The sequence below is a fragment of the Corvus hawaiiensis genome, chromosome 3 (assembly GCF_020740725.1).
Source record: "Corvus hawaiiensis isolate bCorHaw1 chromosome 3, bCorHaw1.pri.cur, whole genome shotgun sequence".
NCBI lineage: Eukaryota > Metazoa > Chordata > Aves > Passeriformes > Corvidae > Corvus > Corvus hawaiiensis.
Window position 1 is genome coordinate 96,821,424 of NC_063215.1, and position 288,358 is coordinate 97,109,781.

Consider the following 288,358-nt stretch of genomic DNA (forward strand, 5'->3'; position numbering starts at 1 on the left):
AGAGGGAGGTTAAACCTCCAGCTTCAGAGAATTGTTCAGTGTTTTCAGTCACTTCAAAAAACAAGCTCACGTGGCAAGTGGAAGACAGAATTTCTACCTAAAATTTCCAGATTAATTAAATCAGGCAACTAAACATTTTTGTCTTCTAACTTCTTGTCTCCTAGCAGATCACTACAAGTGACAAATGTTCTGAAGAGCAAGCTATGTTTTAAATTTCACCTAGGCAGTTAATTTGCATAGAAATAACTGAATAGTCCTTTAATTATCCCATAGCTCTGTTTTAGACAGACAAGAGCTATAGCTCATACTCTCTCAGTTATGTTGGTGTAGCAAGAATAACAAGTAGCTAGGAAAAAAGCATTTTTGTTATTGAAGTCAGGACACGCATGTCTGATTTCACACAGGGAACAGATGTCATAAGTAAGAAGATACCATTTATCCACAGTTGCTGTTTGGGGTTGAACCAAAAGAAAGTTGAGTAGATCACACGCCTGCAGTCAAGAGAAGCTTCTCTTAATATGCTGTTCATTTTACAACCAAGACAAGGCTTTTACATCCTTTAAACACCTACTTTTCTCCCATCAGTCATTTTTTTGATTAAAGAGGAGGAAAACCAAAACGAACATCTTATGTAGAAGATATAAAGATATTTTGAAGAGCTTCCTTTACAAACGCTCCTCTTGGGACTCCATCTCTCTCACAGAGTGGATCTCTAGTCTGAACTATCCTTCTCTGTGAACAGGTAAGTTTGTGTGCTTTTATTGCCTTTTCATCTAAGACAGGTTTGTAGCTTGTATTTAATTAGCATATCTTATGCTGGCACTCTTGAAAATGAAAAAAAAAGGTTTGTTGAAAGCAAACTATTAAAGAAATTCAGAATGCTGAGGAATAAGCAAGAGAGGAAGGAGATCAAACAGAAAATTGCTGGTTATCCTCACAAAGAAAAAATAAGTTGTTTGCTGTTCTTTGTTCCTTTTCTCTAATTAGACTTAGCAGCTTCTCTTCATGGTGACCATGATAGAGTTTTGCTTACAGCCTTACCTTTGTCAAACTCAGCAACAAGATTTTTTTGAAGACCCTGTTTTGTAAGAATAAGGCAGTCTCAATCTTACTGTATGTAACTTCTGATTTGATACATTTGTGGGCAATGTTTGTCTCATACCTGAAGAAAGAAATACAACTCTTTCAAAGTGATTTGGTCAAAGTTATACTCAGTGTTTGGGTTTGCAAACGTTGTTCAAGATTAAGCAACTTTTTCATTTCAATTCACAAGTGGGAATAAGAAGCTTTGAACTTTAAACTCGATTATTGTGACATTCCAGTTATGTAGTTGTTTTCACTTTTTCTGATACAATTTGATCAGGAGACAACATACAAAGAAGTAATAAATACTGGTCTGGTTCTGTAACCTTTTATTTGAGTGAATAATAGCACTGGGACTGGAGGGACTGCTACTTCTGCAGGTAGAACAGTGATGCGAACATTTTGTTTCTTAAAGATTTAATTCATTAGTAACATACAAGGAAGATGTATAAAAATTCAGTGTTGCTGGACTTTTCAAGAGGCACAGCAACTAAACAAACAATTGAATGATCTAGCAGCAGCAGGAGACCTGCTAATGCAAATACTTAGTGGTGTGACTCATAAAAAGCAAGCTGAAAGAAAAACATTAACCAGCTTGCCCTTTCTCCGTCCCTCCGTCCTTCCCTCCTTCCCTCCTGTCTGCTTCCCTCCTCCCATGCTCTATCTTAAAAGCACAAGCAGATCAACACCATGGATATTTCCCTACTTGCACGTGGTATATCCAAAAGAATTGGTAAGCAAGGCAAAAGTGTGATGTCATTCCATTTTAAATTGTAAACCAATCTATGTCAGTCTCCTTCTTGCTGAATCCCTAAAAAGGCCTAAAGAGCTTTTCTATCTGTTTTACTACATTTATTAGTCACCATCTTGGTGTATAGGGCTTATCCAGATGTGGAGAACAATCCTGGAGTAAAAAAGCCATCAAGTCTAAGACTTCAAATGTAGTGGTGCTGCAAAAACTCCTTAGAGGCTTTAGAACCTAGTTTTCAAAACCATAACTGTCAGACATAACTGTATAATCCCAACCTTCAGCAATCTTAATCCATCTGTGGGATTTTCCTATGAATTAATACTACCCTTTGGTTCTCTCTTTCTCTCTGTGTTTATTTCAGTGGATATTGTTAAAAGCTGGGTGTAGCACGATGTGTTTGGAGTTTTCTCTGCAGCTGTCTGTGGCTTTATTATTCTAAATTTTCTTTCCAGGAAGCTGCAGTCACATGACTTTAACCAACATACCTCTCACACTGTGAAGTGGTCACATTAGCAAAGGGTCACGTTTGAGTCAATGTGAGATTCAAATTGTTAGAATTGAAAAGTATTTTTTGATTGTGGTTGCCATATACAACTATCACTCAGGGAGGGGACCATTCTCTTTAGGGGGTCCCTGAAGCACAGGTTTTACTTCTTTAGTGAAGTTGCTGACTGTCAATGCTTACACTGCCCTGTGAACATCAGTGGAGATTGTGCATATTCCAACTCCAAGCACACCATAAAGACTGCAGAATTAAGGTGCTGCTGAGATTATTCCAGCATCTTCTTTTTTACACAGAATGTAAAAATCAGCATTCTCACTCATCACCAAGCTAAACTGATGGGTGCTTAGAAATGTACTCACATCTGCTCATTTTTCTTCAGACTATATCTTAATGGCACAATTATAAGTTACTCTTGTTTTTTTGCTGAAATTTAAAAAGTAAAATCTCTCCTTGCTATTTCTCATCTAATACATAAATAGCCTGATTTGTTTCTTAGAAACCTTAATTCTTGCTGAAATAAAGTGGTAGAGGAACAAGTTTCTAAAATACATGTTTCCAACCTCTGAGAGGAAGTCTGTCTTACTAATATACTTATCATTAATCTGCAATAATGATCCAGAAACTCAAACCAGCAGGAAGGATAAAAATATAGAGGCAAGCCTTAAATAACTTGTTGACAGAGGAGATTTATGAGTAATTTAACCTCAATCTCAGCTACAGTGACCACTTGCCACTCTGGTTTTGCATGGCATTTTATTCTGTCCTTTAAACCGGTTCATCACACATCTGTAGAGCAGACGCTGTGCCTTGAGCCTTCACAGGAAACTACACAGCTGAATGCAACACCGTAAGAGAAGGCAGGATTTGGGAGCTGGTGCAAGAAGTCTGTTCTCTAAGCCTGTTTGAGGGTACGCCATCAGCACCTTCAGCTTATGATATGGACTTTGTAGGCAGGGCTGGAAGATTCTACAGGTCCTGAAGTCATGGAGCTAATTAGGCATTACAGTGATGAAGTACCTCAGCCTGGATGAACCCATCCAGGATGAACTCCATATGGAGCACTGCAGGAATTTTGTGTCTGGAGTGACACTCAAGATAGACAGGTTCAGTCTGATAAAGGAGAGTATCTTGAGGCTGTGTGTCAAATTAGGCTTGGAGGGGAAGATTTAACATCTTCACCTGAGACTCTGCTGAGTATTGCTTTTCTGTGTTCACTGCAGAAGATGCATCTGCACAGTGAAAGGAAGGATGAACACAGATTCAGTCTATTTTAGAAAAAGCAAGATCAAATATAGGTTTGCAGACTGAGCTTCATTTTTCCGAAATAAAACTCATGATCCAGTGATTCCAAGCCCTTCACAATCAAAGGAAAAACAAGCAATATAAATGCTGATGGACATGTATGAGATTTAATTCATGGTATTAGTAAGAATTCAAATTATTTCTAACATTGTTAGTAATGCAATTATTTCATTACCAAATTTAAAAATAATTAGATGAATCTGTTTTAAAATATTTTCAACAGATCTCAATCTGGATGTAGATGAATGATCCTTGTTGAAGTGCAGGGATATCTGCTGAAATATTTAATTTTTGTTACAAGGGCACATTCCATGGCATTGCCATGTCATGTGTTACCTTGGCTGTAACATTATATTGCCTGAATCACTATGAAAGCACAGTTCAATGCATTGTGCAAGAGACCTGGTGACTGCTTCCCAGCAGTGATGAGAATGAGTTATGAGCCTCTCTGCTTCTTCCTAAAATAACAGGGGATGAATTTCATGTGGGCAAACACTTGACTCATTCTTCTTGGAACTGATAGCTTACCACACAGGACTTGGAGGCTGCTCAGTGAACCAGTCCACGGTTCACAGGAAGAAGAAGCCTCCAGAGGAGCTCAGACACTCAAAGAATAGCATTCTTGGCCAAAAATAACTCAGAGCACTGAAAACAAATTGAAAAAAAGTGTTGGTCTACTTGTAAATCTGTTGCAGCAACATGTACCTCCAGTCATATCTGAGAGATGAATGGTACATCCATCTCTGTCTCTTCGCTCTTCTGTTTCCAACCAAAGCTTCTTCCCAACCAAACCAACACTACATAGGATATACATAGGCTTGTGACCATGAGTCACAGGATCTATGTCAGCTGCTGCTGGTGAGGACCCTGGTGCAAGATGTGAAGGTAAGAACGGCTGCTTTGGGGCAATTGCAATGATACAGTGATATCTGCACAGGGGCTGAGAAAAGCAGGAGGGCTGAGGACAGGCTGGAACTGTAGCAATGGCAGTGTGAGAGAGGGACAGTCCCACGTAGGATGCTGTACAAGGAGGATGGGTAGGCAGCATCCTTGGAGTGTCCTGAATGAACGTGCAAAGGATGCGATGCACCACGTTGTGTTGGGGGTTTCAGCAGTGTTTCATATGGATGTGTGTGAACATGGGGGTGGGGGTGAGACGGATCCAGAACAGCAGAATCAATACATCTCTCCTATCTGTTCACACCCGCTGGTGAACTGGAGGTCAGCTTTCCTCCTGTATCCTCCACAGATGCTGTCTGGCTTGCTCTCGGGTCTGTAGCAGACTGTGAGCAATGGCATGGCCAAGTTTCTGAGTCTGTGTGTTTTGTCTTGACTGACAGACTTCTGCAGACACTTTGGCACAAAGTAAAAAATGGCTCAGTGACAGCAGAAAGAATATGTCCTTCTTGGAGATGTGAATTCTTCCCTGGATGAAGGAGCTGCTGTGTAATGCCAGCCAGCATTCTTGCTGAATGTTAAGTTTCCAAATTAAAAAAATTATTTAACTGTACACAAGGCAATATGTGCTATGAAATGCTGCAGTGCCATTACTCTTTATGGATTGTTAGGCAGATAGGGAACCAAACCCAAACCTACCTACATACCTTCTTTCCTTCGTTTGTGTTCCCTTCCCTAATCCCTGTGCAACCACTTTTTCATGATAACGATAAAACATTCTTTCCTCTCTCAGAAGTTTAAATAGGGGGATAAAGAGAGTGACCAGCCTCATGAGAACAAGGGAAAGGGTCTGGAAATGTTTGGTGACGGAAGGAGAAGAATTGATCATTCCTCAAAGTGTGATCACTCCTCATTCCCTTGCTTCTGAAAATACGTAATTCCAGTACTGGTACCAGAGAAAGTATAATCTTTGCTAGCCCTGGGAAAATTTCAGGTATGCCTGCTCCAAGAAGTATACTTAACATCCTCGTTTGTATGCTGACAGATCTGCCTTCATTCCAGAAATGGCACGAGTCTCCAAGGAAAGAAGAACATTTCTCTTTCAGAGTACTTGTGGCCTGAGGCTGATCTCCGTAAACTGTCTACAACTGAGGTTTCTCTGCACTGGGAAATTATATTCAAGTTGGAACAGGAATGCAGGAAATTAATGTGGTAACAAACACTGTGCTAAACACAACCATCTATATTTGGAGTTGGACTCTCCTTTGTGCTAAATCCTGCTTACCTACACAGGAAGCTATAAAAGGATCTTGAAGTGGATAAATGGTTAGAATCAGAGGCTTTAAACAATACATGGAATACACCAATTTGAAAGACTTGCTTTAATACAACTTACTGGTGTAAAGAGAGCATAAAACAAGTAATTTAAAGGAGACATATCATTGTAAATTGGTCATAGCAGCTTCATGCTGAAGTTGAATTTGTGCTTGATAACAGAGATAAGTAAAATAAAAAACCCTGTGAGCATCTTTATAGACTCAATGAGGATCATGTTTTTATATTAGTATGCTAGAAGAAATATGATTAACATGGGTTTGTTCTCATGAAGACACTTGCATCGAAAAAAAGCTAGGAAGCATCCAACACTATTGGCCCATCCTTGCAGAGGGTTAGGAGGTGTCATTTAAAAATGGGAGGCCCAGATTGGCATGAAAATCCCATTTGTTACACGTCTTTTAGGACCAAACTGGCTCTGTTCTATCCAGCTGCTGGTTTTGTTAGGACCTGTGCATCACTAGGAATGCTTCCTGTTGCAATATGTTATTTTTGAACAAAGATAGGTTTCATTTGCCTTCTCTGAGAACTGGCATATGTAATGGGTTTGAACAAATAATAATAAGACTGGAAGCATTAGACAGTAACTACTTAATCCTGCAGTAATTTTATTAATTTTTTCTTTGTTACTAAGGTGGTAAAAGTAATTGAAATGTTAATCTAGAATATTTACTAGGGCATTATGTCTACTCTATATTCAATTCATATTGCAGTGCTGTGGGTTAGAGATGGATTCGCTACTAGAAAATTACGAAATCCTTGGATCTCTGCAGTTTTGACTTAAGGGATTGAGCTGTGTAAATTGTACTTGTTTTCTGCCCACAGGGTGTAAAGAGATGATCAAACAGTTGGCAAGCTTTATATGACTTTGGTATTGTTGTATCCTAACAATAATAGATCTGCAAAAGCAGGAATTTCTCCAGAAGTTAGCCTATAGGGTAACTATTTTTGCAGGCAGTATAGTGCAGGTGTAAAAAAGCTAGTGAGGGTGTGACCTTGGGGAGTTCTATACTTGGTACTTTCTGATTCAGATCATGGGTTCTTTTTGTTGAGCTTGGATAGAGTTACATGTAATATTTTTAAAATTAAGGGATATACATAGTACAAGGTGGAAGATGCTGGTGTTATTTTAAGTCTGTTTTCATGCAGCATAGAAAGTGACACAGTGTTTTGGATATTGTCCTGAGAAGAAAAGCCAAGAAATTCTGTTTTTAAATCCTGATACTGACATTTACTCAGAGCCAGAAAGAATGAGGCAGCTCCTGAGGCACAGTTACCCCACTTCTGCTAGAGAATTGTTATTTTACCCCTAGTAACTGTATTTTCAAAATGTAGAAACAATTCTTATATTATGAAGGTTAACCAGATAGTGTATGACAAAGTGCTTTGAAGATTGAGTATTGAAGAAATTACATACTTTTAAATAGGGCTCAGTATTTAATAACCTATCAGATAGCTGGCTCCTGCTCCCTCTCTCTTGCAACAATTTTGCAATATGTTTTAATGACAGTAGGATGACCTCCAGAGTCTCTGCAATTTTCATCCACATTTTATTTGAAGACTGCAATGCCTGGTCTAAATGACTCTTTGTGTTGTCTCTAATCCCAGTTCCATGTAGCACTTTTAGTCATGTGATGATTCAGGACACAGAACAGCTACTTAAGCCATAAGATCCTTCAGCATTTTAGATATTTTATCATGTATCTGAATTGCAGCATTATGTCAGATGCACATTTTCTGTACTTTCATCGCTCGTTATCCACTATTCAAAAAGAAAGCCAGTGGTTCCATCAGCTGAATGTTTCAGTATATAGATGTGATCAAAGTGAAATCATGACAAATAAACAGCATAGGAAAAGCATAATTGTACAATTGCAGGCAGAAGAATCAAACATGTGCCCACTTACTGTATTTGGACTGGAGACAACTATTGTTTTGTAAGAATAATTTCCCAGCTAAGGGAAAATAAACTTAAAATTTCTGGCATATCTCTTAATCTGAAAATTCAGGGGAATTTAGAGCTGCACGTGAAATTTGTGGTTTAGACCCAGCTCTGGGGAAAGTAGAAGTGTCAATGAAGTTACTCGTGGTAAAATTATAACAGATAAATCTGCGAGATAAATGGTGTGATAAATCTGTGAGGGTCTGCCAAGAAAGTTGATTTTTGTTTATGCTGTTCTTGTATTCTGCTCCGTGTGCATACTTGTGTCAATTCTCAAAGACAGGTACTCAGGTGCTGAGCTGACTGTCTCATTAGTCTGGGTGGATACGGAAATTTTTGGGAGTTGCACCGGTTCCCCTCTGCATATGGGAATATGCAATGCTGTGTGGCACTCTTCCACATCCTTGACCTGATAGCTTCACTTCAGGAGTGGTGGACAGCAGTGGCGACCTCAGGTGCCTGTATCCTGAGCTGGGGCTGAGCCTCTGGCCTTGTGCCATTGGCATTTTGGGTGAGTTGTAGCTCTTTCTTGCTGTTGTCTGCTCCCCAGCTCATTCCAAAGAGCACGGTTGGATTCTGGCTTTACACTCTTGCACAAGAGCTTCTCTCACACCTCAGGTGTTGGGAGAATGAAGGGAGAACATGGTCCAGGTTTCTTCATGTGCCAGAGCCCCAGACAACAGGTAGGCAGGACATTATGTGACCATACTCTTGCTGATGGACACAGGGCTGTGCAGGATATGTCTCTTGCCAATGCAGACATCCAGATACATTTTAGAGGGAATTCTTCACCATTGCTCCAGAAACTTATAAGGCTACAGTAGTACTTGAAGTTCAGGGTTGCTCAAACCTCTGTAACAGAATTTGGTCTGTACTAAGTAAATTGTATTGAATTTAGAATCTGTTGTTGACTTCCAGTTAAATCAACAAACATGTATGAGAAACAATTAAATATGTTGATTGCTAATTGCACAGAAGATGTATGTGTTCTATTACATCTCATTCTGTTATTTTTGCCCTTTGGTTAATAAATATAATAAACATGCCCAACCTAAATACATTACTGCAGGATGCTAATATTCTGAGGATATTGAATATAATAGTTGTCCTGGAGAAATTGTCCAACAGAACAAATAAAAAAATACACAAATAATTTTATATGATTTGATGTGATTATTCTGTCTTAAATTTCTAAGGACAACAATTATCACTCTAATTGCTTTCTCAGAAGTCCTAAATAGCAAGCTAAAGGAACAAAGGATAACCACCAGTCACAGACCAGTAACAGACTTAGATCATCTATAGTGAATTTCACTCTAGTGTATTTTAAACAGTTGATTGTGCAGCATATGCATAGCTAAGGGACTCTTTCCTAAGAGGAGTAAAAATAGTAATAAGTAATATATTTGTGCTTTATAGAGGTATATACTCATGAACATAATTTATCTGACCTTGGTCAAACTTTGGTTATTTGTTAGAAGACTTCTCATATTTTATGAAAATGTTTTTTAGGAGAAGTAAATTATTTAATTCAAAGCAAGACAGCTGCATTTTTCAGCAAAACAAACAAAATTCCCAAATTCAGAGGTTTCAAGAACACAAGAATGTTGAACTAATCATTCAGTATTATTTTGTGTTCTTTTATAAAGGTTTCAACATTGCAATTTAAATCAGCAGGCTACCTGTTCAACATGATTTTCAGAGAGATTCCGACTGAGCCCTGATCTGTAAAAGTATGTACTTTAAAAAGGTTCTCATTTTTGTAGTGCAAGTGCTCAAGGATTGAATGAAAGAGTGAAATCAAGGTGCATGTGAAGGCCTATTTTTAGTTTTGCATTTTCCATAGACAAGTTGGTTACAAATAGGATGTGAACTCTGGAGTAATAATTGAAATGCAGACCACAACCATGTATTTCTTGAAATAGCACATGGTTAAAAAGGTACTGATACTTTTACGTCTGGATGAACTCTGCTCTGTGGATTTCTTCAGCAAATAAAAAACCCCAGGAAATTGATGCTTTGAGCCTTCAGAGTCTTCAAATATTCTTGCAAGACCAGTGCAAGAAATCAGCTTACTCTTTCTGTCATTTTTCTGTTATCAATCATGTAATTCATATCAAAAGAGTTGAATCAGAGCCTCTTATACATATACATTGAGCAGATAGCTCTGAAACCAGCTGACTTGAAATACAAAGTGTTTCTTTGCAGACAAGGGCTCTAGTCTTGTCTGTGTTGAAGATATTCCCATATAAATAGTATTTCTTGAGTTTTCCAGTGGTTTTCCTTAAACTTGACAGGCTGGGTTGGTTTTGGGGTTTTAGGCTGTCATTGTGTTCCATTTCAAAAATATGACTGAAAGAGGCCTGTGCTTTAATCTCCATGTGACTGCTGGATTTTTATATTCCAAACACCCACCATCCCAACTGCAATATATCTAAAATATGATCTATAACTTCCTGCAAATTTACATAGAAGTTCACAAATATTAGTCATTTTGAGGAACGACACTCACTTTAATACCAACAACCATTATGTGCCAAATAACTTTGTGTCTCCTTATCTGTGCACTTGTATTGGTAAGAATAATTTGTATCACGCATTTGTATCACTGCAGAGCAGTGTAGATGAGTCCTTGCATGGCCTCATATCACTTTAAATTTACTGCTTGAAGGCTGTGCATCAAAACATTTTGTGCATCATTAGCTTGTTCCTTGCCAGATGACGTGGTACCCACACAAATATTACCATCTGGTAACTTCTGCTTAAAGCAGCTGTTGTCAGAATATTCCAGAATTTTAATCAGCCTCTAGATTTCTACATGCCCAAGTCAAGATACCTTTTATCTCATTGCAGACAGAAGAGCTTCTTGGATGACAGGGCTGCACTACAGTGTGCTGGTCTCCCCCTCAAGCTGTGTCCATAAACAAAAGGGCCATGTTCCAGATATAAGTCCTTAGATGACAATTGACTTGCTCTAGGATAACTTCCTGTGGGAACATCTTCCAGGTCATACCGACAGAACTAAGGAGTACAGAATGCAAGAGAAGAAGAATTGTCCACTAAATTGTGATGGTCTAACAGTTGCTTTGGCTCTTGGGTTTTAAGGAAGGATGCAACTGAAAACATGCTGTTTATTTTGGTGTGATGCTTCTTAATGACTGTGCATTGATAAAAACAGCTACTTTTAGGTTTTGGGATATTTGGGTCAGATAAAAATAAAACACTGAAACCACCTGTGCTCAAGAGGAAAGGAATCTTCTCTACAGGTTTGAAAATAGGAAAATCCAAAAGAATAAATATTCTATGTGGGGTTTTTTTCACAGGGATTTACCTATAATTTCAGAAGGACACAGTAGTGGGAAGATACTAATCAAAAGACTGGCAAGAATAGGTCTTCCATTGCTGACATATAACAGCTGTGAAAAGTTATCCTCCATTTCCTTGAATCACCATAAAGTTTACATTTTAAGACACAGGAATTACTTGCAGACATTTCTGTGTAACATAGTAACAAGGAATAGCATTGATTTAGCTACAGACACTGTATGTAATAATTTCTTTACCAACACCAATGTGTATTTGTCCAGTGAATTTAGTACCTTGTTTTCCAGCCAGTGGACTTTTGTCATTGATACAGCATGTAGTTAGTATGACCCATAGTTTTAACTATACAAAACAACTGTATTTTGCTGAAAATTATGATTCCTTCTAGGAATTTTTGGAGGAGAGAAAACTGAGACACTTATTGCTATAACAGTAGCACTCTACAGAAGAATTCCATTGGCATGGGGTTTCTATTAAACAGCAGAATGTAGGTAAAAAGTCAGTGGGTACTTTCTTTAAAAGTTTAACACAAATGAGTTCAAATATAAATTCTCCATCATCTGATTTTACTAATTACCAAGACAAACAAATAAACAGAAAACCCCCTGCTCCCCTCCATAATTCTGTCATATTTTATTTCCCAGAACCTTAAAAATTTGTATGCTGTTGTTTTTCACATCCCCTTCTTATACTGGCCAAAATTTGTTTTCATATTTGCCATGCAACCCTTCAAAAACACCAACTGCAAAGACTGGGCTGCTGTCCTAGAAAGTGCAGATATTAATGTTGTTCCCAGGGAATGCTCTTTGGGAGTGTTTTCCAGTGCAGACACTGGTGTACAGATACTACAAAGAGGGAAGTGTTTTACTGTGGTTCTTGTGTTCTGCAGATTCTCAAAGCTCTCCTTTCCGGCTGAATTCTTATGGTTAAGTTTTTTCCACATTTGTGGCAGCTGAAGCTGTGTGGAATTGATATCTGTCTGTCCCACGGAGTCTGGGAAAAGGTGGAGTGCTTGCCTCAGCAAGGCCACAGAGGTGCAGAAAGGTCATTGTTGGTGTCTTCTGCCACTGGAATTGCAGTGAATATTTGTAGTGAATTCCCTGATCAATTCTGGCAGAGTGGCTGCATACCCTTTCACCTGGCACTGCCACTTCTCCCCAGGTGATTAAGGGATTGGATCTCCTAGTTTTTCACAGTTATTGTAGCTGGTTTGGTTCATGTCAGAACACAAGTCAAGAGCGAGCCACATTTGTCCTGTGTTAAATGGCTACCCAGAAATAGCACAGGAGATTAATTTGGATGAATATGCTGAAACAGAGTATATATGAGGACATATACTTTCTGCATTCCACTCACTCATGTTTAATGCATATTCTTTATTTTGTATGCATATCAGTCCAGGCAAGAGAGTGGGTTTCTGCAAAGCACTTTGTTTTTCCTTTTCTCTGGCTTCTCTGAAGGCAGAGACACATTCGAGGCACCCACACTCTTTTATGCATATCTACTGCTGTTCATCAATCAGAGAGCCACAGTCAGATCATCAAAGCACTTTGCAACCTTTGTCACGTACAGTTGCTGGTGTATTTTATCCCCTTCCAGCATATAATTATTCAGTCCCTACTTTATCATTGATTTAATAAGATATTTTTCTCAACCATTCAAGCGCTCCTGCTAAAGTACAATTATAGCAATTATATTAAGGAAAGTTGTGAGCTGAAAAAATGTACAAAGCCTTATTTTGAAATGAGGTAATATTAGCAACAAAAATGACATGCAGCTTGGAATTTGACCAAGATAGAACAGATTAAAGAAGACTAGTTTTTGTACCACGATATTTTTTGAAAATCATAGAAGTGTTGAAAGAACTGGGAGTATCACAACAATGCTGATTTGGAAAAGACAAAGGAATTAGATTGTTTTGTTCTCATACTTGAGTAGATCAAGAGTGATTCCATTCAAGCAAATATAATTCTGCCAATAGAAAACCAAATGAAATAGGAGGAGAACTGACTTAGAGAATCTTTTGAAAGTGTTATGCACAAGTCAAGTCTGACATTTTCTAGTTTCTCTGTTGAAAAAAAGCAAAATAAAGATGACTTCTCTTTGTTTGCTTTTGTGCCCTAAAGAACACAAGAAAGTGTGTGGATGCCAAATGTCATTTCAGTATAGATTACATATATGCATGCACTGTACTGGTACAGAAATCATGGCACTTTGTAGGGCATTCTGCTGCATCTTACTCCTCCAGTTTGACATATTAAACTTCAGAATATATAGTCATCAAGAAAAAGGGAGCCTGAAAAGCCATGGCATTTCATCAGCACTTGGCTTCCCTTAAGAAAACTGTCCATATGCAGAACACAAACAACAAGCTGTGTCTCCCAAGAACCATCTTGCATGATTGAATCTATGCTTGGTACACCAGCAGAGGTCTGCCATGTGCGTTAGGAAGAGACCATGAGAGTAGTCTGATTTTATCAAGCCTACTTGTGCAACACTTATATTTCTATAAATTTTAGAGGACATAAGGCACATGACTTTCTAAATCATTTTAGACTCTTGACTGCTCAGGTCAGGTATCCTGCTTCTTACAGAGGCCATGACTTCCCACTCACAAGTAGCAACTACTCAGATGTTGCCAACTTAAAGACAGAAAGTAACTTCTGTCTGCTCCTGTCACAGCTTCAAGAATTTAAACAAACTATCCATATTCTTTTATCAATAGGTAACATTGTTTTAAAGTCATCTCCACATACTGCCTGAACTTACATACTTCTGTTATTACAACAAAATAATGTTATAGAATAGTCTCTTTTTGTAAAGCAAAGAGGCATCTATTGTCTTTGAGCTGCAAGTTAGAAAAATCTAAGTCCTCTTCTCCCCCTCTCTTATATAAGCATGATAATAAGATCTTAACTGAGTGTATCTCAAAAATGAGAGAAGGAGAATCTGCAGCTTGTTCTGCAACACTACTGATGGAACTATTTCTGGTACTAAATTTTGTTCAGTTGTAAATCTGTGTTGGCTTGAGCCCTCAGCTACCAGCTATAGATTTAATCAATGTTTGGAGCTGGATGAATAATTCAGTATGATCTATTCTCTTTCACCTTGTGAAATCCATCTTCAGGTTTCATCTCTCTCATGTATTTTTCCAGATACTACCTGAATCATTTCAAAGCTATTCATGTCTCGCTTTAGGATAATGGTTCAGATAACATGAGCAGTCTCTCAAGTACTTCAAGGAGTTCTGCTTAAACAGTAACAAATAAAAAATACTGTGCAACAGCAAGCCTGCAAAATTCAGTCCTGATGTTTTAGCCCCTGAGTTAAATGGGTACATAGGTGATATTCTAACAGGAGTGAAGTGAATGGCACAGTTCCCATGGACTTGTAAAAGAGACTGATTTCAGATTAGGTCCCAGTTCCTGCATGTGAGAATGTGAAATTTAGACTTGTGAATGCAGTTTTGAAGTGTGTTTTGCATGTTCATCTCTGTGAAATATCCCTTGTTGGTTTAAAAAAAGAGAATACAAAGATAACTGCAATTGCTGAATTGTAAATATTTGTATGAATGCTTATTAGAACTCTATTATACCAGTTTTATGCAGAAAAGTTCAGGTTGGCATGACCAAAATATAGCGTTCTTACATTAAAGAGGTCAGATTAAGTTTTCTGCTTTGAATGACCTGGTGTAAAATAATAATAGATGATTCATTTCCCCTTCCAAAAGCATGGCTTGACTGCTTAGACACAATATAAGCTTGGCAGAAAACGCTGAGATTTAGGGGTGGGGATGGTCATTTGCAAGTTTAGAATGTCTTCGCTGGAGAAGCTGTTCTACAGCAGTCCTATGCCTGGACTAAATGATCATCCTGCCTCTAGTTTTCTTTGTATGTTGGGCCTTTTTTTTCTGGTTCTGCTAGACCTCCACTGCATTTTGTGTTCGAGTTAATGTACCTCATGTCTTTCATTTCCCATTAGACAGGATAAGCCAAGGTACTATATTCAATACTACTTATTTCTAACAGCTAAATAACATTTCTTCCTATATTTTTCCTGTTTCTATATACCTTCCACCCAGAACCCAATCTTCTCAGTGAACAGATTTAGCTACTGACATCAAGAAAACAAAATTATACATTTTTAAAACAATCAAGGTGTGACAGTTAATGGTGTTATGTTGAAATAGGCATAATGTGGTGATATCATGGGCGGCAGATTGATGTTCTTAATTATTTATTTTCATGCTTTTAGGTGCTTGGATTTTTAATGTAATGTAATTGGTATCATTTCATCACATTGTTACATTTAGTGCCTTCAGCTGGATTTAGGGATATGTGTGATGATTTTTTTTTTCTTCTGGTAACTGGCAACATTTGGATGAAATGCAGAAACAACACGTAAAATGACAGGTTGATGAGAAAAAAGGTCAGAGAGATATAATTTCCACATCACGGGGAAGATAAAGGCTAAACAAGGTTGTCAAACAGTTTTTCTCTTGCTACTTGTGTTGTGACAGAGCTGCTGCAGAGATTTCCAGCAATGTGGGAAGGAACATTTATTTCTGTTGCAAAAGTTAATGGTTGAGGCTAAGGCTGGAATTGGGTTAACTGCTCCTGTTATGATTATTAGTGGTGGCAAGAAAATTGAGTTGGGTTTGGTTACTTACATTGCCCTGTTGACATATTCCTTAGCTTTCCCTGGGTCAGTTGAAACCACCTTAGCTTATAAAGGTTTTGAGATAGACAAAAGGTGTGAAAACTTCTTCAGTTTTCCTGTCCCTGTCTTCAGCTTGCTTGTCCAAGTTGCTGTAGTCCATGTAGTAGAGATGGAGTCCTCTCCTGTATTTCTTTTATCTTTTTCTTTTTTCCTTGCCTATATCTCTTTTTTCCCATCTAGTCTGGTTGTTGCTGGCCTTGAAATGTAAATTTATTGGTCACAGGAGTAGGACGACACCTCTGTATCCCCATAAGACTTCTTCCTGACTGTGGAACTAACGCCACAGGAGGCAGCAGGAACAGGGTCCATTTCTGGTATGACTCTTCCCTCACCTGGTGAATTGGTGAAAAGTAAATTCCCTTCCTCAAGTGCACCAGTTAGCAGCATCTCCCTGTACTGCTGTAGGATGAAAGGCATGCTTTCAACAATCTATTTATAGAACCCAAATATCCCTAAGTCCATGGAAGAGCAATACAGTTCACAGCAACATTGAAGTCCCTTGTCCTTTGGAATAGTTTGGCTACAGATTTAATCAGATTCACAACGATCCTCTATCCTTTGTATAGAAATGACTGGAAATATTTCTGTTTATTTCTTTTGCTTTTTGGGCAAAACACTATATCATGTTTCAGATCATGACCTGAAAATATCTAATGCCCTCTGTTTAAGTGCAGTGGAGAACATTTTGATTTTCGTGGATGCTAGCTTGGATGTAGCAGCTCAGTTCTTATTCATCTTTCAGACCGTTAAATCTGACATATGTACTCCATGGGAAATAGAAATAATTTTGTTCCTCATGATTATGAAACCATTAGAAAGGATGAGGTACATCTGTAATGGATGTCCATTAATATAATTATTGTATTTAATAATAGGCAACCTGCCGGCTTGGATTTTCTTAATGCTTATACCGAGAGAGTCACTAATATTGACCTTTTCAAAGGACTATGGAGCTTTTGCCTTCCTTCAGATGAAGGCAACTGGAGATGTTCACAGCACCCCCACCATCTGGAATAGACTGCCCAGCAGCACTGAAAGACAGATGTAGCTATTAGACAGGCTCTTGGTTCAATCCATTTATGTGTTGATGTTTCTCGGGTAAGATTTTTCACCTCTCTACTATAGCAATGTAGATTTGAGATTTACAGCAGAAATTCTGAGTGGGTGGTAGGGAAGTGAACAACTTAGGAAGCCAGTCTTGCTCCAGAGATGCTACTTGGATGGAAGTCAGACTCATCAGAAAGGCTCATTACAATTTCCTAATGTCTCATTGCCATCATCCAAAAAAATAGCTTAATTGAATGCAAACGACGTGTGAAATGTTTGAGTGTCTGGCATCACCTATTTTGTGTGTAAATATTTAAATATTATCTTATAGGTTATTGTTTTTCTAACATGCAACACTTTTTCTAAGACACAGCAGCGATCCATCTGCCTCAAATATATAAAAGCACCCATCTTTTCTATAACTGAAATGTTCTCTTGTATAATTGAAACAAAGTTTTAGTCAGTTTCTGAAAAGTGACAGTAAATAACTCCATTTTCCTGCTAGGGATATGGATTTATGCTGTCTCTTTCTAGCGATACAGTCTCACAGTCTTCAAATCAATCCTAGCTCTACAGACCTGTTGGGCATAGCAAGTTACTGCAGATCTAGCTGCAGACAGCATCCATCTGATTCTGTTCATCCAGGAGGAACAGAATCCAGCTTTCAAAATCCATCCTTGGCTGGGCTGAAATTGGCAGTTCATGAGCATGTATGAAGAGATCATCTGCTTAAGGAAAGGCTGTTTCTCTCTTCTTTGGAGGAGGATGATCTTATAAGAAAAAATGAATGCAGTAAATAGCTGAAAGCTGTGCCAGATAAAACAGAATGGAATTGGCTTCTTGGTTACCCAAATTTCTCCCTTTTCATACTCCATTCTCCCCTCCAAATTGGCAGCCTTTTTGTGAGCACTCATTCCTTCCCCTAACTGTTGGCTAAGAGGCCATTTCTAAGGCTGATGCAATATCATTCAAGATGAGAATGCTTTTCTTAGAAACACAAGTTGTCATACTCCTAAAATTTCCCCTAAAAGCCAAATACATTCTCATGCCACACTGTTCCATGTAAAATGGCCATAACAGTTCATTTTTCCTTCCCAGACATTCATGGCCACAGCATAAATATTAATTTAAAACCAACCTGGTGACTGCCAATAACTTACCTCATGGTTACATAGATTCTTCCATGGAGACATGGGGTGTCTTTTTCTTGGGGGGAACTCCAGCTTAGCAAGGTGAGTAGGACTATGTTAATTGCACAGTCTTCCTTATTTCGTTAGGCTTCAACCTTTGTGAGTCATCTGTTGTTTCCTTTTTCCCTTCTGAAGTAAGGAATCTGTACTTTCCTTTGTTTTTCACTAAATTTTGAAGTATTAATAGAATCTCTTCTTGGTTGCTTTTTTTTTTTTTCTATCAATCATTTCTTTTAAAACTCATTTTGCTTCTTAGTCGTTCTGTTATTGCATTCTAGTGCTATTTCCTCATATTCATTCTTGCACTATTTTTCCATATCCATCCTTAGTCCTGTGGCTCTCTTTCACTTTTAATATCATTAATAGCTTAAATACAAGTAAATATTTAAATTAGTAAAAATTTTATTAAGAATTGATACAAACAATTTATTTTGCACCTTTCATAACAAGTACATAATTCTGGATATACTTCTACATAAAAATAATCACATAAATGCTTATACTCATTTGGATCTTTTAAATTCTTGTCACACTGAGGGAAAATAATTTTCTTTTCAGTTTTTGGTTCATCACCTTTTATTTTCTCTGCAGCTGTGGTTTTGTGTCAGTGTAATATGTAATATGAAAACACAAAAAATGTTCCTATTGTTTAATAATACTTCTTGTGCCAACAGGTGCACATAGATGTTTATGCCTTTAAAAATATAATTTTGCATCTAAAATTCACACTTTAATTCCTCTGGATCTCTCTCCTATTTCTTAGATGAAAACAAAATCATCATCACAAGTACTTTAATTATACCTGAAATCAATGGTGCCGATACTACGGTTTTACCCGTGGTGCTGTTGAAGGTGCATAGGTTCAAACCTTTACCCTCCAATAGTACCAGTAGATCAGAATTTTGTAGGTATTGTATGACTTTTCTGTAATTGATGTGCAATTCAGGGGCTGAAGTACTATGCAGGAGCAGTTTTATCCCTAATTCTTCCAGTTCTGGCACAGTTAAGGTATCTTATTTTGCCCAAGGATTTGTATTTCTACAGTAGAATACAGTCAATATTGCCTTAGTAAAATAATACAAGATTGAATGGAGAAGCATTGTGGCACCTGTGTATAGAAGATTGGTTATTTAGGATGCATATGTCTTTGAGAGGGGACAAATTTTTATTTAGAGAAATAGTTTAAATTTCTAACTCTTAAGAGTTGCATGTGGGAATTTTACAAAGTGCTCTTTGTCACTGATTACTAAAGGAATTAAATTAATCTGATAGGATTTGATAAGAAAAATATTTGCTTTGAATATCTTACTCATAATAATGTCAGTCTTTCAGTGGTGCAGTTTATCCCCATAAATGGCATATCTGGTATGAATATATAAAACAATACACTTATAGGAAAGTTGTATCTTCACAGGGCAGTATAATTGATGCCTTTACTTAAATAAGGAAAACATTTGTCATTTCAACAAAGTCACAGATTCAGTCAAAGAGTGCACTCCTGGTTTATTTCCCCAAGCTCATTTAGGGCTTGCTTGCTGAAATGCTAAACTTGCCCATTTCAAGGGTCAGCAGGTTTACAGCCTACCTGTAGGACAATTTTCAGCTATTGTGGCTGATGTGAGTAGTAATAGCTAGAAGCTAAGATGTGGCAAACAAGAGCTCATTAAAAGCTGATTCACTGTCAGACAGCATGTGAGCACTCTCTTTCAGCTCAGAGAGTTCGGTTAAAATCAACACCTGCAATTCCTGAAACTCAGCTGGTTTTGGTCAGGAGGAAAATGACATAACTTCAGATGCAAGACAGAGGGGAAGATGTTGGTGTTTAGGAAGATGTTGAGGTCTGATTATTTGTTTTTTAACCCCCTGACAAGGACTAAGAGTGCTCACGGGATAAAGCTTTGAAGGAACAACATTCCCATGTGTTCAGGTGTCTCTGCGCACTGGTTTTGAACTTGGGCTATGTTTGGAATTGGCCCATTTTCTCAGATACTGGGAATTGAGGCCAGTTACCCCAGATGATGAAGTAAGTGGTATCTTTAGCCTAGTATTTTTAGTAACTGGCTGGTGTTAATTGTCTTGTGGGACATTCAAGTGTTTCCTCTATGTATTTTTGGTAGCTTTCCATGCCTTAGGTGTGAGGCAAGCATCTGAACTTTGCTGAACTTTGTCAGCAGTAAAGTCTTTTATTACCTTCTTCAGAGAAGGGCAATTTGAGTAATCAGTTTTATTTATTCCAATACAGTATGTCAACAGGTTTATACCTTATGCTAGAAGGCAGAAACTTTGAATGCTTTCTGTCTTCTATTAGCTGATGTAGCACAGTAAAAATTTTTCTGGTACAATAGGGAAAATGATTCTGGGGTCAATTCCAAGATTTGGTGTACTTTGCTTCTCTGCTCCAAAGCCCAGATTGCTGTGTGTATGCATTGTGTGTGGCTGTGGGACACCAGTCAAAACTGACTGTATTTTCATGTGCTAAAATTACACCAGAAGAAACTTGGAATTGATTCATGGAGTTTTTGATGGAAGAAGAGAGACAGGTAAAGCACTTTTGAGGGGTTAAGAATATTCTTGAACTCTATTGAAATGCATAATTTGGACTTTTGGGGGAATATATTCACAACTGCAAATTGCAGTCAGCACAGGAAATAAAATATAGATAAACGGACAAGAGGACAGGATAAAGGAAAAAAAAGCCCAGATCTTTTCTTAAAGCAGATAAATGTATGGAACTAATTATTGGGGCTTTTCTAAACCTAAAATTTCTCTATCTGACATGAAAATCTTCTGGGCTATCTAAGTGTGTTCTACAGCAGAGACTAAAGAGATTCCTGAAAAAATGTTTTTGGTGATGGGGTTGGAGAGAAAAGAATAGGGAAAAGAAAGGAAGGAAATAGACGGTAAGGACAAGATTGAAATTAATATAAGATATACTAGCTGTAATGCTTTTTTCAGTTTCTAGGAAATGCAAATTACTCAAATTGAAGATCATGAAGAGATTTGATATCAGAGTTAAGGCTGCATAATCTTAGGCTACAAATGAGATTTGGATTATTTTATCAAAGAAAAGATAATTTGATCTGCCTTAATTCTCAGTGGAAAACCCAGCAGAGATCTCATTCCCTTAGGAATTCCAAGAAAACTTGTCAATTACTCTCTTATTCATAGAGTCTAACTCCTGCTCTGGATTTACACATGAAGATTTTCATTAACTGTCTCATATGAAGTGAACTCAATTCATACTTTTCTAATTATTGTCAGTACCCAAGTGCAGGCACACGAGATTTATAGGGAGTTGTGGCAATTGCTCACAGAAATGAGTTACACAATTTAACAGAAATGAGAAGTGAGACCAGGCAATTTGTGTGCTTCTGTAACAACCAAATGATCAAAAATGGCCCCAGTGAAGAGAATCAATCATCTGAAAGCATTTTCATAAACATGCACACCAGAAAAATGGTCTTGCCTGTAGAAAAAAAAGCCAAGCAATCAAAACAGAATTAGAGCAGAAACACAGGCTGTGTGGAAAATCTCTCATGATCATTTATACTTTCAGGCTTGCTTTGACCACCTTTGGTCATTCTTGTAGTTCTAAGAACTCCATATTTGTTTTTTACCTAAAATTCCTGGGGCTTGGTTTTCTGTGGTATTGATTTTGGTTGGTTCTTAAGGTGGTAGCATGTACAAGTCTGTTTTCACAGAGAGACAGAAGGATGGATGAAAATTTCTGTATCACTTCAAATTAAATGGGAGCAGAGCAGCAGTGTCTATCAGAACAGTTGAGTTACTTACAGAGTAGCTGGGATCCTGTACTATAATGCACAAAAATAGAAACATTCTCTAATTTAAAGAACTTCTTACACTAGTTACTAGTAACAAATAACACACTGGTAAGTCTTGCTGCAAGGCAGATTTTCCTTTAATTTGCATGTCCAACTCCACCATAGTTATCCGGCTCTTGGTAAGAATAAAGTTTCAAAGTCAAAAAAATACTATTGTGTTCCTATTTTGTTTGGCCTTTGTCAACTACAACTCATAGTTCCAACTTTTAACTGCAAGCAAAAGACTAACAATCAAAGAAGAAAAAACTCTGGTAGTCTACAATGTTTGCCTGACGTCAAGGCTTTAAGCAAAATATTAGAGCTCCTGGTGGAAAGCTGTGAAATTTAGGTGTGAGAAACTATTGAAGTATCTACCACAGGGACTCACATATGGCGCTTCTCCCTATCAAGAACTTCAGTGAAAATCTTCAGAAATGACATCATATGACTGTACATGAGCACTATGTTTTAATTCTATCACACATGGTTCTGTTTCTGGTTCTGTCCATATTAGCAACCTGTGAAATTCATGAGAAAAAGTTCATTTTTCATTGAATAGGAGTGGGAAATAGGAGTTCTCTGTAACACAGCCTTCAGAAACAGGTGCTGGTTTTTTCTGATTGTATTATTTTGGAGTTCATCTCTTGCCTGAAAAAGACTTTGGATATTAAATAGTGGCTTGAAAATGAAGCATTCATAATTGTTTGGCTACATTTTAAAATCCCAGAGGTCAAGCTAGACTTTCTTTTGCTGATGAAGATATTCCCTTTTTGTGGATGCATATATTTACGAGTGGATTATACAGAATATTTAAGAGAGAGAGAGAGATGGTTACATTCACTCTCTTAATCCCTCACCATATCTTCAAATATTTAAAATGATATGTCAGAAATTTAAGAATAAGATTATATGACTGCCATATCACCACATTACTTAAAATGCTATTCTTTCTCTGCTTTGTTAGGTGACTGTTGTGACAATTATATTTTCACAAATATTATGACTAGCAGACCAGATCTTCTGTGTAAGATTTCTCTGTGATATGATTTTCTAGAATATGGAATAATTGCAACAAATTGTTTTCTTTTAAGGAATTCAATGAAAATATAAGCCGTATGCCTCAAATTAATGACATCTGAACTTGGCAAGTCTGTGTACAACGGAAGGTAAGGACCTAAATGAATCAGGATCCTTTTTCAAAATGTGTATCTGACATAATCATGATATTGCAGCACATGGGGTGGAAGGAGGGATGGGGGAGACAATTAAATTTCAAAAATACTTACAAAAAAGAAAACCAAATTCTAAGGATTATGTTATTCCCTCCTTAAGACCACTAACTCTTCATCAGTGTCCTGATCAATAACAGTTGAGAAAAGAGCCTATTTTGTCACTGCTCCTTAGGAAACTCATAAATAAGAAAAGGAATTGTAGCAATGTACATCTTCCTTCTTTAAACAATGGAACAAATTTTCTACTTGGAGGCACACCTGCCGTCCTGGGGGCCTTTCAGCAGCAATTAGACTGTATGCTGCATATGGCTCACGTGAATGATGCTTAAGAAAAGAAGAATTAATGGGAGCACTAGCTTTCATTTATTATTTTAAAGAAGGTATGTTCTTTTTAAACCTTCTGGAATATTTCAGATAAAATTATTCAATCTTTTAAGAGACTCAAGTAATTTTGGTTCAGGTTTGTAAGCACTTCCTAACGTGTTTATCAGCTGCCCTTTGTAAAGTACTAGGAACATTTAAAACATTCTATAAATGCCGCATGTCATAATTAGTAACTTACCAGTTTACCTTTACTTGTGTATTTAGTATTTGGACAGGAAATACGGAGAGAGAAAACAAGAGTGTTTCGGACGAGAATATGTTATGACGAGATGACGTGTTCAGAAGACTTCTTCAAGACAGCAATAAAGAAAGTGCTGTATCTTAGAACAAAAGCATGGTGACTTCTGAATATTACATCACCAAATGAGGAACCCACAAGCAAGACATAATTTTTACTGTAAGTACCGCTACTAAAGACAAATACTTTATTTAGTTAAGCATTGCAGGTTTTAATCAGTCTCCATTATTGAGATGGTGAACTAGAATGAAGAATTAGATTAATTGATTAAGAATTGAATTGTAGAAAATGCCTGAATGACGTATAGATCCATTCTACATAAGGGTGTCTTATTTTAGTTAATGACCTTTTTTTGAAATGTCAATTTTGAAGGAAGGTCTGTTTAGACACAGCACTTGTATATATATTGAAGATTTGCTATATCTGCATGGTATTTAGGAAAATTAGACCACTTATCCAGTACGTTATTACTGAGAATGCTTATTTGGGAAGCTGAAGATACCCTTTGTCCTGATCACAAACATCACTTATATACTGTGCATATTTATTTACATGTAACAATGTGACGACTAATTTGGAGCTTGGAAATTAGGAAACTGTTGAATAGAGTGACCTTTATCCAAAAAACAACACTTAAAGCATTGTTTTAACTTAAAAACCTTAATGTAAATAGTCCCTACCGCAGTCAGATATTAAAAGTCCTTGAATTTCTGTTTGGGAATTACCAGCAGGTATGTAAGTTAGGACTGGAAAGTTTTCTCAGGCCCTGAGGAAATATCAGTCAAAATCTTACAAAGAAAAAATTAATGCTTCAGTGCTTAGATCAAATGAAAGAGGAAAACCTGTTTGCAGGTCTTTATCAGACAAGGGTCAGGGACTTGTACTGTAGGTTTCTGAATTAGAGATGAGTCTTTTGAGCTACTAGAAAAAGAAACTGGGTTCAGAATATTTCCCTTGCTTTTTTGAGGTGTTTTTTGCCTTCCCCTCCCCCCCCCCAAAAAAAAAAATTTAGAAAATATCTGCTTACTTCCAATATGATGTATTTGTTTTTTGTTTGTAAGCAGGAATTTTCTCCTCCTGCTTGGTTGCCTGTAGTCCTCACAGAGCATAAGGGTCAACACAATCTTGAGTAATAGATAATCTTGGATTGGGCATCAACAACTTACTGCCTTCGTAGTGGAACCTTTAATGCCATGCAACAGAACTTTATTCTCTGATGCAGTTCTGCTGATTGCAGTTTTGTATCCCTTTTGAATTACTGTATACTGTTCAATGTGTCTGAAAGCGAACTAGAATTTGTCTTTCTTTTAGATGTTTAATCATGCTGAAGTGATGCCTTCCGAAATACTTAGCCCTGTTAACTGAAGGATCACTTTCCCTTGAAATAATAGAACTGTAATCTTATACTGCTTTTACTGCTTTAAGGTGTGTACCACAGAGGTGGATGTTCAGTCTGGAGTTGCTGATTGAAAAGTCTCAGCCTGCTGGTGATTTCTCCTTGTTTTACTTCATTCCTGCTCTGCTGTCTTGGGGTTATTAGTGATTACATACTTTTCTCTAGATTTAGTTTAACATTGCTTTCTCATGTCAGAGTCTTTAGACAACCTGTCAACCATGAGCATTACAGCTGAGGAATGACCAGTTTTGCATCTTTAGGAAGCTGATGTACTCAACCATTTATTTTTAAATACTGAAACCAAACACCATCACCAATTTATTTTCTAACAGGTTTTTATCACATGATCACTTTTTTTCCCATGAATCTTAAAGGCATGGAAAAGAGCTGAAGTAAGTTATACCGAAGTACCAAGGTTGCTGTAGCATCCAAGTGTAGCTGTTCTGTTGCTTGAGGCACCACTGTAAAATCATGACAAATGAAGAATACATTTGCAAGGTCTAAAGGAGACCTTAGGCAGGTTGAATGTAATTACATGGCTAGAATTCAAGTAAGGCCCCAGGACCACCTGGGAAGGGAGATGTTGCTGTTAGTACGGTGCCAGGCAGGAATTGTATTTAGATTATTTACTACAAAATAACATGAAGAGTAACCTAAAGTGCACCCATAATTTAGAATGATAGAATACTAAAGAGAAAAACCTACTGTGTGAGTAATTTCCAACCTAGTAATGAAGCATAATGGAATAGAACCATCATGCTATATTATGCAATCTGCTTTTTATAGAATGTGTGAATATAGATTCAGTTATTTGCTGCCTATTGGGGGAAATTACACCAACTTAATATTCAAAACCCAAAAGTACTTTTCAAAAGTAAAGGGAAGGAAGTAGCAACTCTGTCTTCTCTGAAGTGGAAGTTTCATATAGGAGCTTGGATTAGCAGAATATAGGCCTTTTCTGTATCTTACCTGTGGCATTAAATCTGAAGGGTATATTAGAATAGATGTCAAAAGAAAGTTGCTGCACCATATGGGGGGAATGTGGGGGTAAATACCATAAAACACTTTAAATATGAAAAATAAAACATAACGCACACAAGCCAACAAGATCAGACAGGATTTGAAGGTTGTGTGTAATGAACATTTAATATGTACATCCTTTGGGTTATTGATGCTACTTCAGTATTTGCATGACAGTTGTTTCCAGAAAAGCCATAATCTAAATTAAGAATGGTGAAATAAGAATGGAAACAAGGAAAAATCATAAACAGTCTAATAGCACAAACAGCAGCTCAGCATCTTTCTCTGAGGATGCTGGAGAAGCTGAGGTAAAAGTCTTTTAGAAGAATGGAAGGAAAAAAATATTTCTGGTATTTCTAAATGCCTTAGAAATAGGCATTATGTTGGAAAGTGGAGGAGAAAGAGCAGAAGACTGCCCCCGAATTGGCAGTCATTGTTTGGCTAATTGCTCACCTTGCAAATATTTTTAGAACATCCTAGATCATGCTGCAGCCAAAGGAATGCTGTTTCATTCTTGTAGCCTCTCTTTCATTGGTCTTTAACCTTTCTCGTTTTCTAGATTAGTTAAGGAGCTGCATCAACAAGTACAGCTGAGCATTTGTCAGCCCTACAGCTGTAAGGACTTAGATTGCAAAGATTATTTAAATTTATGTATGCTTAGTGTGTGTTTTTTGCGTTTCTCCTGGGCCTTGGTGAGAATTCCACTTGGTCAAGATCTTGAATTTGGAAGTATACCAAGTGCAGGAACAAGGGAAAGCTGAAAAATGTCTGGCGGAAGAAAAAGTGTCAGGGTTTGGAAAAGATTGAACAAAAAAACAGATGGAAATTAATTCCCAATACCTGTCAAGTATGAAGTCAAGAAGATCTGCAGTACTGACAAAGCGTGTTTGAGAATTTGAGAGGCATCGTGTTGAGATTAAGCAGGCTTTTCGTATTTTTATTTTAATATGATTGATTGACATAGATGAAATAGATGGTAGTTTAACTTTCTTGTATGCACAATCACTTCCCATCTAAACTAGTCTGCAATTAAAAGAGAGGATTTACTTCCTACATCCACTTTTGGAAGAGATAGGAACCACTGTTCTGGCAGGCAAATTCACATAACGTTCAACATGGTATAATGCTGAAATCTTCAGTATGATGTGGTAAGCCACAAAATAACATGAAGACAAATACCTTTTTGGATTCCTTCCATTGTTTTATTTATTACATCCTTCTTTATTTTTCACTGGTGGAGAGGAAAAAAAGTACATGATTTAAAGTAGTTGTGACCACTTTTAAGCAGTTTCAAGTTTTGAGACAATTGTCCGTCTCTGATTTTTTGAGTTACTCAAAGAGAGCCTATCTTTCTAAAGGGAGGTCAGAGTGGGCTGGGAGAGGGATATTTTTATTCCTGAAGTGTTTCCTGTAAAGATAAATGCAGGTTCACAGTGAAATGTAATATACTGTAGTCCAGGTTTCCACAGCACAACTTCGCTGGGTTTTTTTTGACTTCCTCTTTCACAGCCCCAGGAGTTTAGGCCAGAAGCTAAGAATTCCTTTCCTAACTGTTCTGCCTGCTAATGTTGACTAACAAAACCCACAAAATTTGGGCAGGATCTGTTTCCTGTTGGTATAAACAATCCAAAATGTTTGGGTATTATTGTCCAGTGTGATTTTTTGGAATAAGTACTGATTAAAAATTGCCTGTGACTTTTGAGTTTTCGCCTCCAGAAGCATTGCTGCATTAGCACTCTCCTAAATCAAAATCAGTGGTAACAGTTGCACGACACCAGCCTACCTTCCATGTTCAGCTTCATGTCCAGTGCTTTGGAAGGAGATGGAATTTGGCTTTGTTTGGTCACTGTTCATTGCTTGAAATGGTGTGACTAGGACTGAGTGGAGTAAGTAGATGCTCTGTTCTATGTAAATGACTGTGACTGTGGCAAAGTGCTGCCCTGCAGGTGTGTGAGGATACAGTGTGTCAAAACAAGTGGTCCTGGTGGTGGGAACAAGGTGTCCTGACCCATCAGCAGAGGCTGTGATGTTCCTTATAAATTCTCATCAGGCTGAACAAAGACACTGAACCATGTGTCTGGGAACTCTTCTGCTTTCTTGTGCAGCCTCCATAACTCAGGCACCCAGCCCACTGTTTAGACACTAAAGGTGTTGGCTAACAAGCTCTTAAATTCTACAGCAGACTTCCACAAGCCCTTGGATTTTGTACAGTACTCTTCAATAAGTTCTCAGCACCCACAACAGCCTTGTCAAAGGTGCTGGCTTACAAGCCGCAACACACTTACACAACCTCCCCGCTCCCACACCAAACTTCAGTATGGAGCATGGGGTAGGATATGACAGCCATGTGTGGCCCAGGCAAAGCAAGGGAGGAGAGAAATAAAGACAGAAAAGGGAGAAAGAACAAAGACTATCAGCAGTCCTTAGATTCCATGTTGATCCTGCCTTGTGGATGCTCCAGAGCTGGGGTTGTGAGACAGGAGTGAAAGAGAAGGAGGGGGTGCAGTCCCCTTCCTTTTGCACACTTTTTATGCAAACTAGATTTTTCACGCATTTTGTTCACCTGTACAAAGCCAGCCCTTTGAGCACTCCTCCAGGAAATGAGCTGAGGGGGGTGGACTGACAAGCAGGCTCAGAGCAGCACTGTGGGACCCCCTCCTCCCATTACATCTTTTCTGCCATAACAGTCAGAAGGTTTGACCCAAAACATGCTTATTTCTGTTTTTTTTCCACAAGGTGAGTGGCCCAGAGCCAGCAGTGACAAGGCTGTGATATTTAGTGCTCAGTCTGTATGGCCTGGGGAAAAAGAGAACTGAATGCTAGTCTAGGCAAACTAATCTGTGTTGTCAAAAAGAAACAGAGCTTTCTGCAGAGAGCTTTTAAACTCTTGCCTCTATCAAACTATACCAAACTGACCTTTGTACAACTCTGCAATTTTCAACTCCTGTATACTTTCTGTGCTTAAAGTAAAGCAACCCCACTTCAGTAAAATAAGAGAAAATTGTGGCAGAAAAAGCTCTGGATTTTTACTTTAATCTTTTTTCTGAAATGCTGATAGTTTACAGGGCATCATTAACAGTAAGCTTTTTTCTTTATTAAGCCTTAGTGAAACCAGCATTCCAAAAGGAAGATTGTATTTTAGTTCTTGAAATAAATCCATTGCATTGCAGAGACACTGCAATCTAACTAATAATGTTTATTTTGTTGGGTTTTTTTAAAAGACTCATGTGTTCTATAATATTGAAAGAGGTTTTAATAACTGCAGTCTAAAATATGTTTTAACACACATTCTGCCAGAATATGCACTCTCAGAACAATAAAGACAGGCTGTTCTTAGGCATAAAAGCAAAATTCCTTTGCCAGTCCATAATTCTTCAAGCAGAAATCCATTCTAATGACTACATTTACTTCAGAAAAAAATAAGAAATTACAAAAAAACTCAGGGTGCATGAAACAGAAAAATTGCCAAGTAGCAAGCTTGAAGCATCAAATTTTGCAAATTTCAAGTTAAAACAAGTTGAAAAATACCCCAGTATGTTTTTAAAAAGAAAAAGAACATCACTCCTTTGCTCCATTGCATAATGTCTAAAATGCTTTAACTAACGTTAAAGTTAAAAGGAAGATGTTTTTACCCCTATCTAGCATACATAATAAATACCAAGGTACATGGAGTAGCTCTTTTTTCCTTAAATTAAAGCTAAGACTTCAGAGCTTCTTTGTTTTTCTGAAAGAATAGTCCTTTTGTAGCAGACAACTTCACATTTTGAGGCCAGGGGCCACAAAGTCGCACTTCCAGGCAGCTTTCTGATTTTAAGTGTGGATTCACATCTTCTATTCTGGCTTGGGAGATGGATTTACAAACAAGTGACAATGGCAAAAGTCTACTTTGAAGTCTGCTTCCAGCAGGCAGGAAATTGTGCTCTAGAAATGTGTTGTCTGTGTAGGGCTGTGCTCTAGAAATGTGAGGCCACAGGGCTGATAAATCTCTAGTGCCAGAGAGGGTGAACAGCAAAGGTGTGTCCATACAAGGTTGGTTCATATGCTCTGCCTGTTTGGTGTAAAAATGAGGATATTTTAAAGACACTCATTTGATTTTAAACAAATGATTTAATTCATTTATAGATCCACAAGCATCACTTTTCAAAGGAATGAAAAACTTCTTTGAAATATGTTAAAATATGACTGTCGCAAAGAATCAAAAGTTGTTTTCATTGGTACAGGATATTTTTTCCTTGAATAAGTACTCAAAAAAATTATGGTCCCTGAAAATTAAATATATATCAGTAAAATGATAGTCATCAAAAACTACAGGTTTGGGTTTGGGGTCAAATTAAAGGCTATTACCATCATTTGGAGTGTCCTTAGTCAAGGAATTTTCTAAGAGATCAGTAGATCCCACACTACTTGTTTAAACATTAACCTGACCTGTGTTAGATGAAGAGTGCCTGTTGCTGGTTACATGTAACAAAGCCCCCACTATTTCCCTTAAATTTTGAGCCTGGATATAAAGCAATTTAAAAGCCCCAAATACATCCTAAAATCTCTTTGCATCTCGATTCAGTTTTTATCTTAGTTTTGGACTCTTCACAAGTTAAAACAGTCACTTATTTAAGAGCTTGATGGCAAAACTAGGAAACTATTTTATTTACTTTGGGATCAGAATTCAGATTATAATATGATATTTTTTACTGATGATATGTGGTGAGAAGAGAAGCCCAGAGAAGAACAACGTTTTTTCCACAAAATGAATTGGTAGTTTTAGTTGTTGTTGTTGTACTGGGACAATGTATTGGACACAAATATATCAGCTGGAAAACAACTTAGGGAAGCTCATAACCTCACTTTTTCCTGCTGCCTGCTAAGTATTTATGTCTCCATATATAAAATCAGTGGGATTCTGTACCAACATACCAAGCAGTCCAGAACTGACCAACAAATAGAAGAAACCATGCCAATCCCATGTTCTAAGCCAAAATATGTTGCTTATTTCTGTATTTAACATGGACTAAGCCTTGCACCAAAGCTAAAAAAAAAAAGTATTTTCATTTTGTATGTTTGTACTAAAAAATGGTATGTGCAGATTATTTAAGAGAAATATTATTTGGCTCATTCTCTCCCTCACAGTTTTGGAGTAGTAGATGGTGTATCATATTATAAACTGTAATACCCAAAAAAATATTTCTTAACAATCATTTGAATAATGGAGTGTTGCTTGCTGAACTATTCATTTAAAAATCATTGAGTTGCACAGTAATCACAGGATCTCCAGTTTTATTATCCTTTATGTCACTGAAAAATGCTTGCTGTTGTGTTGTTCTGTTTTCATTTTCATCATGTTCCAAACCTGAAATGTATCACTGTCTAAAAAATATGTTGGTAGGTAATAGAGAAAGGCAAGCGAAAGGTCAAATCTGTTGCAAACTGGTGAAACTCTAACCTAAATTTAAATAGAAACCACATTATATGACCAAAGATAAACAATGTATGGGTTGTAGTATAATTTATAAAATGAAGAATGTTATCATTAAGGGTGTCTGGGACTGTAGCACTCCTGAATAAGGCAAAATTTCCATTGACTTGCCATTAAATGTGTACTGGATTCTTGGTTGGTTGAGGTAAGGGCATCTGTTTGGATTTCCTCTGCTCTATTTAGTACTTTTTTAATTTGTTCCTACTCTTAACAAAAATACATCTACAAAACAAAATCTCCTCACTGAGAGACATGCCTACATAATGATTTTATCTTGCTAATATTGCCATTATTCTCTCAAACAGATCTTTCAATTTTCCCACCTACCGTTTGCTTTATATTTGCTCACGAAACAGCTTAGAGTATTGTGAGCACTTATGTACACATAGGAAAGTTGATAGAATGGTAAAGCAAGTGCTGGCACCACGTTTTGTTTCCTCAGGCTTGTTACTCTACCTCTGAAGAACTCTCTGGAGGTTGCTGCAGGATCCCTTCAAAATTTTCTTCTGCCGCCATTCCTTGGTTGACAAGGATCCATTCAGGGATGTTACCACCATCCCTGGAGTGGCAGGAGGGATGCAGGGACTGTACCAGAGGTTGTAGAGATTGATCTCTGTCACATGGAAGACAAGAGACCAGATCATATCCCCAACCATAAACAAATGGCTTGAGATTGCACAGCCTCAGTAGGTCTGACGGTTGGGTCTTCACCTCCTTTTTGGAGAGCTCTCATGGTGTGAGTCAGTGAGGCCATGGAAGCTGTTTGTACCTGTGAACCCATCCATAGAGCAGAAGAGATCCGCCTTCACCTCAGTGTTGCTCTCATGTGAACGAGGCAGAGCCTTGAACATGTGGTTACACATTTGTGTGAGATCATGTTTAAGTACTACAACACCGCAGCTGCCGAAACTGCTCTGGCCAACTCTCCAAAGACAGGCAGGCAGATCAGCAGGGTCCATCTGCAGTGTGCACATTACTGGCTGAGCCTTGTGTATGTAGTCTGATGTCTCACAGAATAAGTATTTGCTTCTGAAGAAGTCTAGGCAGGCAGAAATGAAACACTGGAGCTGAGTGCAACGTTTTGAAAATAACTATTAACTTATATTACAAACTTTTTGTAAAGATGTGCTACTTCCAGAGCAACCTGCGCTATCGCAAAGAACCAAATCAAATTTGCAGATTGAGGGAGGTGATTCTCCATTACTCTCTGCTGAGACCCCATCTGGAGTGTTGCATCCAGCTCTAGGATCCCCAGCATGGGAAGGACTTGGACCTGTTGGAGTGAGTCCAGAGGAGGCCACCAAGTTGATAAGAGGGATGGGTCACCTCACCTGCAAGGAAAGGCTGAAAGAATTTAGTTTGTTCAGCCTGGAAAAGGCTTTGGAGTGACCTAATTACAACCTGCACCTGAAGGGAACCTACAAGAAAGACAGACAGAATCTACTTACAAGGGCATGTAGAGACAGGAGAAGGGGCAATGGCTTCAAACTGAGAGAGAGTTGGTTTAGGTTAGACAATAGGATTAAATTCTTTACTGTGAGGGTGGTGGAGCACTGGAACAGGTTGCCCAGAGAAGATGTGGATGTCTCATTCCTGGAAGTGTTCAAGACCAGGTTGGATGGGGCTCTGATCAACCTGGTCTGGTGGAAGGTGTCCCTGCTCATGGCAGGAGAGTTAGAAGATGATCTTTAAGGTCCCTTCCAACCCAGGCCATTCTATGACTCTATTAAATTATATCTACTACTACTGAACTTTTATTGAGGCCTTTAGTAGAATGCTCTGGTGCTTCAGATAAGACATTGACTACTCTCAAATGTTACTGTAATAATTTTAAGGAATTTTGAAAACCATTGGTCAAGAAGAGTATAAAAAACACAGTTGCATATATAATCTGGCCTGGGACTGAAGTGGAAAGACGTATATATAGAAATAACATGACGAAAAATGATAGGCATTCTCACACTTTTGCCACAATCAGGTATCTTCATACCGTCAGCAAACAGGAGCAAGACACTCAGGGGATACTACATGCTACTGCTTCCTTCATTCTTTGTCTGTGCTGCTGGGAGCTGAGTCCTTTCTGACAATTGCTGTGACAATTGCTACCTGAAGGGACAGCTGTGGCTTTATGGTGGTCCTGTGAGTTACTGAGAAAGGGCCTGTGCAAGCCACAAAATCAAAGGAGAAAGTGACAGTGCTTGTCCTCTTCAAGGTGGGCCAGAATTCTTGCCTTTAACAAAGTGTATGATACAAAAGTAAAGTTAATTGTAAAACTCAATTGGGACCAGTGCTGTAGCTCAGTGAAACCAGTATTTCACTGCAGATGTTTAACAAGACAGTTCTTCTTTTTCATTGCCTGGGCCCTGCACACGAACTGTGTTGCCATTTGCCTGTACAGCAAGTGTTCTGGGAATCTTACTTACAACTGCTGCAAGAGTATTGGTTCTTTCGCTGAATAAATACAGCCTGATATTAAAAAATCCAAAAGAAGGTAATACATAAGCTCTGCCTTTTTACTAAAGGTAATAAAAGATTAATTTAATGAACAAAGAATTTGTAGCAATCATTATACTTCTGGTATGCATCAAAAATACACAATATAGTAAAAAGTTGCATCTGAAAATCCTATACTGTATACGTAAAAGAAGAAAAAACTGTTTTAGCATAAGTAAAATCCTCAGAGAGAAAAAACCATATGTTGCCAACCTTGCAAAATACATGTCTTTGGTCTTTTAGGTGTTTCATTCCTTTAATCTTGTCTTTATGCAGGCTGTAAGGAGGCTGGGATACTTATATTCAAGAATGTAATTCAGCTTTCTATTCAACTGAGATAAGTATCCAGCAGAAGGGGACAGCCCCATGAAAAGCTCATCCAGACTGCTATTGTGTGGTAAAAAGAAGGCACACAGATGAGGAATGAAGTCCTCTATAGAAGTTTTCTGTAAGTTACAGATGCTACTGCTTCCACAGAAAACTGAGCACTTGTGTAAGGATGAGAACATCATTTTCAAAAGTACAAAGCCATGGAGTAGGGTGGCTTAAAAGATCATGTTTAAAACAGGTGGATGTAAAATGTCTCGCAGTAGAGGTATAATGACAGGAAAGAAAAAATGCTTCTATATCCAGGAAACACACTTATCAACAAGCTTTGCTTAAGTGTTTGGGATTTCTAGTAAAAGCTGTCCAGAAATCCTGGGTTTAGGTGTGGGTGGAGAACAGCTTCTCCACAAAAACTCAAGTATATTTAAAGGTACAGGCAGACAGAACTGTGAGGGGACAGTGATGGCAGAACTGTGGATGCCTCCAGGACTTGAGAGTGTGCTCAAAAGCAGTCTCTATGTTGGACCTCTTGTTAAAAAATCACCAGTTCTTCAGAAGAGGATCATTCCTTGCACAGGTTGGCAGTCCTCAGAGTTAAGAATGGGGGAAAGTCTACAGTTCTCTATACTGAACTCTCAAACATTCTTTCAAAATACTACAGCTAGGCAGACATTTGTCTGGAAACCTCTGTTTTGGCTTCTCAAAAATGTATTTACTGATCCACTGTGCACTGTGTACTTTTAATCTTAAACTAACATTAAAATGTGCATCAGAGGTCTGTTTCCCATAATCTGTGGGAAAAATGATGGGATGAGAACTTTGCTTTTACTAAGTTTATTCAACCTTTCAGAGTGCCTTAGCCATGCACAGTTTTTCTGCATGGATGTAATTATACCCTGTACTTTAGCTATGGGTGCCTATTTGCATCTCTGCAAAGAGAGAACATGGGGATGTTTGCCAATCATGAAAGACCAATGCCCTCATCCAGGCTGGTGGCAGACAGAACAAGGCATCAGGAGTGCACATCTGGCACAGTGGGAACAGGGCTCTGTTTCTATTCTTTGCTACCATGAGCTGGAGATGGTGAGAAATTTTTTTGAGGTGTATTAAAATATCTTTGATGACAGAAGCCAGTTCTTCAAGAAAAAAACTTTGCTCACAGAAAAGCACTGGCCTAACTGAAGCTTCCCATGGGAACCTGCATTTCATCTCTGCTGTAGACACAATAGTGCAACTACTTGATACTGCCAGGCTAGCTAAGGTGTTGGATCAAGCAGAGTAAAACTGTCTCTTACTATTCAATATTCCAGGTGAGGCCCTGAACTGCAGTAACCCATCTTCTGACCACCTGACTACCCCTGCAGTCAGTGCACACACTTCTTCTTAGTTTAGCAGCATCAGTTGCCTTCTTTTTTATTTCTTCTTCATCAGCATCAGCCTCTGATGCCCTTTGATAAAAGAAGAAAAGGGTATTTATCCAAAGTAAGAAAAATAATTTGCAACAGCCGAGAAAATGGAGATGGAAAAGTCCTGAAAAGAAAATATTTCGATAATCAAACAACTCATGGTCAGCCCATACACACTTTCCTGATTAATTTTCCTTGCTCTATCCACAAACATCTATTTTGTTCCCTGTGACTGCCCAGAAAGGGTTGTCCTCTTATTCCCAATGATATATTTTTTTTCTTTTTCACATAGGAACAAGCACAGCCTCTTCTGCAGTTTACAAGCACATACTATAAACAGAAATATATTGTAGGAGAAAGTAACCTTGCTGCCATATGCAAATATCAGAGAAGAATGTGAGGATTTGATTAGAAAGGGTAAAACAGGTTTAGTAATATGAAGAAGTAGCAAGAGCAGAAAAAGGGTGTTCCCACTGCTTTTTAAATCTGTCTTTAAATTATTTACTTGGCACTTTGACAGCTCACAATTTAAATTTTTTCATTCATCTTAATATTTAATCACAGTTTTTAATTATACTAGTAACTTGAGGCTACTTCTTAACTCAGCAATAGCTTCATCTTCTATTAATAAATGGCACATACCCTTGGCTTTGACACTTACTTGCTGTGAGTATTTCGGCTTTGGTAGAACATGCAGTTCAGGACACTGTTACTGCATCTTAAATCTCAAATCTTCTTAAATTATCAGTACAGCATTTAACCCTGATGATAATAATTTAGCATTAAAATGTTCAGTCTTCACTGCAGTTCTTAATGCTACTGTTGCTAAAATTGCAGGAGATCAGAGAACAAGTACTTATAAAAAAAAAAAAATCTTATTCCAAAAGATATTCTTCCAGATGATTTTTCTTCTCAGTCTGCAGAAGAGACAGACTGGTACCTGAGAGCTGTGGGTTGGAAGAATGTTACATCTCCATGTGTGGCTGGCAGGGTTTGGGATGAAGGGTTTGGGGTTTTTTTTTGAGCTGCATGCCAGATGAACTCCCTTGCTGGGGTTACAGCACTCATGTGGCACTGGGCTGCATTGGTTTGGATGCTGCTGGGGAACAGAGGCCATCCAGCCCAAATCCACCAGGGAACACTAAAAGATCTGGGGCTTGCTGAGCTATCTACTCTCCCCACAGCTCTCTGAAATCTTTGTGGCTCTGTGACAACTACAGAATGTGATTTATGGGTTCAAGAAATTTGACCATCTTTCCCCTGAGCCTCTGAGACCAAACTCCTGTTTTTTCAGGCAGTGTGTCAGATAAATATTTTTTTATAAATTGGCCACCCTCTATTTTACAATGTTAAGTTTGTGTTCTCATCCTCCTTATTGAGATATTGCTCCAAAAGTTGGGTCTTCTCTTGCTTTTTGTGATTTCCAGCCAAAATTTATTCACAGAATAAATTCTGATTTTGTTGCCAATATGGTTCCTTAGCTCAAAAAAGACTCTTTGATTGATCTACACACAGTAATCAGATGTCTTCTCAGCATTCCTTTTGCCAGACTAAGTGAGCTGAGCTCTTCCAGTTTCTTTTTACATGATTCATCTAGAAATCTTTATGGTTTCTCTTTGGATTAATTTTTGTGGCTCGCCAATGACTAGAACTAAGTGCACTTTTCCTACTGACACTTCACCAGGATTGGCATACAGCACTCTGATGGCACTTGCTGGCCAAACCTCACCTCCTATGTACTGTTGATACTAGCAAAAAAAATCAGTATGAACAAAAGTGTGGATTTAAGAGAAATTTGATTAAATCAGACTACAAGGGCCGAGCTTATTATGCGGCACATCTTTGTAGTCACACAGTGGTAACATGGGGGTCAGGAACCAGAACCCGGTGGCTCACACAGGTAGTGCTATTTGTAGGTCATCTGAAAGGATCAGTATCACAAATATGTGATGTTAGGTGGCTTTCTGCTCAAGGGGCTGGCACTCTGGGTTTCATTCATAATGTACTAACCCTCTCCATCCACTTATTGGAGACTTACTGCTCGTAAAAATTTCTTTCCTGTCAGCTGTGGCCATAAAGCTTATCTTAGACTCAGGTTGAAGCAAGGGTTTAAGCTTAATTGGACTGTGAATAGTCTAAGGCAGAAGTGTAGCATTTCCTGTGCGATGTTGTGCTTTGAACCAGAAGAGATCAACACCAAGAGGAAGAAGAGAAGCATCAGCTGCCGTTTCTCCCAAGCTCCAGTGTTACACATCCATGCTACATATGTGTTAGTTTACCTCTTAACCATTAGAAAGATTCTTCAGGGTTATAAGATCCCACCCAGGCACTCGCAGTAATTACCACTAAGAGCACTCTATGGTATCTGAAGAAGAAGCAGGGAAAGTAACACACATTTGGTGTCAGAAAAGCAAAGGAAAATGTGAGGGATGGAGAACTTGAAACAGCAGGTAAGGACTACAGCTATTGCATCTGGGCTTCTCATGAAATTCATCAGGCAGAGAGATTAAAGGAGTATTTTTTCCCTTCAGAAAAAAAAGTTTCTAAAGAGTGAGGTGCACAAAAGCTAGCTACTCTTCTTTTTCCATTAACCTCAGGCCAGAGGCAGTGGATGTAATTTAATAACCTACAATTAAAGGAGAGCAGTCTAATTACCATTTTGTGCTAAAAAAAAAAATTTCAAGAGAGTCCCACTCTTTGAAGGAATGAAATTCTGAGAGAATTAATTGCAAGTGAAATACCCAAAAGAGGAATTTATTTAATATTTTAAAAAAAAATCTGATTTTTGCTGTTTATGGGATCCTAATTTTGAGATCAGGCTACAGTACAGAGACCAAAATTGAGAGAGAAACATGGTATGAGATTCTGACTTACATTTAGAAGCATGTGTTAGTGTTCCAGGCTGGAAAACACTTCTGGATGAGAATGCAAGTTTTAGAAAGAAAAGAGATGATGCTACAGAAGATTGGGCTGACAAACTAGTCTTAGTAAAAAAAAAAAAAATAAAAGGCTGACAAAATAATAAAAAAAACCCTTTAACAATTCAGTTCTCATATGGAGTGAATTTATGAAAAGTAATGTGAAAGTTTCCATTTGTCAGAAAAAAAATGGGAACAAAGCAATGCCTGGCCTTTGATAGAGCTACTAGTCTGTCAAGAAACAAAGCTATCTATGGGAAGCTGTACCTAAAAGGAAATTAAGTATAGGTATTCTGCACAGCAGAGAAGATTTTTCCATGGAGATTGCTCAGATAGAGCCCTATTTGAGATGACTGAAATGTGCCCTTGAACATGAATGGTATTGTGGCTTATAAACTGGATATTGATACCCAGATCAATATGAAACCTTAAATCAATTTGGATACAAAGAAAAAAGCCCAGGTTGTACAGTGACAAAGTCAGTTCAATAGCAGCTGTATACAAACTAAATGTAATTGCAAGGCAGTCTCTTGAAAACAGAATTTTACTTGCTATTGAGGGAGACAGAAGCTGGAAATATGTGTAGTGCTTCTCCTTGCAGGGAGACTGCAAAGCTAGAAGGCCAGAACCATTTGGAGATAAAAAGAAAAACAAATTTAAAAACTCCAAACTAAATTAAGATACAGGCAGCAAAGGAAAAATTAGGAGGGAAATTTCACATACACACACACACACACACACAAAAAAAAAAAAATTAGAATACTTATTACTGTTGTAAAAGAGCACTGAGGAACATGTAGAATGAAAATCACAAGTATTTAAACATGTGCATGATGAAAGAAACTTTCTATCCATGATCATGATATCCATTATATGTTTTGGAGATTTTAGAAATGTCCATTACAAAGGAAAAAAATGTCCCAGTTCTCTCAGTGCATACCTAGTACACAAAGAGATAAAGCCCAACCTGTCAAAAATTTCTTGTCCACAGGAAACTCCTAGTGTTCTCAAGTCACTGTTTTCTAGATCCCTTTGATAAAAATGGGTGTAACAGTGCTTTTTCACCTCAAAGAATTACTGAAATAGAGACCACTTCAAAAAGTTTAACATGTATATGCTATTGTAATGAGGCCAGTGCACACATCTTACCTACCTAAACTTCATAGTCTGTACTAGAGAGAAAATTTATGTTAAGGAATAAATTAATAACTCACTTTGAATAATTGGCATTCTAAATTAATATGTGACTGTGTTTTGGCTTGATTCATACGCTGATTTTAAATATGATGGGTAAGTGGTTTCTATCGTAGTTCCCCTTTATCCAAATCCAAGATGCGTGTACTTTTTTAAGGCATAGTTTTGTTAATGTTTGCCTTTTGTGCTTTCTGCAGTGAGTATTTTCTGAGAGCTGCACTCTGCTGAACACCCATGGCAACTTCTTAAGTGGACAGGCTATTCCTGTGCCATGGTATGTGTGAGCGCTTCCCATTTGCCAGTGCTCAGAAGCAGGTGCAGGCTGACTGTCACTGCTGTGCTGGGGCAAGATGCAGCTGTGCACCACCCCCTTGTCCCTGCATCTGCCAGACCCAGTTCCCATGGCGAGGGAAGCCCAGGCCCAGCTGGAACATGAGCCACAGCACGCTGTAGCCGGGCGTTGGTCTGAAGGCTCCATGCAGCAGGACCTTGGGGCGTGCCAAGGCTTGCAGGGGAGTGTAAGTACAGACACTGACACACAGAATGTGAGAACCGACTGCTCCAAGTTTCCACGCTTCCTTTGAAGTCGATGGGAATTTGCCTGAATCAGGTACACATAAAAATGGGATAGAAGTGTTCAGTTTTGGCCTGTTAGGACATGGGTGTCAATAGAAAATGCTTTATTGCTGAAATCATAAGCAGCTTGCTAAATATTTTGGGCTTAACAATACTCCACCCAACAGCTTGCTGGTTAAAGCATTCACAAGGAGGTAGAAGATGTGAGCATAGATCTCCTCTCCTGTTTCCTGAGTGGATGTTTCAGCCACTGACTTGCACTAAGTGGTGACTTTGTTCTCTCCCTTTTTCCTCCGACTCTTCCCATTTTTCACTCTGTCCTTGTTAAGCACTTTAAAAGAAGCCCACCAAAACAATGCCTGGGATCTGAAGTGTGGACAGTTCCTCCCTTGAGAGATTTAAATCCCAGATCTTGACAGGGTTTAGTGCACTTCCTTTCCTTGGTGTTGCTCAGTGCCTAGCTTCTAGCGGTTCCTGAAAGACCACTGTGAGTTCCTCTCATGGGTGACTGACTTTCCTCACACAGGAAACTCAGACTCTGACTTTGGACTGCATCTGATGTGTTTAACCAAAGCTCTGTGAGTCAGTGCAGAGCATGGTGACTCTGAAATCACTGTGTCAACTAAGTCTGAAGCTCAGAAGAGCTGAGGTGAAATCACAACTGCTAATGACCATAAGAGAGAGATAACGATGGCTGATTTTATTTTAGGGATGTAAATAAAATGTGCTGCATCAATACACAGTAACTGATGAGATGTGAATCTGGACTGGAAGAAAGACAGGGTCACTTACCCCTGTCCTCCCCCATTGAAGGCAACTAGACCATGTAATTCCTTTCACAAGCTGGTGACCCTCCAGCCTCCAGCTTGACATTGTACATTCTGTATAAGTAATAACTAGGGCTTTTAGCTAGTGTATAAGTGCAGTATATGTAGATAAATATGTAGATACAAGAGATGTCTTGCATGTGCAAGTGGGATATTGAGGATGAATTGCTGTTAGGATATCAGTAATTGTTACATACAGCTGTAATGTTACTTACTTGGAGGGAAACATGGCTGTCTGTGACACTTGAAGTATAAGTTGTATTTTTCCATAAATAGCTTCCTGTTAAATATTCCACGCAGCAGCCACTATGCTTACATTCTTCCCTAAGTGGTCATTTTGAATGGCAAGCAGTTCAGCACTTATTGACAGGTTGCTTTCTTGTCTAAAAATAGAGGAATGTGTGTATCCTTGTACACAGCAGGTAGGCAAGTAATAATGAAAGTGATTGATGATAAAAAGCTTGCTTTCTACTCTCCTGTCATCAACAACCTATTGAGATCAAGAGAACACTGGGATAGAAATTAATCTTCCCTGAGTTATTCTAAACAGTCAACTGATAGGAGATTTCTTTGATCTCATTCAATTGAAATTGATTAATTCTGTTAATTACTCTGTTTGAACTGAGTTAGCAGGAATTTTCTGCGTGTTGCAGCATCCTTGATGGTTTGCCTTCTTGCATGCCAAACAAGTAAACTTGGTAAAGAATTTGAAAAATGATGTCAACCTAGTGTTTGCTGACTAAGACTGATAATGACTATCAGTGATAAATACCTGTAGAAATTATCAGATGTAATTTGTTTGTGTACTTGGATTTTTTACTGAAACTGTCATCGGTTAAAATACATAAACAGTCCTTGGGGCAGGAACTCCTGAATTCTTCTGCCAGGTAAATGCACGAACACTAAGCTAGGAATATTTTCTCTCCTTCTACCTCTGTCCATTTCATACTTCATGAATCCTTAATCCTGTAGGAAGAACTGGGATTACATTAGAGTACTTTAATACCTGCTGGATTATGGGATTGTCATAAACCTAGGGCAGTCCCCCAAGTTTCATGCCAACTCCTTATTCCTGATGCCTGCTGGGAAGGTTCCGATTAACATTTATAGAGCAGGACTAACCTCCTACCTGGAATCTGGTTTTTTTCCAGTTGGCAGACTGAATCTTTAGAGCTAGAGGAGGTATTTGGGGTGCTTGGTACTGTACAAATAGTCTGACATACACTGAAGGATTTGCCAGATACTGAGGACACGGCTGCTTAAGGTTTGTCAGCCATCCCGAAATCTGTCTTTGCTTTATCTAGCTTTCAGTCAAAAAGAAAACTAATTTATTGTGCTAAAATGTTATTATTAAAAAAATTATCAGTGAGTATTTCTGGAGAGAGGTATGAGAAATGAAACAATAAAATGTGTTGTAGGTATCTGTTATTTTAGCTAAGCTTCAAAGTGGTTTGTCTTTCCCATGTAGCTAGTTCGGACTTAAGCCAAAATAACTTCCAAAATACTTACCACAGCCCTCTGGTCCTGGGATCCAGTTCTCTTCCATCCTGCCTGATACAGGCTCTATAAAGATGCCTTTGGAGTGCCCTTCTGTGACACTGTAGCTCAGCTGGAAGTCAGCAGCTAATTGACTCTGAAGAAACCCTTTATGCAATAGGAAGGCAAAGCAGCCTGACAAGCTCAGTACTTGCTCTGGGGGTAAACAGGTAATTTACCTGTTTCCAGTAAAATTCTTTCTGTTGATGGCAAGGGAGGTGATACTTGCTGAGCACCCACGTGAGTATATTACTATTTATAACACTCAAGTGTAAAACTTCTTGTGCACAAATATGTAAGTGGGAACAACAAATACAGCTCTGTAATATTTCCCAGAGATCAGATAAAATTACAGGGCAGTGCACTGGAGTCCAGTAATGTGTTAGGATCAGTGATCTCTTAAGTGTGGCTTGCTTGAACTGGGCTTACTTGAACACTGGAGTGATAGGCTCTCTCCAGGAAGGTTAAAGATGTGGATTTAAGTGTCTTTATGCAGAAGAAACAATTAGAGTCCTTTTTGCTTATTCTGAGAGAGTCTTGCAATCATTGCACTATTATGCACTGGAGGCTTTTCTTTTATTTGTGTTTTAAAAGAAAGCATATCTACTGTTTGCATAAAGTTTGTCCTGCTAGCCTTCCAAAAAGGCCAAATGAAGGGCAATTTTCTGGATCAATTGGGCATAAGAATTGGGCATAATGTTGAGCAGAATGGTAGGAAGCATGTTTGTGTCCAGAAGCAGAAAGCTTGTTCAAGACCACCAGTGGTGAAAACTGAGCCACACAGAAATTAAAATAAATTTCTTTTTTTTGGGATCACTGTTTTGCTTCTAGACACCTCTGTCCAGGTCGGATGTTATGCCTCTCACTTGCAAAATGATATAAAAGCCCCCAAAGGAGCCGACAAAAGGGTAACTCCAGAACTGAAGGCAACACATACATGCAGTGGGAGTACCATAATTAAGCCAGTTTGCCATGCTGAGGGATCAGGGTTCCCAGTTTGAGTGTGCTGCTGGGAAGGCCACACCTGCCCTGCCTTTGGAAGCTGGCAATACTTTTGTGTTTTATGCTGCACAATCCTTGGCATACAGCAGCTTGCTCTGAATTCCCACACAGCTCCTTGTGTGGGGTTCTGCTCTGATGTACAGCAGATATATCCAGGATATCCAAAATCCTTCACATCTGGATTACATGTATTTTTGTGGATTTGCTGGCTGGAGGAAGGACCCCACTCCCTGTGACCCTGTAAGTTAGGAGTAAGGGATGGGGTTTTTTTCCCACAAATCTACTTTGCTAGTTATAATATTGTGATCAGGGCTGACTTTCCAAAATATTCCAGGCAATTTTTATGAGTTAGTAAAATCACCAGATCTTCCCTCTAAAATAAAGAAATTGCCAATAAGTCCACAAGAATCTGGTGCAAATATTCAGCCTGAGGCTTCTTTGCTCACTGCTTTTGTTGTATTTCTTTCACTGAGATACTCTTACTGGATAAAGCCTTAGGTAAATTTTTTGAGTCATAATCCCCTTAATATCCGAAGTTGTTATGAGAGAGAACATGAAAAGCTAAGAAAGCAATAATTTCAGGAATTGGTTTCTTTATGGCTTTTCTATTAAATTTTTCCTGGCAATCATGCTCATTAATTTGCTGTACTCCCCTTTTTAACACACACACTCACAAAATCACAGAAAGTTTACAAAAATTGTTGTTGCCAATATAAATAATTTAGAAAAATAATTCTTTTTATTCAAGAGTACCTTTTACACTAACATAATGGGTTTTTTTACAATTTTACTTGCCCATTTATGTGATGGGGCAATTAATTGTTTTGGGAAAATGATTAGAAAAATATTAATCTGTTGAGAATTTTAGAAATAGAATAGCTTTTATGTCCAGGCTGCTAAAATGTAATGGAAATTTCATAATATTAATTTTAGCTGTTTTATGGGAAGGGATCATACAAAATAACTTTCTCACCAGTCACAGCCCTAAGCGCATCTGGTTCTCTTTGGTGCCTGGGGTATTACATCTGGGGTATATTTATATTTGCTGTGCAAAGATGAAAATATGGGCCAGCCCTGTATTTTCTACCTATATTTTCCTTGGAGCCAGAGCCCAGCTTTTAATGTTCCCACTACCAACAGAAAATAAAACATAAAACTGTACAAGCTCATGGCTGAGTTTTCTTGCATGCTTGACATCAGTGGCAGGACACAACTGAAAGACCTTTCTTCTGGCAGGAGTATATAGATTAGAAGCCACTTTAAAGCTGAAAAGATGAGTATGAACCTGTAGCCTGTTCTCGTGCCAACACAGTCTATAGCTGCCAGTCAAAGATTAAATCACCAAGCTCTGAATTTCAAGATTACATTTTAAAGAAAATAGAAGGAAGTGCCTTCAAGGATGGAAGTGCTGAGCAATGCCAATGCATGATACATCCGAATGGCAGGAATTTATGTTTCTTGTTGCCCAAGCACCTTATATAAACTGGGCTCTGCTCACCCAGCTTTCTGCCTGCATGGTGTTAGTGGCATCTTTATCACAGCAAAAAGAACAGGCTTTAGAACAAGCTACTGAGTAAAAAAAAAAAAAAAAGTAAAAAGACTACCAAAAGCTATCTTTCTCTAAAAAAATCTGTAACATCCTTTTCAGACATATCTCTATGTAGCTGAACAAAGAGTTTGCCAGAAAACAGTCTCTTGTGCATATTTGAAAATAATTCATAGATTTCATTACACTTTTATGGCTAAAGCCAGGTAGAGTAGAGTCTGGGGGTTTTATAACATAGATGATACTTAATGTTCTCCTTTTTCATCGCCTCATTTGTATTCTTTATTTCTGCTAGCAAGTCCTTTCATTATCCCTGCATGATACTTATTTAGTATTGCCAGGGCTATTTTCTCTTGTTTTCTCTTTGTCCGGTTTGTTTTGTTTCTGCCAAATCTTATTTGTGGATTACTCTAAAAAAAATCACTAATGCTATTTTAGGTGATTTCCAGTGTCCTCTGTCTGTATTTTATTTTATTTACAGATTGTCATGTCATAGGTCTGTGTCACTAATTCCAGAGTTCCCTAAAATGTGGATATAGTACTTTACAAATACAAAAAGTCCTCAGCTCCTCAAGACATGGTTTAAAGTAAGCTTACGGACTCAAGGAAAACTCTCTTTAGAGTCAACACAAACTTCAGCCATTCTCATCAGGCCTGAGGTGTGCAGTCATATGTATGTTTTTTCTTTCAAAATACTCCCTGCTCTTTTCCAGTCTGCAAAGACAATACAGAGATTATGTTTCCCTCTCATAAATCATCCAGTACCACCATGAAAATCAGTTGCATGATTGGTACTATTGGGTGTGGACAGACAGATATGAAATCTATATATTCCCATTGTCAGCCTCTTGTTATGAAGAGACCACAATGGCAAAAATGGAAAACAAATTACAAGCCAGCAATTTTGTAGAACATTTTGGTGACTACAGAAAAGCATTTTGTAATCATCCCAAAGCACTACTAGCTGTCCCTCAAGGAGATCAGTAATTCAAAGTACTAGTAAGTTTTTTTCTGTGCATAAATAATCCATAATAATGGTGACATATGGCAATTCACATTTATCACTGATGAGAATGGCACTGAAACTTAGTTATAATCATTGGTTCTGAAGCTGTCCAAGCATAATAGATTTGTGGAAACAAATATGAAAAAACAGTGGCAGAACATGTGATAAATAAATCCCATTAGGTCCGGTAACACGACACAGGCAGGGAGGAAATCCACCGGGAGATCTGCAAGTCAGTAAAGAAAAATATACACTCACAATATTAATTACAACAGTGAATACTTTATGGGTTCTAAAACAACTTCCCTCTTGCTGCAAGTGGATAAATAGATAAGGCTTACTAGCAATGGAAAGAATTAGAACCTAATTAAGACTGAAAACTGAGCTGTATGAAAATAGATGAGCACATGTAAACATTTTTTCTAGTAATTGATGAGGTGAGAAACAATGGCTTTTCTGCTTAATAAATAATTTGTCACACTGTAGGACAGACACTCATGCTAGGGAGATAAAACTCATTAATATTGTGTGGTGCAGTCGGTATGCTGGAGGAAAGGGATGCCATCCAGAGGGACCCTGGCAAGCTTGGGTGGTGTCACTCAACATGAGCTGGCAGTGTGCACTCACAGCCCAAAAAGCCAACCAAATCCTGGGCTGCGTGCAAAGGAACAGGTCCAGCAGGTCAAGGGAGTTGGTTCTCCCTCTCTACTCTGCTCTGGTGAGTCCCCACCTGCAGTGCTGCATCCAGCTCTGGGGATCCCAACCTAAAAATGACATGGAGCTCTTGGAGCAAGTCCAGAGGAGGTTATGAAGTTGATAAGAAGACTGGAGCACCTCCCCTACAAAGACAGGCTGAAAAAGTTGGGGCTGTTCAGCTCAGAGAAGAGAAGGCTGCGTGGAGAACTCATAGCAATCTTCCAGTATCTGAAGGGGACCTACAGGGAAGCTGGAGAGGGACTTTTTGTCAGGAACTGTAGTGATAGAACAAGAGGAAATTGATATAATTTGGAAAGAGGGTAAATTTAATTTAGATATTAGGAAGAAATTCTTTACTGTGGGGGTGGTGAGGCACTGGAACAGGTGGCCCAGAGAGGTTGTGGATGCCCCAAAGCTGGAGCTGTTCAAGGCCAGGTTGGATACAGCTTTGAGCAACCTGGTCTAGTAGGAGGTGTCCCTGCTCCTGGCAGGTGGGTTGGGACCAGATGGTCTTTAGGGTCCCTGCCAACCCTTAACATTCTATGATTCTGTGATTCTGCAGTACATATTCTAGTTCCCCCGCGTATGCCTAATTAATTTCAAACTGTGAATTAGAACAGATCATGTATTTTTCAATGGGACTGTTATAGGGCTTTACCATTTCTAGAGGCAGAGGAGGGCTGAGTATCACTCAGTTGCAAGTGTCTCCTGCCTATTGCCTTCTCCCTAGTACTGGGAGGGTGTGTTTTCAGCACGGTCACTTGAAGCAGTCTGGCATCCCTACTGCTTGTGAAGAACATGGTCTGCCTTTTTGTTTGCTCCAAAGAGAAGCAGGCTGTGTGCCATTAGTTCCTCGTTTAGTTTAAATTCCCATAGCAGGATACAACTAATGGTTTAATGGTGAAATACAGTGACATGGCATGGCCTTAATGTCATAATTATCCATAAAGAACTGGCAGAGATCTTTTAATGGTTCCAAAGAAGTCAAGAGACAAGTCATTTGTAACTCCTGCTGAATAAGTAAAACGAGCCTTAAAATTAACTTACTATATAAGTCCAGTAGTGTTTCTGCAATGCTTTCTGGTAATAAAACTTAGCAGTAGAAGAGGTTTATCCTTGACTTTAACTGGGTGTATGGTTTGGCCAAATATTGAAGAGAAGCTTTCCTGCTATCATGTGATGAGGAAGAGGAGAGGATGCTGCGCTCAGCAGGTCCCAAAGCCTACAGCAATGCACTGTTTAATCAAAGGCACAGGTCCCCTGTGGCCAATTAAACAGGTGCCCACATTAATAAGCTGCTGTTGAAGTCAGTGAGGCAAATGCTCTCACTGGAACCCTTGTCATAACAGTCCCTTGGGAATGTACAAATTCTTGGTAACTAAATAAGATTGAAGAAGGCTGGAACCAGTGGTGCCTCCCATTACACAGCTGGTTAAAGGAGAAGAGCATTTACTGCTCCCAAAGCTGGGGGCTTGGCAGAAGCCTCTTGCTCTGGGCACAAAGCAAGTGTTCTTCATCACCTCCCAGGGAGGGGATGGCTCCTGAAGTAGGAAGAGGAAAAGAAAGTGCTAGTGACAGGTAAGAGTACTTTTTACATGAGACTTTTAAATGGGTCTTTATAGGGTAATATTTCTCTGGAATAACTATTTCCTTACAAGTGACCTCCTGTCCTATCAAAGCTACGTTTAGATCATCTGCAGCTGTTATTTCCATGAATATGAGATTGCTATGTTTATCATGCAACTTTGACTTCCTCTGCATGCTGCATGCCTGTCTCTCTTGGCTGAGCCTACTTTTAATATTTCAAAGAGTTGAGCAGCTTCCAGCAGCCACCGTCTGTGAGTATTGTGGTCATCCTAAACTCATGCCAATACATTTTTAGACAGCATATGACAGTCCCGTACTTTGTGAGTTTTTCCTCATGTTAGTGTGAAATACACAAGCACGCTTATACTTAATCTTAAAAACATTTTTTTTCCAGTTTGTTCAGATAAATCTCCTTGGCTCAGCAGCAGACCCATTTGCTTGCAAGGCTGGAATTCCATGTTGTAGCCCCTTTTACTACTTAATTTTTTCTGTGTTGGTTAGCAGAAAGTTTTGCCAGGGCTGCATTTAAGAGTGTTTGTTTAGTAAAGCTCAGGCTTGATGCGTCAAGCTGGTCAAATGTCAGTTCCAAATTTGAGGGCAAAATGGTCACACAAAATATTCAAGCAATGTGTGGTGTACATTGCAAAAAAAAAAAAAATTGGTGAGCATGACTCCATGGAGTAAAGGCTGGTGCTGTATAAGGTCTCCAGAAAACAGGAGCTGCTGTACACTGTAGTTTTTATTGTAGACTACAAAAAGAATTACTGGATTTGAAGGTGTCTATCACTGCTGTATGTGTAGTGTTTATATCCCAGGTAGAAACGAGAATGCAGAGCTCAAGTCCACTCTAAGTAAGTGGTAAGCTCCAGCTGAGGACTGCATTTGGGATCACAATAGGTGGAAAATATCAGCAAACTGAAAGTAGACAATGGAGATCTTTACTAGGTAATTAATGGAAATAACTACTTTCACAGAGACAGCTCTTCAGCTCTTAAGGTTAAGGTACCAACGCAGTCATTCCTGGAGTGGATCTCAAAATGGTTTCTTCCCATTGGGTGGAATCCCTAAATTTAAGGCCTGCTCCAAACCCTCCTGAAGCTATTGGAAGGCTTCCCATAGATTTCAATTTGTAGGCAATAAGTATGACCTTTTTTAAGCTTTTAATAATAATTCCTTCACTCAAGGATAAACAAAATCTCATTCCAAATATTTAAATTTCTAAAGAAAGGCATGTAGTACTATTTTCCACAGTATTTTATAGCAACACAGGTCAGCATGGAGGAAAATGTTCACACCTGTTTTCCCATAGGATGTTCAAAGAAATCCTGTGAACTGATTCTTTTCCACAAGATAGGAACAGGAAGTGCTTACATAGGCTAATGATTAAGAAACCTGCTGGAGAGAAAGGGCGAAAGATGATGTTTTGGGAGGGGTTATTTTGTGTCAAAAAGATTCAGGTGTGAAAATCTTTTATCTTCGAGAATTCCTTGAGCGAGGGAGTATCAGTAGTCAGAAGCAGTTTCTCTTGTGTTTGATGACTGGGACTGTGTTAATGAAGCCAACCCTGTGACTGAAGATCTGCTTGCAAGGGGTTTTTGGACTGGGCCCAGTGGCTGCCATTACTTGACAGGGGCTCTGCTGGTTCCCAGGGATGGGCAGCAATGAGCTACAGCTCGCTCTGAAATAGCAGAGGCAGCTTCCTGCCCTGTGCTGCATCTTGTGGAGACTTGTGGATGCACTGGGGGAGAGTGGTATGATTGATGTTGCTGAAATTGGAGTCCTAAGTAACTCGATATTACACTCATTTGTATTATGTCACACTGATATGGAGAAGCGTTAAAATAAGTGACTTCTAAAGTGTTTGCTGATGGTGCTGCTGATTTAAGTGGGATTATAGCCCATTAAACACCCGATGTATGACTGTCTTTGGCCATTTTATGGATACAGCCTCTGGCTTTAAATATTTGAGACTTATACCCATTTGTTATGGTGAGTAATTTTTTAGACTTGTTAGAGTGGTTGAGGGAGCAGTTTTTGGTTTCTCTTGGTAAATTCTCTTCTAGGATTTGTCTTCTAGGCGAGTGTAGACCTCAGTGTAAACAGCTGACCCATGAATAGTGTCACAGGTGACAGATGACCAGGAAAAAGGGGAGTTAGCCTGCGGCAAAGACAGCAAGAATAATTTCAGGCTTTTTAGTGGCAGAAAGCACAGTTGAAGCAGCATTTCTGATGTATCTATCAGACTGAAATGGAAGAAGGCGGTGCGCAGGCGGTGCGTGCGATAGGAGAGCAGCTACCATCCCTGACTCCTAGATCCCACCTAGTTAACTCCTTGAAGCAGCACACCAGGCTGCCAAGCACCGGGTTAAAATCAGGCCGAGCCGGGAAGGACGGAACCGCCTGGCCCTTCAGCCCCGCGAGGCTCCCCGGCGAGGGCCGAGGTGTCCCCGCTTGTCCCCTCTCTCCTGCTAATTCGGTGGCATTTCGGACAGTTCAAAAGTTCACGGGGAGGCTCTGGGGAGGCGGCCGGCTGTGGAGCGGGAGCGGGGACCGCCGGCAGGTCCAGCCTCGCCGGCGGGGTTGGCCAGTGCCTTCTCCTCCCTCTCTCCCTCCTCGCTTATTTCCAGGCGAGACCTTGGTCTCCGCAGGTACCTCTCTGCCTCCCCCCGGCTCCCCTTTCATCTTTCCCCGGCCCCTGTGCAGCTTCTGCCGGCCGCCCAGCTGGGCAGCCTGCGCGGAGGGGCGCGCACCCTCGGCGGGCCGGGAGCGGCGCGGAGCGGCTGCCCACCCCCACCGGCGGGGGGCGCGGAAGGGGGCGCGGAGGGGCGGGGGGGGCGAGCAGCGGTGCGGCTGCTCGCCGCCCCACAAAAGGCACCGCCGGGCTCGGGCTGCTCCGCACGCCCCGCGCACCGGAGCGCGCACGGACACGGACACGCACACACAGGCACTCACACACACACGGACACGCTCGCACGCACTCACACACACGAGAGCGCCGCGATGTGCGATGCGCGATGCGCGACGTGAGGCACCTCGCACTACCCGGGGCCGGGGGGAGACGGCGGGATCCGCGTTGCCAGCCCGCCCGCCCCTGCCGCTCCCTCTCCTCCAGACTCATCCATCAGCCTCTTCCTCTCGGTCTGCTCCCGCCTTTCTTTTCTTTTCCTTTTTTTTTTTTTTTAAATTTTTAATTTTTTTTTAAAATTTGCTCTAACTGTATCTACCCAAGCATTGAAAAAATGCCTGCCCGTGGAGCGAGGAGAGGGCACCGGGTCGGTAAATAAGAAGTGAGTACGAGCACAATGGCGTGCCTCCCCGCTCCCAGCCCTGCGGATGCTGCATGCGCCCCTGCTTCCCCCGCACCGGACCCCGGGATGCTCCCCGCGGCGGCCCGGGGCTCCTTTGTACCTTGCCTGGCTCCTTTCCCTTCCCTTCCCGGCCCCGCTCGCGCCGCGCCCCGGCTCCGCCGCCGGCTCCTCGCCCCCGCGCCGCTCCCCGCGGCGGAGCATCCCAGCTGGCGGCAGCTTCCCGGGGGCTACCGGGGCTGCACCCCGCGGGGGCGGCGGGCGGCCCCCGGCGCATCTCACCGGCCGCGGGGAGGGGGCGGCGGGGCCAGCGGCGGAGCGGCGGTGCCCGGTGCCCGCTCCTTTGTTCGCCGCCGGCGGCCGCGGCGGTCGGCGCTGCTCCGGGAGGGCTCGGCGGCCCCGGCCGCCCGGGGGGCGCTCCCCGGCACCGGCCCTGGCGGCTCGGAGGGGCTCGGGGGCCGCCACGGGAGAGAAGGAGGCGGCGAGAAAGGGGCTCCCCCCGCCAAGGTGCGGGACGGGGGGCTGTGCCCGACCCCCGGGTGCCCGTGGGGAGGGGGCCGGAGCAGTGGGAGGCGTGACCGCGACGCGCGTGGAGTGCCTGGCGCCCACCCCGCGGGCTGTGAGGGGTGCCCCGGGTCCTCGCTCGGCCCGGTCTGGGGCTGCCACTCTCCTCCCGACCCCTTCTCCCGGAGCCGCGGTGTGTGCCGGAGCCCGGCGGGCTCCCAGGCGGTGACTCTGTCAAGTACCACCGCCTTCCCTGCAGGGACGCATCCCATCTCCGCCGTCCTGTGGGAGACTTTCCTCTAGATGTAGATCTGAGCTTTCCCACCAGCGGCTGGAAGAGCTGTCTTGGCCATTTAAAACATACTGGTTATTCAAAACAATTTAAATATAACTTGTGTGGTCACTGCCGTGGCCATCTTCCCACAGGAGACCTTTACCTGCACTTGATGTGGAGGATTTTTTTTTTAGTGTAGTTACTGGTAGTCACATGAGTTATCCAAGTACTTGATTAACACACTCCGCTGCTCTTTTCCTAACCCAAGGGGTTTCTGTAGCTGTAAATAGAAATACCTGCTCTAACAAATGCACGGCGCTTCCAGTAAGCACACATGTGTTGTAGCAGAGTTTTCTGAAAGGTGTAATCAATACACAATTAGCCCGTTAAGACCGGTATGATGAGCAATGTCTTATTTTTATGGCTGTGTCTGGGGAGTTTGGAAGTGATCATACAACTGTTCTCTGGCAGCATTTGTTGGAACATAGGACAAAATAGGTGAGACAGGGGAGGTTTTGTATTTTCTTCATACTTCTGTAACGCTGAGGTAGAACACAGCTGGAAAGCTGCTTAGCAGTGCTTGAGAGAACAGCAGACGTAAAGAACCTCTGCAGCAAAATACTACCTTGGAGTAATGTAATGAAATGCAAGGGTGTAGTGGAAATCTGCTTTTGGAAATGATTGAATATCATAAGGGGACAGACAGAAAATGTTGCAAATGTGCATATGCATGTAAAATGGATATTATTCAGAGCAACAGATCTGTTGTAAGCTATCATGGCATTAAGAGAAAGATTCAAGAGTTTAAGAATTCCATTTGGAAGCAACAGAATTCATGTAATCTCTTGGCAAGAAGTTTAGTTAACGAAATCTGAGTGGCACTGTAAACATTAACTTTCTTTTTCTGTTTTTGCCAGTGGCGGCACCTGACTTGCTGGATCCCAAATCGGCCACTCAGAACTCCAAACCAAGATTATCATTTTCTACCAAGCCTACCGTGCTTGCTTCACGGGAGGAAAGCGATTCAGCCATTAATGTTATGAAATGGAAGACAGTCTCAACAATTTTTCTGGTGGTAGTCGTGTATTTAATAATTGGAGCAACAGTATTTAAAGCCCTGGAGCAGCCTCACGAGACCTCCCAGAGAACCACCATTGTGATTCAGAAGCAGACGTTTGTATCTCAGCATTCCTGTGTGAATGCAACAGAGCTTGATGAACTGATTCAGGTAATCCATACCAAACCCCTCATCACCTTGCCTTAGAGGAACAAATTCTATATGGCAGTGTTGCAGTGATAAGGGGCAAAACCTTTATAAGCAAAGCTCTGTATTGGCTGAGCGATGTAACGTGTTAAGACCAGAAGTTGAACATTTGCATTTTCATGCAAAGCCTCATGGTTGGAAAGCTATTGCTATTTTTAGGTCTGGTATGCTTGGTAGATGGCCTTTTCACTGAAGCCTCCCATTATGCTAATTAAATGATTATTCATCAGCAATATATATAATTAATAGTTCACAAAGGAATTGGTATATTGATTGTGCCTTACAAGTTCTGTCAATATTTGAAGTGCCTAATTCTGAGGAAGAAGCTACACCATCCATTGCCTTAAAGGACTCCTAATTTACTGTGATTTTATCAAGCTAGCTTTCCTTCCAGCTGTATGTTTCTTTATATTGATTTTGTTTTAAGTACAGGAAAGTACCATGGACTTCCTACTTTGATATTAAATCTCAATTTTCTCTGCTTCTTAAAGGTACATCCACAAATGATGCACATTGGTGTGTTCCTACTAACATGACTTTACCCTTGCAGGTCACCTGCCTCAGAACCACAGGAAATATTTATTTGCAGTAGCACAGAACTAGATCGGGAGCCTTATAAATCCCCTTCCAACTTAAATCCCATCTTATGAATATCCAGTTGCACCGGAGGGAATAGCAGAGGGCTGCCAAATAACATCAGTTCTGGGCCTGGGACAATGAAACGGGAGGCTGGAGTGAACAGTCAAGAGTTGGCAAGGATTGACTCCTTCCTTAACAGTAGCCATGGGGCTGTCTGGGTCTACAGAGCCCAAGATGGGACAGGGAGAGGAGGAGAGGGTGTTGGACATCCAGACCATGGCGAGCAGGAACTCTGGATCATGCCAGATGCGTGGGCAGCAAAGATTTCTGGAGGTGTTTTTTGCCAGCAGATATGGCTGGGAGTTTAGAAGTTGAATTTACCTCTCTACACTGATCTGCCTTGAGCATCAACATGGACATGTTTTTTTTCAGTTTTAAATATAGAGTTCTGATGTGCTGAGTTATTTTTATGGTACACTACTTATGAGTTTTAAAGGTAAGCTGGGAAAATGTCTTGTATTTTGTGACTTCTCCCCTGCTTCATTGCTAAAATGTGTTCCAAAACTGCTACCCTTTAAATGCCTGTCAGACAGTTCCTGTCTCCATAAGTCTCGACCAGGCATGCCTGAGGAGATGCTGCTGATAGTGATTTAGATGCTGTGTAATAACTGTGCTCCAGTGGTTTGACCAGCAGAACGTGAGATAACCTTTCAGAGAAATATACAAGCACATTCTGATGAAAAATAACTCTTGTAGCTACTATAAATATCCTCCTATGAAATTTTTAGGTCAGATACTGTACTTGTGAAGATAAAAAAAGAAATTTTGAAGCCGTGTTATCTTACATCATCTGTGAGATGGACCTTAAGGCAAAAACTGTTGAAGTTTGCTCTGGAGTACTTAGATATTCTAGCATTTATGATTCTCTGCCCAGAAGCACAGATTGATAATAAAAAACCACTTCATCAGCATTCAACGCCCATTTGATGTTCAATGTAAAATAAATAAGTTTCAGTACAATCATCAGAGCACAGATAACCATACCAGCATTAGCTTCCATCTCCACTAATGATCTTGCCACGACCAGAAAAACACAGGCGTGTGAACCACGGGGAGGTGACACAGCCTCCCACAGCACGCAGATGAGAGAGAATTGTGGGAAGAGTTTGCTCTGCTTGCTGTTGGGTTAAATGGAAAACTTAATTTGCCCATGTTCCCTTCTCATTGTCTGTAAAGAGAACCATGAGATGGAGGTAGGAATGTGCTGTTACACTCCTTTTATAGGAGAAGAGCTGGGGCACAGGGAGCCCATTTGGGTGCCTTGCTTTACGCAGAGTAAGTGTTAGTGAATGATATCATGTTGCCTAAGGGTTGGGAAATTCTGCTTGCCCAAAGTAGAACAGGACAGCAAAGCTAAAAGAGAGTCTCAAATTCACGTTTCCAGGTCTAGGCTGCTATCTTACATGTGGGGTCATATCTGTTCCCTAGTTGCTACTTTGTCACAGAAACTAAATTAGTGAAATACATTTTGTCTCTCTGGGATTTTGTCTGACTGCTATTACAATATAATGCAGTGTTTCTTCAGTTTTCATTGGATGTCTGTATGAATAAAAATAAATAGTGTGTGTAAGGAAAAAGTAAATGTTATTTAAAAATTCACTGAAAGCTATAAAACTGAAAATTAATATGTACTAAAGTAGAAGGGAGTTGGAATGATTAGTCTTGTGTGAAGAAAATTACAGAGCTTACGGACTCCAATGTGTTCTTTAATCAAGTATTTACCTTGAGTCAAACTATAATGAAATTCATTACAACTTTTCTTTTTGAACTTAGTATTCTGGGAATCCAGAAACTGTTTTGGCTCTTTCCTGCTAGTCATTGCTCAAGGTGCTTGTCATGCCAGGCTTTTTCAATCTTCACAAACTTCTGCTCTGCAATTTAATCCTTATTCTGAAGCAGGCTTGACTGTCCCAAGACTGTCCACTGGCAGTACAATATATGGTAGGTTTTTCAGGTGAGCACGTTAGAGAGACTACTTGGAGAGCACAAATTCAGCTATAAAAAAGTACAAGTGGAAAGACAGTCCAGTTTGCCAGCACCCAGGAGTCATGGAGTTTCCAGCACCTTGGCTGAAATCTTCCTTTTGTCACAAAGATGTCTAAAACAGTGTTGTGTGTTTCAATAAATACACACAGGATAGGGATTTTTCCATTCCTGTCTTCTCCATCCTTCTCACCAGTCTCCAAAACAACAACATATACTGTTGCCAACTTTTCAGGTTTATTCCCTGGGTTTTGAGTTCCTGAAACTTTGTATTGTCACACTGATTGTGTGGCTCCTCTGAGTGTACTAGGTGAGAATTATGCTTTTATAGACATCATATATTTTATATAGATGAAAAATATGGGGCAACAGAGAGCTGCTATGCAGCCTAGAAAATGTGCAAAGTTAATGAAATAGAGTGCTCTGATGATGGCACTGAGGTAGATTCAGCTGCCTCAGAAAAAGGACCTGTGTTTTCCTCATAACTTTTCAGCCTAGTCTAGCAGTGTTGTTCCCATGCTGACAAAAAAAGGACATGGTCTTCATGACCTCCTCTGTCTCTGACTTTGCTGGTCCAGTGTTGCAAATCTCTTTCAATCTAAAGCACTTCAGTTGCTTGTTGCCTCACTGTAGCAGAATATACCTGCAATGAACCACAGCAAGGCAGGACCCTGGGAGGTATATCCAGGTACATAATTCCTCTGCTTTTTGTGAGCACTTCTATTTAGTAGCATATTAAAAATGTGCAGAAGTCATGCAGAGCATATTTATGCACCCAAGAGACCAGTTTTTCCAGGCAATTTCAGCTCCTTTTGCTGTAGCCTGAAGCCAGCATTACCAACAGCGTTAAGTGCATCACTGGATGCTGTCCCCAGTGGTGCTGAGGTGGGCAGTGCACAGCACTCAGTGGTGGTATATCTAAATTTACAACTAGAGAAATATCCCAGGAGGGAGGCTTGTGAAAGTACAAACACTACCTGGGTGAGTAATGAGAATACAACAGAGTAGCAAGCTGTGTATGGTCTGATGCTAAACTTCACTTTTTAAAAGTTTCAGTTGGAAGGTCTTGCAAGGATCTCACTTATTAACAGATGAGAAAGCCTTGGTTTGGTAAAGGTTATGTGTGATATCTAATACATTATAAAGCTGCAGAAAGAAACGTGGCCAGATTCTTTCCTACTGTTTCTTCTTTTGGAAGAAGAACACACTGCAATTCATCACGAATGATGTTTTGGTTTCTCTGTCTGTGCCTGCTCTCAACTTGGCCCTGCCATGCAACGCAAAGTAACTGTCAGGTGACAGAATAAAAGAGTAAACATAGTTCAGACTGTGTAGATTTAATGTATATGTGACAAAACATATAAACCTCGTCTTCTTTTACACTAAGGATTTTTTATGTCTTCTGTCCAACAATTTTTCCCTCTCCACTGAGCTTTTTGTTGGTAGAAGCCGATAGAAACCTGGGAGTAATCCAGCTACATGCACAAATAACAATGAGCATTAAAGAATGAAATAATTCTCTAACTGGAGCTCTTGTATCTAATTATTTCAATCTACTTCTAATTTTCTTTTAGTTTGTTGACTACTTCCTACAGCAAGCTTACCACTAAACATTTAAAATGTTAGAGACATCTTTCAAACTCAGATGAACAAAATGTATTGCCAGGAACCTAGACAAAATTCCTGCTATATTTATAGACCTGTGCATGGTAACGAATGTAAAGAGACCCTAGGTTACACTGCTGATGTTCAGGTGGCACTCATGTCCTCATGCAGTGCTGTGCAGCCACGAGACGCTTGTGTCTTCCTTCCTGACATCTCCTGGGGTTGTGTCTGGGAGCAGGTGAGCCTGACTGAATATGATATTCAGCAACATCATAAAATTGTCATTACTGTTGTTTCATACACCTCATTCCCTCTATAGGATCTTGAATATCCTGTGGAGGAAATAAGGTGTGTGAAAAACCAGTGAATTAGCTTTCTCCTTGCCCAGAACTCATGTTGTTCCTAGGACACAAGAATGCGGCCAATATTTTGTGTTATGGGATGTATTGGCAATGAGAAGCAATGGTTTGTCTCCCTGCCAAAGAAAAAACTGATTTAAAAAAAAAAAAGAGAAGAGCTTTTTGTGTAAATACCACCTAATTATATATTGCTCAGCGGTTATTTGTCTATGTTAACCTTTTAAAACCAAAATGGAAAAAAAAAATTCCTTTTAGTACCCAAGCTAGTTTTTTAATGCATTGCTTCGCATTCAAAAATGGAAAATAAGAAAAATTTCAGTTATATTATCTTAAATATCTAGAATATCCCAGCTAGCTGGTGTGAATTATTATAGTTATCTTAGTGAGTTAATTCTGAAAATTAATAAAGAGTTTTCAAGTAAAGATACAATGGAACATAAGTTAATAATAATAATAATAATAATGCTTTCTTCTTTAGCAGAAAGATCCTTCAAATATATTTATTCTGAAATGCTAACAAGTGAAAAAAATACTATTGTACTAAACAGCACAATCTTTTAATGTGTTCCAAGTGCTGTGTGTGGTAATTCCTGTCTTATATAGCCTTCATTTTGAAATCTGAACAAGTTTTCAGGGTGCTGCACCAAGCTGTCTCAGCAGTAATACTCCTGTAGGGTTTTAAATCCAGCCCCTTTCAGCATACGTGGCTTCTTCTGAAAACTGAATGCCCACAAAAACGTGCTTGCATTTAAAATAAACAGAAATAATTAATGAGCCACCAGGATTAGCTGAATTCACTTGGATCCCAAAAGTTGGTCTTCTTGAGTTCTGTGTGGGCTTGTGGCTAACGTGGGGAGAACAGCTCTCCGTGCAGGGGTCCACAGTTATGTGCCATTCCTGTTTTCATCTCACATTTGTGTCAGCTGCATTTCCCCTTTTTTTTCCATTCAGTTCTCAGATCATGAATGAGACCAAAATGGGGATTTTTTTTTTTTTTTTAATCTCCCTTGAGGACAAATGCTTTTTTTTTCTTCTTTATCTCTCTCTTGAGGGAAGCCTGATATAATTATGAATGACATGGGCGCAGTGTTTCTTTCTTCAAACCGGCATCACCAGGAAGTCATCATGGCTTATGTGACTAATTTCTTGTAAAAATATTTTACTTTAAAGTATGTATTTGCTGCAGCTTCATTTTTATAGTTGAAGGTAGGTAGCTACATTAAGTTGCACCTCTACCAGCAGCTGATTTTGTCTCTTTCACAGGCTTCTTCACATCTTGCATTGTAGCCCCAAGAAAATTATCGTGGAAAAAAATAATTTTTCAGGAATATATTGTTTGATTTCAATGAGATAAGCTCCTTGAAGCCTAAATTATGTAGAAAATTGTTAAAATAAAGTAGATGGGAAAACACAGATGCAAAGTCCTTGTTTTCAGACAAACCCCAAATTTATTTAGACAAGATTAAAATTTATTAACTAAACCAATTAAGCTCAAATAAAATTTTATTAATTCTTTGAATCACAACTTTTGTAGACATTTTCAGTCCTGTGAGCTGTAGCTTACGGGTCCTCTAAGCAGGAACTTTCTGAGGTAGTTTGAATGTACAAGTTTAAACCCTAAATATTCTTAGTCTCTCCTTTTGCATTCCTTCCAGACTCTCAAAAGAAAACAGGAACCATCACATGTCAGGATCCTAGCCTGGAAGCATCACTTATGCTTTGTAAAACTTGAAGCCTTGAAAAGATTGATAGGCCAGCATAGAAGAAATTGAGGCTGCAGTATATTTTATTTATTTATCTGAGGATCCAAAATACCATTGCATCAGTTTTTTAATGTGCCATCTGCATTTCAATTATGAAGCTTATGACAAACTGCAGATACGAGCAGCAGAGCTGCCTGTTGGTGGTGTTTTCAAGGCAATGAAAAAAGAAATGAAGGACTTTCAAAGCAGTTAAAACATGAGGCACAGGAACTGTAGTTTGAGTTGTTGGCCTGTGCATGTGTCCGTCCTTAGTATGGTGTCTGCCCATCAGGGCACTTGGCTTATGTACTCTTAACTCTAGGTGTCCTGGCAGTCCTAACTCGTACAGCAGCATCATGTGTCTCTTTTCCTCTTGCTGTGTCTGTGTCTCCTTTCTGTTTCACTCTGCTCAGAAATAAATGTTTGAATGCAGTTGTCTCCTTCCTCACCCCCCCCAATTCTACCTGAATCCCCAGATCAGAGAAATATTTATTAAATGAAAGATCTCTGTGAAAGACCTTTGATCACACCGTTACCCAGACCTTTCCTCCCCACAGACACCCACTTGCTGTGGTTGGGTCTGGATGGGTTGCAGAAGCCCCTGGGTTCTGTGTACTACTTGCTCAGGTTCCTGCTGTTCTCCCTCTTCTGATTCTGTACTCAGCTCCTGGAAGAAGGGATTTTTTTTTTGCCAAACTTTCTCTTGTCTGGGAGCATTTCCTCCAGGGACAGGACAGCTCTGTTTTCTGTAGCCATTTTCTACATATTAATTAAACCAAAAGGATTTTTGTAAAGTGGTTTTTATCCTTCATGAGCATTATTTGGGGGGAGAATAACAAATAAATTTTAATTGCCCTTGTCACTTCTTTGTTCAAGCAGATTGGTCTCAAACTTTTTTTGCTGCTTCTGGTGTTGAGACCCGTAAAGATTGCATTTCCTTCAGATGAAGAGTTTTATAGGACCTAGAACTTAGCTTAGCCTGATTGCATCTGAATGCCAGCTTTTGTCTTAGAAAGGGTGGCAGATATGACTCATTAGTAAGTCAGTTCTGCTGAACAGCTGTTTGCATAATTCTTTCAGTCTGTAATCTCAAGAAGCAAAGAAAAACCTTCTTCCCTGAACGTGTATGTGTATATACATGCATATATATGTGTATGTACACACAGAGAACTTATATACTTAGAAACCCATGGGGTTTGTAATACATATTTAGAAATAGAAATGTTTTTTTGTTACGTTTCTGCATGTTTTTAGTTTGAGTAGTTGTGAAAGAGAGTGAAAAGAGTACTTCAGTTCTTCAGCATGTGGGGTACTAGTCTCCAGTGTAGAGTATGCTCATACGTTATAAAAACCAAAAAGAAAAAACAAGGAATCACAGAACTATAATACAAATATTATTGCAATCTCTTTCAACATCAAGGCCCAAAACCGTGTGTTTTGAGGCTGGAGAGTTGTTTGCTAAGTGTTAAAAGCATCCTGGTGTGCCTTTGAACTGAGAACTATGATTTCCATTCCTTGTAAACCAAAGCTGAAATAAAAACACCGGACTTGAGCAGTAGCTGGGCCATATGAGATGTATCTTTATACATGTAAAGGGAGAGTGCCCTTGTCAAATGGCAGCAGAACTATGGCAGTTAAGGAAGAAATCCAGGCTGAAAAATAGTTTTCAGAAACTTTGAGACACATCTGACTTTTTGACATCACTTTTCAAGTGACTGCCAGGAAGTACAAGCTAACTCCTGGCAAGCTGGGTAGCGAAAGAAAGCACGCACTGGATTTTATCAGAAGCATAATTTGAGGTGCTTCTATTTTAATCTTCCGGTAGAAGAGCTGAGAGTAATGAACTGTTGTGTTACATCATTTCAGAGAATGAAGTGACTGGAAGATGGTACAAAAACATGTATTCAGAGCCTGGTGTGGAACAAGGAGATGAGCATTGGAGTGACTGGTTTGACACATACTTATTTCTGCCTGATTTCCATGTGAGACAACAGTTGACTACCAGAGGCCAGCCTTCACACTTTATAACCTCTCCTTATTTTCCTGAGTCTCTGCAGACCCACTTAGTGGATGCAGCTCTCTGGCCAGCAGGCTGGCTTTTGTCAGTCAATGCCATAGACTCCTTGCAAGGATAAAATCCCTGACCTAGAATTGTCTTCTGTCCTCAGAAAATGACGGTGCTGTTTGAAAGACTGTTTTCTCTCTCATTTTGACAGAAGAAAAGTCACAGTATTCTATGTCCTAATCTGCAAAGAAAAGTTCAGCATGGCCTCTACAGAGAGATGCCTGCATGAACACAGGAATAACACAAAACTGCACAATTTATTGACCAGGAAGCTTTTCTAAATTATATAGGAAATGTAAAACTGACATTGAATCAAAATGTGATTTGTGTTGTCACTCTCCTTTCCCCAGTGTTCTGATTTCAAGCAAAAAAAGTATGTTGTGAAAGCAATGCTTGTGTGCTTTTGGAGCTCTGGTCATGCCTGACCTCTCCACTCTGAGCTCAATCGTCTCTGCCTCTTTTCTCTGATACTCTGCTAAAGCTTGTTCCCGAATGTGGCTGCAAAGCCAAGTAGCTGGGATGTGTGGGTGTAGTGCAAGTGAGGACTTGATCTCAGACACGCTTCACGTCTATCCTGAGATACAGTACAGAGGCAGTCTAAGAATTCACCTAATTCAAAAAATAGGAATTTTCTAAAATTTTTAAATCTTTCAAAATTTTGTCTCAATTCTCTTCACTATCAAAAAAAAAGGGCCTGATTTTTTTTCACCATTATGAAGATCGTTAAAGAAGAAAAACATATTACTACAAGTATAACCATATTCTATTATTTTAAAAATCATTGTGCAGAGAAGCCTTAATTGGGTGCCATGTTCTGGGTGACCCACCCTCTGCTCAGTCCTCAGTCACCTCATATGAAACAAGTACTAGGCAAAGCTCTGGAAGAAGGTAATGCAAGCAAAATAATCTGCATAATTTAAGAATTTAATCTGTCCACATCCCTGTTCTAATGTTGACTGGTTCTGTACTGTTGAAGCAAACTGATTTTTAAACCAATTCATTTTGTATATGGAATAAAAACCTAGAAAAATTGCCACTGAGTAGGTCAGTTAACTTTAATACTGGAAAATAATTTTGATAAGTCAAGAAGTTCCCATGTTAAGACCACACAAAGTGTTTAAGCGCTGCACGGTATGATGACTGTGCAGATTATATAGAATTTTCATAATTCTGCCTTTAGATTCAAAATGCACAGAGTTACTGTCACTAATGTGTCAGTCAGGATAAGCCAAAGATCTCAAGTGACAGAAAGAATTGAGGGAGGGAGGGAGGGAGGGAGGAAGGAAGGAAGGAAGGAAGGAAGGAAGGAAGGAAGGAAGGAAGGAAGGAAGGAAGGAAGGAAGGAAGGAAGGAAGGAAGGAAGGAAGGAAGTCAGTCAAACTCATGACAAATGAAGTTTGCTGTATTAGTAAGGCGTCGGTCAAAAAAAGAGGCTGACGACCAAGAATTAAGGTGTCAGAGAACTGAATGTGACAGCTGTGACAGTGAGCAATAAGCCTGCTACTTGAGGGCTAAGGCTGACATGCTGGCCCTCAGTGAAGTTAGTGGAGCCTTGGTTTTTATTCCGGGCTAGTGAAGTGTTAATATCCAATCCTCCAGGTAGGTTTGTATGGTGGACATAGGGCAGGAAATTACCCTGAAATTAGTGCCCTGAAATGTACAAGTATTAGGAGATATGCAATAAATTATTTTCTTCTAAAATTTTTCTTGGGAATAGTCTTGGATGAGGATCTTCTTAGCTAAAGAAGGCTAAAACTGACCACACTAAGAAGAAAAGTCATCCTCTGATCCAAAGAACTGAAAATGCAGTCACCCTTCCTGAAAAATCTGCAAGCAACATTCAAAGACATTATGAGACAGTAGTATAGACCTCAGTAAAGCAATAACCTTACCCACCTGTCACCCTTGTTAGTCAGGAGGACTCTTCCAGATGACTCTGAAGGAATAAAATGCAGCAGCTTTATTAGTATCTATGTCTGGCTTCTCCCAATATGGTCACAGCCCAGGAGAAAGCATAACATTTGTGTGTTTGAAAACAACAGCCCAGTGATGATGAGGTCATCATCTAACCCTTTATGACTAAAACTGTGCTTAAAACAATCCATAAATTTACAAATGTGAATCAGTAAATATACAAAGAAAGTCAATGAGAAATACTGGCAATAAAAACCCCCAACTTATATGTGATATACAACAGATTTGTTTAAAAAGGTGAATATTTTGTTTAATAAGAAAACATCTTTAATTTGGAAAGAAAGAGAAAGCTGAGGGGTCTGTAAGATCATTAATTTCTTGAAGGAGACAAATTAGAAATTGCTATTCAAGTGTTCCTCATAACATAAGAACTTACAAAATTACTTTGAAGTACATACAAACTCTCAGAAGGGAAATGCTTTTTAAATGATCCACAAGTAATTTGCAGATCTCACTGCCACAGAATGACTTGGCTCCTAAAATACAAGTGAGCTCCAAAAGAAGTTAGAGAAATTAATGGTAAAGCAATTCACCCAAGCCAATCTGAACACCATGATGCAGATGCAGCCTCCTACTCAGAAAGTCCCTAAAAGTGTGCATAGTCAGAACTTAGGAGGCTGTACGAAAAGGAAGCATCTCTGAAAGCAGCCCTGATTATTTTCCTGATTAGCAGTTGGATAAAATCAGACACATAATAATAGCAGCTAATTGTCTTTTGTAGCCATCTGTTGTGCTTTGGGCAGTTTTGGGTTAAGTTGTATTATTTTTTTCCTGGAAAAATATAGGTATGGTAGATGAAGTCAGGAAATGCATAGCTGTAGTGGGTCTTTGAGCAGTTTAGATTGGAACACCTTTCGTATAAAAGGCCTTGAGGTACGTACGGCTTCAAAAATGTGCAGTGATGATAAAAGCCCTGAAAACATTTTGCATCTGGATTTGTATAAAATTTGGTCTTGCTAGACTGCTTAAATAGGTGCATTGCTCTGGGTAGCGCCGTCATCCAATGCAAGAAACTGTAATGGAACAAGAATGGTTCCAAAAAATTACATTGATCCCATGCTCTATCATATGATGTCCTCACTGCAGGGCGTGTTCCCATGTGCAGGTACCAGGACTTGTGACGGCCCTTTTCAGTCCCTTGAAATGTGACAGTGCTCAGGCTGTACTCAGCATGCTCTGTATAATGCAGCACACTGGGCTTTGTAAATCAAAGGAATATCTGTGTTGTGTAAATTATAAAATCAATTCAATGGAGGGTTTTCACTCTCCTTAGTCTGATGTGTCCCTTCTTACACAGATGGAAACACCTGTCAGTACCAGTGCTGCTGTATTTGCTCCTGCCAAGTTGTACATCTTGTACAAATGCAGAAGAAGATTTATCCTTCCAATACAAAGGAAAATTAAACTCTCTCTTCCCCCTCACTTCTCCCATCCTTTTTCCTTTCTCAGTAGGATTGAGAATTACACTTCTTCGATGTGTGCCTGTTATTAAAAAAAAAAAAAGCCCAAAAAAAAGTTAAAGTGAAAGCTGTTAAAAGTCTGTGTAAAAATACCTCAGCTGGCTTTCTGTTGACAACCCTGGATGGTGGAAATTGTTTAGGTTTGGCAGCAAGATCCCTGTGGCTGCAGAGGGGCAGCAGTGGACTTCAAAATGGTTACTTTGTGCATCTGAGCTTTGAAAATGGCCAACTGGAAATGTTGGATTTAAGTTGGATTTAATGTTGGATTTAATGTTGGATTTAAGTCCCACAATAAAAAAATAGATGTCCTAGTTAATCCAGCATTCATTACTTCATAATTTCTGTCCAGAACAACAGTGCGGGAATTGTTTAGTAACACAAATGTTCTAATTTGCAAATTATCAACGTATTTTGGGACTAAAAAAAATTATTGCTACTGTACAACACTGTTCCTCTGCAACAGACTGCTCAAATGGAAGATGGTTCTGGTCTGTCCTATCACTGAATATATTTATGTACCTAATGATTGTTGGACGTCTTGCCAGACAGGAACTATTAGTTAGTTAAAACGCTCATTTTCATTTTGTGGTATTGCTTCCTCTGTTGTTCTTTTGTTAGACACCAGTAATTTTTATAAGGATCATGATTAGAAATAAATCATGTTTTAAAGTTTTAAAGTTCCAGAATGAAATGCAGACTTATATTCTTTGAAATATTTATTGCAAGTCTAAAAATACTTTTTCCTGGTGTGTATTGTTTAACTCAAATACCAGTATATATCTGCAATCGTGATATAACAAAACAGGAATACATTTTGTAATAAGAATTTACAGTAGGTGACACTGCTGTAAGAGGAAACCTTTATTATTTCTTGAGACTATGAAAATGTCACTAGTGGCAAGCTTGTTGATTTTAGTTGCTAGAACTGAATTTTTTGAGAACATTTCTGAAGTACATAGTTGTATGGACATACATGTTTGATATTTGACTGATTTTTTTGTTGCTAGAGTGAAAGTTTTATAATTGTATGTGTAATTTTTTAAGTTATTGAATTATCTGTTATACAAAAGTGTTTTCTTTAATTGGAATTAATCTGATACAGAAGAGTGCATGGGCATTTTCTCTTGGTGTTTTTAAATGACTGTTTTTAAGAAGTCCATTTGCTTTCCTAACACAACACAGGAACATTGTGGGAAACTCTTATCATAAATTTTGTCTAATGCATGTTTTTCTTCACCAAACACTTGCAGCAGTAAAAATACCTGTATTTGCCTTCTAACTAAGATAGTGATGTAACAGATATTGTGGATTTTGCATTCTCCCTAATGATCTGGACTTTACAGCTCTTCTGAATTGCCTGGAGTGGCTGCTGAAGAATAAATTGTAGCCTGACTGAGTGATAAAGCTCAAGCAGATCAACACAAATCGTTTTCTGGTTTAATGCTTGGATCAAATAAGTGATGTAATCAATTTACTGTGTGATGTATACGAATAAAATTGCTTCATGAATATTGACAAAAATCTTTTTAAACTTGCAGCAAGTAGTGGCAGCAATAAATGCAGGAATCATACCTTTAGGAAACACATCTGCTCAGATCAGTCACTGGGACTTGGGAAGTTCCTTCTTCTTTGCTGGCACTGTTATTACCACCATAGGTAGGACACAGCTTATTATCTTTTTATGGTCAATGAGCTGAAACTCTTTTGATTTCCAGTGTTTGCATATATTTGTTAATGGTAAATCTTCCAAATCTTCTGTTTTAAGTAGAGAGTTACTTTCCAGCTGCATGACAGAAATAAGGAGCCCTTGCTGAGTGATTTTTCTGTAGAAAAAAAATGTTTCTGTATATTTCTGTCAGGTGACTGGAAGAGGTTGTGGAAACATTTTCTGGGGGGAATTTGGTCAACTGTACAGTCACAAGTGTTAAATAGGGCATGATTTAAAGCACATGTGCAGTAAACCTTGACTGAGATGTATGGAATTTAAAGTCTGTGCTCTCCTGTTTGGTATTGTTATTTTCTCTAAATTCTGAAAGAGCCACTGTCCCTCTGAGCAGGTGTAAAAAGAAGCAGCTTTTGATATTTCAGTTTCTTCCCTTTGACTACAATACTGTACAAATGGTATGCAGTTAAAAAATGTAATGTAGCTCATGGCTCACAAAGGGGCATTCACCAAGATAGATGGAAATTTGAAGATGAAATCATGAGAAAAAAAAAAAGAGAAATGCATTACGAGAGTAATGTATAAGGAATTGTAGCATGGTTGCAATAATTACCACTATTGTGATGGAAGAGGATGTTCTTTTCAAGGGTTGTCTGTACCTTTTTTCTTTCATTATATAGAAGTGCATAAGTAGCGTAATTTTTGTGTTTGAATATATACGTCTGTATGTGTATGTATAAATATTATGCCTGTAGAATGTTTTTCCATGTCTAGAGTAACTGAAACACAGATTTAGTGAAAACAACCACTGAAACTCTTACCTCCTTGATTTGTAGCAAACTTACTGATTTTACAGTAGCACCTCCTCACAGTGATAAAAAGCCCCAAGTATTGAAAAATCTAATTAAAGTTAAAGATTATAACCAAAAAAAGCAAGAACTTTGAAAGGATAGTTTTGTGATCAGTCTTACGTTATCCTCTTTGGACAACACTAAAATTTATGTTGTAAGCATCTATGGTCCTGTAGAAAGCGCATAATAGTTGTTTACCTTCCCAATAAGGATAAAAGTTAACATATGAAAAGGAATTAAAAGTTCAAAAATTATTTAAAAGCAGTGGAACATTTTATCTCACTATCTTTTTTCCAAGTAAAACTAAGGTTTTTCTAAATCAAAGTGTTTCCTGATTTAATCTATTGACCTGATTCTATCAAAACGTGTGTGAGTCCGGCGTAGAAGAGAGCAGGGAATCTGCAAAGGCATCCAGGCCTGTGATCCACTGTTCCCAAGAGGCAAGATAACCCAATAGGAAATGCATTTGAAAATTAGTATTTCAGGTCATTTCTGCAAACCAGAGTTGTCAGAAGCAGGTCACACTAGGCAACAGTAAATATTTGTTTCGGGTTTTGTGATAGCAACATGAGAAAAAATGGATGAAGAAAGTCTCCCATAAAATATTTTGGGTTTGGAGTGACTGGGTTTCTTTCATCAGGGACCCTTTGTGATGGGAAACTCCCAGTCAGTTGCACTTTTGAGCTTTTCTCAGGATCCAAGGACAAGAAGCTTATATGAAAGCTGTAGTGGTTGGCGTTGTCTTAATGCTGTGAACCATGGTTCACAGGGCTTGTGGTGTGACAGAAGGTGGGGCTGTGGTGAAAAGCACTTGGAAAAGCAAATTACCTGGGAAAATGGTGGCAAACAGAACAGCTGGGTGTGCTTTCCCTTATTCTTTGTGTTATTATGTGCCAGCAAGTGATTTTGTGCTCAGAACAGTACCTTATTGTATATGAGTAACTTTTTGAAAGTGAAGGCATTCCTTCCAGTTAGGGGCCATATGGTAACAATAATTCAATTTCTCAAGAGAGTGAAAATGTGGCTTATGAGCATCTCCAGAGATTTGCCACAGGTTTCAGATAAATGCTACAGATATCTTCTGTGGACAAAGACAAGACCTTATAAATTCATAGAACAACTTTACAGAAATAATTTGCAAACGAGGTTTGATAAATATGAATAAAATTTGTAAATATTTTGTCCTTTAGTCTGTATACCTTAAGAAGTACTTGCAGATGAGAAAAGGGATTACTACCTTTAGAGGCAGTGATAGCTTTCCAGTGTCGCAGCAGATTTTGTAGCTTTCCAAACCTCTTATTTTACCATATCACTTAGCCCACACTCTTCTTGGTGATATCTCGGCATCTAAGACATTCAAATGGAACTGGTGGTCTATGAATAGAATGTCTCAAACCTTTCTTTAATGAAAGCAAAGCCTTTCTTTATCAGCAGTAGCACTTGCACCCCACAAATATTTGGTTTCTGGGGAGAGAGGATAATAAATAAAGCCTTTAGCATCTGCCTAAGCAATAAGTTATTGTCTTGCAATTACTGTTATTTTTGTATCCCAGTAGTGTCGAACATCGACATGAAAAATATTGACTGTCTGTTTTGGTGGCTGCTGGCAGCAGACTAGAGCCATCTTCTGGATCTCCTGTAGGTTTCTGAAAGGCACTCTGGTGGTGCCATTACATCTGTAGAGTTCCAAAGCCAGCTCACAAAAGCAGAGGCAACACTACAGAAAATGTGGCTTAGTATTTATGTAACATTTTTTGAAGTCTGTTATAATCCTTCATGCTACCTAATAAATATTACAGTGCATAATATAAAACGAGCAAAATCAGTTTGAATGGAATATGATGTGATACTGCTACTAGATCTTTTCTAAAAAGTGGATTTAGTTGAGAGTCATAATCAAACAATTTCACAAGGATTCTTTAGAACAGATCCTTGGGTTTAGCTTTGCATTTACTACTGTGCTACAGCACAGAACTTGTTTCAGGAAGGGTTGTAGCTTTGACTGGCTCAGTTGGGTGTTCTTGCTTGTGAATATGTTTCCAGAACAAATATACCTCATCTCAACAAAGAAACGTGAAATTACATGATTATTAGTCTGTGCATATAGAATGGTTTCAGACAGTCTCTAAGAGGGAAAAGGGTAGCAGAGTGAAATAGTAATATGAAATTATCTATGAAAAATATTGTTGCATTGTTCCCTGGGATACTGTGCATACTGCAAAGTACAAAAGAACCTCTTTTTTGTCTACCTGAAAATGTCATTATCCAGTCAGTCCTCTTCTAAGATAACATGACCAAAGAAAAGAAAAAAAGAGGGTTGAGGAGAAAAGCAAGAAAAATGGTAACTTAATCATAAAGCTGGAGATAGTGCTGAGGAGGAGGGAAAAATAACCTTTAGGTCTCCTCTTTTTATTCTGAGAGCTTGTTGCTGGCACTGTGCATGATTTGTAACCTCTGGATCATTTCCTTCAATAGGTAGCTGAACTCAGAAATGGGCCGACAGACATAACCTGGACATATCCCACTTACCCCCAGCCTTATATTTTAGGGGCGGGGAAGGTTTTACATTGGCAGCAGGGTAGAAAAGCAGACCTGTCATCTTGAAGCTTGAGACCTGTATCTAGAGAAATGAAAAAACAAAGAAGACATGCCAAGGCCTTGAGCTCAGCAGTTGTTTTCCCAAATGTCTGGCTTCTCAGTACATAAAAAACATAGAGTCCTCTGTAATAGCAGAAACTGTATTACAAGAACCTCTACTAGTCTGCTATGGATCTTCAGCTAAAAGAGATGAATTATTTCCACTGTTATTCCAGCCAGCCTGTAATGATTTTTTCAAGCACTGCAAGGTAGACATATGGGAAGAGTATTTATTCAGCCTCTTGGAAGATGGAGTGTCTTGGATGGCAGTTGGGAGTGCCAGCAACCTTGCTGATAGCTGTGGTTTGCCAGAGTCCATCCTTTCAAACAGAGCTCCTTTAATGCCTTAGCACTCGAGGATGCATTGCAGCCCTATTGATGTCTAAATCCAGCACTTGCTAAAAATTTGGTCTACAAACCCAAAAAGGAAGAACACATCATTTCTTTTTGTCCTTCTCCACTTTTTGTTGTCACCAGCCCTTGATTTTCGAATGTAAACTTCTCATGTTCACTGGAAACTGAACCTCCTGAGAAGTTCATTTATGACTAAAGTCTTTAATTTGGGTTCATGCAGCTAGCTATGGGAACATGGGGGCTTGGGCTCCAAAAGCCTAGCAACCATTATTAAAGTGTGCAAAGGAATGTGAATACTAAAAAGAAAAAGAAAAAAACAATATATATATAAAGAAAAAAATTGTAAATATTTACACTTTAGGGACAGATGTGAATAAGATGCTGAAAGAGAGATTTATATTTTTGACTAGAAATTTCAACCTGATTTGTCATTTTTAAAGCTGCAATTAGTTACGTAGCTTCAAATGCAATTTCCCTGTAAGGAGTCATTCCTTCTGCCATTTTCCCACTGCCTGGACACAAGATTTGCTTTGAAGGCAGGGTATTTTAAAAAGTCTTACTATGTTGCTTGTTGATTTGAAACAATAATAAAATCCTGCTGCTAAAATTGTCCCTTCTGGCACCATTCCGCTGCATTTTTGAAATAAAAGGTAACAGAATAATGTGCTGACAACTAAAATATACAAAATACTTTTGACATTATAAGAAGACAAATATTGTCCATGATCAGATGTATTACCTATTATGTCAGATAATTATAAAGATAAAAAAGTGCAAATGACATTGCAAAAATTGTTCTCCTAGTTCAGAAAAGTAAGAAATATCACATACTTATCTTAGAACATGTTTCTTTTATTGTTTCTTTGTGCCAACAAAGAAGAAACAAAGCTTTGGAGGATGAGCATGAAGGTTTCATTTTAAAAGATTGCAGCTTATCAGAGTATAAATACTTGGATTTCTGTTTACATATTTGTAAGGGAAGAGAGAAGAAGCGAGCAAAAGAAAGTGAAGTGCAAATGCCAAGCTGATTGAGGAGGGGATTGGAGAAAAACTCCTGAAATTAAAAAAACATAAAATACATTTGCCTGAAAAATATTCTGATATGTGACTTTTCTCCATCATATTAGTAATCAAACCTGCATTTGGGTCCATTACTTAAATGCACTTGACTACTTGGTGGAAACTGGAATTAGGGCTCCCAAGAACCTGTTTCTTTCAGGGCTCCTCAACTAGAAATAATCTTCTTCATCAAGGCAAGATTGAGGACTCAGCCTCCATTGATAGCCTGGCTGCATGCACCCAGATTTCATAGTGCTTCTAGCAGGGGTATGTGTGAGGTAAGGCTTAATATAACCAGCTGATAAGACCAGCTGCAGAGCAATGCAGAAGAAAAAGTGGTTAAAATTTATGATCTGTGAAAATGTGGTAGTAAGAGACATGCTACAGAGGTCACTGGGGAATGAAGTGGAAATGCTCCTTCCATCTCTTACTCTGCAGAGGACTCCATTGAAAACTCCTGCTGCTCTCCTGAGAGTCACATTGACTCTCAAAGTGTGTTAAACATGTATATCTCATCTGATAAGATGCCAACAGAAAGAATTTTTAGTTTTAGAAAAAATCCCCCCGAGATCTCTTCAAAATTCAGTCATTCCTCCAGGTTAGTGTTGTGCTTACCTTCCCATCCCTGTGCTGCTGTCCTTAATAGTTGTTGGAACTAAATTCGATTTTTAGTCTCTATTTGCTCCATTCTAATTTATTTCCTTTGCTTCTTTTGTTGAACTTTTGAAAAAGTGTCTGAATTTGACCCAGTTATTGGCTGTTGACAAATAGTGCTTCAATTGTGCTCTGGAGAGACCTGTTAGGATTTGGCAACGCAATTCTCCAAATATTTCATCTGAACTGAGCATACTGTCTCCCAGGGCAGTAGTGACTAAACAAGATTTCCTCTGTAATTATTTCTCCCAGGAACAGTGAGTTGAAAGTGTATTACCACTATGCCCTCAATTTTCTCCTGCATTTGCTCAGGCAGTGAGAAAGAGGGCTTATCTGACTTGAATGCTGAAGAAATAATACTTGGACTGTACAAGATACAGGAGCAATAATTAGGATAAGACTGCTGAAAACTAGGGAACCTGGGACAGTGGTGGAGGAAGGACGATGGTGAGGAGCTGAAAGGAAATTATATTAGATGAAGAGCTCAGTTAGAGACACTGAGGGCTTGTATATCAGAAAAATTGAATTAAATTGAATGAGCAAATCACAGAAAACAAATTGAGCCTCACTGACCGAAATGACTGAGAGAAAGAAAATCCTCAACAATGCCAAGGGTAGCTCTGAAATTGAAGAAGTGCAAGTTTATGGGATGATACACAGTGTTCATTATACAGAGAAATGATTTTTTTGCTATTGGCTCTGTTTGGATAGACAGGAATCTGATGTGCAGGCACATGGTAAATTGCAAGCACTTGCATGTTCTGTGGGCCATATTCAGGATCTGATATTTCTGGTGGTATTGTTACTTTAAGTTATCAGCTATATTAGAAAACGTTAGGGTGATGTAGCCTCTTAGGTGTCTGAATGTACAAGAGAGTTTTTGCTTATCTGGTAAGTTCTGAATTCTGGACAAGAAATTTGGCAATGGATGGTATGAAGGGATGCTGTCTCTTTAAGGAAGGTGGTGGCATCAGTGACATTTCATATCACTTTTCCTATCTTTTTTGCCCTGATCTTTCTTTTTATGCATTTTTATTCTTTTATAATTTAGATTCAGAGCTCTCCCAACTACTTACTTTGCTTGGAACACTGAGTTTCTGACTACATTTATGTTCTGGAATATTTTTTCTGACCACCTGGAATGTTTTTCTGGACTGATGTGACTTCATTAAAATTGGTTTTTCATAAAAAAGCCTTTTAAATGTCTTTGATAAACTTCCTGCTAGGCAGCACTGACAGTTTTATTTTGCTGTGGTGTCTATTTATTGCTGGATCCTGCAAAGCAAGAAGGAGGACGCACCATTTTTGCAGTTTGATGTACTTGCACATTCGGAGCTTTTATCTTCTCTTCTTCTCACAACCTGAAAATAGTTGTGTTAAAACAAATTGCCAGGTTTGCAGCTTTCCATCACTCCGTTACCTTTGGTAATTTCCTAAACAACAGATTCTGTTTAAAGCAGTTCTGCTTGGAACTTCAAGTTGTGCTGTGGAGTAAAAATGTCAATTTGTCAGTTGTGACAGTACCCCATTTACACTGCAAATGAGCAGTGAAGCTTTCACAGCTTACTCTGTTAATGCCAATGTGCTAATGAAACTGGATTTTGTGTTCTTTATTCAAATATCTCAACAATGGCTGATCAGAACAGGGTTTCTGGGGCTCCTGATCATGTCCATTTCCATTCCCAGGTTACAAAATCTTGTTGTTATCAATAAAAGAAAGGATGTGAGGAAGAATTGCCAAGTGGGGTTACGCTGCGTGCAGAATGCTAGGATGAATGGAATTATGTCCTGCTCCTTTTTTGTTTATTTTTGTGATTGGATAAGTAGTGATGCAACCAACCACGAGAATCAAATCCTATAAGCAAACAGAGGCACAGGATTTTGGAAAACAGAAAAAAAAGCAAATGTTTTGTGCTTTGCTTCTACATCGGGGTCACTGAGTGGGTAAGGTTTGGAGGCCAAAATAAAAGCACCTGTTCACAGTGTGCATCCCCTCAGGACACTCTGTTGGTAAGTTTTGAGCATGTTAAGCTGTTTATCTTTGTGTGCTGCTTTGTTCACAGCTGTTTCCCGTTTGCTTAGTTGAGCTGCTAAGCAGAAGTAGCTTTTAAAGAGGGAATGGCAGCTGTAATCCATCACAGGATTTTTGAGTAGTTGGTTTTGTGGGGGGTTTTTTTGGGTTTTTTTTTGAGTGGGGACTCACAATATAAGACTAGCATGGGGGCACATAACCTCTTTCAAGAGCGTACCTGACTATCAGCTGAAATTCCTGCCTACTGATCACTGTAGAAAGTAGGCACTTTTTCGGTACTTTTAGCACAAGTTCTGGATTTTGAAGACATCTTGTTGAGCAGTTTTTGCAGATCTGACTGGATAGCATGTGGTTTTTATACCAGGTAAGAACATGCCTAATATAAATCCAACTCTCTTTGCCTATCATGTTGATCTGAATGTAGGAGAGGTGGTTTTTCTTCTTGGGAACTAAGGTCTGAAGAAGGCTGCTTGTGTCATATCAAGGCTTTGGTTGATGTACACACAATCTGTGCATCTCCCAAGCCCCAGGAATGCCCCTTGGCATGCTGGCTGGTCGGAGCAGGGCAGGCACTAGTGCTCATGGGGCACAGCTGGGCCTCAATATTCCAGTGGTGTGCTGAGTTGGAGAGCTCAGATCCCCTTAAGAACAGGGTCAGTTGGCCTAGGTAGACTCTTTGCCCCATATTCACCCAAATGTTTTTATGCAGACTTGGCTGAACCATTCCTAACAGCTGGAATTACCAGTTGATTCTCTTTCAATGATATCAGAAAGATAACCATTTTTTTCCCCCCCAAAGAATATAGAAAGCATGCTATACAGGTAGCTCAAAAGACCTTAAGGATTTCTTGATGTGAACTGCTGCCAGTATAAAATCTGCTGCCTTGTGCCACCAGGATAATGGAGTAAAATATCATTCAAGTATCACTACAGCGAATGGGAATATCCATTAGCATTTTATGAAAGTGTTTCTTTTTTATACAATGGGAACTCTCTGTATTTTATAGATTTCTCATTACTGCCAGAAGCTTGATTCCATTAAAAAAAACCCCTGAAAACCAGAAGGGAAGCTGGGTAGAAATACAGGCAAAGGGGAAATTAACAAAACCCATTAACTTTTTTCAGTGATTTTTGTCTGTATTGAATCCTCTTGTGCTTTGGAAAATCTCACCCTCTGGTGTCATCCTTTTTCCAGAGCTGTATGAGTTGGTATGCCTGCAAGTAAAGTTGTAGTTTGCATCTCAGTGTGTGTTAAAAATCCATGTTTTTCAAGAGTACCAGTTTATTTCTACAGTAACAAGCACTGCATATGCAGATATATGCACAAGATCAAGAGGATAAAAATTGATAAATACGGATTTGAACTGCTAGTGCAAATATAATTGTTCAGTACAATATTAGAGTCTGATGATTTCAATTTTTCATTTGTCAGAAGCAGACAGTTACAGAAGACACACATTAATTGCAAATTAAGAGTAAGATAGGCAGTAAGGAAGACTTGGGGGATGCATAATTTAGGTGATAGTGTAGAAAAGTCCTATATGTGCATTACCTACCTTCTGGTCATGCTGAGTTTCACCAATGAATAGATGCTTTTCCAGGTGTGAAAAAAAAGTGATGTAAGCTAGAGGGAGGGTAATTGTCTACTACATACTAGCTAAAAGCAAATAAATTGTGTGGTAGCACAGCTATTAGCCTGTAAAACATATGATGAGTTACTGTCTTGCTCAAGGTGTTCTTATATGGAGTACTAGTGGTTAAAATTTTAGTCTGGGCTTGCACAGCAGGACTGGGGAGAATAACATGTTTTTCCTTCTAGCTAATTTATTTTGTGAAAATCATCCTCTTCTAGGTGAGGCAGTCTCTTTTTTTTTTTTTTTTGAAATTTGTTTTTGGTTGGTTGGGGGTTTTTTTTAAGAGCAGTTAGAAATACTCCTTGGTGTTTGTAAGAAATCAGCATCTTAAGTATTTTGATTTTTCGTTCTGTAGGGACAAATCTGCAGATTGTTTCTCCTTCACGGCTTCACTAGAGACTTGATTCCCTCCCTTTTCTGCACTTGTGTGGGATTCTGATGAGTTTTGCTGGATCAGTAACCAGAGCATGGAGAAAGCCAAGTGTAATTAAAGACAAGACACTACTTCATTTAGACATCTTTGCTGCAGTTTCTTCGTAGCAACAACACAAACTGTGTAAATTCAAGTCTCCCTGGACAGAAATTTGATCATGTTTTCAGTTAGTCTGCCTTACCTGCAGGGATCCTTACTAAAACCAGTTGTCCATCTGAAAACAGTAATTCAATATGCTCAGATACTGTGGGTATGGGAATATCCCTTCAATATTTAGAGGGATAATAAGGAAAGTATTTAGCACTGTAAGCAGGAAAAATAATTGCAATCTTGAAAATTTAAATACTTAACAAAACCTATCCATGCTGAGGAGGCTTTTAATGCTTTGAATATAAGCATAGTTTTCATCCCACAGAACTTGGTACTCTTCATAAAATGTGCATTTTAAGTTCTAGTATCCGGTTTTAAACCTACGTCTGGTTAAAGATGATATGATTTGAAAACACTGGTGCTGTTTTGTATCTGCCAGAATGTCAAGGGGATTTCTGAAATTGTAACCAAAAGGAAGAATTAGGTATGTTGGCTTAGTCCTTCCTTGTTTCTGATAGCCAGGCTTCAACTGTGACTTCTGCATAATTGCTTCCTTACTGTCATCACCTGTTGCTGCACAGATTTTTCATTTTACTTCCTTTCTCCAGGCATATAATCTGAGTTTCCAGGCATATAATCTGAGTTAAATACCTCTCCAGAATGCATTGACAACACTTGCTACTTGTGGGTTTATCAAATAAACTCTTCTCTGTCACTGGGATTAGTTGTACAATTTATTTTAGTTCAGGAAGGATTTTTCTTTTTGGTGAAGATAGATACTTGAAGGATCAGGTTGTTTTTAGTACATGGTAGCATTTTGTCAGCCTGTGAAAACTTCTGTCTGAAGATGCTGCAAAGGAAGGAAATTCTCTCCTCTTTCCTACAATTACTTTCCCAAATTCAGAATATTTTAGTAGTCTTTTTTAGTTTTTCAACCACTGGAATTAGCCATAGTGAGGATTATTCATTCACCTGTAATTTTTGCAGAGTTTGATTCTGAAGTCATGTCATTGGATCATGTATTAGTGGTGACTTGCTCAGTTTTGCTTCACTCTTTGGATAGTGTGGCACAAAACAGATATCAGGGAAAACATGGATGGATGGCTTTGGCTCATAGGTCCTTGAGGCTTTTTTGCTGTGTGATGCATGATACTTGCCATCCACTGTGCTGGGCTCTGTGCTGTTGTGCTGTTTTCTGTCTTGTTTATTTTGGTAACAAACTCTTGGAATCAGTTATTTTGGGTCGTAAGGGTAACAACAGAGCCGAGCATCCCAGGTATCTGTATTGCTCACTTTAACTGATGTCATGTTAGGGGGGTGTCTTGTATTACACAGTTTAAACTGCTAATTTTTTATTTCCTAGCTCTGCAATCAAAAAATATTTTGGCATCAAAGTTCTCTCAGATTAAGGATCTGTACTACTTCTAATTTACATAATCTATTTTTATGTGACATTTGAATACTATTTTAAAAATTCCCCAACAAACTAACTTAAGAAGACTGGAACTTCTTTTTTTTTCCCACTGTAGTGGCAAATCTTTTATTCTTACTCTATAATCTTTTAGTTAAATAAGATAAGGTAATGTCAGGGGCTATTAGAGCTTCTCATTTCAATTTTTAAGTAGGTAACATCCTCTGTAGGGAATAACTCTGTTAATTTTAATGGCTTAAAAAGGTCTTTGATTATACATTTTTGGCACCCACTCGAAAGTTCTGTTGGCGGTCTGAATATAGTCTTAGATTTGGACATAAATATAGAATCATATATTTATGGAACAGTTAAGGTTGGAAAAGATGTAGTTCAACTGTTAACCAACTAAACCGTGTCCTCAAGTGCCACATTTACATGTTTTTTAAACACTTCCAGGGACAGTAATTTCCCTGGGCAGCCTGTTTCAGTTCTTCACTGGAACATGTTGAAACCCATCTGATATCATCAAACGCTTTCAGAAATCTGCCAGCATCATTTCTGGGTTAAACTGTTTCTTCTCTTCAAACTGGCCTGCAGATACCGAGTCATGCTTTTATTGCACCACCGATTGATAACTTCACTCTGGTCAGAAAAACAGATTACTTGCAGAAAGCCCAGCATTTGAGCTTGTTGAACAACCATGGTTGCTGCTTGGAGAAATGGGTGCATGAAAATACATTTCCTGGAATCTGGCAAGTGTCAGGGCACTAAGAATCATGGCAGTGATCCTGATGAAGGCCAAGAAACTTTTTCTCTCTGGTTTGCTGTGGTTTTTCCCTGCTGGAAGAAAGGATGGTAGGCGTGAAAGGACATGTATTAGGGGTTGTAAACTTTGCTCCATGCTTTGGACAGTGCAATTGGAAAGTGTAACTCAATAGCCTGAGAAAGAACTTCTCTGACCATCTATCTGTCTACTGTCTAGTTAAGAACTGGCCAGAGAAAATGCGCTTACCAGAACAAGAATCCATTATCTGATTCACTGCTCCATTATAGATCACCCAGACTGAGAAATTTTTAATTTTTTTGTTTCATTATGGGATTTATTGAGCTTCGTCTGAGCCCTGAAGTGATGTTTTCTTAGGCTACATCAAAATGTAATTTAGATTTTCACTTGCCTAAAATGCCTTATTTTGCTGTGAGATGGTTTGTAGATCATCTGTGTGAAGAGACATCTATAAATTTGTAATGACTTATGACGGATTCCTATTAATATATATTTATTACCCTAGTAAATAGCTTTCAAATCTGTACTTGCAAGCATTTCATGCTCTTGTCTGAACTTTTGACTGCTAATTAGTCATTGCTGTCAAATTATTCAGAATTTTCATGTCTACCTACAAATAGATAGATTTGATTGTTCAACTACACCTGTAGACCCTTTGTCTGCTATAGGTCAGTGAAGACATGGAGACACTGTTATTTGGTACTCTTAGCTCTGTGGTTTTGTCTTGCAATTTTCAAGCTGTGCTTTAGTTATGACTGGGGTAAAAGGAGCAGTAGCCAGTGTGGTTCTGCAGCAATAATTAGAGAAGAAATGAGTCAGTGCTATCAGAAATGCACACACATTATAGCTGAGCAATTGCTGCAAGTAGAATACTAAGGTCAAGATAGTGTCAGATGGGAGGGAAGATACTGAAAAGCAAGAATTAAAGATTTCATTGCTTGGTGTCTTGTTATATATGTAGATTCACAGGTAACTCTGAAGCTGCAGAGTGGTTTTGGTAGGTGTTGCATAAATAGGAAAAAAATGCTGGTATCCCTGTTGATTTTTGGGTTAGTGTACAGAGTAAGAATCCAACTTTTCCTTCTTGGTTTTCATTTGCTTTGAATTATTTTAAGAGAGAGATGTTTGCATAGAGTACCCCACTGCTGTGGTGAGAAACCTGAATTGCTTTCACGTCCAAGTGTACATTGTCAGTTTGTTTGGGGCTTGGTGCAGAAGGGTTTTTGTATGAAAGAAAATCAGTGTGCTGCAGGGCCCAAGGATTGTGCTCTGTGTGATATGTCATGTTCTGCCACCTTTCAGGTTAACCATCCCTGGCAGTTTCCCCACTGGTAGTGAGCCTGATGAACCTACATGATAATTTAACATGGAGACTGTTCAATCCTGTACGCTAGAGAGATTTACAGAGTTTAAAACACCTTTGGAGATCAATGACAACAATAGGAAAGGAGAGATAGGAAAGAAATTGTTAATTTTAAGAATCATTTTAAAATTAATTTTTAAAATTATCTTTAAAAAAGGAGACTTCTTAGATGAGTCTAGTGAAGGCAGTTCATAAAAATGGGAAAGGTATGCAGGAGTAGATTGCAGTAGGGAAAGATCACTATTACTCTGTGATGTATTAAGAGTTTGGAAGAATGTGTTTTTTAGGGATTTGTGCTTTTATGAGCAAGTCTTACTACATACTGATAAAAAACACAGTAAATTATGATTGAGAAAAATGGCTGTAATATGACTAGAATTTACTAACAGGTGATTATTTTGTCAGAAGAGGTATGATTTGTAGGAAAAAAGCACTATCTTTTACTAGAGCCACTCAAAACAGCTGGAAGAACAGATAAGCTTTTTGGGCTTGGCTGAGGAAGGCCTAATTTACCCAAAATACTGTTGTTTTTCTAATTGTATCCAATGTTCTACTCAAAGACACTTTTCTTTCCTATCATTTTATTCCACTTATGTTCTTTTACCATCCTGATTATAAGAGGGCTCCCCATGAATTGTTTGAACTATCTTGCATGTATTGAGAGACTTATGCCTCCACTCTCACAACAAAACATTTTAAAATGTGTGTTATTCTCACTTAATTTTTAAATTCAGATTTCCATAATGACATGCTACTGGATTATCATAAAAATAGCGAGTACAGAACTGACAGGGGAAGTGTAAAGACCCATCTGTGCTAGTCATTTTCTTTCTCCCACCATGTTTTATATTTGATATTTTAAGCACCCCAACCTTATATATTAATTGTCTGATACTTCTCTGAGTGGTAACTCATGGAGACTAGTTAAAAGCAATCATCCTTTCTGTAATTTGCTGAAAATAAGAGATCAAATTTAAAATAAATTGATTTGGAGGTATGGTAGGTAATGAAGCAGTCAAAATTACTTGTTAGTTAAGAAAATAGTTTGTAATACGTTGGTTTCATGTTAGAGAGATCCCCTCTCCAGGCTCTGCCTGGCTAAACAAGTCTTGTCCAGTGCTCTGCAGCCTTGAGAGGGCAATAGAGGTGGGAATCAAAGGAAGAAATACAGAGATATTCCCCTAGATCTAGCAATAAGATGTTGATGATATGATGAGAGCCATATTCAGCTCTCATTAGAATTGAGAAATTTTGTATTTGACTTTGAGAAACCAACTCCTCATGAGCTGGTGGGAGTGGGAGGCTTTACACTGCGATGCTCTGTAAACCCTACGTTTGACAGACATCTGAATGCATGGGCATGTATATGAACAAAGTTATCCACTGTGGAAGTGGCCTGTCAGTCTTGGGCATGCCATGTTCCCTGCCAGCAGAGATGCTTGCAGCAGTGAGCAGCATGTCTTTGCTGGGGACACAGCGCGCTGTGCTGTGTTTCAGACGAGTGATAAATACGTCATGGCAGCTTGCCCCTGACTGGCCGTGCACTCCCACAGTTGTAAGATGGTTCATTCACTGGATGCAAAGATTGAGCTACTTCATTCTCACCCTCATCCAGAGAGTTCAAGGTTTTCCAAAAGATAAATTTGTGTGATCTACTTAAAGCACCTGTTTAATGATAGGATAGAGGAAGGAAGTACTGAAAGCTGTTGGAAGACGTGAAAGATTGCCAGATGCCTGCTAGAACAGCATGTTGCTAAGTAGGCATGCAGAGAGAGGATGGAAACTTCAACTGCAGCCCTCTGTGAAAATGCTCCCACAGAGATCTGCTTATTAACTAACGCCAAAAATTCATAGCAAGGGAAGCTGAGAAAGCAGCCGGGATGGTGAATGCTTCATTGACAAGGGACCGTTGGACGCAAGAGTAGCGCAAAGTGTGTTCTGTCTCTGGGGATGTTATGCCTCTGTCTGGAATACGGCTTCTGGAAAAATTGTAGAGAGGATACACGTACAAAGCTGGGATGCTCCTCTGAGTTATCTGGAAGCCCAAGTGGGTGTTCATCATCCTGTGCTGGCTGCTTATTCCAGTCTCTTTCCTTCTCTCCCAGTCTTTTAATAACGTATCTTTTGATAACATCCTTTTTGTGTTGGTTCATCTACACCCACCTTGTCTCCTTTTCCATCTGCCCTCCCTCTGAACTCACCTGGAAATATAACCACAGAACTAACAGGACCACCTTACCAGGAAAGGCTGCAGCCTACATCTGAGTGAGGAAGGGACCTTGAGACAGCAGGGTCGCCATTTGGAGATGCTTCTTTTTATCACTTTTATCATCTACTTTTTGGGCTAGTCTGGTGATGAGCGCCTAGTAATAAATCTGTCACATAATACATTGCATATGGCACTATCATTAAATATAGCCAAATACTAAATCATACAGAAATTTCTAGAGAAATTAAAATCTAAAGATTCCAGAGAGAAAAACAGATTAACATTTGGCAATATTGATACATGCAGCTAGTAAATCTAAACATGAGTCAGATGGAACTATATCCAACCATGGAAATTTAAAAATAATGCTTGTGTGACATGTGGTGTAGTCAAAATGCTGGGTCCTGAGCCTACAAACATCTGTGTATGCCTGGTTTGAGAGGCATGAGGGAGTTCTCTGTGAATCATGGCCTTGGAGGACTCCTGTGGAAAAGGGATGATTTTGGGGCTAGAAGACAGCACATGCATGGAAGCACACCTGGATTCAATATTTGTGAGTTCAGTGATGCCTAACCCCAGAGTTTTTCTCTCTTCTATTTGATCTGTGGTACAGACATATGCTTTTCAAGTCTTTCTGTGGTCATGACATTTTGTTCTTGCTGTGAGGCACTCCAGTAATATTAATTCAAATTAATTCAAATATGCTGGAAAAAATAGTATTTTTTTCCTTCAATCTGGGGAATACCACCAGGGTCCAGTGTAAATGTACTTCTACTGAAACTACTTCTTAGGGTTTCTTGGCTATATATATTCTTAAATAGTCTATAATTCTATTATATTAGATATTCTTCAAATCTATGCCATTCTAGTTTTCTGTTGTTTATACTTCAGATTTTAATGAGTTTCTTTTGATGCTGCTAAATCCTTGTCCTTTCATATAGAATGGTTTCAAGTCCATCCCAGTAAGGCACTCCTGCACTGCGAGCTTTTGGAGATTCTCTTACCTATTCTAACAGGGTAGCTGTGTTGTAGGGCAGCTGCAGATGTTCCCATAACCTACCTCAGCTTCCTCAGAGCTAATGGGGGTTAAAATAACTTAACTGGAACAGTGAAAGACCTTCAAAAAAATGTCTTCTTGAATGTAAGAATATGAAGACTTCCTGGTATTTGGCTGCAATAACATGGCTCAGCCATGCCATAGGAAGAACAGTGTGTCACAATCTGTGTGCAATGAAATTCTTTATTCCCTGACTGCTCAAATAATGTATATTTAAAGCTATGAACATATGTTTACACAAATGTGTTTGCACCAAGGTCTATTAAATATATGTATATGTGTTGGCATCTCTACAAGAAGTATATGGCTTTACCTTTTAGTAGTCACTTTTTGCCACCTCCAGACAAATAAGTGTATGGTAACAACTTCTGTTCATACAGAAATTTCTCTTCAAATTGATGCAAGCAGAAGAGAGGCTGACCAGCTGTGAAAAATCAGAGCTCTCTCATATATACTTTGTGCCTAATGTGTTCTGGATGGTGTTTTAAGTGTTTACATGCACCTGATACACCTTGGTAATTGCTGTATAAAATCCATTGAATGTATTTGTCTCTGGGATGCAAATGATCCCTTCAGCTGGTGTATATATAAGTAGACACTGATTTGAAACCTCTGGTACCTGAAGTTCCAGTCTGAACTGGGGTAACAGATGTTTTCACAGCCAAATGGCTGCACCAATGCTGACCCGTAACTTGTGGTGTTGATGTGGTGACATTCTGGTACCCTTTTCTTTGCCCTGATACCTCCCTGAGTGGTGGAAGGGTGAGAGCACTTCATGCTCTGCAGTGTTGTCCTTCTGAAGCTCTTGGCTGACAGCTAAGCTTGAGTTTCTGATTTGAATCAGAATTTGGTTTTGAGTGATAGCAGCAGTGATCTTGGATGCATGCAATCAGTCCCTTTGAGGATAACGTAGTCTTATGCAATGTCTCTAAAGGATTTTTCAAGAGTTTTGGGAGGCCTAGCAAGGATGTAGTTTATGCAGCTATAATCTCTGGTAGAAAAACTAAATATATTTGTCTGCTAGAAGATACTGTCTTAGCAACTTTGCTGAGGATTCATACTGTGGTCACAACCTCTGGTTGAGCCTTGGATCCTGTTCTTGGTTTTGGTCAGAGAGGTTTTATTGGAGCTAAATTCTGTGGGGTTCAGGAGTTATTCAGACTTCTCTGCAGAGGGTGTTATGAAAGAAGTGTGGGAGAAAATAAAAGAAAATTAACTCAGTAATAGTAGGTGAAAAAGAACTTTGTCTTTTTTTTTTTTCTGCTCTTTGTGCTCTGAGGTTTCAAGGCTCTTCAGGTGGGACATCTCATGTCACTGCTATAAAAGATGCAATTCCTCCTCCATGTCATAGAGGATAACAAGCAGCACAGGGATAGCTGGTAGCTGAGGCCAGAAACAGTTGTGGAGAGTAACATCTGAGGATGGTGAGTGAGCAGATGTAACCTTTGTACCAGCTTAGAAATGCAGTGGAGCAAAAGAACACCACTCATGTGGCTTCCCTGAAAAAGAGGAATTGAGTTAGCAACATGTCTGGCTTACTTTTTCTCATAAACAATGTGGAGAAATTTTGAATAGCTGATTTTGTTAATCACAAAATGATGAGCTCTTACAGGAAGAATTGCATTTTAATTTATATTCTTAGTTTTATTACATGACAGTCAAAAGGCCAGGGTATATATTCAGTTTCAAGCTCTGTGTTTTTCATATGCATGACATTCACTTTGTGAACTGATATTTGTTCTCGAATATAGCTTGAGAGTGGTAGGATTTCAAGTGAGTGATAGAAAAAGGGAAACATTAGCCACTTAAAGAAGCGTGTAGCTCTTAGTTCAATCCTAAAAAATTGATTTGAAGTTCCTTCTCTCTCAAGCTGATTTGAGGACAAAGCTTCCCCAGTTTCTCCTAGTCTTGCACCATTTTCACAGGCCAGCCTGCGTCCAGGGATACTGATGCCAAGTAAGAAATTAATTTTTTGTTGGCCAGGTGCTGCCATGTGCAAAGATTATATACTGACTGGAGAAAATGTTGGGTTTGGGGATATTTTTTATGTGGAAACCTGTGTTTTCTAGTCTAAATTGTTCAGTTGTTCAGTCTGTGTGGTAGTTTGTAGATTCTCAGTTGATCGAAATGATGGTTAAGAGTGGGAAGCAGTAGGGAAGACTGGCAATGCACTGGATGTTTATTAGGACTCTGCAGTGCGTACCTAGGGTTAATGGGCAAAAAGGGTTGAATGACACAACTGAGGCACACCATGGCGTTTTCAGCTGAAGGGGGCTGCACTGGAAAGCTCTATTCTGGCCTCTGTATTTCTGCGCTGTAGACATCACATTTATGATTTATATTTTTTCCCCTCCGGTTCTACTGATGTATGAAAATGAGCATCTGGAGGCTATTGTTCAGGATAGAGGAGGTAGCATCAAGTGGCTTAGTCATATCCAGTAGCCTTTTTAAAGATGTGCAGGGAAATAATTTTGGTATATAGAGACAGTGTTCTCTCTCTGTAGCATTGCATACACTTATTTTCAGGTCACAGTGTTCTTTGCTTGGAGAAGAATTGGAAGAGGCATTGCCTGTTTAGAAATAGTTAAATGTATAATTAAAATGGTTCTAACTTTCTATTTTTTGTCAATGCATACTGGAAAATACATTTAACCTTCAAGGCAGATTATTTTTCTAGAGATGTTTTTTGAAAGTGGTTATATTATTCTGGTAGATGATTTGCATTTTAATTGGCAAAAACCTTCTCAAGATAAGGAAAGTGGTTTGTGTTTCATGGACAACATTTTGTGATGTCCAAGTTCTGAGGCATCTCATCAGCACAGGAAACCTGAAATTTCACTTTCAGAGCTGTGTCCAGTACACACTGTATATTTTTTTGAGGGGTTTTATATGCCATTGAAGATTCTGATTTTTAAATTTGATTCCTCTTTTTCACTTCAACAGATAGGAGACTGACTTTTTGTGGACATTCATGATTTGGTCTATTTTCGTTATTGTCTACACGTATTTGTAACCTGTATACGTAAATACTGAAGGCAAGAGTGTTCAAAGCTTAGTCTTACTATCTTTTTGGAAGGACATCTCTTGTTCTCTTCAATAAATGCAGCAATATGGATTCATAAGAGCTACTGTTACTGTATTTCTGGAACACTTTGATTTAGCATGAGCTAATTTCTGAAGCAATTTTCTTGATGCGAGTAACAAGAAGGAGAGGCACATCTGTTGCACCCAATTAATTTCTGTGTGTGTATGCTACATTAGTATAATTGAAGACATGAAAAGAATATGATACTATGATGTAGAATCTTTTTATGTTCTGTCTGTTTCCTGAGTGTGGTTGTATGCGAGTCCTATGTCTACTTGTTCTCATAATGGCTATTTCATTTAGAGGCAGCTTAGGATCATTTAGCTTCACTTGTGTGCCTTCCTCTAGAAGGCATCTATAACCATTTTATTCTACTGAAGGATGAATTTGGGAACAGTATTTCTTTTGAGAATAGGTTCCATCTGTAAGCATTTCATTAAGGATTTGTTTAGGTTCAAAACTTTTTATCTGTGTTGACCCTTCTGAATTGTAGAACTAAGTATAAATTAAATTTATGTAGATTTGTTTAGAAGAAAATATTTCTAGTCTGATTGTTCATAAGTTTAATGGCTATAGTGCTCTAGGCTTCAGCTACCAAGTAACCCAAAATACCAGCAGTCCCTTCTGGAAGAACTGTTACAGCCATTCACACACTTATAATTCTTGTAGAGTGGGATACTCTTCTCTTTTTTTTCTTTTTGTTATGTTCTGAGTACAAAAATACTACTTTAGATTGATTTTTCAAAACTACAGTATGGAAAACCCCTAGGTCCCAGAGTTTCATCCTTTTGATTGGAGCTAGCGTATGTTGGACCACAGAAACACATACTTACACTAGCGCATACACCAGCACTTTGTGGTCTTATTTTGGGGAGAAAAATATGCTGCTTAAGTTCTTTTAACTTAAACACCTGGGATGCAGAAAGGTTTTGATTCATGTCTTGGTAGCCAGCTGAGAGCCTCAATATATTTTTTTGGTGTGGAGAAATTTAAAATGACAGATGATAAATACTGTAACATTTGTACATCATCACTTAAAGAAAGGAATCAGATTTACACTATGGAAACCCACTTTGGGAATATGAATAGACACGTAATTTATAGAATCATAGAATGGCCTGGGTTAGAATGGACCTTAAAGATCATCTGATCCCAACCACCACTGCCATGGCAGAGACACCTTCCACTAGACCAGGTTGCTCAGAGTTCCATTCAGCCTGGCTGTGGACATTTCTAGGGATGGGACACCCACAGCTTCCCTGTGCAGCCTGTGCCAGTGCCTCACCACTCTCACAGCAAAAATAATCTTCCTGATACCCAATCTAAACCTGCCCTCTGTCAGTTTAAACCCATTCTCCCTTGTCTTCTTCCTATATGCCCTTGTAAAAAGTCAGTCTCCATCTCTCATGTAGACTCCTTTTAGGTACCAGAAGGTGCTGTTGATGCCTTAGATTTTAACTTTTATATTTTTCAAATCCTGTACTGCCTAGTGTGTAACTCTGAAGTTTTGTGTGGCCTGTTATCTGCTGTTATCTCATGCTGGTTAGACATAACAAACCTCTCTGGGTTTGCTCTTCAAGGACACCAGGGCCCAAAATGTGTAAACTAAAAGCCTTTGAGAGGAGGGGTAAACCTGGGGTAATTACATCATTAGCTGAAATTATAATTGGAGAATTAACCCTGATATGCAAATGGACCAAACTTATAAAAGTGTGAAGAACCCATGACCCAGGGTCCATCTTGGGTGTAGCCTCTTGGAGGCTTTGACTGCCCAGGGAATACCTTTGAAGGCCCTTCAAATAAATACATACTTTTATTCTCTTATTTTTGTCTAGCCTCGGTTTTTAGGTGGCCACATCAAGGCATCACTGTAAGGTCTCTGCAGGCCTTCTCCAGGCTGAGCAGCCCCAACTCTCTCAGCCTGTTTATGTAGGAGAGGTGCTCCAGCCCTCTGAGCATGGCCTCCTCTAAACTTGCACCAGCACTTTCCCATCCAGCTTTCTGTTGGAGACCTCAGGGCTGGATGCAGCACTCCAGGTAGGGTCTCACAAGAGCAGAGTAGATGGGGAGAATCACTCTGGTGCTTGTCACACTTCTTTTGATGCAGCCCAGGATATGGCTGGCTTTCTGGGCTGCCAGAATGTATTGCTGGGTCATTTACCTTCCACCTGTTGGTGTGTAAACATAAATAATTCATTCAATGGCTCTTTTTTCTACCAGGAGTCACAGAGCCATACTGAAAAAGCAAAATGGCCACAAACATTTTTTTTTTCTCCCATTTTTGTGTTGAGAGATGAAGCTGCAAGATATACCAAACTGACAAAAGGTGCTCTTACAAATATTTCTGGTCCCCCAAAAAAAGTCCTGGTTAAAGCAAGCTAAAAATTGTTAGGTTTCAGTTTGATATCTTAATTCCTCACTGGGAAATTAATTCTTATAACCTGAGGATTATGGTATTCTCTTGATGAATAGTCTCCAGTAGACTCAGACAATTGCAGTGTAAACAAATTAATGTAGGCTTTGGGTGGGATATTTTTAAAACAGTCACTGTTTTCCCAGTTATACCAGTTGGGTTCTGTTCTGGTTGCTTCAGGAAAATGACAACCTGTAAGCAAAAGCAGCTGGAGTTGCAAAATGTTTTGAGTAATATCTTTCCATGCTAATTTCATTTAAATAAAATAGGAGACAATTTTGTTTTCATATTTGGGCACAAGCTAGTAAATCTAACTTCCTTGTTCAAGCTGAATATAAAGTGAGTAATATTGGGAAGTATATATTGCATTGTTTTCTCTGTTTGCAATTGTTACCTAGGCTTCTGCAAAACCAGCTGTTACTATTTGCCAAAAAAATTGAAGGAACTAATTTGCAGCATTTGACTTCTCAGAAACTCTTCAGGATATACAGTCTTGCTTATGTTGGTATGATTTTCAGGATCATATAGTCCTAAATAAAAATGGAAATACTTGGAGGGGGAAGATTACATCTGACTTTTTTTCTGACAAATATTATTTTCTGTGTGAAAGTACTAAATGCATTTAAAGAAAATGAGTGCAGACTTCTTTCTCTATATAGGATTTTTTCCTGAAATGTCACCTGGGGAATTTTAAATTCTGTGCATTTTCTTTTCTAAACGGACCTAATATGAAATTCACAGCAGCTAAAATGTTGATGAACTTTCCCTATAATTAAGGATGAGCCTGAGCTACTATTTGCTTATTCTGGTAGTAATGGAGTAGTAGTGACCCTCAGTGGGGCTAATTGGCAGATGTTATTTTCTGCAATGCATTTCAGAACGTGATAATAACAGTCAAAAATTTAATATCAATATATGCTATCGGCTGAAAATCTATTAATAGTATTATTCTTCTTCTAGGAATATATATATATATATAAATATTACTGTTCTTACATCCCTCTTTTAATTCACCTTAAAAGGCTGAATAAGAGCACGGGGTATGCTTTAATTAATGTGTCTTCTCAGTGCAGGGACAGTTCTATTTAAAAGTCATTAAGACTTATTGTCCTTAGCTTGCATAACCTCTTTGCTCTCCATATCTCTGCATGCTTACCTGTTTTAGGGAAAGAGAAACAATATTATTATATATTCAGGAAAAGTTTTACTTGTCTTTCAGTTCAAAGAGATATTGTGTTTTTGATGAAAAGGGAACTGTGGCTTTCAGAACATGTACTGACACTTAAGGAGAGACAGGAAAAAGTAAACGGAGGCTTTTGTGATTTAAACTTGGCAAAGCTATTCTTTCAAAGTAGGAACCAGATCAAACCTTCATCCATTAAACTTAAAACTTTTGTATTGAATGACTCAATATGCACTCCTCAAAGACCATTCCCTTTCCTCTTCTGCCTTCATTTTACTGTTTGTCGGGGTAGTGCAATCCAGGGCTTCCTTTGCTTCTGGTACCTTGCCTGGGTCATCATTTGCTTTCATGTGGGCAGTCAGATTCTGCAGGGTGTGAAATGCCCTCAAGTACTTTAGATTTAAATAGGGCAGAAGGCTGATAATCTCCACTGGGGTCTAAAGTTGGGGAAAATACCTGGGGGTTTTTTGGGAACACCAGGGAAGAGACAGATTGTATCTTATGCTTCACAGCCATGAGGGTGAGAAGCATTAAATGTGTGAGCTGATGATCTGAGGTCAAATGCTCAAGTTGGTTTTCTTTTGCTTAATAAATATTTTTTTTATTCTAGGTTGGTGTGATTGGTCTGAGACCATATTTCACATCTGACTAGAGGAGGGCATATCCATATCCCACTGTCCAAGCAAGCCTCAGAGCTGTGTTTGTAGAGGGAGATGGCTCAGTCTACACTAACTTAGCTATTTGTATTCCAGGTCAGGGCTTTGGAGGGTAGGAAAAGAAGTGAAATAATGCTTGGAAGTATTGATATGTGTAACTAATTTTTATATATTTTTTGTTTTAGTGTTTCTTTTCCCCGTGAGCTGAAATACAAGATTATATAAATATAAGATCTTTAGCTGAAAGACTTATTCTCTCATGAAGCATTCTATCCCAGTTTGAATTACTTTCATATGTGCAGGTGAGGTGATTAGAGGCTTCTAAAAGATTCCCTTTGCTTTGTAAAAGAAAAATCATAGCCTAAATACTTAAAAAAAGGTGTGAAGGAAATAATTGCTCACAATTTTGCTACGTGCTGGAATTCCTCTCTACTATAAATCATACTGGCTTTTTTTTAAAAGCAGGCTAGGAATATAAACAAAATGCATCAGTGCACTAAAAGCAAAAAATTTGGAATTTATTTTGCACTGCCTGACAATAATAATTTTAATGGTTTTACAGCATGCACAGAGATAATTGTATTTTCAATTAGTGCTCTGTTAGGAGCTTCTGTTTAGATTTACAGACTTTAGTAAGAAACTTCTTTTCTATAGACCCCTATCTTTAGACTGCTCTCTTTGCCAAAGAATGAAGTGAGAATGTCTAGAGTGATAGTTCACTAAGTGGCTTGGACAAAGGCATGGAGCAGGCATGGTAAGACCCTTCTCTCAATGAAGAAGGCATTGGTAGGATGCTGGTGAGCCACAGAGGGCTCATCTTCCACTGTCCTCTGAAGCACTCTCACTGCAGAGGGAAAACCCACATACCTACATAGTTTAAAGTCACTGAAAACTGTGGAAGCATAAATTAATTCTTGTTCCTCAGAATATTTCTGCAGTCTTGTGATTGCACTTTCTTGAATTGCTTGGATAATGACATTTTATCAAAACCTTTTTGTTACATGGTGTGGAACTCTGTGAAGTTAAAGGGCTGGTGACAGAGTGATTTCTATCATGACAGTGTTGAAAAATCAGTTGAAAATCTGCTAAGAATTTCCTTTGACAAAGTATGTGCTTGTTCATCATTGAAGATGTATGTGCTGAAAGAATGAGTATACTCATGCTCAGTCATTTAAGTGTTACCTAAACAGAGATCAATTCAAACCTTTTTAAAGTTAAACATGTTACTTGCTCTGCTGAATCAGGTACGTAACACGTAAGTAGTTAGAAGTCAAAGGGGGAACTCAGTGGAAGTTATTTGTGCATGGTGGTTCATTTTTTTCTGTTTGTAAGAGTCTGTATTAGTCTTAATTCCAAAGATTACTGGAGGGGAAAAAGAGAATAACAAGAAATAGGAGACTACTTCACACTTTCATGCACTTGGTGAACCTCACTGCCAAAAAAATTAATTTTCTTTTTAAAGAAAATAACACTATGAATAAAAATCTTCAGAGCATTTTATTTTAGAAACTTGGTAGTATGCCTTCTTTTTTTAACCGTAAAATTTTGTTTTATTATATGCTGGTAGGACTGCATAGAGAAGCATTTTTATTAGTAATAAAATACTCAGCTATTTGACATTATGTACAATATTATGTGTATGTATACATTTCCTCTTGACAACATATATTCTCTTTCTTCTTCCCACTTGTCTTGCAAAGATTAAGCAAGTGTGCATTTAAATATGTGCAAATGAGGAGTTTCTCTATCCTGGCAGTTTCCTTGCTGCCCATCTCCCCTGGACTCCTCTCTTTGCCAGGATTTCCCTGGATACATGGGCTGGGTATGTGTAGCTTACAAGGAAGAATAGATACAGGAAGAAAAAACTGATGAGGCAAAATAATAGTATTCTTAAACACTGACCTGAGGAAAGGCCTCTTAAAGTGAAACTGGTTGTGTGAAGAAAAGCTTAAAACCAGAAAGAGGATTGTAGCTTCCGTAACAGGTCAGGGTAGCTGCACTCATTTTGGCCACTTGTATCAGCTTGTCACAATCTGAGGTCCAGATCTGCTGAGCGCAGGATTATGGAATTTTCAGTTCTCGTTTTTAATCTGTGACTTCACCGCTACCAAGTTGTGTTTATAGTTTGTTGCTCTAAGTCTGGCATAGCTTTAATTTGCGAGCGCTTTTGCCACATTTTATTTTTCATAGGGAAGAAAGAAAGAGGTACAGGCAGTTTTCCACTCTGCAGGAAAGCATATGTATTGCTTTGCCCCTATGATGGAGAGGCCTGCAAAAGCCTGTTTTACCCAGCACTGAGAATTGATTTATTTGTAAACAAAATGCAAACCTGTTTCTTCAATTACTTCTAGGGAACAAAAAGGAATGGTATTTAAAGAAATCCACCAAACTCCAGAAAACATTCTTTCAGATTTCCATTAAAGTTGCAGTATCAGGTTGTTTTTGTCAGTACATCTAAAATTCACCATTTTTATTTTTCTGTGGATCACCTGGAACCAAGTATTTTATCCACACATTGGTATATTGCTAATGAATTCTTTTGCAGAAGGAGTGTTGCTTCGTCATATTTGATATGTGCTTACACTTGATAAGAATATGTGGCTGGTAAAAGTTTCATGAAATGGTGAAATATTAACTTTTTACTTTAAAGTACATCATGTTTTTGCTAGCTGTGTTAGCCTGACATCTTGCTCCTGTGAAACAATTTCACTTAGAGGAAATAAGTAAGTGGGAGTTTTTGGGTTTTGGAGCTGATTCAACTTCGCTAGAATAAGAATTATAAGTAAAATTAATGCAAGCAATAACAACAACAAAAAGAAAATAATTGAAAAAAGCTCAGAAGCCTTACTACCAATGAGATGTAGATACTTTTTACTGGGCGAAGTGACAGCTGAAAGAAATGCAGAATCTGTGCTGGGAGGCAGAGCCATCTGAGTAGATGTTTAATCTTCTAAGAGTATTTTAACAATCATTACCCAGTTCCTTTAGAAATTGCCTTAGCAACTCAGTGTGAGCTATTGAATACTGCCATATTCATACAGAGACCTTTCTTGGAATACTCTTTCACCTCTCCAGTACAGCACTTTGACTTGAAGGAAACTTACTTTCTATGAATATTTATAGCCTGTTCTTTTACAAGAAGTTTTATTGATTTGATTAGTGCTCCTACAGAACACAGATTAAAAGAAACCACTGAAAGGAGATCAACTTCTGTATTGTCAGTTCTTGAATATTGCACACTTTATTAATGTCAGTCTAGGCTTTCCTGTTATTATTCCTGGTTAGAAGAGAAGTATTGGTAATGTCTTTTTTTCAGGCTTGAGACAGAACTTAATAACCTTCTAAATAATCTATTTGCAGTTTTGTGACACAGAATTACGGGCTAGTGCTAAAAATCAGAATATTGTAGTTTGGAATCCAGAGAATACCAAACGCTCAATAAACAGCAGTAATTTGTGACAACATGGATCCCAAATCACTGACTAAAACTGTGAGAATTGGCTTCTAGAAGCTGGAGTGGGTGAGTGAAGTGGTTGAGTCACCAACCCTGGAGGCATAAGATTGATGTGTAGATGTGGCACCTAGGGACACGGTTTAATGGTGGGCTTGGCAGTGTTAGGTCAATGGCTGGACTCAGTCTTTAACAGTCTTTCCCACCCTAAACAATTCTATGAAGAAATTATGCCAAACTTCTGTAGAGATTTTCAGTTTCGTAGCAGACCATGGTCTAAAACATCTCTGTTATTGCACAGGGTTCTTCCTTCAGCAGGACTCATGCAGGAATTTCTTAAATTTAAAAGCTAAATTATTTTCTGTATGTGCAATTGATGAATGAACTTGAAGGAAGAGCACTATCTGCATACTCATGCTGGGATCCACAGGCAACAGCTTGTGAGCAAGGGCTGTATCACGTAGTATGTGCATGGGTGAAAGAATTCTTGTGTATATATAGCACAGAAACATTGTACTTTCAAAGCAAGAGTATTTGTATTCAATTCATTTAGGGATTTAGATTTTAAAGTAATCCTTGGACTTATTCAACCTTCAAATTCTCTTCCTTTATGTTCAGGAATGTGTGTGTGTGCACATGTGTTGGTCCTGACAGGAGGGGAGTCCAAAGAGTTTGTAAATATTGGCAACATCTATGTCTGCGTACCTCTATCTTCAGCAAGACTGACTGAGGGTCTTTAAGGGCTTCAGATGTCTAACTTCCACTAATTAAGGGTTAGTGTAATGCACAGTCCTCAGCCACTGATCTGGTGTGAGCTATGGACCTAAATAATATAGAGAATTTTGGACTTTCCTTCCCACTGTGCTTCAGTCACCTCCCTGTAAAAAAGGGAATAGGAGTTTTCTAGCTACTTTGAAATATTGGGAGGGATGTCACACGGAGAAGTGAAAAAGCCCTTGTACTATACAAAGCCATAAAACCTCATGGAATACGTGTTTGTAAATATGCAAATAAATAACACTGACATACACAAGCATGTCAAACTGGGAGTGTCGGACAGAGTTAAGAAAATGAAAGGAAAAGAGATCAGTTTAAAAATGTGGATTATTTTTTTCCACACGATGAACACAAACATGGAAGTTTTACTGCTTCTGCAGTGTGTGAAGGGATTTCCCCATAGTCAGTGTGAGTACAAACATTGCCTTTGTGTTTAATGATTATGTCTAGCCCATTATTTATGCTAAAAGGGATATCTTATTCATCTGTGATTAAGTGCATATCTCTGCTTTGGCACTGTTGGGCAGGGATGTATTTAATGCTAATCTCCTGAGCCCAAGCGGTGATCCAAAGGGAAAAAAGGATTTTATCTTCTAGAAATGAGCTACCTTTTATAATTTTTTCAGATAGCTCTCAGGGCCTGGAAAGAGCATCTTTTGATCCTTAAAATCAATTTGACATTCAGTATCAAAACACGTGTGCCCTTTGAAAAGGGTAATCATTGTAATTGAGCTGGGTAGTCAGGGTTGATGTGAACCCATGGCTACACCGCTTTCAGTGGCACACAGAGTTCAGTGGCTGAGGCCGAGGCTGTAGCAGCTGCTTCCCCTGGCTCCAGCCTCCTGGGAGTCAGCAGCCAGGAGCTCTGCCTTTTTTCTGATTCTGTGAAATCTCAGTATCAACTTTCGTAATTCACTTTTATGTAATTAAGAGTGTGCCTGTTCACCAAATCATTTATCCCGCAGTGTTGCGCTGTTCCATCAATGGACTGCATAGCCAAACCTACTGCTGAGAGTAGTTTCTCATACCTCAAAATATATGACATTAATTTGGGATAATTTTCACTTTTTTTTTTTTTTGCTATGTCATGAATGATGCCTTGTGTAACCTGAGTTTTATCAAAAACAGGGAGAAAGCATTTACTTGTATTTGAATTTACATTTCCTTGTATAGAACGAAAATGTTTCAGAACTTCCCCAGAACTTTCAATCCCACTTGAGGTATTTGAAATAAATGAATCATAGGTGGTGGCACTCTCTTCCAGTCAATTTAGCAAGTAAAATTTAGTCTTAGAATTCTCAAAAGCACCTATGAGCTCTCACATGAGAAATACTTTATTGATGCTAGATAGTTTCAGTAGATTCCTTGCTTTGTCTGGGAATTTTATGTAAAAAATATGCTCATTTGGAGTCTCTGTATTTCTAACTCCATTTGTAAATGTGTATCTACAAGAGTTTTCTGAAGAAAGCAAAGGGATCTCTTTCTCTAGTTAAAATAGAAAAAAATTAAATTAGTTTTCAGTCTTCCATTTTATGAAGGTGTGAATACAAAGATGCTTATCATCCAAACAAAAGTGTCATGTCAATTGTATGAGAATTTATAGCACTTCAAGATTTTCTATATTTGCAATATAATGTATTGTTTGTCATGGGGGGGAAGACTCAACTGGGATTTGAAACTTCAGACATTGTTTTGCTCAAAAGTAGTAATATATAGTTATTAAAGTTACTAATATCTGCTTAACAGTGTGTCGGCTTCTCATGGGAAAGTTACAGATGCTTTAGTTCTCCCTGAAATATGTCAAAAAAGACAACGTGAAAGTAAGGAATCCTATAAAATATCATTTTGATTGGGGTTTTTTTGGGTTTTTTCCCCCTTTTCATTTTGCATACCTCTGCTTCCACCTCTATTGCTGACCAAAGGGATTCAGATTCCCTTTGAATCTGATTTGAATCTCAGAGACTCTAAAGAGTTCGGAGTTGAAACCATGGAATGATTTTGTTGAGTGGAGCAATTACTTAAAATCTACTTACTATGGCCTTTTATTCTTAATTCACTCAGGGGTTACTGGAAGCTCCTTCTAAAAAGCATTTCTTGTCCACAGAAGGACAAGACAAAGGATTTGTCAGAGACAAGTCCGTTGTCCATTAAAGGAACACTAAGATTTTAGCAGGACATGAAAGGGATTTGGTGAAATTAGGAGGCAAATCATCTTCCTTGTTGTGAAAGTGAAGTGAGGAGAGTGCATTGGGGAAGAATAGTCTGAAAAGGATACTGACAGTTTTTTGGATGAAATTTGATCCCATTTGGAAAGTTAAATTTTCTACTCTGTACTGTTCATGGCAGATAGCATTGGTTAAAATCTTTGAGGGAAGCTTTCCAATGAACTCATTAATTTCCTCAATCAAACCCAAGCACAGTGGTTGAAATGGGGAATAACCTGGTTCTAGGAACTTCCCCCTCAGTAGAAACAGAGGAAGGGATGAGCTGCACAGGACTGAAAGTGTGAAGAATAAGCAAGGTACTGAGGCTGCCTGTGCAGTTGCAGTGTGCACATCCTGTTGCCATCCCACCCAGGCAAGCAGCTCCTGAGGCAGGGAAAAGGCAGCAGACCATGTTGTGATGTGGCTGATTCTGTGAGGTTTCTCTGTGGGCAAGGCAGTCCTAGCCAGACTTTATGCTGCCTCTTGAGTGGAAGGGGGAACTCAGAAGTGAAAACATGCCAGGGGAGCTACTGCACTGGGGCCAGATGTTCCTGCCCTCCACATGGAGGAGAGCAGGGATATGCAGCAGCATTCCTACGACCATGTTCTGTTGTCCCAGCACGGTGCCCAAAATGAAGGTTTCCTTGGTTTTTACCTAGCAACAGAATTCTTCTTTTTGTTTCTATTATAATTATTTAAAGGAAGAAATAATACTTTTCTGACACAAATCTCTTGGGAATTACATCAACCCTATGAAATATAAATACATTTCCTCTCCTGTTGAATAAATAATAGATTAGGTTTTCACTGGAGAAGCTGAGAGTAGGATTTAAGGACAACTTGTGTAACTCACAAAGTAGGCTGCAGTGTACAGCAGCAGACGGTTATAAAACATGACACAGTAGGAAATGCAATTTATGTGTGATGGAAACCCCTTGGTAGATCAGGTCACTAAAGTAGGTACCCTACCCATGGTTTGTATTATGTTCAGTGAGCATCTGGACAGAAATAAACTTCTACCTGGTGAAGTGTTGTTTTATCCAGTAATGTGTGAGATTTAATCATACAATTAATCACCCAATGCCTTTTCTGTTGTTTATGGAAGAAAAGCATTTGACAGTTTTTAGGATGAAAACCAAGAATTTGAGTGTAAAAGTGAAGTACTATCCTTCCTTCCAGGAAGACATAAGTCTGATTTAGGGAGAGTACCCAGAGCTGAATGTGAACTTGGTGTCCTCATATCAATTAGCAGTAGATGAGGAGCATGCTGCAGAGTAACAGCCTCTCTAAGAGCCGTGAGATGCTCACAGAGTGCCTGCTTGTTTTATGGGGCCAGGCAAGCATAACTGCCTGCTTGGCATGTGCTCCACTGGGCTGGTGTTTTGTCACCATTGTAAGATATCGCTTTTGCAGAGAAGTAAATAAAAAGTGATTGCCAAATCCCCTAGCATGAGTTTTCTAAATCTGGTGCATCCAGACCCCTGATTCTGAATTGCATTAAGACCTCCCAGGAATTATAACCTGGAACAATTCAAGCTTCTGTTGATGCATAAACAGGCATATTTATGGAAACAGATCAGCTTGGATCTGTTTGTCCCTTTTTGATTGGTGATGAGCTAATTTTATTTTAAGACATGAGTCTTTACTCCTCGGTGCATGAAGGGACAGACAGAGTGAACTCAGTGGAGCTGAAATTTCCTGAATTGTAATTTTAGTCCTGACTTTGGTTTATGGAGAAGTATATTATGTTGGTCTAAAGTTGCTATGACTTTTTGCAGTTTTCTGACTCAGACTTTTTTCATTATGCTAGTGCAGGGAATATTTACAAAGTGTAGGGCCCTGCAACCTGTAATTGATTTTGTTCCTTTTTTTGTTTGACAGGGTTTATTAGTCAGGATTTCGGGAAAACTTTAATATCAGCTGTCTTTTCCCTAACTGAATTCTGTCAACCTTACATTTGTTGTTTACATAATTGCAATCTGAAAACTGATATTAGAGCAAATGATCTAGGAGTAAAATATATTCCCAGTGGGATTTATTTTTATTTTAACGAATCACAGTATAGCTTGGGTTGGAAGGGACCTTAAAGACCATCCAGTTCTTATTTCCCTGCCATGGGCAAGGACCCCTTCCACTAGACCAGATTTCTCAGAGCCCCATCCAACCTGGCCTTGGACACTTCCAGGAATGGGGCATCCACCGCTTCTCTGAGCAACCTGTTCCAAGCTGAGCGAGGGACAGCTTTGTCTTGTGTGTTCTGAAAGGAAAAAGTAGTTTTGGCAACAGAACTTTGGTGTAGCTCACCTACATGAAAGCAGAACCAAAAATTAGGATAACAGACTCCATAAAGAAAATCTATATGTTAAACAAACATGCTCAGAATACTTAAATACAAATTCTGATAAATAGCTAAGATATACATTAAATGTGCTCTATATTGTAGGAATTTAGTTATATTGTGAAAAAATATTAAGCTACTTTAAAAATAAAATGTTGATTGTTCTCAGGAAAATTGGATTTTCTTAAAGGCATTTATGTGCATATGATGTTTTTCTTATGAAAAATTTAAGACACTAAGACAAATTTCTCAGTTACATGCTAAAACACTTTGCTTTTATTTGCAAGTTATTTTTCTAACAATAAAGGTAATGTTAAAATAAACTTTTGTTTAATTTCTAAAGATAAGCCTTTTTATGACAAGTTTTCCCTCTTGCCTCCTTTGAAGGGCATGTTGGTCTGTTAAAAAGTGAAAGAACGTCGGCAATTCTGGGGTGTTACAGCTACTGCTCCCTCAAAACATTAGTAATCCTTTGGAGGGGAAAATCTCCTGAATTAAAACTCAGGACTTAAGATGATGAAACTTGTCTGTAGGGTTCTGCCTATGTGACCTTGTCCAAATCATTAAATACTGGTCCTGGGAGATGTACTTGAGGGCATTCCACAGGTGCTGGGGCCTGTGCTCTTGGTATTTCTTTTTCTCTGTTCTAAGTGGACCAGCAGCAACTGAGCCATCAGAGGAATCTGGGGTGCTCTTTTACACAAGCCTGTGAAGACAAAATGATTTCCACTTTCAAAGGGACAGAGATGTGAACTGTTACTCTAAGCTTTGTTCAAAGGAACCAAAGCCTTTAATAATGAAAAATCTTTAATAAGGAAGAATTTTTATGGTAGAAATCTCTGTTTTGCTCATCCAGGTGGTTTGAGGTTTTTTAAGCTGCTTCACTTTGAAACTTGGCTCATCTGAAGGAAAACTGTGTGTTGTTTACAGGTGCTGCAGCCAGTGACAGACACTGGCAGGCTAAGGAATAGATTGCTATTCACTACATGTAATAGATGGTAAGAGTAGCTCAGGGAGGATGGTATGACCTACATTTTCATTTAATTTCTCACAATGTTTGCTGTGTCATATGTTTAACCTGGTTAGCCTGTTTTTAACTGTTCTGTTCCTGCAGTTCTTTTAAAATTTATAATGTATTGTGTATAACCTCTTAAACATCTCAAGTTGTTTGTAATTTAGGCTTTGGAAACATCTCTCCACGCACACAAGGTGGAAAGATATTCTGTATCATCTATGCCTTATTGGGAATTCCTCTGTTTGGTTTTCTGTTGGCTGGTGTTGGAGATCAACTAGGGACAATCTTTGGAAAAGGAATTGCCAAAGTAGAAGATACCTTTGTTGTGAGTATGCTGACTGCCTCATTTGGGTTTTCTTGCTGCTTGTTCTGAATTTCATAAGTGAAATGAAAAGCTGGAAAAACAGGGTATAGCTCGTTGCAATCAGATGTACAGGAAAAGGTAGGAAGGACTTGGCACTTGCTAATGAACACCTCTGAGAATTGGGTGAAGACACATTCCCTACCATGATTATGGTTGGGATGAGGAATAAGATCCAAAGACTTTTATTTTTGCTCTGCCTTTTTTACTCGTAAGCTTGCTGTGATACTTTCCCTTAAAGCATGTGATAAATGTATTCATTGAGATTTTTGAAGCAGTGAACGCTTAGTAACCAACTTTGTAGCTGCTTGCATCAGCACTGCAGGTGTTAGGACTGGTTTTCCACATCAAGCCCTACCCTTGCATGCAGGACACCTTTTCTATATAGAAAGGGTCTGACATGGCTTTATTTTTGATGCAAAGCAAACTGGGCCTGTGCTGAGTAGCCTTATGCAATAGGCAAACACAAACTTGAAAGCTTTTTAAGAAAAGGCATGCATTTTTGGCTTTGAAACATCAGTTCATGTCCAGATAAGGTGCTGGTGAATAACACAGATTTCCATTGAGATTTGTCTAAAAAAAGCAAGAACATTGCATAAGAACATTTTATATTTTCTGGGTTTTCATAACTGATTTTTTTTTCCCTAAAATTAGAGAAGTTCTGAGATCAATTTGTGTTTCTCTTGCTCATAGAGAGAATGGTTTTCCTTTTTTTTTTATAATGGGTGTATCCCTACAACAAGAATTCCCCAACATAAAAAGCAGTATCTTGCTGCCTTCCGACAATATCTGAATGAAAACACTGGTCTATATATTGCAGCCTGGAACACTCCCTAATTCTGTTTATTAGTTTGCCTAGAGAACTGGGAGATGCAGATGGGTCAGAGCAGGGATTTTTATGTTCCCATAACACACGCTGTTACTCTGGTTTGGGTTACAAAACTTGACCTTGGTCATGCTGGCTGTAAACACAATCAGTTCCCACTGAATTAAAAACAAGAAAACGTCCATTCTGAACAATATTTTCAGTTGATTTCTGTGAAAGTTTCTTGTATAATTCCTTCTTTTAGGTTGAACCAACATGCATTGAGTGGATGGAAAATGTCACATTGGCTGGGCACGCAAAATGGGACTTTGCAGGGGTCTGTTCTAGCTTTAGTACAGTTTAGAAAAAATGTTCATACACAACAGCTAAATGACATGATTCATTAAATCTGCAGTTGGTCTCAAGCTGGGGAGAGAACTAAAACTTGGAGGATCAAAATGATTTTAAAATTTTTGAAAAGCAGTCTGACTAGACAGGATTAAATTCAAGCAGGACAAATTCAAAGTAATATACGATGGAATAATAAAATATGCAGCCGCATGTCAGGAACCAGCTAAGTGCAATTTTATAGGAATGCTCTGTGGGCTCTAGAGGTTAGCATGCTAACATGGGTTAATGTCATACTGCCATGGAAAAGCATGCACTGTAGGTAAAACTGTAAACAGGCAAAGCATACGAAACGGTCATTCCATTCTACTTTGTGCTATTTTTTCATATCTACTTCTGAGTACAACACTTAATGAAACATGGGTTAGTTTGCTGGTGCCAAGGGATAGGAAGAAATATAGGGAAGGGAAGAAAAGGAAATAAATTTATTTGATTTAAAGAACATGTAACTAAAAGGGAACACCCGTGAAAGCTTGCTGGAAAGAGAAAATTAACAATTTCTTTGTCTTGGATACAAACCTAAATAGTACACTTAAACTGAAGGAGTTGAGATACAGGTTAAGAATTAGGAAAATTATCTGATGACAAGAGTGTGGTCACAAGTAAAGTATTTGCAGTGGCTTAGGTGGGTTTTTGTCTTTGGGCAGGTTTGGAAAAGGGGATCTCTTACGTCCCTTCCAGCTCTGTTTTGTAGGATTTTGTTTAGCTGATTATTTGATTACAGAGGACTGTATGATTAAAATTCACCTTATTTATTTGGTTATTTGTGGATGTACAAAATTAGAGAAATTGCAGGTGCATGCACTACTTGCAACTCACTTGAATATCTAGACAGCCCTCAAAACTTTCACATCATCAGCTGTTAATATTAGTGAATGCTACACATGCTGCTCAGCCATGAGGAGTCCATCCCTGCTCTGCGTTTACTGCTGGCAAATGTTTCCTAGGATAGTCATGTTTGCTTTGAAGCCCATTTCAGAATAAAATCCTGCTTGAATTTTTCTGTTTGTTTGAGAATTATAATGCACTGCTCTCTAGAGCTGTGTAGTGCACGCTGGGGGTGATGGGTGCTGATGTGCACGGTGCAGTTTTATTAACAATGGGTTTCCTGTCTTTCCCCTTCCCTTTCCAGAAATGGAATGTGAGTCAGACAAAGATTCGCATCATTTCAACAATAATATTCATACTATTTGGCTGCGTGCTGTTTGTTGCTCTTCCTGCAGTTATATTCAAGCACATAGAAGGCTGGAACACACTCGATGCAATCTACTTTGTGGTGATCACTTTAACTACCATTGGATTTGGTGACTATGTTGCAGGTAAGATTTTTTTCATAACTCTTTATCTTATAATGATTGGTACAGTGGTATTTATTCTGCATCTTTTCTTATTTTTGAGACAGATGTATCTCTCTTGTGGTGCCTCTCTCCCAGTTTTATCCTTCATCATTCATGTGATGGGGCCTGTCCTCCTTTTGGTTAATGTGACAGTGTGGAGACAGGAGCTGGGACAGTGAAATTCCTGATGCATGTCTCTACTTACTGTTTTTTCTCTTCTTATACTATTAAAAATTAAGTAGAATATAATTTAGGTAGGGAGTTTGTTTTATTTTTCTTACAGGTTATGAAGTGCAAACACTAATAGAGCATTTTAATCTGAATATATCTTTTCAGCTGGACTTGTTTAAAATACCTCGCCCTGTGAAGTTATATAACATAAGTTTTGTGTGCGTCCCTTGCTTTCAAAATATTCCAGAATTCTCTTTCTGGCATTGAAATATCTGATTTCTGTAGGATCTGCTGCATCCCACTTCTATGATTCTTGGTTGTCAGTACACGTTTGCCCATGTGTTTTTTGTAACGTCAGGAGAAGTTTTAGCACAACCTGTAGCTAACATGTCCAATTTCTATGGTCCCATTAAGCTGAATTATTTGCAAATAACTTTTTTTAGCTCAGTATATCAAAGTCTGGGCCAGTTCTGTGTCAACCTTTTTCTTGAAAAGGTGTCAGAAGCATTCATTCACTTCTTAGATTTGAGTAAGTATATGCTGTCTGTGCTGAGAAAGCATGTCAATCTGAGTCAGTGATGTGTAGAGGATGAGGTTCAGGAATTCAGAGCTTTGTGCTCTGAGCCTGAGATTTGCTTTCCTTGGCCTGGTCTGATGCTTCTGCTGATGCAGCTCCACCATCTCTCTCATGAAACACCTCTCTCCCACCCCTGAACTCTGCGCAAGCCAGAGGTGGCTGACAAGGACCTTTGTGCTGGTCTGCTCTCAGTGAGCTACTCTGCTGGAGGGAACTGTTTTAACTAGACACTCATATGCTGTGGGCTCCTCCTGTGTCTTGTCTGTACCCATGGCTGTTGTGTGAGTCCAAGTGTGCCAAGCTGAGGCTCTCAGGTTGGGTAACTCCTCTTGTAGATGTGCTGGAAGTTTTGCCTTGATGGCAGTAATGGGGTCTTGTCACTGGCAAAAGCTTTTCAGGTTGATGAGGTCCAACAAGGACCTCTAAAATATCAGAACTGCTTGACATTTTTGTAAATGATCTGGGTAAAATGGGGGTAAATTTAGTTGTTGTTGACAATACTAAGCTATTCAGGGAGCCTTAATTTTTAGACTGCTTGCAAGGTTGCCAAAGATTCTTGTAAATTACAGAACAGAGCTATAAAATAGCAAATCAAATTTCTTTTGACTTTTACATAGTTATTTGTGATGTGTCCAAATGTCTTTGTGTGTGTCTTGACTTCTGCCTTTCCATTTTCTTTCCCGTATTCTTTTTCTTTTCATTTCATCTTCATAATTTGTGATTCTGGTCAAATAACAACTAGCATGAAATAAAAAATTTATGCTGTTTTCAAGTCAAGAGTCTGGGTGTTTTAGACTTTCATTCCTGAAGGGTACATGTATGCCAGGGAATAAAAATGATAGTGTATAAAGGCCTGGTTATATTTACTGTAAAGCATTATATGAAATGGCCCACTTGGCTCTAACTAGAACACTGAGTACATTCATCATTACTCCCATTATAAATTTCCATAGACTTCTCTATTTGTAGACCATTTGATATCATAATTTTTTCCTACATCGTCTCCTTTTTAATTTTACCAGGAAACACTTTCTCTTTCTACAGAATGTCCTTGAATTATATTGTTCTATAGCTGATGGCCTTTTATGGTTCACTTGATAGATGTTCTTTATTTAATTAAAAATCCTACTGTAAATCCATTATTTCAAAGTATCAGAAGTGCTTTCTAGTTTCTTTGAGCAATATGCATAAGACTTTTATTTGAACTGAAGTATGCTATTGACTTAAAGGAGGAATGGGATTTGTAATTGCAGAGAGAACGCTCGAGAGAACAGGGTTAGATGGCTGCCTCCATCATAACTGGGAGGTTAACATTCCCATGGGACTATATTTTGACAGAGATAAAGCTGATAATATTATCAACTTTGGGTGAACTAAAATACTCTGGTTTTGGCAGGTGACTTGAAGGATTTTTCAAAAATGTCCAATTGTTTCTTTTGCAGTACATAATTGGCTGGTTAAATAAAGATTTTGAAAAATAGGTAAGGTATTAATTGGCTGAGCTTTGCATTGTGGAAGTTTGCAGTCATCGGTGTATCTGTAAGAATGAAATGATGAAGGAAACTGACATTGCAAGTTCTCAATGGAGCTGATAGAATTTGTCCTAAGAGCTAGGCTTCCTTATTAATTTTGAGGAAGTATGTAGAATTTTTTGCACCCTAACACATTAGTATCTTCTCTTTATGATTTTTTGGTTTGCTTGTTTCTCTTTTAGGTAAGTCATAACTGCAGAGTGGACACTAAGGGCCACTGATATTTTAGTGGTAGCCTTTGTCTGGAGAACTCTTCTTGAAGCTTAGGAAAGCTGGTTGTCACAAACAAGGGAGAAACATGAAGAGTTAAGGCATGTAATGCTGTGTAGGGCTGTAAAAGAGGTGGTCATGATAGAATATTGTGGTTGTAGAGCATGCTGGTCTTGGTTCTGGTTTGCCATGGTGAGAAAAAAGCAGCAAACAGAACGATGCTCCAGTGTCTAGATGCAATGCAGTTGAAAAAAATCCTCTCAGTGGCATTAATTTGTTCATTTTGCTGATTCTTTTCTCCTTAAATAATACTTACAGTGAAAATTTTCTTCTTCCATTTAGCATTATAGCCAAAGCATAATTGGTGGGCAGTGATGCTCTGATTTGCAATTATATCAGAGTGTACTTTCTGCAATAGAAGTCAAATTGATGATTGTTTTAGTGCTTGGAGGCACTTCTGATAATCCATAAACATGTGTCAGTTTTGGCCCATAAAGTTCCCTCAAAACCCCGAAATTCCTATATATCTGAAAATTTTCAAATCTTTTTTTCTGTGAACTGTCATCTCAGAGGAAAAAAAAACCCTAAGTTTACAACCCCTACAAACAAATCCCATGGTTGTGTTAACATATGTGTTGATGTGTAGGGAAATATTTCTGAAATACCTATCATTTTTCACTAACATGAAACTATCTGCTTTCTGGTGCCACTGCAAGTAGGAGCCGAAAAGAAGAACTTTCAGGAGGTACAGGACACTGTGTTACTCAATAGCTGTAGCAAAAGGGAGCCAACAGAAGAACCTGGGATTCAGGAATATAATGGTGTCCTTGGCTGTAGCACAGGCTGTCATATTAGAAATTCTTTTGTTCTCCAGGATTTTTTTTAGAACTTTCTTCTTTTTTGTACTGGAGACCATGTACTCTCTTCCCAGAAACCAGAGGGAGGAAACATTCCCTTTGGTAGTCAGAGTCTAAGTTGTTATTTGGAGCCTGTGGAAGTTTCAGCTGGGGTTTCCATCAGCAAGAGAAGCCTTAAGGCAAACATAAAAGACTGATCACTCCTAGTGTGTGCAAGAAAGGAAAAGATGAAAAGCCCTTATAATGCATGTTCAAGAAAATATATGAATTGTATTTGAAAAACTTGACTTCTTTGTCTTATGAAATGACTTCTTTTCTAATTTTTGGAATGGTTGAATTTTTTTGGAGGGAGAGAAACAATTTTTTTATTTGAAGAAAGATTATTGTAGCTTCTCACAAAAACAAAGAAGAAAAATTGTACTACAGCCTGCATTGCCTTATGAATATCAGGACATAGTCAAACATCCCTTTTCTTGTTTTCAAGAGAAAACATTGACTTCAACATGACAGAAGAAAACCCAATCAAAACTATTAATACCTTGTGAAAGACAAAAAGAAATCTTCTCATGTTGAATGTGCCATGATTTTAGTACAATGAAATATATTTCTGGATACTAAGGTTGGTACTGAGGCACATGAATATGTGTATAATTGACAACATACTGTTCACATGTACAGATAAATTCTTTAACTTGCTGTGCAGTTTGGAAGGCATAGTCAAATATTTCTAATGGCATTTATCTAAGAGGATTCAAATCTAAATTAGGTGGCATGTCCAAAACTTGACTAAATTAAGTAGAAGGCAAAAATATAAATAGCATATCAGTAGTCTATTTCACAATGGGGCATAATGATGATATAAGATTGTCTCAACCAGTTCAGTGAAACAGATCACAGAATTCTGCAAGTCTTACTTTAAAAATGTATTCCAACTCTTTTGTTACTTTTGTGAGTACGTGGGTTTTTTTGTTTGTTTGTTTTTTGCTTGGCTTATTTTCCATTTTTGAGCCCTGATTTTTAACTTACTGCTTTTTCAATGTTTCATTCTGTAACACACTGATGTATTGCCAGTGTAATACACATACCTGTCTATGCACAGTTGCTTGGTCTGAGACCCAGTTTGTAGTGAGCTGAGGTGTTTTAATCTCATTTAATGTCACCAAACGGGGGCACTTGACCTGGTGGTCATAGCAGCCCAGTTGATCTGCTGTCACTGTGTGATACCATGCACCAGCAGAGAGAAATTGCTGTCATGCTGAGCCAGGGGTGTGTCCAGCATCCTGGAGGAGAGCTGTGTGCTCTCCCACAGGCTCCATGCCTTTTTTTTGGCATCTGGAGGAGCTCTTTGCCCCCTCAGGACTTGGTGCCCGTAATAGGGGCTCTCTGGTGTGAGCTATGCTTTAAGGTTAAGGTGGAGCATTGTCTTGCTTGGTGTCTGTGTAGGACAGCATGTGAGGAGTGTTTTAGATCTGTGCTTTGTATTCTGAAGTAGCTCTCCATTTTCCTCTGAGTGGCATCACGTGGCTCATATGGCCTACTTACATTCCATCTCTGACAGTGCAATATCTTGTCCCCAGCCTTCTGTATTTCCGCATCTCCACATGAGCTAGTCTTTCTCTGTCCCCTTTTTTTTGCAGTCCTCAGAGGTAATTCCTTTCAAATAGGAAGGATTTGAAATGTGGCTGAACCTCCATATTTCTTTGGAGTGGGACAAATGACATTTCTGGATTAAGCATGTTCATCAGGTTTGTCACAACAGGGATGGTGGACAGCTACTTGTTATTCTGCAATTAAAACTGGATTATATGATATTTCTATATCAGATTAATTTGTACTGCTGATGAAAAATCAGACATTTCCTTGTTTGCATTGCCAACTTTTGAATAACCCAGAAATTTTTGCTGGTATGGAATTGAGATACTCAATGTTGACAGCACTTTCTATTCTCTCCTTCTAAATTTGAAGTAAAAATGCAAAGCCAACCAACTTAACAGAAATAATTACATGTTTCTATTTTGAGCTGCTTAGCTGTAGAAAAAAAGGGGAAAAGAATGACAACAATGAAGAAAATTATTTACTTTAAAAGTACTTGTTTTACATAAATAAATAAGTAAAAAAGATATATTTGTAATCCTGATCTCTTACCTGAGAACCAGAATCTGTTCTAAAGCACTCCTGAAATATTCTCTAATGCCTTTCTTCACTGAAACAGAGTTCTCAACCTTAGCAAGGAATATGTTTGGGCCATAGAACAACTTACATTTTCCAAAGTGTTGAAAATACCAAATAAAAGTTATTTGGCAGATAAAGAATGGTGGCAGCAGCAATGCAATAGCCTTTGATGAAGATGGATAGGAAAACTTTGATTTCTCGTAGACCTCAAGCTACTTTAAATCAAATCATTACCAGAAAACATCTTGGCAATAAACTGTGGCTGCTCTTGCTGTAACAGATTATGGCAGTGAGACTGCTAGATTTCTTCTTCATTGTGGTTTTAACCTATTTTGGGTAGAGGCTAAAGAAAGCTGGGAAAATTTTTGTCCCTCAGCCCACAAAATTTGGTTTGCCAAACAAGCAACAAATTTCAGCTTCTGCCTTCTCAGCATTTTGCTTCCTAGAGGGCTGCATAAACCAATTTGCTTTGCAAAAGAAACATAATGGTGTATCATATTGATATGGTTTTTACCATGTTGCCCATAAAATCATTAGATTATCTCATATACTTCAGTACATTTAGCTTTGTGTACTCATACACAAATGCATTCATACCCATTTAAGTAAATTTGGTAGTTAATGAATTATTTTAGTTTAAATTCAGTACAGCTGAGTTGTGATCACATTTCTCTATGAAATCCTATTTAATGACATTCCCAGGTAACTGCATTATGGCAGTTTGAGCATGACAGGAGACAGTACAAACATCCTCAGGTATGTCTCTCTCTCCCTGAGATTTGATTAAATTGTGAAATCACCCAAGGAGTCCTTGAAATTCAGAAGCTCAACCGCTAATAAAGGTTTTAGTTGTGAAACCTTACCCTTGAGTATTTCTTTGGATACCTTTTGTCCCTTTAACTTTAGGGAAGCTGAACTCCTTTGGGCATGGCTAGATGGAGCCATCTCCTGGCCAGACAGCATCGAAAACTTGGTTGAACATGAATATGTCCTAACTCCTGCCTTGGTGATTAACTTTGCTGTAAATAAAATGAGTATAAACTGTGAAGGAAGTGCTTCCTGCAGGCTGGCAGAGTTAGGTTCCAGTTTCGGTTTATAAACATAATATGCCAAAAAATTAAAAACCAACCACGTGGATGCGTTCTATGACACTTGTGCATTGTACGAACAGCTGAAGAAGAGGATGAGCCACTGAATGTGGCCCACTACTAGAGCAAAGACATGGTGGTAATTAACTATTTTTTGAATTACAAAAAATTTTGGGTCAATCATCCCTAAAATTCCGTTTTACTAGATTGGCATGAGATGGATGTTGTTAACAAATAACTTGATGTTTTTTCTTGTGCTGTGATAAACTCAGCCCTTTGGTGGCTGGATGTCTTCTGTTCCAAACAGAGCCCTGTCTTCTACCTCTGCTTGGGACTATGAAGGCATCAAATTGTATCCACTTGCACAATGTGGATTAATCTCTTGAGTAGTTAAGTAAACCATTGCAGCTCAATGCATTTTTTTTTCTTGATGCAAAGATGTAACTGACATGAGAAAAACAAAATTTCTGTCTGTGAGGGCTTCCATACAAATCTAGTCATCAGTAAAATTCTTTGTTATTTGCATGCAATCTCTCTTTGTTATTTGCATGCAATCTCTGTGATAATACAGCTAAGTAAAAACGTTATTCTCCACGAGAGTCAATATCAGTACTGTAACAAGATGCTTGATATTTTCAGGCCAATTTCCTTTGATTTGTTTTATTATAGGATGCAGATACGTAAGCAAAGTATTATGTACCTGTACAGGCTACTTTAACGTGCCCGAGAATGCTTTACTATGGAGTCTCTTCAACTGTGGGCAGATACACACATCGAAATTCTTGCACCAGCCCAAACTAGAAGTCTGGTTTTACTTGTTGTAACATAGCTGAATTACAAGTTTAAGGCTTCTGTTTTATTGCATGGCAAGATGTGAAATGTGAGTTATTTGGTGTTGTCAAGAGCTCTGGATGAACATAATTTTTTTTGTGTGGAAATAAGACATCTGTTCTTTATAGCTGTATTACACCTGGAAGCTGTATTACCAACATCTGAATTTTTTCCTTTTTACTTTAACATTGGAAAGAAGTGACTGGTGCTTATGGCAGTAGGATTCAAAAAAGCTGCCTTCAGCTGACTTCTCTTTTATCTACCTTTTTTCTGGGGGGAGAGTATGATCAGTTCAACTTAAGTCCCTGTACTCTGGTTTCCTTCCGCAAAATGGAGACTATAATATTTGCCTACCCACCAGGGGCACCTCTAATGCAGGTGCTACTCTTTCTTTACTGAGGCTAAAGGTTTTATATAAGCATTGAGATGTTTTAAAGTTCTTACAAAACCAGATTTCTCAGGATATGTACACATTGCATACTTTGGAACAATACTTAAACCTCTGGTACAGCATCATTATTTGGAGCAGGTGGGAAGTCATTTCATTCAAGCTGTCTTCACTGACCTCTATCTTAAATGATAGTATATCAGAAGTTGAACCAGTTTGTGTTCATTCAGTAACTATTATGAATGGCTAGCAGTCATTGTCTAAAATTTGCATACTCCAGCCATTGCTTCCAAGAGCAAACTAATTTATATAATTTGTTCAAATTCAACAAAGTATTTTGCTAGGAATTTTTTCATGGGTAAAAATACAGAAGTTTTAAGACATTTAACTTCTTTTTTTCTAAGAAAATTACTTTTAAAAACATCTTTGCACCTATAGCTATTAAGTCTGATTTAATTTTAACTGTATTGTTTTTCAGGGGGATCAGATATTGAATACCTAGACTTTTACAAGCCAGTGGTGTGGTTCTGGATCCTTGTCGGGCTTGCTTACTTTGCAGCTGTCCTCAGCATGATTGGAGACTGGCTAAGGGTCATATCAAAAAAGACAAAGGAAGAGGTAAGAATATTTTGAAAGGTGAAGAAAACTCCTTTTTAAAAACTTTGAATAGAAGCCAGATGAACTTATGGCTGCTTTTGCTCTTAGGGTGCATAGGTCAAAGCCCTTTCTGTATGAACTATAATGCTGCAGCTCAAACTGCAGGAAACTACATAGCAGCCCATTCAAACATAGTATTTTATTTTCGCATGTCTGCATAGCAAATTAGATTAAATGTATTATTAAATTAAGTGTATATGAACAGTTGCACTTGATTTATGGGGGAAAAAATCTTAAACTACTGTTCTAGGCAGTAGAAGGTAGGCCTTAATTTTTAAGGCAAAAATAATTCTGCTTCATTTCTACAAGGGATATAGGTATGTAAAGAAAGTACTTATGTAGTTATATTTGAGATACTATGTTTTATAGTGGTAAGAAAATAAATTTTTCATATCATGCAAGATATTGGAATGAATTATTTAAATATCCCTGGGTGTGTATTACCATAATATCTTCCACAGAATTACTTGGTGTTTGTAGTCAGGTATATTGCTTTCAATTGAAATATGTTTCACTTGTAAATGTGTATTTATTATTCCAATGTTGCAACAGTATTTTACCTTAAATTTTGCCATTTAAGAAAATGTCCTGGTTTTGAAAATGTTAGAGGGTAAATAAAATTTCCTTCAATTGTAGTGTGCATAGTTCAGGTTTTACTGGGAGTCGGAGAAATTAATTTTGTTTGAAGCAACATATTATTTCCCTCTAATTTAGCTTGAGTTCCTTTGCACGCATCAGTTGATTTATGATACTCAAACATAAAAGCTCTAATTTGTTTTTGATGGAATGAATATGTTGGCTACTGTGCAGTGGCCTGCTACTTACATTGTTTTAAATTGTTTTCCTAGCTGTAGGGCATGGCATCGATGCCTAGATGTATTCCTGGCAATCCTTGAGTTCCCAAAGCCTTTGCTCTGAAGGGTAGCTTACCCCTGTGTGCTTTCACCGACTGCAGCCCCTCAGGGTGCCTGCCACCTCCTGAGCAGGAGCAGGGGCACTGCTGGCAGCAGGCAGGAGGGTGGGAGCTGGGCTCCTGGGCAGGATTAAACCCACTTTGTGAGGAATGTGGGGTAGGAAGCCCTTTTCCATTGCCCTTGCTGGCTCATGGCTCTGTGGTTAGAGACAGCTCTGTGACAGGTCTGCTGTAAGTACACTTTCAGCAGGCAATCCATAACCACTTAGCCCTGAAGCAGAGGGCAATATTTGTTGGAACAGTTTCAGTTTAAGAGTGTCATCTTTTGCCACATGCTGTAAATTTGAAAGGGTATTTACGGCCTCCCTTCCACAACAAGCTTTACTAGTGCCCTCCACACACAGGGAGCAGCAGGTACCACTGGAGTGTTCCCATTTGCAGGTTCAGCAGCTTGCAGGATTGCAATTCTGTTTTCTAGAAAAGCCCTGAGGGTGCCTTTAACAGGCAGCCTTACACAGCTTACACCAGCTGCAGGGAAACCAGTGCATCAATTCAAGTGCCAGTAACCTGCATGGCTGTGTTGGGTTATTTTGAACTTCAGAATTAGGTTGGGGTCTCCCATTTTCCCCTCTGCAATAGGAAGAAGCAGGAGAACACTGGCGTGGGCTCCCCAGGGAAGTGGTCACAGCACCAAGCCTGCCAGAATTCAAGAAGCATTTGGACAATGCTCTCAGGCACATGTTGGAATTTTTGTGCGGGACCAAGAGTTGGACCTCAGTGATCCTTGTGGGTCCCTTCCAGCTCAGGATATTCTGTGATTCTAAGTGTGGTGTTTCCTCTGGGGAGTCTCCTGCTGTCTAACTGTTCTCAACTTGGGGCATTTCCTAAACTGTCTTTAGTTTCCCTGGGTTACTTGTGTCTGGATGTTTTGGAAAAAATATGATGTGACTGAGGCACTATGACTTCAGACTATGCAAAAAATGTTCTCAGGCTTCTTTTTGCTGTATTTTCTCAGACACTGTTGACACATTTTAGTTCTTCACACTATTTTCTAGAATTAATTTGATATTTAACCTCAGTTTTCTCATATTCATTTCTGTTATCCAGACAGCATCTTATCCAGAGATCTTAGTATATTGACTATATAGCACACTGAGGTTTCAGTCTTATAATGATGATAATATATTAAGAATATTTGAAATTTGTAGTATCTTGTGTATATTAGTTTATCTTGAAATATATCTATTTCAATACAGACTAACTTTGGAAAATATTTAAAGACACATGAATTGAAGAAACTTAAGAATACCTCTAACACATCAAAAGCATTCCTATTTTTATCAGGGAAAACTGTTTGCCAGGTTATGCAGTGCAGAGCTTCTTTTTCCCAGGCACTGGGAGTGTGTAACTTAGTGTATCTTTTCATTCTTTCTCGCCTTTATAGCCTAAACAAGCATATTCATTTTGTCTACAGCAAGGAAAACATCATTCTTCAGATATACCAAATTGTCTTGGCTGAAGCAAATATTGGGAATACTGCTGTATACAAGTCTCATGTGTATTAGGTTAGATTAAAGACAGACATAACATTATTGGTGCAGTTTGTTCAGTTAATAATATCTCTGATGGTCAGAAATCTCCCTCTTTATTTTTTAACCCATTGCTCAGGCATGTGTGTGAATTCATGAGAGAAATAAAAATGCTTTAGCAGTTTAAAATTCTATAGTTTTAACAATGGCAGAGACCAGTTTGAGAATTGAATTATGACATACCTTGTGTGTTAGTTAGAAATTTTTTGGTTTATTTTCTCTCTTCCATCCTAATGAAACTTTGTAGGAAGAAAGTAATACAAATATATTGCATTTTGTTACAAGATTGGCCATAAGCATCTTAAAAATATTCACTTTTTACAGGTCTCATTTTATGATAAAAACTGCTGCTCTTAGCTCATTCTTGCTATCTGCCTGGGGAAATCTGAGTGAAGATGCTGAAAGAGTTTAGTGGAAATGTAGTTATCAAGTCTCTTCTGTGCCAGAAGCCAGATGAGACTGGATTTCTTGTCTTTTTTTCCAGTTAAACCTAAATTTACAGTGGACTGTTCCAGCTTCTATGGATGCAGATTATAGCAGAGGAACCTCTCTGCAGTTCCAATATACATCAGTGCAATGCAAAACCCTAGTTCCACGTATGGGGTTTATTTTTTTAACTGTCTTAGGGAAGTGTTCTGTCAGTCCTGGAGGAAATAGCCTCTTATACCTAAAGGTAGCCTTTGGAGTTGGAAGCAATGTTATATATTAAAACCTATTGAGATACAGAGTCCATGATAAAATCTACAGAACTGTGATTAATAGCACCCTGAATACTGAAGCAGTTTAATGTATTTCCTAGGAAATAGGATGATGAAAACCTTATTTCCTGAAAATTATGGGGATTGTTATGGGAATATAAAGAAGATTTTGTATAGGACTTGTATCCTACTTTCCATGAAAGAACAGTAGTCTACCACATTTTAAATACAGGAGGGAGTAGATCATTCAGTAGTGATCAATTGTGCTGGTTTCAGCAGTCTAAGACCAAGCAGCAAAGTGTAGAGAATGTTACTCGAGTCCAGAATGGAGTCAGAGAAGTTGCAAGTGTTGAAAAGCCCTTCTTTACTTCCCCCCAACAACCAAAACTATGTATCATCGGAAGTAGATTTCTTTTGACAGGCAGCCATAGTCTCTTTTTTTTGCCTTTTCCTATAGTCCAAGGTAAAAACTATCAATAAACATCAGCATATTTAGGGTATGAAGGGGAGTCCTTCTTATTCCAGGGAGGAAGCATGCTGAAAATGAATATTACCTAAAATCTATAGTTCTATTCATATATATTTTTAATGCAGTTGTATTTTTTCTTAGTAGCAGTTTACATAAGACTTTGAGGCGATAATGCATTTCACTGTTTCAACAAAATAAAACATGTATTTTTTTCAATATTCTACCAGCAAAGCTTGCCATATCCAAGTAGATCTGAGACAAAAACAATCTGATCAGATATGCACTGATGTACAAAACTTCTGTATTTTGATATTAAAATCCAGATAGCCAGTATGTCAGTCAGTTGCTCAGGTGGCTTTTGTCTCCTGAAACACTCTAGAGAATTTTGAATGCATCAAATGGGGAGGGAAGTGAAAGACAAGTAGAGACAGAAGTGGGAGTTTTAGAAGGATAGATCTGGAAGCAGTTCATACAGTAAGATAGATGAAGTGTCAGAAAGTCACTGGAACATGCTGTGTGCTATAATCTTAAGTAGGCGATCTGTCTCTGAAGTTCAGCTTCAGCTGTACTAGCTTGGCTTAAACTCCCTCCTCTTCATTATTCTCTACACTCTGATTACTCAGAGCACTTTTAAAGTCTTCTGATTTTAGTCTCTTTGAAAGGTAAATTTTCAGCAGGATTTTTTTTTTGTCGTATTTTTTTCTTCTGTATGCAGCAGCTCCTGAATTCCAGCATTTTCAGCAAAAATGCCTACCTAACCAACAACCTTAGGCAAGATTGTTGGGCTATAGATCCTGGAGAATCCTGCTCTCTTCACTGTATACCATGAGTCCAGGTGACTGACTTATGTTAGACATTAGCTCAGTTTGGACAAGTGATTTTTTTTCATGCTGCATGTCTGTCTTTTGAATTGAACAACATGGATCCAGATTTACGGACCAAGCCTAATGTTTCATGCGAAATCACATTTACTTCTTGTGGAAATTCAAGAGGCAGTTGCTATATTTGATATTTATAAACAAATTCAACAAATTTGACTCATCTGAGTCATCATTCAGTTTAATCTTCTTGGCACCAGTGACAGAGCTGTCACTCAAGTCTGTCAAAACAGAATTAGACTTGTCATGATGATGCCATGGAGATTATTGCACTCCCCATATTATTTGTTGCCTTTTTATTAGCTTCAGGCTAAAGGTGCTCACCCAGCATAAGGGTCCCAACATAAAGAGAACTTAAGCCCATTTCTCATATCCCCTGAAAAGGGACCCTAGATGTAGGCTGTATGTGTGAAAAGATGGAAAAATTAGTGGACTCAAGTGAGAAACAGTTTTGAAGGGTTTTGGTGCTCCAGGCAAACAGATTGTCCTTGGAGGCCGTGTAGTGAGGGTGTATGACCAAAGAGGAGGAAGAAGTTGTTCAGTTGGTAAATGAACTTTTGACCTGGCTCTCCCTGTTTCAAGAAACAAAATTCATTCACTTAGAAATGAAGTTGGTAGACAATAGCTCTTCAGTCTGGTGATCAGAGACTGTTTACAGAGATGTGAGTCATTTGCTGGTCCATTTCGCATTGTTCCAAGTGAGATAGGTCAGCTTCTGCTGAAGAAAACAACTGTTTGGGCTGTTGCTTTTCTTACATCCACTCCAACCAACCCCCCCAACTCCTGGCAAAAGAAAACAGATAAGCAATCCAAATCATAAAAGAAAAACAAGCAAACAAAAAACCAAAATAAAAACCCAAAAGACAAGAAAACGTCAACCAACTAAAACCCAAAAAACCAAACCCAGCTGCAGCAGTTTAAAGAATTTTAGATCCACAAGTTTGCTAGATTGGTCAGGCTGGTGTGATGAATGTCTCTTCCTAGAAAGCACTGAATTGCAAATATTTGTGGGACACAAGTATAATGTGAAAGCCATGGCATGCAAAGTAATTTTGCAAGGCAATGATTAATACGGGTAACAATTCTAAGATGTGCTAGCAGGGGATCATTGAGTTTCTGTAGGAAAGTGGTGCTACTGCTGCAGGTGTTGTTAAAAGGTATGTTACCAGAAAACAATCCCTAGATTTGTGGTCTAAACTTCAGAAAGAGTGCAGAGAGCTACAAAAATGACAAGGGAAAAATCTGAAGAGAAATCTGTCTAGCATTAAGAGGGGTTTTTTTCCTGTACATCCAAGATGTGCAGAAAAGTCTATTTGAGAAGGAACAGTCACATTCAGAAGGTGATTGTTTTCAATAATTTCTATGAGATTGGGAGAAATACAAAATCCTTCTACAGTCAAAGCAACCTCATGTCTCCAGTCAAATTTGACTAGTAACAGGACAATAAACCAACCAAAACAATCCCAAAATATAAGGTGAGAGTACAGTCTCTCTATCACAGCCCTGAGTCTCAGGGACGTATAAAGAGTAGTATTGGTGTAAGGAGGAGATGGAAGTGACTGACCTGGTTCTGAGTGCAGCTTGATCTCTTCCTTTCTATGAGTTTAACTTATGCTGGTGATGTTCTTGAATCTGCCCTAGCAACAGTCTGTAATACTGAGTTTCTATATTGATCAGTTTTTTAAAAGTCTGCTGTGGTAATACGTGCAATAGTGAATAGGAAAGAACATCTTGTTCTGAGAATTCCAGGAAAACTAAACAGCTGATGGCTTTTGACACTTTTTTTGAGATCTTTCCTCGTAGTTTTGTGTACTTTGTACATGTGATGCTTACTTCACTTCAGATTCAGCACTCAGATAACATCGACACAGTTTTGCTGTGGTTATATTTATATTTGTGTAATGCCTCTTAGCTGGGCATACCAGGCATTTAGAGACTGCTGTTTTATTATTGCATATTGAATACCAGGTCCTCCTGGGGTGCTGATTACAAGACATGTGCTGCCAAGTACACTTCCATGAGGAGCAGCATGGCCCAGGGCACGGGGACACTGTCAGTGTTTCTCATGCCAGGCACTGTGCCTGGCCCTGCTCTCCCACAGTGCTCAGAGAAGGAGAAAATTACTCCAGTGAAGGCTGCATGCAGCAAGGGAGTGATGGCAAGAGCTATTGAATTTGCAAAAATAAAACTAGGGCAAGAGACTTATACTTCATAATAAGAGAAATTTTTTAAAGAGAGATCATTTATAACAATGTCATTTCTTGGAGTTAATTACTCATGAAGATTCCCAGAATATATGTTGTGATGGTCTACATTGAGAAATCTTAATTTTGGAGGTAAGATGTAATTGATCCTTTGTGACAGCAGTAAATATATCTGTGGTTTACTTTATTGTGGGCTGAAAAGATTCCAGATTAAATATCACTGACATCTTCATGATTAACATTCCTGAAAACTTTACCTTTTTTTTTTTTTTTTTTTTTTTTTTTTTTTTTTTTTTTTTTTTTTTTTTTTTTTTTAGGATAATCTCAGTACTTGAATATTGTTAGGAAAAGACTCCAGAACATGTTACTAATGCTGAGTGTATGAATCTGATAAGTGTCTTGAGGATGAGTCCCCAGACAAAGCCAGTTCAGCAGAATGCCCTTGCAAGTAGGTGTGTCGACATTGAGGAAAATGCTTTGTAATTGCAGATAAAGGGGACTGAAGAAGCTATGGAATACTTCCTTTCACAAGGGATTGGTGCAGTTGTAATATTAGTGATGAACAGCCAAAGTGGAGCTATTTCACACAAATATCACTCCAGATACTGACATTAGAAAGTTAAGAAATAAACATCTCTTGCTGGGCCTTGACCATGTAGTTACTATAATCATTCCTTGCTCATTACCAAGTAAAAATTATAATTCCTTTTTTAAGTTTGTTCTTTTTTAGCATATCTTTATAAGATAAAAAAAGTCCAATGAGTTATGAAACAGTTGTTGTCTCTTTCCTCTGGGAGAAAGTTGAGGCAGTCTTTCAACAGCCTGTGGCTTGGGTTTCATTATGCTTCTAGTATAGTCCTGAAAATGTTTGCTATTCCTGGCTGCAGCCAAGTGGTTGGCTTTGTAGCACAGGCAGAGGATACACACTGTTCTCCTGAATCACCTTAGGCTCAACTGATAGAGCTTTGTGCAAACCTAAGTAGTTTCTTGTGGCTAATACAGGTGCATGTCATTCACTCTCACCAGGATGAAAGAGGGGTTGGATGGCTCTCTGAGGCAGCTGAAACAACTGAATAGAAATTATTTTTAAAGGGAAAATGTCAACATCTTCTTTTTTTAATCTTTATCTTTGGAAGTTAACAACAAAGCAGAGTGTAAGAGAGAGAGATAATCAGGCCCATAACTTGTCTACACTACTGAGACATACGCACATGCAGCTCTATGCAAAGAGGTATCCGATGGGCAATATTCAATAATAGTTCTGAGGAAATACCTAACACAGCAGTCTTCATATTTATGGAAAAACATAAGGTAAAACAAAATAACTGTGTTCACTGTTAGTATATCTGCTTCTGTTTCATAGGCATGGTTTTTAAATAATATTTTTAGGCTATTTTTATTTTGTTGAATAAAACCATGATAGAGGAAAAGGCCATTTCTCGCATCTGCCATCTGTCACATCTCCACAAAAGATATTCCCACAGCTGCCACCATAGGAGTTCCTCCACAAATAAAATAATCAAAATTTGTGGGCTCTTTGCATTCCCATTGGAGAATGTGGTTTATTTCATCCAAGGCATCAGATGTGTTCATGGAAGTTATGTGGGTGAAACCAAACAATCTTTGCCCACCAGAATGAACTTGCGAGCATTGCTTATTACAGGACTGAATAATCCAGTTTCCATCAGGAAAGCATTGTTCCCAAAACATTTCTGACCACCATGGCAACAAAACCACAATTGTCTATGTAATTGAAACCTTTCCCCAGAAGATGACAATTTCACAAAAGAGACCCTTTCCCCCTGATATTTGTCTGAAAAACAGAGGGATGTGTATACCAGGGAAGTGGAACCAAAATAGGCATCACTTACTGCTTCACGTGCTTCATATGTGCCATTCACTTTGAAATTAAAGTCTGGTACCTTAAAGACCTGGTGAAGAAGAGTTCCCTGCTACAGAACTGAGGTCCTGACAGGATCAAGTAGAAGATGGTGGTTAAACACCTGAGAAAGCTCAGCATAGGTATCTCATTTAGTGCTTGTGGTATTTCTTGCATTTTGTGGCTGTTTACATTTAAGGACAAGTAGAGCACACTCTTCTCTAAACACCTGTCCACAGCTATTTTGTGTATGTACTAATAACACTATGAAAGTAGAAATACTGAAAGCCAGATCACTGGGTTGGGAATTTTAGGTGGACTATAAATGAGATTCCCTTAATATGCAGCAAATGCATGGGTTTCACAAAAAGTTTTTGTGAAACTTATCTTTTTCTCTTCTGCATTCTGGTCTTCTCTAACCTATAGCCAGCTGAGGTAGTGAATAGAAATTTGTGTCCAGCAGCAACTTGGATGGGAAAAGGTGCCATATGATTGCCCAGGAAAGTGAGATGGCAGGTAGGAAACCCCCCCTATGCACTCAGGGATAAACCCACCCAGCAGCTGAGTTGTTAAACTCATCACCCCTCTCTGTACCTACATTTTTTTAAAAAAAGAAACTTCAATTTCTGTGAATGCTGGGTGAGTTTCCTGAGAACTAAGACAAAATGTTATGTTCTGTACTCTGCTGCCTGCGTAATTTGACATGTAACGCGCTTTCTAGTTTTGTCGGAGTAGTATATCATAGAGAGGTTAATTGGATGTGTTATTTTTAAGTAGCAGGATAAAGTACACTGGAGAGGAAAAATGAAGCTATGAAAATTCGGAGAATGCAGTAGGGATAAATGTTTGGCATTATATACTGGGGAACATCTAGACCATTAAGAATATCTGTAAGGAAGGGCACATTTTTTCACCCTAAAATGTAGTAAAATGGATACCTCCAGCTCATCTACTTGTTTTTTAAATTCAATTTTTTGGCTTGCACGACCATGCTCATCATAAAATGTATGAGCCCTGTATGCCAATGGGAAACAACATAAAGCACAGCTATGACAGAAAAAGCTGCACACATTATTTAGAAATATATGTTTTCATTTTCCTGCATGACATATATATAACACTATTTTTTTTTTTCTTATTTGCTACTCAGTGGTTTGTCTCCTCCTGAGTATATCATAACTTTTATGTCATATATCTGAGCTCCATCCAAGCAGGATAGATTTCTTCCCACTCTGTAAATACAAGTAGATTAACTGATTATACTGTAATGTTGGGATTTTTCAAGAATCTCCCTGAGACAGAGGAGCAAAACTAAGGCAAAGTTAAGTTAGGCAAGTGCATTTGTCTTGGTTTATTTAAGGATGTCCTTAATTATGCTTTTGTTTGTTTGTTTTCCTGCCAGAGCACAGATGTGGCTTAATTCAAAATACAGATTACTTGTGTATTGCTACATGGCTTGTGCTTTCCAGACTCTTAATAGGAAGAGTGGTCTTCCTGAATGGAGGGAAGTTTTGCTCATATAAGTATTTGGATAATTTTGTGAGTGTCCAGAAAGATTCTCAAACTCTTGACAAGTATAAGGAATTAGAGTAAAGGTAGTGGAGAATGAAGCAGGTGCTTCAGTACGTTCAAATGCTTTTTTAGTTTTAACAGTAGCATCCCCTTGGACATACTTACATGCTGTCTTATGCTGCTGACCTTTAGCTGAGTGTGGAGCCCAGCTAGACAGAAAGCTAAAACACAGTGGCAGTGAAACTGGATAGGAACTTTTGGTCCTGCTAGAGATATTGACTGAGAGCCAGTTGTAGGACATTATTCATTTAGATGGATTTTGGCAGGAGTAGGAGAAGGAATGATGGCTTAAAGTCCATGGTTTTTTTTCCTAGTTCTATTAAATTTAGTATATCTGTCTTGAAGTTATACTGGTGGTGGTGTATGTGTGCAGCCTGGGAACTGTTTGGTCATTCATTTGGTCATTCAGGAATTTCATGCAGTGTTTTATTGATGTCTGTTTTTCACTACACAAACTCCCCAAAAAACCTAAAAGTGACTTTAACAAGAATGAGTAGAATACTCTTCACAAATGGTTCAGAGGCAATTTCTCATTATATCCTACTAGAGCAAATGTGAGATTTCCACCACAGGTAGGCACAGATATATTGGCATAGACATTTGGAGGTGCTACTGGAGATGACCCGTGGTATTTGAGACATCCCCATAGGGCTGTTGGATATGGTGCTGATCATATGGAATATCCTGGCAGTGGTAGCTGGAGGCCAGGGAACCTGTGCTGGGCAAGGAATTGTGCCAATGCTGTTCATTTGTTAGAAAAGTTGTGGGTGTTGTTTTTGGGGTGTTTTTTTGGGGGTTGAGGTTTTTGGGTTTTGGTTTTTTTGGGTGTTTTTTTATTTTTTGGTTTGGTTTTGTGGGGAAGTGTTCTGTGTGGAATATTTACTTGTGTTACTATATACCATAATTCTTGAGAACTTGTTATTGAGACTTGTCTTCCCTAGAATCATGAGGCAGTAGGGTGCTGCTTCCTGCTTCTTAAATACATAATAAAGTTACTAGCTGTTGATGTTCAGTGTAGCTAGGTTGATACTCCTTGTGAAATATGTCTAACACCTTGCAGTCTAATTTGGATTTTGATGTGGAGGAAGTCAATTCAGGAGCTGGGATAGGGACCATGTCCCCATTACTAGTGGCATTTCTCTTCCCTGAAGGTTGAAGTGAGAAGCATCACCAGATTAGTGCTGCTTGTTGTATGGCTGAGTCAGGTGCTATCACTGTGACATGTTTTTCATATTGCTTCTGAAATATTTTGTGACATTTGGCCTTCTGTTAAGTACGTAGTTGTCAATAATTTCTGTGACTAAGAGGCCTTGTCCTCATGTCACACTGCCTCCAACTATGACAGCTGTAGAATCTACAGAGCTGTGTTGTAATGAGGCGACAGAGCTGGAGGAAAGTAAATAGTTGTCACAGTAGGTAGGTATGCAAAGAATTTCATTTTCTTGAGCAGCACAGGCAAGTGGCATTTCAGTGGCTTTGCATAAGACATTTTTTTGGTTGTCAGAACCCAGATGAAGAGGAGCTGTAATGCAGTGTGATAAAGTATCATAACCTAAGGACAGAAAGAACCTGAACATACACAGATATGTCCCTATGGATCAAGGAGGGATCAAATTATATAAGCAAATTACTAATGTACACTGGTAGTTAAAACTGCACATTTCTTTTCTTATAACCTGTTATGCTTGAGTCTGGAAGTGCCATGGAACTAAGAGCTTTATTTAGAAGAGGTAACATTTTTGAATGTGTTTCAGTTCACATGAAAAGTAGAGGCTGAGAGCAGTGATTTGGGGCATGTATAGTACAAAGAGCACTGAACTCTTGGTTTCTAATGTGTGCCAATTCCCTCTGTTTTCCTACTAACGCGTGTTGATTCTACTTAGTCATAGTATTACTAGCAGCATGTTGTAATTTGTATTTTTTCCTACTTTTTTAATATAAACCAACATTACAACTTTGGTGTATGGGCAGGTAGAATTGTGTCCACTGTGCTAATGTTCCACACCACCTTAATTAGAGTGAGCTTATCTCCAAAGGCACATTTATTGATGCTCGTCAGCTGGCTGCACAAACTTGCTTTCCCAAAGAAATGTGGTTAGAATTCAGTCATCAGATACCCCAAGAGCTACAATTTCAAGATTCTCCTGAATAACTTGCATGCCCAAGAGCAGCTTGCCCTGTGTGAGACAGGACCATCACCAGGAACATTTTGAGCCTATCCTAGAGGTTACAGAGACTTGCTTTCTTCAGAAGCAAGTCCAGTTGATTTTCTTTCCTGGATAACATGAAATCACGTGGGAACTGCAAAAAAAAAAAAAAAAAAATTTTGAAAGATTACAGGGAGACAATTCAATTGTGCTGAGACACAATTTAAAAGCCTGATAGCATCTCTTGTATGTGACCATATGCAATGCCAGAGATGTGTGCCTGAGTAAAATACCTGGTCTGTTAAATGCTTACACAGAGGGGTACATATAAATATATGCAGTAAAATAGAAACCTGTGTGCTGGCTCTTTATTCCCCCAGACAGAACCATTCTCCAGAACCTGAGCAGCCTGTCTTTAGTAAGGCATAGGAAAAAGAGAAAATTGCTCCAGGGTTGCACTGATACTATTTATCATATTTTTATTACTTGTTTACTACAAGTAAAAATATTGGAGCAGCTGAGATGTTTCAGCATTGCAGATTTCATTATGTTCAGATCTGAAGTGCAGTGTATCTGATCCTAGCTGCACAAATTAAATACTAATAATCATTCAGCTAGGTGAGTCTTCTGTGTATTGCAGATAATTACCCTTGTTTTAGAAAATACATATTTGTCCACATTTATCATCTTCACTGAAGTGGAGATGAATGTAATAAAATGACCCTTGAGTAAAGAGATCTTTTTATTTTGTTTCTGGAGGGGGAAAGTTTTCCTGAAACCCTGTCACTCCTGGATGAGCTGATTAATTTTAACCTTCATTATATTCCTGTTTTCCAGTGCACTGCAAAGCATGAATAAGCTCGTGGCTTTTTCTCTGATGGTTTGCTCCCTGTATTTTTCTGTGTAAACTCTTTTTTCATTTCTGTGCTTACCAAGTCAGAGTTTTCTTGCCAGTGATTTAAATTCTGGACTGAGCAGTACCAATTAGACTAATTTATTTATGTGGGTTAAATTCTCCTAAAGTGCTTCACTTTGGAGTTATGTTTATGAGTGATTTATCTTTCCTGTGCTGTACCTTCCCAGTATTAAGCTGACTAGGGAGCAGATATTTAAAGAGAAATAATCGGTTTTCTTTGCAGTTGTAATGAGATATCATCATCAAAGGGTGCCTCTTTTAGTTACCTATGTAACTTAGTGTAACTTAGTGTAACAGTGGTTTGACTGAAATACAAGTGCAAAAATATAAACAGTAAATAAATGACAGGCCATAGTTTACTTCAGAGTAGATCTGCTCAGTCTACCTTATGCCATATCTGAGGAAAAATAAGGACGTTTTGGGCTTGAGGGTGGGAAGCATATATGCCACTGAGGTGACTTTTAACTGTTGCTATGTTGGTGCTATGTTTGAGCGAGTGCAGAAAAGAGAAAGCAAACACCTGATGGTCCCTTTAAAAAGGCTTTTCTGTCTAAATTTAGAAAATTCTTTGCCAAATCTCCCAAGGATCTTTCCAGAGACAGTGAAAGTGCTCATAAATAACCCTCACCCTAGTAACAATACATAACACAGCCTGAATTGCTGGGATTTCAGCATCCCCTGACCAGCTGGGTATTGTGCAGCTGTCAAGCCTCTGCAGCTTCCCTGTATTGCTGGCTGTCTATGATAACAATTAAAAAAAAAAAAAGCAGCAGAAAATATTTTTATTTGTGTTTTTGGAGTTGTTGTTAGCTCTTACTAGTGCAGTGTTTCTTCTTTAGTTGCTGTCAATAAAAGACTGAGTCTTTGGCATGAGAAATTTGTGCCGGCGGCAGCTCTTTGGCAGCCCTGCACTCTCACCAGGCTCCTGAAGATAAACAGTGTCTGAAGTCCTTGGTTCCATAATGCCTCTGTTTTATTCCTGATTTTTGCTGCAGGTTGGGGAGTTCAGAGCCCACGCTGCAGAGTGGACAGCCAATGTCACCGCTGAGTTCAAGGAGACCCGAAGGCGCCTGAGCGTGGAGATCTACGACAAATTCCAGCGGGCCACCTCCATCAAAAGGAAACTCTCTGCAGAACTCGCTGTCAACCACAACCAAGACCTGACCCCCTGCAAGAGAACACTGTCAGTGAACCACCTGACCAGCGAGAAGGACCTCTTGCCAGCTCTGACAAAGACGGACAGCATTTACATGAACGGCTTGACGCCGCACTGTGCAGCAGAAGAGATAGCCGTGATCGAGAACATTAAGTAGCCATGACTTTGGATCCCATTCCTTGGGAAGCTCTTGGCTTAGACTAGCCATCCACCTTTTTTTCCTCCACCCTGTCGATGACCAGTGCTAGCAGCATTTTATATGTGTGCATGAGTTCCACAGAAAAACTACAGTCCCGAGTTACCATTGCATCTCTTCAGAGACACAAAGACGAATGGCACTGCTGGTTCCGAAAGATGCTGGAACAAGCAATGTTTTCTGCCTTTATCTGCCCAGACTGTTTTTCACTTCTAATGTGCCATACGGCCTCACGAATGAATCTCACTTGTTTATGGTAACAATGTAGCTTTGAGGGATCAGTCCTTAAAATTTCAGGGTCTACCTTACTGAGCCTAGGAATGGACCATTTCTGGACTACAACACATTTGTAAATGGCAAGAAATACTTATGCAGCCTTTTACCTAAGAAATTTTGGTCAGTGCCTTATCTTTTGAAGAACCAGAACCTCTACAGTTCCTGTACAACTTTTGTTTGTTTGGGTTTTTGCATGAGAAATGTGTTTCATTTAAGCTTTCGTTCTTCCTGAGATGATGGTGTTTCAAAGGTGTCTGTTGTGAAGATACCAACCAGCACGAATGAATGCCAAAACTCAACAATCATCAATTGATGTTCTTAGCTCCAAATTTAAAGGCACTGCAGTTTCAAAAGTTGCAAACCTGTCCCCCAGAAGCATTTTGTTTTACTCAGGTCCAGCTGATACTTGTTCATGCTGACTTGTAGGATTTGCAGACCCTTTTCAGGTCTTAGTTTTCCAAGCAGTGTTCAGCAGTTGTTTTTCTCTGCATCAGATGTACCAAAAAAATCTGCAGCTTATCTATCACGAAATCATTTGGTAGATGACAAGAGCAAATAAAAATTACTGTTTTGGTGAAAGGCAGGGGGAGGCTTCTAATTGCTGTGTTCTAATAATCACATCCAAAAAACAATGCAGAAGAATACAGCTATTTTTAATAAGCATAAACCTTCTGCCAGATATTTGGTATGAAAAGGAATCTTAATTTCCTTTTTAAGTCAAGTTACTCCAGAGGCTACATGATATTTTACCCAGGAACCCTGGTGGAGTGCTTTCCTGAATGTCACGTGGGCTGCCTGTGCCAGAGCTGTGGCTAACGTGGGAATGCAATTGAAACTGGTATCACTGTGACTTTCTACATTTCAAATAGAGATGGCTCTGAATATCAGAGCAGGCATGAAGAAGAGCTGATAAATAGCACAATCTGAATACCGATGATTGTTCAGACAGGATAGGCTGACAAGAAGCAGATCTAAACCAGACTATGGGGTTTTCTTTATTGGTTTTAAGAAAACACATTAATTTTGTACCTTCTGTTTTGCTTATAGGTGTACATGAGATTCAGAAGAAATGCAGGATGGAATGGATAATTTTGCATTTTTTTCCTTATGTTAGTCCATTGTAGCCTGGCTGTACAGAAAATGAATAGAACAGGCCTTAAAGAAAAATTTAGGCTCTGTAAATTAAAAAAGAATGGGACTTTGCTGATTGGGCATGATTCAAGTGGCAAATCTTACAGCATCTCTGACCATTAGATAACATGCAAGATATGAATGTTCATGTTTTTTGGATGCTTAGCTTGTTTTCTAATAAATATAAGTTAATATGTAAATTCAGTGTAAATATCAGTCAATTAACATTTACAGAGAGTACGCTTTTAAAACTAAGAAAGTTCCATGACATTGCACCGAGCAATGCTCTTATAACAAAGACCCTTGTCTCCCCAGCACAGTGTTCTGAATGTCCACATGGCAAGGGTTCTTCTTGCCATGTATAAACTGTGAATTGTAATGAAAAATAAAGTTTTTAATTAAAATAAGCTTTCCTGAATCTCTTGCTTGCTATAACTGGAATGCTAAGGAGCAATTTGTGAAACTGATTTTTATGCTTTCATTTGTTACAGACTATAGCAGTTTGCCACCTGCTTTAATTTAAGCTGGTTTAGCAATAAAGGCTTGACTTACCCAGCTCAGAAATTACTATTTTTTTTCTTGATATTAAAAATGATGCTCTTTGGTTGCCATACCTTAAGTTGTGTTTCTTGCTATTTTGTTTCAAAAACTTATCAGGATTCAGTTTCTTCATCATCTGCTACAGAGCTTCTGGCAATTGCTCCATCCTTGCCCTGGGGGAGGCGCAGGGGGCTCTGCCCCTCTGTCCTGCTGGTTTTCGGGTGGTTGCTAGTACCTTTCTGCAGAGTGTGTGAACAAGCAGCTCTGAGAGCAGCAGCCTTTCACCCTGCAGCAGTTGTTCCTACAGTGACTATTCTACAGGGGCCTCTTTAATTAGGTCTTGGCCAAGGGAATGAGAGCCCACACCAGTGTGGTGGTGAGGAAGACTGTTTTTTTAATATTGTTTCACTCTGATTTGTTGTTTAGTGCCTTCTGGAGCTGATTTTTCAGAAAGGGACAGGTAATGTTCAAAGTTTATTGTCCTTGGTTCCCTGAGACGCCTTAGGTTAAAGCCTTGTATCACTCTAACCAGCTTGTTTCCAGTTACCAACCTACAGAAGTGCTTGGCTTTGTGGTTTCTGTAATTGTAAAGAAATTTTGGGCATCTCAGGACCTGCTGAAAAGAGTGCATTTTTTGGAGATCCTGCAGCAATGTTTGAGATACAAGTATGGATACTTAAATCCATTCAGTTTTTATTTGCTTTGAATATTGAGTATGATCCCTGGGAAAAGAACCCCTGGTAACTTATGTATAAGATATTTATTTTTTCACTTTTGTAACAGATCTAAGTTATCTTCCCCTATCAAAATAGATCTACCTGTGGGGAACAAAGCATAAACAAAATCCTTTATCTGGAAGTTTAATAACTGAAGAAGAAAAGATGCCACAGTTCAGATGGTGTAGGTAGGTAGAGTTACCATGATCCAAACATAGCCAGTGCCATGAAAGTTATTGGAAAATCTTTTTCTCCCTCTCCACATATAGTGATAGACCACAAATGCTGAGAATGACTCAGTTACTTTATAATACTTGATGAACTCAAATGTTTTTCTCTTTATTCCCATAAGAGCAGATTTTTGTATTAAAAAACCTGCCTTTCTTGCCTCTGGGAATGTTGCATAGCTCATTTTCCCTTCCAAATATGGAACTACCCAAGCATGAATTAGGATCCATCTGTACCCTCCTTTCTGCCACCCATACATGTAAACATTTGTGACTGCTCATACGTTTGGTACTTAAGCAAGCTTGTGAAAATGGTAAGGGGCTATTTGCTATTATATTAAAAAAAAAAGAGGCATTCAGAAAATGTTCTGTATGAGAGACAAATTGTGGCACATAGGAATCTATACAGGCACATGTGCCACCTAACAGAACAATTTATTTCTCAGTATTAAACCTTTCATTAAGAAAGCCAATCTGACATCTCTCGAAGGGGCAGCTACAGTGATCTGTATCGCTCATTCTTCTCCTGTACTCGGCACTGGTGAGGCTGCACCTTGAGTACCTTGTCCAGTTCTGGGCCCCTCAGTTCAGGAAGGACATTGAGACACTTGGACATATCCAAAGGAGGGCGACAAGGCTGGTGAAGGGCTTGGAACACAAGCTCTATGAGGACTGATTGGGGGAGCTGGGTTTGTTTAGCCTGGAGAAAAGGAGACTCAGAGGTGACCTTATCACACTCTACAACTTCCTGAAAGGTGGTTGTAGTCAGGTGGGGGTTGGTCTCTTTCTCCAGGCAACAACAGACAGAACGAGAGGACACAGTCTTGAGGTGCTCCAAGGGAAATTTAGGTTGGATGCTAGGAAGAGGTTTTGTACTGAAAGAGTGATAAAGTTCTGGAATCATCTGCCCAGGGAGGTGGTGGAGTCACTGTGCCTGGATGTGTTTAAAAAAAGATTGCATGTGGCACTCAGTGCCATGGTTTAGTTAAGGTGGTGTTAGGGCACGGGTTGGACTCGGTGATCTTGAAGGTCTCTTCCAACCTGGTAATTCTGTGACTCTGTTTACTGTTGGCTGTGATAATCTTACTTTTTTTCTCTTTGTATACTTTGGAGTCTGGTAAAGCGTCTGTGTTGGTCAAACTCTCCATTTTTAGATAGTCCTGTGTGAGAGCCAGGGAGATCGAGTTGCAGAGAATTTGTACCATGCCCCACTCTTGCTTGAGTACCAGGGCAAGAGCTTTCTTTGGCATCCCTTCCATGTGCTTTGTAGCTCCAGGCTGCCTCTCCTCCTTTTCCTAATATTTAGGGAGCCTTGAGGACAGAGCAGTGAAAAGCATGGAAGGATCAAACCCAGAACCTTGCTGAATCTCATGAGCATCCCAGCCATATCTGCCTCTCTCCACCTCTTCCTGATTCAATAGGAGGAAATCTTCAGGGTAACAGGAGCCCACAGAGAGCTAAACCTCTAAAGGTTCCCACTCTTGACCTGAAAGGCACCTTCCTTAAGTCACACTGGGAGACCAGGATGGCAGGTGGGAGATCTGTGCATTTGTTTGGAGCTCTTGCTCCTCCAGCATTGTTCCTACATCAATGACCTCTAAAGAGGAACAGAACACACCCTGCAGAAGAGGAAAAGAGGCTGCTCTGATTGGTCAGATCTAAATGCACATTTAAAGTGGGTACACATTTATAACTAACTCCCGGGAAGGAGATTTTCCTGTCAGGAAAACTACCTACAGTGTTGAAATACAGCAGTAATGCTTCTAATGAATTCCTGTCATACAGTTATGTGATAATTAACTTTTCTTTCCTACCCTGCAGAGCTGCTTGAAAGGAAAGGATTTTATATATATGGAGAAATACACATTTTGCATGACTTTCAGAGTTAATTATTTTGTCATTTAAAAAAATGAATAAATTTTTTTGTTCCTGTTGCCCTGCAGATTCAAATGAACAGCATAACCTTATAGCAAACAAAGTGTTCCTTTTGGGAAAGGTAGACAAGATGCTGATTTACTGTTATTGGAAATAATAAGCTGTTGAGCTACATGGAAATTAAAAATGTCAGCTTTTTTGTTTGAGCAAGCATTCTCTGCTTTGCCAAATTATTGTTACAGTTGTAAAGAGCCTTTGTGAGAATCAATAGGAGTAGTTTTATTATATGTGGAAAACTTGAGTATTTCAATTTTAGGCCATTGCTTATCACGCTTTTATGAACTTTCAGAGGAATATATTGAATAAGCTTGTAAACAAGTACATTACTTATTGTAGAACAACAAGTCCCCTTCATTCATAACAACTGATACAGTAGCATATGCAGCTCTATATTCTGGACCCAGATATATTTGTGCCTTCAATATGTATTGACATTGTTGCACCTTCTTAAATTGACTGAAAAACCCACTTTGGTATAATGACTATAGTTTCATGTAAACTCAGTGATTTGAAAATATAGCTCAGTTTTAAGTCAGTATCTTAGAAAATCAATAGACTTTGCAACTTTTTATGAGTTATAACAGTCTATACACACTGGTGATGTAATAAATAATATCTTATTGATTGCCAGTTTTAGTTATTTCTGAATATTAGCTGTTTGCCTCCCTTGTTGCTGGAGACAGATAATTATGAAGAAAGCAACTCATCTCCATAGTTTGTGATCAATACACTGCGACTGGGCTGCTGGTATTAGAATTCTTAGTGGTTAAAATGGAGGTATTATGTTCTGCTTCCACAGCATTCAGTAAATTCTCTGGGTGCACTGACTTTTCTGGGAATGTCACAAGAATATTTATACAGACATCTCTATTTTGACTTTGGCAAAAAAATGTCCTTAGTGAGAAACTCCTTTAGAAGGATTGACTAGATTAATTCAATTGTTAATAATAGCTAATTCTCAAGACTAATTATATGCAGCCAGATCTTCATCCTCCAGAGAAAGGCATATAACACACATATAATAGAAATCCTGATGGGAATGTACTGTTTGTCATTAGTAATAAATAACAACATTCTTCAGAAGATAATCAACAGCCTGAAATGACTTCCTAAGCAGCAGTTTAGTGTTAGCTCCATTTTATTTCCTTTCATTATTAATTTGATCCTTCAAATAAACAGGGTGTTCTCAGAAGTTTTGCTGAAGCAATATACTTGCTGTGAGACATATATTTTAGTCTTGTTTGGCTCAGGGGGTACTGAGACTAACTTTGCTGGGTGACTAGAAAAGTGAACATGTATGTTGAAAACTTTCTCATGGGAACATGAGAGAATACATATCATGTACTGCTGATTTTGACTTTTATACCAGTGACACCTGGTCTGCTTCTATTTTGTGTGGATTTTGCTTTTTCTGCAAAGATTATACTATTCAGTATTCATGCACTCAAGCATGCAAAGCCACTAGCCCTGGTAGAAAATATGATAAACAGGTTCTGCTTTAACTATCCTAGCTATACTTAGCATACCCTTCCCTGTTATGTATTGACATTCAGAACCATTTGTCACCTTGCTTGTTCTGTAGCAGAAGAGAGGGAATGTACAGATTTAAAGGCATTATACTGCACTTTTGGACTAATGGCCCAAGACATGCAGCCTGAGCCCTTCTGAACTGCAGACTGATAAGTCACAAAGTCTGAATGCCTTTTTAATAGAGAACACCACAGTGGTTTGTAGCAAAAAGAAGCATAAAAAATTAGGCTCTGCTGTGAGAAGTGAAAGTGGGAGTAACAGCCCATGTACTATTGTACTTCATAAAGTGGAGGTGGCACAGACACAAAGACCTTTTCATTTCTTGGTGTCCTCAGGGACTGTCAGAAGAGAGTCAGAGTGTAGCCTGCATTATATCACTGTGCTCTTGCTCTTTTGCAAGCTCAGAACGTGCCCCAGCTGCAGAGGTACAGTACCTTCCTGGGTGCCACTCGGCTGCCAGTGATAGCTTGACAGGGTAGCTTGATGGGTACACTTTCTCTTGCTCATATGGCACAGGTGGAGTAAGAAGAAATGGGTTTGGCTGTTGTAGGAACAACTTGTTGTCCTTTGGAAAGAGGCAGGACACACCTGAATGCTGGACAGATTTCACTTTCGCTAATATGAAGTCCTTAAAACTGCTTCATGTAGAGAAAGATTTTTGGAATAATAGATTCCTATTTGCTCTACCAAGATCAGAGCAGAGGCTGAAGGGTTTTTTTATCTCTGCAGCTGCATGCTGCTTTTGAGCTTGCCTTGTCTCTAAATGAGCAAGACTAGCACAGAATTAGCACTGGATACGGTTTTTACTTGTGTAGACAGAAAATACAAGAAAACAGTTCCTCGAGAATTAGAAATGAAAAAATTCCTCTAAATTCAAGCTGCTGGTTGGTGATCATGGAAATCAGGTTTAGAAAGGAAACTAGCTTTTACTGCCAGTACCGAAGGGCTGCACTTGCACACTGCTCCATACTTACTGTCCTTTAAAAGAGCTGCCTGCTCCAAGAGTAAAGGATTACAATGGAGAACATGTAAAGCCCTTAACTACAGAACACATCATAGACCTTTCTTCCTTTTTCTTACAAATCCTAAGACAGTTTCCTGTACAGAAAAAGCAGAGTGCAGAAATGTACAGCTAAGATAAGTCAGGATCTTTTCCTTTCTTTCTTCTTGTTGTTGTTTCTGTTTATGTCTGTGGGCTAAAGTTAAAACGCTTCATACATTTTAATGTGGCATCTTGCATAATAAATGTAACTCATCGAAGCAAATTTATGTGCTGTATACCTCTGGTTGGCACATTTTGGTCCTGTTAGAAGTTAAAAAACATTCTCCACTGTAGGTGAAAAAGGGCTATTTGAGAAAAACATACATGAGAAATGGTTAAGATGGAATAAGCATCTGACCAGTGTTTTCCTTATTAATATGCCAGAATTTTAAAAAAAAATATGTTGCTGTGGAGACTGTGGCATGACACGATGCTTGAAGAGGACACGATCACATGCAGATCAGCATGGGGTTGCCATGTCTTTCAGTACTTAACATAGCTGTTGGAATTGCATTCAACCAGCATAAAGCTGCTTTCCAATCTCTTCCAGCATGTCTGCCTGTCAGTTTGGTAATTTAGCAGCAAAAAGAATTTTTTTTGAAGAGAGTTGGAACAAGAGGAAGACAGGGGATACTATCCTGAACAATAGGGACAGCTGTGGTGATTATATCAAGTTCTCAAGTGTCCTTTTCTCCACCCGTGTTATTTGCGAGCTGTGTGAGAGACATACCTTGGCAACTGAAGTACTATCTCATCTCTGCAGATCTATAGCTTGGGTTTGAAACTGTCTGTAATCCTCCACTAACTCAGAAATAAAGAAACTAAAAATGATTTCGAAGAAGTAATAGAAATTTTTTGGAGACAGTTATTATCTTGGAGGCTTTTGACAGTCTGTCTGTATTTGAGCTATACCTGAGCTAAGGGATTATTACAAATTGGCACGAAAAATCAGGGTTCTCTAAAGTCAAGTCCTTTACACCTGACTGTGTATTCCTCTAAAATCTTACGGATAATTATAAAAACCAGAATTAAAAATCATTTGTCTGAAAATTCCTTACAAAAATCCCCAAACAACAAAACCCAAAACAGTGCAACAATTCAGCAAATTCATTCTTTCTTCAGTGTTTTCCAGCAATATCCCTCCACTATAATGTGACCCTTTCCATCTCTCCATTTTCCCCATTTTATTTTATGTTTTTTTGTGTTGTTCATTGGTCAAAAAAGGAGTTTGAGAGTTAGGTTTATGTACTCTATTCCAGTTTGTGGCTTACTCAGGGACCAGCAAGATTAACTTCTTTAGCATAGGTAACAATAGCATTGGGATGTCTCCGTAAAACAAAACTAAAAACAACCAACCAAACAAAAAAACCTAACATGGAAAGCATTCTGGATTTGGGCTTTTGTTTGTTTGTTTGTTTTCTTTTTATTGCTGCAGATTACAGAATGGTAGAATATTCTGAGTTGGAAGGGACCCACAAGGATCATCAAGGCCATCCTTTAAGTGGATGGTCCATATGGGGATTGAACCCACAACTCTGTGTGTTATTATCATCCTGGTGTAACCAACTGAGCTGATCTCAGGGTCTGAGCTCCAGCACATGCTTCCCTTTCTTTTTGAGAGAAGCTCTCTACAAGTATTTTATCCCCTTCTCCTCAATCTCTAACAAATTCTCTTTTACAGTGGTAAAAAGACAGAGTCCTTTATGGCTACTGTCACACCTGGAGCAAATTTGTTGTGGTCACTCGCTTTGTTTCTATTTTGCTGAGATATTCCATGTCTGTCTGTATCCTTGTACTTCTTCTTGTCCTGGGATTTGGAGACAAGGTTCACCTCTGCTCTCTGCTCTACTCTCTGCCCTGCACAAAGAGGTTCTTTGTTCATGGCTGGTTCATACTGCAGAAATGCAGATTCATGGTGTGATCATACTGTTGTGTTTTTCACTGGCTTGGATACCAAAATGCCTCATTTCTCTCTTGTGGCAAGGCAAATGAGTCATCTTGAATACCCCCACCATGTGGACTGCCAGGAACTTCTGAAATTCCCTTGATCCCTTGGTTTGTTTATTGCCCTGCATATCTAGCAAAGTGCAGGGTGACTCTGAAGAAAGGAAAATTGTTGCTTATAGAAGAAATTTTTTTGAATTAGGATGTTAAAAAAAAACCTGCTCTGTATTCATGGATTTGGGATGACACTACGATCCTTAACTAATGCAGTTTATTGGGAAAGATTTGTGCCTATGTAATAAATAAATGGCATTGAAAAGTATGGGAACCACAGATAGTAAGTAAATTTTGTTTGTAAGGTTTATTTGAGAGGACTCTAAACATCTGTCAAGTCATCATAATGACAGGCATGTAAAATTAAACCAGCATTTGGGGTTTGGACTTCTCCCCAGAGCAGAACTGCTGGCTCACTGCAACTTCCTAGTGTTAGGCTGGAAAGCAGTACTTGTTAAATATCCTAATTTTTCTTCAGAATAGGCAACCCTTTGAGTACAGACTTCTGGAAAGTGCATGAAGGGAATAGACTGTGGCCCCGTGCTTTAGGCTGGAGCAATGGATACCTCCATATTCCCTTTCAGCATGGGAGATGACAGCAATTATTAATTTACTAAAAGCTATGCTGGCAAATTTCAGTAAAAGGCTAGACATGAATCTGCTTTGATACATGATGTAGCCAGATTGGTGGAGTGCTTCAGGGGTGCAAAATCCAAGTCCATTGGCAGGTACATGAAATTAAAAAATATACAAGAGAAAATATAAAAGGAGAGCCTTGCTTTGAGTGTTGCCTCCAAGAATCAAAAGCCCAGGAGGCAGAGTCCTGTTTTTCATGTCAAATAAGCTGTCACTGAAGGCAACATGAGAGCCTTTTCATGGGAAGCAGAGTTATTTAGAAGGATGTCCTTCCAGCTGGGCAGAATACGAGGCCACAGTCACATCTCTATATCTCTTTGACTAACTCTATCCCCCAGCCTCCTCCTGGAGTAGGGTAAAACAGTTCCTACCCAAAGGAACTGAAGGATTGGGCAAAAAATAGGAATACAGTGTTTGTGGAGAGAATTTCAATGCTGTGTGCCTCTCCAGTGTTCTAAAATTTGGATGAAATGTGTTGTTAAAATGTCTTTCTAACCATTTTCTTTGATCCCGTTCTTGAAATTATGCTATTGTGTAGTTTCTGAATAAGGGCAATAACAACAAAAGTCTTTTCTTGCAGTTTTTTCTCACTTGCTTGTGCAGTTGTGCCTCACATATAAATATCACAACTGCTTCTGCTCCATTAACCCACAGAGGGATATTGTCTTCAGAAAAAAGTGGGAAAGCAAGGACAGTGCCAGAAAGGCTTTGCTCTAAATCAACACCAAGTCTTAGTATTTGCAAAAGAACAATTTATGCAGTGAGTGGGAACCTAATACAAGTGCAATTAAGTGTAATGACGTCGCTAATCTGCCTGAATGTTCATTCAGCTTGGCACTCAAATCTACAACCCCAAGTCACTTTCAGGTCCATGGAGGTCTGCAGCCACCTCAGCTCACTGCCCCAGTAGCAGTGGCACAAGGGCCAAAAGCTGTTGTGGACATCTTGTAGCTGATGCCTGTGGTGACGAGGGGCACTGGACTGGAGCTGTCCTAAGCTGTGCAACCTCTGTTCCCTTCAGACCTCTTCTGCTGGCTCTGTGCTGGAAAGATGCCCCCTGTACATCACAGTGACAAACATGGATTCAGGCTGGAAGCAGAGCAGTTGCTTTCCTGTGGCACTTCAAATCACTTGAGCTTCTGGGAGCTTTGCTGGTTCAACTGGCATATTTCTGAATAAGTGACAGAGCGTGTCCTGAGCTACCTGGAGGTGAGGGAACAGCTGCCTCAATGTTCTTTTGAGGTTCTTCATTCCGTAGAGCAGGCAAACGTACTAAAGATGCTTTTTCCACCCAAGGGAGCACTTGTCCCATCTTTGTCACTCTTGGTTTATTCCATGTGTAGGGGGATAGATAGGCTGACAGATGAGGGCTTGTTTTTTTTTTTTTTAAATAAATTAAGCTAGGAAAGGAAGTGTATGAAGGGAAAGAACTCATCTCTATCTTCATGCTTCTGCAATGTCACTCCTCACGCCACCTGAAAATCTTGTCAAAACCTTCAAGCCCGTTGAGGAGAAAAAAAATGGTCATGGTATCACTTGCCTAAAAGAAAAAAATAAAACACCCACCCTGAAAAAACACTTTCTAAGGCAATCTTTATGTACCTAAGACTCACAAAGGAAAGGACACAGTATGTCTAAATTTTGCTTTGCGAATCACATGGAGATGACGAGCACAAGAGATGAGGCTGGAATATCATGTGGTGGGACTCATCCATTCAGTCTTGCCCCATTTTTGAGTGACCTCTGCGCAGCTAAATTCTTACAGTATGTAAAAGCACCACTCAACTGCTGGGTTGGGGTTTTTTGTGGGATAAAATATACAGTTAATTAGCATACATTAGAATAACTTTTAGCCCTCGCTTTTATGATATTAAAGAACATTTTCCTTCTAATTCATAAGTCCTCAAGTTTAAAAGATCAAGCTTGACATAAATAAATCTGAAATGACAGAGACAGAGACCTCTGATCAAATGAGGGAATGCTAAGCTTTTCAGCTAACATGAAAGACTAATTACTGAAGCGAGGCTTAATAATTGATGCCTTCATTCAGTAGAGCTCTGAGATTTAGGTCCAATAAAGAATTTATGTATCTAAAAATAGTAAATACAGAACCTAACTTTCCATTGTTTGATCCCCAGATAGAGACCCAGAACCCTGTGCATACTATGGAAGCCCTAGAGCAACGCAGCAGTCAAGAAAATTTCTCAGATCATCAGAAGGGGACTAAGGTTGCTGCCCTCAGCCTGCCCAAAATTAGCCAGGCTAAATGTGACTCTGTTAATGATGCAGGGATGTGGTGGAGGGGGCTAAACAGCAACTCAGCTCTCCTGCCATCTCCTAAGAAGCATCGGGGTTTGCTAAATTGCCATTTCCTTTATCTCCCCATTTAATCCTAATGCCTAGACCTGGTTTAAACAAAAGAAATGCCAAAAACGCAGAGGGAAGCCTTATACTCAAGATGTGTCTGAGGATGCTGGGACTTGCTTCTTCACAGTGCTTGAACTAATGTGTTATTGAGGTTTTTGCCCCCTCAAAGCACTTTGCAGGACTTCTTACTGTGCAGTCAAAGAAGGGTGAAGTGGGTTTTGCTACTGCCCCTTTTTACACAATAGCTCTTACCCTGGAGCTCTCTGGGAGACTGAATTTCATTAGCTGGAGTGGATGAGTTCATATATCCCTGAAGGGAAGCTGAACCATGGGGCAGCAAGTCAGGCCATCAAGGCAGGACTTTTACTTCTCCTGCTTGAAATTGGAGGATGGCAAATCATGGAGCTGAGGGGTTGGAGGCTCTGCAGCTCAGGTGCAAGGTAGTCCCACACAGCTGAGCCCTATTGCTGACTCACTGCCCCTGTAAAGCAAAGTGATGGAGAGTTAGGCAGCTGTCCAGGCAGAGATTGGCTGCCAGAGTCTCCAGTCTGGGAGGCATCCCTGGGTACTGGCCTAAGGGGTCAGGCTGCATCTGGAAAATAGCCTAATCCCAAAAATACAGTTCTCTGGGATGGAAAGGATTGACCCCAGTTTTCTGGTAAAACATGGTGGAATTGGGACCTGCAGCAAGGTGTGGTTGAGGCCTCAACAGTCTCTGCTCTGGCAGCTGTGGTGGGGGAGGTGACACCAGGTGTTTGCGGTGGTGGAACTGATTGTGGTGGTAGAGGTGATATCAAGGGCTGAGAGTGGCTGTGATGGTGAGGTCTTTTGGTCACTGGGTCGCAGGGAGAGCCTGCACAGGGAAGTGTGAGGATTTGAAGTGCCCTTGGATCATCATGGGTGCACCCAGACAAAGCCTGGTGAGTGAGCTAAAACTAGGGAGGAGGGTTGTGTGTGGTCACTTGCTTCCATTTTGTGAGGGTATTGAGTTCCAGCCATGCTGGAGAAGGGGGAGGACAGTCTGTCTTGACCATTGGTGTTTTGCTTTGGTTTTTCTGTTTGCTTGCTTTTTTGGTTTTGTTTTAAACAGATGGGTGAGGGTTTGCTACTGTTTTGCTTTCCACTAAGATTGTCCATGACTGGAGGGACTGTAGGTTTATGTGGCTGCCAAGTACAGGGCCCTCTCCAGAGGTGGACTGTGTCCAGCTGGGGAATCAAGGGACAGGCGGTGGAGAGTTACACTGCTCCACAATTCAGGAAACTAATATTTTCTAACACACCATGTTGCTGCTTTTCTCCCAACCTAGAAGTGAGAATTTTGTTAAGTCTGATGCTGCTTTGTACTTGAGCCAAGTTAGTGATGCCTGCTGCAGAAAATATTATGACTGGTGGTGACAAGTTAATATTCTTCCTACAATTATGGCATTCCTGGAGAGCTATAGGAAATGTCCCAATGATATTAAGTAAGCTAGATGGTAGGGAATCCAGCAGCAACCATGCTGCAGAGAGAGAAATTGAGCAGAAGCAGCACATTAATCAAACGCTTACGGAAAAAGAAAATGCACTGTGCAAAATCAGATGAGTTGCCTGTTACAGTTCTTCATGGGTTTTATGTTGATAGCTTGTTGAAAAAAATGCTTTTTCAAGTTTATTGCTGAAGGTTACTTAATGAACGTGGGGTTTTGCCAGATATAATTGCAATGACAAAGTAATTATCAGTGTGTGCTACTGCTTTTCAGAAGAGGAGTCAAGCAAGCCCACATTTTAGTTCACTTTCCTAAAGGAAGAAGTTGTGTGCGAGTCAGCTTTTCTTTGAGTTCACTCTTTGGCCCTTTGTTTTCTATTCACTTTTGTCTTTGATCCAAATTCATCTGAACTGATGCATTGTGAAGAATGATACCTAAAAATACATCGTTATTCCTAGTCTTATTTTTGTGACTCTGTTTGCAAGTTTTGTTTGCTGGGTTTTCAGGGTAGATTTTTTTTGATTTTTTTTTTTGTGTGTGTTTGTTTTTTAAATAAATAAAACCTGTAGGGCTGTCAGGTGAATTTATCAAACTAGGAAATGTTAAAGTGTTTTTGAAAAACCTGGCTCTAGGTTTGGGGTATACAGAGACAACAATGAGATAATTCAGGGAAAATCACCGTGAACAATCAAAATATTAGGTGACTTTGTTGCTCTGGCTCTTAAAAAAACACCTTGCAAGCCTGCCTTTTTGAGCTGTGGTGGGCTGGCTCTGGCTGGATGCCAGGTGCCTACCAAATTCACTCTGTCACTCTCCTCCTAAGCTGGAGTGGGGAGAGGAAGAATGTTGAAAGGCTTGTGGGTCAAGATAAGGCAAGACAGGGAGGGATCACACTGCAATTGCTGTCACAGGCGAAACAGACTCAAGGGAAAATTAATGTCATTTATTGCCAATCAAGTCAGAGCAGGATAATGAGACATAAAAGCTAAATCTTAAAACATTTTCAACCCACCTCTCCCTTCTTACTGGCCTTGACCTTACTACTGATTTTCTCTACCTTCTCCCCACCGGTGTCTCTGGGGGATGGGGAATGGGGATTGTGATCCATTCATCAGTCTTTGTCTCTGCTGCACTTTCCGCCTCGGGGGGAGTACTCCTCCCACTCTTCCCCTGCTCCACATGAGACAGTCCTCCACAAACTTCTCCAACATGTGCCATTCCCACAGCTACAGCTCCTCATGAACTGCTTCAGCGTGGGTCCCTTCCATGGGGTGCAGTCCTTCAGGAACAGGTTGCTCCTGTGTGGGTCCCGCACAGTGTCCTAAGTCTTGCCAAAAAACCTGCTTTACAACAGGCTTCCCAGAGGGTTACAGCCTTCTTTCAGGCATTCACCTGCTCCAGAGTGGGACTCCTGCACGGGCTGAAGGTAGAGCTCTCCTCATCCACGGACCTTCATGGGCTGCAGGGGCACAGTTGTCTCACCATGGTCTTCATCACAGGAATCTCTGCTCTGGTTGCCTGGAGCACAGCCTCCCCCTCCTTCACTGACCTCGGTGCCTGCAGGTCTGTTCCTCTCACGCATTCTCAGTGCTGTCTCCAGCTGCGGTTGGTGTTGCACAGGTTTTTTTCTCTCCTTTCCTGACTACTTTATATCCCCAAGGTGCCACTGCCATTGCTGGTGGGCTCAGCCTCGGCCAGTGGTGTTTCCATCTTGGAGTTGGCTGGCTTTAGCTGTGTGGGACACAGGAGAAGCTCATAGAAACTTCTTACAGAAGCCACCTCTTGTAGCCTCCCTGCTACCAAAGCCTTGCCGTGAAAACCCAATACATGGCTTTAATTAACAAATATATAGGTTTAGTGTTTAAAACTTCTCCAGAGACAACTGTTGTTTATCACTTTGTCCTTCTTTGTTGGTTTAGTCCCCTTGTTCTGCCCTGCAGCCCTCTGGGAAAGGCTGTGTTCCCTCCTTGCTCAGAGCACTCAGGCTCTCACTGTCCCTGTTCACATGAAGGTTCCAGTCCTGGCTTTGAATTGACTGTTTATTGACACTGACACCAAGCTATAGCAATAGGACACAGGAAGCCGTGTGCAGGAGCCCACAGTGTCTGGAATCAAGGGCTTTTGGATGGCCACGCAGGAATGTCAGAGGAGGTACTGTGGGCAAATAGAGTTAGAAATGCTTTGTTTACTTTTCCTGCAGAGAAATGGATTAAAAAGCAAACATTGCCAGGTTCTGGTTTGGATCTGCCAGATGCTTGTGTGCTTGATTACAGTATCTTCCTTTTTGTGTTCGGGGGAAATAGATGTTTCCTCCTCTCTTTATTCTATCCTGCCTCAGCCTGCTTCCACTCTGGTGCTCTCTTTGTACTGACTACACTGTAGTTTGTTGTTGCTTTGGGAGCTGCAAATGCTCTTCTCTAGCCCAAGGCAGATCTCTCCCTGAGATTCTCACTCTCAGTCTGCTTGGGCATATGTATGACTGAGCTTATCCACCTTCATCCCTGGCACGAGCTGAGGGAGCCAGGAGTCGAGGGAATGCACTTGGAGAGTTTGTGAACTGTTCGTGTGTCTGTCACCCTCTGGCAACTCCACGTTTATGTCAACCTGCAAAACGTTTCTGGGGTCACTCCTTGCTGGTTGTCTGACCATGTTCTTATCTTTGCCTGTAGAGGTTTCTGAGAAATTTTGCATTTGGCATGAATGAAATAAGAATTGAAGCGTGTCTCTGAAAGCACTGGAAGAGGCATCAGTTCAAGGGCTGAAAGAATAGCCTGTGCCCAAAAAGAAGCATGCTGCTGCCAGCTTGCTGTTCCCAAAAGTAAAATCGAGAAATAAGGTTTTTATGTTGCCACTGTGCTGGCAAGACTACAGCACAGATGACTCCTTGGTGAAAGGTCCTAACAACAGGAGGCATGTGGCATTCTTTTCTATGACAGCTGAACAATAAAACAAGCAGTTCCCCACCCTCCCTGCCTCTTTTTTTCCTACTTCTTTCTTTTCCTTCCCCACCTCTTCTTTTTTTTTCTTTCTTTTCTTTTTTTTTTTTTTCAAATTGTTATTTTTATTCATTTCTATATCCCTCTCTCCTCTTACCAGGAAAACCACAGAACAGTCAATTTTGCTGGTTTTTGTGGCATGGTGCTTTTCTCTCATCCCAGAAAGGACCATTCCAGGGCAAATGTAAGATGCTTGACTGCACCACTGAGGTGCTGTTGCATGTCAAAATCCCTTCTGCATTTCATCAAAAGCATCTTAAACTACTTTTCTTATCAGAAATATGCAATTATTTTTAAAATATTTAGAAACTTTGCAGTTGTGTATGTTTTTCCTGTTAATTTTAGAAGCTCTGAGGGTTTTTTCTATTGCAGATTTTGGATAACTGCTCTTAGTCTAAAATACTCCTTCGGGCAAATTTCTTAATCTTCTATTATATATATATTTATAAATTTATATTTCTTAGTGTTGTGGTCTAATCCCAGCCAGCAACTAAGTACCATGCAGCCACTTGTTCACTCCTCTGCTCCCAGTGGGATGGGGAGGAGAGTCAGGGGGAAAAAAGGTAAAATTAATGGGTTGAGGTTAGAACAGCTTAATAATTGAAATAAAGTAAAATATAGTAATAATAATGAAAAGGAGATAAAGAGAGTAAAAAAACTCAAGAGAAACAAGTGGGGCACAATCCAGTTGCTCATCACCCCCTGACTGATGCCCATCCTGTCCCCAAACAGTAGTCAACGGCTCCAGGCCAACTCTCTCCAGTTTATATACTGGGACTCTCTCGCAAATGAGTAGTTAGACTGCTTAAAGAATCACTATCAAAAGTATTAGCAAAAAGCAGGTTTTAATATGAATTTATGAATCAATGGCAAGGCTCACTCTGTTACTTACTACATAGAGGAAGCACACATAAGAGAATTGAATTAGAATCAATTTGGAATGACTTACACGAGGACCGGGGATGCAAGAGAGAAAGGGTGCAAAGAATATGTGCACAGAAAGACAAGGGTGCAAAAGGGTTTATCAGCACTTAATCATCAATTAACTTAACATTTAAAAAAGCGGTTCTCTAGGATTTGCTACAATTCTAATCATGACTTCATTATAGATTCACAATAACAACACTCATGCCATAATCAATTCCCAGGCAGAGAGGTGTGTATGCATCTTCACAGAGATAAAGGCACCTATCCAAAACTCCCCTAGGGTTCAGGGAATACTCACATCCAATCCCTTGGTGTTTCTCAGCAGGCATGAGCTGCACTTGGAGGAGTCTCTGTGTGTGGCAGGGGTATCAGCCTGTGCCTCGTAGTCAGTGATGGTCCTTTGAGTGTGGCAGACTTGAGGGTTCACGGGTTCTGAGAGGTATTCCAGTCAGGGGGAGGTGCTGGTGCAGCCGGCTGCAATCCAGGAGAGCTCCACAGGCCTCATTTGGGACTGCTGTTAATAAGATCGCAAGATGATTAGCTTTAGTCATCAGTAAGTTTCCATTCTGACCATATCCCAAGTTGGGAACTACTGGAAACAGTGGTCCTGTTTCACTTGGACTATGATTCAGGTAGGGAACGTCCCAAGGCTGTCGGGGGATGACTGATTATCCTTTGTTCCCCACCTTGGTCAGGCAGCTGATGTTCCTGCACAGGCAGCTCCTGGTATGGGCAGGGATGCCTTGCTGCCCAGCTGATCTGGGAAAGGGGCACTTCACTGCTCAGCTGGTTCAGTCAAGGCCTGCCAGGGGCTCCTGTAGTGTGAGGAGAAGGGGAGAAGGATGCACCACCACAGCATGACATTCTATGAAATGGAATAGCCCTTTGGCTGGTTTGGGTTGCTGGCGGAGCATGGGAAACTGAAAACTCCTTGATTTAGACTATTTCTACAAGTATTTTAGGCAGTATTTTTTAGCATTACTCAGTGACAACTAAACCATCAGTCTGTTAGCAACATTATTCTCATCCTAAATCCAAAACACAGCACTGCACCAGCCACTAACAAGAAAATGAGCTCTATCCCAGCGGAAAGCAGGACACATATATTAGGCTTAATATGTAGTCAAACTACTGGCAAACAGGACTTCAAAATTAAATCAAGATTGTTTAGAATAGGATACACAGAGCTGCACTCTGCAAAGAAATTAAACTGTATGTTGACTCTGTCCTGTAGTGATGACCTGAGGAAACCCCCACCTTCAGCTTTCTGATACCCACAGGGCTGCTTTCCTCCCAACCCAGGTAGTTCAATAGTATCAGGTAGTTAAATAGTTTTATACTGTGTGGTCATATAGAGCTTAGTTTTGGAATTAAGTGAATTTAATTTCTGCATATTACTTGCACAGACTTATTGGAAAATCCTTCAACAGGGCCAGGTTAAACAATAAAACCTGAAGTTTTGAATTTGGTGACTCTGGCAGTTAATGACTTTGGAATTCCAAGCAACAGGCTCTAGCACTAAAAGGTGGAAGTGTAATAACAAACATGTATTGTAAATAAAATTGTATTGTTTATTTTCAAATTGTGCTGTAATCATGACATTAATGAGGAAAAAGAGGGGTGGATTTTGAACACCTGTACTCTTTTCCCTTGACTTTTGATTATGTGTAAGGGCGTTAGCATCTCAGGATAAAAATACAACAGTGTTCAGGCCAGCTCTGAAGGGTGTTAGCACGTTTAAAGATAAAATATCTGTCAAGAGAAGAGAATAAAAGAGGAAACACCACCAGCAAAATGGCCATATGGTCTCAATAACAGTACAGCTCCAAAAGGAGCTGCAGCTGTTGTGAGTGTATCTGCTTTACACTGACTCTAATAGTAACTAGAATTCAGTGTAACTGCACCACCTAAGAGAATAATTGTACTTTAATACGAGTAATGCAACAATGTAATAACAGGCTGGGGTTTGAAGCAGCCATTAGATTTTCAGCAACAGGCAGTCTTCCTAAATGCAGCTTTATATAGTTCTACTTCTGCCAATAGAAAGAGGGTATTAAAGATTGAAATACCAGAATCTTTTAGTAAAAAACATCTTCTTTAGTCTCTTCATTTTCCAAACTATATCCAAATAATTATTTGTATAATCGAAGCTTGGCAGAGTTTCATCCAAACCTCAGTGACACTCTTAAGCTCTGGAATAATTATGCTGTTGAACTCACTACAAATAAAAATGAAAACTGCAAGCCTACTCAGCTTGCTGCTGTCCTGGCATGCTGAGTCTGGTTTCCAATTTTTGTTTCATTAGCTTAGGCTGACAAGTTGGTAGGAATTAAATGTGCGATCAGTTACATTCTGCATTTCTGGGTATTCAAAAGTGCTGATAAAATCCATTACGGATCATGTGGATCAGATGTCAATAGGTGCCAGACATCTTTCAGGTCTGTGAGCTTTATGTCAGGCTTTTGGCAACTCCTTTGAGAAATCTGCACCTTTGTTTGGAACTACTTTTAGGTTAACCAGTACCAGAAAAGGGCTCTTGAAAAGCAGCAGTCCATTTGCTTGCAAGGCATACCTTTATTCACCCACTTTCCTTAAAATGAAATGGCAAATGCTTGGATGGAACACTGACTAGAGAAATATCTGATCATTTCATCCTACCATTATAGATTAGATGAAATGAAACCTAAACTAAGGTTAAAAACAATCACTTCTTTCTTCACCTGGTCTTAATTATGTTGTTTCTGAGTGATGTGAAAATATATAGATACGCTGGCCATTTTTTTTGTGGGGAGAACTCTTGGCTCCACTAAATCACCTTGGCCTCCGGGTCTCATTTGTAGCTGCTTTACCTAGTCAGAGAAACTGTTGCAGAAACAAAGAGAAACAGTTCTGTTCACTGAACATCCACAGCTGAAGCGAGTGACTAGAGACACAGTCAAACCTTACTGTGTGCCTTAGTGTTCTTGGAGCTATTTTCTAGAAACAGTGAAATATTTCTGAATAGAAAAATACTGAAGTGCAGCACACTGATTACAGAAATTTAACTGTTGTACTATTTTTATCAGTCTTCTTTACCTGAAGACAAGACTCTTTAAAAATGAAGGATTATGCAGGAAATTCTTTAGCTTTAGTACAGCTGATCTGAGGATGCCAAAAATTTCAGGTAAAGGTTTCATACCTCTGAAATCACCACCAAAATTTCTCTTAATGATGTGATTGACCATAAACCCTGTGTCTACCCTTCTTAGTCCCTCACGAAGAAGAGATCTTCAAGAAAGGAAAGACAAAGACTTTGGGAACAGGAGTACTGTTCCATGATCTACTACTGTCTATAGTGCTTTGGAAATGAACGATACATTATTATTATCATTATTGTTAGGGATGTTATATTGGGTGCTCAAGATTCTTTGGAGAGGAGAGAAGAGGGAGTTGAAATCCATTGGAATTAGGAGACAATGTGGATTCATTCAAAGTTGTTTGCTGTTTCAGTATTTTCTGAGGGATAGGACAACACAGAAAGCTTCCAGGCCCTGTCTGTGCTGTTCTTGCCCTCTGGATAAAATGGGGCTTTTCATCTCTCCGAATATCAATATTCTGTCAGGGCAGAAACTACAGGCATTCTTCAAACTTGCTTTTTATTTTTGGAATCTTCAACTCCTTGCAGCTGGGGATGGTAATGTAAAAGTGTAGGCACATGTTTGATCTGGAAGGTAGCCTGGGTGATTGGTAAGAGTGGAACCATGTTTCCATTGCTTCTGGACACAGCCAGCCTAAAAATATGTCCTCTTTGCAAAACCTGAGTTTGTGTGAAACAACATGAAAGATCTTGCAATAGGAAACAAATTTTGTTGTCAAACAACACAAAATTAGGATTTTTTGTTTCCTTTCTAATGACCAATACTCCTTAATACACTTCCACAGTTCTGTCTTCAAACTGGCAGCACTCCAGCCATTTGTTGCTGGGTTTGGTTTGCTGTTGTAGTAGCAAAGAATCTCAATGCTCACCTTGAGCTGCAAATAAAGGTGTATTTCTACAACTTGGTCTAAACCAGCCAAACTGGTCCTATTTGAAAACCATGCTGAAATGACAAAGGGTTTTTGCTGTTGTTGACTGGTTTTGCTTTTATATGTCTCTGATTAATGTCAAGATATTATCCTTTGAACCAAAGAGGTGGAAGTTCAGCTGAGTGTACATGCTTTTCTCTGGAGCACCGGTGGCATGTCTGTTTTAATCAAGGATAAAACCCAGAACATATCTGGTCTTTTAGAAAGGTTAAGAGAGTTTTGATACCTGGATTTTTTTTTCTTTTTGCTTGGGGTATTTTCCCTGACAATTAAAAAAAATAAGTTTGGAGAACATTTCTGTTTCTATTGAGATGGGAAATAATTTGCTGCCTCCTAATGATCACCTCTGACTAAACTTAAGGACTTTATGTTGATGTCATTGGATTTACCAATTCAATGTCTGATTCTGCTTTTAATTTAGTTGTAGGGACAAGAAATACCATTTAAATTTAGGGTTTTACTTTTATATTGATAGTTGGTAATGTTAAGAGCTGGATTCTCCAAGGATATGCAGGCCTTTGCTTCAGCATTTGAAGTCTAAATTTAATTACTGAGCATGTAACTGTTGAATGGGTATTGACAATTTTATATGTGACTTATTTTTTTCTGTTGGCTTTCATAAGTTTCCAGTAGAATAATTTATATTTGTTTGTTAAAAAATTAGTTTGAATTCTAGAAGTGTACCCTGGAGATATATTTCAACTAAACTGGATGTCTTCTTTTTCTTCAAGTAAGGAAATATTCTATTTGCCTTGCAAAGAAATCATACTACTCCAGCCATTGTTTGGAGTGGTAGATGATCAAAATCTTCTAAATCAGGGCTGTGGATCCTAGATACAGGATTTAGTTCTCGCTGGAAATAATTTTAAGCAAGTGTACTTTCAGCTGTTTATTTCTGAAAATTGAAGTTTAGTTAGTGAAGGTATCATTTCCTGGAAATTGTGTTTTGGGTGACTGTTTGTGGTACAAATTTAGAGAACAGGTACATAATGTCAAGCAGAGTCGGCCCATGTGAGATTTGAGAGGAAGATGGCAAGAGGAAGAGGCAAGTGTCCCACCATGTTAGGAATTAGAGGATTTTGGTATCTGAGCTGGCCAAGGCCATTTGTGTGCTGTGGACCTCATTGAAGGATCTGTGACCTAACAAGGGGCTTTGCTTCCAGGTGTGTGTATGTAGATGTTTTCCAGCAATTCTCTAAAATTAGATCAAGGTTTATCTAACAGTAAAAGAGGCTACAATATTAATCTTAAATGGGAGTACTATAAAAAGTGAAGTTTTTTAAGATTTATTGTGTATTTTGAAGTAAGAGTTGAAAAAAATGTTCTCTTCTTCATAGAGAGAAAAGAGTCTGAAAGAAAGCAGGGGAAAACTCTTCTCAGGAAGACGCTGCTGTTTATTTGGCCTGTGTTTATTATATCAGGTAGAGTTTACCTCTTAGCTGTACTCATCTAAAAGTTACTTGGTTTTCTTTTTACCTGCCAGAGGCGAGAGGCTTATTTTGAATTACCCATCAATTTGACTTGGGTGCAAATTTTACCTCTACTTTTCCATGTTATAACAGTGATTTAGGGCTTTTTAATTGTACAGTACGTACACAACATGCAAAGCATTACATAGTTATAATAAAGCATGGAATACTAATGCAATGTACATATAAATAAAACATAATACATTCTACTTTGCTCAAGAAGAGAAGAATTCTCTCTCCTTCACCCAGTTAAAATTCCTATCCTTCCCAGTTGCTCTGTGGGAAGAGAAAAGGTCATGCTTTGTTTCAGTAGATCACTTACCTAGCTGTGTCTGGATTTAGATTTGAATTCTGCTGAATTTTGAAACTATACAAACATGAAACTGTTTCAGATCTAGTTCTAGGCCTTTTCTTGAAATAGAAATAATTTTTTAAAGGCTGCATGACTGCTTCTAATTAAAGCACTTCTGATGATGGGGCCTGGTTGTCTTCTGGCTGTTTTTTGCTAAAGTAGTATTTTTTGAGATTCTTCAGTGATGACCACTTAATCAAGCTGGTTATTTTCCTTGTTGAACTGCCAAAAACCCTGCAGACAATTTACTAACTTATTTGCAGACAACAAACTGCAAATCAGTGTGCCCAACTCTTTTGCTAGTGAGTCTTCTGCAGAGCCAACCATAACTTCTGCTGTCTGATTGTCATCTGAAGAACTAAACATACAATGTTTAGATAGGAAAAGTATAAATAGTGCTGCAGATTCATATATATATATTTTATTTGTATTACCTTGTTCTTCAATAATTAAGGACAGACTTAATCAAAGGCATTCTGAGCTTGCCTTTTATTGTGTATGAACTGACAATGTGCAGCTCTCCAGGGCTTCATGGACCTGCTGTCTTCTGTAATTTTCAGTCCTTATAATTTTAATTTTTTATGAGTTTTGTTGACATTCAGTTAAGATCAAAACACAAGAATACCACCAGCATAACCCCACACCTTTGCTTGAGGGTAACTAAATTTTTTTTTTTTTTCTCTTCTAACCCAGGAAAGAAAGAATTATGGAGGAGGGTTAATTATTTCTGAAAGCAGATTTATTTTTAAAACTCATTTACAGAATTTTCCACCCACATATATGTAGATATTTTACAGATGGTGGTGATCTTATCCTTAGGGATAAAAAGTTAAGGTGTAATTCAAGCAACTCACTTCAGGATTTTTCCTGGAATAGAATGCCTAATAATTGTCCTCTTTTTCTGCCACATTCAGTGGTGAAAAGGGAGCAATAGAAGTGCTCCAGTTATTCTATCTGAAATTAAATTGGAAGTTAAATGTTCCCTCCTCAATTAACAACTACCCTTATGAGCAGGTTTCTTTCCATTTAGTTCCTATTTTTTTCAGTAAGCTAAAAAGCACTGTCAGGTAGTCACTATACCTGTGTAGCTGTTGGCCATCCCAGAGAACACCATCAGAGCAGTGGTGACTATAAACTTAGAAATGTCTGATTGGAAACACTCCACCTTCTTATGCAAAAGAATAAAAAAGCAAGGGATGTGTACTGAAGGAGGTTATTATTACTAATAGTAGTAGTACTGACATTTCTGAAGGGATGATGCCTGGAATGAATGGCTGTAATGCTAGAATTTCATGGTCATTTGTGAAAATGCCAATCATAACAACTGATTTTTGGTGCAAGTAATACAAAACGAGGGCCTGAATTTTATGGGAAAAAGACTTTTTCCTCAAAGTCTGAGCAATTAAAAGTTCTGTAAAATGTGCCATTTCTGAGTCTCAACTGCTGTGCTTATGCTCCCTTCTGGATGGCACAGAGGAGGGGATGGGCATGAAAAAATGTGCTTGGAAAGCTCTGAACTTGGAGCTTTCCACAGAACCTGTTTTCCTACTTTTGTTGTTCATTGCACATCTCCATGACTGCACAAACATTTCAGTGCTCTGGAAAGAGCTCGTGAAGGGGTTGTAAAAGGTTGGGGCATGCTCAGCTTTGGTTTTATCCTAATGAATGTGTGATCTCTCCAACAGGAAGGGCTCTGCATGGTGACTCCACACTCAGCAAGGTTTTTAAACACTGTAGCTGTCAAGGTCCAGCAAGTCTCTACCAGTTACCAGCAAATGATAATCTAATAATTATCCTATTAATAGGATCTAGGGAGCCTGCATCCTTGATAGAAAATCCCTAGAGTGATTATGGTTTTTGCAAAATCACAACTAACCAAAAGTAGGTTCTTAGGAAAGTTTCCTGACACTTTCCATTATAACTGCTACAGCTATGTAATTCCACAAGCAATTTGGGTTAGGAGGCTTGTAAAAAACATGTACAGTGCTAAAGACTCTGGAGAAAAACCTAGTTGTTTGAAGAAGTTAAAATATATAATGCTCTGAGAAGTTGTTTGTTTTATTTTATTTAAGTCTCAGTTGAGGAAATTGCCAGTATTTTGTCTCATTAGTAAATCATTTTGTGAACCCCTCAATTCTATCCCTGATTGCCAGGGAAGACAGCAGCAGTGGGTGATGCTGGAGGGGAGCAAGGCCTTGCTGTGGGGCTGGGCTGGAGCTATTGCTTTCCAAAAAACAGACCTGACTCATTCAAGACATATCTCATCTTTGAGAAACACTCAAGGTGGGAATGGAGAGCTGAGCTCAGTTTCCCACCTTGTATGAAATTGTACTTCACCCTACAATAATATGTGAAGTGCTGGCTGTGAGCTACTGTTTGAAGGCATCATTGTATTCTTTATATTTTACATTATATTAAAAAAACCCAAACAAACTGATACATTATTTAAATTAAAAGTAACTTGAAGCAAAAGTGCCTCCAAGCAAATAACACTATTTCTTCCCAGCTGTTGATGCTAGGAAAACACTAATTCTTGCACACGTAGAAGGGCAATATAACTGAATCTAACACTCTCTCGTTAAATGTAGGAAAAGTAATACCTTTTTACTGAAAGAGATTTGATTACTTGGGGCTACAGTAATGCTCATTAAAAAAACCCACAAATATGCTCACATTCTTGGTCCTTTTTTGAGTTCCACTGTATAGTGGAGGTATATTTTCAAGGTCTTTGCTGCAGACTAGAATATTTAGATGTTTCATAAGGAACCTCAGTAGTCAGTCATTGCATCAGCCCTACTTTTACTCTTATCCTATGGGATAAGACCCAAGCTGGCATGATCATTGTCCATTGTATTAATTCAGGAGTAAAGGGTGCTGTGGTACTAAAATCTGGTCTAAATATATAAGGATCCTTTAGTTTTCTTTCCCAGTTCTATAGCTTCTCCAATTGTTTGTTTGTTTGGTTTGGTTTTGGTTTTAATGCTGATCTCCTCCTGCTCTTCAAACAATAAACTGAGTTATGTGAAAAAGCACAAAAGTATAGGCAGAGGTGCTGTATGAAGCCCTAAATACCTGCATACACAACAAACCATGTTAAGCAGAATGAGGGCTGAAACTGATATTTAAACTCTCTCATCCATCTCCTCTCCAAAATTAGTATTATCTCTCCAGGGAGATCTTTGACACCTCTTCTCTGGTAAGGCATATTGGTCAGAATAACTGTGATTTCAGAGGTAACTGTTTTGGTTCCTTGGTGTAATTTGCAAATTAGAGGAGAAGGGGGGGGGGGCGGGGGGAAGAAGCCAAAGAAGCCCGTGCCTTCTTTCTTAACTGAGTTTTTTTCCTGAAGTGCTAAAAAGATGAGAGGAAAACATTAAAAACTTAGAAAAGGGATAGATTTAGCCTCATCTCTGAAGGAGCCAAAGTAAAGCAAAAAGGTGTAAAATGTGCTTGTGAGATACCCTGAATTATGACATTTAGATGTGTGTGATTGCTCTATTGACGTCAGCTGGCAGGGTGGGGTGGTGTTGTTCCAGAGCACTTGTTTTTTTCCTCATTAGCAAGGGAGAGCTATCAACCTTTTTTTGATATTATGTCTAATTGAAGCCGCAGCTTCTGCACTGTGTTTTTATTTCCAGCTACTTGAAAGGATCAAGGACGAACTAAAGAGCCTCCTGTGACCCGCACAACATTAAAGCTTATAACCTCTGGGACTGATCTGAGAACTGGATAGGGTTTGGTGGGGATTTTTTTCCTCTCCAAATATCTTAATGCTTTACAGAGAAGTGTTTCAGGATCCAAGCTGATGAACCCTGTCTCCTTTCTTTCCTTTTTTTTTTTTTGTGGTTCATTTGTTTTCCTGATCAAAGCATCTCAGCAGAATTTCTTTGATGTCTCCCTAGCTCTAGCTGTATCATAAGCAGTTTGACACAGTAAAAAGGAAAAAAGAATTTGTGAAAAAAATTTCTCCAAACAACACAATTTTTCACTCATCCAAGTAAGAAGCTCACAGAAGCAAAGGTTTATACAGTGGATGTTGTTTTGATTCTATGTTCAGCCTTCAAGAAATGGAGCACTTAACCAAGATAATTTTTTATGTTCCTGCTGGCTTTTCTTGTGGAGATTCTTGTATGGCAACTCTTGGGGCCTTCCCTTGCACTGAGTGCAGAAAGCCTCCTTATTCCATCCCAGTCAGGACCTAAACAAGCATGAAGCCTTTTGTGTGGGAGAGGAAAATCAGGCCAAGTGTGTTTATGCTGCAAGTTGTTAATAACAACAGCTCCTGGCTTTTGTGAAGCACATGTCAGGCAAGGAATGCAAAGTGCTTTTAAAACAGGCATTCATTATGGTTGACAACCTCCACCTTGCCTCTTCCCTTGCCGTGAAGTTAGTAATGAGCCAGGAATGCTGATTGGCTTTAAATCTCCCTCCCCAAATGGTGACCTGCCCCTTGCCTGGCATGGTGGCTGTGCCAGGGCAAGGTGAGGGAGGAGACAGAACCTTTCCCTCTGTTGCTCTGCTGGAGCGAACACATGCCCCCCTCTCCTTCCCCACCTGCCCAGAGGGGCTTCTGGCACCCAAAGCCTTGCACAACCCGAGATGCAAAGTGGCTTTGGGGGAAAGGCTTCTGAGGTGTGTTTTGAACTGTCTGTAGAAATGGCTGTTGTTCCTTAAATCAGAGTTTGCCCTTGCTCAGTTACCCACGGTGGGAAACAACAGGCTGCTCACAAGGTAATGGGAATGGTGAGACGAACTGTTCAGCTGAGCAGCTGTTCTTGTCCAATGGATTTCACCATCCTGTCATTTTGTTTAGTGATAAAAATCTTTGAGCCAAGCTGGAATCACAAAAAAACCAACCAAAACTGCCACAAACAAAAATCAAGCACCTCCCTCTCCCCAAAGCCCCATACCACAGACCCCTCCAAAAAAGCCACAGAACACCCTACCCTTTTGGACTAGTGGTGTTAGAATTTAAAAATACTAGTATAGGGGAGCTGAAAACCCCTCACACTATTTATTGTATCCCCTTTCTGTACTGCAGAGGGAATTTGTTCATGTACACCTAGAGAAATATCGAGTGACTACTTTGCAAGTTACCTGTCGATGCTCTGTGAAGATGTTGCTCTAGTCTTTATATACAAAATTATGATGAAGTTGTCTGTAGACTTCAGCAGCCTTTGAATTGGACTGAGATTTCAGAAACTGACCTCAGAACTCTTCTCCTTATGCACAATCCACGTGCTTTTCTGTGGACCTAAGTTTTCCCTAAGGCTCTTTGGAATAGTCGAACCTGGTAACAAATCCAGCAGAAAACAGTGCTGCATTTGCCTGATTCTTTTTCTGCTGAGACTTTGACCTGAAACGACTTGAGCAGTGCCTAGAGAAACTATATTTTGATGCACAAATAACAAAGAGAGGAAGTACCCATTTGTTTATGAACAAGAGGGTCCTTTGAGGTGTGGTGGCATTCACCAAAGTTTTTTCAGTTTCGTATGCTGCCAGTTTTCCCACATTTTCACATTGTTTCTGTTACTCATTCTTCTCTTTACTCACCAGCTGTTCCTTCATATAAATCAGCTTGTTGAAAAATATGTAATTTAATACCTGTTTTGAAAGCCTGCTCAGTGAAACATCAGCACATGGGGGTGTTAAGTGTCTCTCAACCAGCTAATCTTCTGAAAAGCCATTTGTCATAGGGGTTCAGTTTTATACACAAAAGAAAAAGTTGCCTTGTAATAAGTAGCTAAAAATATGTACCTACACAGAAATACAAATCCCTGGATTTATTGTCTTAAATCCCTCAGTAGAAAGTCTTACTGAATTGAGAAAATCTGTGAAGTGTGGTAAGGGAATGTAAAATATATTAAATTAGGTTGCACCTTAATCAAGAGGTTCTTTGTTAAATAGTCTTGTAAATATTTTAGCTGGAGCAGTCAGACACTGCAGAAATGGCTTTTTTTTTTTTCTTTTCCTTTGCCATGAACATAAACAATAGTATGCTACAATTCCTGGCTCCAAGTCCAAAATCTGATTTTATGTCTCTACTAACTTCATCTAACTCAGAGGGACCCTGATTTAATAATAGCTATGTTATAATTGATAGACTAAATGTCTCTACCATTTTATGATACAAAAGTATCTTAAATATAATTTTAGCATCTTTTGTTCTAAAAGGTCTTTGAAAGTATCTTTTAACAGCCTAATGTAAAATTAGTACTATATGAACTTCCAGATTAATTCAAATCTTCTAATATGGCAATTATTTTAACATAATAATGAGTAATATACAAAGGTGTATAATTGTTAATCTTCCAAGCGCTAAGGATCCAAACCGTGGCTTATAAATCAATGGCTTCCTTGGGAAAGGAAAATATAGTGTTCAGTGGCATGAACATTAGCTCACTGCTTTATTGAACAAAAAAGGACAAGAAAGCAGTAAGAACTACATTTGACAAAACTAGATTGATGTAAAAACATAAGCCATGTATTTTTAGCATTGCTGAGCATGTCCTGGTCTTCTCTTATAGTTGTGTTCATGTTGCAATCTTTTGTATATACATAGTTATACAGTGAATAGACTCAAAATCCATCTTGTCCTACCCCTATGATGGGTCATTTCTTCTTACTTCAGAGGAGAGTATTCCAGTATAGAAAAGGGTTTTCTTCTGTCTTTGTAACATCATTACAGTCCGTAGCTATCCTGAGGCTTGGAGTTCCAAGCTTTTGTAGATGTGACTGATCTACCTTTGAGTAGAAACAGTTGATTCCTTCTACTGCAACTGAATTATAGATGTAGTGTTTGTGTAAGTATTTTTTTATTACTGATTATCTGAATTGCCACATTACCTATATAAACCAGTTCTGCACCAGCTCTTTGCTGTGTTAGGAGCTTTGTAAACATTGAATAAAGAGTTTTTCTCTGCCCCAGAAAGTTTAATATCTATGTAAAAGTCTTCAGGTGGCAGATGCTGATTGACAGGTGTAAGTCACAGTGATGAGTGGGGACACACACGAAACCACAGCCGGGAAAAGAGCACTTAGAATACACAAAGAATTCACATATGAACAGAGCAGGAACATAATGAGTAGATTAAGGAAGGCATGACTCCTAGAGCAGACTTTCACTGAACTGACTTACTTTCATGAAGTTCTTTCCTCCGAAGTAACTTTATAGTGCAACTGGCTACTCTGAAGTTACTCTGCTGAGCAGTCTCCCCATCTCATGTTTCCTATGTGTGGCACCTGAAAAAACAGAATTTTTATTGAATTGTCAAACATAGCAATCATGCTAACAGCGAAGGACAAAGCCGCTGTGGCTTATTTTCTGTCATTTACTGAGTAGCGAACTACAACTCACAAACCCATTTCTCTGCTCTCAGTGCACAGTGCCCCATATTACTAAAATCATTTGGTTTCTCAAATCTGATTATGTTCATACTATTTCTGAAACAAGACATTTCCCTTTCTGTTATCTTGGATAATACAATTTCCAGCATGCATTTAGAAGATCAGAGAACATCAATGACTACAGATGCTCCTATTTTTATGGCACATATTGGTCATAGCTCTCCACAGCCAGAGATGACTTAGTTATGGGCTTCTGCTTATTAAACCTTATAATAACATAAGGCATGCTATACAATCAATTACAATAAATGTCCTAATTGCCAATATCTACCAATTTCCTGTTATTCTTATCTCAATTATTTCCAGCAGAACAAGTTGCCTAAGGGCTATTATGGGTGTTTCATTAGCAGATCTACATGACTTTAACGCTGGAGGGGCAATGCATGAAAAGGGGCAGAGGGAGCCTTGAAGATCCTCAATCATACTCACTCATTATTGCATCTCACTAAGGAAAGTGTGAAAAGTCCCCACCTTGGTTGTGCACATCCTGGTCCTGAGCCCCTCTGTTTATGTGCTGGTTGACTGGCAGCCTATGGTGGTCAAGGAGAGAAGATGATGGTGGTGACAGTAATGACCTGCTAACCACCTTTGGGTTGAGTTATAAATCATTAAATGAAAAAAACCTTCAATATTCAGTCTTTTTTAAGCTTTCTTATCCTTTTGCTCCTCCATAGCAATGCAAGCTAGAGCAGTCTTTGAGAGAGGACTGATTCTTCTGCAAACCCTCTGTGAAACAGCAAGTACAAAAGATCACAGGGATGACAGTCAAATACTGCTAACAGTTGGCAACACATCGTTGCTGGCTCTTAAGAAACAGGCTGAAGTCACAGGAGCGTGCTGTGAAAGACCATCTTGTAAATGCAGGGAGAATATGTAATCTGAACTGAGACTGACAAACTATCACATTCATTTTATAAAAGAAATCAAAGTGAAAAGCAATGGGAAAAATATTGGTCCAAATCTTGTATGCAGCAGGAATTAGAGTGGAGCCCAAAGTCCTTATTTCAAGTTCAGAGAATTAACTAAAAAAATAATCTCATTTTGTTTTCAGCATGTACTCAAGAACACTGAGAACATAGATCTAGGGATCTTCCTGGCACTCACAAATCCACCCCAGTTTGTGACATCCACATGTTTTCTCTGCTTGTGTCCCCCTCTTTTCCCATGTTCACATGTTGCTGTTGTGATCTTAACTTCAGGTGTGAACAATTCAAGGTGGTTTTTTCCTCCTGCACATTATCAGCTTCCACTTGTATGGGATGTAGCCACCGAGTTTAGTTCATAAACAATCTTTGCATGAGATATCAAACAAGTCAGAGGTCCAGAAATTGAATTCAGACCAAATTCTTAGATGCATATCCAAGAACATATACCACTTGCTCCTCTCCATAAGGAGTAACACTATCCTCAGTAGATTATTCCCAACAAAAAGTGAGTATTTTGAAAAAAAAACAAAAATTGGACTAGGATTAACATATTCACTAACGAGAAAAAGATAAAAGCACCAAGGATGTCTTTTAAGCTACTCAGCTTTCAATTTGTTGTCAAAAAACAGGACACTTAAATCAAGTGAATTGTTACTATAAGGAAGAGATACTCAAGTTTTTTGTTCATTATTAGAATACTTCAAGTGGCTCTTGTGCTATAGAAAATTAATTAATCAATTAGTGTGACAGGTCTAATTGTGGGAACTTGCTAGGTTTTTATAGAGTGATAACTGAGGCTTGAAAATACAGTACAAAGCATGTTTGGTCAGGTTTGAACAGGTTTGAAAAATATGCCACAAGAATATAGAACAAGCTAACTAGAAACTGCAAGGGAAATGATTTGTTATTCTACTACAAAGATGAAGAAATTATGTTTCCATTGGTACAAAGTGGAGGGGAAAAAATTAAACGAAGCAGGAGAAAGTAATGCAATTTCAAAGTAAGCAATTTCGGTGACAAAAGGAAGATTATTGTTAACTTTCAGTTTTCAGATGCATTTTTCAAAATTGAATTGAAAGTCCATTCATAGGAAGCTTCGTCCTCAATAAGGGGCTACCTAAACGGGTGAAAAATTTAAGTTCAAAGGGTGGTTTTGGAAGGTTTTTTTGCCTTTCTAAATGTTATTTCTTTGCATGAATAATTTTTCTCTCATATAACAGCACTTGGTGTTGTGAAAATTAGGGCAGAGAGCAGGCCAGCACTTAAATTTTTTTTGGCAGAATAAATAATAATGAAAAAGTATTGAAATATTATTTGCCAGTTAAAAGTCTGCAGAAGTCAGGAATCATGTCCCAGCTTGTGTATTTGGTTAAAAATTCATTCTACTGACCTGAGGGCCCAAACGAGGAGCCCATGTTCTTTGGTCTATGCTGGGTGGGATGAATGGTTCTGAGCAGGCTCCTGCCATTGGCTCTAGAAGATATGTGAACAGATGGGTCTTTGGCAACAGGGGCCTGGGCCATGAGCTTCAGAGACCAAGGATCAGCTCTGATAAGTCCTGATTCCTGATTTTCCCATGTCGTCTTTAGATGGGCAGCTTCAGTGATTTAAAATTTAAAAATGACTTTAAAAGTTACAGTATCCACATATAAAAGTGTCAGTCTTACTTCGAGTTGGAATTATTTACTGAAGCTTTGGCTTTCTGGAAGTCTTAGGCTCGTTGTAGTCTACGCAGGTGGCAAGTTAATAAAGTGCTTATAATAAAGAGCTTTTAAGGCTTTCTCCTTTTCCTTTAGGGGTTTCTATAGTCAGACTGAGCCGGTGACTGGAAGTTCTTGCACTTGAGTAACAACAGGAGTTCTTTTGTCATCCATGCAAGTCTCTTGCTCCTTTTAGCAATTTCTCGCTCATCGGGATGCATCATTCTTGAGTCTGGAGGAAGTGATCCTTGAATATCAACCAACTCTCTCAGGCCTTTCTTCCATGAAGGACTTTTTCCCATGGGATTATTCCAGGAAGATCCATAAAGAAGCTGAAGTTAGCTCTCCTGAAATCCATGGTTACATTCTCACTAGCCTCCCTCCTCCTCACCCAATACCGATCTCAACAACCTCATGGTCACTACAGCCAAGGATTCCCCCAGCCTTCACATCTCCAACAAGGCCCTCACTGTTTGTTAATAGGAAATCGAGGACCACAGCATTCCTTGTGGGATCCTTCACTACTGGTGACAGGAAGTTATCATCAGTGCTTTCCAGGAATGTCCTGGACTGTTTGTCCTTCTCCAGCAGATGCCAGGATAGTGAAATTCTCCCACAAGAACCAGGATCTGCGACTGTGAGGCTGTTTCTAGTTGCTTGTAGAAGTGTTCATCCACTTCCTCCTCCTGCTCGGTAGCAAACACCCACACCAGTGTCACCCTACCCAGCCAGCTCTTTTATCCTGACCCATAAGCTCTCAACTCACTCATCACTCACCCTGAGACAGAGCTCAGCACATTCCAAGAGTTGCCTCACGCAGAGGGGAACTCCACCAGTGCGCGTTCCTGGTCTGTCACTCCTCAGCAGCATGTAGCCCTTCGTGACAGCATTCCAGTCATGGGAGCTAGCCCACCACGTTTCTGTGACCACCATTAGGTCAAAGCCCTGGGACAGGACACAGATCTCCTGTTCTTCCTGTTTGTTCCACATATTGCATGTGTTGGTGTACAGGAACTTCACAGAAGCATTTGATTGTTTCCATTTCCCAGTAGGGTTGAAAAGGAGTGCCCCATGGTCCTGCCTTGTGGTTATGTCTTTGGGTGCTCCTGCTCAGTGAAGGTGTCCCCTCTTAAGCCTCCTTCTTCTGCTTGGATGGTCACTATAGTTCTCCCCTTTGCAAAATTTATCTCTGTCAAGTCTGGTTACATCTCTAACCCCCTTCAAATCTAGTTTAAAGCTCTCTCAATGACCCCTGCTAAGAATTTTTCCAAGAAGGAAATCACTTTATACAGCTCTTGACCATTTTGTCTTGCAGGTAATAATCAAAAAAAAAAAAAAAAAAAAATCCAACTTGGCAGCAGCTCTCTCTGAGGTCAAAGAGAAAGGGAAAGTGGATTGCTAACAATAGACCATTCTCTAGCTAAACTCTAGGTTCAAATTTTGATTAGGTATAAGGTGGGGACATATTTTTGACAAATGGTTCTGTGCCAGACCTTGACCATTTTGAAGGTTTAACAAGAGTCTTTGGAAGTATTTCTGCATATGAACAGGAAGGAAGTTTTGTCTTACTCAAAATCATGTTATTTATTCCTATATTAATCCTGACAAAACTCTGAAACAGCAAAAGCATGAATATATTGATTTCTTAAAACATACTTCTATAGCATAGAATAAAAGCACTTCTTAATACTAAATGTTGAATGAGGCTTATTTCTTATTTCTTTGCCTTAAATTAACTCGTTTCCAAATATTTGTGCCTAAAATTTTCTATTATGCTTGAATATAGGGTAAGCCCGATTAATGAAATACTAATTTCATCTTCTCCTGGTTTAACCTGTCTTTGTGAGATCCTACTTCTTTGAAATATGTTTTCCGTGCATTATTTTTTGAGAGCTATTGCCTTGCTATTTCTTTAGTTATTCTCCTCATGTATGCTGGATAATGACAGTATATTACAGGTTTACAATGTGGATGTATCAGTGTAGATGTACCTGCTGTGACATCCTATAGGACATAGTCTGCCATGTTTGTATGTGAAAATCTCCAAGAGGAGCGCAGGAAAATTTGTTACTGCATCCCCCATCAGGTTCATTGAACTGCCTGCTTGCCTCAATACCTTCATGCTCTAAAACTGCTGTTACTACTTGTGAGAGAACTCAGTGGAAAATGTGTTTTACCAACGCTTGCTTTACTGGGAGGAAATTTAATCCATGACACTCTGGTCTTTAGCTTGTAGGGTCCAGGATATGAATGCTTTATCAGAAATTTTCCAAGCAGGAAGGGACTTGTCGACCATTATCAAGCTCCTCAGTGATAAAACAGAAGAATGTGGGAGTATTTCACTCTAAGCCTTGCACCTGGATATTGAGAGCTCCCAAACAGATGGGGTTTTTCTCAATTTTGTAATTGGCAGTCCTTATTAATCCAGCTTAGACATCCGGAACACCTGGTATGGGAACAGCAGAAGTACCGGGTGGGTCAGCTTGGATACATCAGGACAATTACATTCCCTTTTGGCAAGCTGGGTTTCCTTGGTTTTGGCTATCTAGTGTTTATTAATGTCTCATGCTGCTCTTTTTAAAAAGCAGTAAGAAAAGCTCATAGGTGCTCAAGCATCTCTGGGAAAGGGGTGTACCCAGTGTCAGTATAATTGGACATCTGCAGTATAGAATTAAACCTGCGTAGGACATAAGAATAGCGACAGTACTTTCGTCCAAGTTCAGAACCTTTTTAGTCACTTTCTTTTTAACTCAGTGATCTCACTGAGCCTTAGGAGAGAGAACTCACTCAGGTTTTCTTGAGTTAAAATCCTTGGGTACTCTATTTTGACACTGTAGTGCTTTTATGTTATATAAACTTGGTTCTTTGTAGTCATGATATTGCAGGCACCTTTTCAAAACACTTGAGGAATCCGAGGCCTAATTCTGTTAGGAAATAACCACAACCATGATAAAGCACGCTTTGTCTAGTCTTTGTAGCAATAAATAATGAATCTTATAATTAAAGGATGCTCAACACCTCTCTAAGAGTACTCTGCTGACAATACTGTAGCTGATAAAATTACGACACAGGTATATTGGTGTTAAAATAATAAACTTGATTACTTCTCAACCTCTAATTTTTCATGTGGGCTCCAGCACAAATCTCATTTTCTTAACTACTCTTCTTGCACCAATATGTGCATCACTTCATTCTTGGCCATGGTTGTGTTGGCAGTTCTTTACAATTAATGAACTGTAAATCATAACAATTGTTGGATGAGTCCTGTGGCCCAGAATAGCAGGCAATGCACTTATTAATTATTAAACGTGACCTGTGCATGCATAACAGTCATCTATTGATGGATTAATAGCATCTATCCTTCTGAGACAAGGTGGCCATCCATAACTTTTACAGTAAACGTCCCAGAATAGGGACAGTGTCCCCAGATGACACCCTGCAGTCCCATGTGTTCTAGAGGTGCTGAGCATGTACTGTTACCATGAAAACAACACAGTTCTACTTTCTGATTTAGCAAACCCTGAGAACTACTTGGGTTTAGCTGTTCGACTGCTGAGTGCTTTCATATTTAGACCATTGTGTTAAGGGCCTCTTAGGAACAGAATTGGTGCAAGCAATCAAGTGTAAGTGGGGCTGCCAACACAGACAAAGCCCCCATCTCCACATGAGATCTTTTACATAGAAATATCTGAAATTATGAACTCTTTGCTCTAAGTTGGCAGCAGAATTTCTACTTTTACATGCATTAAAACAGTGGAATCATATGGAATTTAAATATACATATAAATTCTTACCCCCAAAATTAAGGTTTTGGCCCAGTTTCTGTGAGTTTAAGGAAGGAGTTACCAGAATAGAAATCAGTATTTCATTGTGATAACCAGCAGTGATACACAGGCCATAAAAGAGTCCCCAAGTGTACCACAGTATAATCAAGAATATTCCATTCATTTGTAGCATATCAAGTGAAATCCTCACCTTTGTGAGGCTATTGCAGGTTTTGCAGTCAATCACAGTGATTCATGCACCAGACTGCTTGAAACCAAGTGATGACATATGTTTCATTAATAACTGCTGGGTAGAGAACTATATTCAAAAGCCATACACTGTAGTTTTCAAGATTAGGTTATTCAACAATAGGAACAAGTACATTTCTGTTGGAAGAATCTCAGAGATGAAAGTGGCGTCTTTGGATTTTATATGCATTCTATGAGCCAAAACTTTGTGCTAATTTTCAGTAAGCAGCCTGATTTTCAAATCATGACTAGAAACCACTGAGTTCTTTTAAAATGGTGTTGCGAGGCAGTCTGAAGATCTCATCTGGCTTGCATCCCTGGAGGCTGAAAGCAGCAAAATTTGGAGCCTGTGAAGGATATCTGGAGGATCGATAATCTGTAGACAAAATTCACAGAGAATTCCTGTTTCAGGAAAATGTAGATCATGCCTTTTTCTTCAGTGAAAGAAGGTTTCTGGAAGCAGGACTGCATTTGTGTATATTTCCAGGTTCTGGGGAAAATAAGTGGAGGCTTGTGCAACTGAGTTGGTGCACAGTTTTTAAAAGGGAAACTGAAACCCTGGGTGAAATACTCGACTTGTCAGTGTTATGCAGGAGAAAAACTGTTTACTCAGTCACTAGTAGAAGAGGGTAAACTTCCATAACCTGTGAGTAAGCTTTTGTATTACTCACATTTCACTGTGAATGGCTCAAAAACAAACATTAGAGCATGAAGTTAAGGCGGTAGTATTATAAATATCTCTAATCATCTTTCTCTGTATTTCTGAGGCAAAATTCATCTTTTGAGTCATCATGTGATTTTTCAAGATTTGCTGGCTTTATATGAGCCTCCAGGGCGTGATGGAGGACCCAGTGCTATTCTGCTGCCTTGTGTGGCAAGATGTGTTGCTCTGCCTCCATCTCAGCCACACACAATATGTTGGGAAAGGAGAGAGATGGGAAGTCCAAGCCAGGAAACACCACGCTATTCAGATCCTGAAGCTGGCACTAAAAAACCTAACAAATATTATCCAGCTTCAGGACACCATTACAGCCCTCAGTGACACCAGCAGGACAAGGGAAAGCAAATACAAAGCAGGGATTGTATCTGGAGTGCAGTTTTAAACCAATTCTGTACTTATGTGTCCACCAGAAAACCCTGGTAAGTATGTTGGCAAATGTGGGCAGATTAAAATGTCTGTCTTCAGGAAAAATCCTCCTCCCAATAAGCATGAAGGAGAATAAAAACATAATGAAATTTTTGAAATTTGGATGAGACTAAAATAAAATTATGTTGCTTTTTTAATCCTTGAAATCAAATCCAGACCACTCCAAGACAAAACTAAGGAAACACAGGTCAGAGCAGAAGCAATTTGGGCAAAAATGGGATGTTAGTGCTAATAACGTGTGGTATTTCTCATATGGAGGTCAATTTTACCTCAAGTAGGATTTTCTACTTTGATATATGCTGTGGTATTTGTGGATGGTTGCTCTTAAGTTACATATGTTGATTAAAAATCAGTGGGTTCAACACCAGCCTTGTTACGGATGGGATGCAGAAGGTACTTCTATTTATTTAAACTTTTATTCTGCATTTACAGGTGTGTAATTAAGAATAGAGCTGGAACTTCCTGCTGTACAGGATCTTCCTCTACATAAGAAGCAAGCTGATATTTAAGCAGATTTTAGTGAATGAATGTACCTTTGACAAATAACTGAAAGGTTTTAACAGTTCTCTTACCAGGGAGGCTGAATGAAATCAAACTGGGAGAAGTCTGTACCAGGCATGGCTGAGGCACAAGGTGAAAAGTATATTTCACCTGCTGTTTAATTCTTTCCTGGGAAAGAAGAGGACTTTTCTATCCACAGTGATTAATTAGGCTTCTTTCTCACAGGCTTAAAACAAAAAGGAGTAAGAACTTTAGAGGCAATTGTGTCCATAAATTGTCAGCAGCAATTTGCATTGTTGATGCATTGTTGATGCACAGAAAATGATTTGTGAGAGGCTGACCATGTGCTAGGAGAAACTTCAAGACATAATGATAATTTATTTGAAGCAAGGAGAACAACCACACTTAAAATACAGCCAAAAAACCCCCAAACCCCTACAACCTGAAAATAGAAGTAATAACAGCACAAGAGGTAGTAGGACATGCTGGAGTTCTAATGCAATAAATCCAGGACCCTTAGCCATGTCGTTAAATGTGTACTGCTTTCAAGTTTCAATCCTCTTGATTGCTGGGAGAACCTTGAAGCATAGAATATGAATGAGTGGTGTCTTTTCAGTTTAGCTATTCCAAATTGAAAACAAAAGAAGAGCAATACAATTTCAAGTACTGATCAAGCTGCAATCTCAGTAAAAGGAAGAATTAGCCCCTTTTCTGAGCCTTAGGCTAGCTGCTATTTCATGTTTAGAGGGCCAAAGCCTGATTAATCCTGGCAGAGTTACTGTGGTTTATATCAGAGGGAAGGGATGTTCTGAATACCTCATTTGGCCTTTTCTGGCCTTCTGTACCAGTGTGTATTAAAAATGCATGAATTCCAACTCTTAATGTTTGATCATCTTTATTTGCGAGTGAAGTAAAAATGGCATCCAAGTGTAAATGAGGATCAGTCCTGTCAACATTTACAATTCAGATTTTTAAGCATAACAGTGATATAAATGTCTTCATTGTCTCACTCCCCTGGACTGTTGAGATAGTCAGGAGAATGCTTTCCATCAGCACAGAAAGATACCACCCTAAAAGGGAGTCAGACATACAGATCCTTCTTGAATGTCTCTTGTCATCAATTTCCTTCAAAAACCCAGCATTTTATTTGTTCACTTTGCAAATGGATGCTTCTCTCTCTCCCCAGATAGCAGGAGATAATTTAGAGTGAAATTCCACTTGTATCTGATGGTGCCCCTTGAAGGTTTATGTAGATCCAGGTTCAAGAATGCAGTGACTTAGAGCTGAGGGCAAGATACAGCAGAGAACAATATAAAATGGTCCTCAAGAGTCTACCATAAATTTTAAACTCATGGATGGGCATTCTCAGTCTCTATGAGGCATTTTGTTTCAACGTTTAACCAAAACCTTTTTTCTTATGTCCATCTAGAATTTCCCTTGCTCAAAAAGGAAGTGTTCAAAAATTGCTTCTTACTCTTTCTCTTTGTGCCACCAAGAGGAATCCTGTCTTCTTGATAGCCCCCATTCAGCAGCATATTACTGCTAAACCTCTCTCCTTCTAAGGCAAAGTCCAAATTAGGTAATGATTTAGTTATATACTTAGTCTCTTAAACTCCACAAAAATTGCAATTAGTTTATAAAGTAATTATGCACAATTTGTGCACATTATTAAGCATGCTAGTATAAGCTGGGTGCAAAGTACAGTTCTGCCAGATTACTGGTTCCAAGTGATTTTTATAATTTCCATCTTTAAATTCACAAGCATCTCCAAGAAAGATATATTGCTGCATACAAAGTACCAGTATCTTTTGAGAATGTAGTCTTTGCACTCCATTGGGATGAAAGTGTGGAATAAGTATGAGTAAGTGATAAAAATCAGCAGTAAAATCACTCCATGCTCCATGACTCCAATTTTGGGTAGATCCTGACCTCCATATAATCTGAGACTGCGGTTTTCTTTAGTCCTCTAGACCTGAAGAGCTCCATCAAAATTGTAAGTCCCAAATTATGAAGAAATTACATCAAAATGAAAGAAAAAATCATCTTTCCTTTCACTCAAAATGAAATATTATATAAAGCTACACTTCAAGCCCATACTTCATTGGAGTTGTTTGGGCTTCTTGGGCAGCAGTGGCAAACAGAGGTAGGGGCTGTGTGTTGCCTGTGTTTTGTGGGGCCCTGTGATTTAGTGAGCAGAGTGCTGCAGCCAGTTGGCAGAAATCTGCTGGAGGATGCCCAACACCACAAGATTATGTGCTTATATTGAAATGCCTGGTCATTTGGGGCACATGAAACTGCTCTGCGTGGGCGGCCTGGCTGCTGGATCACAAGGGAGCCCTGGCAACAAAAAGGCTCCTCCCTGCTTTTGTCTGTACCCTGTTCTTTCTGGTGCCTTTGCCCAGGGGCAAACTCTGGAGGGTAGCTCTGGTGAGCAGAGGTTGGACCAGATGATTTACAGAGACCCCTCTATTATCCCACACTTCTATATATTCTGGGAAGAAGCACATGTTGTATATACACTATATATCAGGGCTTTTTAGTTAAAGAATGTCCAGCTTCATCGTAGGGACAGAGCTGCACAAAGCCCTTCATTGACTGAAACTGTGCTCCTGTGTGAGCAGGTGTGTAAGATTTATAATTTTAAACATTCTTACTCTATTGCTTATATGTGCAGAATCTTCTCATCTTTAAATTACAAAGCAATTTTGTTCCTCACAGAAGTAATGAACCACAAGAAGTGTCATTAATAATGCTCCTTTTCAGATGTCCTATATTAGAAACAGTATGCTAAAACAATATTTTTACCTATCGATCATCCTTGAGGCAAGAATTTATCATACTTTTACAAGTAGTCCCTTTTGGCTTTGCAGCTCTGTCCGATACAAAGTCTAACATAAAGTTGCCACCTCTGTCAGCTTCTACCTTCTCTATGGTCAAATTTGCTTTTATTTGATGCCAGTTTGGGCCATGGGCTTTGTAGACAGAAGTTCAAAGTGGTTAGATACAGCTTGTGATAGTCTAGAAAACTGAAAACACTAGTGGGGAAATTTTTCCTTTGCCCAAACAAGTGCAAGAATACTCGATGGAGATTTAAATCAGTAACCAAAACTAGCACTCAGTCACCAAGGCAAGCAGCTCTGGACAAGAAAAAAATAAAGAAAAAGTAATATAGTAAGAAACCTACGGAAGAAGGGTCTCTCAGCTGGTTACTGAGCACTGTTGAAAGTGTATGAAAACTGGGAAAAGAGTTCCTGAGAGACAGGTGGAAAGTGACCAGGTGAAAATCCAGCCTTTAGTACTGAGATTTCCTGAAATGGTGATAGTAACAGGAGGCCTCTATGTAAATGGAGAGGTAGGGTTTTGTTTGGCCACTTTTTCAGTTAAGGTGAGGTTTGCTTTGGTTGCTGTATTTCCCTCTCCGAAAGGTAAAAGCTGAAGGAGCCCACCCTATTATTTCATATTTAAGAAGGGTGGAAGGGCAGCAGTCAGGAGCCTGCCTACATGCCTGGCAGCACCTTTTAGTGACCACAGCTGTAGACCAGGACTTCCTGAGGGGCTGGGAATGGCACAGGCAGAGGCAGGAGAAGGTGAGGGCAGGAGATGAGACCTGCTTTGGAGTCTGCCCATGGCATGAGCAGCCCCAGGCTGCTGAAGGCAGTTTCCACTGATGATCTGTGGCTGAGGGGAGAGTCAGAGGGCTCTCACCTCCTTCTTTTCTGCTCAGTCCAGAGAGATGGCAGCTCTGTGGTTGTGTTAGGTGCTGCTTTCTGGGTGCAGGGTGTTGGGGAAGATGAAACAGGAAAGCCTTATAAATATGATTGCCTGACAAAAGATTTTGGGAATATGAAAACTACAGGCGACATCGAAATGAAAGCCACTTTTGAAATACCAAGTCTTAGTTACTGAACAACTGGAAAACAATGGTATGGCCGACTGAAGGTAATCCCCTCTTGATTGAACAATACCCTCTGCTTGCAGGCAGGTCCAAGGGTCAGAGCAGACCCTACTAGCTCAGCAGAAGGGGTCCAAAGAGTAGTTTTTAGAAGTTAAGATGTAACACTCTATGGTAATATAAGAACTCTTATAGGCTGTATGTAAATGCTATAGGATTTGTATCTTGTATTAGATTGGTTAGTGACAATTAGAATATTCAGTACAGAAGATGATTTATTGTATTGTAACCAGGACTTCACCATTCCATTCCATTCTATTCTCATCACTTCTTCTTCACTCTCATTCCTCTCGCTCTCTCTTACCCGCTTACTCTCTTGCTCTCTTGGGCCTGCTCAGAGCTGCCAGCTGCAGCTCTGAGCAGTGCCCCTATACCCACGCCCTTTGCAATAAACCGCATGTTCCAAGATCTGCTTATAGAGATCTCCCGACCGAACCCACCAGAGTCCCTACAGCAGAGGATGAGAAAAGATGAAGGTGGTGAAGATGACAGGTGGTGAAACTGCCCTGCACGGCTTTGATGGATGTGAGCTGTGAGGATGTTGTGTGCTACCAGGAGGGCTCACGCTCTTGGTTACTGACAAAGAAGTACTGGATAATCTGTTGAACTTCGATTACTGCTAATTCGGTATCCATACTCTGATTCATTTGGAACCATTTCTGTTCCTTAATTCCTACAAAAATAAGATGAGAAGCTCTAAACCAAATTATTTTGTTTGTAATGCAGTTACCACTAATGAACAGCTGCCAAAAAGACAATTTTGTCTAAATAGTGTAATAACAATTCACCAATGGGCAGCAGTGTAAATGAGCTGCCTGTCATGCACTTCCTTAAATTGAAAACAAAAGGAGATCTCTTCCGTCTCCTGATTTTGATCTTGCATCAACTGAATTTGACAGGTTTTGAAAAAAAATCACTGCAAGCTTATACACAATATTGTGACTGATATATGACTTGGGAAAGGAGCCAGAGATCACAGAATGTAACTGCTCAAAATTGTCTACGTGTTTTATCCTACCAACTTGCTTACAACTCAGAGTAAAGGATGTGACAAGACAGCTCTCCACAGCAATGATTGCACAAAGTTTGAAGCTTGACTATCTTCTCAAAAATGCTTGTAAGCCTGTGCCAGAGGAGAGACCCAAAGCCCTGCAAGCAGACACAGGGCTGTTGCTTAGTGCTGGGAACCAGTTCCAAGCTAGTCCTCTTGACCCAGCAACAAAATGCCTAAATTCTTATCCTTAAACCCAAGCATAGAAGGCAGCTAATTGGCTGCAAAAATTGAGTGTTAACACACTGCATTTCAGATATTTGTCTCATAATTACTTCAGAATTGATTTAATCTGAAGAAAACATCTTCTCTGTGAATGGACCTGCTTGCAGGGCTGATTTTACATTTTCCACGTATTTCTTTTTCTGCTTCAAATGCATCAGCTGTGTTGCTAGAATGCCTGTCCGCATATTCTGCTGGTAGCATGTGTTTGAGAAAGTCTCAATAACAATCCATAAACAACCAGAGAACAAACTGGTTCTTCAGAAGATCCTTCTGTGCTGCTCTTCAGCTGTCATTTTGAAAAGGGGAGATGACAGAACTTCAAGGTGGTATAGAGTGGAGAGACACTGAGGTGCTAGATCAAAGTGCTTTAAAAAAGAAAAAAGAAAAATCAAGAGAACAAAAATCCCCACAAAAAACCCCGAAACCCTCTGAGTTATTTGAACTCAATTATCTTGACTCAGGATTTTCTGTGCATGGGTGTTTCTGATTTCAGTTGACATTTGGAGACACGTGTGGTAGTTTCCTGCATGCTGGCAGCAGTTGTTCCCAGTCTCCCCAGTGCTGGGGTGCCCTTCCAGCTTGCTGCTGACCCACCTTGCACTGCAGAGCTTGCAGCCTTGTCAGGGAACATCTCGAGGGCAGCTCCCAGCTGCTGCCTGTCCTTCGTTATTTTCGGTGGGATGGGGCAGAAACAGTGAGTGTGTGTTAGTTCATCCCAGTGTCTGCTGCACCAGCACAGTGTCCAAACAAACATTGCTATCCCTGCAGGAGTTTGGCAGCTGGCTCGCTCCGTCCTTCTCTTGGAGACCAGGAAATTCAGGATGTCTTTCCCAGGCTGAGTAGAAGCAGATATACTGTAGCAGTGCAAGGAGCCTGATTTATATGATAGCAAAGAACAAAGTACAACGAATCAGTACCTTTAAAATAAAATGTAGGGGAATGTACGTAGGTTTCTCGTCACTGTGATTCTACCATGGTTAGAGCAAGCAGTGTGGCAGGAGGCAGGGACAGCAGAATGGCATTGAGGGGTGACTTCTGCTTGCAAAAACGTGCTGCTTGCTGGTACAGGACTAATGCCAGTTCACACAGCTGTTTAATTCAGCATACTAGCAGCAGGACTCTTCTTTGTATGTAAGTCCTGTTAGTAAAGTCCACTATATGACAATTTAAACTTTCTAATAGAGTCCAGACAGTGCTCTACATATACTTTCTGCTGCTATAATGTAATAACATTTTGCACTTATTGATTTACCATGCTATCTTTTAAAGAAGACAAAATGCTTACCTGTGTAAAAATGCTTAGTTCAAATAATCTACATAGCAAATGCTTTGGCTTGATAGCCCATATTACCACCAGATGCAAATTGTCATATGGTCACTGGGAATCATGCACGGAAGTCCACCTGGGTAGAGCAGAAAGGGGTGTGAAGTGGAACATAGGACAGGAGAGGATGTCTGTGCATTTAAAAAATTTCTGGGTGCCTTTCTACATGACATGATGTGGATGACCTAATTCATTTGATGTTGTGTTCTTTTTATTCTACCAATCGTGGGGTTTTTCTTTTTTCCTTTTCTTTTTTTTATCTTCCCCACTCTGGGAGGTAGGAGGCTTATCTACACCTGAACCATGCTGTGCAGGACTGATATGCTTCTCTCTGCATCCATTTCTTTCCTTGAAGCTTTTTTAGTCCATCAGTTACTTTCAATACAATTTAATAGTGAGGTTTCTCTAAGGCCCATGAAAACAGGTAGGCAGATAAAAATGCAGACTAACTGTGGTTCTCCTTCTGCTTAGTTGGAGCTTGTGCTTCATTAGGGAGTCCAGACAGGAGAGACCTCACAAAATCCCCCTGGTAGTGAAAGGTTCAGTCAGAACTCGTACCTGAGACAGCGAGCAGGAGACAGAAATCAATAGGAAAGCTGGCTTCATTAGCAGCCCTGCTCTGCAGCTCTTTGTTTTACCTTCACATGTTGCACATAGGCATATTTACACCACTGTTTCCTAGCAAGTCTTGATTTCTCATTGACCTCATTTTGTCTCCCTTTTTTTAACATATTGCATAGAGGGTCCTTTCTCCACCATCATTCACTCCAAGTTACTTCCTATTCTCTTGGAGTATTTTCTACCTTGCCTCTCATTATAGAACCAATTCTGGTTATGATTTGGTGCACGTAAGCAACTTCTTTTCTGTGTAAATTAGTTAAACTGGCTTCTAGTACCTAAAGAAAAGTTCCTTCAAACAGGCTGAGGCAAAGAGGCAAAGAGCCTTGAAAAGCAGGCAGACATCAGAGACAAACAAGACAAATGGCCCCGATTTTGTTCACAAGCTGTGTGGGATTTGAGGGAAGGAAAATTAACTCTCTCCTCAATTAGTTAAGGGTTCTCAGTGATGGCAACAGGAGTGTTTTTCTCATCAAATGAGGAATGAGTGAAAACATAAGATGATTTGGAACTGAATATACTTGCAGTTGATTACGTTTTTGGCTAGCAAGATACTTCAGCCTTCACTATCATTTGCCCTACAGGTTTAAATTATGAATTATTTAAGGTGGAGAAAATATTTTTCTTTCCATTAGTGCAGTTCCTAGTACAGTGTGATGCCGATCATGGCTGTGGCTTGTACATTGCACAGATGCAAAATAAGGCAAGAAAGCAGAAATTTTGGGGTTTTGTTTTTCTTTTCTCTTCTTCACAGAACAAATTATATGGGAAGTGCATGGGCACACACAAGAGTCTGGGTGCTGAAAGACATTAGCTTGCAAAACCAGAAAGTCTCCCCAGTGGCTCTGTGAGTTAAGCACTGCTTTGCACTTTTGCTATTTCTTTAGAGATTGGAATTTCCAGCTTAACATGTGCTAAACTCTACAACATGCTAAATAGATTTTGTGTCAGCCAGGAAATAAGTCCCCAGATAGATGTTAATGTAGTAACCATGAAAAAGGTGAGTTTTTTAATCTTATATTTGGCCTGGGAAGGTTTTTCACATATGAATTGCTCCAGCACTACTTTCTGCATGAGCACTTATCTTGTAGAAGACTTTAAGAGAGTTCAAGAAAATCATGCAAACGCCTTCTTTGTGGGTTACTTGTAGATAAACCAATCCCAAAGCTAGTGTTGGATGAGCTTTTTTAGAAGTAGCAACAACATAGGAGTATGGTATTCAAAAAGTTAGCGGTCCTTGTTGGAATCTAGTGATTACTCTGTTTTCACTGTATTTTTATTGTTCTAATCCTGTTTACAGCTGGTCCTCTTGGGAGGTAGGGTGAGAATGGTTTTGCATGAACGTTCTCCTCTTGATGCAACATTCAGCTTACTTTTTGTGAACTACTGCAGACCCACTGCAGACAAAACAAGAAAAGGTGTTCCAACATTCTTGTGGCACCACATGCTAGAATTTTGCTTATATGTTCATGGTTAAACTGATTTAGGGCTAAGATCAAATTGTCTCCCCAGACACCCCTAATGGCCCAGCAAAGATTGTGAAAAGGTTTTTGTTTGGTTTTAATACCTTAGGTGTCATGGTGCCATCCATTTCCAAGGTCCTCCTGGAGCTGTACTTAGGAAATCTGAGCGGGTCTGAAGTGTGGCAGTGCCCTTGACATTTTGTGGCATGCTGTGGTTGTAGCATATGGTGACTTGCTGCAGTTAAAGCATTTGGTAAAACATGCTGGGAAGGTGCTGTATATGGTGAACGGCTCCAAGGCGCAAACTGTGCTACTTTCAGCTCTGCTCCTTTTGAGGGGGTTGCAGCAGCTCTGTGTGACAGTATGGTCATGTGTATAAGTGTGTAATCTTGTTTAGATTGAGATCCAGGATATTTAAAACGGCATTTTGTTCCATTCTGTGAACAGACCCTAAGTTTAGCACTGTTTTAGTTGGGGCCTTTTTTTGTTTTGGTTTGGTTTTTTTAATTGATTTCTATTTTAACTGAAGTGGAAACAGTTTAGCAAACTCAGACCCTTGCAAACAGATTGTGCTGACTGTGAGGATAAGTTTGTGGGCTGAGTTTTGTATCTGCTGAAACTATAGAAAAATCTTAGCGTGAACTGCAAGCTAAGATGATGCTGTTGCTCAATTTGCTTTAACTAAAAGTGCCTGCAAAAGATCAGACTAATTAAGGCTGTCTCTGAGGTCCTAAAAAATGCACATTCTTACTAAAATACCCTTGAGCTTTTAATTATTTTCAGGTGGAAGTGCAATAGAGGATTGTGCCTGGATTTTCCTATCTGAAACCAGGTAGGTGCCTTAGAAACCTTGCTGGCAAAAGTGCAGGTGGTTCTAGAGGACAGAAACAGGAGTTTAGGCAGAAGCTGGGGCACAGCATGAACCTCCAAACATACCCTGCTTTCTTGTTGGAGATGCTTCACCCTGTATAAATAAACCCCAAATCTTGCAGCCTCTTCTGGAGCCCCAGAGACCCCAGCCTGTCTTGGTGGCCCTTCCTGCTGCCCTCCATCCAGTGTCCTGGGGAACCCACAGCTAGACAAACACACGAGTAAATGTGTTGCTTTCTCTTTCCAAGGAATATTTAAATTCCTTCGGCACAGAATTTATTTCTACCTTCCCTCTGCACTTTTATCTCATTTGTGTCCTTATAATGTGGTTTGTAGTATTGGTTTTTCTCAGCCCTCAAGTACAGATTTATTAGAAACACAAGCAAAAATACTTGTCAACACTTATTTGGGTTCAATGCCTGAGAAAAGAAACAAAAATCTGCTCTTCTTTGGCCTGTGTGATTGCATATGATTTGGGCACAAACAATTCCTGTAAGGGAATGCTCTGCTGATTCGTCAAGAGTCATTTCCAGCTGAAAATAACAATAACCGTGAATAACTGTCAATGCACAATGTGGGTTGTTTCTCTGTGGTTCAGTTCACAGCCTCTTACTAATCTGGAATTCATGCAGCTCTAATCACCTTATTTTATAAATTTGGGAGATTCAGAAGACATGCATGCCATCTTTTTGAGGTGATAAAACCTAGTTTGCATAAAGCCCCCATAATCTTTAAGAGTAATCTCGATTATTCTGACTCTTCGCAAATATCTTATTTTTTTTGGCACTTCAGAGATATCAAAGTGATATAGAACTGATGAAAATTTATTGAACTTCTAATAAGGCATGAGGAAATGTACTTCTATTTTGATGGACTCTGACCTCTTCTAAAACATAAAAGCAAAACTCCAGACTTTAAATGTTACTTTATGTACATTCTCACAGGAGAAAGTACAAATGTGAAAAGGAAGATTAGCAGAACTCTAGTCAGTTGGGGGGATCTGATTTTAATGGTGTTTGGTTAGGCTGAAAAACAAATCCCAGGTGATCAACGATGGGAGATTTACCCAGCAGTGGACACTGTGAGCCTGGGGTGCCCCAGAGCTGGGCAGCCCAACCACGTGGCTGGAGAGCAGCTCTGCTTCTACAGTGCTTACAGAAGTCTGTCAAAAATCAACATTTCTCTTTAATGAAGCCTTATAGAAATAAAGGGCTTGATACTTCTGATCAGAGGTAAATATCTCTGTGGTATTACCTGATCTTGATGATGCAAGAGCTGAACACCTCTTCTGAGCAGACAGGCTGAGACTCTTGGGGTTGTTCAACCTGGAGAAGAGAAGGCTCTGGGGAGACCTTGCAGCACCTTCCAGTACCTAAAGGGGCTACATGAGAGCTGGAGAGGGACTTTCTATAAGGGCACGTAGTGACAGGACAAGGGGGAATGGCTTCAAACTGAAGTAGAGGAGGTTTAGATATAAAGAAGGGTAGTGAGAGTGGTGAGGCACTGGAACAGGTTGCCCAGAGAAATGGTGGATGCCCTGTTCCTGGTTCAAGGCCAGGTTGGATGGGGCTTTTAACAACCTGGTCTAGTGGAAGGTATCCATGGCAGAGGGGTTGGATCTAGATGATCTTTAAGGTCCCTCCCAACCCAAACAATTCTATGAGTCTATAATTTGGGGGGGCTGCAGTTTAGACATTATTGGTGTTTTCAGGCTTGTAGAAATGAAGACTGCAATACTTTGCCTATCTTAGATGATCTCACCTGATGAAATATAAAGATACAGCAACCAATGAAAATAATTTGTTTGACATGGATTATCCTTGAAATTAACTTCCATGCTAGCTGGATTTATACATTTTATAGCATCTGCTAAGAGTTGGCATTCAGCAACTAGCCTAAGTTATGACTAACCATGAGGATTTAATGCTGTTGCTTCTGTGCTTGTCTTGAGTGAGATGAAGCCTGGATCTTCACGGCAGATTTGCCAGCTCTTCAGCTCTAGAAAGTTTCTTAAATTTTCATGTAACTGCAGAAGAAAATCCTTTGTTCTCTCAAAGTATGAATCCAGGTTTGGTCATTCAGGAGTACTAGAAAAACATTCCAGGCCAGAGTGCTTGTTCCACATGTAGAATCCACTCAGGGCTTGTAGCATCAAATATGTGTCTCCTGAGCATGAGGTGCTCCAAAGTCCATCAGGCAAACTGCCCTGCTTTTGCTACCAGGTGAGTGGTACATGCAAACATTTTATCTCACTAATTACTATGCTTATACATAAACATGACAGAGTTGGCCAAAAAAATCAGGAGCCTGTAGCTTCCACAGGCTTTCTGGAGTGCCTGCTGGTATTGCAGATAGACATCAGCATTAACATTCAGGACTCTGTGGTGCTTTCTGGGTGCAAGTTTCTGCCAGGATTAACAAGTTACTGTGGTCTTTTGGACATTCTGGGAAATGGTTTTAGGAATGGCCAAGAATAAATGTGCATGGGGGTCTGAAGCACTGCAAACAAAGGCCTGCATGGAGGTGTGTGCTTGAACTGAGTGCAGATGGGTGTTTCCTGAGGGCTCTGCAGACATAAATGGATTATTGTTATGGTGCATCATTTTGTCTCCCAGAGGCTGCTGAAACTGAGAATTATTTGTAATAGGGTTGCTTAACTTCACGTGTAAGTGGGCTCTCAGCATAAATAAAACTATTGAGTTAGGACAGAATCAGGGAAAGGCCAGATTTAGGACTGCACTAAATTAGGTGTCCTGATTTTAGCTGGGACAATTTTGTCCTTAGAAGATAGTACACTGTTGTGTTTTGGATTTAGTATGAGAATAATGTTGATAACACGCTGATGTTTTGGTTCTCGCTCAGTAGTGCTTACTCTATGTCAAGGACTTTTAAGTTTCCCATGCTCTGCCAGTGCAGAGGTGCACAAGAAGCTGGAAGGGCACACAGCCATGACAGCTGATCTGAACTGTCCAAAGAATATTCCATACCACAGAACATCATGTCCAGTACCTAAACTGGGGGGACTTGGCTGCACAACTGTGTTGTGCATCACTTGTTTGTTTCGAGGAGGAATTCTCTCTCTCTCTCTCTTTGTTTCCTCTCATTGCAATTATTTGTTTTATTGTTGTTGTTATTATTATGAGCAGTAGTTTATTTTACTTTATTTCCATAATTAAATTGTTCTTTCACCTTGTTTATTGTTTTTTTTCCAATTCTCCTCATCCTACCTGGGGGGTGGGGAGGTGGGCAAGCAGCTGTGTGGTACTTAGTTGCCATCTGTGCTTACACCACAACACAAAGTTACAGGAGAATCTCACACTTTTAGTCCGGAAGTTCAGATGGCTCATGCCTCTGATCTTCAGAGAACTGGAGTTATGATTATTATGGTTTTGGTCTTTGATTTATTGCATAATTTTTAGCATTTCAAGGTAGAGTGTTGCCTTTTAATCTAGCAGAGAAATAAATAAAATCATTCCGGCCTACCTGTTGATCTAGAGATTACAGTGATGAAATACATTAAGATGCTTTAGTACATGTTGCTGGCTTCTGAAGAAAATGCAAGTAGAATTTTAAAAAAGTGATAAAACTAGAAACCACCGTTTTTTATTGCCTTTTTTTTTTTTTTGTAACAAAACCATTTAAATAATAATATCAAGTAAATCAATAATCTGGGTTTTTTTCCCAAGTCAATAGGAAAAAACTGGGTGCTGTTAGACCTTATTAGAGGACAAAATAGTGCTGATGGTAGACTTGTGTGGGTGAAATCAGAGTTGAGGCAGAGAACTCAGATATAAAAACTTCGGAATTTGTCTGTTGTTTTATCTTCTACTGCTTTGTTATGCTGATAAAAGAAGCACCCTGTATTGGGGGGGAGGATGACATCAGTGTTTTCTCAGAAACATAGCCTTTAAGGTTAAATATCAGCAGAACACTAATCCAAGACATTATTATTCCTTGCAGACTTGAAATAATTTAGCAGCCCTGACGGTACTGAATGCCACAGTAACACAGAGCTAAAGCAGGAATTTGGCCTATAAAAATGCAGAACATAAAAAACATCAGCATTCTGAGTAAGCAATTCACAGGGTTATTATGAAGGCTTTAGTTCCCCTTTTGTAAGGGAAAATAGATAAGTTTTTAAGAGAAAATAGAGGCAAATGTAGTTTTGAATTAATCATTTAACTAAAAAAATTTTGCTGTAAGAGGTATGTCTTCCTACTTTTATAATTGTTTACATTTGATTGCTTTTAGTAGAGCATTTTTTGACTACAGTCTGTTCTTTTCAGATCTTCTGGCTAACTAGGTAATACTTATATTGTCAAACTAAAAAGAAAATATGTGCAGATAAAATCCATTACTAATGGGCTAAATGACATTTAGTGTCAGAGAGACTATTCTTCAGATTAGAGAAAGGAATGGTGCATTTTAGATTAAAAAAGAAATATTGTTTGCACCCTTGGGAGGGCTTCACTGAACAACGTGATAATTAAAATAGCCCGGAATATTTGATTTCTGTTTGATAGTCATTTTAACCTGTCTGCTCACTTCAAAGTAAATCTGCAAGCAGGTGTCAATAGGTGAACATGGACTGACAGCCAGCAATTGCTGAAATGCCACAAGCTACTCTGTAAAGTTATCAGAGTCTGTCACATCTTGACTGTGAAGTGAAAATGGCTGAACAGGGAAAATTTTTTTCGTCAGATTGAACATTTTCCAGTAACCTTCATGATTAGACCTCCAAAGAAATAAATACTAAAGCCCTGCATGAAGGACAGGAGCTCCTGTTTGTTTCATGATGTGAGCTCTGCTGCCTGGGAAATGGGAGGGGGCTGCTCCTCCCAGTGAAACAGGGTCTTTAAAGCTTTCTTTGACAGCTCTGCTGTGCAGCCAGGGAAGCGACGTGCCATGGATTGTAATAAAACCTGCCCCACCCCCCCCCCAGAACATGGTCAGCACAGCAGATTTTTTTTAAAAATTAAATCAATCTGGATAGTTCAGGCACTTGAACTATGTATTTGCTAGATAAACATTTGTGATAGATTCGAACACAAAGTATTTAATTTCTTGTTATTCCTTGCGGCACTGTTTGTTGTTTTACTGCTCTCACCAAAAAGCGTGCTCCGTGGGAAGGCATGCCTTGCATTTATGCTGACTTCACCCAGGAACCCTCCCTGGCTCCAGTGTTTACCTCGCGCCCAAATAAAGCACATCCAGATTTGAACTCTTGTCACTTGGATTCTGCTGAGAAGGAAAAAAACAAGGGGCTTGGGCCTGTTCGTGCTCAGAGCTTTGGCTTATTTAGGCTCTCGAGCTGCATGCAGTGTGTTTTCTGGAACGCGTTCTTGGGTTATCTCAGTCATGAAAAGTGGAGGAGGACACAAGTTATGCTGTTTGTCAACTTTGCAGCTTGAGAACTGTCACCTGTGCTTGCTGCTCCTTTCTTCCCCTTGATCTGCTTTGTCTTGAGTTTCCTTGTGGCTTTGCTTGAGATTTGGTTTCTGAGCAGCTGGTGCAAGAAGCAGAAAGCGTCCATGCAGTGGGCCCGCAATGAAGGGATGCTCTTTTCCACACAATGGACAACGTCATAGTGGCACTGGTTACTGTGGGATGTTGTAGAGGTCTAACATCTAAATGGATTCAAAAGGTCACAGAGGGTATGTCCACTCGGGGTGATTATATGCGGAAACTTGATGTCACCTTGTCTCAGATGTTTCTATATCTATATACTTTCAGAAGTGTATGCAAGAAAGAATCTTTTGAGATGTGCCCATTTTGGAAATCTTTTATGAACATCTACTATTTGTCACTGAAAGAGACAAAACAATGGGCTGGGATGACTCTCTGATCTGTTCCAGTATGCCTCTTACCACAGCATAAGCTGTAAGAACTATAGGAATACCTACCTGTTTTCTATGTCTCTTTTCCTAATGATTCCCTCTGGTCTGCATGGGATAGTTTCTAATTGAACATGCTGCCTTCTGTAAATGCTCTCCATAAGTGCTCTGTTCCTGGGCCAAAGCTCAAGATTTAGATGCAAAGATACCCAATGTCAGCAAGAGCAGGGCTGCTCCAAGAGAGAGAGAACGATCTGGGAGCCAAGGGTGACACAAGAGGGCAGTCCCAAAATATCAGAGGACATGGCTGGATCACTCTTAGGGTCCCTTAACAGTCCCAGGCATGGTGAGGTAAGCAAAATAAATCCAGTGTCCACTGAGGGATGCCAATCAGGGGCAACAGGAGATAGGGCTGGACATGCAACACAGGGCTTGAGGTTAACACAGAAAAACCAGTCAGCAAGTCAGGACAGCAAAGGACAAGGCTAACTGACAACACAGTTCTGGAGCCTGAGCTTAAATAAGCCATGAGAACTTGGCTGGGAGGAAGACCAAGGTGAAGGTGGTCGTAATAATCAAGGTCAGCTGGTGGCCTATTTGCAGTTTTAGTCCTTGGTGTCAGGTACTGTATTGGGTTTGGTTTTTTGGGGTGAGGGTTTATTGTTTTTTCCTAATTGCCAGTAGGTTACTAATATAAGTGGGGGTGACACATGAATCCCTGGTAAGATTCAGTGAAAAAGACCATAAGCTGAGTAAAAATGACAGGGGGTCTGCAACACTTTGGAAATAAAAACCAGGAGAATGCAAACTTCCTGTGCTATTTTAGCAGACCAAGTTATCAGTGTCTCACTAATCGATGAAGTTAACAGACATTGTTAGGATAACAGGCAGAAGGAAGTCTGTAGTAAACAAATAATTTTACTGTCTGCGACTTTGAAGTCAACATCTGCAGCAATAATAGGCAAACACCAACTATTAAAAAAATGGAAGAAATAAACCAATGAAAACTGTAATCAATGCGGAGGGAATGTCCTAAGCCAAGTTCTACACCTATTTGCAGTCAATGGATTTTCAGGCATGTGCATTAGCTTAAATCAGAGTAAATTTGGCTCATGTTTCAAAGATAGAACTCTACTGCATATTTTGACATAAATTTTAACACCCCACTTACCACCTAATAGAATAAGATGAACTTCTTAGTAATGAACAGAATTGTTTATACATCTGCTGTAAGGCGAAAATAAGCTTCTGTCAGGTCGACTACATGATTATTGATTTTTAAAATTTATTTTAAAAGCCTCACTTGCAAATTTCTGCCAGTTTCAGAGTTATGGTAACTGTGTAACTGCTTAGATTTAAATCTTGATTGATTATGTCATTGTCACTGTATGCAGACCCTCTAAAAGTTTTGTTGTTTATTTACAAATATGAATTTGGCTCTGTAAGATGGGTGTAGGATTGTCCTGCAGAGGGAGATTGTGGTTTAGGGGATTTAAATACAATATTGGGACCAATCTCTGGACCAGGTTGCCCTAAAACCAGGCTGCTGCTTCACCAATACCTCAGCTAAAATGCACTGAATAAAGTAGTGATGTAGAAATACAGAACTGTGTTTCTGACATTTATCCAGAAATCTAAAACTCTTCTGATGGGGAAATGCTGCAAATCTTGAGTTAATATTTTTTCAAATTGACTGTTTATTTTTATAGGAATTGATATTATGCTTTTCAGTCACATAGGAATGTTGTGTTTACTATGCAAGGGTATGATAGCAACCCTTTAGACAAATTGAGTTCTGAGAATGGGCTAAGAATGAGGCATCCTTTGCAGCAGAGAAACTGGTCTTCTCATGAATAATACTAAGCAGCATCACTTTTTGAGTGCATTACAGTTAATTTACAATTTTTTCTGTAAGTTTTTCTTTATAATGTGCAATTTAATCCTGGCTTTTCATGATGCTTGGGCAAAAACACGGGTACCAAAGCACCAGTGTAATGAAGGAAATAAGAAAAATAACAGTTTAATAATGATATGTATCTCTCACACAGTATTTATATAATTATAGGAAACCAACAATAAATTGATTTGAAGAGAAGGAATTAACTACCAATGTAAAATCCTTGCCCCAATGCAGACATGAGGGTTAGTTCCATTACTGCAGGCTGAGCAGAGAGGATGAAAAGGCAGATAGAAGCTGAGAATTACCTTCCTTTTCTTTGGAGGGGGTGATGGAGGAAATGGGAATAGAAATTGATTTTATCAGTACTAGCATACCAGAATTTGTATCTCTGTCTTAAATATATGGCATATCCAATTGCATTGGAGAAGGCCAGTTCGCTTGTCTTGCTTGCTCCATCTTCTTTCTCAGAAGATATGAATAATGGCCCAAATATATAGTTTATGAAGATGCTCTGATGCAATTTTCATGTTTCACATAAGCATCCTTCAGTTTCCTGTGCCACTTTAGTTCTAAAACAATATATTTCAAAGCATTTTCATGTATTTTTGATAATATCATGGTTGGCTTAACAGATGAGATGTATTGACTGGCAAAGACAAGTGTGGAAAAAAATCCCACAGCTGGTATCATATGCCATCTCTATTGCAGACTCTTCAACTTGCATGAATAATAGCAATTAATGATTATCTATGCCAAGAGAAAGCATACATTATCAGTTTATATAACAATCCAAATTCCCGATGATTTACATGACTCCAAATTTTTGCATCTATAGCTATTCTCTGTTCTCCTTTGTTATCCACATACAAGAGTTTCCCTTCTCCTCCATTGCTCTAATATGCCCAAGTAAATGATACAAATGGAAAGTGATACCTTTTGTCTAATAGAAAAACAAGCATTCAAAGTTTCTTCTGAGAATTTATACACTGAAAATTGAATAGTAACACTTTACTGGAACAAGGAAGAAAAAACTGTGTCATAAGGCATGCATTTTATGTTAAAATTGTTGTTAAGCAAATCATTCGCTCTTGAAAATTTTCAAGAGAATTTTTCCGGTGGGTGAAGAAAAGGAGAAAAAGGGTTCTTTTTTCAGTGCAAAGTTGTGGTTACCTCTGAATTTTCCCTACCCCGATATTGCTTTGCTGAGTTTCTTTAGCTTCATCCCAAAACCACAGCCCTGAGTGATGCTGGGGGTGGTATAGAATAACAATTTAGATGCACCCACACCACACTAAGCTCCTCCCCCACCTCTGCAACTAGGACACTGAGTGACTTAGAACTCAACATATAAAATTACATAATAGGCACCAACATTCTCGTTAGAATTCTTTAGGATTGTGTGCTGAAATATCTCTGGAGACCTGTCCTCCATTACTAATTCCTGCAGGGCTTTGAAATGAACTAAACTTGTGAGCACCTGATTCCCTCACCCTCAGGTTGAAACAGCATCTTTGAGCTCAGTATTTGGGTCCCTGTGTGGTTCATGAAGAAAACTAGGGAACAAAAATGTTATTTTAAAAAAGTCAGGATGCTCAGCAACCACCTAAACTAATCAAAAGAAACTGCTCAAGCAAAATGTATCTTCCATCACTTAAAATACCACTTGCCTATCTGGAAATGACCAGTCCTTCTGCTTTCAATTACTGACTTCTTCTCCTAGTATTACCTCCCTTTTTGCTTTATATATATGCAGATCCATTATTGACCCTTCTTTTCTGTCCCATTTGCTGTTTTTGTCACCACAACCTCCCTCCCCCAGAAAGGTATAAAACTAAGGGGTCACACCCAGTCACAGGTCTGACCTGCGTCATGGTTTGACATTTTATCAGTGATTTGGCTGAATGTGGTGATCCTTACAAAGCTTAGTGGCTGCTGGTTTTATCTCTCCTTGGTTGGAAAGGCTGCAAGTGTGCTCACCAGCAGGAATGTTTTAGTTCTAAAAACAATTCCCTGATGTCACCAAATGGACCATGCGTCTTGTGGGGACCACGGTTTTGGGAAATTTTATAGCTGTTTAAGAGAAGTATGTTCCTCACTTAATGGGGAAATTTTGGTTGCAACTAAACAACACCAGGCAGTGAGTGTTTTATTCAGAAATGTGCATTTTAACAATTTCTATAACAAAATTTTTCTTTCAAACAAGCCAATACTTTGTTTCAAGCTCTGTGAATTATTTTAAACCCCAAACTGTCAGACCGGATCTTGTGCGTCTCCTACTTCATGGAAGAATAACCAAGCCTTGCCAAGAACTCACAAGCAGAACTGAGATCTGAGCAGAGAGCTGGAGGTTTGGATGGCTCAGACCCTGAGCACAAGGGCATCAAAAGAAGCAAACAAGAGGATAGTGGCAGAGCACTGATAATTTAATCTGGAGAAACATGTCTTTTATATTACATATGTCAGTCTTTACAACAAAAAGGGAAGAAAAAAGAATCAGAACAGAGGGAGTAATACTTTCTTTAACAAAGGTGTCCTCATGGTGGGAAAGAGAACAGCAGAAGACTGTCATCTCCTTGTTTTCCTTGATGCCTGCTACAAAGAACTTGTCTACTGGCTCCTACACATATTTAGAAAGAAGAAACCCTTCTCAAGAATTTATTTTTATAGTCTCAAGTCTACAACTTTGATAAAAAACTTCTGAATCTGCGTACAGCTTTATCCCAAACCTTCCTTCTTCAACAACTCTTTTCCTAATACGTAACCCTGAGACATCTGTGGCATTTTCTGCTGTCAATAAAACAACAAATTACACAAAAGCTTCTGCATGAAACCTTTATTTCTGAAGGTGGTCAAATGGTGGCAGCTCAGCCTCAGAGTTGTGTATTTAAATCACCCTTGAAAGAGTAATTTCATTACGAACATTAAGCCTTGGAACAGATTTGAAAAAAGAATAGCACTTCAATGTGTGGAAGATGCCAGCAATTCAATTCTGTTCTATTATCCATAGGATAAAGTAAAAGACTTGTCCTTTGAGTAGGGTCTAATGCCTAATGAATAAACATGGGAGCTTGGAGGTTGGTTTTTTTCAAGAGGGGTTTCTGCTTTCTGTGCCTTTAGACATGCAGTGATCATCTGGTACTATAGGACTCTTAAAAATATTTTTCTTTGTGTGTCTGAAAGCAGAATTTTTAGGGGTTAAGGATATTTTAAGGCCAGATATCTTCAACAACAGGATCAGAATGATTCTTGTTTAGATATCCAGGTGGACTGGAGACTCCAGGACAGTAACTCCAACTTTATCTAAAATCTGCCTCAGACCCTGTTTAGACACCTGCCCCTCCTTTTTAAATCTCTGATTATGATATTTTTGCTTACTTCCCACACCAGTAAAATAAGTATAATAGGAATTTTCTACATCTATTTCACAGTGTAAATTCTTTAATGTAAGTCTGTATTTGTAGAAGCTTAAACTTTAGTATTAGGCTGTGGATGTAGCCTGGTATATTAATATGCTATAAAGCAACAGCACATAAAAAGAGAACAATTAACATTTTCCACCAAGTATTAAATTGAATCTAAATTAAATACAGTTTTAACAATGAAATACTATTTCACCTTATCCATATTTTAATATAAGTATGAAATATTAGCATCCCTAAGGCAAAGCAGCTCCCGTAATTTAAGCCACTCTGGAAAAAAAACTGCTAAAATATTCTTCCAGGGTAATTTCCTAGATTAAAAATATACAGTTATAACTTATTTATAGCACTGTGCATTAAGTGAAATATATTGTTAGTCAAAACAAACACCACTGCTTTTACAAGCACCACTCCTTCTCCTGTTAGAACTTGCTCCTGTGGCCCGTGGATGAGTATTTAAGGCCAGCACTCTGTCAAAGCACAGGGTCAGGATTAAGGCTGGGAGAGAGAGCAAACCTACAGCTCCAAGTGGTGCTGGATTACACAGGTGTGACAAAGGATGCTGCAGACTGCAAAAACAATGCTTCTCAGCAGCTTGTTGATGTAGACCATGATGCTGGTCTTTGGCTAAGGCTTGGTCAAAGCCTAGCCTTTGGTTTTGAGTAAATGATTGGGTAGCTACAAAGTCCAGAGCTTCAGGTGGTGTAGGATTAGAAGGAACCTGGCAAAGGAGAGCACAGACTCTTCTAAGAACTCTCCCCCGAGACTTGTTTCTGTTTGTCACTGCTGTGGGTCTTGGGCTAAGGCTATCCAGGAGACAGACTGAGACTAAAACTGCAGGCGGCAGCCAGGGGCTGCTGAAAGATGGTGAAAGATGCAAGGTTTCCTCACTGAGGACTTGTTTGTGCCCTAAGCATGGACTTGGCACAAGCCTCTGACAGGGCCTAGAGCTTGGGTTGGTGTTGTGGCTGGGGTGGAGAGATGGCCTAGGCCTGCTGTTGGAGCTGGGCTGCAAAGGGGCTGCCAAAGATTGTTAAGGTGACAGGAGGATTCCTCCCCCAGGAGCTGTTCATGTAGGCCAGGGCTGGGTGTTTTGTGATAAGCCAAGGCCAAGGCTGTTTATTAGGGTTCAGAGTTAGAACAAGGACAAAGCTGAGAGTTTCGGGTAGCGTGGGGCTGCAGAGAGGCATAATCTCCAATTATTCTCCCCATAGTCTCCAGTTATTCTCCCCATAATCCCAATGCACCACTGCTGTTGTTTACATTACAGTAAATGTCTGTAATATGTTTCAATCAAGAGAGTGCTTAAAATAATAATTATTTAAATTGGAGGGGAAATGTAGAGGTTTGGTATTATATAGGGTTGGTTAGTTGGTGTTTTGTTGGGTTTTTATCTTTTCTCTTTTGGTTAGGTTTAGTTTCTTGGGGGTAGGATTTTTTTGTTGTGGTTTCTTTGTGTGTTTGGGTTTTTTTGCTGTTGTTGTTTGGGTTTGGGTTTTTTGAAAATAACATAAAAAGTACCCCAGCAGTTAAAAACATATTTTGCAATTCTTGTTTTATCAAGGTAGAAGGCTCTAGAGGGGAAAAAAAAGTTATGGATATTGCAAAACAGTATCTTTCTTTCTGGAACTGGAATACTAAATAATGAAACCCATAGTAAACTGTGATCAAAGGCCCTTTGGTTTTCATAACTTAAGTGCATGATATTCAGTGGTATTCAGCATCTATATCCTTGAAAAACTTCTAAAAATATTTTCAATAAAATATAAAGTCTTAAGTTGCACTGGTTTAGTTCTGCGTGTGGAGTCAGGGGGAAGAAAAGTGATAATAAATAAAAACTTCAAAAGTTATTGAAGGGCCTGTCACTTCTCACTCTGTATAAACTGGTCTACAGAGAAACACACACCACAGTAGTACTCCTTAATTCCATCCTTTTCCATCTTGTCTAAAGCTAAGTCAATTGCTGGAAATTATAGAAAAGAGATTTGCAAAGTGAGTACTGATGACACAATCTGTAGGTCTGGAAGTGGATTTCTTTCTTTAAATCTCCTGTCCAAAAGCAAGTATTTTATTGTGAATTGGGTCCCCTGTAAGGTGATCAAAACCATCAGTTCCTGCATTCCCTCCAAAACCACCTGTCTGCATTTCTTGTGACAATACTTGATGTCTAACATATGAAATAAGAGTTTAGCCTTCAACATGAGCTTGGCCACCAGAGGCACAGAAAGGGTGTGGAGTGGCTGCTGTAGCCAGTTTGCCCTGTGGGACAAGAGGCAGCATGGCCAGAGATAGAATTTTCTGAGTCTATATCTTTTCCCTAGTGTAAATCCCACATACAGGATAAATAGACAAAGATTCCAGTCCACCCTAAGTGAACAGTTCAGGGACAAGTCCTTAATCTGTGTTTGTGTGTCTAAACATAAAGTCTTGTTTTGACATTCTGAAACTACTGGATGAGACCTGAAGACCAAAATTAGCTTCAGTTCACGTGCCTTTCCTGAGTGTCCAGAAAAGCAGGTGGAGGAAAGAGGAGGCACAGGAAGGATTAATTACATTTTTCATTTGTTGTAATTCATTGCCTGGGAGAAACTTATCAAGAAAAGTATTTAATGCATTTTTCAGAGACAATAAAGGCTTGCAAACAGCATGTCCTCTTGGCTACAATTCCCTCTCAGTTCCCCTTCTCCTTCCTGAAACCCAGAGGCAAGTAAAAGTAAAAATACTTGTACAAAACAAATTCACACAGGGTGAATCTACCCTCTGCAGTAAAGCCAGCAATCCTCCATTCTTTTCTAAGGATGTATCTTATCAAAATAGCTGGTATATGTTTAAATTCTATCATTTTTACAGGCCAGCACACTGTGGAGAGAAAAGTGGGAGCACTTTTTTGCACATTGACAGTGTGTGCTGTCAGCTGACATTTGGGAAATTTAACCCATGACCAGCTATGGATGCAGATTTAAATTGCTTTATTCCCAAGCCGAGACAGACTTTGTCTTCAATGACTAAAAGGCATGTCTGTGTAGACATAATAGGAAGGTTTAAAAGGAATATAGGCTAAAGCAGATGAGATTCCCAGGCTTGTGCTGCTATCTGGTGGAGTTGGCTACCCCAAGGTTGCAGACTGGGAGCAAGGGCTTCCTACCCTTCCCAGGGCAGTAGGTATGCTCTTTCCTGCTATCCCAAAGGCAGCACCCATCACAATAGGCATAAAATCATGTTAGATGATGTCTGGCCCTTGGTTGTGTGTGTAGTGGTCAGCAGCCTCGAGGGTGAGATGTGAGCTTTGAATCAGAAGCACAGATTTCTCCTCTTGCTTCAGTGTCGTGTTAAGAGAACAAATTCATGAAGTGTTCAGATGATCTTTGGTAAGTGGAGGACTCCAAGGCCACATCAGAAATCTAATCCTTCCTGCCTTCTTCCACCCTCTCAGTCTAGCACATATCTCCCTGAGGAAGAGCTGTACAGCTGTGCACTGATCCCTGTTCCTCACTGGTCAGCACAGATGTTATTTTTGTGCACATGGTGGCTCTTAGGTGTGCTGCCTATGGCAGCTTCTGGCCTGGCTAGGTGTAAACCCCTGCTGTGCTCCCAGGTTTGGTGTTTCCCCTCCTCAGACCTTTTCATTTCAAAAGGAAAGAAATGTCTGTTTTAGCAGGTGTCCCTTCACTAGAGATGTGGGAGAGAAGGAAATAAAGAGTTTTGAAAGAGAATTTCTGTGTCCCTGTACCCAAAAGCACTAAGAATCAGTTGGAACTGGGAAGGGAAGGATTGAACAGTTAGGATCTAAAATAACATCAACCAGATATCCTGAGAAGCAAGGAGGACATGGGCTGTCACTCAGAAGATCAGGCAGCAAAAAGGCATCCTGCCTTGATGTTACAAAAGCCAGATGGCTTCTCATGAATGTCATACATATTACTTAAACTCAGCTTCTTCAACTGATGAACTGCTTTAATACAGAGAAGCTAGAAGTCTAACGATATTTCTGAGGATGAAAGTGTGATAAAAATTATGAGCGTGCAAACTCCTAGATTGGTTCAAATTATTTATAACTTTTCACAGTCTAAGCTTCTGTCAAGTTTAGTTTCATTGCTTCTAAAAATGATATTCTAGACTGGAGTGCTAAAATGGGGAAAACTGTCAGGAATAGAGAAATTTCTGCTATTCAGTTTCCTATTTTTTTCTAAACAAGTTTTATTTATTCTGCTGGAGCTCAGGTCATTTCATTTTGAGGGTCTGTGGCATGCATTTGTTATGATACTGAAAACACCTCATATATAATGAAAAACTCCCTCTAGATTCCCCAAATATCCTGAATAATGTTTTTTTTTTTTTAATGAATCTTCACTCACACTGAAAAGCTCATGGAGAATTCATAAAGAACTGTTCCTCTTTCCCGTTTTCCTAATGTCTGAATTTACTTAGATATACATCTAATGAGAGCCACAATAAAAAAGAAACATTACTTTCATTTTATTAATTGTGATTTTTGGAGAGTATGTTCCCATGTTTTGTGTTATGAATTCACTGTTTACACTATGTTCCATGAGATCTTTTGGTGGAATGGCTACTTTAACAGGAAAAAGTTCAGAGAGAAATTTAAGACCCAGCAATGGGAGAGAAATTGTTAAAAATAGTCAATGATTGACAACCACTGACAGTCTTGTAGGCTCAAGCAGATGTTTCAGAATATCTTCTTGTAAAAATATTGCCTTGTTGGATGGACAGATGAATATATAAAAATAAGAGCTCTTTCTGAACATGCTAAAGTCACCAAAAGCAGTCCCATGCCTTCAGTATCTGCTGAAGCAGCCCATGGCTGAGGCATTTCATCAGAGACACAGCATTTCATTCTTCTACTGCAAACAGATATTCTTGCCTGTTCTTCCTCCTTCTTTTGCATTCTGCAGCTGCCTTATTGCAACAGTGGCTTCATCTTGCTGGAAAATAATTACTAAACATGTCAAAGTTAGATCAAATATTAATATATGCTCTTCATTATATTTATAGGGATATCCTTACTTTGCTCAGAGTGAATAAATTTTTAAGCTTTACTCTGCATCCCCTTTCGAATGAAAATTTTTATAACATAACTTGTTGAGAAATCTGGCTCCAAAATATGTATGAACTCATGTATATTTGATAAGGAGACCTGAACCAGTTAACTCATTTAGTAGTTAGCAGTTTTGAATGTAAAAATAAAATCTCTGGTGTTTTTAACAACATCTATTATTTTTTATTAGAGCTTTTATTTATATACTTGTATAGAAATATTGCTTATGCTTTCATGCAATGGGTATCCCTCTAAGAAGTAATCCTTCATATGCATGTGTAATTGGAAAGGAAAATGTTTGCTAGCAAAAGAGAGTCATTACTTTGGCTCTTAATTTCCTGTTTATGTTTGAACTGATAGGTGTCTCCTCATTACCATCAAGAAAGAAGAAGTTGATCATCTATGAATAACTCATTTGCACTGTAATCACAAAGCTGCAGCAGATTGCAAGCCATGATTCAATAATCAAAAGGTACCCATAGGTCTCAGAAAATTGGATGGCCCAAATCTTGCCCATAAACTCAAGCCAGAACGAACCAAAGTGCAACCCAGCAATCTGTGTGGGATAATCAAGACTTGGCTGCATATTTAATGCAGGGTAAGGTATTTATTACTGTAGCATTTTTGTTTCATTTTGTAATCTCATTATTTCCTACCAGAATTCACTGACAGAAGTGTTTAAAAGACATATTTAGCTTTTTATGATGTTGTATCTAACTAGAACCTTGACCCTAATTTAAATACTCGTGTTTCAAGTGTCATTCTCTTTTGCTGTAATTTGCTTTAATTTTTATTTGCTTTTACACTTGTTTTCCCAAAGATAGTACTTTAAATGAAAGGTATTTGAGGACCTCATTCTCATTGATTTGTAAGGAAGAAAGTAGACAGGGATGTTGGAGGATTTGGCCTGAAGTCCTTTACATGTTTACAGAAGTCTTAGAAAAGCATTGACGAGAAATTCACAACTTCTTGTCATAGCTGTGCTGTGGCAGCAAGTCTGTTTTGAATAGACCATGTCTTTAAAAAAAAAAAAAAAGGCAGTTTCATCTGCATGCTAATTCTGTATTTAGCTTTTAATTATTGTTTTGCATCGATGTCACAAGTAAGAACCAAGATTTCTTTGATGAGTCAAAAGACCATTCATTAGCAATCAGATTCAACCACATTCAGTAAATCCTGTACACCAGTCATCAAGACTGATATGGCTTTCAGGATAAAGCTGAAGCTTTTCATAATTTGTGAAAACCTCTCTTCTTTTTTACAGTAGGATAAACCTGATAGTTGAACAGATCAGCATTTCTCTGAGAATCTTCAACCCAAAAGGCAACTTTTGAAGAAACGTGACATCTAGTTAGTACAAAGTGTCACCTGAATCATTTATGTAACATTCCTCCCACCATACTGCTCATAATATCTTCCAAAAAGTGGGTGAAGAGCTACAACAAAAGTGATAATGGAAGAGAAAAGCCTGAGATGTGAAATGACAGCACAAGAGGTACAATTTATACTTCACCTTGTATAAAGGATAAAGCCAAGGCATTTTCAGGTCATAAGCAAGGCAGGAATTTTTATGTAAGACAAGCAGCATCACTGTGGTTTTATAAGGTAGCAATTATGCATTTACACAGCCAAATAACCATCGTGTTTGCCCACAACAAGTATTGGACAAAACCAAAATTGGTTCATGTTCATGAGAAATTTTTCATCATCATGTTTAGTAGCAAAATTATGGCATTTGGAAAAGGTAAATTTGTTCTATTTGTCAGCTTCACAGAATAGGAAATAGGCATTAGTGATTGGTTCTCTGTTAATGTTATGGTCACCATATTAATGGGAGCTGAAGTGTCACTGGATCTGATAAAAAGATCAAGTGCTGTTCTCTGTTATTTATCAGTCTGCCAAAGAAGCTTTCACTGTGCTCTGTGTATTTAATTACATGTACTTGTGCACTACTGGGCTTACTTAGGTTGAAACAGGAATTCATCATAAGTAATCTCAAGACAACTGAAAATTAAGTTTAAGGACCTAAATCTTATCTGTCTTCATATTCATATAAATTGAGATTAATACCTCCAAAGCCAATATAATCAAGGAAAGAACGTACCTTTAAGAGGTTGGCACAAGAGCAAACAGAGTTGATTTTGCACTTTGCAAATGCCTGTGCTGCAAAATCCATATTGCTGAAGGCACAGGTTTTGAACAAAAAAGGCATCAGACCTCTCTACACTGTTTTTCAACCAGTACTCTTGTTATCCCAGTGGAGATAGCTTTTTCCATTTCTAGAACAAGTCTCCAAGACCTCCACCACAGGACTGGTGCTGTCACTTCTGCTGTTCAGCACGCTGGCTCTTTTCAGAGACCCCATCTGCCATACACAACAGGTCGGCCAATCTAGGATCTCCCATGTGAATTTGCCACATAGAGTTGGGAACACATTTAATCTAGGGCAATACTTTAACAAAAGCCATTTTGCTCAGCAAGAGTCTGAAGCTGCAGGCCCTCTCCATCATGCTGCTCATGATTGCATCTTTGGTTGATGCTCATTCTGATGCCTGAAGGCATTAATTGTTAGGGACTCCTCATTCCCGGAGCTCCAGTACCTCCACCTGAGCCCAGCCCGGAGTTGTTGATCTACATCTTTGTTAAGGTGATTTTTATGCTTATTTTTAGCCCTGTCCCCTGCTGCCTCTGGCTGGCAGAATCCCAGGGTCCTGGGGCTCCCTGAATGACCCATGGACTTGATTCATCCCAGGACATATCTGGTGTCTGCCAGTGGACCTGTTTGCAGCACTTCGTTTGTCCAGCTGAGCTCCTGTGGGACTGTGCTGTGGTGGGTTAGGATGCTGTCAGGGTCACCCACAGCTCCTGCCTCATCCCCCATTGTGGAGCAGCCCTGCTTCTGCTGCTCCTTGGAAGAAGAAATGTATCAGTTTCTCTCCTCTTTCCACAATAAGCTCTCTTCAGAAAGAGATGGTAGGAGCCAGACTGTTTTAAAGTTATTTCTTTGATACACGGCTACATTAGAATGCCATCATGATACATGTTTTAAATAACATAAAGAGATGGAAAACAAAATAATAAAACATAGCTGGCATGTTTTAGTGTGTACTACTGTGATCCATAGTTCGCTAATGAAATAAGACCTCAGGGTGAGGTGTTTATATTAATTTAGTTTTAATACCCGTTTGTGCTTTACTGTTTTGCTTTATTTTCCCCAGTTAAGCTTTGTGCTTTGTCACAATGTTCCTTGTCTTTCTCCTTGAGCTGTAGTCAGGAGTTTACAACCAGCAGGTTTTTCTACTGCAATTTTGCAGTTCTGCTCCAGCACTGTAAAACTAGGAACTAACTTAAAGCAAAACAACACTTCTCTGTATGCCACATACTAGGTCAATCTGCATAATTAACAGAGGAATGGATTTCCATGGTCTTTCCCATAAATAAGAGCTATTCACCCCAGTAAGGATTTTCAAAACATTCTCTATTTATACACCTATAAAAATATTTTTCACAAACTTTCACCACTGATTAGAGGATCCAGAATGTCTGGACAAGATTGACCATGAAAGTAAATATACCTGACCTGCTGAACAACATGGCTGTAGGGTAATTACACCTTTTTAGCACTGAAGAGGCAACTGTTTGTCATCAAGAGGCATTGTGTAACTCATGGCATTGGCTGCCCCACTGCACCAGCCACTATTTGCCTCACAGCTTGCATGACACTTGCAATGGCGAGTTTTCTAGCTATTGATATACCAGCTATTGAGAAGAATATATTTACTTCAAAGCAATCATTCAGTGCAAAGTATGCAGGCAGGGTAGTGTCTGTACTGACAATGATACCTGATCCTGTCACAGAGCAGGGTCTAGCTTGGATGATACTCTTGGAATCTGTTTTAGTCTTGTGATTTGTAATACAGTATGATGTACTCAATAAAACTACTCATTGTTACATCCTTGCTTTCCTAACAGATGAATCATTAATATCTATCAATACCTATCTACAAAACTAACATTTTATGTGGTAGACACCATTATTAGTGAACATCCAGTATAAGGAAGGACTGCATTATATATTAAAAAGGTCTGAACTTTAGACATTAAAGCTGCAGTGGATCCAAATATGTTTTCATAGTTGAACAAAAACTTTAAAAAAAAAAGTTCCTTACTGTGGTTTTGTCTTGGTGATCAATGTGTTTATTACTCCTCAGTTATGATTTCAAATTTAGAAACCCAAACTAATACACATTTTGGTTACTCAGTGTTTAACAAAATATTTCCTTAGATTGTGTAATAGAATATTCTTGACTGGGATATGGGCAGCTGGCTTTCTGGTGAAGGATCTTTTCTAATTAAGAGAAAATTTGATCTGGTGCCTTATGGCTTGGATTTACAGACACCAATGCAGATGCCATGTAGAATTTTCACTCTTGTCAGCTCTTTTTTGACAACAGCTCTGAAGTGAGCAGCAGAGTAGATTACAAGGAATTCTCCTTATAGTCACTGGTCTACTTCTTTTGGTTATTGGGGTTTTTCCAGTCTTTTACATACTCCCCATTTTAATGAAGCCAACTCAATAAAAGGCAATGCACAGTGCATTCAAATGTCTCTGTCATCTTGTCCTTTTCAAGCCTGTGTTGTAAAAGGGATTGAGGAAACCATATTGCCTGCTTATAAAATTATCTCACAGGTTTTTCTTTTAAATACACCTGTACATATACCACAACTCAGAAATTTTATTACTATGAAAAATTGATATTATTTCAATATTTTTAATTATCAAAATCATGAATCCCTTTAGATAAGAGAATGGCTATTCTATGATCTTCTATACCATGCTGGGCTGCTTTCTTCTTTCTTTTAACATTTTTGTCCTTAACTTTCAGCTTAGTTTAAGCTGCAGCACTGACAGATATAATCTTGATTACTAGAGCTCTGTACTGTTTCAACACCAAGAGCTGTGAAGCTGTATTATATCTCAGGGTCTGCTCTGCATGGGCTGTTTTTTTCTCCTATTTTAATTAACAATAAAAGTGTATTATAATACTACACTAAGGTCCTTGTGAAAGTTAGGAATATTGAAAAGTGAAGAAACTATGCTAAGTCTGTATTAGAAATAAATACATATTTTTACTAAAAAAGACCCCAAACAATTAAGCATTAGTGTGGGTGCTTTTTTTCTCCTGAACTTACTTGGCTCTTTGCATTTTCAGGTGTCAGGGCTGGGCGAGAACAATTTGAGTATGGGTATCCCTGAAGTAACAGGATTCATCTTACAGACGTAAAATAATTTTGGCTATGGTGGATTTGACATTTGAGTCTGCACTTTCTAATTTATTGTAAGTTATGTACACTCTAGTTAGATGTGTGTGGATGTGTGATTAATGCTTTCAAAAGGGGTATGTTTTGTTTAAAGGGTTATTCAAATATGTGGGAAGGCAGTATCTGAATTACCTGTGTTTGATTAGAACAGATGGTGTTTCCTTTTCCTTCTTTCCAAGGAGACTACTAAGCAAAAGTTTATTGAAATTATTTCCATAAGCCAAGGATACAAATGTTTAAGAGACCTTAGGCTCCAGTTGCCTGGACCACAATATTGCTTTTGAAGTTATTGACCCAAAACCAATATATAACTGTTACATTATTTATGTGAGTACGGAGGTATCACTGCCCTGATTTAATTCTTTGCCATGGGCAAATTTTATTAAATACTGTAAAGTTGAACAGACAATCTAAGAAAGTTTCTGCAAGTTGCAAGTTCCTGCAACCAAAGTGTAATTACCTAACTTGCTACAAATACATGCATAACATTGAGAACAATAGCAGAGAAGCTAAACTTATTCTGGCTTTTTAGCAGCACTTCACTCAAACAAGGGAACAGTAATTTGGTGTGTGAAAAACTGTAAAACAGACCTTGTCAAACTCCAGGAACAGGTAAAAAGATTCTGGAAGATTTTTTGTCGAATCATTTAGGTTGGAAAAGACCTTCAAGATCATCAAGTCCAACCATTAACCTAACACTCAAGTCCACCACTAAACCATGTCCCTAAGTACAACATCTGCATACCTTTGAAATACCTCCAGGGATAGTGACTCAACCACTTCAGCTGGTTCTAATGCTTACCAACACCTTAGCCCATGTAAACCTCCCCCGGTGCAACTTGAGGCCTTTCCCTCTTGTCCTATTGATTGTTTCTTGGGAGAAGAGACCAATCCCCACCTGGCTGCACCCTCCTTTCAGGCAGTTGCAGAGAGTGATAAGGTCCCCCCTGAGCCTCCTTTTCTCCAGGCTGAACACCCCCAGCTCACTTGGTCAACCCTCACAGGATTTGTGCTCCAGATTGTTCACCAGCTTCATTGCCCTTCTCTGGGCATGCTCCAGCCTCTCTTAGACAAAAAGATCTTGCATAACACTTCCATTTTCTATAGTGATTCTGCTCTCTGATGACCTCTTTTCCTACATAGGTTTCTTCCTGGTCTTTACCCATGTAGCATGGCTCGGACAGCCCAGAATTAAAGGCCAGGTATGCGCCAGCTGGGACTCTACTCTTTCTAGCCAATAATCAAATCAGGTTTTACAAATGAAGAAATATCAGACCTCATCATGTGGCTAGAAGACTGCCCAGAAACACACAACATTACAGCAGTGGTTTTAGTGATTCTGTAGCTGGTACCACTCACTTCCATGTCAGTAACAACCTGCTGATGTGCTGGCAGCACAGCTATTGTAGACCATTTTGTTTCAAGAGGTCTATGTGTATTCTGTCTTTCTTAGCATCTTTTATAATGCCCATGACCAGTGGATATGACTTGAAAGAATTTATTCCTTCATAAAATTGTTCCCAAAGTCAATAAGGTTTTGGTTTCATAATTTTTTTCTCCAGAAGTTTGTGTGCTCATCTGAAAGAACAACCTCCCCCAAAGTATTACTGAGTTTAAAATTAGCAACTTTTTTTCTTCTAGCTATGAAAAAAAAGAAGGATATTTTTGTTCAGGTGGATTTCCATGGAGGCTCTTAAAATTTAGCAAACACAGAAGTTTTCTACTGAATTTTATGTTACATAGAAGAGGTTTTAAATTAATCATTTTGGCCATAAGGACTTGGAGTAGGTGTCTATATGGAGGAATAAAATCGATTGTGCTTCCAAAGAGAAACAGTCTAAATCAAAAATGCTTTTGCTTCAGGGCCTTTTCTTGAGGATGTTAATATAAATGCTGATGGACTGTGACCATCAAGGAAATCCTGCCTCTAGATGTTTGGTTAGTAAATCCAAATAGAACCTTGATGTGTAAGATCATTATAGGTTACCATTTCCTTCTCAGTGTTTCAGAATACGTGTCTCTGTTTCTCTTGAGGTTACCCCATTGCTAAATATATGTTCTCATAAAGCTTGATTATGGTTTTATTAATGTTTTTTGTATTATTGTTCCTCATCCTGCTTAGCATCAACATTATGGAGCATAGACAGTAATACTTCTAAAAGCAAAGAACAGTAGGAAAGAGCCATGCTTTTAACTCATTTAAAAACCCCAGAAGAGATCTGAAAACTCAATCAATTGTCGGACAAGTAAAGGAGTCTGTTACTCCAACGTTTTAAAACCCAGGGGGGTACTCTCACTGGTATGTGTTCAGTATCACTTTCAATAATGGTATTATTCAGGTGACTCAGAGGTAAAAAATTCAGATGTTTTGTCTTAAGTTGCATGAAATTCAAAGTTTGAAGTTCTGGTTTACTTGAAGGAAAGGTAGGGAATGGGGACCAACCCCTCTAAAACACAAGGTTATTTTTACACAGTACTTTAAATATGATTGTCTATGATTCCATATAGAAATACGACTGCATATTTATCCACATTTTGCTGTCTATTTACATTGAGCTTGAAGAGCTGTTCTAACAGAAATCAAATACTGTGACCAACTCCTTGCCTGGTTTACAGTGGTGTTTTTTGGACCTTTGATAGGTAAACCACAGTCCATACTGGATAGATCATACTAGGGAAAGTTTTCCCTGTGAATAGATACCCTAATCTGATCCTGGAGAACACAATCCCACAAGTTAAGTCTGGTTTTTTTTTAAAGAAGCATCGTGTTTCATGTTTTTGCTTATAAAGAACACTTCTTAAAGAAAATGTATCTTTGAATATTCCAAATTTATTGATATTCTAAGACACTCAGTGGAATAGAATGCAGAGTTTTGTTCCTGTCTTTTAGGGGGAATACCTTAAACTGCTTGTTCCTCCTTCAGTTTGACACTGATGGCCCAAAGTACTGACCATTCCTAATATAAGAATACAATCTTTGGCAATATTTGGAAGTCAAAACCAATGATTTGTCTTCAGTGGAGAATTAACTGAAAGAGGAGATTTGTTTCTCTACTCCTCCTCACAGAGGGGCATTTCACTTCTTGTTGGCTGCCAGAAGAACTAAGAAAGGAGCCTTCTCTGAGACTGTCCTAACATTTTATAAAGAATCACAGCTGATTTTCACTACAAAAGAAAGAGAAGGAGGAAATACAATCTGAGTGATTTAGAATCATCTAGTTTCATGGTTTGCCCTAATCTCCAGGACAAGTACAGTTGAGTATCATTTATTTTAAAATGCTTATGCATTTACTATGGATTATGATCAGGAAAGGATCTCTCTTTCTGGTGAACTTGGAAGAAATGTTTGTAAATCAAAGGTGCCCTTGGTTAGCTGTAAATTGGCATCTCTCTGGATTTGCATTTGAAGGGCGAAGCAGGAAGAGGAAGAGAAGAAGCAAGAATGAAGAGAGAGAAACAAGTATGATCATCCCTTTAGGATTAGACGCACCTTAAAAGAGCATTTAAGATTATAGGCCAACTAAACTCCTTAAATCTTACTGTATTCTTATCAGTCTCTGGAGTTTAGTTGTGGGGTTTTTTTCCTATTTTAATACATAACTCTGCAGTATCTCTTGGTACTTGCAATATGTTTGCATGAATCACTACAGGCACCTGATGAAGTCTTAGATAAGGAGCAATGTTAGAAATCTGGCAATATTCATCTATACATAGACTAAAAGAAAGAGAAGCTATCTTTTTCTTCAGATACTCCTATAGAGAATATGTTTCCATGTTTTCAGGATATTAAAGTACCAATTCTCAAGCATCTTTAATTTTTTTTAAGGGAGAATGATGTGAAATGCCAAATAAATAGTAGAATAGCCCTTTTAAAACTTTGAAAACAGCTTTATGATTTGTTAGTTTTATTTTATGAGAGAATAATAGGGTAAATGTCTGCAAAGTAGGTAGAAAAGCCAATTTAGCTAGAATGTATGCAGTTCTTTTCGAAATACAAGCAATAATCTTTTTTAGTCTTATACCATGCCTTAATGAGGACATTTTCTCCTTTTTGAAAGAAGGAAAGACTAGTATTTATATTTTATTATTTAGAGTGAAGTACATTAAAACTGATGCAGTTAATGCTATAGCCAAATACCCAAAGCCTCTGAGAATCACAGAATTTAAGTAAAGCTGTCATTCAGCTTTTGGCTACTCTCAATATAGCTAATGAGATTAAAGAAAAGTGCACTCAACTCCCCATATCCTCTTTTATCACCCTCTTGACTTAAACACTTTTGTTTTCCAGATTTCCAAAAAGTGCACTCAAAGTGTAGAGCTTTTACTTTCCATTAGATTTGATTTTTTTCCTAGGGACTAAAAAGAAAACCCACCTCAATGTCATATGGCTCTCAGCTGAATACTTAATCACTCTCTCCATATCCATTTAGATGGATCATAAATGCTGCCTATTTTCATGTTATAGCTGGTCCATTAAAATGGGTTTATCTTTTGACTGGTTTAAGTTGATTATCATTTTTGCTTTTATGTATGTATCCTTTTTACTTTGAACAGAGTAGCTCTTAAATAGCAATATATTGGTCATGGTATAAAAGACTTCAGCTAAAAATTCATGAGATTCATTCAAGTAAAGTCAGTACGCAGCATATGAATATTGTTGGGCATCTTTTACTTTTTTAACTGTATATTCAATAAAGAAAAATATTAGTATTTTTCCCTTTCCTTATATTACTAATTCTTTAAGGGTTTTAATCTACTGTGGTTTAAACAATTCCCTATGTTAAGTTTCTTGTGAGACTTTAGCACAATAAGAAATAGCTGTGAGTTTTCTGTAAGATGATTCATTATCACAAAATGTTGTTAACAAAATTTAAAAAATGTATTTTAAGTGGGCATCAATTTCAGATCTTTACTACAAAACAAACAATGTCTTAGACTTTATATTGCTTCTATCATGAAGAAAAATCGTTGTCCTGAATGCATTAGTGATAATCTTACCACACACAGGATGAAGAATTTTATGTCTTCCTTTAATAATTGGCATGCATTTTGTTGGGCTTGACTGAAAAAGGGGAAAAAACCTTCTGAAGCCACTAAATTATGTAACTCAAAGAAAGAGGAAGCTCCACAGGAATTGGACATGAAGAAAAAAAAACCAAGCACACTTACTTTACATAGGATAAAGTATATTTGTGCTCCCAGGCGTAAGATATCCAGTCAGTGACAAGGTTTAGGAAGACACTTTTTCGTTGTTTAACTTTGGTCACTACAGCCTGGATATAAAGAAGGCCCTGACAAATACCATTGTCATCAGCAGGATGACAAGGAGATATTGTGGTCTTTAAGAAGGTCTGAACATTATTAAAGCATCTGCGCTGTGCTGTAACCAAACCTGCTATAACCATGGCATTAAGTCCAGATTAGATTAAACAGTATCCCTTTACTCCAGTTTGGGCTCTCAGTTCAATTCTGTGATCCTGAATAGGAAAGAAAGTATTTCATTGGTTGGAAACTGGATTCTTTCTCTGGAACACAACCTGGTGGCCAAGAGAAACAGTAACTTGAGTGTTTGTGTGTGGCACGTGCAAGTAAGAGTAGTTGCTGACTGCCTTCTGACAGGGGAGCCTGTGCTGGATGGGTACAAGGTAGAGGAAAAGAGGTGGTCTGATAAATAGGCTAGCAAGGGGTAAATGGAGAAACACAGAGGTGCAAGCCTGGAGAAATGCAAAAAACTTTTTTTGTTGTTGTTTAAAATATAATGTTTCTGAGATTACAAATATGGTAATATATTAAGTGTTAATTAATCAATTTGAAGATTTACAAACCAGAAATGTCATCCCCAGCTGTTTGAAAACAAAAGTATATTTCATAATCCTATTAATTAAGAATGAAAAAAATAAGCACAAATGCAGATAATATTAGATGAAGCTATAGTTTATGTACTATTTATTTCTATATTATTACATTTCAGCATTTTAAATTTAATTCTTTTCTATATCAGGTGTGAATTTCATTTAAATGGGAATGGACTACTGAATGGCATCAAGGAACACAGTTCTATGAAGAAGTCTGGAGTGAAACCACACTGCTGCTATTTCATTCCCAGTGAGCTGCTACTGGCATTTTATCGGATGTGGTGCTGACTGTCTTCTCACACCTTGTGTTATTAAACTGACAATTTAACAAAAATCAGAAAAGCCCGTGACTCATAGTTATGTATATTCTAGTATGTGAAGCATTTTTCTGGAAATGTAGGAAATCAGAGATATCAAGCTAAAGTATCAATTTAAAATGAGAAAGGAATAAGTAGAAACATTACTCATTAAACGCATTTTATTAAAGAAATGTCCCATTATCCTTTTGTGTGACTCATGAAGTCACCATCAACCAGCCTGTAGCCTGTAATTATATAGCATTTCTCTGCCAACCGTGGGGGTGAAAAATCTATAGCTGGAATTTTATTAACTCTGACTCGAGGGACTGCTAAAGGATATTGGACTTTACGGTCATGATTTTGAAAATAACATAACAATTTTCATATATTAATATTAGGATTTTCAGATGGGGATGTTCTCAAGACAACTTTAGAAAAAGCAAGGTTCCCACCTGTTGAAAGTGAGTCCCTTTTAAGCCAGTTCAATGATTTTCAATGTCCAAAAGTAAATCTGTCATAGAACAATTCAGAAACCCTGTATCAGAAATTTATTGAACAACAAAATTATGGGTTTCTTACCACCATGAGGTGACATTTTGCTGGTAATAAACATGAAGTGTAGCTATGGGTATTTTCATTATGCACATGTATGGCTAATTTTGTTTAAAAGCATGATATATTAACTAAAATACAAAATTCTTTGTTGTGTCCTTGTTATATTTCAGACACATTTTCTTCCATTTATTTGGTTCACAGACTGCAAATGACATCATTCATCTTTTCTTCTGTTTGCTAATTTATGTCTTTTATTGCTATCACCAAAGTTTGAAAGATCCCCTCAGTTAATTATTTTAATACTGACTTAAACCAAGGACCTTTCAATATTAACTGTTATACTTTCTCCTAAATGTGGCTTCCACTCTTCTCTCACAACTCATTCCCTCTAACATCTTCTCTAAATTACTTCCTCTCCCTCCCTAAACCATACCCCAAGGAAACCTTTCACATTTCTATTTCAATATCTGACGACAAGATGAAAAGCAGTATGCAAGGTAAGGATAGAACACTAATTGATATAAATGTGAAATGACAGTAATGGTCTCTGTCTGAGCCATGGCTGGAGACTTCTGTGTTATGAAAAACCTTGCATATTTAATATTTTTTGTCCCTCTAGTAATATTAGCTAAGACAATGTTTCAATAGATTTTTAAACAGAAGTCTTAGTTCTGCTGTGGAAGACTTTTTTGTATCTTTGCAGCATTTCTAGGGATTTTTTTCCAGAAACATGAAAGGAAAAAAATATTGGCAATCTTCATTGTAATGAGTCCATTTCAAGAAGTGCTGAATGGTTTCTTTATTATTCATCTTTAGCCTCTCAAGAGATTTCAGAAGTTTTATTCAAAATTAGAATATTTTTTTCATGAATAAGACTCCATATGTGTATGTAATGGTAACAGAAAACTGAAAATTACCTTTCCTGAGTCAAGCACTGTGACTGTAATATGAAAAGAAAGATGATGTAACATTAATTGCTTCTGTGGTAAGAAACAATTGTTCTGGCAAGGTGTGAAAATAATGCAGTTTTGCCCTTTATATATTGTTAGAAGTGGATTTTGCACTTTAAAATGTTCTTGTTGTTTGACATACTGCTCATGAACCATGCCAAAATAATACAGGTTTCTGCCATGCAACTGAGATATGAGAGACAAAGAAAATCACACAACAAAAACCCTCCCACCATCAGAAATCATCGTCAATGAAGATGAGAATAGGGAGAATAAGTAAGGAAAAGGTAACATTTTCAAGAGTCTTCCAGGTGACCTGCAAAAGTTTGGCTCTCCCCCTCACCTGACTCCGGGTCTTTCTGCTTCCTATGGACCACCCAGGCCAGTCTGGAAGAAGCAGCTGTGTTGCCCAGCAGCTGGCGATCAAGGCTCTGTTTCTCTGCATGTACAGGCCTAATCACTGCTTCTCAGTTCCTCCCTGGAAAACTCTTAATTATACTTTATTTCAGGAGGAAGAAAGGGATAGCTGCTTCATAAGTGGAAATTCGTTTAAAATACAATGAAATATCTGTTGGTCCAATAATAGCGTGCTAAGGACATTTGTAAATTTGACAGCCTTTCCAAGTGAGATTTCTCAGACTATGCTTTAAAGTCTAGGTTGTTTTTGAACAGCTGGGATTTATGTTCTCAGATACTAATAGCTTGGTCAAATTTCAGTGGCTATTCATTAGGTTGCTGACAGAACCCATATCCCCCATATTTAAAGGAGATGATCTTGCCAAATCTGAAGTAATGTTTAAATATTTCAAGTAAACCCAAGAATTATTAGCCTCTCTAAAATGAGATCTTATCTCCTTATTTTAGATATCCAGAACAGTTTTCAGTTTCCAAACAGAGCCCATGAGAGAAACAACCTGGGAAATTTGCCTGAAGACTGGCAATATGATAAGCAACTGGAGAACAGCATCCTGCAAGGAACAGAATCTGGTAAAATCAGATTAGAGATACTGTACCTGCACTGGCTGCTACAGAAAAAGCCACATTATCTAGTTAGTTGTATGGAAGGTTTTACTAGTTTCAACATTACTTAGACCTCACCATCTAAGATTAAAGATTTTAAAATGTGTGTTAGGCAGCCAACATTATTAAAAAGCTCTCATGAAGAGATGTACAGGGGGTAAAAATGATCCTCCTCCTCCAACAATTTTAGACACAACAGACAAGAGCATTCTTCCACTCCAGAGACAAAAAATTCAGGCACTAACTTAGCTATTAAAAATTATTGTAAATAGAATATTTGCTAAAATGACCTTTTCTTACCCATGTAGACGCAAGCATCAAGTGTCTATATATATACACACATACACACACACACGTTTTGCTAAGTGTTGGTTGACAGTCACTCAGGCAAGGTGCTGACATTATAGGTGTTCCTGCTTAAAATATTAACAGTGATGAAAAATAGATTGGAACTCATGTTTAAATTTATATTTTCAATCTCCAAAAGCTTCACCCAGATGTTCACACAGATATGTGTGATTTCAAAAAATCAGTGAGTAAAAATAGATACGGCACAGTTTTGAACCCTTTGCAGTAAATGAGGCAAGGTGAATTCAGGGCACCTTGCTCACAAATGAGCTTTCTGGATATCTGGGTTTAAGTACTCATCAACTCGATGAGTACACAGAAGATCAAGCTGGAAGGACTTCTAGGAATTAGCAGGCATCTCTTCCTTCAGGCAAAGCCAGCAATGAAAACCATTCAATAAGAAAATATTTTGAAAACTCATGCCCCCTTGTGCTGTTGTATGGTATGAGACTTTGGTTTTTAAATAGCAGTTGTCTAGATCAGCCCACAAATACCCAGCTGAATACTCACTTCAACATTTCTTCATTAGAAGGCAAACTGATGGCTGTAAAAAGAATGCAGACAAGAATGTATTGCAGACATGGAATGAATTTTACACGGAAAGGTAATTAAATGCTTACAGGTCACCTGCTGATGCTGTGGATTTGATTCCAGTGGCTGCCCATCAGCCTATCAAGAAAGACATCCAGATCTATTACAAACATAGGGTAAGAGTCCAACCGAGGAAGAAGGTGTTGCATAGGGTTATTTTGCTGGTAGGTTAGACCAAATGACAACTGTTCTTTTAGCTCACAGAAGCCAAAAAGCTTTTTGGTGCTCCAGTATCAACTTCACATACAGAATATGAAGTGTCTGTCTCTAACTCTCCAGTTGTTGCAATTGAAACGAGGAACCACAAAGCAAGTGTTGAAATGCTTGAGCATAATCAACACTGTTGGACTGAAAAGTGACAGAAGGAGCATAAAGACAACAACGTAACTGAGTATATCAAAGTTTTTCACAGATATATCTGATATACTTATATTCAAAATTTGTGTTCTCTTCTTTAGAAAGTCTTTCCTATGTTGTTTAATTCTCTCTGTGGCTCTTACAAACAAACCCAGACTGAAGAACAGGGATGCTTAATGCACAGCAGTCCAACATAAATGAAGCTCTGCTCCTTTACTGCAATCTAACCCTGTTTGAGTAGGATAGATGTCAGTCTCAGGGAAGATATTTGATACTAGCTACATCCAGTTCATAAACAGAATCTGACTTCATACAGAAATGTAGAGAACTTCAGCTGAATGACTTAAATGATGAAAACAAATGCGTCCACTGCACACGAACTTCAAGGGGTTTTCAAATCAAACTGGAGTCTGCAGCAGTGGTGTTTGCCACTGCCCTGAAAGCAAAAAAGCCTGGGCTTGCACAACTGACATGTACTAGCAAACAGCCCCACACTGTGGACACTGCACGTACTAGTAAAACCACTTGCAAATTTACTGTACTTGAGCCGTCTCAGCTCACCCAGCCCCACCAGGATATACTGCAAATTATTAGGTTGTGATTAATTTAACCCTTACTTGTATACTAAATTTGTGTAGACTACTATAAAGAAGAGGACTTTTCAAAAAGATGGTAGACTTGGATTTTTTTTTTTTTTTTTAGCAGGGGAACATATCAAATGCAGAAATTCTGACAGAAAAGCTGTTGAGTGGCATGTGGTCCTGGCAGTCAGTCAGCTGGGGAGCAGACCTCAGTAGTGCTCTGTAGCAGGCGTAGTGGACATCCCAAACTTGGTAGCTGAGAACAAATGCTGTGCTGGACCATAAAAATAATTTCCCCTCGACTTGTTGAGCCAAAGATTTTGGGTCTTTTTTTTCTGAAAATGAAGGATTTAATAATTTTCCACAGAATTCAGCACACCCGGATACAGAGTTCTTTACAGAACATTGATGACTCTTTCTTCCCCTTCTGGGAAGCTGCTTCTGACCTGATTCTGGATCATCTCCTTCCTTTCATTCTATTTTAAGATGGGAAAAAGAGGCCTTTATAGACATTTCTGGTAACATCCTTTTTATTCAGCTGTGGGGTGGAGCTGCTCTGGGCAAAGGGAACCTCCTTGGGAGCCACCCACTGTGCAGCACCGCATCTGGACGCTGAAAAGAAAGGTTGTTTCCTAATTTGCAAGCAACAACCATATGTTCAGGAATGAAGAAATGCATACTCTGCCTAATCCCACGAGCTTTCTCTCTCCCCTGTGGCTTATTTGAAGTTATTCTAGCACTCTTTACTGGATGCCATCTACTAAGTGAATTACCTTCAAAGTTTAGGCCCTTCAAGCAAAGTGATTGTAAGCAAAGCTGAAAAACTGAGGAAAAACTGAGCATGCATGAACCATTGTTCCTAGTGACTCATGGCATCATTTTCCAGAGTGACTTTAGTAGGGAGGTTCCAAGGCTCCTCCCTTTAGAGCAGATGGTAGAAATGTTTTTATTTGGCATTGTTATTGTGTTACACCAGCAATCAAGACTGACAGTTTACAGGAAGCTATAGAGACAAGATCCCTGTCACAAAGGTCTCATATTTTGTGAGAAAATCTCCCTCTCTATGGATCTACTTAGGAGACAGAGAAGGAATTTATTACCAAACTTCCCTTGGCTCCTTCAGGACCCACATTGCTTCTCAGTTAATAATTAGCAAAACAGGTACCTGGCAAACTTGCCAAAGAGTAGCAATTCCTCTCTGGACTTTTATTATAAGTAGCTTAAGGGCAAGGGTACCATTGGGAGGCGTCCCTTATTACAGTTTATACAGCAGAATTTGACTTCTTTTGAATGGAATAATTAGCTTCTTAGCCAGGATACAGGGTGTTCCACAAGAAAGCTGTACTAATACCCAAATGGAAAAAAGTGGGAAAGAAATCCTTCCTTGTCGTCTTAGCTTGAATATTGCAATTAAAGAAATTGAATTTTAGTGTGTGTCACCACAGAGCCAACAACCCATTGCACAGGCCTCCTTATTTCTTAAACAGTACAGTCATCACTTGGAAGGACATATGTTTTATTCAGATGTCTACTTTTTGCATATGAGTCCACATGTGACCCTTTTTTGACTGGTAGTTGGGAGGGGGTTATGAATTAATAAAATGATCGTAGAAACTAGCAACATAAAGTTGCTTTGTATATTGTATAAATCTGATGAGATGTGTGCTTTGAAATGGGCTTGGGGGCTTTTTTAGTGATTGCAAATCATGTACTTTAGTTGCAACATCAAGAGAAAAGGTCTTGATAACATGACTTAAATGGTTAGACTAAACAGGAATTACATTTCGGAAGTTTAATAACAATAGAGGCATCTAGTGGAAGTCTTTGAGGACTGCAGCTGTAAGAGAATGCATCAATGCACAGCTGACTTTCTTGCTTTACTTCTTCCCAGATGGAATTTCATTAAGCGAATGACAAATGCCAGTGATGGTTAAGTTTTATTTAAGAAGAGGCAAAACTTAAATTTCATGGCATTTAGACACTGTGAGGCAAACATGGTTTAGGAGCCAAGCTGGGGGCTTGAAGTAGGGAGTGTCAGTCTTCCTCGCAACAACAAGAAAAGAAATATCCCGTCCCATTCTCTTATCCCATATTTTAATGGTTAGAGGACTTCACCAGAACATAACAGAAGTTCAGTCTCCTTCTGTGCCTGATAGCACACCTGAACATTTATTACTTCCTATTACTATAATTTCCATGAAAGGAGAAGACAACTCAGCAGAAATCTGAAAGCATGTCTCTTCTTGAGCCCAAGAAGAAAGGCAAACTACAGCCAGACTCCAAAGCATACAGAAAGTATGAAGGCCTAGGGCTTGGTGACATGTTCAGCTGCTTTTCAATTTTCCTTTTCCCTCGGGCTGTAGGGCAAAACACACCATAGAAGCAGCTGTATTAACACATGCAGAACACATTACAGAAGTATTTGACTTTTACACACAATGCTGGTTCGACACTCAGCTCCTGACTGCTAGCACAGCTGTGACAGCAATAGCGTCTGGTGATAGAGAAGTCATTCCTCCAAAAAACTTCATGGTCTGGCAAGGGCCTCTTCATAGCTTTGGTCAATTCAACTCTACAATATGACTAGAGGAATAAACCTTTAATTTCCAAGGTATGCAAGTTGGGAAGCAGCCAGGGTAACTTCAAGCAGTTTACTCCTAGGCTCACAGTGTTTTCAAAATACAATATTTGAGCATGCCTGAAGTCTATCCATTCATTCCCACAGAAAAACATTTGATTTAAAGAGTGTGGATCCTTTCAGTGGGTTTTCAACGTCTAGGCAAATTCCACTTAAAATTTACATTAAAATACCAGGCTCATGTTTGCTTATTCTTTACCTTGTTTGAGTGTAGGAATTGATCATAAAGCCGACCCTCAAAAATACAAACCATGATTTTATGACTTCCTTTACTAACCACACTATCATTTATTTCCACCTCAATTTTTCTTTATGGGGTGCTGCGATGGATTTTTTTCCTGAAACTGCATTGTGGGCTCAGATATGTCATGTCTAATATTTTTGTCCTTTAATTGGTGAATTTGATTAATGATCGTGGCCTGCAACCCAGGTTTTAAACTACACAGCACTGCCTACTGCCTTCTCATCTTGTTTTCAAGCAATTTTCTGTTTCTGTGCCTCTCTCACATGGAATTGGCATTTACTAGGGGCCTGAACTTCTAAGCCTGGGGTGCCTGTGGGTGGGGGGATGCAAGGCCGAATGAGCCCTCACTCTAGTCATGGCTTTCACGACCTCTGAAGCCCAACTTATGACTAAACATCCCCTGTCATACAAAGCATGGCACCAAGTGCCACATCCAGTCTTTCCTCCACCACCTCCCTGAGCAGTCTATTCCAATGTCTGATCACCCTTTCTGTGAAGGAATTCATCCTAAGGTCCAACCTAAACCTCCCCTGGTGCAGCCTGAGGCTGTGTCCTCTTGTCCTGACACTGGTTGCCTGGGAGAAGAGACTGACTACACCCTCCTTTCAGGGAGTCGTAGAGAGCGATAAGGTGACCCCTGAACCTCCTCTTCTCCAGGCTGAACACCCTCAGCCGCTCCTCGCAGGACTTGCACTTCCAGACCCTTCACCAGCTCCGTTGCCCTTCTCTTTATTTTAGGCGGGGGTCGCTGGGGCCTGATGGCGGCACGGGCGGCTCCCCGTTCCTTTAAAACCACACAAGACGAGAATCCCGGTGCCGCGGCTCCTCTCCCCGAGGCGCGACGCCGCTCCCGGGGCGGGTGTGCTCCCGCCGGCCCCTTCCGGGCGCGTCGCTGCCCGCGGGGCGCTGCGGGCTCCTCCCGCCGCAGCCCGGCCGGCCCCGCCTCCTGCACGGGCCGCGTTCCGCCGGCGCTCTGCGGCCTTTTGGCCCGCGCCGGCCCCGCTCCTCCTGCCGGTGCTGCCGCGCTGCCATGGCGTGTACCGCCCCTGGCCGGGCCTGAGCGCCGGGAGCCCGCGGGGCCGCAGCCCGGCCGGGCGCCGACCCTGCCCCGGCCGCCGCTGGCCGACCCCCCGCCGCCTCCTTCCCCGCCGCCTTCGCCTGGCTCCGCCGCTGCTTCCCTCGACCGCGAGGTCCCGGCGGGAGGCGGCGGCGGGCGCCGGCTGGAGCAGGCGGCGGGGAAGATGGCGGGGAACGGCGGCGGCTTCGCTGGCGCCGGGAGCGGGGAGATCATCCAGCTCAACGTGGGCGGCACCAGGTGAGCGGGCGGGCCCGGGGCCGGCGGTGGCGGCCGGCGCATTCCGGCGGGCAGCGGAGCGAGGGGCAGCGCCCAGGGGGCCCTGCCGGGGCCCGCACGGCGGAGGCGCTGCCCGGCTATGGGGGCTAGGCCGGCCCGGCCCGGCCCGGGAGGGCGGCGGTGCCGACCCGCCTGGGACTGCCCGGCGGGGTTCCGTGGGCTCTGCGCTCTGGTGCTGCCGCCGGGACGGCCGGGATGAGCCTTCGCCCAGCACTTTGCAGGGGCCGGGGGTACCGGGGGATGGACACGGGGTGTGTTGGCAGCTCCGCGTGGTGTCTGCCCGCAATGCCACGGCAGCCTAGATACGTACTGCTCTACATACACCTTAGAGACTCCGCGAATACTGCTTCTTCAGGGATAGAAGCTTTGCTTTGCCATCACAACCATAGGCTTCTGGTGAGCAGTCTGTCTAGCTGCCTCAGAGACTAAGATATTAAAATCGCTGATATGATACTGGTATCCATGAGAATAAAGAGTTGCATTGTTTTCCAATGTACGCTGGAAAGTGTGGAAGCTGGCAGATGTAGACATTTTGGCAGGCTGAGGCAGAGAATTGTGAGACAGCTGTGGTCAGAATCTGCGTGATAAACAGTGCAAACATTCCTGTCAAAATGCTCAGGCGTGAAATCATTCGGATTACCGTAGCTAGTGGAAACTGAGGTAATGTGTTTTCCCAAGTAGTGTGTACAGCGTGGAGCCAGCTATAAGTAGTAGGAACTACTACAGCTATTTTAAGAATTTTCTTGCATTACTCAGAACATGAACTTGATCTGGTAACTAAACTGTGCTGCTGCCTTTCTTAGAGTGCCATAGAAATTGATGCAGAATCCCTGTGTTTTAATAAGACATTAAGAACCTGGTTCAACCCAGAGAAACTGCTTGTAACTTGCACAGGCAAAACTCACCTATAATGATGCTTTCAGGGTAACTTGGATGTAGGCTTGGACCATATTTTGTGTTAATGCAGAATAAGTTCTTCAGCAGACTCTGTCTTTGAAATTACAGGGCAATTCATCTTCTAAGGTTTTATTACCTGTGGAATCTAAAAGCTGCTTCAATTTCTTAGTTTCATCTTCCTTATTAAATGCCTCTGCAGAGAACTGAGAATTATGTACAGGACACACATCAGGTAAAAAATACACATCTTCAGAGGGCTTGCCTACACAGAGAAGTAGGAAGAATGAGGCAACCTAACAAGTGCATGTAATTAATTTCTAGCTGATGGTCTAGATTCTAGTCAACATTTGGATGTAAGGAGTAGGAAATGTGTGCATGGATATTTCCCGTTTAATAGGGAAACCCTCTACTATAGTACTTCTGAGTGAGAAGTTTTGGTCTTTTGCAAGCTCAGCTTCCCTTGTAGTGCCCATGTCTTTTGAAAACTATACCTGAGCCATGTTTTTCAGCTTGGAAAGGCAGGTGACTTTCAGCTGATAGTGGAGTGGATGATGTGCACAGCAAATGGGCAAGAGTGCGGTTCTGTACACATTTCCTCCTCTTCCTTAGTCTTCATTACACTCACTAGAAACCTGGAACTCTTAGTTTTGTTTGTAGAACTGTATGAGAAGAGGAAATGAGCACTCCCCTCTGTTTCTGACACCAGTTATACTTTGGAGCATGTACCACAGACACCCCAACTTTTCCATGTTCAGACACTAGGTTCCCACTGCTCCCTGGGATGATCAGGGCTTCTTTGTTGTGTGTGGCTGCTCCGTCACTTCCTGGTCACAACTTCTGAGGATTCCTTTACTGTGAACAGAAGTCTCTTGCAAGTTAATGTTCATAGAAATTACTGTAACAAATTGGGTGAATTCTTTTGGCTCTGTATCTCCCTCTGGTTACAAGGTAACTCCACAAGGACGGCAGACTATTAAAATGTTTGTTTTATAACTGACACTTGACATGTCTGTTTCCAGTTGATTATATTTGCTTTAAAATAACTGAAAGCTGGCATATGCTTAGGAGTGTTTTGAGGATATTGCACTGGGTTTGCCTAGTTTTCCTTATACAATGCCTGTCTGACCGCTGTATGGAGCTGCAGATACACCTATGCATGTAAATACTGCAGGCTAAGCTGCTTTCTGCATCCTGGAAAGGAGGACTCTGGTTGTTTACATAGATTAATGTCTGTGTATTAAAAGTTCTAAAGTATATGTTAGTGTGAGCTATTGCTTACTAAACTGGTACCACAGTGCTAAATTATAGACAGGAAATCCTGGTGCTGTCTAAATAGGCTGATAAAATTGAAAGAAGATGGTGGTGATGCTGCATCAATCCCCATAGTTACAAGCAGTGTTTGGATTAATTCTGGACAAAATTAATGTAATTCATTGTTTTCACATGTTATAATGTAGTCAAATGAATCATCCCTTACTCTTAATGTAGACAGAGGTAGTCACCTGTATTACTGATAAGAAAAGCTGAGCAAAACTACTTAGAAGTGCTAGAGAAGTGTTTTTTTGGCTTTTTTTTTCCAGAAAAGACTTTGTGCATGCTTGTGCTTAGAACACTGGTACTGTAGGTTTTCTGTTCAGGACAGATTTGCCATTGTGATGTTTGCAGTGAGCAGATGCACAATCCACATTTCATGCAGGGTGGTAGTTCCGTAAAGCCTTTGTGTTTCTGCCTCCTAGGGGGCATAAAGTAATGGGGTTTGTTTACATTTTTCTCCCCTTCAAAACTGGACAATACTAGTAGTGAAAATTAGGTAAATTATGACTAAGTAGTTTTATTCCAAAAATATTTTGTGATCCTGTACTAGATGGAGAGTTGTAATGGAATTTTACTTTTGCATATTCTTTTTTTGTTTTCCACTAATGAAGAGGTCACCAGAGGTTTCTTAGTCATGGCACTAGTAAGAGGATATGTACAGAGAGTGATGCAGAGCATGAGCTCATTGTCCAAGCTGCTGGTTAAGTTGTCTTCCTTCATGTTAAATCAAAACCAGAAGTAGTATAAAATAATCCATAGTTATTTATTATGTAAAGTACTGTCTGGCATCATAAGTAATATTATAATTTGTATTATTTCACAATATGATTCAGAGTCAATGATTTTTTTCTTTTAACTGTTATTGTTCTTGCCCCTCTGCCTCCCCAAGAGGGGCCCAAATAGCAAAATGGCAAATAATTCAAGTTCCTATGAAATACTAACTTGAAGCTCACTGTAGTCTCTTGCAGTGCATAATGTAGCACCCTTTCAGTCCTGAGTAAGAGCAGCAGAGTAGTGTGCAGTTATTGACAAATATTGCACACTGTTGATAAATTTATATTTTAGTGTTTGGATTTTGTGTGTGGAGCAGTGTTTGGTTTTTGTGGGCCTTTTTTATTTTTGCAAGCATGAATGTTGAAGTGGGAGAACCAGGAAATACAGGATGTTTGGGACAGTGTGTTACAAACAGATAAAAAAATGATACTTTTGTGGTCTCCAGACAGTCCTGCTTCATGCTGACGGACGATCTGTGCAAAGAGTCTGCAACTTCTGACTTTGTGCAGATATTAAAAGATCTCAAACTTCCCAGACTTGTTTGATATTAGCTTTGTAGGACAAATCAAAGAATGTTAGATAAAGCAGGCTTCTTTCCAACTTTATAGCTGTTTCTGAACTTGTAACTTTGTTTTCATAGGTTCAGCACGTCAAGACAAACACTGATGTGGATTCCAGACTCATTTTTTTCCAGGTATTTGTAATATATCATCACATTTAACAAAGACAAATTAACAGTCATTAAAATAATATTTACGTTCTCAGTTCTTAATTTATGTTGTAAATAGTATCTTTATTAGTATCCTTAATTTTTTCCCCCCCTTCTCAAGCAATGAGACAGATTCATTTGAAATAAGCTGTTATTCAAGAGGCATCCTCTTGCTTGAATGTAACCATGGCAGCTTATATGCGCTGAGGAGTTGTCACTTTTTAGATGGAGTATTGTGGAAATAACCTCCAATTCTGCAGGAAAGGGACAAGCCAGTGGCTGTGACTCTATTACCACTCGTGATCTTGCTGGCCATATGCATTAGCACTGCCTGTAACATTTTTGGTTTTGTTTGGTTTGGGGTTTTTTTGAGTTATTGCTCTACTCTGAGTTAACTCAAGGTTTTGAGGGTTTTAACTTGTGATACAGGAAGTGCTGAATTATTGAACATCTTCCTTTTATGTCACTGCCTTTACTACTTCTGCAGGTTGTGCTGCTTAGGTTTGTATTTTGTTCTGCAGCTGCTGTACCTCTATCACCTCAGTTAATCCTAAACCCACAAAGGAAAGCCTAAATGCTGGCAATTTTGCTTCCTCACATTTAATTTTTATATTCTAAACTTCTTTCCCAATAAAAGCCTGGCAGCTGACATATGCAGCATTTCCTGTTCCTATTTTAATGAAATGTTCAGATAGATGAAATGCCAAGGAAATGTCACCTTTTTTGAGGCATGCAAGGAAAGGCACAAGGAGGAAGTCTCATGGTATTCCCCAGTCTCTCAACACTAAATATGCTGTCTAAGGAGATTGTCCTGAAAGTTATCCAATACTGGAAAATCTCATATAATTGTCATCCAGAATCAAATGAAAGCTGTTGATGTTGGTGTCCATCTTACTTATAAAATGAGATTTTGGCATTGTGTTGTATATGGGTCTGGAGAAAAAGTATTTTGATCTGATGGAAGAAAACTTTGAAGTAAAATTGTGTCAAAATAATTAATCCCATTCTTGCCCAGTAAATCCTTGCAGATTGGGTGGTCTCCTCTTCCTTTTTGCTTCAGCAGCTTTTAGCAATTTAATCAGATTTTAACAAACTATACAGCCCTCTAAGTGCCTTGGAAAACTTCATCCTTTCAGGCTAGGCCTTGTGTCTATTTTCTTTGTGAATCTGAAGGTCCTTATGATGCAGCTCTCAGCCTTTCCTTAGGTGTGCGTACACTTGTCCTTTGTTCAGGAGAGATATTTCACTCCTCCAGCATTCTGGCTGTTTTCTTTGCTCAGATACACTGTGTTACCAAAATGTCACCAACTAGAGCTAAGTAACCAGAGTGTTGCTATACTGTGCTTGTGTCAGTGCATTTCTGGGGGACATCTAACGAAGATTTCCTGTTTTTCAGTTTGCTGAGTGGAAGAATTTCAACACTAAAGGATGAAACTGGTGCTGTGAGTAATGAATGTGCTGTAACTCGTTAATTCAATGTTATGCTTTTGGTTAGGTTCTCTCCTAAAGCATTTTCACTGTGGGTGCTAATGGAATTACACTGCCTGAGTCAGGCTAAACTTCCATCAAAATTAGTGACATCTCTGGCTTTCTGGGTCCTCATTTGTGTTTCAAGCTAAGTGTAACTGGAATAATGTACATATTTCTATTCTTATTCTGCATTGTGCAGGTAATGCAGAAACAGCAACTCCGCTTTTCTTAAGCAGAGAAAATGCTAACTGCTGTATTGCAGGGAGTTGTAATTTTCTTTAGATAGGCATTACGTATGTAGTTGAGTACTCCAACGTGGAAATGTAGCTTTTATTTTTTTTTTGGCAAAAACATGTAGTAAAATGGTCATTCCAGTCTGTGGGTATGATATTCTTAAATGGGAAACTACAGTTACAGTAATGTTGTTGAGTGATAGTGAGGCACACAAGCACTTTGCTAAAAGTGTAGAGGTAGTTTTGATGGTAATTGAATTTTAAAACGTCTAAACCTCTCCTGAGATCTTATTACAGTTACTGCATATTGAACATATGCTAGAAAGTGGAAGCATCCATTTTCCTTTGTGGAGATGAGAACCTAAAGAACAGATTTATTAAGTGCCATCTATTTGCAACTGTGTTTGTATATATGTCCTTTAGGAATGTTAAATTAGTGGATAGTAGAATAATGAGAACAAAGAAGAGGCTCAAAAACTTTGGATTTTGTTTGTCTGCTTGCTACCTCATCTTCAACTCCTCCTTCCCACATTCAGCATAAAATAGCACTTTAGTTGATGGTTGCTCCATAATAGTACTCAAGTACAGAAATTTTTCTTTGTAGATATTTATTGATCGAGATCCAGCAGCATTTGCACCCATTTTAAATTTTCTTCGCACAAAGGAGTTAGACTTACGGTAAGAAGTTCTAATTATTTCAAATGAAAGTTAATTCAATCAGAAGCATTAGAAACTCTTTCAAATGAGAAATATTACATTTTGCTTATCTGGTTGGGTGCCTGGTATATGGCTGAGCTCCCTCCTAGATGTGGGGCCATGTCTAGAATACATGTATGTCATGGTGGAGGCAGAAACGGCGACATTCTATTTTGCTAGTAGATTCTTATAATTTAGACCACTTCTTGCAGTGTATTTCTTTATTATTTCTGTATCTTTATTTTAATGAAAGTTAAATTAAGATCACCTTGAAATCTCAAACATCAACATGTTAAATGCATTTTGTGGTAATTCTGTAAACTGTTAGGTAGCTTGGTATTTAGATTGTGTAATATCCAGTTATATGCAAGCCTTTATATTCAAGATATTGGCTCACTTTGTTCTTGTTGCTTTTGGTTTGTTTTTTTCTATTTCTGTAGGGGAGTGAGTATTAATGTTCTCAGACATGAAGCTGAATTCTATGGAATCACTCCTTTAGGTAATTTTTTTTTTTCTTAATGTGAGCTCATATTTATTATTGTAGTAATGGTCTACTGACAAATCCTGAACAGTTATGACCCTGAAGGGCAAAGGGTTTTGTTTTTTTTCCCAAAGTAAAAGTTTTCAAAAAAGGAAGGATATTTGAGATAATGTAATGTTATCAAGGAAGTGAAAGCTGTGGTCATATCTGGGTTTCCTCCTTAGTGAGAAGATTGCTACTGTGTGAAGAACTGGAGCGCTCATCTTGTGGCAGTGTCCTTTTTCATGGCTACCTACCTCCTCCAGGTATTCTTGTGTTCATGATCTGATGTTGCATGCAGTCGCTTGCTGCTTTGGTTTGTGGGGATGATTGGCTGGGGTGGTTACCCTGGCTGTCAAACTGTCCTGAGAAAGCCTTCCTATGGAAAGCTAAGGACAAATGGTTGAACTGAACATTATTGTGATTAAAACCCAAGACTTGCATCTCTGTGCTGTAACAAACAGCATGTTTAGAGTACTGGGCAAGGGGTGTGGCATGTTAGTACTAAGCAGGCTGTGTTTGGTTGTAGACTAGAGCAGAGGTTCTCCAGGAGCCTTTCAGTTTAATGTCATCAGCATGAGGTGCTTTCTTCTTTCTGAACGTAGTTACCTTGGGTGTCCTATTGCCTAGGTGACAAATCACCCCTAATGAGCTTTCCTTACCAATATGAGTACCTGTTTGACTTTTTTAGTTCTCTGTAGAGATGAACACAGTACATGTGTTAGCCTGAAGTCTAAAGGATGTCTAGCCATTTATCAACAAGTTTTTTGAAGATAATTCCTTGAATTGTGAAAGTCAACATACAGAGCAAAAGCACTTTTTGTTTCAGTGTTACAATATTGCCTGTTTCTTGCAGCAGATAAATTAAACTTTTGATCAAAATGCACAGGTGTTAATCCTATATTTTGAAAGTGAACTAAAATCTGTTATATTGCTAAAGTTTAAGGAGGGGGACAAAACTTTTTTTTTTTTTTTTAATAGGCATTCCCAGCCGTAAAATAAATAATACTACTGGGCCACCGACTGACATCAGAACGGGTCAGACTGAGAGTGAGATGCATGGAGGTGGTGTCCAGCCTACACTTGCTGGTACAGGGGAAGGTACAGTCAGACTAGGTGAGGAGTGTCAGTTTTAAAACCAAATCAAATTGCAAAGATGATTGTCTCTGGGAAATAAGAACTGTGTGCCTGTATCTGGTTTAAATCTGCTGTTCTGTGTTTGCATGGTTAAAATTGCTGAATACTTAAACACTACTCCCTATGCAGTATTGAAGGCTCACTGTTGCACAATCCAGATGTGAGGCTTGAGAGAAAGGCAAATCAAAGTTCTTCATGCAGTCTTAGCCCAGCCCCTTAGACAAATGCCTCACACTGTACTACAGCCATAATAAAACCAGAGAGCCACTGTCTCTTTGGTCTCTGTTCAGGGCCTGCTTCCTGTTCTTCCACCTCTTTCTTGCTCCTGATGCCTCACTTACCCTGCAAGAGTCAAGTTTTCAGAGTAAAGGTAGTCTTCACGGAAAAATTGTTAGTGAGATAGACCTTAATTCTGTCGTTTTCCAGCTTTTGACTTTGCAAGCAAAATGATGCTGTTAGAAATGTCATATTTCTGTTGCAATCCTGTAAATTGTAGCAGTGTTAGGAAAATCTTGACTATGTTAATGTATGTAACATAAAATAAGGATATGAGTTGCTGATTCTTCTTAGTGAGCTGCTGTAGGTTTGGAAGCAGGCAGTCCTGGGGGAAATGAGGTAGACGGTACAGTCGTCAGGCATTAGTTCTTTAGCATATCAAGGCTGTGAGGAACAATACTGCTAACTAGAATATTGCTGAAAATATTTCTTGAAAAACTTAATTATGAAAGTTTCTGTTGCACATCCTAGCAGAGAGCTCTGTCCTGTTATAGATGTCTCTGCTTGTCACTTGCCTGACTTCAGCTTTGTTGTTTTTAGGATTTCCTGTGGACCCACGGAAAGTCTTAATAGTAGCTGGCCACCACAATTGGATAGTAGCTGCCTACGCCCATTTTGCTGTTTGCTACAGGTATGAGTAGTGTTCTTTGTCGGGTTACAGGAATCTAAAAAAAAATATAATCTTTGGCTAAGAGCAAAGCAAAAAGCTTACTCTGAAATAGCAGTAGTTAAATGCCTTCAGTCTGATTCTTTAAATACGAGTTGTTGCTTTTTTTGGTGAAAATAAACTGCTCGATAGGAACTCAGATTTTTCTGCCTTGATGTGAGTTCTTGATACTGTTGAAAAAGTTGCAAATTGACTGCAGTAAAACTGTTTCAAAAGCCTGTTTTAAAGCAGTCTTTTAAATGAAAATTCACTTCAAAGTTTTTCCTGCTGTGGGTTTAGAAACAGTCTGTGAAGTTACAGTATCAAGGAACTTGAAACAGTTAATGAATTTTTGCTGCATAATTTTGCTGCCTTGCCTTAAATGTCATGGTTTTTAGCTGAACAAAACTGTTAAACACTTGCTGCTTCACTTGGATGGCTGAAAAATATCTTCAATGTCTTGAAAACAGACTGGCTATTTTTTAAGATCAGGTGAACATAAGCAATACCTCCATATTACAGAAGCTGGTTTTAGGTCACATCTCGTAGTCTTGATTTAATTGGTGGCTGTCTTTTCGATGGAAAGTAATGGAAAGTTTTAGCAAGGCTGTTGCCCATACCAGTCTAACAGGGCTGTCATACTGTGGTTCAAAAACAGAAGGGAGAAGAGTGTAGTGTGAACTGTTTCTTTCTGATTACTGCCAAGCTAAAGCTGTAGTTTGCTGCCTTATTCACTCTCTAGAATACTAACTCAGTTGCTTAAACTTTGTAACTTAAATCACATCTAACTAGCATTCACCACTGCAATTTTTTTGTCTTTAATTTTTATTAAATGTGGTTTTTGTTTTCAATTATGCTTCATGTGGTCTGACAGAGAAAGAGGAAATGATTTGCAACTGGTTTTGTGCTAATTGTCCCCTTCTTAGGATTTTACCTCTGACTGTTTTCCTTGGCTGCTAGCTCACTTTAAGTGAAAAATTCTTCCTCTTTCCTGCTTGGCAAACTACTTAACAAGTCTTGTTGCCATTGAGATTATGCCATTATTGATGCTTTTGATGAACCATGTCAGACTTGAATGGTTGCTGAGAGAGGGTGCAGGTCAACATGCCAGTTTAAAGTGCTGCTTTTCTTCACAGATACTCAAGGTAGCAGTCTTGTATTTTTTTTTTTTTTTCCTTTCAAAACCTGAACGGGCTCTAGGAATACAATGGTGGAATTTTCTCTCCTCCATTCTTCTGCAGCAAAGCACAGTGCATCTTAAAGATTTTTTTTTCTTTTAAAGTATGACAAAAGTTTTTAAAATTTGATCATAAAGTTTGTGAGAATGAATGCAACCAAGACAAAGTCTTGCTATTGCAGTTGTGCTCTTAAATCTTTTCACTACAACTTCTGCATGTTGAATGGTTAGAGCACAGTGATCTGGGGTGCTTCAGCTCCAAGCAGGATGCAATGCTGAAGTGAAATAATGGCAAAAATGCTGAAAAGTACACATATCTTTCTGCTTTTAATTTTAATATTTATATCATTTGACTGCAGAGATCTAGTCTGCTTTAGCTCCATTGCAAATTATCTAAATTATTGCCTGAAGTTGTCAGATAAATAGTGCTGACACCATGTAAGTCTTTAAAACGCACAGGGAAATGATCCTCTAAAAATAAAATTTACACTCAATTTAGTATTATCTGCTTACAGTATACCATGAACAGAAATTGTGGCTGGAGAGCAGAGCTTTGTGCTAAAGCATGATTGGGTTTCTTGCATGATATATAAGGATATTAATGAGTTTTCTTCTAAAATCTTATGCTGAACCTCATTATCTAGCGTTTGTCTAACCCAGACTTTTGAGTTCATCTTATAACTTCTATATCAGATGTGCTTATATGAAGAAAAAGCCCAGCACAGGATTCCAGTAGCTGCAGAGCACTGAAATAATATGCAATATCAGACTTCAAAATGGGAAAAAGTGCAGCTCTTGTAGACTGTAGTTCTTAACTAGAATTTGAAGCTTTGTGGCTTAGAGTGTAAGACTGAATCATCCACACTCGTTCAGGATTAGACTGGGCTGTCTGTTCTTGAATCTCTGACATCTGCTCCCCATTCTCCCCTTTGCCCTTCCAGAATCAAGGAGTCATCTGGGTGGCAGCAGGTGTTCACAAGTCCTTATCTGGACTGGACCATTGAGCGAGTGGCTCTCAATGCCAAGGTGGTTGGAGGACCTCATGGAGACAAGGACAAGATGGTTGCAGTTGCCTCAGAGAGTAGCATTATCTTGTGGAGCATTCAAGATGGTGGTAGTGGCAGTGAAATTGGTAACTATAATTTCCTGTTTTGTTTCTTCTTTTGTGTGTGTAACTAGAAAGAAGTCTGACACCTTGTGTTCAGTATTCACTTCCACAGATTGACCAAACAAGCTATAGTACAGCAAACTGTTGGAGTATATTAACTTTCTTCAGTTCTGCACCAGGAATCCTGTCTCAAAATCAAAGAGATGGAGAATAAAAGAGAACTCTGTTTACTGAAGAGATAGTAACCAATACTTACTGTTCAGTTTGAGGTTTTTGTGTAAAAATTCAAATTAAGAGTTAAAATTTCCCTTAGACTTCCATTTGAATCTAGGCCATAATACAGAGGAATTAAGCTTTGGAGGTGGAAATCTACAGATACAAAGAGATTCTGCTCTTTCCTTTTCTTTGTGTTACTAAAGCCACATTTTTACATGGAGATGATGAAAATACTTTAGTTCTCTGTCAAATGTGGTTCATAAACGGAATTTGGAAGATGAAAATTTCTTGGGTTTATAACTTGGGTGTCAGAGTAGGAAAAAATGCCCACACTATTCCTTTTAGCATACAGGAATTACTGCTTACACACCTTGACACTGAAGGACACAAAATTGTAAGCTTTAGAAACAGCAAGAAGACATTTCCAGAAGTAAATATTCCCTGGTACTGTTCTGATGGCTTGTCTGAGTCATTGCTGTTCAAATATAGGGCAAATTTGGGAGGCACTGACGAGAACGGTATTTGGAACTTCCTCTGTCCTAATCCCTGGTGTTTGAATAACCACTGCTATGCCAGTAATGTCTGTTTCCTCTGGCAGTGGATACTGCTAACAAAGTGTGACAGCAGTCTGGTTATGTGAGCACTTTTCTCTGAAACTTAATGCTGAGCTAATTTGTTATTAGATGTATCTCCATAGTTGAAGCCTTGAGAATTATAGTGGCCATAAATTAAAGTCAAAGTGGCCAAATTCAAGTTTTGACTCATGTGCCTTTAAAGAAGAGCTTACTTGACAGATCCTCAGGCAATTTTTAGCCATGTTAATGGGTGTTGCTTTTTTTTTCCCTGCATGAATATGTGGAAACACTAAGTCATATTTGAAGATGGGGAAAGGCAAAGGTCTTGTATGAGCTCTTTTACTTGTGACTCCTAGAGTTCTTATATATAATCATGGTTAGCAAAATGGAAAAGGAGATTCCACTGTATTAAAGAAAAACGAAAGGTGTGTTTGTTGAAGATGAAATTCTCTCCATTAAACACAGCGAGTAATTATCGTACCTGAGAAGCCTTTTCTTCTCTTATGCTCCTGTTGACTGAATCTTAAGGACAGGGAAGATTTGGTGTGACAGCTGTACTCCTGTTACAGGCATTGCTTTAAGCACTGTGCCATTACATTCCTCCTGCATTTTCTGCTTTCAGTTAGCTGCTTGTGTTACCTTGGGATTTGCAGTAAGATACAAGAAGCAGCATCTTGGATTTTTTTAAATCAAGTGCAAAGAAACACAAAAAACCATTGTAGACTTTATTTTCAAATCAAAACTCTAAAATATGCCAGTATCATAAAGTTCTGATAGCTTAGACTATGACTGAAAATGGCAACAAAACTGAAGCAAGGACTTTGCTAAACAGGCTGTACTGCACTGAAGTGACAGTGTGAAACAGAGTAATTGCCACTTGGGGCAGGAGGAGGGGCGAAGCAGAGAGAATGTGCCTACAGGATGAAATTCCCAGTCAGAGTGACATTGACCAAAATGTACTGCTGTTCTTTGGATAGTAGGTCATGTTGATTGGTTTAAGAAAGTGCTTGCGTTTAGTAGTTACAACTTGAATGTAGCTGTTTTGTTTCCTTGTAGAGACAAATGCTTGCAGTGCTGCTTTGTGTTAGAGATACAGTACACTGCTGTCATCTTGTGAAAGAAACTACTTGTTCCAAACAGTTGCTGGAGCCTGGCGACACCATCCCCAGCAAATTGTGTGGGCTGGCATCTTTGTGATAGAGCTCTCCCAGGGCGCTTTCTTCCCTTTCAATATTACTTACACAAGACACTGCTGCTGGGTTGCTGCTGTAAGCAGTATTTTACTGAGAGGGACCCTTAGGACAAGAGCCTGTCATTACATATAGTGTTGTCTCCCCTGTGGACAAGTCTCAAGATTGTTGAGCCTAAGCAGGACTGACACTTCAAATTCCTCCAGACCATTCAAGCTGTCTTCCTTGATTTCCTTGAACCTCATCCTTCTCTGGAGTAATCAATTCTAGTAGTTTCTGTGGATTTTTTTATTACTGCCTTTTTCATGGGCCTGTACTGCTGAGTCTTATCTGCATTGAATGATTGTGCTTTGCCCTGGAAAATGGTTTAGCACCATAATTAAAACAATTTCCTGAGATTCCTTCTTGGGTCTTACAGAGGGCTGATTCTTGTGTGGGAATGACACTATTCATTTGAATTTGTCCAAAACAATGTTGAGGAATTTTCCTGCTACTGGATACTCTTGTTTTGACAACATCTATCTGCTGCAGTTAAGGTATACTAGTGAGAAGTAATATAAATATGTAGAGAGAGCAAGATGGAATAAGAAACTTGTGAGCAAAGCTTGACACTTTGGTGTTGTAATGTATCCCCAGTACTTTTGTACTTACCAGGCAGAAAAACATAGCCTAGAATTATTTACAAACCAAGTTAATTGCAGGGCCAGTTTGCTGCCAAACTTGGAAATTACCTCAGACCTTTTGAGTTTGCTGTAACTTTTAAATACATGAAGAATAAGTAGTACAAAATGTAGTTTGCTATCCAAGTTTACAGTTCAGTTAAAGTTATTCATGTTGGATCTTTGGTGAGACTTGGAAGCTCTAAAGAAACGATCGATTTTGTGGAAGGCCCCAGATGTTAAGGTCAACTATAACCACAGCCACTGATGCCTGTCAGGCTCTGCACTGTTTTGATTTTTATTGAGTGAAATGTTGATGACACATTTCCTTTACTTGGAAGGTCAGCGTTTGCTGGTAAGTTTTATTTTCCAAATTTGAATAGTATGTGAAATGAATATGAATAGTTGAATATGAAACTGCTTCCCTCTATAGCTTCAAGTTTCAATAGCCTGTTAGCCTGTACTCTCTGCTTATGGACCGCAACCAAGCTAAAAGATCTGGAGATAGAAAGAAAGAAGTAGGCTTTTGCAGGCTGCTTATTTTTCTGGGTCCAAGCATTTCTGCTAGAAGAGAAATTAGAATGTATTCAAGTAGGGTCACATCTAAGTTGTTCAGTATTTTCCCAAGAATAAGGCTGAAGCCTTGTAGCCATATTTAGTTCCTCAAATACATTTTCAAAATATTTTTGCTTGACTGGACTTAAAAAAAGGGGGATCAAGAACTTCTAATACTTTAACAGGTAATTGCAAACTAGTATGGTACAAAGTTGTAAAACCCTTGGAATTACTGTTTCTTAAATGACACTTCGTAGTCATAGGAAGAAAAAAAACCAAACCACAAAACAGCAACAAAAACTCCTGCTTGATGTAATATGATTTTTTTTTTAATTTTAAAGCCATTTGAGAACTTGATGGCTGTAGAAAAAGGTTTGTATATTTCATAAGGGCTCTTCTAGCTTCTCTTGCCTCCTTTCTCCTTTCCAAATAATAATAGTATTAGCAGAGAAGACATCATGCTGCCATTTAATGGAACCCAGTTTGCCGCATGCATGGTGCCTCACCTAGCACACTGCAAACCCAGCTACTTTGCTTGCTACTCTAATAAATGTGTTGTGATAATAATGGAGAGATTCCATTGTTACTGTGTTTTTATCTTTACTTTAGATGAGCTTCACAGCATCTTCATTTTTTGTAGGAGTGTTCAGTCTTGGAGTCCCTGTAGATGCTCTCTTCTTCATTGGCAACCAGCTGGTGGCTACAAGCCACACAGGGAAAGTGGGAGTATGGAACGCTGTGACTCAGCATTGGCAGGTCTGTTCAATTTTCCACATCACTTTTTACAAGCTGGTAAAAAAAGCTTTCTAGTAAAAAGAGAATAAAATAATCTAAAAGTATATGGAAAATGCTCATCATAGTGTTTTCAGCCCTGACTTGTGTTACGGAGTTTATCACCTGGGTGTTGTGCCTGTGAACAGAATGTTGACTTGTTTGGTGCTACTACCAACCAAGCTTTTTAGGCTTTTAAATCAAAGGATATGGTGTGATTTGGGGTAATAAATGTCAAATGCCAATATATTTAAACTTCGTTATGGATTACTAACTCTGTAAAACTTCACTAGGATCATAGGAAATAAAATTGTGGGGAATGTATGACAGCAATTTCTGGACCATCTGAAAGAAGAAGAAAACAAGAAGGGAATCTGGTATCTGGGGGTCTCCAAAGCTGCTTTACAATGGGAGACTCCTCTTCAGCAGAAGAGCACATGATTATATTTTAAAGATGACTGTCTTGTGTGTGGATGCTTCTGGCTGCACTGATTTGATTCCTGTTGTCAGAATGCACATTAAATAGAGAGATCCCTGGAGTCAGTATGAGTCTGAGAAACAGTCAAGCATTCAAATAACACAGCCAGATGTACACCTTTGTGGCACAAAACCTGGATGCAATAGCAATCCCAAAAATGCCTTGCAAATCTCAAGAGGCAGAACTGACCTGAGGTTGCTGCACTGTTTGCTGACTGAGTTCTGATTTGACTCTTATGTGACAGTACTAGTAACAAATAACACAGGTAATAGGTGTGGGATAGCACTGCTTCTGCAGCAGACACAGACATGTTAGCATGGCCTTGAATTAAACAAAACATTATTTAAAGTTTTACTGATGCCTTGCAAAATCTTCTGTTAAGAGACAACTTAATGCTATGTGGCAAACTGGTGTTTAATAATATTTTCTAAAGGAGCAAGTCATAAGAAATAAAAACTGATGTCCCATTCATCATCTTTGTTTCTGGGGGAGCCACAGAAATTTTTCTGATCACCTAAATAATTCCTCAGTTTGACTGACTATTCATTTGGTGAAAGTATTTCTTATTGAAGAGTAGAAAATATTTGAGAGGCTTATATGCCAATATGTCTATAAAACATTTTGGCTGGTTTTTTTTCAAGAGGATGAGAATAGCTCCTTTTATAAACAAACAAACAAAATCAACCAAACAAAAAATTAACAAAAAACCACCCACATAAAACCAAACCAACAAAAAAACCCAAAACAAAGTTTCAGGGTGCTTTCTGAATCTTGGGCTCTTTTGTTAGTAAAAAACCCAAAACAACCCACAACTGTCTTCCTGTAGATCTTCATCTCCCTTTAGAACACATTCTTTTCTTGAAGAACCCCATAAAGATGTAAAGTGGCAGGGCTGATCTTGAAATTCCTAATGAGAATATCTGATATTTAACTGACTGCTTTCCATGAGCTGCCCACAGCTCTGGACTTGAAATGCTGTCATACTCTCTGTGAGAGAAATTTTGGTAGAATAGTGTGCTGATTCCCCATTTCAGAGCAAGAACTTGATCTTCTTTCAGGCTGATGTCTTTCTAAGTTCTGCTTTAAGGAGGCTTAGTTTGTGCAAATCTGTTCTTCCTTATGTGGTGTTCTCTGATGTATTACACCCTGAAGATGTAATTCTGATCTCAGCATCTGATTGGTTCTTTTATCTTCTTCTCTTCTTGGAGATTTGAGCAGACTGCTGAGGTTGTTTCCCTAGTACTTATTCCTCTGGCAGTGTTTCAGTTGCATGCTACAAGGAGGAGGAGGAGGAGGGTGTGGGTGCTAGTTACATCAGTAATGAAATTCTTAGCAGAGGAGAGCTTAAAGAAGCAGCATATTAAGTGCTATAGTTTAAGAGGCAACATAAAGCAGTAAAGTGTGACAGAAAATCCTACTCTGCAAAGTGAGGTTTCTCACTGGCCATGCTTTTTTACCAGTGACTATTGTACAGGGTTGCTCTGTTTCCTAATGAAAGTTCACGTCTTGGCAGATGGCAGCTGCTGGATCACCTCTGGTGTTCCTGTCTGCTGCAGAAGGAAAGAAGATAACGTTTACAATATGTTTTAGGGGCTTACAGCCATACTTAATTAGGAAGGGCTACTGGTTTAGAGTCTGAGCTCTTTGCAATGTGGGGAGGTTTCTGTGGTTGGTTTGTTTTGCTTTTATCCAACTGATTCATTGTAAGTATTTTGCAAATGATTTTTCAAGTCTCTGTAGCAATTGGAGGGATGCTGCTGGTCAGAGAGAAATGAGAACTTAGGCTGAAATGTCCATGAATTAGTATTCAATGTACATTAAGTTAACTGACTGAACGAAACATACAGGTACAGGACAAATACCATGATACTGTGCATGTTTGAGTGCTCTGGACAAAATGGCTTTTGGCTTTTTCTTCTCTGGGGCTGAAGAAAAAAGAATTACTGAAATAAGTGATCTTACCTAAGATAAACTAAACTTTTTCTTTGCTTGAGATCTCTGTCCCTCTTAAAGGAATAAGCACTCCTTTTAATCCTAGAAGGCAAAGAAAAGGCATGTGTAATCCTTCACCTTGAGTCGTAGACCAGTAAGTAAAATATGACAGGGCTGTCTTCCAGTTTACATGGTGTGGTTGTGTGTTGGAAGTGAGAAATTGTAACAGAACAAGAATTTTTAGCCCTCATTATATATCTGCTTGAGGCAGAGATTTCCACAGTTTGGCAGAGGGATACAAAACTTGGGATAAAAGAAGGTGTAGAGAGGTAACATCTAGTTCCTTGGTCCAGAAATCTCCTAAGGACTTGTCAGAAATGGAAGAAGGGAGAGGACAGAAAGGGTGAAATACACTCCCTGGCATATAGGAAAAAAAATCCACTTTTGAAGATGTGGTTTAGCTGCAACTCTCTAAGCTCTGTTCCTTCACATGGAGAAGGATCTTCCAGAGCAGTTGTACTGATTTGTCTGCATGTGTCCGCTGAGCTCCAGGACTTCAGATCCAGTTTGGTAGAGGAATATGCAGTGCTTCAAGGAATGCCGTTGTACATGCAAGTGTGTGCACAATGGCTTCAGTCCAGTACCAAACTCAAGTGATGTTAAACAAAATATACCAAAAATGTCTGAAAACTGAGGAAGTAGCAACCTAAATTCTTGATTCGATTATTTTTTCTTTTCTATATGCACTAGGTTCAGGATGTTGTTCCTATCACAAGCTATGATACTGCTGGGTCTTTCCTGCTGCTGGGCTGTAACAATGGGTCTATCTACTACATAGGTAAGAAATGGGAGCAGGGTGGAATAAAAAGGAGGTGGTACTGAGCAGTATTTTTGTTATTCTCTTTAGTTGATTTAAGTAGCATCAGAACAACTCTGTCTAATGAGAGTAATAAATGTCTCCTCCCCACAGACATGCAGAAGTTCCCACTTCGAATGAAAGACAATGATCTTCTTGTGACAGAATTGTACCATGATCCTTCCAACGATGCTATAACAGCTCTCAGTGTCTACCTCACACCTAAAACAAGTTAGTATTCTATCACTGTCTCTTCGCGGAGGGTATGTTAGAAATGTGGAGGGTTTTTTTCATAGCAGGATTACACAAGGTAGTCCTTAACATAAACAAAGAATTTTTCTTCATTTAATCACCTTCAAATGGATGATGAACACTAGGCATAGCTGTTTTCCCTTACACCTGTACATCTGTATAAATAGGTACATACACTTACAGGTATTCCTATATTAATGCTTGTGCCTAATGTATCTTGGTTGGTTTTAAGCCTTTTGCACAAGAGAAGCACTTAGATTGTGAATTGTATTTGCTGAAATTGTTTGTGCCAAACTGGGTAAGGGGGAGACACAACCTTGCTGTTGTGTCTAACTTTATAACCAATAGAGTAAGAAACATTTCCTTATGCAGCTGGATGATGCTTTGGTATTCTGTCTGTGCACCCTTTTGTCATCATTGTGCAGTTATCTTTTAAATTAAAAGAGAAACAACAGCAACAACAAAAACCCAAAGCAAAGTAAAACTCAAAAAAGCCCAGACTGGAAGAAAGTGGTTACTCGCATAATGATATCGATACCACAGTGACTGTTTTAACTGTAGTTCTTCCTGTTTTGCTTTGCTTTCCCATTTGCCTCCAACTATGGCAGAAAAATAAATATTATGTGGAACTTATAGATCATATCACTGTGAGGGGTGCCAAAATATCTGATCATCTGACTTTAGCCATTTCTTTTTTCACTTTTTTCACAGGAGGGAGGAAGGGAATGGGAAAGAAGGCTTTTGTTAAGACAATGTTGAAGCATGTAGTATGGAATTGCTACAGACCTTGGGGTTATTTTAGTTGCAAAATGCCCTTCCTGTTTATGGGAAAACAATGAGTAAACAGTGTTTAAAAACCATAGCTTTCTTACTGTGGAAGCTTGGAAATACTGTTTTCTACTGTCTCCTTCCCTGGCCCCCAGTAAGCCAAGCTTTCATTCCTGGGGGAACAACTGTGTTCTTGCTTGTTTTAGGTGTAAGTGGCAATTGGATTGAGATTGCATATGGCACGAGCTCTGGAGCAGTGAGGGTGATTGTACAGCACCCTGAGACAGTTGGGTCTGGCCCTCAGCTCTTTCAGACCTTCACGGTTCATCGAAGCCCTGTCACGAAGATCATGCTCTCAGAGAAACACCTTGTGTCAGGTAAGGTGTGCACAGATGTGGATTGGTGGTTCTCCCCTCCTCCTGAGCAATGCAGTATTTGTATGCTATGCTCTGTAACTTGCATCATTCCCACATGTAATAGAAATGAGTTGGACAGATTTGAGGGCAGGGGAAAGGCTAGATTTGCTTGGATCCTCTTTCTTAAAGTAAGCATTCTTCAAAGCCTTTAGCAGTTGAAAGGCACAAGTTTTATTTGACCAGATACTAGAACAACTCACTCTTTCATTTGTGTCTTATTCCAAGGTTGCCATTTGTGGAAATAAAAGGGTTTGTAAACAAATGTATCTCTGTCAAGTTTTATTGTTGTGCATAGGTCCTTCAGGACTAGTCTTCTTTTAAAAGCCTTTCAGGAGGTTTCTGGGCTGCAGCAAAATGTGCACTATCTCCTCCTGGGCCCTAGAAAAAGCCTTCCTGTGACTTCAAAGGGCTGTCTCTGTTTCTTTTCTCAGCAGTCTCCCAGTGTTTGTTGTGCTATTCTGCTTGTCCTGTCTTATGCTCAGGAAGGTGTCTTACTTGCAGAGAAGATGCAGTGGCTCCTTCCTCTGTAAAAATCTATTTAACCCAGAATCCAGCAGCCAGGGCATGGCAGAGAACTGATTTACATCTTGCTGCTATCCCATTATTTGAAAAAAAGGAACAGGAAAATGGTATCCAATTATACTGCAAATAAACAGCCCATAGGTCATCTGTTCCCCTGCAAGTTGCTGCTAAACCCTCAGTACCAGGAGAGGGCACATGTGTATGTACAAAACTGAGATAATTGATGATTTAAATTCAATAGGGTTATTGTGTGAGGAGGGTTCTGCTGCCAGGCTGCTCTCGTGACACCTTGTCCTAGCATCTGCACACAGGGGATTGAAGCGGGCTGTAGGCTATTGGTGCTAAACCAGAACTTAGTTTTGTGTTGCACCTGTCTCAGCTTCTTGAATTTCTGAGGGAAGATACAAAACTAGTCGAAAACAGGACATCAGCAAGAATTTGTAGGCTGTTAGAAAATTGTCTGGAGATGCTATGTGACCTCACATTGACTAAATTTTTGATCACTCAGTCTGGAAAAACTATAATGTAGATAATCATTAGAGAAGTTTATCTAAATGTTTTGTCATCCTTTGTAAGTGCCCATCTTTTCCTTCCTAGTTTGTGCTGATAACAACCATGTACGGACATGGACTGTGACTCGGTTCCGGGGCATGATTTCGACTCAGCCAGGCTCAACACCTCTTGCATCATTCAAAATCTTATCCCTGGAAGAAGCGGAGAGTCATGGCAGCTATTGTTCTGGAAATGACATTGGTAGGATGTCTCTTGGTTGTGCTGTGCCTGTAACTTCACTAGTCTCATAATGGTTTAGCAGACCTTCAGCCCTATAACATGTAAGCCGATGGGTGTAAGCTCTTATACACTGCTTTCCCCTTGAAACTATGGCAAGGATCTGTAATAGTCACTTGGAATTATTATTTAGGCTGTAGAGAGTGAGTACACTTAAAGGACTTACTCCAAATGACAGAAGGGACAAAAAACCTTTGGAACACCGATACTATACCTCTTCCTTGAGCAAACTGATGTAGCATTTCAATTCTGATTTAACTAGAGAATGAGAGAAAGCACAAGAGACTGTATTAAGCAGATGAGCATAGCAAACATTTGGTCTGCAAATTCCAGTTCACTGTTCAGCTGAGGTTAAACAAAGCATGGAAAAAATTCTTAAATGACTTTGAAGTTGTGACAAAGTTCACCGAAGCCTTGCAACTGCAGAGGCAAATGGTGCTAGCGCATTGCTGTAGCAAGGTACTGAAGGAATGTGTGTTGGTAAATAGGGGTAGACAGGTAGATTCCTTGGTGGTCTGAGCCTTGCAAATGAACCTTTGATGAATAGGATGCCCTGTGAACACAGCCTGGGGTCAGTACTATGGCAAGAAATCTGATTAAGCCTTTAGACATCTAGGAGCTGCAAAATAACAAAGTACTTACTGTTATTATAAAGACCTAGTGTAGGGTTTGTGCTGACATAGTCATTCCTCTAGGAACACACACAAGAATTTAAGAATGTAAGAATGTGTGTCCCTTAGAACAACAAAGACTGATTTGGCTTTTGCTAGCTACTGATGGTTTTTGGCTCCCTGCTCCTGATGCTTTAAAACTACAGTGGTCATACTCATATAAGTCTGGGTCTTCACAACTGATTGGGGAAAAAGGTGAGGGAATTGAAACAAACAAATATGTGATCTTTCTTTTTTCCTCTAGGACCCTTTGGTGAACGTGATGATCAACAGGTGTTTATCCAAAAAGTTGTTCCCATTACGAATAAGCTGTTTGTAAGGCTGTCTTCAACTGGGAAAAGGTACATCCATGCTGAGGTTTATAAGTGTGAAAGGAGCAGGACTACGCCTGTTCAGGTGGTGATGTCTCCCTCCTCCATGCTGAGTGCATGCAGTTGCACATAATAGTCTTCTACTGTGCTTGACAGCTCTGGCTGAACTCTTGTCTGTGTGCTAGTAACCGAACTGTTACTTAACGATTGTTATAACCTTAAAGCCAAAAAAAGGCTTTTTGAGTAGTGTGATATCAGAGACTCACTTCGTGATGGCTAACACTGGTGAGCTCACAAAGCAAACATTTCTGTGCCTCTACAGAATATGTGACTTTCAACCATGGTACCATGCTACCATTAAATTTCAAAACTGATGCTGAAATTTACGGTGGCAGTGATTATGCTGCTCACAAAAGTAGACAGGGTATCTCTCTTCCTTTGCACTTGGCTTCGAAGGTATTAGAACCTTTAAAACAGAGATACTGTTTTCTAGGTCATCTATTCAATTATTTCTTAAGCTTGACTTCAAAATATTCTACTGCATGGCTGTCAAATAACCACAGCTGCTTTTCTTCCTCTTAGCCTAGGAAGATGACAAGAGATCAGAAAAAACAGTGCATCTCAGTTCTATGCTTCATTTTTGCATCTCTTGTCTAATAACTTTGAATCTAGATGAAAACATTAATGCCTCAACACTATGACTTATTTGGGCACTGCTTGGGTGAAAAGTTCACTGCAAAGCACCAGTAAAGCAAACCCAGAGCACGAGCAGCTTAGTTTTGGGAGTCCTTCTCTTCTCCTCACTCCCCATAAACTTCTGAAATGAAGGGGAAAAAAGAAATGGAGATCTGCCATGACAAGTGAAATTGCACTTGTGATATGACAAAAGTTATCTTTATAGATAACATTGGATATATCATCTTTGGATCTTTATGCATATCTTCTGTGTTATATTTGCTGTTTCTGCAGGTTCATTTCCTAGAGTGTTTAGCATATGAGGGGGCTGGTTTCTGTCATTCTTGTGAGAGCCTTAGCTTTCTAATCATTGCAAATAGAAAATGGACATAAAACACGTTGGTGTTGCCCAGTAAACAAGCAGTAAGAGTGCAGATGGACTGGGGGTGGGAAGGGATTGTCTGCAGCTGAGCAGTGTGCCAGGCATGCAGGGGAAGGAATTTCATCTGGCGGAAAAGTCTTTTTCTCATGGCAAGTTTGGTGCCTTCTCAGAAAATTGAACCAGTTCTGACTTCACTGGCGAAACTCTGCCAGGTGCAATCATTCTGGTAATTTGGGGTTTCTCTTCCTGTAGGATCTGTGAGATCCAGGCAGTTGACTGCACTACCATCTCGTCATTTACTGTGCGAGAATGTGAAGGATCCAGCAGGATGGGCTCCCGGCCACGCCGCTACCTCTTCACTGGACATTCTAATGGCAGCATCCAGATGTGGGACCTGACCACAGCTATGGACATGGTTAATAAAAGTGAAGACAAAGGTAAGTTGTGTTATGCTAGGACTGTGGTGTGGTTCTTTTTTGTGTCCTCAGATGTGTCTGACTGCAGTAAATGGATTTGGCCTCTAAGAGCTCTCTCTCTTGCAGATGTTGGTGGCCCCACAGAAGAAGAGCTGCTCAAGCTGCTTGACCAGTGTGACTTGAGTACCTCTCGCTGTGCCACACCCAACATCAGTCCTGCCACCTCAGTTGTTCAGCCAAACCGGCTTCGAGAATCTAATTCCAGGTAAGTCACCAAGGGTGGCACTGGCTGCAGACACCAAAGGTTTTACTTTTCAGGTAAGCAAAGGGGTTTGGTGACTTGAATGCTGTAGCTAAGCCCCTGAATTTATGCCCTTAGTGGCTTGAACTACACACACATACTCCTTGGTTTCTTCTGGTTTGTATTTGTGCAGACTAAAGTATCCTCTGAGAGTCTGAAGTGATCTGGAAGCCTTTGTGTGGTGGCTGTGATGAGTGTATTGCTATTGTAGTGGGAATTGCAGTGGTAGGTGGGAGCAGTGGTGTGCAGAAGACCTGGCTGCTATTCTCAGCCTAACATCTACTCTTCTTGTATTTTCTGAAGCCTCCAATTGCAGCACCATGAAACAATCCACGAAACTGCCACGTATGGTTCTGTGCGGCCATACAGAGAAAGCCCCCTCTTGGCAAGAGCGAGGCGGACAGAGAGCTTTCACAGTTACCGGGACTTCCAGGCTTTTAACTTATCCAGCAAAAGCCCAACAGAAAAGGCAGCTGCCACAAATGGGATTTCAAGCCAGACAGAGGCCAGGAAGGCAACAGCTGAGAGCAGTGCATCTGAGAGGAAGGCAGTCCAATCAACAGCACTTGAAGCGCGAGGCACAGGTGTGACAGATGCAGGTGGGTGTTGCAGTACAGAGGTTCACCGACTGCCAGAGAATTCTCTGGATCTCAAAAGAAGAGGACCAGAAGAAGAAAATGAAACCAAAGCAGAAAGCAAAAAGAAAATGGGGTTTGAAGGAGCTGGTTTCCTGGGAAGGAAGAAAGTGCCTCTCCTGGCCTCTGCACCAGTCCTTGCTGAAGGTGGGCCTGAAGTACCTGGTGCAGCTTCTCCATCACCTACAAAGACAGCTGCTTCACCACGACACCGGAAGAATGACTCATCCTGCCAAGACTACGGCTTGTGAAAATGGGTCTGGTGGCAAAAACAAGGTGCAGGTGCCCTCTGGCTGGTAGCAGGCATAATGTTATGTGTTGTAGGTTGTTTCTTGAATGGGATTTTGTTCTGATACCAGAATAAAATTTGTAAGGTTATGAAAAAGTACCTAGCTGCTAAGCTTTGAAGGGTTGCCCACATCCATGTGTGGCTCTATGTAATGCTCCAAAATGTAGTACGGTACTTGGTCCAAAATATTGTTGTGCATTCTTGCGTAAATGTGGTCAGGCATGTGATATGTTGTGATTATTTTTGTTTTGGGGAAAGGGACGGTGCTAAAGGAAAACTTGGTTGCTGAGCAGAGGATACCCTTCAGATGCAGCCACATGTTGCTCTACAGAGCTGCTGCTGTCTTGGGTGGTGGATTTTGCCTAATTCACAGAGCTGCCTCTGCAGTTTTGTTTTATGAATGGGCTCCTTGCTCTGTATGCTGCTGTCTGATATCTGAAATGTTTTGTGCAGGTTAAGGAGGAAGCTATTCAAAACAGCATATTATTTTGCCTCTTAGTCCAAATAAATTGCCAGAGGAGTGTTGCTTGTACTTTCTGAAAATGTGTGGTATCAGATGATGGATTTTGCTGATTGTGACTGAGAGAATGCATAAAAATATGCTTGGCAGAATACACAGAACTGGCAGTCTCTTGAGGGCCTCCTTGTCACTTTCTCTGGAAAAAGGACAGAGATGAATATAGGAGTAGGTTTACTGTCATGGTGTAATAATTCTCAATTACAAGTGCCTTGACATGGTATTTCATACCTGTGTCACTCTGGCTGCTTGCTGTTTGCACCTAGTTTACTGTGGATGGTGAACAGGTTTTATTGCCTGTGGATTCGTAATACATAAGCAGAAGGGAAGGATGTGACAGCAAGTGAAAAAGCATGCTTGGAGTTCAGCATTTATTAATGACCTCTTTTGCTGGGCTTTTTGAGTCGAGAGGGTGGGGAAGAGGGAGTGAGAGAACACAAAGGCTAGAACAACTTCATAAGAATTCCTTCAGTGCTGTTTATTCACCTGTGCATGAACACAATTTTGTGGTGGAGCTCTGTCAGGCCAGGAGAAAACATGGAGATCCTGCCATGCAGGCCCCTTTTAGCCACATTCTGGTTTTTGGACATGTAAAAGACTTTTCCTTACCAAACATGCTGCCCCCCTCCCTCCCTCCCTCCTGTGCCCCTACAACCCTCCTCAGTTGGGAAAGCTGGATGAGTGACAAAGATGAGAGTCTCTACCTTCACAGTCTTTTACTACAGTATGACTTAGGGATCTTCAGACTGTTCTCTTACCTTTCTGAGGTGTCAGTGCTAGCACACAGTTTTTACTATACAGTGAAAGAGATGTTGAAAAAAAGGCCAACTTACCCTCCCACATCCCCTCCCAAAAAAAAGTTTTATCTTTTAACTCCAAGGCATGGGGTGGGGAAACAGCAGACCTATCCCTGCCTGCAAAGGCCATGCAGGCTGCTTTTGGCAAGTTACCCACTTCCATTTTCTAGAAAAGGTGGTTTTGTTCTTCAGAGGTGGGTGTCAGTGAATGTGGTGTGCTCTTTGGTGACGGTGCTGAAGCCTTTGATGACATTGACAAGATCCTCTTCATCTACATACTGTAAGGAAGGGAAAAAAGAAGCATGTCAACCAAAGCTGTACCAGACTAAAGGGCTATTTCTCTTTCCTCCTATCCACTAAAAATAGTTCTTAAGTAGATAAATAAGTGCATTTCTAATGTCTTCCCTTTCCTCCCAGGATAAGATAAGAATCTAAAGCATTCAAGCACCTGAATCCAAGCCAGTTAGATTTTCACAGTAAAAAAAATACCATCAATTACTTCAATTGCTCTATATATCTGACAAATGGTCAATAATATAGTGTTTGTTACAGTGTACTGAGAACTTGGAGCTATGAAAAGAATACATGTTTACACTTTTGTTTTCTTAACAACCACATCACACACGTGGTTTAGGTAAGATTTTGTTCTTCAAGCTTCCAAGGGAGTGTCTGAGCTTCCACCTGCACTCCTGCATTAGGCCAGAGACAGTTGAAAGCAGGAGAGAAATAAATTGTTTCTATAGCATAAAGAGGGCACGAGCAGTGTTACTGCAGATTTGTGTCCTGGGCCTCTACAGCCATTCACTATATTGATTTGCAAGCTGGACAAGGGGGTGAACCAAACTTTGAAACCACCATTCCTAAGCTACTGAGTGTAATAAAGAGAAGAACTGAGTCAAAAGCATTGCAGGATGTTTGTTTGCAAGAGAGTAGCTGAGCAACACGGGAGCAAAGACTCTGGTTCAGGGCAATGTAAATCAATGTACAGAGGATGGACAGAAGTGTTGCAGTATCCCCAGGCGTCCCGTGGAAAGGAACAGAAGAGCAGATAAAAAACTGAGCTCATGCTGTCAGGGTTGTCTGCTGCCAAAAGGAAATGAAAGTTTTTGTTTTCCTGCTTCTGCCACTCCTGAAGCTCATTGGAGTATTTTAAAAAATCATTCTAGCATGCGTATGGCAGGGTTTGCTGCCTAAGTCATGGTGTCAGCCCAAGATACATGGGTAGAGCAAGAGCTTCCTCTCAGCAGCAGGAAGCTGTTCTTTTGGCTAATGAGATCATAGAGAGGTACACCCTGGGTGAGTTGTTAGTCCCCAAGGAATTAAATCACAAGGATGTGATAGCTCTGAGAAAATGGCAAGGCTGACTCATGATACCTCTGAATTGGGAAGTCCATGAGCTGCAGAGTGCAGGCTGAAGGTTAACCTGTACCTATAGGGGTTTTGCCTAGAGTTATTACTACCTTCTTAATTAAGCCTTATCAACTTCCTTGGTCCTGCTGTTGGCGTCTAAGTGGGTTTGGCAGTGCTGGAACCAACACCCCTGTACTTTGATAAGCCTGTATGTTTCAGCCCTTCCAGCTGTTTTTGTATACTGAAGGTGAAAGTCTGAGGAAGCTCCTTAGATTTATGGCCAGACTATCCTCCAGTTAATTTGCATTTTGGACAAGATCCACTCACTAACTTGCACACTCCATCTAATTTTGTTACTACTACACAGACCCTTCACCCCCATTCTGAGTCCTTTTTAGGAACCTTAATTTTGTGTCTCACTGATCTCTGAACCCTTTCTCACACATTTGGTATGGGAAGGGTGGAAGTTAAAAAGCCCATTTCCTCGTGACAAAGGAAGGGAAGTCATCACTGTCCTTGGCTTGAAAATCATGTCTTGTATTTGTATGTTCAGATCCCTGTTGATGACACTGTCTAGTCCTGTCCTATATTAAAAGAGAAATACTTTTCCTGCCCCCCAGCATCATTCCAGTCCCATGTGGGCAGAGTTTGAATTAATTTGTCACACACCAGGAGATCTGAGCATTCACATAATCTCTGCATTGTGACTGAGCAGAGGACAGAGCAGGTCTCATCAGCAGTTGAGTCCCTGTTAACAGAACAGGAGTCACTAGAATACAAGCTCCTGCCTCTGGCATTAAGTGTGTGAAGGATGCCAAGACAATCCCACCTCAGACATTTGCTGAAATGCATGGAAAAAAAAGCCCACCAAATAGAAGGGAATTCTTCAAGGTGCATTTCCTCGGCCGACCATGGAGTTAATAGTTCAATGGAAACCATAAAGAGATGCACATGGATCCCTTGCATCCTCTAAGAGCAGTGTGTGAGCACCTGCAACTCTAGAAGAGAGCAGTAGACTTGAAGAATTTTGAGGATCTAACCTCTGCCCATGTCCTTCTAGGCCTTTTGGCTGTATCTCCAGGAACTTTTGATACTTAGGCCTTTATATGATTCCAACAGAACAGACAAATCTCTAGCAGGTGACGCACAGCAGCGTCCCAGAGAAGCAGGAGCCCTTACCAAGCCACGGCCAGTAGTGCGATGGTTGCGAAGGATGGCATCCCAAGGTGATTCTTCAAAAGTCTTCTTGTCGTAGAGGTCGAGCAGCTGGCTGACACTGCGATGGAGAGAGGTGGGGGAATACGTGCGACTCAGCTGGCCCTGACTGGGCCTCCTTCCCCCAGGCGCGATACGGACACTGCGGTTGCTTGTGGGAGAACCAGCCCCTGGAATTTTCGTATCTGCTAGTCCCTGTGAGGAAGACACAAAGTAATAAATAAATAAAGGGCATGGTTTTGAATACTTTATCTGAACAAAAACAAAGCAGAAATGGAGGAGAACAGAGAAAACCATGCCTCAAAAATCATGCACAATTATAAACAGGAAAAACCCCAGACCATTCCCCACTATAGAACAATCATATCATTCAAAACAAACAAAAAAACTACCAACGCTAAACTAGGATTTTCCCCAACTTTTTTCTTCTTCCTCCTATTTTTTTTTTTTTTTGAAGGACCAACAAACAGAAGTCCAAAGATTTTTGATTACCAGAAGGATAGCCCAGAGTTGCACAGCAAGGGGATGTTTGCAGACCTTTTCATGATCAGGGGAAAAATCATGCACCCACCAGGAGAAACATGCAGTGTCAGATGCCTTTGTGCATGCTTGGTTCATCTGACACATCACACGTCTGGCCACTCTGCAAGCTGAGGACTCTACCTCAAAGTGCATCGTGTATCTTTTGAGAGTGACACTGCTTGATGAATCGGACGTGTCAGCAATGGTCTCAAACTGAGTTTAAAGAGAGGGAGGAAAAGCATTAGGGCAGGGCAAGGTGCAGTGTAGGTGTACCTGACAGAGGGTGTGAATTAGCTGCAGCTCTGTGAGGGAGAGCAGTGTAGCAGAATGTGGGGCAGTAGGGGAACTGGCAAAGACCAGGCACTATATAAGTGGTCAAGTACCGTGTGGGCAGCCAGCATTGCTTGCCATGACCTCACTAACAGTTGTAAAACAAGCCAGTTTGCCACTCCATAGTAGCTCTGTCCTAACTTCTCAGTCCTTCAACTGCTGTGCTAAAGAACCTTCCTTTCTAATAAGTTCATGAGCTTCTGGAAAAAGAAAAAACAAAACAAGAAAAGAAAGGGCAGGAACATGAAAGGGAATTGTGCAGGCATGCCAACAGCAAAGACATTTCAAAGTCAAGAGGAATAACACAAGATGACAGACTCTAGAGGAAAAGGAATCAAAACCATGAGACCAAAAAAATAAGTTTCTTATGCTCATAGCCTTTGCCAGGAGAAGGGGCACACTGGAAATCCCATTGTTTCCAAGAGCTTCTTGGTTGAGGCACAGATGCAGTGTCTTGGCACCGAGACAAGAAGGAACAGAATGCATGAAGGATGCAGGAGTCACTATGCTGCTTGATGGCGCTCACAGGAAAAAGAAGCTGAGAAGTGAGAAGAAGAATCATCTCATGGCCTGTGCCTGGGAAGAAGCATGGAAATGGAAGGCATGGCTGCTCCCATTCTCAATCCCATAAAAATTGCCATTTTGCTTTTGTTCTGCTTTTTCAAGGGGTAGAATAGCACTACTACTCTGCTACACGATGGAACATGTTTTTTATGTGGCTTTTTTCAGAATTACAGCTTTTCATGAAAAAAATGATACAAAATCTTCCTCTTTGTCACTCCCCAGTAGTTCCCCTCCCACCTCTCTGATGGTCCCACTGTAGGTCTCTGTGCACAAATGCACACATGCATTTTGTGAAATTCCCTAGCTTTTTCCCTAATTACTCTCTCTACTCCAAACCTTCCTGGTATGCAGCTTGTCCTAGAGCAGTCCAGCTGGGTGGTAGATGGATACTGGCAAGAAATAATGCCTCTCCCTAAGTCTTGTTCTTTGCAGGCATATCTCCTGGATACCTGACAAAGACTGTCAGATTGATCCTGGTTAGCCATTCACCTACCTTCTCACAGCATGCCAGAGACTTCTCAGCTCTATTGCAGATGTCAACTAACATGAGGTGACAGCAGTGGCTTTGCATTTTCTGTGACTCCAGATCCAAAGTTTGTCTTAGGCATCAGAAGCATTTCAGGGCCTGCAGACCAGGTGTCCCAGGGCTCTGTTTGGACTAAGCACCTGTAACCTTGCTCTCTGTGCCCATGTAGATATGGCCCATATGGGACCAGGCAGTCCTTGCCCTACACTGAACAGCCTCCATTTGGTAACCAAGTGTGCAAAAAAATGTTGGAAGGAGGAAGAAAAAGTCCATGTGTGTGTTGACGGGGCAGATAGAAGTATAACATCATGGATACACAACATTGCATTTTTCCAAACATACCGGATGGGTTTCACCTGATGAATACACACTCATTGGTGATGTTCTTTTCTGGAGTGGAACTAAAGGAGGCCTGTCTCGTGCGTAGGGTTGCTTGTGGACCTTCCTCTGAAGAATTAAGGAGAGAAGAATAGCCAAGAGGATCAATCCTAGAACTACCATCAGCACTGCAAACCACAACTCGTTGTAGAATTTTGCATGTTTGGACTCTGCTTTGTCCTTCTCTCCAGGTGTTGTCAAGATCAGACCTGTAAAAAAGAGAGATTAGGGGAGAAAGGGACAGTTATTTCAAGAAGCATTTAACAATATGCTATCCCTTTCCTCGCTAATAAATTAGGCAGAAATTTAAGTAATTTTGTCGTCATGTGCTTATTTGCACTTATGTTCAAGGTGGCATAATGGTTCAATATGCTAGCGGGCTGTAATAAAAAACTTACTACCCTCAAGAGACCCTGCTTAAAGCTCTGGCATTGCTGCTTAGGCTGGAAATCACCACTGCATCAGCAGCTCTTCCAAAAGGAGGTGGTGGTGGTGGAATGTGAGGAAAAATGGGTTCTCCAAGTAACCTTGAAGAGTGGAAATTACTACGGTAATTTCAGAGCGGTACAGACAGAGGACATTCTCTGCAGAACAACTGTGCAGTTACAGGCCTGTGCAGTTAACAAAAGAGAGGGAGGAAGGCTTTAATACATTAATACAAAAGCAAGCAACATGAAACATTTTACTACTCCTACCCCCCACCTGCTAGAAGACAAAACAGTCACTTGGTTGGCTTTACTCATTCACAACCCAAGTGTAAGGAATTTCAGTGACAGGATTTCTGGTTATTTGCAATCCTACATGTATAACCAAACTCTTGGCCAAGGAATTTCCAACACCTTTGCTTGCAAGCCTTCTCTGCAAGTTCCCTACAGTGCTATTCAAGTTTTCAATAAACTCTGGGTAAAAGCAACAACCAAAAGAACAAAGGGGCAGAGGATGGAAGGTGGTGGACGTAGAGCAACTGAAAACATTTTATAATGCCTTTAAGGCAGCCTTGCCTGAAATTCTGCAGGATAATGGAGTGAAAGCATGAAAAGGGATATAAGGGAAATGTAGAGTAAAGAGTAATTGCAAATGTAAGGCAGATCTATTTTAAAAAGCTGGACAAGATACTACACGAAAAAGAACTTAGTTAAACCAGTTAATTAATTCAGCTAGAAACGGTTTGAACTTGGCTTTGGTTAACAGAAAACTAAGGACTTAAAAAACCTGGAACGTTTTACTGTTAGACATCTACTACTCAATGGACAAGAGGATGTCACCACACCAAACTCTCTCGCTTCCACAAAACAGGCCAAAGCCTCGTGGACAGAAGGGAAGTGGCAGGTGTTATAAACTGGGTCCTGACAATGTCTAGTTTGACATTCTCATAAACTGGCTAGGGGAACACATCCCAGGTGAATCTGCTCGTTGGTCAAAGGAAAGGAGCAGGCGGATGTCCCTTACTGGGTTGGGTGGGATACTGGAAGGAGAGAGGATGTGTATTTTCACTGTCAAACTGAGGAGGAACTTTGGAGGACAGGACTGAAATTCAGGATGATCCAAATTTGGAAATTAAATCTGGAAGAGAGCAGATTCTATTTAGCAGGAAAAAGCACAACATTTTGGAGCAATATACTTAGGTAAAAATAAAAGAAAAAATATTACATATCTGAGGAGAGGATCTGAAACTAATTTTTAGAATTGTCCCACCCCTGTAAGCATTCAAGGCCAGGCAGGATGGGGCTTTGAGCAACCTGGTCTAATGGAAGTTGTCCTCCATGGCATGGAAGTAGGTGATCTTTGAAGTCCCTTCCAACCCAATCATTTTATGATTCTATGATGGTTGGACTCAATGATCTTAAAGGTCCTTTCCAACCTAAAGTACTCAGGATTCTATGGTGTAAAGGAACAGAAATCCATACATGGCAAAAAAAGCACATTACACACATACCTCATACACAAGGCCCTAAGAAAGCCCCTGATACTGCAGTGAGATGCTATCCTGCCTGGCATGCACTACATGTCAAATTTCAAGCACAAACACATCAAATGAACAGGTGCTAGGTAATTTCTTCACTTACCAACTCCCTCTCCAGCATTGTACTTGATGACCGGTGTCACAGCACTCCCTTCATCGGTCATGCAGGTCACTTGAAACAAAAAGGCTGAGCAAGAAAAATTAGAAAATACTGTCAGCAGCAGAAATAAAAATTCTGTAGAGGTTGCCTTTTCACCATGATTCACCAGTAAACAGCCAGCTCTAAAAAACCAAGGCAGGAATAGCACATCATAACCCACCTGAGTACCAGACCAGAGCTTCACAATTCTTTACACATGGGTATTGAATTTCTAAACTATGAACTATGGCAGATCATAAGCAATCATCACTATGATGTTACTACAAAATAAGTTCTTCTTTCACCACTCAATTCTCCCTCTTCCAATGTAACTGGCAACTTTCAATTTTTTCATCACTTTGCCTTAAATTCCTCATACTTCATTCATAGCTAAAACAAACATCTTAAGAACATTTGAATTAAAAAAAAAAAAGGGTATTAGCACCATTGTAGTAATCAGGAAGATAAAAAATATATTACAAAATTCTTTGACTTACAAAATCCCAATGTCATAAAAACAGAAAACTTTTTTCTTGCTGATTATTCTTTTCCTTTTTTCCCCTGTTGATAGTTTCCTTGTATTTTAAAGACTGCAAATTGTTCCAAGAGCTACTGACTTAATTTGATTCAAATGAAAATTCAAGCTTCAGTCTTTCCTGAAACTGAAGATTTCTGTACATTTCCCAGACCATAGCCCTGAAGGACGGAATTGCAACAACAGCTCTAGGATTTGGGAAAGCTTGACCCTCACAGTGAATCAAAACAGTCTCACCCAGTCAGGCATGATGTTTAAGAGAAAGCTCAGCTCCATGGATGTTATTTCAAGGATTTGCTTAGATACATTTTGGTGTGCCTGTATGCTCCTTTGGTCTTAGCTTGGGATTGCAATGGAGATTTTTTTTTTAATTTTAGCACACACTAATATTAACTTAGCTCAACAGACTTTCCCCGAGAGGAAGCGGTAGGAAACCGACTTTTGTCTGATGTCCTTGGCAAGTAGAGCTCGGTGTCGAAGCCGCTGTAGATGCGCTGCCCGCTCTCCGTCAGCGCGTACTCCTTCAGATGCCCGTTCAGCATGAAGGTGCGGCTCCAGTCGATGTGGATGGTGGATAAATTGCTGACCACAGAGAACGGAGCTATGTACCGAGGTGCTGCAAAACAAGGAAAAAGAGCTCATTTCTAGCCAGTAGGCTGGAAGTGATTCAGTGACTGAGTTATACAATGAATAGAAAGAGATTCTGCATGATACAAGCTCTCTGCCACATGCACTCCCTCTCTCACATATCCATGTGTATGATTAGGGAAGATACAAGGAGAAAAGAAAAAGCTGCTCTAGCATGCCAGCCTCTGCACTGAGAAAGCAGAAATATATCCTGAAAACAAATATTGAACTCCCTCCCTTTGTGAATGTGGTACAGACACTAAAACTGTGTAAATTAAGGTAGAAGACAGGGAGACACAGGAGGTTGTGCAAGCCTGACTGCAGCAGGCTGGGCTGTGGGAACTGCTATGAAGAGGGTTCTTTTGCAAGCCCCAAGAAATTGCCAAGATCATCTATAACACATGCGCATACATGAAAACGTGGGGTTTCAGAAAAGCAAGAACAGATGGCAGGCAGAGAGAAAAGAAACCCAGAACTCACTTCAGGGAAGAAGAGTTCATCAGCTTGCTGACAAAAAACTTCATTTAAGTTTGAGGTCCTTTCTTGTGGTGTTGCCATTAAGCCATCTGCCCCGTATTTGCTGGTTTGTTCATAAGAAAGCTGCTTGTCCAGCTGCACTTTGCTGCTAATTGCCCACTGTCACTAAAGCAAGCCTTGGAGGTAAGAGGAAGCAGTCAGAGGGACTCAAGGAAGGAGACAGCCAGAGGGACTCTGGAAACCTGGTGTGAAGAGGTCAGCAAGGCAAGAAAAGCAAGACTGACAGAAGAGGACTTTGGACCTAGTGGGTGGGGGTTTAAAAATTGCTTTCAAATCCTTTTCTTCTATGTGTCTCACCAGCTCCTTATGAATCTTCTCCATTTAGAAGTTCATAATCGTGCTCCAGCCTTTTAACTTGCAATTTAATAAAACACAGCTTTGGAGATAAGGGATCTTTCTTTTATTTGCTTGTTTTTTTGTTTGGTTGGTTGTTTTATTGTGGGGGGGTTTTTTGGTGGGGTTTTTTTTGGGTTTTTTTGTTTGTTTGTTTGGGTTTTTTTTGTTCTTTGCTTTGGTTTTGGTGTGATACTTTTTTCAGTGGTGACATTAAAGAAAATCTGGGCCTGTTCCACCTGAAATTTTCAGCTAAGGATGTATCAGATTACAGGTTTTTAGTAATTACTTGGCAGAACTACCAAATTATGCAAAAGAGATTTTTAGGAAGGTGATTCTGAAATCCTGACATGAGATAAAAAGTGAACATCATCTTTGCCCTGACCTGACAGACTGAGATGAAATGCCCATCTCATCTGTTATGGAATGACTCTGGCTACAGCACTATAGATCTTTTTAATAAAAGCTGATGTTAGACTACTACAAATTCAGTTTTGATGGCAAAATCTATTCTGCCTGTAGGCACAGGTCCTGCATGTTTAATTTCCATGCATACCCCCACATGGCCTAAAGCACTGCCTGCGGTGGTTGGACAGCAACAAATTCTTACTTCAGTGCTTACAAGCATCCGGTCATTCAGATGACATCCAAGGAAAACTTTTATGACACCTAGCAGAAGTGTGGCATGAATTAGGACAGTAAGAGTGTTCCTGAAAACAATCACCATGTCTCTTTCAAGATCTCCACTTTTCCAAGGGATTATTTATGGCAGTATATTTATTACTACACATCACCCTTCTGGTAATACTTGAACATTTTATGTTCTACAGCTTTGCTGCCCATTTTCAGTAAAATAAAAGGTTTCCAGGCTCCCAAGATAGAGGATGTGACATCAGATGATGAGCAAAGAAATATTTTTGAAGGAATGAGCAGTTAAGCCCCAGAGCAGAATTTCAATGAACGTGCAGCAGAGAGACAGTCATCAGGGACATGGAAGAAGAGGTTTCTGGGGACCTCCTCCTTCCCAAAGGTGGGGAAGTCATTTGGCTCTGTGCAGCCCCAGACCTCAGAAGCAGGCATCACTGGTTTGTGAACCACTTCTCATACTCACGCTCCTTTTCTGTAGTGAATCTGATCCATTCAGAAGCGCTGCTGCCAACAGAGTTGTAGGACACAACTCGCAGGTTGTAAGTTGTGTAAGGTTCTAGGTTGGACACGTTGGCACTCTGTCCTTTCCCTGTGTACTTCACCTCAGTCGGGCCCGGACTGCAAGCCTTCACTGCTGGCTGTAGGTTCAGAGGACACGCCATGTACACGTGGAGCTCATAGCTGAGAACAAAGTTGAGATTTTGATGAATGAAGGGCCTTTAATAACATAAAAACCAATTCTACATTTCATCCTAATTGCTGTCTGGCTACCAGAGAAGAATAGACCTGATACCAGTTTTTCTCTTGGAGATTATGGTCCTAACTGTCAGATAACTGAGCAGTTGTGGTGGTCCATAAGTCACTCACAATGAAAGTGTTGACGCCTGTTACCTTGCTGCTCACTTGTGCAAGTCAGGATTTTTGCCTAAGTAACTCCAGATTGCAGCTATCTTTTCACTGCCAGTTGAACTCAGAACTATTTGACTACACAACCATAGCTGAAAACAAATCACCTCCACTCACAAGAGCTCATCCTTTCCACCTTCATCCTCCACAATATCCTGCCCAGGAGAAACGCAATCACATACAGTGTATGTAAACACTTCCCAGATGGTGTTCAGGCCACAGGGAATATCACCACCAACATGCCAAGGAAGGAAGATGGATGCCACAACTGTTCAGTGCTCTCAGCCATGCAATTCCAGCTGAAATTGTTCTGGCATCACCTCCAGCCAAGGTGTTCAGGTTCAGCTGGGTAGCAGCTCCTACCTGGTGACAATGCCATTGGGTGACTGAGGCGCATTCCACTGGAAAGAGGCGTTCCTGGAGGTCACAGTGCGGATCTGCGGCGGAGGCTGCTCTGAGGGTGGAGCTGGCTGCGTGGTGAATTCAGCCATGGGTCCTTTGCTGCAACAGTTGAAACAGGTGCAGGCCTCCACGCCAATGGAGTATGTGGTGAAAGGTTTTAGCCCATGTATTGTCTGTTGGGTGGCAGTCCCTTCTGACAGCTGTAAAAATTAAGAGGGAACTTGTCACAGCTTCAAGCACCACAAGTACTAAATACTAAATAAGAGTTATGGAGGTGAATTAACCCCAGAAGAAGATGGACTGAAGATTCTGCATGTCCTTTAAGTCTGACACTAATGCAGCTGTTGTGTAATGGGAACTCGGCATTTTTCTCCCACTATGAAGTTAAAGGACACTCTTCAAAGGAAAAGACCATGCCATCAATGGTCTCAAGACATCTTTAGTTGAGCTGTGATCACTGTATGTCAACTGGAAATGTCATTCTCAGCAACGAAGAAGCTGAAAACCATTAAAGAAAGACTCTGGGATAAGTGGTACTGAAGCAGAAAATAAATTAATGTGGAAAATAGCTCCATGATAAATGTGCTAGCAAATAATCATGCATATCTCACAGGCTTCCTCCATGTGGAGGCAGGAAACAGTGCTGGGCAGCTTGACACCAGTGTGTCTGGTGGGTCAGGTCACTCCCAGACAGGAGAATGTGCTCTCTGGTAGGTACATCTAAGTCAAGGGCCAACATGATCCTGCTCTGCATTCAAACAGACATTGTGCTGGGTGAGCCTGTTAGGAAACTTTGCAAAGCTCAGCAAGGGAGACCTGGCATTTCTGGCAAAGGAATCAGTGCTCTGTTCCGAAACTGCTCACAGGAACTGCCATTTCACCTTTTCACCGTAGTCGTTTGTTGGTATAGCTTATTTTAAGCCAAAGAAACAAAAATGTGTAGGAAACACCAACAAGAGGCAACATCTGCTCTCATTTGGCAGCATGTGATTTAGCAGAGTTCAGCAAAAAATAGGAAGGACAGAGTCAAGCAAGCAAAGGGAAGCACTTGGTACTTCTTGATGCCAGAGCCAAGCCAGCAGCATGGCAGGTGTGAGGGAATGGAAATGGAAGGCCATGCACGCACCAATGGGACGAACTGGCTGAATCAGACACAGCCACAGCCAAGTGCACTGGAAGGAATAAATGGGTAATGTGGAATCAGACAGCTTAAGCTCATGGACAGGACAGTGAATTGCAAAGCAGCTAACAATGGGAGGCCAGGAGAGGAAGGCAGTCTGTGACCAACAGTAGCAGCTTTTAAGAACAAAATTGTTAAAGCTAGAAAATACAAGTGGAAATGGAAGTACAGAAAAAGTGCTGACAATACTCACCACCACATCAGTCCCTGTGGTATCATTAGAAAACAGCCTGTAGATACTGACCACCCCGTTAGGCTTAAGAGGGGGGCTGATGCTCACCACAGCCACAGTGGATGCCACTGTGTTGAAGAGGGGAGCTCCCAGGCCCTCGGGAGGGGCAGGGCCTGTTCGGCAGCGGGACCAGCTGCTTGGTGTCCGGCCCACAGAGTTTACTGACCACACCTTCGACAGGAAAACAAAGAAACTGTCACCAAAAGACTCAAGCCTACAAAACACCTGCTTTTAGCCAGAGGGGCTACTACAGCTCTACTGACATGGGGTAAAACATGGTGCAATGGCACCCATGGGAAATGTCCCTTGATGGCCACCCAGCACCTGTGTTGACCCAGTGATTTTTTAACAGAAGAGTGGAATATTTCCCACTGCCACACTTAGGGAAAAGAAGCAAAAGTCATGCCTCAGGCAGTGTGTGCTCCCGTGTCTTCTTCACACCTCATCCCCACACTCCAAATTCCTACCACTGTCTGTGTCATACCATGCCAGGAGGACTCCTGGAGGAGCTGTGATCAACAAGGACAATGTTTTCAAAGACATACTGATATCTAGTCCTGGCAATTTCTCCCTTCTGCACAATTTCTTCATGTATGCAGGCAGCCCCAATGAATTCAGCCTAGCCTTGGGTGGCACTTAAAAGTTGTGTTCACCTTGACTGAATCACACAAGCCAAACTCTAGTTATTCTTTAGAAGCAGTGAGTTTTACAGGAACATCCTTCTCTTAAAAATATTAATGTATCAGTTATTTGGCAACATTTTCAGTAACTCATAATATAAATAAAGCCCACTGAAGTGTATAGTTAATTCAGCATCTCTCATTTATTTTCACAACAACATTTGCTTTATTGCATGAGCACAAAGGCAATGACTTCAGTTCCAAGATTTCAAAAATTAGCAGCTTGAATTAGGCCTGATTAAAACCCACATGTCTCTATGAACTATGCCTACTGATTTTGTCAGCTACCCAAAACCAGAGTGATCTGCAGACTACATAAAACTCAGCACTTATTAAACACACTCTCCAACAAATCTGCATGAAAATTAAATTTTGCTTTCATCAAGGACTGAATAAACATATGGAAGGATGTATAATCTTATTTATCAAAAAGCATTTGTATAATTAAACACGAATATCATAAAAGGTTGCCTTAGGTCATCATTTGCATGAGTAAGTAATTTGTAGAATGTCAGGTACAATAGACAGAATAGATGGATGTGTGAGCATATAGGGTTAAATTAGACTCAATATTAGCCAACCACATAGTGATCAATCAGAATGATAGATCTAAATGGCAATACAAGAGGACTGTCTGAGCGATTTTTAGTGTAAGTATTCCTTAGTAAGCTTTCATGTCGAGCAGTTCTAACTACACTAAAACACATTCTTATGCGATCTACTTTGGGCACTGGTCCTGGGGAAGGGAATGTTGGGACTATGTCTTGAAAAAAGCCAGGAGGTTTAGAAGTACCAGGTCTTCAAAACTGACCCTGAGTCTTTCCAGCTTGCGATATTAATTTCCAAGAACACAGGATACTGCACAAGGAGCCATGGGACGGAAAACAGATAAAAACAACTACAGTGGCTTTGAAGGCTGTGGTTCTGCCAATTACAAACCCAAAGATCTTTCCTGATTCCATCAGTAACATACAGAACTATACTAAGTACAGATGATGCCCTGCAATAAAAAGCTCAGCCAAAGCACTTCCATTTCAGTGGAATCAGTAATACATCTTTGTTGTGAACTATTAATAAAGTCAAACTCTGTTCACTTTACTGCAGTAGGTCAAACCCTGTATCTCAGTTCAGTTCCAGCTGCTACAAAGATTTACCCACAGTCATTCATTTCAAGGGGCATATTTCTTTGTGGAAAGAATAAACCACATATGGAAAAAGCAGCTCTGAGTGTGGCACTGGCACCAGCTCAGCACTTACCTGGGCTCAAATGCTCCAGTTATATCCAGGCTCTGGCCTTAATGAGCAGGGAGTGTAACAGTGACGGACCAGACCTGCTGAGCAAGCTGCCCACAACTAAAGCGAAGGTGATGAGTTAGGAGCAGAGCCTTCCTGTGTAGCACAGGAATTCAGCTTCAGAATGGGATTCCCAAGGAATTTTGGAGGAGAGAGGGATGCAACTCACTTGGCAAACAAACGCTTCACCAAGGGTTGGATGGAGAGAACTCCCTTCATCAATCCCTCACCTATCATAGGTGCATACACCTTGTCTTTTAGGAAGAAGTCTTAAGTCACAGAATCACAGAATAAGCTGAGCTGGAAGGGACCCGCAAGGATCATCGAGTCCAACTCCTGGCCCCGCACAGGACCATTCCCAAGAGTCACACCATGTACCCAATAGTGTTGTCCAAATGCTTCTTGAACTCTGTCAGGCTTGGTGCTGTGACCTCTTCCCCAGGCAGCCCGCTCCTGTCACTAGGAAAGGGCCAGGAGCCAGAAAAGGCCACTGTCACAGAAGATCCCCATCCCAAGCAGCACGTGGTCCTCTCGTGCCACAGAACTGAGAGATTTATAGCAGAGGTGAGTCCTTCTGACCCTGGGACATTCTGTTCCCCATTATCTCATTTGCTCTTGTATTTTGCGCAGGACTAATGTGCATTTCGGAGGAAGTAAAAGAGCAAAACAGAAGGCTTGGAATTCCTGAATGTTTCTACTGTCACAGCAGCCCAGTCACCCCTGGGAAAAACAGAGAGAAAGAAGGATAAAGAATGAAAGAAAGAATGACAGTGGGGAGGCCATCATTTGTCCCAGTGCCAATTTCCGCTTCCACAGCTGCATCCAGAACTTCATCACTGGGTGCCAGCAGTTTTGAATTGCTTAAATAGAAATGAAGACATATCCTGTCCTGAAAACTGTGGACAAAATAATGGGAACATGATGTGCATATGAGTGTGTGGTTGCTTTTAGCCTGGGAATGGGCTGAAACCAGAAGAAAAGCAACAGCAATGTTTTTGGAGAAGCACTGCCGCCTTCCCTCTCCTCTGTTGCAGTGCCCTGTATCAGATACCACAGTTGTGGGTTGGGAGCCCGACTGATGAAGGGACGTCCTGCTTGTGTGAGCAGGGAGGTGACAATGACATGCATATACTCCTTAACTGGCTCCTGATGCACTTTCATCTCCTTCCTTCGGTGAGAACAATGTAGCAAGGCCTCTTGTACTTGAGAAACCTTCAAAGCATCTTCCTGAGCTGATGGTGTTGTCCTCACACACTGCAGTTTATTGTCACCTCATCACCAGGTCTGAGGTCATTAGTGTGGCCTGGGGTTCTAATAATAATCTTGTAAAAACAATTCCAATCCAGTGCAGCCTGGAGGAGACTGAGGGGACACCTCACCATGGCCTGCAGCTTCCTCATAAGGGGCAGTGAAGGGACAGGCACCAATCTCTGCTCTCTGGTGACCAGTGGCAGGACCCGAGGGAATGAAGCGGTGTCAGGGGAGCTTTAGGTTGGATACCAGGAAAAGGTTCTTCACTCAGAGGGTGGTTGGGCACTGGAACAGGCTCCCCAAGAAAATGGTCACAGCACCAAGCCTGGCAGAGCTCAAGGAGGATTTGGACAACGCTCAGGTGCATGATGTGACTCTTGGGGTGTCCTGTGCAGGTCCAGGAGTTGGACTTCGATGATCCTTGTGATTCCCTTCCAACTCAGGAGATTCTGTGGTTCTGTGACTCTACGCTCATCCCCTTCCATACTACAGCCAAGTGGTTAAAGGACTCCTTCAGGAGTCAGGTAACTGAGGTTCAATCACATGCTCCAACAGAGGCAGTTGGGCCTGCTGCCCTCTGGAGTGGGAATGCCCGAGTGGATGACCCATCTCTGTTCTTGGGATGCTCCCAGTGATCCCTTTGAAGCTGTTTCATTTTGCATGAACACAGTTAAACCAAAGTTGACTGGGCAGAGGAGGAGCAAGCAGGAGCAGACATGATTCCCCAGCCCAGCACTTCCCTACAGAGGTTGAGGGGAAGTTGATGTCCACACCATGCTGCCACATGCCTGTCTCTCTGGAAAAAAAGGCTGAGGTCACGGCCACATTTGTGTGGGCCTGACAGACAGACATGCTCTGAGCCTGCCTTCTAGACAGACACCAGCTACTCAGCCCTGCCAAGACATGCGTCCAGCAGAAACCTCCTCGGTGTCTGTGAGTCTGTAACGCCAGTTTCTGAGACAGCTGTGACAGCTAAACAGGACTTCTGAGGATCTAAATTCCAGATTTACACTGACCTTAGCTGGATTCCCTTAACTCCTTTTGTTTCTGCTCAACCATCTGTAAAAGGATGGATGGTTATACAAATATTTCCCTGTGAGAATTGCTGTCCAAGTAAATCCTGGTCAGTGTTTGGAAACCCGGGGCAGTAAATCCCCAGAACTGATGGAAATACTGATGTTTAGCCACTTCTTTGCAGGAAAAAATGGGGCAGCATGGCAACAATATCCACAATGAGCAGTGTCTTTAAAATCAGAGCTCATGGCTTCTCAAAAAGTCACCACTAAAAAGTCATGGATAGAAGCTGTTGGCTGGCTAGCCTGGTTAAACTGAAATTTCATGATTTAGACTTTTGTAAAAAGCTGTTTGAGGTAAAAAAAAACTTTATAAATTGTGATATAATCAACGCCGAAAATATTCAACCTCATTAATAGAGAAATAAAAAGAGCGTAATAGGCAGCAGTATTATCTTCTTAGAATTATGAAAGACAATACAGGAACACGGGGCAAACAAGAAGCAATCACATCTTAGGGATGTATTGAATGACAAAACATAGACAGCAGAAAGCCGAGAAAAGTTTCTTCTATCTTGACTTTCTGAATATTCTGCCTCGACAAGCATTAAGTCTGACATCATGGTGCATGGCTCAGCACCCTGCCAAAAGATGTGTTGTTGTTAATTGCTGCACTGTCCCAAAAAAACCAGGAGAGGGCTCTGAAATCAGCTACGAAGGGTTACTAATTAATGTTTTATCAATCTGCTGGCCCCTGGCTCAGACTGCACTTTGAAGTGGAGCCAGAGAGAGAAGAGAGGGGGGAAAACTCTCTGGAGACCGTATATTCAGAGGACTGAAGAATTCCAGTTACAGATAACTAAGCTTGGTTTTTTCCATCATAAATTGAGCCTTCACAGATCTCTGCTCCTGGAAGAAACCTGTGATCAGTCACTCAAAATGATCACAGGACAACCTCAAGGTTCATTGGCACAGCAAGAAGGGGCAAAATCTATGAGGAATAGGATGAGAAGTTCTGAGAAGAGAGTCACCTTAACACGGTGAACCTGTTCAGGCTTAGTAGAGCTAACAACCCATAAGGGCAGAAACAAGGGGACCAAAATCACCTGGGGTACAGATACACAAAAATCATGTTACTGTAGATGCTGACAGTGGAAGAAGCCTGTGAGATGACTTCCATGCCTGAACCACACATACTCATCTGCTGCAACACTCTTGAAACCCCAAATCTGTAGCAAGGAATCTTTGAACTCAAAGTCCTGCAAAGGGGACCCTCAAGCAGCCAAAAGCCCATGGAGAATGTGAAACTCTCCCTTATTGGAGAGATCTTGCTGGGCAGAAGGGTGCTGGGGGCAGCTCGCCTCAATGAAGGCAGCAGTCCTGAGCTGCTCCTGACTTTCCAGCTCAGGAAGAGCTGGGATACTCTGCATAGCATGGAGGCCAGATGCTTCTCACCCCTCCTGTTTGCAAGAGAGCAAGCCAAAGAGCTGATTACCAACCAGCAGCGGCTTCTGGCTCCCTCCAAGAGGCACTGTGCCTTGTGCTGCTTCACACTGTGCTTAGTCTGTGGTCCATCACAGGTGCTTCTCTGAGAGACAAGATCTCAGCTCTGAATGTGTCAGCAGCTGGCACCAAGTTCCTGCAGGCACTCAGAAAACAACCTTTTGCCTTAGAAAAAGCCTCATTTGTAAGTCACTACCTCTCCTGGGCTTTGAGCAGTGCTCAGAGCTGTAGGGCAGTTATGTAGGGCTATAGGTTCTGGGGAACCACAAGGTCAGATCAAGCCAGCCCTTTTACACGTGCATGTAACTCTACTTCTGTGTGTAAGAGTCAGGTACAACTTGGATTTCTGCTCTTATGGCAAGCAAAGACTTCACACACCCGTGGCTTCTGGTCTTTCCAAAAAGGACTAAATGCTGGCACTGCTTGGCACATGCTGGGAGAGACAAACTGTAGCAGAGTGGTTTGTACCGCTCCTCTCTTTCTGAAGCTGTTTCATGGAGACCTCAAAGACCCAGCACTACTTTGAAACTTTGCTTTGGATTTCTTGATTCAGATTTGTTCCATTTCTAACCCTGCACTTACATAAATGCAGAGTTTTCAAAGAATAATTCTTTTCCAAGATAGCAAGATATTTTAGGGTCATATAAGATCTGACATCAGTAAATTCAGAAACACAGCCCCCAGTTTTTGGTTACATTCAAACAGCAATATTCAAGAAAACTGAAGAGACTACAATCTTGGTTGAAATTAGAGAAAACCAAAGGACCTCCCTCTCACCATCAATTGCAGCATCCTTCACAAGTCTTTGTGAACTGACTGCTGTACTGGCTGGCTAATTTGGAGTTACTGATGTGATGCCAGCAGAGCTCAGAGCACAGAGCATGTCTACCGAAATCTTGCATTCAGCATTGGGGTAATGTATTCACATCTGGGCACTTCAGTGTCAGGCAGGTATTAGAAAAGCAGGAAGTTTAAAAAGTAGGCACAGTTTATGGTAGACAGAGCAAAGGCAAGAGAAAGAAAGTAACACATCCATTCATGAGCAGGGGTAAGAGAAGGTAGTAATCAAATGTGTGCTTTCTGATTGCTCCTTCTCAGATCCAAACTTTTCCCTCTTCAACATTGTTAGTCTCCTTATGGAGGTCATAAACATATAATGGGATAGATTTCAGGTCCAGGCTTCCAGCACTGTGATAATTAGAGCCTCTTAACATTGCTATTCATCTCCACTGTTCAAATGCTAATAATAAAAGTACTAAACCCATTCTGGAGAAGGCAAAGACAATAGGCAAAAACTTTGGGACTTAAACAAAATTACTAAATTTTAAAGGAAGCTCATTCCATATGACATAGTATAATGTCCGTAATTAATGAGAGATGTAAAAAGGTTTAACTCTAAAAGATAGAAAATTAAATCATTTGTTTCCTATGGGTATATAATGAGATAGTTACCAAGTTCCCATGAGAGAGATAAGCAGATATTAAAAGGTCTTTCCAATACCTGTAATGGCTAAGGGCAACAGCTAATTCAATAGATTCGATCAAAATCACCACTTCTTTCTTTGCTTCTGATTTATTACTTTGGCTGTAGTTAGTCATCACTCATTTTAGTTTGCTTTTCAGCAGTCATAAATTATGCCTCATAAATAAAAAGATACAATCAAGGAAATCATATCAAGCCATCTAGAGCCCTGGAGTATACTTTCCCCTGGTACTCACACTAATGTCTTTTTAAAGGATAGCTTGCCATGGTTTTGAATATGTCAGAATCACAATTTACTGAGGTCTTGCAAGAGTGGTGCTCGAAGAGTCTCACTGGTAAATCTGGATGCCAACAAATACAGTCTAATATCTGTATGTAATTTAATGAAAAAAAAATCAAGCTTTTGTAAAAAAACAAGCTTTTGTTGCATCAACACACCTGAATTTAAGACTGTGTTGACAAGAGAAACATACTGCCTGAGGTGGGGCTTACTGAGTAAAATTACATGGTTTCAAATGGCCCTTTTCCCTATTGTGTGCCTTCTACTAGGGGAAAGGAAGTATCTCATTCTGCAAAAGGATATTTCAGGTAGGTATCATCATTGCATCAGTGAAACAACATAGTTATGTCTGCTTTACTTTTCAGAACCTGAGGTCAAGCTTGGTAGTCTAATGCAGATGTAGTATGAGAAAATCTCTTTAACTGGAAGCAGAAACCTTGTAAGAACAAACAATCTTACAAACAAAATAACAAGCAGGGAATGGAAGAAAGAACTCTTTCTTTTTTTAATGTCTCTGCTTTGCAGTGCATCTTTCTGTCAGAGAGATGGGAAGAAATGGGGAATTAAAACAATGAAGACGAGCCAGATATGAGGGATACTACACATGGGTGACAATCCATCACTGGTCAGTTGGAAAACCAGTTTTACCCCATTTTAAACTGCAGAAGTCACTGACCTGTTTGTCAGTAACTAAGCAGCACAAACTGGAGCTCAGCCAACAATTTGACAGATAGGCTGGTAAACCAAGTGTCCTTCCTGGCACTGGAAAGTGACCAATAGGGCTAACATATTCTACACCCCATGTAGTTGGTCCTTCCTTAATCTTCATGACTTTGCACCCATTTTTTTTCTCTTTACCTCTACAAAGTCAAAATATGATTTGTTTTCTCTTTGAGAGGACCCAATACATATTTACCCTGGTGTGTCTCAGGGTATTTCCTAGACCCTTCACTTGGCTGCAGCAACAGGAGGCTGAGAAGGACTCCACACACAGGAGGGATGCTGTGCCTCCAACAGTGGTCAGAGGCAGGCAGCTCCAGCACTGCAGACCCTATTTGGTGCATTGAACAGTCCTCTTGGAGAATAAACCTCTGCAGGGAGCCATAAACCTTTCTGAAAAGGGACAATTGTAATCTTCGGTCTTTTACATGTTCTGTGCCTGCCAAATAGAAATAAGGATGTGTCCTAAACCAGGAAGACATTAAGCCATTAATCTAAAGAAGCAGTTTTAAGAACACAACTAAGTGCAATCGTGGAGGAGTGATACTGCATTTGCATGGAAATCACACCATACTGTGACAGCTCTGCTTTGCTCTAAATGCCACAAAGTCTCTGCTCGGAAGGGCCTTTCCTTAGCTGAGAAAAGCAGGTTTGGCTCTATAGGCTGCTAGATGGTAGCACTGCACACGTCTTTCAGTGATTCCTGAGGAGGGCTTACACATTCTGCTTCAGAAATATTCAAGGAATCAAAGGATTGCACTTGCAAACTCATTAGGCATCATGAGTTGTAATGTTTGTTTAAGTCAGGGGGGGTTTCAGGAGATGATGCAATAGCACATATTTAATAGAGTTGGGGATATCAGGCAGAATTCCAACAAATACCTAGAAGTTGCTCTAGAAAATGCAAATATCTAAATGTGCAACTAGACCAACAGAGGGAATTTTGAAGATCTAAGTGTTTTGGAGTACGGAACAGTAGGCACTGTATGACATGTAAAAACCCACTGAAACCTAGTAGGTGCTGATATGCTCATGTAGATGCTGGCCCTTAAAGTATAAATAGGCTTCCTTGAAGAATAGTGATCAAGCATTTCAGGGCCATAGTCCCTTTTGTCATCACGAGCTTCTAAACTCACTTCATCATTTCTGGAAGTGCAAATTTTGCACCTAATTTTATAAAACCTAGTATTCAGCTGAAGTTTCCAGGAAAACAAACAAAAAACAACAAAACAAACCAACAAACCCAATGAAAAAAACTCTCAAAAAACCCCCATATTCAAAAGTCCTGGTTTCAGGTCCAAAGAAGCTATTAGAGCATTGAACTAAATCTCAGTATCTCCAAAAATGCCGGAGAGAGTCCCATCACAGCACTTTGATTTTATCTGCATTCTGCTGGAGGAAATTCAGATGCATTTAAAGTTTTATGTCCAGCAAACAAGCCTCAAATGCAGAGACAGGAGAATCAATATCCAGCTTAAGTGAAATATAAATCTGGGTTTCATCAGCATAATAGCAAAAGCCAAGCCCTACACTTATGAATAACTTGTCTCACAGGCAAGATATAAATTGTCAACAATGGAGAGGCTCAGAGTAGATCCCAGAGGACTGCTGCAAGTGACTTCAGCAGAAGACAAACAGATGCATTGAAAAACCTCTCATGGTGAAATAAATGGCCACTGGTGAAAAAAACCAAAAATGATTTAGAGTTCCAATCAAAAGCTCAGCCTGGTTATGGAGCAGAACCAAGATAAAAAGCTAAGTCTTGAATACAGCACAGTAAAGCACAGGAATCCGATCAAGAGGCTTCTTTTTTTTTTTATTTTTCACTGATAAGTCATTAAAAATGTTGGCTGAAGAAAGTCTCTGTGGTATCAACTTCCCAAAAAACAGCTTCTGACTGAGATAATTAAAAGTTAGTCCAGCTGAGAACATCACACAGCCAATACCTACAACATACAGCTTGGAGAGCTTTACTTCATCTAAGAAAGATTCCTAAAAAGTATGGTTTGAGTCTGCTACCAATGCTTGCTGTCTACTCAGCCCCATCTGCACTTGAATTCTCATTCCTCACAGATCCTGACTAAAGCAGAAAGGAAATCTGGTCTAACAATAGTTCGGCCGACACAGGCTGTACAGTCTCCATCCTTGCATCTGCAAGGAGGGAGGACTTGATCCAAAACTCAGCTGGACATAGCCCTGAGAGCCTGCTCTATCTGGACCTGCTTCAAGCAGGGAGTTAGGCTAGATGCCTTCTGGATGTCCCTTCCAAACTGCACGACTTGATGAGTCTATGACACAGATACATACAGCAGCTGGACAGAATAATGTGATAAAGCAAGATTTTAGGTTTAATTCTTCATGGTTTCTGGCTACTAAAAATGAAAAAGCAACAGCAGTGGAGCAGAGCTGTCAAAGAACCTGATCTACACAGTGTGCTCTCATCAAACTTGCAGATGACACCAAACTGGAGGGACCAGGTGATATGCTGAAGGGCAGATCTGCCAGTCAGAAGGGCTTGGAGAATGGGAATTTCAGCAAGACAGATGCAAAGTCCTGCTCCTGGGGAGAAATAACTTCTTGCACCCTCACAGGGTCAGCATTACTGACCAACTAGTGAGCACCTCTGCTTGAAAGGACCTAAAGGTCTTAGTAGATAGAAAGTTGAATACAAGCCAGCAGGGTAATTTGGCAGCAAAGATGGCCAACAGCCTGAGCCATTTAGCAAAAGCACAGTCAGACAATTAAAGAAGTGATTACCTGCCTTTATTTAGTGTCTGTTTTGTTTTGGCCCCCAAATACGAGAAAGATATTGATAAATTGGAGCAAGTTCAGTGGAAGGCCACCAAGGTAATCAGGGGGTTGGAAAAATTTGCCTATAAGGAGAAGCTGTGGGACTTGGGTTTGTTCAGCCTGAGGAAGAGATGGCTTCGGTGGGACCTGATTGTGGCCCCCCAGCACCTACCCACAGGCTAATGAGAGGGTGGAGCCTGTTTCTTTACTATAGTATGTGGTGGGAGGGGACAAGAGAAAACAGGTATAAGTTCAAGCAAAAAAGGTTCAGGCTGAACAAAACAAAAACCCTTTTTTGCAATGAGGACAGCCAGGCAATGGAGCAGACTGTCTGTAAGGTTGCAGTCTCCTCCCCAAAGGTTTTCAAGATGCATCTGGATAGAGCCCTGCAAAACCTCATCTGACCTCTTTACTGACCCAGGCAGAAAGTTGGGCTGGCTGGCCTCCTGAGAGCCCTTCCAACCTGAATGATCTTGTGATCCTATAAAGCAAATGAGCCTGTAAAAGAAAGATTGCACCACCTAGCTCAAGACATGGAATGCACTGCTTCAGGTATATATGAAACAAAATGAGAAATAACACCAACCATCAACAGCAAATTCACTTTTGAACCTCTCAAAAAATGTGCTTGTTATTCTAATGACTGATTTAAAGAGAAAACAACCCCAGTCCCTCTTAGTGTAAACTGCTCTAAGATCATAAATTAAAAATTAATTCACAGTAGATTGGGGGAGGATGGAGAAAGAAAAAAAGAGTAATAAAAAAAGGCTGCCTTCTAAGAACTAGAATTTCCCTTAACAGGGACTTGCTGAGGCTCTGGAGGGTACAAAAACATTTAAGATACACAGGCACCTACCACTAAGCTAAAGAAAAACAAATGCTGAATGAATGTATTTCTTGTATGAAATTATTTTCAGCTTCTCAACTCCTTAAAATACATTCACAATAAACATTCAGGTTTCACAATGCTATTAACATTAGAACTGAGATGTGTATGTTCATTGTAAGTGTAAAGTAAGGCTCTCAAAGTGTACTGAAATCATAATCAGAGCTGCTAAATAGCTTCAATTCCCACCTGATATTCGTACTCTGTGTAAGGCAGCAACTTCTCGTCTTTGAAGGAGGTTGACGAACCATTGTAAACAAGTGAGAGGTCTAAATTTATGTGAGCTTGAGTTGTTCGCCTCCTGTAAAGTTCATAGTACAAAATCTTCCCGTTTGGCTGCTTGGGGCCGGTCCACAGGATGGAAGCAGTCGACTGGAAGCCGCCGGCTGTTTGTATTTCAATGAGAGGGGCCGGCTGCACTGCCGGCGGCGCCTCCAGCGTCTGTGCCGATGCCCACTCACTGGAGGCACAGCCCAGCTCCGTGCAGGCTTGGAGCTGGACTTCGTACCTTCGGGAACGCAAAGCAGGAGAAAGGTGATTAAAACGCTGCAGATACAAATATAAACTGTGCGTGAGATCTGGCAGATTTCTCAATTTCCCCTGGTCTTTGGAAATTTTATATAGGAACACAGTTTGTATGAACACACAGATTATGTGCTGTGCTTTATACAGCAAAGAGGAAGAACACTGTCTTCTGGGGTATTCTTTGGGTGTGGTTTGGGTTTTTTCAGAGCACAGTTAACATCTGCAGGAGTCAAGTGATCAAAATCATTTTGATTTTGATGATATAAATCAAAATGATGATTCATTGTAAGAGATGATTTGGATGTCATTTGAGAGCTGTAGAACTCCACTCTATTACTCTCTTTGGATTTAGATTAGTTATATGTAAATAGTAGACAAACTTATCAACCATGTAACACACACAAATTATGCCTACACAAATACATAAGGAAAGGTCAGGTGAATAATCAAGAATTAGTGAGGAAGATACTACTTCAGTATCAAGTGTGCTTCTGCAGGAGAGTCTGGTGCCCTCCCTTAAGTTTTAGCTTTCACTTAATCACAAGTCACTCGTTTCCAGCTCAAGGGTTCAACCATGTTCCTGGTGTGACCCCATTAATATCAACTCAACTACACTGTGAATGGGCCAGCTACTACAACTTTGGTCTCCCCACCCCGAATGTTGTCAACTAAAGCCCTATTTATTCTCAACAGCAGACACCATGTGAAAGATAAACCAGTACAAGATCACAGGTTTCGGAGTCTATAGCAGAGTGCTGAATTACCCCTTCTATTAATTACAACCTAAGTCAACACTATGTACTTCGCTAAGATGATATAAAGCTGGTGTTACTATACATTTAAAGGAAAACAAATCCTTGTTTTATTATTTGCTTTTTAGCAAACAACCCCATGGGTCTGACTATCTGTTTAAGCAAGATGGCTGAGTTGTCTGCCAGCCCACTGCCCCACCCCACAGCATTTATTCAACAAATGAGTTCTTCCATACTTACCTGCAGTAGGGCTGTAGCTGTGCCACTATGTATGACCGTCTCAGAAAGGAAACATGAGAAGCATCAAAGTCAAAACTCTTCTTTCCTGTTTCGCCAGGCTTGTGGACTGAGACTGTGTAGTTTCTAATGTCACCGTTTACTTTGATAGGAGGATCCCAGGCCACCAAAATCTCACTGGAAGACCATGCCTGCAGCCTAGGAGGCAACATCCCAGATGGAGCAGAGGGGTTGGTTTTTATCCGAGCTGAGGGACTGGTCACGCTGCCCTGGCTGTTATTTGCTGTGACAGTGTAGCTGTACTCCATGCCTGGCGTTAGGGTGAAATCAAGATACCGAGTTTCCAGACCAGAGTACACAAGTACACCATCCCTCCTTAGGTCATAGCTTGTGATTTTGCCATTGGGCTTATCTGGGAGTTTCCATGTGATTTCAATTGACTCTGAGCCCATGACCAGCAGCCTGGGAGCTTCCATATTTAATGGTGGAGCCTCCATGGTCATCACAGACTGAGACGTGCTAGAGGTGCAGCCCCCAGCAGTACAGGCGACCAGTGCAAAATCGTACTGCGTGTAAGGCTGCAGGTTAGAAACCAACATTTGCAAACTTTTGCCAGGATAATACTCTTCATTGCCTAATTTCAATATGTACTTGGTGATATCTCCATTTTGTATTTGGGGAGGTGCCCAGGATGCACTGATTTGAGTGGCACTGACAGCCCGCAGAGATGGGGGCTCCACCAAGGCAGGAGCTGCTTCCAGTGTCCGTATTGCAGCTGGCTCACTGGTAGAGCAGCCCCCCATGGTACAGGCAACCACTGCATAGCTGTACACCATGTAGGGCAGCAAGTCCTCATCCACATAGCTGAGAGTAGCAGCGTCGAAGCTGAAAGGATAGAGAACATCATTCTTCAGCAGCCTGTATGACTGCAGAATGCCATTGGGCTGTGCCGGAGGCCTCCAGGATATGAGCACATTATGGGGGTTGGCCGACACCACGGATAACCTGGGGACAGCAAGACTTTTTGGGGCAGTTTGACTAGTCTTTGCCACTGTCCAGGAGCTGTCAGCATAGCCTGCTGCATTCCAGGTGCGTATTTTATATTCATATCTTGTCCATGGCTGCAAACCTTTATCATTATATGTGAATGTATTACTTTCAGTGTTATATTCTGTGAAAACAATTTTCTCATCTTCTGTTGTTGCTCCGTGCCCCACAACATTCTCTTCTGTGCGTCTGTGAATAACTTCATAGCGAATTATTTTTCCATTCGGATTAACTGGCTGCAACCAGCTCAGTTCAATGTTGGTGGCATTCACTGCCTGGATTACAGGTGCCATTTGGGACACTGGGGGAGCTTCATCTGTCCAGACTGGCTGGGGTGGAGAGCGAGTGCAGCCTGCTGCATTGCACGCCTCCAGCATGAGGGTGTACAGGGTGTACGGCTCGAGGCGCCGGAACAGGAACTGGCGAGATAAACCACTGTACTCCAGGTGGTCATCGCTGAAAACATTGTACATCTGGTGAATTAAGAAAGAAAAAGAAAGAAAGGCAGGCAGGGAAGGAAGGACAGAAGCCAGGATAAAAGGAAAACAAAACAAAACAATTTTTGTCAATAACCAGTAGATGAGATCCTTAATCTTTGCAATAGGGTAAGGACTATTAGCCAATGATTCAGAAACTTACTTCCTTGCTAGTAACAATCAGATCACTGATACAAAAGGAATGTTTTGATCCAATTTTCATGATTTCTTCATTTTGAATGCAGTAATAAATCACTTAGTGACAGTTTTCATTATATTTGATTGTTATCAAGTTTCATTGCGAGGCTCTCACAGGCCAGCAGAAAGCTTCTCACGGACTAGCTCTAAAGAAAATCACTTAAGGAAAAAAACCTCCAAATAAACCTCTGTAGTTGCAAACCTTGCAGGTAAAGGTTTACACTCAGTTGAAACCACTGAGCTAAAAGAAGTCTCAAATTTCAGAACAACATTCTATCAAAACCAGGTTTTCTAGAAACACATTTTGGTGATGTTCAGTGTACAACAAGTAAGATTATGAGGTTTCATGTGCAGCTTTCTATGCATTAAATGAACAATTTGGTTCAGTGTAAATGAAAATTTACAGTCACAGAGTAGCACAAGGATGTTAATATTCATTTTAATAAAGTGACAAGCATAGAGAACTCACAGAGTGTCTTGTGCTTACATAGGACTTACATCTTATTTTAAACTATAATGCATACAGTTGAGTCTTTTTCAGCAAAAAATGTTTTAATTTGATATTCAGCATTTCCCTTCTCTTTTTTAATCAAGTGAACTGTCAAGATGAGTATTACCTTAATCACACCGTTGGGTTGGGAGGGCTCTGACCATTTCAGCAGCAGAGCCCTGCCATTTTCTTTCTTTTCCACAGTGAAGTCGCTCAGGCCACTGGGTGAAGCTTCCAAAGTTCGCACAGATGTCCAGGGGCTTGAAACCTGCCCGGCGTTGTTTACAGCTACGACATGAATATGATATGTTGTGAAAGGTTTCAATCCAAATAAATGAGCCTGATGCTTTGTTCCCTGAAGCAAGAATACAGATGTTTGAGTTAGTTAAAAAAGTAATCAGCATCTGTGGTTTATGTCACTTGGAAAATGAGGCCTCAGCTCTGGGTCACTTCTGACTGCTTTGCAGAATACCTCATCTGGTTACCAGGATTTTTTTGGGGGGTTTTTTATGCTTGAACCTCAAAAAGAAATTAGGGTTTAAAAATACTATCTATCATTCTGGTGGAGCCTTTGGAGCTAATTCCTTGGGATTCCTCCACAGACTGAATCTCAGCTAGGACACAACTTACAGTTCATTCAGCATGTGTCTGAGCTTGCTCAGTGAGAATGAGGCCTCCTGGAATTGGACTCAAGCATGTAAAAATCTGTGGTACATGAGTGATTCCTGGCTCTACAGAAATCTTATCCATCTTGTGTGTACATGTGAGATTTCAGAAGCATGCTGTCCTGTTCAAGCTACTTAGGGCATTGTAATCTGGATAAACAGTTTGTGAATCCCACCAGGCTCAGCCAGGGCTGCAAGGACCGGGGCTGACCTGCTCCCACACCAGAGCACAGCCCAGCAGAGGGGTATGGTGGGGATGCAGGCTGATGGACATCAGCCATGGCCAGGAGCAGCCACTGGAGTCCCAGCGCACCCCAAACAGCATCTGACACAGACCTGACACTGCTCAGGCAAAGAGAGCCTCAGCACAAAGTCTGATCTAGGCAGGAAGGTGGAATTATTTTGAACAGTCACAAAAGGCACAGTGACCAACAAAAGAACAGGAGTAACATGTTTTAGTAGGAGACTGTGCAGATGTGTCTGATCAGAGGAGCAAAGAAAAAAGGAGTTCAGCTGATCACTGATATATTTAATCTCATTTTTAGCTGTACTTTGGCATGAATTATATAGACCACAAGAAAGGGAGTGCAGGAATTCAGTTGCGTTCATGTGATAGAACAAGCTGAAGTCAATTTCCCTGTGTCAGTAAGTCGTATTAAGTTGTTAAATGCTAACATTTTCAATTGTTTAATATTTAAACATTTGTTAAGCTATCAGACTCAGAAACAAATTTTAAAGAAATATTAATTTCTTTTTTAAAATATTAAAAGTTAGATCATAAATATTTAAATAGTTATTTCCTCAAAACAATGAGTTAGTCTTTTAGATAAATATAGCACAGCATTTGAATGACCATTATGAATATTAAATCTGAAGATGCCACAAGTACAGATTATAAACATACTTTTCTGATAAATGATTCCTTTTTTCTGTTAAACAGGGCAAACACTAGCAAGATTAATAATGCAAAAAAGTATAATTCTTTGTTAGGAATTCCCAGTCATCACTGCCAAAAAAGCATAAGCTGAAATGCAAATAGCAATCACTTCGAACAGATTATATATAAAAAAGCTCTGGCTGCCATGGGATATTTAGAGATATCTTTTGTCATAAGAAACATGGAAAGCATGTGGGCTATAAAGCAAAAACATATGTATATTATCAATAGCAGCACCTGTTCAATTACAGTTTATTTCGGTATGGAGAATTTCGTTCAGCCCCTAGATGGCAATACTATCAAACACTTTTTGTAACATGAGTACTTAATGATTAACAACGTGCGTTCAGTCATCCAACATACTCAAGGCAGCCATTAAAAAAATAACAAACCTGATTTCATTATAGATTCTTTTAATAAACATTTATGGCTTAGATCCTTGAAAGTGGAAGCGTTTAAACTGCCATAGCCAAAAAACCTATACAGCCGACCGCAAAATTATGAACTGCAGGTTAAAGAACCACGTTTAAATCGAGGCTCATGCTTAGCATAAAAATCTGGCATCAGAAATTATGTTGGCACAAAACATGATTAAAATTAGCTTTACAATTGGATGTAGTCTTTATTAATAGTTTTTATGAGGACAGTTATCTATTAGGTTTTCAAAACAGAACTTTTAAAAGCCTAAAATTTACACTCCGTGGTTCGGGGGTGGGGATGGGAGGAAGGGAGAACACAGCATTAAATTATTGCCCCTGAACTGCTACACAGAGGCACTCTGAAGGTACAAACACATTATTAAAAACATCAGACAAAAAGCAATGGCTCTGCTTTTTAATGAGCTGCATCATCGAGTGGCTTCTTGTGACAGCAGTGCTACAAAACACTAGATTTCTGTTTTTTCTAAACAGAAAACCAGCATATTTTTCATCACCCTCTACCATTTTCCCACTAAACCCCAAGATTTAATTATTTACAACCCTCACTACACTTTGAAATGAAACAAGGATAGAGGGATTTCCTTGCCTGCAGTTCATCATGTTCTCTGGAGACTGCTAAACCATTCCTTCCAGGGATGACTTTTATCCCTGGCTCCTACAGATACTTCTTGAAGAGCAAACGGTTTACATGTATTTTTGTTTTGTTTGGTTTTGAAGTAAGCTCAGGGGATGTACTCCCAGAATACAGAGCCACGCTTTCTCCCCCTGCACTGCTGCCATTGCCAGTTGTGAATTTGCTCAGCTCAAAGGCTGATGCTGAAAAGAGGATGGATGGCAGACTCGGTGATTCATTTTAAGAATCACTTTATGTCCTCCCATGACATTTTCAGCCTAGAAATACTGTCCTGCTGGAATGGTCAAATATAAATTACAAAATACACCTTGCGCTGATAGCACTGTAACTTTGGCTTCAGAGGACAACGACACAGCCTTAAACAGTGCGGGAACAAAATCATTGTCTGGAATATTCTCCCAGTCTTCTTCTGCAAAGCCATAAACTCATATATCCCATGTTTACACATGTTAACAGTCCAGATTTCATTCACCATTAAAAGAAAACCAACAAAATAAAATTTTAATGTGAACATTAAGATGTTCATGGACTGACTGACCATGAAATCCAATGGACTACAAGCCCATGCCCTCCTGCCTCCAACTGTGAAGCATTCTCACTCCATCAGTCATTAAATTAAGAATAATCCAGCAAACATTTAAGTGTGTGCAGTCTCACATTCCTCCTCTATGGCCCTTTCATTCTTTCCATGTAAACACTTATAGAAATGGACACCTGAGGGAGGACGGAGGTTGTGACAAGCCACTGTGACCTGATCACACTCTGTAGCCCAGAGCCCAGCCTTTGACACAGTCCTTGCTTCTGGCAGCCTGGTCTCCTCTCCTGGTGCAGCTCTGGTGGCACTATCACTACTTCCAGCAGGATCTTTGGTTTTGCTGTGTAAAATGCTTCACATGCTGCCAGTGGCAGCACAAGCTCTTAACAGCAACAAATACACTCCTCCACTAATTCCACTTTTCTAACTGTAAATTAGGATAAAAGTTATTTAAAATAAAACCTTGTTTTAACACATTTTTCAAAACATAAAATGAGAGAACATGAATCATGAATAATGTATCTGTCAAGATTTGCTTCAGATTGCCTTTTTTGTTTGTTTATTTTTTAATTCATGAACACAGAAGTCACTTAAAAGTCTGGAAACAAATTAGCATAGTCTTTCATGCCGTTCAAAGACAGTGGCATCCATAATGCAAGGTGCCTGCCTTCTTTGCTACCTCTTGGTCCTCCTCCCAGGCATGAGCAAGGCTGTACAGCCTTGAAGGGTCTGATGATTTTACACCGCCTACTGTGATTGCTTTTGACTACTTGAAGTGCCCCTAAGGTGGCAACAGGGTCAAGAGGTCTTTGTAGGTTGAAAATGATCAAAAATTAGCATTGATCTGTAGCTGTCAATAATACTCGGCACGGGTGGACTCCCTGCACAAATGTTTAAACTGCATACAACTACACAACCTAGTCATCTTTGAATCGATCGATCTGATGAAGCAGCACTTTCCAGGGGTGTCACTCTGGGCTTTTCCTCATCTTTCAAGGCAGGCCAGCTTACCCAGTTGCCTAGGTCTCAGGGCATGAGTTCAAACCATGACAGACACATCAGAAGATCTCTGAACCACTGAAGAGCTGATCAACAGGCAGCTTGAGTATCTGTCCCTTCTTCAGGGGTAATCATCAAAGCTCAGCAAGTCATCACCAGTCATGTTAAGGTTAGGCTCTGGTTTCTTCTCTCTCCCTATCTTCTCTTTCTACCATAATCTCTCCTTGGCAGGTATCTTTTATAGCTGAATAAAAAGCTAGCTCATTCTTTCTACAAGCCTCTAACTAAAGTGGCATCAGACACTACCATGCTGTTAATTGGAGTAGTGGCACAGGGATCCAAGCCAGCTCTTTCATAACCCATGGACATAAACGATGGGAAGGCAGTTCAGTGGAACATCCCCTTGTCTAGAGGCAGAGATGGGGAACTCTCCCTGGAAAAGGGAGGAGAAAGCCATGGTCTCCTGACAGCCAGAAGATCAATCCCACCATCCTATGATGAAAACTTCCAAATTCCCCATCAAGGAAGTCAAACAGACTCCTCCACATGTGACAGAAGCAAGGGGGAGTGCTTGGGGGTTTATAAAGATACTCAGTTTATCCTCACCTTTGTCATTATCCTCTTATCCAGTTCCCTGTCTAATCCAGACTCTTTGCCATTTTCTGCAAAGCACTGGGAGCACGTCTACCTTGACTCTGATGTTCACTCTTATTTCCCAGACTATTCTTAGCCCCTGCCTTCACTCTGAACATTGCACTGAGCTCCTATTCACATGCAAACAGTAACTTGTCCTTTGGGCTGCCTTCGCTCGCGGGCTTATATCATGCATGCGGTGTCTTTTCCATTTAAAAAATCTACTCTCTTCCTAAAGCCTTATGCTCAGATTCACAAGGATCTAACTTACGGATACACAAGTAATCTATGAGTCTATTCCTGTAGCAATGCGGACTGGAATATAAATTATTCCCATGTTAGTACTGAAAAACCTCAAAGGTTAGTCAAACAGAAACCAACATGTTATTCATTTAACCAGAAATTATCTTGCCTACAGGTAATCAGAATTTCCATTTTTTTACAAGAAATTGATGTTGTACTATTTATCTTCCTCCCAATTTGTATGAAAAAAAATTTAGATTTTTCATTAAAGTTTTTTTTGTAAATTTCACTCTTCAAATTTTTCATTTTAAGAACTTTGCATTTAGTGTTAGAATTTTAAAAATTGCCTTTCAACACCTATTTTTAATTTCAAATAATGATTTGATTATGTGATATGACCCAACAGGCTTTCAATAGCAGCAAAATGTACTACACAGGTAATAATTTTTATGGCAAATAAAAACCCAAAGAAATTAAAAAAGAAAACTAGACAAATATTTAAATAAAACTTTTAAGTTTGCAAATCCAGATTGTCCCTTATTAAGCCTGAAATAATTTTTAAACATTTTTGTCCAGGGAATGTTCATCCAAATTGTCTTTTGTTGAGATGAAAGGACACTCTTCCTCTCCCAGCCGAGAGATGGATCGATACACTTTCTTCTACAGTGGCAAGGAAATTACATTCAAAAAATTCATTATATTTGAGCCTGCTTTTCTATAAATAAATTTAGGAAATTTTAGTTTAGAAATGTATTAGAATAAATTCAGCCCACAAAGTAAAGCACATGAAATAGTTTCTTATTAAAACATAAATGTTGATTGTGTGATCATAAAGCATTCTTTTTTTTGAGATTCCTGGCAAAATGAATGCTTTCTCTTTTTTTAACTTTAAGAATGTTCTTGTAATTTATTTTTAAGACAAATGGTAGTTTTGCCATCAACACCAGAGAACACAACTTTTCTCTCCTCTGTGACCCCATGTTCTCATCCTTTCCTAACAGCACCATGCTAGCAGCATTTTTAATAAAAACCCAAATCTGCACAGCCTGTTTCACTTGCCACATAACTGAATCACTTCCTATGCCAACTGTCCTACATGGGCTTGTGGACTGTACTAGGAACAAACCTTTAAAAACAGCAGTAATCTAAACGCAAAATATTCTGCAAATAACAACAATTGATACCTGATATAAAAATATTACATTGCAATTCATTTTCCTCCTTCTTGGCAGGGCATGTAAGGAACTGTGAATTGCATGTAGCTGAATCTGTCTCATGGAGTTGCTGCCTATTTTCACAGGAGACAGTTTTCTTTCCTGGCATGGCTGGGACCTGCTGCAGTCTCACCGGGCATCTGAATCCCCAGCTTTGACTTGAAAGCAAAGCAACACAAAGAAAACTAGGATGCATTGCACATTAAAATGAAATCAAATAAAATCAAGTTGGCCTTTGGGTAGCAGTACACTTTTAAAACACCAATGATGTTGCACTTTTGATGGTAAAACTTTAAAGAAACCTCTTTGGGCAAAGTCAACATTGCTATTTCAGTGAGATTCTCCTCTTTCTCCTTCTCTTTCTCTTTCCCTTTTCCTTTCTCTTCTCTTTTTCGCTTTTCTCTTCTTTTTTCTTTCATAATTATTTCTTTAAAATTCATCAAACATCACTGACTGGCACCTTTTCAAAAATGTATTTCCATCTGTATTTGTCTAATTTCTACTAAGAAATACTGAAACCCAAAAAAGATTCCTTTTTCTGCATGACTAAATAAATCAAATAAACCAAAATACCAATGACATGACATTCCACTATAGGCACCATCTAGAGGACGATGTCAACATGTTTTTCTAACATTAATATTTTATCTCTAACAACACTCACAAGACCTACTGTATAATAAACCACAGTTTTTCGCCTTATTTTCCCCCCCCATATTTTTCCACTTTAAACCATGTTTATTATTCCTCATGGTGAAAAAGTGAGGTAGAAGGAAAGAAGCAGCTCTTTTTATAAACTAGATAGATGATGGGACAGTTTCCCATAAACTTTGGGTTTACTCAGTTCAAAGCTGATATCACTACTTATCCCAAATGGTACTTTTTGCTTTCAATAATCATGTTGAATATGAACAGCTAGACTAAGTGTCTCTTCAAACTAGGACAGGCTACATCTGAAGGAAAAATAATTAGTACTATTCGAGACACAATAGAGCATAACAGAAAATACTTAAATCCCAACAAAACAACAATTATGTGTCACCCTTGGAAAAATGCACATATCTTGTATGTCCTGGTCTTCAGCTGAGTGGGGCATGCTTTGTGGAAACCTGGTGGGAGTGCAAGAGGAGAGAGCAGCTATATCAGCAAAGACTTCATGGTAAATAAAATGCAGCATGATATTAAAGCAACGTCAAACCCTACAGAATCGAGCTGGGAGATTTGTGTGATATTCCAAATTCACACACCACACAATGTGGAATCTGCATAAATTCATCAAGGTAGTGCAGAGCTTGCAATTTGTTGGGCCTGCCTCAGCCACAAGGGGAATAGGAATGGAGCATCTTTGAGGTGAAGCTTTATAATCTGGGACAGAAACACATCTTCAGGGAAGGTAAAAAAAGCTAGGAAAGTCAAGCACACAAAGTCTGCTTGGAGTTTGTGCCTCTTCATTACAACTGGTGCACTCATCCAGCTGAACTCCAACATTACGCTTAACGTAAGTACCACATGTAGTGCTCCTGATGAGCAATGATTTTCCATCCATTATTTGCTAACATTTAGGAGTGGGGTTTCTCTCATGGATTTATTCCATAGTGTCTGTAGACATGGCAAGAGAAAGAAAAACCACTACTGCTGTCAAACAGCAGCTAGAGCCTAAGGGCTCAAACCTGCAAATGGTAGGGGGCACATCCTTAATATGGAGCATTAGGAGGTTAATGTTATATTTCTTCCTAATGCCATAAACCGCATTTGCCATTTGATATTTTGGCTGATGGCCAGAATCAGAGCAAACAAAATCTGGACTGCCACATCAGTCTTCTTAGTCTCAAATTTTTTTTTTTTTAATTTTTCCCTAAATATGTCCAGAGTGGCAGAAGCTTTATAAACCAATGGAATGAAACCATGAATGTTTTTTTATCCATAAAAATGGGTAATTTATGTCCATGAACTTCTCAACTCAAGGTATCTTATGGCACTCAGTTTTACTTTGTTGCAGAAAAAAAGTGCTTTTGTTGTGATCAAATGTTTTGGCTTTTGGTTTCATTTGAAGTTTTGTTTTCCAAGAATTCACACTGCACCTGTTACATTTGTGACTTCAAATAGGTGTGCTATGAGATGCCTTCTTCATCTCCTTCCAAATAACATCATGTATGATAATGTGAGGAAAAGTATCTCTGAACACTGTAAAACCATCTCCATCTGATCTTAAAATGACCTGAGTGCAGTATCTTAAAATTTCTATTTTCCGTAAAATTTGAAAAAGAGACTTTAGGTGTAGTTTTGGTGAATGGAAAGCAGAGAGGAAAGACTCCTTGGTTTCCCCCTTATTATAAAAGCAATTATTTTCCATTTTTGCCTTTGCACAGCTCAACAGCCATAACAGGGAAAGAGAAAGGTAAAGAGAAAAAGAGTTTGAAGAAAATCTTCAAGGGGATTTGTACAAGGACAATCTGAATCTTAACACAGATTGCAGGTGAACTCCCACATCAGTTTCCTTGAAAATGCCACTGAATGCTCCATAAAATTAAGACTTTGCAGTTATATGACTTTTCATCATAGGATCTCACATCATGTTACAAACAATTAAGTCAGTCTCAGGATATCCCCCTGAGTTCTTGTGTGCAGCTTCAGGAAACTATAGTTATTGGTTTAGATCCCATTTTGCACAGGTACAATAGAGGTGTCATATTATTGTTAAATGCAAACTTAGTTTATTCCCTTTTCTCAACCATTCGGAGTCCTTGTCTCTCTCACCCAATGCATGCAAAAACCCAGCAGTTCTAACTGCTGCTAAGTAGAGGAAGATAGCACAGCCTAAAGGCAATTCTCAGCTTCAAATCCCTGCTTTCTGCCAACACAATGGAAAATAAAAGCAGCATTTTAAAGGAGACTAAAAGGTTTTTACTTCTGCATTTTTTATTCCTTTTTCTCTGCCCTGTACTGAACAGCCCTAGCTTTTCATTCAAACTTTGCCTGCTCCGTATGTAATCACTTCTGGGAGACATCAAAAGGTAAGCATAAACAATTTACCTGGACGTACATTATAGAGGCCAAAGTTTAGTCTGAGTATGTGGCTGAACTTAAAATGTCACCTTTAAACTGAACTGGTGTACCGGTTTGGCCAAATTTAGAAATATATCCTCTGAGAGAAGGCAGGTTACCACCCCTCCCCCACCAGATTCGGGAAAAAATAAATTTTCCTTGAAGGAAAGTGAAGGAGATAAAACTATTTATTTAACAAACACACGGGAAAAGGAAAATAATGCTAAATAATAAAATCTTTCACTGTGGAGAAAAAACCTGGGGAAGTGTCAGAGTCCTCCCTTTGGTCTCCTCGGAGCTGGGGCTTGGCCCAGGGCCAGGCCCTCTGTTCCCCTGGAAAGTCCTCCCGATGTGCTCTGATATTGAAGCAGTCCAGTAGAAAAGGGAGAAAATCCGAAATTCCAGGGAAGGGAATAAAAAATTCAGCTCTCAGTCTCTCTCTCCGGAGAAAAAGAAGCTGAACAACTGGCCAAAAAACTGACTGGAAAGCAGCAAGCCGGGTGCTTCCTCCCTCCCCTACCGCAGCTGGGGAAAAAAAAAGTCGCTATCTCTGTGTGACCTTGAACAAGCTGCAAACTGCTTTGAAAAAGTTTTGCTCAGTTTTTCCTTCCCCCTCTCAGGCTCAGTTTAGAGGCATAGAAAGGCACAAGAATTAATTTCTGGGCATAGGCAGCGACATGGGATACACATCATAAGGTCACCCCAAGACAACTGGGTATTTTAAAAAATGATGGGCTTTTCTTCACCAGGTTTTCCATTCCTTTCCTCAGTGCTTTACACTTCCTACACTTCTCCAAGCCGAGACCAGCTGAGAGTAAAGGAAAGAATGCAGGCAGCCATTTGGGAAAGGTGCAGTCCCAACAGCCTTGTGTAATAAGAACACTGAGTTGGTGCTTTGTGTTTGTTTGTCTTTGTTCCCAGACAGAACATTGCTGTGTTAGTGCAGGATTTTGCATCAGAGAAATCCATCCAAAGAATCCTTCCCGGTGCCCCGCTTTCAAGCAGAAGGGGACCGCGTTAGAGTTAGGGTTAGATTAAGGTAAAGGTTAGGGTTCTGGTTAGGGATGGATTAGGGTTACGATTAAGATTAGTATTAGGTAAGGATTAGGATTAGTTTTAGGATTAGGATTGATATTGGGATTAGGATTTTAATTGGGATTGGCACCATGATTAGGATTGGTATAAGGATTGGGATTAAGATTAGGATTGGGATTGAGAATGGGATTAGGATTAAGATGAATTGGTATTATGATTAAGATGGATTGGGATTAGGATTGGATTTGGATTGGGATTAGGATTAAGATTGGGATTATGGTTATGATTAAGATTGGATTGGTATTAGGATTAGGAATGTGATTAGGATTAAGATTGGGATTTTGATTGGGATTAAGATTGGGATTTTGATTGGGATTGATTTTGAGATTAGGCTTGGATTATGATTAGGATTGATTTTGAGATTAGGCTTGGATTATGATTAGGGTTAGGGTTTTAAAGTGTCCCATATATATGCCTCAACATATATCACCAATGAGGAGAAGAAAATTCGTATTAAAAAAACCTTATGTGTCCCTGCCCCAGAAATTCTTCACCAGCAGAGAAATCTTCCATGATCAGATTGCAAGCAGCTATCCTATCCCCCCAAACATGCTGCTGAAGGCAAGTACCCGGATGCCTCCCAAAACCCGGCTTGTGAAGCTGAGTTGGGGGAGGAGTTTGGGGGCACACAGATGCATCTAGCCGCAATACCACGAGGTCTTCCTTGTCTTTTTCATTTGGGTAGCTTGGAGATTCATCTTGGCCTCTGCTGCTCTTGCCTTCGCTCCCTCTTCCCTTTTGTCCTGTTTCCCTGCCTGTGCCTGCTTCGCCCTGCTGTGCCAATTCCGGGAACCAGCTTGCCGATGTGAGGATCCTGTGCTCGCAGCATCCACCCACACCCAGCTTCCAGCCGCCGCCCGCACCCAACCTGCAGCCACCGCCGCTCGCAGCCACCTCGCCCCGACTTTGAGAGACCGCAGCCGCTCCAGGAGCGCGCCTTTAACTGCAGCAGCCTGGCTCCGCTGACAGAAGGGACATGCAGCCTGCTGCTCTTTAAAAATCACGCCCAGCCCGCCACTGCAGCTACGCAAACGCACCCCACTCTGCAACGCGTGCGCTCCGTCTGCCAAACCGATGCTAACAGACAGCTGGGGTTCTGTGGGAACGCTGTTCCCTGTCTTCCGTTTCTTTCCCCCTCTCTCTCTGCTCCTTTTTCCTGTTCCCCCCGCCTTTTTTAATAAGAACACTTAGTTGGTGCTTTGTGCTGTTTGCATGTCTTTTTTTTTAAATTGCATTTCAATGAACGGTTCCCACATATAACACTGCCGTGTTAGTGCGGGATTTTGCGTCAGAGAAATCCATCCAAGGAAAGTGCGGGATTTTGTGTCAGAGAAATCCATCGAACGAATCCTTCCCGGCTCCGCCTTTTCTAGCAGAAGGGGATGGGGGTTGGATTACAGTTAGGGTTAGGGTTACGGTTAAATTGGGGTTAGAGTTAGGGTAAGGATTAGGGTTAGGATGAGGGTTAGGATTAGTTTTAGGGTTAGGATTTTGGTTAGATTAGAGTTAGCGTTAGGGGTAGGACTAGTTTTAGATTAGGTGTAGGGTTATGGTTTAGGGCCAGGGTTTGGTTTACGTTAGGGTTAGGTTTCGATTAGGGTAATGTTAGGGTCTGAGTTAGATTTAGGGATAGGGTTAGGGTTAGAGTAGGGTTAGTGTTATGGTTTGGGCTAGGCTTAGTTTTTTGGCTAGATTAGGATTATGGTTAGGTTAACCATTTTGGTTAGTATTAGATTAGTGTTAGGGTTATTTTTAGGATTAGGGTTAAGTTTATATTTAGGATTAGGCTTTGATAAAGGTATAGGGTTAGGCCTAGGGTTAGTGTTACTTTTAGAGTTAGGGATAAGATTTTTTTGTTAGCGTTGGTTTACAGCTTGGGGTAGTCTTACGATTATGCTTTTTCTTAGTCTTAAATGTAGGCTTTGCCTTTCTTTGTAAAGGTTTAAGGTTAGCGTTATTTTTGGGGTTACGTTTAGGTTTTGATTTAGGTTTAGGGTATATTATGATTATGATTAGATTCGGATTAGGGGTTAGGGGTTATGGTTTAGGATTAGGGTTTTGGTTAGGATGAGGGTTAGAATTTGTTTTAGGGTTAGAGTTAGGATTAGGGTTAGGATTTTGGTTAGATTAGTCTTAGATTAGGTTTAGGGTTATGGTTTAGGGCCAGGGTTTGGTTTAGGTGAGGGTTAGTGTTAGATTATGGTAATGTTAGGGTCCGAGTTAGATTTAGGGATAGGGTTAGGTTTAGGCCTAGGGTTAGTGTCAGTTTTAGGGTTAGGGATAATATTTTTTGTTAGGGTTGGTTTAGGGTAGTCTTAGGATTATGCTTTTTCTTAAATTTAGGCTTTGCCTTTCTTTGTAAAGGTTTAATGTTAACATTATTTTTTGGGGTTATGTTTGGGTTTTTATTTAGGTTTATGGTATATCATGATTATGATTAGATTCAGATTAGGTTTAGGACTAGGGTAGGGTTACGGGTTAGAATTTAAGGGTTACAGGTTCGAGTAGGATTAGGGTTAGGATTAGTATTAAGGTTAGGGTTAGGAGTAGGGTTAGGATTTTGGTTAGATTAGAATTAGAGTTAGGTGTAGGATTAGTTTTAGATTAGGTTTAGGGTTATGGTGTAGGGTCAGGGTTTGTTTTAGGTTAGGGTTAGATTAGGGTAATGTTAGGGTCAGAGTTAGGGTTAGGCTTAGGTTTAGGGATAGGTTTAGTTTTATGGTTAGGGTCAGGGTTGGGGTTAGGATTTTCTTCAGATTAGAGTTAGCGTTGGCGTAGGATTAGCTTTAGACTAGGTGTAGGGTTGGGGTAGGATTCGTTTTAGATTAGGTGTAGGGTTGGGGTTTGGGTTACGTTTTAGGTTTAGTGTTAGGGGTTAGAGGTTACGGTTAGGATTAGGGTTAGGATTAGCTTTAGTGTTAGGGTTAGGGTTATATTTAGGGCTAGGATTAGGAATAGGGTTAGGATTAGTTTTAGGGTTAGGATTAGGGTTAGGATTTTGTTTAGATTAGCGTTAGCAGTAGGGTAGGATTAGCTTTAGATTAGGTGTAGAGTTGGGGTTAGGGTTTGGTTTAGATTTAGGGTTAGGTTTAGGGGTTAAATTTTAGGGGTTAGGATTAGGATTAGGTTTAGTATTAGTTTTAGTGTTAGAGTTAGGATTAGGGTTAGGATTTTTTTTAGATTATAGTTAGCGTTAGGGGTAGGATTAGTTTTAGAATAGGTTTAGGGTTATGGTTTAGGGCCAGGGTTTGGTTTAGGTTAGGGGTTAGTGTTAGATTAGGGTAAGGTTAATATCTGAGTATTACAGGGTTAGGATTATGGTTAGGGGTACGTTTAGTTTTAGGATTAGGCTTTGATTAAAATAAAGGTGTAGGCCTTGGGTTAGTGTTAGTTTTAGCATTAGGGATATGATTTTATGTTAGGGTTGGTTTAGGGTAGGTTTAGGATTATGCTTTTTCGTAGTCTTAAATTTAGGCTTTGCCTTTCTTTGTAAAGGTTTAAGGTTAGCGTTATTTTTTGGGGTTACATTTAGGTTTCGATTTAGGTTTAGGGTATATCATGATTATGATTAGAATCAGAGTAAGCTTAGGGTTGGGGTCTGGTTAGGGGTTAGAATTTAGGAGTTTGAGGTTCGGGTAGGATTAGGGTTAGGATTAGTTTTAGGGTTAGGATTAGTAGTAGGGTTATGATTTTGATCTTAGGGTTAGGGTTAGATTAGGGTAATGTTAGTGTCAGAGTTAGGGTTAGGTTTAGGATTAGGGTTTGAATTAGTTTTAGGGTTCGGTGTAGTATTAGGATTTTGTTTCGGTTAGAGTTAGCGCTAGGGGTAGGTTTTGTTTTAGATTAGGTGTAGGGTTATGGTTTAGTGCCAGGGTTTGGTTTAGGTTACGGTTAGGGTTAGATTAGGGTAATGTTAGCGTCTGAGTTAGATTTAGGGATAGGGTTAAATTTAGGGTTAGAGCAGGGTTAATGTTATGGTTAGGGCTAGGGTTAGTTTTTTGGCTAGTTTAGGATTACGGTCACATTTACCATTTTGGTTATGGTTAGATTAGGGTTAGGGTTATTTTTAGGGTTAGGGATAAGATTTTGTGTTAGGGTCGGTTTAGGGTTTGGGGTATGGTTAGGGTTATGCTTTTTCTTAGTCCTAAATTTAGTCTTTACCTTTTGTACTAGTTTGAAAACAAACCAGTGGGAGGCACCAAGTCAGAATAACAATTTAATGGGGAAATTAAAGAAAAGGAAAAACTAAAAGAAAACACTGGTTAGACTGACAAAATCAAGATACAACCTGACTCCCTGTTAGGCAGGGTGGTGGTAGCAGTCTGGTAGAATGGTCCTCTGAAGCGGTGATCCTGTAGAAAAAGGGTCTGCTCTTCCTCAGAAGGTCCAGTGGTGGCTGTGTAGCTCCTGTCCTCTGGAAATCCAGTGGAAGGGTTGTCTCTGCTGTCCAGAGTCCCAGATTATATCCACAATGGGATGCTTGGTTCCTCCCTCTGGGTGGAGCATCTCACAATGGGGTGATGAGTCATGAGGCCAAGTGTTGATTAGGCTCATTAACAGAGGATAGTCCGGAGGGAGTTATCTCTGAGTCATGCGGCAGGACAATGATGGGCCATTAACAGAAAGATAGTCTGGGGGGAGGAGGCAAGGAAACACTGCCCCACCTGATTTCAACAGCTCATGAGGATGGTAATAGAATACACTGCAACCCAGGACATTATCCACCCCTTATTCTATTACCATCTACATTATTCCAAATCAATACCTTCCTTAAACTCTACACACACACACGTACATATATATACAATGAAACCCTACACACAGTTCTCACCTAAGATTAGGTCTCCTTGTGGTACACAACGGCTTTCCCCATCTTTCTGCATTACCCACCAAGTGTAACCAGGTCCTTGAGCAAAGCCAATCCCACGGATGGGTTTGCCTTTGCCTGAGGTGGGATTAATCCAAACAGCCTTTCCTAAAATACCTCTCAGGTGTACCACAGGGACTCTATCTCCATCCACTGTGTGCAAGGGTTCAGACTCGGCGGGACCAGCTCGATTGATGGACCCTCGGGTATTGACCATCCAGGTGGCCTTTGCTAAGTTCACTTCCCAATTTTTGAAGGTCCCCCCACCAAGTGCCTTTAGGGTGGATTTAAGTAGTCCATTGCAGCGTTCAACTTTTCCGGCAGCTGGTGCATGATAAGGAATATGATATATCCATTCGATACCGTGTTCTCTGGCCCAGGTGTTGATGAGGCTGTTCTTAAAATGAGTCCCGTTGTCCGACTCGATCCTGTCAGGGGTGCCATGTCTCCACAGGACTTGCTTTTCCAGGCCCAGGATGGTGTTCCGGGCTGTAGCATGAGGCACAGGGTAGGTCTCCAGCCATCCAGTGGTTGCTTCAACCATGGTCAACACGTAGCGCTTGCCTTGGAGGGTTTGGGGAAGGGTGATGTAATCAACTTGCCAGGCTTCCCCATACCTATACTTTGACCATCGTCCACCATACCACAGAGGCTTCACCCGCTTGGCCTGTTTGATTGCAGCACAGGTCTCACAACTGTGGATGACCTGTGAGATGCTGTCCGTGGTAAGGTCCACCCCTCGGTCATGGGCCCATCGGTATGTTGCATCTCTCCCCTGATGACCAGAGGCATCATGGGCCCAACGAGCTAGGAATAATTCTCCCTTGTGCTGCCAGTCCAGATCCACCTGTGATACTTTCACCTTGGCAGCTCGGTCCACCTGCTCATTGCTGCGATGTTCTTCATTAGCCCGACTCTTGGGTACGTGCGCATCCACGTGTCGAACCTTCACGGTCAGCTTCTCTACTCGGGCGGCGATGTCCTGCCAAATCTCAGCAGCCCAGATGGGTTTCCCTCTGCGCTGCCAATTGGCCTTTCTCCAGAGATCCAGCCATCCCCACAGAGCATTAGCTACCATCCACGAGTCAGTGTAGAGATCGAGCTTCGGCCACTTCTCTCGTTCAGCAACATCCAAAGCCAGCTGGATGGCTTTAAGCTCTGCAACATGACTTGATCCACCTTGTCCCTCGGTAGCTTGTGCAACTCGTCGTGTGGGGCTCCACACTGCAGCTTTCCACTTCTGGTTAGTGCCTACAATTCGGCAGGAACCATCAGTGAAGAGGGCATAACGTCTTTCAGTCTCCAGTAGCTCTGTGTATGGTGGGGCTTCCTCAGCACGAGTCACTTGCTCTTCCTCTTCTTCAGAAGATAATCTAAAAGTCTCACCTTCAGGCCAGTTCATTATAATTTCCAGAATCCCAGGGTGATTCGGGTTTCCAATTCGGGCATGCTGCGTGATGAGGGCGATCCATTTGCTCCATGTAGTGTTGGTGGTGTGATGTGTGGAAGGAACCTTTCCCTTGAACATCCACCCCAGCACCGGTAGTCGGGGTGCCAGAAGCAACTGTGCTTCAGTGCCGATTACCTCTGAGGCAGCTTGGACTCCTTCATAGGCGGCCAAGATTTCCTTCTCTGTGGGAGCGTAGTTGGCTTCAGACCCTCTGTAGCTTCGGCTCCAGAATCCCAGTGGTTGGCCCCGAGTCTCACCAGGCACCTTCTGCCAGAGGCTCCAGGACAGACCATTGTTCCCGGCTGCAGAGTAGAGCACGTTCTTCACCTCTGGTCCTGTCCTTACTGGGCCAAGGGCTACTGCATGAGCCACTTCCTGCTTGATCTGGGTGAAGGCTTGCTGCTGTTCAGGGCCCCAGTGGAAATCGTTCTTCTTGCGGGTAACCAGGTAGAGAGGGCTCACGATCTGGCTGTACTCGGGAATGTGCATTCTCCAGGAACCTATGGCACCTAGGAAAGCTTGTGTTTCCTTCTTGTTGGTCGGTGGAGACATTGCTGTGATCTTATCGATGACCTCAGTGGGAATCTGACGTCGTCCATCTTGCCACTTTACTCCCAGGAACTGGATCTCTCGGGCAGGTCCCTTGACTTTGCTCCTTTTGATGGCAAAGCCGGCTTCCAGGAGAATCCGGATGATTTTCTCTCCTTTCTCAAATACTTCCTTTGCTGTGTTTCCCCACACGATGATATCATCGATGTACTGCAGATGTTCTGGAGCCTCACCCTTTTCCAGTGCAATCTGGATCAGTCCATGGCAGATGGTGGGACTGTGCTTCCACCCCTGGGGCAGTCGGTTCCAGGAGTATTGCATACCACTCCAGGTGAAGGCAAACTGGGGTCTGCATTCTGCTGCCAAAGGAATGGAGAAGAAGGCATTGGCAATATCGATGGTGGTGTATCGCTTTGCTGCCTTGGACTCCAGCTCGTACTGAAGTTCCAACATGTCCGGCACAGCAGCACTCAATGGTGGCGTGACCTCATTCAGGCCATGGTAATCCACCGTCAGTCTCCATTCTCCACTGGACTTACCCACTGGCCATACAGGGCTGTTGAAAAGTAAATGGGCCTTGCTGACCACCCCTTGGCTCTCCAGTTTCCGAATCATCTCATGGATGGGAACCACAGAGTCTCTGTTGGTGCGGTATTGCCGATGGTGCACTGTTGCTGTGGCGATTGGCACCTGTTGTTCTTCAACTCTTAGCAGTCCCATGGCAGAGGGGTCATCTGAGAGGCCAGGCAATGTACTCAGTTGTCTGATATCGTCTGTCTCCACAGCAGCTATCCCAAAAGCCCAACGATGTCCTTTTGGGTCCTTGAAATATCCATTTCTGAGATAGTCTATGCCGAGGATGCATGGGGCCTCCGGGCCAGTCACGATGGTGTGTTTCTGTTACTTGTTCCCAGTTAAACTCACTTCAGCTTCCAGTACAGTCAGCTGCTGGGATCCTCCTGTCACCCCAGAAATAGAAATGGGTTCTGCTCCCACATACCTTGATGGCATCAGAGTACATTGAGCGCCGGTGTCAACCGAAGCCGTGTATCTTTGTGGGTCAGATGTGCCAGGCCATCGGACCCACACAGTCCAAAAGACCCGATTCTCCCTTTCCTCTACCTGGCTAGAGGCAGGGCCCCTCTATTCCTGGTCATGGTGCATGTTGCTTCCCTCTGGTGAATACATTCCTGAGGTCCCTTCAAGAGGATCGGTCATATTATCATTCCTATACTGTCTGGAGTTCTGTGCGCGAGAGACCGGAGCAGTGTTGACTCTAGATGAGCTTCTTGTGGTAGTTGTCCCTCTTTTTAGTTCACGTACCCTGGCTGCTAAAGAGGAAGTGGGTTTTCCATGCCACTTACTCATGTCTTCTCCATGTTCCTGAAGGAAAAAACAGAGATTACCTCGTGGGGTGCATCCTCTCTCCCTGGTTGGGGGACGCCGGCTCCTAATGGCAGAGACTCTTGTTGGTTCTGGTGAGATGTGGTAAATCTCTTCCTTAAGTTCCTTTTTCAGTTTCTGATGGCTTTCTTCAATCAAGCTCCAGACTTGCTCAGCCAGCCTTGTTTCCACGGATGAGACATGGGTGTGAAACGGGGCTGTGACGGTGTCTTCATAAATCCTCAGTTTGTTGACCAAGACGCCCACCCTGTCCTTGCCTTCCCTCCATTGCAGCGTTGCCAGGTAATGGGAGTGTATCTCCGGTCCAAGGAGTGCGAACCTCAACCACATCTGTGACGTGCACTGGACACCATCTGGGCTCTTAGGAAATCTCTCGTCTTCTCAGAAAATGATCTCCAGCACAGCCAATTCCCTCAGGCATCGGATACCTTGTTCCATTGTGCTCCATTTTCCTTGGTGCACCTGGAGGTCTTCTTTACAAAGGTACCTGTCCCTTACACTTGTCAGCAGTCGCCGCCAGAGGCTGAGGGCTTCTTGGGTTCTCCCGATCCCCTGGTCAATGACCACATCCCGGGACAGAGATCCCAGTTGCCTGGCCTCACTTCCGTCCAGAATGGTGTCATTGGCTGCAGCGTCCCAGATGCGGAGCAGCCAGGTCAGGATTGTAGGGAGCTTGGGGGGTTCGGTCGGGACGGTCGGAGATCTCTATAGTCTGATCTCGGAACATGCGGTTTATTGCAAAGGGCGTGGGTATAGGGGCACTGCTCAGAGCTGCAGCTGGCAGCTCTGAGCAGGCCCAAGAGAGCAAGAGAGTAAGCGGGTAAGAGAGAGCGAGAGGAATGAGAGTGAAGAAGAAGTGATGAGAATAGAATGGAATGGAATGGTGAAGTCCTGGTTACAATACAATAAATCATCTTCTGTACTGAATATTCTAATTGTCACTAACCAATCTAATACAAGATACAAATCCTATGGCATTTACATACAGCCTATAAGAGTTCTTATATTACCATAGAGTGTTACATCTTAACTTCTAAAAACTACTCTTTGGACCCCTTCTGCTGAGCTAGTAGGGTCTGCTCTGACCCTTGGACCTGCCTGCAAGCAGAGGGTATTGTTCAATCAAGAGGGGATTACCTTCAGTCGGCCATACCATTGTTTTCCAGTTGTTCAGTAACTAAGACTTGGTATTTCAAAAGTGGCTTTCATTTCGATGTCGCCTGTAGTTTTCATATTCCCAAAATCTTTTGTCAGGCAATCATATTTATAAGGCTTTCCTGTTTCATCTTCCCCAACACAGGATAGACTCGTTCGTCTGGCGGGTGAATTCCCTCCGCAGGTCTCGCAGCTCACCCAGGGATAGCGACCGAGTGATGATCTCTGGCTCTGCCTCTTCTGCTGGGTGCGAAGGTCCTGCTGCATCCTCGTCAGTCACTATGCGGACTGATTTGCTTTTTGATTTCTTCTTCTGAACGGGGGCAACTGCAATCGGTTTAGGCTGTTCTGGTTCAGTGACAGTTTGTGTGGATGCTGACAGCGCCTTTGGTTCCTTTCTCCTCTGCATCAGTCTGCGTAGACATGGACGCTGTTGTCTTGCGTCTGGGTTCTTTCTCCTCTGTGACAGTCTGCGTAGACATGGACACTGTTGCTTTGCGTTTGGTTCCTTTTTCCTCTGTGCCAGTCTGTGTAGACATGGATGCTGTTGTTTTGCATTTGGTTTCTTTCTCCTCTGTGTCAGTCTGTGTAGGCATGGTGTTTGTTGCTCTGCTCTTTTTCCCTCCCTCATCCTGAGGATGCTGTGCCATAGCTCTGATTCTAAGCATGGTGTACATGGTGCAGGCTGTACAGAGAAGACAAAGCAGAACTGACAGCAAGTTTATGCCGTCTTTGACATCCAGAGGGAATTCAATATTTTCAAAAACTGCTGTGCCTGGCCTGAAAGGCTGGAAGAAACCACTCTCTACTCCTCCCACCAGGGGCTGGGTGCGATTGTTGAGGAGATCCCAGACATAGGAGCCCAGACTAGGACAGCCGAACAAAATTGAGTATATATTCCAAATGGTATTCATTGCCTCGCAGGTTATTACGCTATAAGCATAATAAAACCAATAAAGCAATTCTCATACCATTCCCTGGTTTTAACAGGAGCAATACAACAGGCAGGCAGTTCCCCATGTGAGGAAAAATATAGAGAGCAAGATACAGTACCCATATAGACAAGCTGAGCACCATGGTGAATAGGTTTCTGTTTATACAAAATTGTAATTGTGACTTTCTCTCAGAGCAAGCCCCACATTGGGGGCCAAATTATGTACTAGTTTTAAAACAAACCAGTGGGAGGCACCAAGTCAGAATAACAATTTAATGGGGAAATTAAAGAAAAGGAAAAACTAAAAGAAAACACTGGTTCAAACTGACAGAGTCAAGATCCAACCTGACTCCCTGTTAGGCAGGGTGGTGGTAGCAGTCTGGTAGAATGATGGCTGCAGTCCTCTGAAGCGGTGATCCTGTAGAAAAAGGGTCTGCTCTTCCTCAGAAGGTCCAGTGGTGGCTGTGTAGCTCCTGTCCTCTGGAAATCCAGTGGAAGGGTTGTCTCTGCTGTCCAGAGTCCCAGATTATATCCACAATGGGATGCTTGGTTCCTCCCTCTGGGTGGAGCATCTCACAATGGGGTGATGAGTCATGAGGCCAAGTGTTGATTAGGCTCATTAACAGAGGATAGTCCGGAGGGAGTTATCTCTGAGTCATGCGGCAGGACAATGATGGGCCATTAACAGAAAGATAGTCTGGGGGGAGGAGGCAAGGAAACACTGCCCCACCTGATTTCAACAGCTCATGAGGATGGTAATAGAATACACTGCAACCCAGGACACCTTTCTTTGTAAAGATTTAAGGTTAGCGTTAGTTTTTGGGGTAACGTTTAGGTTTCAACTTAGGGTTAGGATAAATCATGATTACGATTAGATTCGGATTAGGGTTACGGTTAGGGGTTAGGGTTAGGATTAGTTTTAGGGTTAGGGCTAGGATTAGGATTATGGTTAGGATTTTGGTTAGATTAGAGTTAGAGTTAGGGGTAGGACTAGTTTTAGATTAGGTTTAGGGTTATGGTTTAGGGCCAGTGTTCGGTTTAGGTTAGGGTTAGATTAGGGTAATGATAGGTTCAGTGTTTGGGTTAGGATTAATTTTAGGGTTAGGTTTAGGGTTAG

The 288,358-nt window shown here is 40.0% G+C and overlaps 3 protein-coding genes across 10 annotated transcripts in view; 2 read left to right on the top strand and 1 right to left on the bottom strand.

Moving 5' to 3' along the window:
* Window positions 1–539: 539 nt before the first annotated feature.
* KCNK2 (potassium two pore domain channel subfamily K member 2) lies at window positions 540–129,279 on the top strand. Of its 6 annotated transcripts, XM_048298414.1 has the most exons (10): window positions 4,276–4,526; window positions 5,332–5,532; window positions 23,008–23,082; window positions 23,737–23,929; window positions 53,771–54,081; window positions 67,483–67,600; window positions 101,462–101,622; window positions 104,004–104,190; window positions 112,513–112,652; window positions 126,952–129,279. In XM_048298414.1, exons 4-10 carry the CDS (start codon window positions 23,896–23,898, stop codon window positions 127,267–127,269), a joined length of 1,269 nt encoding a protein of 422 aa, XP_048154371.1. In that variant the 5' UTR covers window positions 4,276–4,526; window positions 5,332–5,532; window positions 23,008–23,082; window positions 23,737–23,895; the 3' UTR covers window positions 127,270–129,279. The 6 variants fall into 6 exon arrangements, with proteins under 6 accessions (XP_048154370.1, XP_048154371.1, XP_048154372.1 ...); XM_048298413.1 differs by lacking the exons at window positions 4,276–4,526; window positions 5,332–5,532 and adding an exon at window positions 540–742; XM_048298415.1 differs by lacking the exon at window positions 5,332–5,532.
* Window positions 129,280–212,272: 82,993 nt separating this feature from the next.
* On the top strand, window positions 212,273–237,751 carry KCTD3 (potassium channel tetramerization domain containing 3). The gene is made up of 18 exons (XM_048298184.1): window positions 212,273–212,462; window positions 216,127–216,180; window positions 217,592–217,637; window positions 218,503–218,576; window positions 219,035–219,093; window positions 219,300–219,380; window positions 220,096–220,230; window positions 221,068–221,158; window positions 223,292–223,482; window positions 227,294–227,409; window positions 230,585–230,672; window positions 230,805–230,921; window positions 231,917–232,087; window positions 233,246–233,401; window positions 234,353–234,449; window positions 235,729–235,913; window positions 236,019–236,157; window positions 236,497–237,751. The coding sequence occupies exons 1-18, from the start codon at window positions 212,389–212,391 to the stop codon at window positions 237,077–237,079; spliced, it is 2,457 nt and encodes an 818-aa protein (XP_048154141.1). The 5' UTR covers window positions 212,273–212,388; the 3' UTR covers window positions 237,080–237,751.
* A 340-nt stretch (window positions 237,752–238,091) lies between these two features.
* USH2A (usherin) overlaps window positions 238,092–288,358 on the bottom strand; it is a 388,094-nt gene continuing 337,827 nt past the window's right edge. For 2 of the 3 annotated variants that reach the window (XM_048298180.1, XM_048298181.1), the window contains exons 62-71: window positions 266,570–266,797; window positions 264,235–265,751; window positions 262,907–263,225; window positions 250,780–250,989; window positions 249,368–249,606; window positions 248,562–248,779; window positions 246,393–246,569; window positions 245,383–245,466; window positions 243,281–243,525; window positions 239,489–241,191 (exon numbers count right to left, since the gene is read on the bottom strand). In XM_048298180.1, coding sequence (XP_048154137.1) covers window positions 240,838–241,191; window positions 243,281–243,525; window positions 245,383–245,466; window positions 246,393–246,569; window positions 248,562–248,779; window positions 249,368–249,606; window positions 250,780–250,989; window positions 262,907–263,225; window positions 264,235–265,751; window positions 266,570–266,797 — 3,591 coding nt within the window. In that variant the 3' untranslated portion in view covers window positions 239,489–240,837. Of the gene's footprint in view, window positions 238,710–239,488; window positions 241,192–243,280; window positions 243,526–245,382; window positions 245,467–246,392; window positions 246,570–248,561; window positions 248,780–249,367; window positions 249,607–250,779; window positions 250,990–262,906; window positions 263,226–264,234; window positions 265,752–266,569; window positions 266,798–288,358 lie in introns of those variants that run through there. The other variant, XM_048298182.1, reaches the window with a different exon arrangement.

What these genes read in the sequence shown, in the direction of transcription:
- KCTD3 (XM_048298184.1), top strand. Translation starts at nt 212,389, where the DNA reads ATGGCGGGGAACGGCGGCGGCTTCGCTGGCGCCGGGAGCGGGGAGATC. An exon ending in CTCAACGTGGGCGGCACCAG is followed by an intron (nt 212,463 to 216,126) that starts GTGAGCGGGCGG and finishes TTGTTTTCATAG; the next exon opens with GTTCAGCACGTCAAGACAAA. An exon ending in GGAAGGTACAGTCAGACTAG is followed by an intron (nt 220,231 to 221,067) that starts GTGAGGAGTGTC and finishes TGTTGTTTTTAG; the next exon opens with GATTTCCTGTGGACCCACGG.
- KCNK2 (XM_048298413.1), top strand. Translation starts at nt 23,896, where the DNA reads ATGAGGAACCCACAAGCAAGACATAATTTTTACT. An exon ending in CACTGTTATTACCACCATAG is followed by an intron (nt 67,601 to 101,461) that starts GTAGGACACAGC and finishes TTTGTAATTTAG; the next exon opens with GCTTTGGAAACATCTCTCCA. An exon ending in ATTTGGTGACTATGTTGCAG is followed by an intron (nt 104,191 to 112,512) that starts GTAAGATTTTTT and finishes ATTGTTTTTCAG; the next exon opens with GGGGATCAGATATTGAATAC.